This window comes from Glandiceps talaboti, chromosome 15, assembly GCF_964340395.1.
Source record: "Glandiceps talaboti chromosome 15, keGlaTala1.1, whole genome shotgun sequence".
Classification (NCBI taxonomy): Eukaryota; Metazoa; Hemichordata; class Enteropneusta; family Spengelidae; genus Glandiceps; species Glandiceps talaboti.
In genome coordinates, this window is record NC_135563.1 from 3635129 (window position 1) to 3919391 (window position 284263).

General features: G+C 35.1%; 6 protein-coding genes and 1 long non-coding RNA gene across 12 annotated transcripts; 3 read left to right on the forward strand and 4 right to left on the reverse strand.

Moving 5' to 3' along the window:
* Positions 1-7715: 7715 nt before the first annotated feature.
* Positions 7716-23184, forward strand: LOC144446714 (tetraspanin-33-like). Its single transcript, XM_078136536.1, has 7 exons — positions 7716-7895; positions 12433-12624; positions 13876-13950; positions 18008-18103; positions 18771-18950; positions 21819-21935; positions 22532-23184. The coding sequence occupies exons 1-7, from the start codon at positions 7827-7829 to the stop codon at positions 22634-22636; spliced, it is 834 nt and encodes a 277-aa protein (XP_077992662.1). The 5' UTR covers positions 7716-7826; the 3' UTR covers positions 22637-23184.
* Positions 23185-31757: 8573 nt separating this feature from the next.
* Positions 31758-39133, reverse strand: LOC144446710 (nitric oxide-associated protein 1-like). The gene is made up of 6 exons (XM_078136531.1): positions 36954-39133; positions 36187-36416; positions 34845-34976; positions 34428-34544; positions 33678-33795; positions 31758-32900 (listed from the first exon to the last, which is right to left on the reverse strand). The coding sequence occupies exons 1-6, from the start codon at positions 39100-39102 to the stop codon at positions 32707-32709; spliced, it is 2940 nt and encodes a 979-aa protein (XP_077992657.1). The 5' UTR covers positions 39103-39133; the 3' UTR covers positions 31758-32706.
* Positions 39134-39135: 2 nt separating this feature from the next.
* LOC144446711 (nicotinamide/nicotinic acid mononucleotide adenylyltransferase 3-like) lies at positions 39136-90287 on the forward strand. Of its 3 annotated transcripts, none has more exons than XM_078136532.1 (8): positions 39136-39472; positions 60504-60592; positions 63437-63743; positions 64755-64988; positions 81626-81747; positions 82761-82862; positions 83956-84014; positions 85109-90287. In XM_078136532.1, exons 1-8 carry the CDS (start codon positions 39370-39372, stop codon positions 85212-85214), a joined length of 1122 nt encoding a protein of 373 aa, XP_077992658.1. In that variant the 5' UTR covers positions 39136-39369; the 3' UTR covers positions 85215-90287. The 3 variants fall into 3 exon arrangements, with proteins under 3 accessions (XP_077992658.1, XP_077992660.1, XP_077992659.1); XM_078136533.1 differs by having other exon boundaries at positions 39146-39472; positions 64881-64988; XM_078136534.1 differs by lacking the exon at positions 64755-64988 and having other exon boundaries at positions 39140-39472.
* On the reverse strand, positions 46598-219621 carry LOC144446715 (uncharacterized). Of its 2 annotated transcripts, XR_013481973.1 has the most exons (8): positions 55886-56067; positions 54872-54991; positions 54218-54339; positions 53740-53866; positions 53186-53278; positions 51822-52115; positions 50434-50606; positions 46598-49379 (listed from the first exon to the last, which is right to left on the reverse strand). It is a non-coding gene; the product is annotated as an uncharacterized LOC144446715 (long non-coding RNA). The 2 variants fall into 2 exon arrangements; XR_013481974.1 differs by lacking the exons at positions 54872-54991; positions 55886-56067 and adding an exon at positions 219611-219621.
* Positions 102431-169004, reverse strand: LOC144446476 (cytoplasmic polyadenylation element-binding protein 2-like). 2 transcript variants are annotated; one of them, XM_078136244.1, is made up of 10 exons: positions 167915-169004; positions 165151-165256; positions 148725-148784; positions 133266-133289; positions 122726-122908; positions 116609-116698; positions 115488-115606; positions 113993-114107; positions 113499-113680; positions 102431-107051 (listed from the first exon to the last, which is right to left on the reverse strand). In XM_078136244.1, exons 1-10 carry the CDS (start codon positions 168884-168886, stop codon positions 106824-106826), a joined length of 2079 nt encoding a protein of 692 aa, XP_077992370.1. In that variant the 5' UTR covers positions 168887-169004; the 3' UTR covers positions 102431-106823. The 2 variants fall into 2 exon arrangements, with proteins under 2 accessions (XP_077992370.1, XP_077992371.1); XM_078136245.1 differs by lacking the exon at positions 133266-133289.
* LOC144446713 (E3 ubiquitin-protein ligase MARCHF5-like) lies at positions 170287-222288 on the forward strand. Its single transcript, XM_078136535.1, has 4 exons — positions 170287-170655; positions 213447-213652; positions 214615-215093; positions 221571-222288. Exons 1-4 carry the CDS (start codon positions 170609-170611, stop codon positions 221712-221714), a joined length of 876 nt encoding a protein of 291 aa, XP_077992661.1. The 5' UTR covers positions 170287-170608; the 3' UTR covers positions 221715-222288.
* A 14417-nt stretch (positions 222289-236705) lies between these two features.
* Positions 236706-261888, reverse strand: LOC144446145 (insulin-degrading enzyme-like). Of its 2 annotated transcripts, none has more exons than XM_078135866.1 (24): positions 261754-261888; positions 260302-260495; positions 259690-259766; positions 257768-257794; positions 257318-257421; positions 256510-256679; positions 255695-255817; positions 252652-252764; positions 251710-251799; positions 251025-251190; positions 250574-250746; positions 250002-250105; positions 248608-248710; positions 247991-248196; positions 247354-247498; positions 246416-246526; positions 245971-246091; positions 245515-245606; positions 244083-244194; positions 243365-243532; positions 240048-240172; positions 238741-238888; positions 237610-237875; positions 236706-236872 (listed from the first exon to the last, which is right to left on the reverse strand). In XM_078135866.1, exons 1-24 carry the CDS (start codon positions 261879-261881, stop codon positions 236780-236782), a joined length of 3159 nt encoding a protein of 1052 aa, XP_077991992.1. In that variant the 5' UTR covers positions 261882-261888; the 3' UTR covers positions 236706-236779. The 2 variants fall into 2 exon arrangements, with proteins under 2 accessions (XP_077991992.1, XP_077991993.1); XM_078135867.1 differs by having other exon boundaries at positions 260302-260491; positions 261754-261877.
* Positions 261889-284263: the final 22375 nt, after the last annotated feature.

The following is a 284263-nucleotide window of genomic DNA, read 5'->3' on the forward strand; positions in this document are numbered from 1 at the left end:
TCAGTTTTGCTTTCTTTGAATTATAAAATTTTGTAGCTATACCCTTCTAAGTATCTATACTATATATTTATATACTTTTAAATGTATTACCATTCCGCGATTTTCCCCGGGCACTCGATATATGTCCCCCTCCCCTATCATAGGGAACGCCATTACTTAGCGCCGGTTGGTATGGGCGACGGCAACGTCAATTGTTGGGCGCAAAATGTGAGTTTTATTTTCATGAAATAAAACAATTTTGTAGCTATACCCTTCTAAGTATGTATACTATATATCTATATACTTTTAAATGTATTACCCTTCCGCGATTTTCCCCGGGCACTCGATATATGTTCCCCTCCCCATCTTAGCAACGCCATTACTTAGCGCCGGTTGGTATGGGCGACGACAACGTCAATTGTTGGGCGCAAAATGTCAGTTTTGCTTTCTTTGAATTATAAAATTTTGTAGCTATACCCTTCTAAGTATCTATACTATATATTTATATACTTTTAAATGTATTACCATTCCGCGATTTTCCACGGGCACTCGATATATGTCCCCCTCCCCTATCATAGGGAACGCCATTACTTAGCGCCGGTTGGTATGGGCGACGACAACGTCAATTGTTGGGCGCAAAATGTGTTTTATTTTCATGAAATAAAACAATTTTGTAGCTATACCCTTCTAAGTATGTATACTATATATCTATATACTTTTAAATGTATTACCCGTCCGCGATTTTCCCCGGGCACTCGATATATGTTCCCCTCCCCATCTTAGCAACGCCATTACTTAGCGCCGGTTGGTATGGGCGACGACAACGTCCATTGTTGGGCGCAAAATGTCAGTTTTGCTTTCTTTGAATTATAAAATTTTGTAGCTATACCCTTCTAAGTATCTATACTATATATTTATATACTTTTAAATGTATTACCATTCCGCGATTTTCCCCGGGCACTCGATATATGTCCCCCTCCCCTATCATAGGGAACGCCATTACTTAGCGCCGGTTGGTATGGGCGACGGCAACGTCAATTGTTGGGCGCAAAATGTGAGTTTTATTTTCATGAAATAAAACAATTTTGTAGCTATACCCTTCTAAGTATGTATACTATATATCTATATACTTTTAAATGTATTACCCTTCCGCGATTTTCCCCGGGCACTCGATATATGTTCCCCTCCCCATCTTAGCAACGCCATTACTTAGCGCCGGTTGGTATGGGCGACGACAACGTCAATTGTTGGGCGCAAAATGTCAGTTTTGCTTTCTTTAAATTACAAAATTTTGTAGCTATACCCTTCTAAGTATCTATACTATATATTTATATACTTTTAAATGTATTACCCGTCCGCGATTTTCCCCGGGCACTCGATATATGTTCCCCTCCCCATCTTAGCAACGCCATTACTTAGCGCCGGTTGGTATGGGCGACGACAACGTCAATTGTTGGGCGCAAAATGTCAGTTTTGCTTTCTTTGAATTATAAAATTTTGTAGCTATACCCTTCTAAGTATCTATACTATATATTTATATACTTTTAAATGTATTACCATTCCGCGATTTTCCCCGGGCACTCGATATATGTCCCCCTCCCCTATCATAGGGAACGCCATTACTTAGCGCCGGTTGGTATGGGCGACGGCAACGTCAATTGTTGGGCGCAAAATGTGTTTTATTTTCATGAAATAAAACAATTTTGTAGCTATACCCTTCTAAGTATGTATACTATATATCTATATACTTTTAAATGTATTACCCTTCCGCGATTTTCCCCGGGCACTCGATATATGTTCCCCTCCCCATCTTAGCAACGCCATTACTTAGCGCCGGTTGGTATGGGCGACGACAACGTCAATTGTTGGGCGCAAAATGTCAGTTTTGCTTTCTTTGAATTATAAAATTTTGTAGCTATACCCTTCTAAGTATCTATACTATATATTTATATCCTTTTAAATGTATTACCATTCCGCGATTTTCCCCGGGCACTCGATATATGTCCCCCTCCCCTATCATAGGGAACGCCATTACTTAGCGCCGGTTGGTATGGGCGACGGCAACGTCAATTGTTGGGCGCAAAATGTGAGTTTTATTTTCATGAAATAAAACAATTTTGTAGCTATACCCTTCTAAGTATGTATACTATATATCTATATACTTTTAAATGTATTACCCTTCCGCGATTTTCCCCGGGCACTCGATATATGTTCCCCTCCCCATCTTAGCAACGCCATTACTTAGCGCCGGTTGGTATGGGCGACGACAACGTCAATTGTTGGGCGCAAAATGTCAGTTTTGCTTTCTTTAAATTACAAAATTTTGTAGCTATACCCTTCTAAGTATCTATACTATATATTTATATACTTTTAAATGTATTACCCGTCCGCGATTTTCCCCGGGCACTCGATATATGTTCCCCTCCCCATCTTAGCAACGCCATTACTTAGCGCCGGTTGGTATGGGCGACGACAACGTCAATTGTTGGGCGCAAAATGTCAGTTTTGCTTTCTTTGAATTATAAAATTTTGTAGCTATACCCTTCTAAGTATCTATACTATATATTTATATACTTTTAAATGTATTACCATTCCGCGATTTTCCCCGGGCACTCGATATATGTCCCCCTCCCCTATCATAGGGAACGCCATTACTTAGCGCCGGTTGGTATGGGCGACGGCAACGTCAATTGTTGGGCGCAAAATGTGTTTTATTTTCATGAAATAAAACAATTTTGTAGCTATACCCTTCTAAGTATGTATACTATATATCTATATACTTTTAAATGTATTACCCTTCCGCGATTTTCCCCGGGCACTCGATATATGTTCCCCTCCCCATCTTAGCAACGCCATTACTTAGCGCCGGTTGGTATGGGCGACGACAACGTCAATTGTTGGGCGCAAAATGTCAGTTTTGCTTTCTTTGAATTATAAAATTTTGTAGCTATACCCTTCTAAGTATCTATACTATATATTTATATCCTTTTAAATGTATTACCATTCCGCGATTTTCCCCGGGCACTCGATATATGTCCCCCTCCCCTATCATAGGGAACGCCATTACTTAGCGCCGGTTGGTATGGGCGACGGCAACGTCAATTGTTGGGCGCAAAATGTGAGTTTTATTTTCATGAAATAAAACAATTTTGTAGCTATACCCTTCTAAGTATGTATACTATATATCTATATACTTTTAAATGTATTACCCGTCCGCGATTTTCCCCGGGCACTCGATATATGTTCCCCTCCCCATCTTAGCAACGCCATTACTTAGCGCCGGTTGGTATGGGCGACGGCAACGTCAATTGTTGGGCGCAAAATGTCACTTTTGCTTTCTTTAAATTATAAAATTTTGTAGCTATACCCTTCTAAGTATCTATACTATATATTTATATCCTTTTAAATGTATTACCATTCCGCGATTTTCCCCGGGCACTCGATATATGTCCCCCTCCCCTATCTTAGGGAACGCCATTACTTAGCGCCGGTTGGCATGGGTTTCGGCAACGGTAATTGTTCTACCCAAAATGACTGTTTTTACTTCTTGAAATTATACAATTTTGTAGCTATGCCCTTCTAAGTATCTATACTATATATTTATATACTTTTAAATGTATGACCCTTCCGCGATTTTCCCCGGGCACTCGATATATGTCCCCCTCCCCCATCCTAGGAACGTCATTACTTAACGCCGGTTGGTATGGGTGACGACGACGGCAATTGTCGGGCGCAAAATGTCAGTTTTTACTTCTTGAAATTATACAATGTTGGAGCTATTACCCTGTAATTATCCGTACTGTATATCTATATAATTTTAATAATGTTATTGAGGTGCAATTTTCCCCGGGCACTCGATATAGGTTCCTACCTTAGGAATACCACTACTTAGCGTCGGTTGGTATGGGTGACGGCAATGACAATTCTTGGGCCTTTAAAATAACTTTTTTAGTTTTTTAAATTGAACAATTTTGAAGCTATGTCTTTGTCAGTATCAATGCTGTATATGTCTTGCTTTTTAATTGTGTTAAAGTGGCTCAACTTTCTCCAGGCTGTCCGATATATGTACCCCCTAATCTAAGGAAACAACGTTAACGCCAGTTAGTCAACATGACTAAGGGTGAATCTATGGATATGGAAATATGGGGGGGGGGGGAGATAATCTTGCTTGGTAAAAGTTCGATGAGGATAACCATTTTGTTTTGAAATTTCCAAATGAAAATAGCTGTAGAGGTCAGCGTCCTTGAGGAGAGAGCTGGAGTAGATAAACCTGTAATAAATCTGAATATTAACATGCATGGTCAAAGGAGAAAATAACGTATGATTTGACTGAATGTAGGAAAATGTGTGAAGACAATTTTACTTGTATCACAGTTAACTGTTATTATTAAAGATGCAGAACATACAGGCCTACGTGTCGGCCTACTTGTATTGACAAAAATTGCACTATCTCTCTGCCACTGGCACGCCTGGTTATCCTGTGTGAGAGAAACCCTACAATAGCAAGTATTGTGTCTTCAACAACATTGATATGATATGATTTAATTTATTAGTATATTGATACATTCAGTCACATGTATGATATGTTATCGCGTGACAACAATAATTTCCGTGTAAATTTTTCTCACACGGGCGTCATGGTTACGTGGGCAATTTTAAGGCCGTTACTAAGGCTAAGCACCCCTTCTACAGAATGGTATATTCCAGGAAACAAGATGGCGCAGATAGACTGTACAGAGATCGAGGTGAACGAACGGTTTTTAGCCTGAAAAACGATAAAAGAAGACTTGAATGATCATAATTTAGGTTAGACATGGTTCGTAACATTCTGGTTTATTTACGAATCAACTTTTGATATAGATTAAATGTCTAAATTTGGCCCGGGCAGGCCAGATGTGTCCCGGGCAGTAATATATGCTGTAGCCATGCAATGTCTGTAACACGCCAGAAAATTTATGACTGAAAAAGCAGCAATCGGGGGTTTGAATCCACTAAATTTTGGTCAATATACATTCCAAGTGGGCCAATGCACATAAATATTGAGTGCCATTTGGCCACCAGTTTGCTCCCGGGCACTTCTTGTATCTCCCGGGCAGTAATTAGTATAGCTGCAATAATTGTAGCGTCTTGTTGCGGTTTTGTGGGGTTTTTCGTCTGTTTTGGTGACTTTTTAAGTTTTTGTGTTTAACCCGCACCTAACACAAAAACTTAAAAAGTCACCAAAACAGACGAAAAACCCCACAAAACCGCAACAAGACGCTACAATTATTGCAGCTATAATTAGTAGGACCCGGTGAGTGTGTGTGTGTGTGTGTGTGTGTGTGTCACTAGTCTGTATGAGTGCACATGCTGTTTCAAAATGAATGGCAAATGAAAATGTTTATACAGATAATGATGATGTCTCCAAGTTTACTTCACTTGCTGAAGTGCAAAGAAACTTATTGAATTTTGATTTATCTCATTGGGATGTTGACTGACCATCCATGCATTCACCTCTATGATATAGCCAAAAGGTTCCATCCCCTTCAGAGGTACTATTTTTTGCATTTGAATGTGTCCATGTAAACTGCCGTTTTTTACCTGTTTCCCCCTTTCTGTTACCAGGGTTCTCCAACCTTAGCAAAAACACTGTAAAGATGTCTGTCACTATTGTAGTAAATAAAAAGTAACAAAAGTTGAAAACTAGTAGTAGTAATCTCTGTATAAACAGTGTTGTTCATTCTTCTCTTGAAATGACTGTGACGGGTGCCAGACAACTCGTCCCAAAAAGAACTCGTCCCAAACGAACTCGTCCCATCGCCATTTCGTCCCACCACTAACTCGTCCCAAAACGAACTCGTCCCACCGCCATCTCGTCCCACCACTAATAATATTGTGTTTAGCTACGCGTTCAGAACACAAACATGAACTGACGCAACTTTGGCAGATTCTGTCGAGAAGGCAACGTGACTTTTCATCTGTCGAAAGTTTTGCAATTACAAACAATTACTTTATAGTTATGTTTCCGAACTTTGAAAAGAAAAAATACGATGACAGAAATTTTGACGTACGATCTATGGCGCCATTAGTCCTGTTCGCATACGGAGTTAGTCGTCCCTTTGATCCTCAAGTCAGCGTAGACCCTAGTCTATCAGCTAGCCCTCGGATGTTCTTCCGATAAAATACGACACACAGCCGAACAACGCTATCGAGGATGGAACAGGCCCTCACATGCGAACTTCGTTCGCTTATAGTTATGCGGCATCGAAAGAAAGCCCGAACGTCTAGCAGCAAGACTACGTAGACCCGTGCACCGTCGGCAAACAGGGATATGACGCTACATCATGCGTTATGCCTATTTGCAGTTAATTATGAACCACACAGGAATATTCTTTGAATGGGACGATGTGGCAGTGGGACGAGTTGGTTGTGGGACGATTTAGCCCGGGAACAACTTTATTGGGACGAGTTAGTTTGGGACGAAATGACCGCCCACCACTGTGACAACTTAGTTGGGTAGACTGTTGACAGTTGTTTGTGCCTTTTCTGTTACGTTTCATCTAAAACAAAGTTGGTACCTCGCTCCATGGCACTGAATACTACTGCGTACTGATAGGAACGAAGATTGCCGTAGGCACAAACTGTGAGTGCCGAAGATTGCCGAAGGCATGAACTGTGAGTGCCTCTGGCACTCGCTGATCAGTACGCGGTTATAGTATTGCTCCGGATCGGAGGGAGGCGACGACTTCAGTTTTAGATAAAACATAGCAAAAAAGGCATGAACGACTGTCGACAGTCTAGGGGTTGGGCTGTTCTTATACATAGTGCTGACATGTACAATAAAATTTAAAAGTATCATGACATTAAACATTAGTGCATCTGATTACCAATATCAACAGTAGAGGGAAGAGGGAGATACACCCACTTGTTGGGAAGGGATCACTCATAGAAGCTATGTGATAATGTGATGGGCTCTTGTAAAGTAATTTATAGGCTAGCTGGGCTCCATGTGTGTTCAGAGCATATATTGTGTCCAGAGATAACCCTCCCCCGACTGTTTTCATTCAGAGGTTTCAAAATGCAATTACAAATTTGAGAGCAAACCAAACATGACTGGTAGAGGGTGAGATCAATAGTTCAATGTAGGATAAAGAAGGAAACTAAATTCTTTTAGTTAGGCCTCAGAAACCCCTCCATTCTAACTATTAGTTAGAATTGAGGGGTTTCTGAGGCCTAACTAAAAGAATAAATTGACCAAAATTGAAAATGTTTTAGACAGCACAATCAATTTCACATCAGTATGGTACTATGGTATGTAGTGCTATGAATACAAAGCCACTATGTAGACACTTTACTTTATTTTAGTGCCATTCATTTACTATAGCAAAAAATTCTTCTATTTCTCAATTTGAAGATATTTATATTGAAGATATTTTTTAGAAATATTTCCATTATGGGGTACAAATAGATTGTAAGATACATCATGATGTTTTACAAACAGATCCAAAAAGTAAAATTGATTTTGTAGGAGATTGAGAATTAATAGCCCCCCCCCCCCGTAAAAGAATTTATTTTTTTATCCTACATTCAACTATTGATCTTGTCCCAAACAAGTCATACATTGTCAATATTAATACACCAGAGATCCATAGCTATGTACATACATCGCGAAGGCGGGAGGTAAAGACGGAAGGCAACCAACTTAGTCTATAGAGGGCGATATTGCAGGTCACGCTTCGCGGATTCAGGAAGTGAAAGTGACTGTGTTTCTTTAGCTTTACGCCTGAATCAGGAAACTGTCGTAGATTGTCTTTACGTAAATATTCTATTATCAGAGGTTGTGTGCTGAGTAACACATCTCCTTCATCATGTCCGACGAAAGTGTTGTTAATCCGGTGATAAAGTACCTTCTGTTTGCTTTTAATTTTATATTTTGGGTAAGTAAACTGTAACCATATTTCAAGTTCTTCCCACCGTACCGATCTTGCCTACATTGCATTGGTATCTCTACTGTAAGTTAACATTGACACTTGTTACATAAGTTTTGTGGCAGTCTTGTTACAGTGCGATAATTTGACAGTAGTTTATGTTGTCAAGTATTGTAAAATAGTGAACAAGTGGAGATAAGTGCCGACAATACGATATTTACTACATAACATAAACAATGATACATTACTCGCTGTGAAATGAATGCAGGGCGTTTATTTAACCACAGGGCGGACACAACGCCATACAATTTTTAATGGTTTGGTTGTCCATATTAAGCGCTGTACGACCGATTTTTGAACTGAGAATTTCCAATATCCCGTTTACTTCTAATTAGAACGAGTTGTTTACAACACAGTATTTCAGTCTTACCAGAGTTACCTGTTGCTTTGCTCAGTAAATTAATTACCATGTACAGTGTATGTAAATATGTTCTACCAGTATTTGGGCATTCTATGTTCATCTTTATGATTGTGACTAACACTTCTTAGTACAAATGTATTAGATGCGCATTAGTTCTGATTTAGAAGACATTTTATTAGCTAACACAGTCTGAAAGTATTTAATGTATGTGGAAATGCATTGTTGTATGGCCTACCTAATGACCATTTAAAACCAGTGACGGATCAACTCGTCCCATTTCAACTTGTCCAATTGCCAATTCGCCCCAATTTCAACTCGCCCCAACTCTCTACGATATAATTTACCTGTGCATATTTGAAATTGAAGCTAGTAGTACTCAGTTTGGAACGTCTGCGGTATCTCGTATTTCACTAACGAAGTACCACTTGTACAGTAAACACATACTACAATACTTAGTTGTGTTAACTAGGGAGAGGAGACACATCTCCAAAACCCTGTACTTGTGGAAGTTGTAAGCGTGTCATTCACTAATATTCTCCCTGGTTATTATCATTATTATTTCTTATTTGCATTGTAAACATTACGTCCTAATGTGAAAAGTGATATTCCATTACTGAGGAAAGTTGTTGTGCTAGTATAAGTTCTAGATCTAGAAAACACTTAGCCAAAACCCACACCACTTTCTGCTACGAAATGTTACATTTGCTATGCTTCAACTGGCCACTGTAGGTAAAATCATGTAAATTTGTTGGTCCCCGTACTTCGAGTCCATGTATCGTTTAGATTTATAAATGTTTACTAGTGATGTTGGGGCGAGTTGAAATTGAGGTGAGTTGAAATGGGACAAGTTGAAATTGGGATGAAGTGAATCGCAATCTTTAAAACCACTACAACACAACATGCACAAAATACTGCAGCATCTTAGAATCATCATGTGGGCCAAGAAGTATGATCATATAACACCAATCCTTAAAGAGCTCCACTGGCTGCCAGGTCCCACTTTGCCACTTTAGGTACCCTTACATAGGATAGGAATAAGTTAATCTACATGTCAGGACAGCTCTACTTATTTCTGTTTCCTGTGACCTAATTGTACCTAAATTTGTTTCTGGAATCTAGCTAAAATCATATACATTATGTTTTTAGCACAACTGAACTGATAAGGTTCGGTAGTGCTATAGGCATGGCAAAGTGTCTCTCTGTCTGTGTGTCTGTCTGTGTATCTGTGTGTGTCTGTGGATGTGTGTGTGTGTGTGAGTGTGTGTGTGTGTGTGTGTGAGTGTGTGTGTGTGTGTGTGTGTGTGTGTGTGTGTGTGTGTGTGTGTGTGTGTGTGTGTGTGTGTGTGTGTGTGTAAACAACTTCTAATCAAAAACCACTGGACCGATTGCCATGATATTTGGTGGATGTATTACCTTGGGTGTCTAGTTTGGAATTGTTCAAATCAAAATGATCTTACAACCAATACGTGATTTGGGTAAATAAATGGGATTTGTGGTAAAAAACTTAAACTAAAAAACTACAGGGCAGATCAGTCTGAAATTTGGTGGGAAAATTCTTAGAGTATAGATTAAGAATTGTTCACAACATGGTGATCTTGAACCATAACCTAACCATCACTTGCACTGTAACCTAACCATCACTTGCACTGTAACCTAACCATCACTTGCATCGTAACCTAACCATCACTTGCACTGTAACCTAACCATCACTTGCACTGTAACCTAACCATCACTTGCATCGTAACCTAACCATCACTTGCACCGTAACCTACCCATCACTTGCACCGTAACCTACCCATCACTTGAACCATAACCTAACCATCACTTGCACTGTAACCTAACCATCACTTGCATCGTAACCTAACCATCACTTGCACCGTAACCTTCAACCATCACTTGCACTGTAACCTACCCATCACTTGCACTGTAACCTAACCATCACTTGCACTGTAACCTACCCATCACTTGCGCCATAACCTACCCATCACTTGCACCGTAACCTAACCATCACTTGCACCGTAACCTAACCATCACTTGCACTGTAACCTAACCATCACTTGCACTGTAACCTAACCATCACTTGCACTGTAACCTACTCATCACTTGCACTGTAACCTAACCATCACTTGCATCGTAACCTAACCATCACTTGCACCGTAACCTAACCATCACTTGCACTGTAACCTACCCATCACTTGCATCGTAACCTACCCATCACTTGCACCATAACCTACCCATCACTTGCACTGTAACCTAACCATCACTTGCATCGTAACCTAACCATCACTTGCACCGTAACCTTCAACCATCACTTGCACTGTAACCTACCCATCACTTGCATCGTAACCTACCCATCACTTGCACCATAACCTACCCATCACTTGCACTGTAACCTAACCATCACTTGCATCATAACCTAACCATCACTTGCACTGTAACCTAACCATCACTTGCACTGTAACCTAACCATCACTTGCGTCGTAATCTAACCATCACTTGCATCGTAACCTACCCATCACTTGCACTGTAACCTAACCATCACTTGCATCATAACCTAACCATCACTTGCACTGTAACCTACCCATCACTTGCACTGTAACCTAACCATCACTTGCACTGTAACCTAACCATCACTTGCATCGTAACCTAACCATCACTTGCACTGTAACCTAACCATCACTTGCACTGTTACCTACCCATCACTTGCACTGTAACCTACCCATCACTTGCGCCATAACCTACCCATCACTTGCACTGTAACCTAACCATCACTTGCATCATAACCTAACCATCACTTGCACTGTAACCTACCCATCACTTGCACTGTAACCTAACCATCACTTGCACTGTAACCTAACCATCACTTGCATCGTAACCTAACCATCACTTGCACTGTAACCTAACCATCACTTGCACTGTTACCTACCCATCACTTGCACTGTAACCTAACCATCACTTGCACTGTAACCTAACCATCACTTGCACTGTAACCTACCCATCACTTGCACTGTAACCTAACCATCACTTGCACTGTAACCTAACCATCACTTGCACTGTAACCTAACCATCACTTGCACTGTAACCTAACCATCACTTGAACCATAACCCTAACCATCACTTGCACTGTAACCTACCCATCACTTGCACTGTAACCTAACCATCACTTGCACTGTAACCTAACCATCACTTGCACTGTAACCTACTCATCACTTGCACTGTAACCTAACCATCACTTGAACCATAACCCTAACCATCACTTGCACTGTAACCTACCCATCACTTGCACTGTAACCTAACCATCACTTGCATCATAACCTAACCATCACTTGCACCGTAACCTAACCATCACTTGCACTGTAACCTAACCATCACTTGCACTGTAACCTAACCATCACTTGCATCGTAACCTAACCATCACTTGCACTGTAACCTAACCATCACTTGCACCGTTACCTACCCATCACTTGCACTGTAACCTACCCATCACTTGCACTGTAACCTAACCATCACTTGAACCGTAACCTACCCATCACTTGCACTGTAACCTAACCATCACTTGCATCATAACCTAACCATCACTTGCACCGTAACCTAACCATCACTTGCACTGTAACCTAACCATCACTTGCACTGTAACCTAACCATCACTTGCATCGTAACCTACCCATCACTTGCACCATAACCTACCCATCACTTGCACTGTAACCTAACCATCACTTGCACCGTAACCTAACCATCACTTGCGCCATAACCTAACCATCACTTGCGCCATAACCTACCATCACTTGCACTGTAACCTACCCATCACTTGCAATGCCAATGGACTAAACTCAAAACTGGTATAAGATATAATTAACTAAGTTAATATAGAAATTTGAAGATGCAATTTATTATAATTTACATTGTATAGTAAAAATTCCAAGGAAATCCTTTTTATGTAATCAATTTTTCTAACAAAACCGGAAGAAAATTGTAATGTCATAGAAGGCATGTATTGGTATTAATTTCTAGTCTAACAATAGTTAAATCAAGGTTTTATGTAAGTGTTTTCACTTCACTAAAAAGTTGACAACTTCATCTTGTGCCACTTTAATGTCCCTGTACCTACATTTTTTTTATCTGCAGATAATTGGTTTCCTATTACTTGGTCTTGGCATCTGGGCAACGTTAGAGAAGGGTATTGGTAATGTAATGGATCACCTTGACATCATTACAGATCCTGCTATCGTTCTTATTGTGGTCGGCTCCGGTATCTTTATTCTTGGTTTCAGTGGCTGTGTTGGTGCTCTCAGAGAAAACACACTCCTCCTTATGTTTGTAAGTACATTTTATAGTATATACAAGAATTGTGAATGTAGTCCAGGCAAAGTATGTATTTTATGGACAACTGAATATTTGGGGACACACAAGTATTAACAGGATATTCACTAGGTTTTGGAATAGGTCAAAATCAGAAAAGTAGAGGCCATCCCCGCATGGAGCAGTAATTTAAAAATCAGTTTAGTTCGTTTTTTGCAGTAACAGGGTCTCGGCCCATGGTACATATAATTACAAAGTAAATACATGTCAATATGGACAGTGACTGAACAGCATTTTGACAAAAATACATGTACTTAGCCTAATGGTAAATAAATATAGAAATGAATAAAGTACATGAATACAAGAAAATAGAATCAACAATATCAAACCCTTGTTACAACTTGAAGAGAATCTCTTCATTTGAAGACCTTTAATACATACAATGATAGTTGTGAAATATTTATTTTTTGATGAAAGGACTTCAACAAGCTTATGTTCATATGTATGTGTTCTCAGTGATAGAAAGAACTCATCTCTAATATCATTATATAGAGGATATACATATAGAAAGTGGAATTCATTTTCTACAATGTTTATACAGTACACAGTGATAAACATTTATTAGAGTTTATTGCTGTAAAGTCTGTTTTAACCATAGTACTTTAGGGATTGTTTATACAAATCGTGATAAAACAGCTCTAATGAATATTCAGTGTGCAATTTGAATATAGTATTTCTGCTGACTCTCATGATAGCAATAAACATTTGTATGTTTAATAGTATGATACTTTATTGCTTGTATTTACAACAGCTGTTATTGATTGCAATGTTGTAGAACTAAAACTAAAAGAGTGATGAATTTTCATTCTCACACACCAGAGCTGTTATTTCTTCCTCGACACTGCCTATTGAAGGCATGTTTTGGATGGTGCCGTAAAAGAGGCTGTGGTTTATGACGATGTGACTTTTACACCACCAAAAAGTCTCCTAATGTTGATTATATCTTTTTATTTAATGGCACAGTAATCCTTAAAATATAGGGACACATACATGTAGCTGAGTATAGGTCTAAAAGTGACCCACATATAAATATTGGAAGTACATTTGTAATAAGTTGTTGAAACAGTTCTTAAAATATAGGTACAAGTGCTTTGAACTACATGTACATAACTCATTTTCAGTTCTTATACATAGACTTCTTGTTGGTTCTGACATGTATTGTACAAACTATAAAATTATAATTGTCTCTTCATTTTGTTTTATTTGTAGTTCTATTTGTTCCTTGGGCTTATTCTGATTCTTGAGGTCATTGCTGGAATAGTTGCCATTGTATTTTCACAAGAGGTAAGTTAAGTTGTGTTTGTCATTGCTGGAATAGTTGCCATTGTATTTTCACAAGAGGTAAGTTAAGTTGTGTTTGTCATTGCTGGAATAGTTGCCATTGTATTTTCACAAGAGGTAAGTTAAGTTGTGTTTGTCATTGCTGGAATAGTTGCCATTGTATTTTCACAAGAGGTAAGTTAAGTTGTGTTTGTCATTGCTGGAATAGTTGCCATTGTATTTTCACAAGAGGTAAGTTAAGTTGTGTTTGTCATTGCTGGAATAGTTGCCATTGTATTTTCACAAGAGGTAAGTTAAGTTGTGTTTGTCATTGCTGGAATAGTTGCCATTGTATTTTCACAAGAGGTAAGTTAAGTTGTGTTTGTCATTGCTGGAATAGTTGCCATTGTATTTTCACAAGAGGTAAGTTAAGTTGTGTTTGTCATTGCTGGAATAGTTGCCATTGTATTTTCACAAGAGGTAAGTTAAGTTGTGTTTGTCATTGCTGGAATAGTTGCCATTGTATTTTCACAAGAGGTAAGTTAAGTTGTGTTTGTCATTGCTGGAATAGTTGCCATTGTATTTTCACAAGAGGTAAGTTAAGTTGTGTTTGTCATTGCTGGAATAGTTGCCATTGTATTTTCACAAGAGGTAAGTTAAGTTGTGTTTGTCATTGCTGGAATAGTTGCCATTGTATTTTCACAAGAGGTAAGTTAAGTTGTGTTTGTCATTGCTGGAATAGTTGCCATTGTATTTTCACAAGAGGTAAGTTAAGTTGTGTTTGTCATTGCTGGAATAGTTGCCATTGTATTTTCACAAGAGGTAAGTTAAGTTGTGTTTGTCATTGCTGGAATAGTTGCCATTGTATTTTCACAAGAGGTAAGTTAAGTTGTGTTTGTCATTGCTGGAATAGTTGCCATTGTATTTTCACAAGAGGTAAGTTAAGTTGTGTTTGTCATTGCTGGAATAGTTGCCATTGTATTTTCACAAGAGGTAAGTTAAGTTGTGTTTGTCATTGCTGGAATAGTTGCCATTGTATTTTCACAAGAGGTAAGTTAAGTTGTGTTTGTCATTGCTGGAATAGTTGCCATTGTATTTTCACAAGAGGTAAGTTAAGTTGTGTTTGTCATTAGACATAAAAGTTTAAATCAGAGCTTCATTTAATTAAAGAAAATATTAAATGATTTTATGAATGTATTCTTTTTGAAAAGTATCATTTAAAAAAATAAACAGAAAGATCTAAATGCTCTTAAAATACATGTGTTTAATATTTTGACTGTGTATTTCATTTGTATATCTCTTCCATACTACAATCATCAATGGCAAGCCACACCTGTCATGACTCTTGTCATAAATAAAAGCCAAGTTTTTGACAATTCTTGTCTCTTTAACAATGTTCCATGAATTATGTCACAGCAGACTTCACTTGTGTACACCATATACAGGACGTAATCATAATTATATCACAGATAAATGAATTATGTCACAGCAGACTTCACTTGTGTACACCATATACAGGACGTAATCATAATTATATCACAGATAAATGAATTATGTCACAGCAGACTTTACTTGTGTACACCATGTACAGGACGTAATCATAATTACATCACAGATAAATGAATTATGTCACAGCAGACTTTACTTGTGTACACCATATACAGGACGTAATCATAATTACATCACAGATAAATGAATTATGTCACAGCAGACTTTACTTGTGTACACCATATACAGGACGTAATCATAATTACATCACAGATAAATGAGTTATGTCACAGCAGACTTTACTTGTGTATGCCATATACAGGACATAATCATAATTACATCACAGATAAATGAGTTAAGTCACAGCAGACTTTACTTGTGTACACCATATACAGGACGTAATCATAATTACATCACAGATAAATGAATTAAGTCACAGCAGACTTTACTTGTACCCTACGAAGGGTCTATGGTTTCAGCTGTCAGTCATATGTGTCAAGAAACATGCACTGCTACATGTACATGTATATCAGTAGTGCTAGCGACCATATTAGATTTATGACTACTTTCAACAAATAAAAGCATAAACATACACAATTTATTGTTGTCAGTTTAATGTGTAGAATACATTTAACTCATGGGAAGGAATAAAATACCATTGTAATATAAAGCCAGACTTTATGGGATAAAGAAGTGCCATATAATCTTACACTATCATCCTATGTAGTGATTCATGGTGCCATCTTGTTTACAAGTCATTACAAACAAGCATATATGGCTGTCATTGATGATTGTGATATAGTTTGGTTATCAGTATGTAGGAGGTTGATGAAATGATGAAAGTCAAGAACCATACAGTTGATCAACCTTGACATTGAATTAGTGGACTCCCTCTAGCAATTACAGCCTTAAAAGTTCTTTGAGCAACAATTTTGTTTTGGTGCTCCAGAATTTTAATTTTGGGAACACATTTAAAACTTAAGAGCAAAGTAAAATATTATTATATCAAATGACAAATCATTGAAATGTACTGTTTATCTTGAATAAAGATAATGAGAGTATTAATGCCACAAACAAAAAGATTCCCTGTTATCATGAAAATAATCAATATACAAGTGAGTTTCAAAATTTGTTTGTCAAATGCAGGTAAAGTTGAAATTTAACCTTTTAAATGCCAGTAAATTTAAAATGTCACCTGCTGAATGCAGGTACATATATTTGCAAATTTCACCTGCATTGGACCATTTATCACCTGTAAATGCCAATAATTACTTGCAACTTCCTCGGCTGAAGTAGTTGTTAGCTTTTTACCCAGTTCAAGAATGAGCTTATCAACACTTCACTGAATATGTAATTAAAATTCAGTCCAGTGCTACATCACAGTGTAACATTGGAATCATCACCTTCTACTATGCCAATATCTTGAGGGATTTTTTTAGATGCGATTTTTGGGATGTGCACTAGCCAACCTACATTTTGTACAACATACCTTAATACATAATCCACACCTCACCTTACCTTAGTATTTAGCATGAAGGATGGAAAATAAGTTAAATATACTAGTACTATAATACCACGCTATCTACGATAATTTAGTCGAAGTTTAGAGGTCACGTCAAACGTGACATCTCATCGGTAATTTCCCGATTTACATTTGTATTCGTTCACTTTATACCAAAACTTGGCCTAACTTAGAACCTTAGGTGCATTTTCGCGATGCCCTCTCCATAGTCTATTCAACTCAATTATCGTGAATGTCCTACAAGTGTTGCCACTACGATTGAACGATCGGCTTGTATCACCCTTTGGTAATTTTCGTTGACAAGGAGGTCACATGCCGTTACGTACGTAGTATAGAGTGCAGTGTTGTTGTTTATATTTGCGTACATTGGACCTCATCGTGTCTAAACAGCCTACCCGTCTAGAATTTGGCATAAGGTAATCCTCAAAGCTAGAGTTGCAGGTACAAGAAAACAAACAATGTCTGCAATATTACATGTACAGTGTAACCCCTTGCTTTGGCAGTCGGTTTACGTGTATCATCCAAGTCGGAAGAAATTGGTTGACGTGTGCGTCCAAGTATCATCATTTATACTATAGTCGGGACGACCAAACAAACCGTAAAAAGTCTTTTGATTTCAGGAACTTCTGTTTAACGTGAAAACCAAAAAGTTCGATCGCCAGAAATAATTATTCAGCAATAGTTTAGTAATTCCAAACAGATTTGTAGATGTTTTCAAGTGATAGTTGAAACATGAATGACTGTGAAAGCCGCTAATGTGTTCATCACTGTCGTAGTGCGACAGTCAAAACATGGAAGTTGAAACAGTATCAATGACACTTTGTGTACAGAGAAGTGTTTTGATTTCCCACGTGCCAATATCTTTGAAACCCCACTTACAGATCCCACTGGTGAAATTTACGCAAAATAATGTTGTGAAGACCACAGTTATCACAATGTATCTAGTTCCCTCAAATGGGATGGGTCAACGCAATCGATAGTAACAAACTGTATGTTATGATGAGTGTACAGTGTAAACATTGAGTTGTTTTAACTATATCTTTACAAATTAAATGTGTGTTTTGTCAACAGACTTATGACCAAGCAGATAAAGTTGTACAGAGAGCAATCGTAAGATACAGGGAGGATCTGGACTTGAGAAATTTTATTGACTTTATACAGATTGAAGTAAGTTATTTATTTAAAAGTATGTCTCTCCACTCTAAGATTATGTAACACAAACCTACAAGAGGTTTAATAATTAGAATTATATTGATAACCAAATTTGGATTTGCACAAGACTAAATAATTACATATTCTGTTTGATTTTGTTGTTGATGACTGATGCATACACTTTGCTAATCATGTGACTCAACATTTGACATCAAGTAGTTATTTAGTGTTGCAATAACATACAGTTCTAGGCTTATAATTGTCTTGTGAGGGTGAGAGTACCCAGATGCAGCATATCTTACACTGCAAAGGCCCACATCAGCCTTCATCGGAGACTTGGGGCTATGGGTGAGAGTACCCAGACACAACATATCTTACACTGCAAAGGCCCACATCAGCCTTCATCAGTGAGAGACTTGGGGCTATGGGTGAGAGTACCCAGACACAACATATCTTACACTGCAAAGGCCCACATCAGCCTTCATCAGTGAGAGACTTGGGGCTATGGGTGAGAGTACCCAGACACAACATATCTTACACTGCAAAGGCCCACATCAGCCTTCATCGGTGAGAGACTTGGGGCTATGGGTGAGAGTACCCAGACACAACATATCTTACACTGCAGAGAATACATCATTTGATATACATGTATAGCTTGATAACACTTCTCTTTCACTCTCAGCTGGAATGTTGTGGAGGCAGAAATGGTTTTCAAGACTGGCAAAAGAATAGGTATTTCAACTGCTCTGATACCAACCTAAGTCGTGAAAAATGTGGTGTGCCTTATTCTTGCTGTCAGCCAGAAGATGGTGGAAACAACATTATCAACACACAGTGTGGTTACGATACCACTGACAAACCCGTAAGTGCATGGTCCCCTCAGTGGCAAAAGCCACCATTCTTTTGTTATCAATAAACACCATCAAGAAAACTTTATCAAAACTAAAATTGTATTCTATCAGTAGTTTGAGTGAACAATCAAAGTCATTGATTACCATAGTAACAGATGTGTGTCACAGAGTGAAAATCTTTATATCAGTTACATATGTAAACTTTTTTCAATGTTTTTGGTGAATACTAATTAAAAGTGTGACTGAAACTATTATAAATACATACAACCTTCTAAATACATTTATGATAGTTCCAGCCACACTTTAATTTCCAGTCGTAGGTAGTATACACAAGTTCCCTAGGTTTTTATTTATATTTCTCCAAAGTTCCTCTTTTTATCATAATAGCATCAAAACAGTTTTTCACATATTTTCAAGGATCAAATTTGAATTCTCTAAGTGGTCAATACCTCATGTAATGTATATGCCCAACCCATGAGGTATTGATAACCTAGTGGTCAATACCTCATGTGATGTCTATACCCCAACCATGTTGATAACCTAGTGGTCAATACCTCATATGATGTATATACCCCACCCATGTTGATAACCTAGTGGTCAATACCTCATGTGATGTATATACCCCACCCATGTTGATAACCTAGTGGTCAATACCTCATGTGATGTATATACCCCACCCATGTTGATAACCTAGTGGTCAATACCTCATGTGATGTATATACCCCACCCATGTTGATAACCTAGTGGTCAATACCTCATGTGTTGTATATACCCCACCCATGTTGATAACCTAGTGGTCAATACCTCATGTGATGTATATACCCCAACCATGTTGATAACCTAGTGGTCAATACCTCATGTGATGTATATACCCCACCCATGTTGATAACCTAGTGGTCAATACCTCATGTGTTGTATATACCCCACCCATGTTGATAACCTCGTGGTCAATACCTCATGTGTTGTATATACCCCAACCATGTTGATAACCTCGTGGTCAATACCTCATGTGTTGTCTATACCCCACCCATGTTGATAACCTAGTGGTCAATACCTCATGTGATGTATATACCCCAACCATGTTGATAACCTAGTGGTCAATACCTCATGTGTTGTATATACCCCAACCATGTTGATAACCTAGTGGTCAATACCTCATGTGATGTATATACCCCACCCATGTTGATAACCTAGTGGTCAATACCTCATGTGATGTCTATACCCCAACCATGTTGATAACCTAGTGGTCAATACCTCATGTGTTGTATATACCCCACCCATGTTGATAACCTAGTGGTCAATACCTCATGTGATGTATATACCCCACCCATGTTGATAACCTAGTGGTCAATACCTCATGTGTTGTATATACCCCACCCATGTTGATAACCTCGTGGTCAATACCTCATGTGTTGTATATACCCCACCCATGTTGATAACCTAGTGGTCAATACCTCATGTGTTGTATATACCCCACCCATGTTGATAACCTCGTGGTCAATACCTCATGTGTTGTATATACCCCAACCATGTTGATAACCTCGTGGTCAATACCTCATGTGTTGTCTATACCCCACCCATGTTGATAACCTAGTGGTCAATACCTCATGTGATGTATATACCCCAACCATGTTGATAACCTAGTGGTCAATACCTCATGTGTTGTATATACCCCAACCATGTTGATAACCTAGTGGTCAATACCTCATGTGATGTATATACCCCACCCATGTTGATAACCTAGTGGTCAATACCTCATGTGATGTCTATACCCCAACCATGTTGATAACCTAGTGGTCAATACCTCATGTGTTGTATATACCCCACCCATGTTGATAACCTAGTGGCCAATACCTCATGTGATGTCTATACCCCAACCATGTTGATAACCTAGTGGTCAATACCTCATGTGATGTATATACCCCAACCATGTTGATAACGTAGTGGTCAATACCTCATGTGATGTATATACCCCAACCATGTTGATAACCTAGTGGTCAATACCTCATGTGATGTATATACCCCAACCATGTTGATAACCTAGTGGTCAATACCTCATGTGATGTCTATACCCCAACCATGTTGATAACCTAGTGGTCAATACCTCATGTGATGTATATACCCCACCCATGTTGATAACCTAGTGGTCAATACCTCATGTGATGTCTATACCCCAACCATGTTGATAACCTAGTGGTCAATACCTCATGTGATGGCTATACCCCAACCATGTTGATAACCTAGTGGTCAATACCTCATGTGTTGTATATACCCCAACCATGTTGATAACCTAGTGGTCAATACCTCATGTGATGTATATACCCCACCCATGTTGATAACCTAGTGGTCAATACCTCATGTGATGTATATACCCCACCCATGTTGATAACCTAGTGGTCAATACCTCATGTGATGTCTATACCCCAACCATGTTGATAACCTAGTGGTCAATACCTCATGTGATGTATATACCCCACCCATGTTGATAACCTAGTGGTCAATACCTCATGTGATGTATATACCCCACCCATGTTGATAACCTAGTGGTCAATACCTCATGTGTTGTATATACCCCACCCATGTTGATAACCTCGTGGTCAATACCTCATGTGTTGTATATACCCCACCCATGTTGATAACCTAGTGGTCAATACCTCATGTGTTTTATATACCCCACCCATGTTGATAACCTCGTGGTCAATACCTCATGTGTTGTCTATACCCCAACCATGTTGATAACCTCGTGGTCAATACCTCATGTGTTGTCTATACCCCACCCATGTTGATAACCAGTGTTCATAAAAGCAACTTGCTCTGCTAGTATTGCTATAATAACATACAGCCTCCAATGAGCACAATTTGATTTGTCTTGCCAACAGGCTGCAGCTGTGAGTGACCAGATCTATGTGACTGGTTGTATTGATAAATTGGTATCGTACGTCAACAGTAATGTGTACCTGATTGGAGGACTTGCAATAGGTGTAGCCATTATACAGGTAAGTCATGTACAGTAGAAGGGACACACCAACTCTTCCTGTATTAAACTTGTCCCATTGTCAACTCACCCCATTTTTAATTGAATGCTACTGTTATTTGATGTGTTAACTTTATAAGTGTTCTGATTTGCCATGATTCAACATCTCAAAGTGTATCGGTACATTTTCACACTTAGAAGCAGGAGCTAGGTCTGCAAACTGTCAGTTCAGGGAATAGCAGTAGTTGTAGTAGAATAGGTTATTACAGTGACATGAGATAAAGTATGACAAATCCTGGAAAGAAATGTTCAATATACAACCTCCCAGTCAAATATGCTTTTAGGTCACTTAGCAAATAAAAGAGCATTTAACAGAATGAGAAGCATACTGCAGTGAACATAAAGTTATGTACAAGGCAAAAAGGAAGCATGAAACTGGTAATTTAGTTGTTCCTTCTCTTTTAAAAATACTACCTCAATAAACTTCAGAAGTATGAGACAATGGTTTTAAATGAAAGCATACAATGAACAAACATTCTCAGCATTTCATTTCTGAAGTGCATCCAAATCCAATTTTATAGTTATTAGTAATAACACTGTATTTGTCTATCTCAACAGGTTATTGGCATAATTCTGGCCAGAATATTACACACACAAATTGAAGAACAGAAGGAAAACTTTAACAGCAGCAAGCGACAGAACCAATACATGTCAAAGTTCTAGGAATATACAGTGACTGGATCAAATCAAGAAAATATAGGCAAGAATTAATGTTGATAGCCTCTAGGTTCATAGATGAAAATTTCTAATAAAGAAAGTAAAAAAAAATTGGAAAGTGAATCTCAAATTTTCTCTAATGTCTTTTCAGCATCATCAGGGGTAGTGTTCTACATCAAGATCCCTGCAGTACTCACTCAAGCTCATTTCAAGTGTCTCTTTTGAGATGTATGATAACATGCCATTGCAGTACACCCTTGATGATACTGACGAGACATCAGTGAAAATTCACTTCAAAAATGTTTTGACTGAATTTTTCTTTGTAAGAAAGTGTACACCTTGGAATGAAAAAGTAAATAGCCAAAAAAAAAATGGCCACAAGGATTTTTGAAGATTGGCAGGACAAATTGATGTTGTAAGGTTTGGCTATTTATGTCAACTTTTTACTCAACTAGTTTGAATCAATGATCTGGCCAATTTTTAAATGATTATGTATTTTAAGATTATAAAGAACACAACTGATATGTGTCTCAATCTTGATAGGACTGATTGTTCATCAATATTATTTAAACATTATTTAAACATTTCAGTTTATATAGACGTGTTTGAAATCATTGCCACTATTAGAAATAGTGGACTTCTATGATAGGTAATATGCCTGAATATCTGAACAAAAAATTATCTACTATGAATAGTATTAGCCATGTTAAAGAGACACATGCTGAGGTTACAGGATTTTTTGTAGCACATTCCGTTACACATTAAAATGTACACACAGTATTCTACTTACTTTAGGAAGAAGTGTTGACAATCACTTGCTGTTGGCAAAACTAAGACATGATATTTAAAGCAGGTATCATTTAACGTTTCGATGGAAAAATTAATATACTTTACTTATATTATGTCATCAGTTGTGCTAACAATTATATGAAGAGACAGTCACTTGTGTAGCCATGCATCAACATAAACATTATACTAGAATAGAATATTAAGGTTGTAAGTATGTTAATCATAAAAAGTTTATAAACTCAGCTTGTGCCACTTTAATCGTAACATATTGAATTCATATACACATGTAATATATTCTGTACAGACAACATTTAGATAGTAAATACAAGTAACATAAAGGGCCTTGTTACAACCAGTCAGAGACGAGTAACAAAACCTTTTATATCATAAAAGAGCCAAGATGAACAAAAAATATGGAATATATACTCTGGTCGTTGGTCAGTGCTTCTGCTGTGTTCAAAATATGAGTCAAAACATCCAAAATTGACATTAGTTTCCCCAATTTTTCTTTGATATTACTGGAACTGGTATAATTATGTTATTCTCCAATATTTTTCTTCATTCAGCCGGAAATTACTTGTCTAGTGACTCGCAGTGACAAGGCCCCTTAGGTCACTCATATTATCCTTGGCTGAATGAAGAACAAAATTGGGGAATAACATCTAAATGTCAGTAGTATTTTCTCTGCGATAAAAACAAAAGTATTAGAAAATAAGAAGTATGAAAATTAACAAAAAAACATGAAATAATGGCAATTCTGAATGATTTTACTAATGTGGTTTAGCACCACAGAACCAATGACATTGATGTGATTTGTTGTGATGATGCAGGGTATAAATCCCATATTTTCTGTTCAAACACGTACAACTTTGCTTGAGTACAGCATACATGTTACACCAACAACTTGTATAACGTATCAAGTTGATAATAATTATGTGCCTTAAATCTGAAGGATAAAATAGCTATAAAATTAAATTTTTTTGTTATTTGAAGCCAGTCTGAGAGTATGTTACCATGACAAGTAAAGTAGAATTTCTTTCAGACATTGTATATTTCTACTCACTAACTTGGAAAATTTGCCTACCTTAAGGACGTCAAATTAGAAGTCTTCGAGGGAACGTAGCAGTAACTACAGTAGCTTTCCCTAATTCATCGCTAGGTGTCGTCCTTCCATAGTACTATAAAAGCCTGAAAAGGCTACCTTACGTCATTACCTTTCTGAGCAGCGTGTAGAGGTTCCATATCGTGATAGCTGGTACCATAGGTCATAAGCAACTTGTGCTGACCAAATTTAGCAATTAAGCTAGAATTTTGCTCAATTACGAGCGGTAATTTATATGCAACATAGTGCAAAACAATGGTACTAAGACCAATAAACAAGAGCACAAAGGCATGGGACCAGTGGAACCTACAATGAACAAGAATACTGATTATAACTGTTTAACACAGTAAATAGGGTAGAAAAGTCAACTCACCAGAAAATTGGCATCGGGCTGGGTGGGAGGGAAGAACGTAGTAGTTACTGCTACGTTCCCTCGAAGACTTCTAATTTGACGTCCTTAAGGTAGGCAAATTTTCCAAGTCTTCATCAGTTACTGCACAGTAACTACAGTAGCTGATTACATAGCTGGATGCCTATTGGTGGGTTGAATTGTCAGTCTCCTGAACAGCCCTAAGTATCAAACGTCCAGTCTCTGAGCTGTCTGTATGACGGCGATAGAACCGTGTGAATGTAGATTCTGAAGTCCAGTCACCAAGTTGGAGAATCTGAGCAGTAGTTGCTCCTTGACGTATTGCTGCCGATGTTGCTGCTCCCCTAGTGCTGTGGGCTCTAAACTTATTTGTATCAATGCCTGCCCTAGCAAGTGTAGTCTTTATCCATCTTGCAATAGTCTGAGAAGTAACCTCATTAAAAGGTTTAACAAATGAAATAAATAATCTTGATGGTCGGGTTTTCCCCATTGTTACTACATAATCTCTTAACTTGGTAGTTCTCCATATATATGTAGAAACGTAATATTTGACATCCAATGCCTTGTCACCAAAACTTGGACACTTCACCACCCGCGAAGGCCTGGTAACAGTTGATGTCTTGGTTAAACTTGGGATAACAAAAGTACATTCTCTATCCGATATATTACAGTATCTTAAGTCCAAATAACTTAAAGTCTGTCCTCTATCTGAGGAGGTTAGTGCAATTAAAGTTGCAGTCTTAAGAGTGAGTTGCTTCAGGCTTAGACTCCTTGCTGGATGCAGTGACTTTAAATAGTGCAGAACTTTCGCTACACTCCAGGTTGTTGGGTAACGTGGTAAAGGTGGCCTAACACGAAAGAAACCTTTAAATAATCTTGTAATAAGTGGATGTGATCCAACTGGTTCATTATTAATGTGCAAATGTACAGAAGAAATAGCAGATCTGTATCCATTTAAGGTACTATATGCAAGCCTATGTCTATTGAATAACCCAGTAAGGAATTCTACTACCTGAATTACAGGACATGAAACGGGATTGGTATTCTGTTGTACACACCAGCTAGCGAAGCGCTTCCACTTGCTGTCGTAGAGTCTAGAAGTCTTGATGCAGATTGCCTTGATGAGGATCTCTGTAGCCTGCTGTGAAAGTCCAAGACCTCTGTAGTGTGACCGGAGAGTTGCCAAACGGCTAGAGGAGTCAAACTGAACTTGGGTTGATTCCCTGTGTGTGGTTCCCTGAGTAAGTCTGTGCAATCTGGCAGAAGTACCGGGTAGTTGCTGGTTAACTGTAGTAACATTGGATACCACGGTTTCGTTTTCCATACTGGTGCTACAAACAGCGTTCTTGCTCTGTCCTGTTGTATTTTCCTTAGACATTTCAGTATTAGTAGATGTGGTGGAAACATGTACAACTCTTTCTCTGCCCATGAGAGAGAGAATGCGTCGACTGCAAAAGCTTTGGGGTCTAACTTCCATGACACATACAGGGGAAGTTGAGCTGTATTTCGACTTGCGAATAAGTCTATTTCTGGTAGGTGAAACCTGCTGCAAACCTGTCTGAAAAGGTCTGGTTTGAGTTGAAAGTCGTGTTGATCTGTAAATATCCTGGACTGATGGTCTGCTAATGTATTGTCTATTCCTGGTAAGTATTCTACTGCAAGGGTAATATTTTGAGTTTCGCACAATTGCCAAACTTGTAGGGCTACTGCACATAGTTCCCTGGATCTGACTCCCCCCTGGTGATTTAGATAAGCCACTGCTGACGTGTTGTCTAGCTGTACTGTTACGGAGAGGTCTGACCTGTTTTGGACAAATGTCTGTATGGATAGAAGAGCGGCCTTTATTTCCAGAATGTTGATATGTAATTCCTTTTCCTGTAAAGTCCAACGTCCCTGTGTTGCCTGATGACCACATACTGCTCCCCAACCACTGAGTGAGGCATCTGCCTGGATAGTTAAGTCTGGAGGTGGAGGATGTATCAGTCGACCGTTGTGTGTGGAGGCCTGATTTATCCACCACTGAAGATCGGACTTCGACTCCTTTGAAAGGAGTATTGGGATTTCCCAAGAGACTTCTGGAAAAACCTTGTGAACTAACTGACGTTGTAGACTTCGATAATGGCATGCAGCAATGGCCATGGAACCCCTTGCGTTTTCTATTAATCCCAACATTCTTGCTAATTGACGCAAAGAGACTGACTGTCTGTTTAAGAGGTGGGTTGCAAATCCGATAATGGTTTGTAGCTTGTCCTGAGGTAATAAGACTGTCATCAGCTCTGTGTTGTAGGTACGACCTAGATGGGTGAGTATCTGTGTTGGGATTAGATGTGATTTTTTCAAGTTGGGTATGAACCCGAGTCGTTGGAAGAGACCTAGAAGGTAGTTGTTGTTTCTCTGACACAGTTCTCTGGTTTCTGCTACATTGATTATATCGTCTATGAAACTGCTGCAAAGGATTCCCCGTGAACGAGCATGAGCAAGTGGGATTTTCATAACCTTTGTGAATAGCCTTGGTGCTGAAGTGAGCCCGAATGGTAGGCAAGTGTATTGGTAGCGCTGGTCTATCCACTGGAAACAAAGATATTTTTGATGATCTGCATGAATGGGAATCATGAAGTATGCATCTGTGAGATCTATTGACGTCATGAAATAACCCTGGCTTAACAACTGTTCTATGACAGGATGGCTCTCCATTTTGAAAGATATCTTTTTGATGTGTCTGTTCAGTTCTTTGAGGTCTATGATTACCCTGTAATCCCCTGATGGTTTTGGAACAGTGAAAATTCTGGAAACAAACTGACCTGGTTGATGTTTGACTGGAACTATGGCCTGCTTGTGAAGTAAATTTTCTATTTCTGTCTGAATGATTTGATACTGCTTGCTGGATGTTGGGTTGGTAATTGGCTGGATTGACTGAACTGGAGTTGATGTTAACTGAAGTTTGTAACCTTGAATGACCTTTGAAATCCAAGTGTTTTGTGTAATTGTTTTCCAAGTATTTAGGAAATACTGGAGTCTGCCTGCAACTGGTATTGATGACTTTACAAGTTCACTGCTTATTCTGGTTGGAAGAGGTGTAATTACCTTTTCCTTGTGGTCTGCCTGAGCCCTTTTGGTACTTCTTCTTATTGTCTTGGTTGTAGTTGGTGTTTCGTTGATAGTTTTTTCCACCCTTGTAATATCCAGACTGGTTTCCGGTTTGTTTGACTGACCTGTTGTCATTTCTGGAAACGATACGAAAAGCATTGACTGACTTCTTGGAGTCGTTTATGGCCTTTACCAAGTTTCCACCAAAAAATCCCTGTGATGTCGGCTTGGCATCTTGTAATAAATCTTTGTATTCACTACGAAAGAATGGCTTCAATCTTGCCTGACGAACCTCAGCTAGCGCGTAGCTCGCAGTAGTCATAAGATGGATAGCATCTCCAAGTGCCTCTCTAATTGTTGGTACGTGCTGTACCGGGTCAAATTCTGGAGAAATAATGGTTTCCAGGGCTTGAAGAACTGGGCGAATAGACAAGTTAAAGTTCTGATGAACCTTGTAATACGGACGGTCATGGTTACGATAGCTTGACTTGCTAGATTTGATTAGATTCTGTACGGAAGACGGCAATTCCTGTGCCTTGAAGTATGGCTCGAATTGGTCTGGTACCGTGTACTTCTCTTTTAACTGTTGAACTACAGAATACGATAAGGGACGGTCTGCTCTTCTAGAGAACCATTCGGCCGTGGAGGCGTCCATGTTCCAACCCGGAACAGCAGCGTGATAGTCAGGAACTTGAGCATACGCAGACGTGGATTCGTCAAATATAGGCTCGTTCCAGGATGAAACTGTTATAGGCAGAGAAGACGCAACTTCAGAATTACCAGACTTGTCAGAATCACTCACTTCGGACCCGGAATTATCATACTCGGTTTGTACAATACGTCTCTGCTTTGTAGGAATTGGTGCACTTACCCTCGAAGTTTTGTGTTTCCTACCAATACTCAAACTCGGTAACCCTGCCTGTTGAGTGGGCGTACAACTACAAGATGGCGGCCCGCATGTGGAAGCATGTGTTATGCTAATACCGTCGACCTGGTCTTGGTCAATACGTGTACGTGGTCCGCCCGGTGCGCTATCCGACCGCTGCTGGGCTAGAAGTTGAGCGACTTGCGTCGCTATTTGAAGAATTGAATCTGGAGCAGAACTAGTCGAAGGAAAGTCTTCAATAGCTGTAGGTAAAACTTCTTCGGTTTCTGAAACCTCGGAGACGATACTGTTGGTAACGGTATTATTGTCTTCATCAGGGTTTATAGCAAAAGCCACTGGCGTTGAGTCCCGTCTTACGTTCGGCTGAGTAACAGATACGGACGACTTACAAGACTTCTTGCCTTTTTTCGACTTGCCTTTCCCTGACATATTTGTAAATGAGGAAGGAACGACCGGTAACACTGTCTGAGATGTTACCGTTACAGCGTGAAGAAAGGTAATGACGTAAGGTAGCCTTTTCAGGCTTTTATAGTACTATGGAAGGACGACACCTAGCGATGAATTAGGGAAAGCTACTGTAGTTACTGTGCAGTAACTGATGAAGACTTATAAAGTTTGGGAACAGCTCCTTGATATCGTCAGTCAATCCTTGTTGAGAACTATGAAACTGCCTTATTGCTAGAACCCATAGTACTTTTAACACTATTGGTATTATTCTTACAAACTTTATCCTTATGTTATTTTTATCATCAATTTTTTTGTAGCCATCAAGATATTTATCTTTCCATAGTTTCAAGTTACTGAATTTGACTTTATTTCAGTAGAATGATTTACCATGTTCAGCCAGACTGTTAGTTTCAACTTTGAAAACAGAATGTATGACATGTTTTTATACAATGTCATATCAACTGTGCTTGTTGTCCTTTATTTTGACCAGATTTTAAAATGAGTTACCTGATTCAGGTCCTGATTTAGATCAGATTTGACCAGTTTTGAGCCTATAAACAATATATTAAGATGAGTTACCTTGCAAATAAATTCAAACTTTGTACTGCACCAAAATACTTGGATAATTCCTAGCTTTTGACCCAAGTCCTCAGGCCTCAAAGATGTGAAGTCACACATTGTTTACACATGTGTTACTTCAAAATATTGTCCCATACAGGTGGTAAAGTGCATCGGCCCACATCACTGTAAAGTGTATCGGCCCACGTCACTGTAAAGTGTATCGGCCCACGTCTCTGTAAAGTGTATCGGCCCACGTCTCTGTAAAGTGTATCGGCCCACACCTCTGTAAAGTGTATCGGCCCACATCACTGTAAAGTGTATCGGCCCACGTCACTGTAAAGTGTATCGGCCCACATCACTGTAAAGTGTATCGGCCCACACCTCTGTAAAGTGTATCGGCCCACACCTCTGTAAAGTGTATCGGCCCACATCACTGTAAAGTTTATCGGCCCACGTCTCTGTAAAGTGTATCGGCCCACATCACTGTAAAGTGCATCGGCCCACGCCTCTGTAAAGTGTATCGGCCTGCATCTCTGTAAAGTGTATCGGCCCACGTCTCAGTAAAGTGCATCGGCCCACGCCTCTGTAAAGTGCATCGGCCCATGCCTCTGTAAAGTGTATTGGCCCATGTCTCTGTAAAGGGTATCGGCCCATGCCTCTGTTTAGCAATGGTTCTAATGTTCTGATATAAATGCCATTATGGCTTCTTTGATTCCCCTAACAAACCAATCTGGTTCCATATCCAGGATGGAAAACATTCTCCCTGTCAATCCTATGTCCAGGACAGTCTTTATGGATATGTTTGAAAACTTCCAGTGATGAACAACTAGGATGTCACTGCTCCTGAAATCTGGATTTCAATGTTCCTTCCGATTCACCAATGTAGTCATCTGTACAGGTTGAGTTGTCAGAACCCTCTCACATTATATGATAAATAGGATCACATACTTCATCAGGTAGAATGATATCTTAAGGACATACCAACAGTTGTCTGAGAGTACTCGTAGGTTTGAAATGAAGCTGGATACCATATGATCTACATACATGTATGTGTCAGAGGGTTTCAGAAACTTACTGTGCTTGAGTAAGAAATTTAATTAGTCACCAACATCAAAATTTACTAAACCATACTTTCAGCCTATGTGTCAGGTGACGTCACACATGGTAGTCACCTGATTGGAGGCTAAATTTCAATAGTGATAACATCAGAGTCATTTTGATAAAAGTTGAGAATCTAAGTCAAGTTTATATTTATACCAGATTACTTCATGTATATGCAAAATTCATTTAACTAATACAAGTCAAGCATTTAATAATTATTTAACAGTGAAAAAAAAATCAGGTCAGCTGTTTATATTTGTATATTATTCTTAGACTAGTACTGCATTTTTTTGCAAAGTATTTAAAATGAAAGTTGTTATCCGCTGTAATTTTTTTCATATCAAATTTTGTAAAATGAATGTTCAGAAGTGGGATTGCATAATTATGGAGTGGAGTATGTCATGTCAATATCAGGTTAAACTTTACTCCCATAACAAATGGAAAAGTACTTATTTTGTGATATTTTGTAAACAAGGGTGGTCTTTATTTTCTTTCTTAGTAGGTCATTCAAACTATAGAGGTGATGGTGTGTAAAATGTATAGAATTTTACAATTGACAAATATTATAATGTTATCAACGATAGTGAACAGTTTAGTCACTTTTTATCCAGACTTGTGACCATTTGCATGTTACTTCACAAGTGACATGTCTAGAGGGCATACTGTGAAACAGTGCACTAAAATATCAGTGTTGCACATACAGAATCTTCCAATATTTTGACAACTGACTGCCATCTTCATGTGGGAATAATCTCAGGGGTTGATGGCTGTCAATCATCAAAATATTGGAAGACTGATATTTTATTGCACTGTTAATTAATGAAATTAAGTTTGTTGAGAATTCTACACAGTGAATGAAACTATTTGAACATACACTGTGGAACTCAATAAAGTTGTTAAAATACATGTTGAAATATTTAATTTCCTTCCACTGTGTGTTTTAGATTATCAATTCATGAGTTTTAACCATAGACTGTGATTGGTTTCCACCAAACATATAAATTCTTGCACATACTTTCCAGTATTATTATTTATATCTTTTATTCACTTTCTAATTTACTACCAAGTGTTCAGTTCAAGATCATACACACTATTTCTATATATGTAAACTATCTTCCTTTATTCGCTGTAATGGAGTGTTCACACATCCTGTACATTTTAGAATTTTTTATTAGAAATAAAAAATATTATTAATACATATTTGTATGTGGCTGTTTGAAATTTGTACATACCTCAATGATAGCAGTAGCTTGATGCCATGTTATCACATTGTAATTGAGATTATGTAAACATTGGAAATCTACATAACTACAACACCATGTGGATCTTCCATGGGAGTGATCCATTCATTCATGGCTGGTAACTAATACATGTGACATTACTCCATTAAGTATCAACTCCTTAGTCTTGCTGCCAGACCCTTCAGGCTATTCTGCTCACTGTGAAGGCGACCAAACGTTGCTACTGAGAACCCTCGATAGCACCTTTCAGGTGCAAAGAAACCTTTAGTCCTTTGTCATATCAGAAGAAAGCCAGAGGTCTAGCAACTAGACTATGAACTCCTATGCATAGACAAAATATCGAAATATTAGAATTATAGTAGTTTTAGTGTATGGTCTGTCATAGCATGTCAAATCAAATCTTATAATTTCTTCTTTTGGTACACATGCATATAGGCATTGCTCTGAAGCAATGATCCTTGTAATGAGTTGAACTTATCGTGGATATAACATCTACAAATGTTTTGTTAACTTTCTCTTGTCTATTTTGTAAAATCCTCTTCTGTCATGCTGTCGTTCTCTTCGTCCTCTGAGGTTGACAGCAAACGGGAGTAATGATGGCTGCCTAACAAAACAACCCAAACCAGCAGGTGTATAAGCTTTTAATTCTACTCTCATCTCGTTACCAAGGGTTACAGCTGCCCAGCCTACAAATCAAAAGACAAAAGGGTAATATTATGCACCACACAATACACTCTCCCAGTACACTATATCCCAGTACATGGAAACAACTTTACACTGAGGTTCTGTCTATACATGGAAACAACTTTACACTGAGGTTCTGTCTATAAATAATATCGGAAACCATACATTTCTAACCCAAATATTTCAAAGAGACTGAGCTCCTCTTTATTGGTGCGTCTCCAGTTCTGACAATGAAATCAAGTTCTGTCAAACTACATGTAAATGCTGACGACAGACATTCTATACAAGTACATGTAAAGATAAAAGATTATATACTTTTGCCACTGCATTGTATGGGTCACTTTCCAACAGCAGATTTTCAATCAGCATCAAGTCAGCCAAATACTGACAGTAGCCCATTTTGAAAATCGTCCCGTGTTTGTTTCACACCAAAATTTGTTGGCATTTTCAGCAAGTTCAAATAGTTCTGTTTTTTTTACGTTCTGTGATGACATTTTTATTGTACATTGTATCTCATGCAGTTCTGCAAATGTTTCACTGATGATCATGCAATTGCACTGATGATCATGCACCATACATTTCTTAACCCTTTTTATTTCACTAAACTGGAGTGTCCTTACATTACACTCATTTCAAAAATGACTGCAAAGTAGGTAACAGGAATATGATTTACTTATAGAACTTGAGTACTTCAAGTGCTGAATTAAACTGAGCTTCTTTATATGGCAATGTCAGTCAATGATTCCACACAAATGGAAAACACAGAATGTACACTGTACCTGCTGATGAAAACACTATATCTGCAGAACTTTCTGTCCATCCAATACCATCTATTGTGATGTCCTTGCCTTCTAAGTCTGGAAATGATGCCATCCGCCATTTATCTCCAATAGGGACCTATATAGTAATGGAAATATAGACATCAATAAATATAAACATCAACATTCAAATCTAAGTGTCAAGCAATTTGTCCAGGTATGATGATAAACCTAATCAAAGTGTTGTAAAAATGACGATGCTTTTGGCAGTCACTGTAAGTGACATTACCTGTGTATGACCTTTCCCTTTAGTATGACCGTAAATTATGACCTTACCTTAGATGGAGATGGTTGATAAGCGGAACAAGTCTCTAGAAAGACACATTCCAACCCACACACATGCACGCATGCATGCACGCACACACGCATGCACGCACGCACGCACGCACGCACACACACACACACACACACACACACACACACACAAACACACACACACACACACATATATACATACACATACAAACACACACACACACACTTATTTTTTAAATATAAATGTAGTTAAAGGTGAATTCTGTCAAAGTGAAACTCAATATAGTAGTTAGTGTCCACTGGGGGTTAAAATGTCTAATAATGTATAATACACAAACATGCGCAGAGAAAATATTAGTCTGTAGACACACAAAAACACAGAATCTAACAACTTCTCTCAGGCGTCCAATATAGAGACAATTCCTATTACTTGAGAGACCATTACATTTGACTAACCTTGAAAAGTTCCTTTCCAACATGCTCTTCATAGATCTGATCAGCTTGGTCAATATCAAACAAGTGAATGGGCAGATGATGAGATGCAAATATTGTCAGCAGGATAGGCTCATCCCCCTGAATTGAAAACATCACATGATGAGAGAAAATGGAGGTTATCAAACTATAGACTGACTCATTTCTATACAGTCTGAGTGTAAACATTACCAACATCTATTCATAGTTTTATGTACAATAATAGTTTTTAGTTTGTCCAAAGTCATCTTGTCGAGTTATAACTGTACAATCTCCCTACGCTAGACATGTACTGAACCTCACTATGTTTCTTCACACTATTTGACTAGTTTCTCTTGTACACTGCACACTACATGTGAATATCATAGACAATATCAAACACACTACATGTAAGTCTTGTACCTGGATGTAATCCAGTCGGCCTAACCCAGCTAAGAACATGACTTGAGATGGTTTAATTTGTATAGTCTGTGGAAGTAGTACTCTAGAAGGGACAACATAGCTCAGTTCTTGTGTGTTCAGCTTTGATAGGATCTATCAATGAAAGGAAAGGAAAAACATGAATAGTTTTATCTTTAACCAGATAATATCATAACAACATAAATCCTTTAATACAATCATCAACAGTAACCTGCACTAGCTCCTGGGCACTAGCTGCTACTGGGATTATTTTTCATCAAATAACCAAAATATATATTCACTAAAATTTGGTAAATGACTTATAAAAAGTCATTGTATCTGTTAATTAGTGATCAATATTATCCATAGGTAGTGTAGTGACAAGTTTAAATCTTGAGTGAAAGTTTGGTTTTGAATTTGTCACCATGTCAATACTGTACTACCAAGGGTGCTAGTTGTAACTGGAGTACATGTATAATTTTTTGATCAGAAAACAACAATATATTCACTGAAAAGTTTTAAAATACCAATAATTAGACACTGGACATGTTAATCAGTGGTTGATATTATCCACAGTATTACAGAAATGGGTTGAAATCTTGATCGCCATTGAGAGCGCTGGTTTTTAGGTGCAGACCCAAAAATCAATTCAATTTGATTTATCATGTATATATTGTATAGACTGACAGATTAGCCATTGTGGGTGCAGCCTAATCTCCCTTTCCCCTATGAGGGCAGGCTGATAAGTCTAGACTGATGATGTCATTACGGTCTATCATGTATACAGCTAGACTGTCGACACTCGCTCGCACCTTTTTTTTCCTACGTTTTATCTAAACTTAAGTCGTCGCCGCACTCCATTCCGGCACAACACTACTATAATCGCATACTGATATCGATGGCCAAAGGTAGGGAAAAAAAGGCATGAGCAACTGCCGACAGTCTAGTATACAGCTACAAAAATATGTTTACCTACAGGTGAAGCAATACTGTTCATGGTATATGTTGTTATGAATAAGTTATTGTACCTACATGTAACCCAGTATACATAGAACATGTAGGTACAGTATCCATTGTCACCTGGCATACCTCAAGTACATCTGGAAACCCAATACATATACTAGGTACAGTATACCCAGTGCATCTACATTTGTAGATACCCAATACATAATAAACTAAGTACAGTATACCTATTTTCACGTGGTATACCCAAAGTACACCTGGAGTACCCATAAGGTACCCAATTGTACAGGTAACTGATACATGAGATGTAAAATGTACATGTACCCAGTTATGCCTGATATACCCAATGACACCTGGTACAGGGAAATAACAGCTGGATTACCTGGTTGTCATTGATAACACCTGGTGTATCATAAAACCACTTGGCTTGTAGTAGTTCATTGGGATGTAGTAATTCTGGCATCTCACTGGATTTCCATGGTACTGGTTGTGATTTCTTTCCAGGATTGTTTGGGTCCACTACTTCCAGTAAGAATGGATTATTACCGACATCAAAGCCCAGTTCTGCCTGCTTCATGTCCTTGGAAGGCTCAAAAGTCTGGCCAATATTGCCTAAGTAAAGATACATAAACTGAAGCTTGAAAACTACAACAGCGGATAAGTACAGTTATCTATTACTACAATGGACAAAGGGTGTGTACATTTACAACACAAAATTTGTTTAAAACTCCCTCTCCTAAATCATTACAGAATGAATTACATGTAGTATCTAAATTCAGTTATACAATCATCAAAATGAATGAGTGAAGTCTATCTCTCAAATGTAATTGGCCACTGCAATGGTACAGGTGATAAAGGCTGTTACTTTTAAGTTTTAGTTGCTACACCCATCCTGGAAACATTTTCTTCTGTCATATATTACAAATTTACTACTGCAGTTGATTTATCTTTTGCATTCTTTTGACTTGTATTTTTTTAAATAAATAATACACGTTAGACAAGCCTTCAATTTGAAGACATAGTCCCCAACTTGTGTGTTTTATGGCAAAGTTATTGGGCAAATTTGAATGGTGTCTCTAGATACAAAACTTCAAAATCTATTGACCTAATTTACCTAAGAAGTTGAGTAATGCTAAAAACTATCCTTACCTCTAACATATGCATCATAATCAAAAGGAATATCCTTAGTAGAGAATCTCTTAGCTTCTTTCATTTTCTTCCTCATCGCTTTCCTTTCATCTTCCAATCGTTTCAGTCTCTGAGCCATTCTTTGTGGATTGGGACTCAATGTTGGAAATTTTAACAAATTCAGAGTCGTACCTGGCCATATTGAGATAGTTGCTCTTTGAACAATATCTGATACTTTAGTTTTGCAATAGTCTGATCTCAGCAGTTGGTTGAAAAGAGATGATTTGCCAACGTTTGTGCAGCCAACGAGGTAAACATCACCTCTGTTTCTCCAGATTTGCTGTAGCCGTGTAATAAAGTCCTCAATTCCAAAACCAGATTTTGCACTGATGAGACCGATGTGTTTGATTTTGTGCATCGGCGCCACCCCAGCTGTAACACACTCCTGTAATACCTTTGTCCTAATATGATCCAGATACTTTGGTGAGTCCTTGGGGAGGAGATCAATTTTATTACCAAGGATCATAACAGGTTTGTTGTCCCCGATAACATCTCTCAAATTTGGAAAGATACTACATGGGAAATCCATTAGATCTATCATACAGATAACCATAGCATTCTTATCCCTGATTTTGGAGAGAATTTTCCGAAAATCTTCAGGTTTGACATTGACATTCAATGCCAACTGATGATTGGTCAATAGCCAACACCTCTGACAGAGTGTCTTTGTAAGTTCAAATTCATCAAGTCTTCTAAATTTCTCACTTGGTAGATAACCTGGTTCAGCTATGTCTTGACAGTGAAGAACAGCACCACATCCACAGCATGGCAAAACACTTTTTGCTATACTCTGATCAGGAGTACCAAAAATTTTCTTTGCACCTGCCAGAATTGGCTTTCGTATTGGTTGTCGTTTCTTCTTCAAAGACTTGAGAACCTCAACGATATCATCTTCTAAAATTTCTGACTGTATTGAGCCAACTCTGAGCTCATTTTCAGTTCTTCCCTGTTGTCTTGTAAATCTTTGAAACAGCATATCAGATATATAAGTTGGCAGTTCATCAATGTCTGTTTCTCTGTGCATATCTTTACTGAGATAATCAAAATCTTTATGAAGTGTCTCCCCATTCTCAGACAACACACTCTCTTTAGCGTCACTATTTCTTTGATAGACTGTCAAATCTCCCTTTGATTGCAGTAGTTGCTTCATTCTTTTAATGATATTTCTCTCTAGTTTATCTACATCAACATCCATTTCTGCTTGCAGTATACTATCTTCTTCAAATGAACTATCTACAAACATGGTTGATTCTGTCTCTACTCTTCTTGGTGGCTGTAATTTTTTCTTTGGTTTGTCAGACACAGTGTCCCTCCCCTTTTCATCAAAAGTCCAACCTGTACCAAAATACTGTTTGTCAATTTCATTGTCAAAGTCATCATTTATTTCAAGGAAACTTTGTGCTTTGCTTTGGGAAGCTGACATTGTTGACCTGGTGTTGCCTGCAGCAAAACCTGATTCGGAATAACTCCCAAAATACTGCTGATCAATTTCAGACGAGTCAGATTGGAGAGGTTCATTATTACCACTATTTACCATACCAAGTTCATCTATTTTGTTGTCATGGTTACACAGCTTGTTATCCTGCATCACTTTATCATGTGACAGATCCCTGACATTCTGAGGAATCTCAAGAACAGTTCCAAAGTATTGCTGGTCAATATCACTGATATCTTGAGTTACTGCAGGTCTTCCATCGGTGCCTGCTTTACACTCCTGCACATGCGAGCCCTTGGAAACGTTTTGCAGTGACTGAAGTTTTGAAGAGCGCCCTCTATATTTCTTATTTTGCCGAGTTCTCGCCCAAGTATACGTACCATTATCATGATTATCTTGTTTTGAGGACCACTTTCTTTTAAATTGAAGTTGTCCCTCTAGCCTAGATACATTAGCGCCATCATACTGCCGAGTGCGTTTTTCTAACCTGGTGATGATGGGCGAGAAACATCGATCAACACTTCTTGAAAACCTCCAATGAGAATGTGAGCCTGTCGCAGCATATACCGACGATGTTTGAAATAATCTGACCAGTCTTCCGATGGTTGTTAATGATCTTTGTACTCTGAGTATCATAATGTCAGGTAATCTGGAGGCCTGAAAGAAAATCCTCATCTAGTACCTGCACAGGAGCTCTGCACATGTGTTATCCTACATCTATTTCCGCTTCCGGAATGTATATTTGTTTGTATCTCTTACCTCAGTTTACATATTTTACTATAAATGTTGAGACTTGAATAGAAAACCCTCACTTAACGTTTGCATGTCTTAGTGAAATCACAGCTGTTATCGACTTCTAAAAGCAATCGCATATTATAAATAATGTAAGATGGGTAACCTTTGAACCGGCCAGTGACCTGAATAAACAGTCGTGTATTTATAATGAACAGAATCAGCACGGCAAAGATGGCAGCACCATCGAGAGTGGTGTTATTGGCCTGTGGATCTTTTAATCCAGTGACCAACATGCACCTGAGAATGTTCGGTAAGTTTGTATTTTTGTTATTCTAAAGAAAGTGATTTACCCAAAATGAAAGTCTATAAGTGATTGGTTGAAGGGATAAGAACGGACTTTGTAGTCAAAGTGTCGTGTGTACTTGTGCTTTCGTTTCCTCAAAAGTGACGTAAGTCACTTCTTCGGACTGACTAAAATCGCGCATGACGCATATGAAGATGATTGGTAATTCGCATCTCTGACGAGCAAGTTGTAATTTTTATTGTAATTTCATACAGAGTTGAAGAATAACAAACACTACAATTCTCACTACTGCTGCTATGGCCAACGTTGATGTTATGTGATATACAAAACAATTTATTACACAATCACAGTTGTTATATGCAGGTATACGTTTATGGTGTAAGATTATGTAAATAGAGTCAGCAAATTACATCATCATTGCGTTTTATTGAATTATTGCACTGAAAAGTAGTGTAGTGGTCCAAGGCTAAGTACACAAGTGTACCTTACATGACAGACAGTACTAGTAGTGAGTAGTGTGTTCAATTTACAAGTAACATGTACAGTGTCTATTTAATAATCATTCGTTCGTTCATTCATTCATTCATTCATTCATTCATTCATTCATTCATTCATTCATTCATTCATTCATAATAAATAAAATATAAAATAAAATTGAGGGTTATAAACAAACAGTAAGTTACATTTTCATCATGACAATAATGCTCTGCCTACAAAATGTACATTACAACATGTATATCTAAGTCCCACCTAAAATCGTGTATCCCCAAGACTGACAGTCAGTCCATTCTAGTTTGTACATGTGATATCATATGAAGAATAGCTAACACAAGATGGGTAACCTTTGAACAGTCTGTGACTCCTGGTATGTGACCTGCATAAACAGTAGTGTGTTTTTTGTGATAAACAGAATCAGCACGTCAAAAATGGCTTCAGCATCAAGGGTGGTTTTGTATGCTTGTGGGGCTTTCAGTCCAGTAACTCACATGCACCTCAGAATGTTTGGTATGTTTATAGTTTTCTAACCTACTGAGATTGATTCTCAAAGAAATGGGACAGACGTTTGTAGTGAAAATGTAAAGTACATGTTGTATACATGTAAGTTACATGTAATGTCTACAGTCTTCCCTCAGAAGTGATGTTATTCTTTGGACAGTGTAGAATTTTAAAAACACATGTCTGAAATAAGAGTCATATGATTCATAATTCTTATCACTGAATAATAATTTGTAATTAATCACTTTTATATAGACAGACAGTACATGTATGGTTTATTAAGACAAGTATAATGAACATTACATGTACGTGTAGTTGTACAATTCTGCTGGATTGTAAAACATTAACTGTGGACTTTGACTACATGAGCAATGCACTGGAGTACATGTATGTACATTAATTTGTAGTTGTTGCTGTTGATGAGGTGTACACATTGTATTATACAATAACAGTTATTTGGTAGTGCTTTGATACAAGTACATACAAGCAAAATTGAAACTTAAAATATACACATACATTGTACATACATACATACATACATACATACATACATACATACATACATACATACATACATACATACATACATACATACATACATACATACATTGTACATACATACATACATACATACATACATACATACATACATACATACATACATACATACATACATACATACATACATACATACATACATACATACATACATACATTGTGTACATACATACATACATACATACATACATACATACATTGTACATACATACATACATACATACATACATACATACATACATACATACATACATACATACATACATACATACATACATACATACATACATACATACATACATACATTGTGTACATACATACATACATACATACATACATACATACATACATACATACATACATACATACATACATACATACATACATACATACATACATACATACATACATACATACATATGTACATACATACATATATTTTTATATACATACATACATACATACATACATACATACCTACATACATACATACCGGTACATACATACATACATACATACATACATACATACACACACACACACACACATACATACACACACACACACACGTACATACATACATACGATTGCGATTCACTTCATCCCAATTTCAACTCGCCCCAATTTCAACTCACACCATTTTTAACCCGTCCCATTTTCAACTCGCCCCAACAACACTAGTAAACGTTTATAAATCTAAACGATACATGGACTCAAAGTAACATTTCGTAGCAGAAAGTGGTGTGGGTTTTGGCTAAGTGTGTGCTAGATCTAGAACTTATACTAGCACAACAACTTTCCTCAGTTATGGAATATCACTTTTCACATTAGGACTTAATGTTTACAACTCAGATAAGAAATAGTATTAATAATGATAATAACCAGGGAGAATATTAGTGACTGACACGCTTACGACTTCCGCACGTACAGGTTTTGAAGACGTGTCTCCTCTCCCTATTTAACGCAACTAAGTATTGTAGTATGTGTTTACAGCGCAAGTGGTACTTCATTAGTGGAATATGAGATACATGTACCACAGACCCTCCAAACTGAGTACTACTAGCTTCGATTTCATATATGCACAGGTAAATAATATCGTAAAGAGTTGGGGCGAATCGAAAATGGGGTGAGTTGAAAATTGGACGAGTTGAGTGGGATGGGACGAATTGATCCGTCACCCATACATCATACATGTACATACATACATACACATACACACACACACACACACACACACACACACACGCAAATACATACATACATACATACATACGTACGTACGTACGTACGTACGTACGTACGTACGTACGTACGTACATACATACATACATACATACATACCTACATACATAAATACATACATACATACATACATACATACATACATACATACATACATACATACATACATACATACTGTATGTATGTATGTATGTATGTATGTATGTATGTATGTACATGTATGTATATATGTATGTATGTATTACATACATACATATATACATACATGTACATACATACATACATGCATGCATGCATGCATGCACGCACGCACGCACGCACGCACGCACATACACACACACACACACACATACATACATACTTACATACATACATACACATACAATGTACATAGATATGTAATTCATCCATACATACATCATAACATACTGTATGCCACCCCTCACACACACATCAGACACTGGAATTCTAGATTTGGTTTGAGTTGTTCACAATGCAACCTGATTAAAACTTAAGTTCAATTTATTAATTTTTTGTTATCCTGCGTAACTATAAGATGCAGTCTTACAGTACAAAGTGATTGTGATACTTACATATACATGTACATGTATGTAAAAATGTAGATGTTCTATACATGATGTACTACACAGAATACAATAATTGGAATGTTCATAGACTTTTCGTCCATAGTTACAACTTACAAATGACAATTTATATTCAGAGTCAAGAAATTGTTGTAAATGAATCCAAAGTAATACACGTAACAAACTTAAAAAAAAAATTTCAAATAAAAACTTGAGCCAATTGCAAGCCTTTGAGAAATATGAAATGAAAAGGTTCCTTGTATTGGTGCAGTGTTTTATGTCACTTCCACCTAGTTACTGGGCCTGTACTTTGTCATAAAAGGTTATTGCCTTGCAGGATTGTGGTTCCAACAGCTATTTATGACTTTGACTGAGATACCACAGTATGTAGAAACTCAGTTTATATAGAGATCGCTGTAAAACACTTCTCATGGCTTGCATGATTGTCTTAGCTGTGCCGATTCAAAGAGTATAATGTATGTAATGATAAAAGGATAATGAAAGAAACACATCTACATTTTGTACATGTACAAATGAATTCATGGTGGTAAAGTGGTTATGGACTGTAACATGAACTGGGATATGGCACTTCAAATGTATGCTATGTTTATTCCATAAACAGTACATGTACCCTAAATTACAATGTATGTCTACCCTAATTCTTTTGAAGAATGGTAAGGTCACATTCCAAATAGCACTTTTGGATTTTCTTATATAATTCAAATTATAGTTCAAGTTGTACACAAAAGATCATTTAATTAATGGAAAAACAAAACAATCACCGTTTAATAACAAGAGGAATAATACCAGATATGCAAATTAATTGCTATCTAAGCGTTCTTGAATATCATTAGCCAAAAGAGCCAAATTCAATTCATTTCTCGTTTATTTGAAAGTTGCAAATCACATAAAGGCAAAATTTTTTTTCCCATGTTTTTTATTTGTTGTATTTATAACACTATCAGCTACACTGAAATTCCCCCTTTCATATTTGATAATGGATAAGTGGCCATTGATACTGTCACAAATATCATCATAACAAAGTTGCTAGTGATATTGTATTTGTAGAAATTTCTAATATTGTGATTAATTAAGTTACTGTTCTTACATGTAGATTCAGGCTTTTTATATGAATACACAGCATGACCAAGAAGTGAAAACTAATCAAGGAAGTTCTGTCAATTTCCATTAGAGTTGATGGTATTGTTAATGGGGGTTTCATGTACCGTCATGTACTGCTGTCCACGGAGAAAACTTAACCTTTCCCAGAACTGATTGGGAAATGAGATACTGTAGGCGGAATACAGCTGTAGGTTTGGCAGGATGTTAGCTTTTGACAAACCTTACAGCGTCATACATTTGAGTCAGAGATCTTCACTTGGGAATAGAAATTTCTAGAATTTAAGACTTGTTCGTGTACATGTACATGTAGGAGTGTATTTTTTGTATAATTTTTTTAGTACAGTTTATTGTATGTTATTAATTTGGTGTGTAGCATTTTCTCAATAATGTCTTTAAAAACATGGACTCAAAACTTCAAGCAGTAAATCATCTACTTTTATTCTGAAATGAATGTTTAATTTAAAATTTGTATACTTGGTCAATGTACATGTACAAAAAATAAATTGTACACAAATTTTAAAACTTTTACCTGTGATAACCATTTTGAGCTGGAGGTTGTCAAATATTGGAAAATGGCTTTAAAAAAAATTACAACAGTAGTCAAAAAGTAGTTGACAACTTTCAGTCTCTGTTACTTACATGTACAAATGTAGATGGTCAAAATTCACACAGTTTTACACTTATTTTATCAAAGTCAATATATATTTACACTCCTTTCAATTTTTATACACATTGTCTTTTCTTCGTTTTTGTCATTTTTTTATCAGTTCAGGTTTTACATTTGATTGTTTACTACTTCTGAATAATTAGTATACTTTTGTTCTTTGTCTATTTCTTAATATTTGTATTAGTTTAAATTCATAATATTTCAACTGAGTTGAAGATTTAAAGTTACTTGGTCTGCAACTGAATGCTTTTACATTATTTCGATGCACATTAAATACTTACACAAAACTACTCTAGTACAAGTGTAAAAAGGATACATGACGTGAATTGTATGAAAATTCATCTTCCGGCGTTGTTTCTGAGCGATAAAGTTTGAGTTGACCCCACGGCAGAATATGTATGACCCGCCATGATTCAAAACGTTCAGAATCGATCACCTGACAACCACATGTAATGAGCATGCGCAGAAGTAATTTATGCGGTGACCTAGCTCGGTGACCTATGCCCGGCCGGCCCAGGATCGGAACGTGACCCAGCCATGTCAGATGTAAGTATATAAACAAATACACGTGTTTCTAACCAGTGTTTTCGAGATCTTTCCACCACATATTGCAAATCTGTAAATGTGTCATCGCTTGATGAGAATATGTAGACGATTTGTGCAAATAGTAAAATCTTTATTGTGTGTGACATCGTGATGGCATGGGCTCTAGATCTAATAAACTGGTGATTTGTTTGCACAAACCAAGTTTTATGGCCATCAAAGTACAAAAGCAATTGCGTTGTGTGAAGGTCAAAGTTATTTGGGACATGTAACGAGCAGAAAGCATTACTTTTGCCGACAAATCGAACCAGAATTTACAAATACAATTGTTTTTTCAGGAAACTTCCATTTGAAATAAATTGTGCAAGAATGCAACTTTTTTGGCTGCAATTTTTGTGCATAGAATTGGTTATTTCCCCAATGTGTGTCATGATACTCATTGATAGGTCCCATACGATTCCAAATGTTTTTTGTTTTATTTTCCTTTAATCTGTCCATTATCAAATGTATGCAAAATATATGTATTGTTTCATTATTTTCAAGTAAATACATGTAATAAAGTACATAAGGGAGTGTCCAGATTTTACTTCAAGGGGGACCCCAGAGGATTTCCACTTTTCCTTGTGTATTTTTTTCAAGCCCCCCCCCCCCACAAAAACTTGGGAAAAATTGCAAGTACTTTATTTTTCCATGCCCCCCCCCCCCCCCATAGACTCACACATATACACAAACACACTTTGTGGAGTCATGATGGGTGAATGGTTAGCGTGGCTTGAAATCTACAGATTGCAGGTTCGAGCCCTGTTGCTGCCTGCTGTTTATTTTTGAGTGGCTAAAGTCCTTGGGCAAAATTTGAACCATGACTGTGCCTCAGTCAAACCAACTGTATAACCGGGGACCTGGTAGGATGTAGGTTGCAATGTGAAGGCTTTAATCCTATGTGCTTAAATGGCTGCAATGGATTGTATGCTCCCCAGGGAGTTGAGGAAGACTAAAGGGCCGCTGTGCCGTTTCCGAGCCAGGGGTAATAATTAAAGCACTTTGAGCATGGAGTGGGAAAGCACTATATAAGAACATTATTATTACACATACACAACATGTATGTATGTATGTATGTATGTATGTATGTATGTATGTATGTATTTGTGTGTGTGTGTGTGTGTGTGTGTGTGTATGTATGTATGTATGTATGTATGTATGTAAGTGCTACTTTTCTTTCTTCAGGCTAGTTTTAGTGGTTTGGAAGAGGGTGCTGTATGCAGAATGACAGGAAGGGGTAACAGGGTAGGGTTAGGGAAGGTAGTATGCCTACCATTGGTGATATTGACAACCAATTACAAGACAGACAACAAAGAATGGAAGTAAGAACATATGTTCATTTTAACAATAGTACATCATAGAACCTCAAGGGTCTATGAGTACATATATATTTAATAGCTGACCACAGAATGAACATGACATTATTCACATCTCACAAACGCTTCTTTCAAAGCTGCACTAGCAGCTTCTGAAATGTTTGTTGTCCATATTTTTGTTAGATGTAATGACTTCCTAATGATATTGTCCACCCTAATGACCACTATACAATCACAGGTGGTGAAACATACAGTATCTGTACACACACTATAAATCTAAACCAAATAATCTGTTGTTACAATTGTAGTTATCCAATGACATCACAATTTCAACCTAATACTGTACTGCTTTGATGAAAACAATATTACTGATTTCTAATCGTGGGCTGTCCAATAAAAAAAAAACATTTCAGTTACAGTTAGTGATGTTTTCATCTCAATCTACATTTACTATTCTGTGTTGTTTACAGTTTTAGTATTACAGGTTGTTAATCAGCTACAAGCACTATTTCAATATTTGTAGTATGACCTCCACCGTGGACCTCTAGTGACAATAAAATTGAAACGAAAGTAAATGTACATTCTCAATGTGATATCCAAGTTTTTTACTGTAAGTCATAAGTTATCAAGGCCTTGAATTAGATTAGGAACCATGCATACAATGCAACAGGAAACAACTATTCTGATATCAAGAGAGACAAACACACATTCACAATTTATGAAGACTATGCTACATTTGAGCATAGATGTTCATGAACTCTGGATTCATTAGTATCTAATGGAAATTTCTACATACAGTAACAATATTTCTTAGAAGCAAATCCCACATTTTCACCGACATCTTGTTAGCACTGTACTACTATGGGCTGTTTGTACCTGTCCCAAAGAAATGTGAAACAAGGTGGAGTGGTAAAGCTTATTAAGGATCTGTACATACAAGCTTCCCAAATTAGGGAGCCTTCAGTATTGACAGGGTGAAGGGCCAGAGGAAATCACACATGATCTGTTAAGTAAAACATGACCCCCCTCCCCCCATTTGTAAAAAGTGACCCTCCCCTTTGTCCCATTTTGTAAAACATGACCCTCCCCATGATAATTCCATAAACTGAATGTTAATCAATCTTCCCATTATATGTATACACTCACTGTTGCAGTTTTCGGACAGACTCTGTTTTTGGACAGATATCAACTCGTCCCATGATCCTTGTTGTTTTCTTTTGAACTATCATATTGTCATGCTCAAGCACTCATACGAAAGATTAAGCAATACAAAAGCTTTGATTCAACACTAATTTTGTGGTATCAGTTCTGAGAGCACTAATATTGGTGATCACAAAGTTACCATATGTAACAACACTGTCATAGTTGCCAGTGCTTTTTGCATTGTGAGTGATAAGGTGAGATGGTACAATCAATAAAATGCATCATTTTATACACAATTTTCTTACATTATATGTATTTGTACTTTGGCATGTAAAAGACTCGTAAAAGTAAATGATGAGTGTTCATCTCACTTTTACATCTCAAAACACAAAACAAATTGACAATCATTGAATCTTAAATTTGGTCACAAAACTACAGATTGTAAAATGTGACCCTCCCCTAAACATTACTATCCAAAATATGACCCCCAAGAACAGGTTTGTAAAATGTGACCCACCCCCTGATTCCTTTGGCCCTACCCTACTTGTAAATACTGATGGCTCCCTTAGTATGTCCTGTGATGTCACAACCTGTTCGTAATCATATCGTGATGATACATGGTACGGCCCATTGCAGTACACCCTAGAAAATACTGACAAGACATCAGAAAAAATTTGGGCCTCACTTCCTAAAAATTATTATCATATTGTGAGCGGCCGTGTCCCTTTGAATGCTGCATGACAGCCATGCACCTTTTCGCAATCATGCTAAATTAGAAGTACCTTCATGAAATCCTGTCATTTAAAAGTAACTGTAATGACAAATGAATAGTAGTCTCTGGTTACATCACAAATGACAGCAGATGATAACATTTGAACTGTGATTCAACCAAAATAACACATCTAAACAAATCAAACTGGATCAATTGAATGGTTTATGAAGATTACACAAACCAAAGTTTGCATAAATGTATTAAATGTAACAAATAAACATGTACATGTACATGAAGTATATGCAGCATTATGGATGGATTCACTTATTGCTATAAAGTTGAAAATCAAAAGAACTGCACTATTCTTCCTTTCAAAATGTCCTATTTCATACCATATAACTCATGATTTTAGACATTGTCCTCCATATAAACTAAAAAAAACTATTTTTTTCCTCTTCCTTTACAGGACTTTAATTTTCTTGTACCAAATGAGGCTGTTCTGGCAATAGCAGAAGATGGCGACAAGAATTTTTGCAGTAGATGATGTTGAAGATAACAATGATGCCAACAGCATGCTGCTTGCACAAATTTTGTTCTTTGGCAACATGGTAGACTAGGGGTTGGCAACCATGTTGTTGTTCCAAGCTGTTGTGTCTGGGTGATAAGGGACAGATACCCTGACCCATTCTTAACATACACTGGATTTAGACCATCCAGACTTCAGTGAATGCATAGTGAATCAAGGTCGTCTCAACACTTGCACTTCAACCAATGATGCTGTTGGGGGTGGAGATATGGGAGCAAGATTTCTTGACAGTCATCAGTCACTGGCTTCCAGTTCCTTCCTTCGCTTCATTCCTTGTCAGTCAAGTAGTCTTGTGTCCACTATTAGTTTCTTCAAGGCAAGCAAATGTGGGTATGTTTTCTCCACTTTGAGAGGTGTGATAGCCCATCTACAACTCTTTTTTTTTTTTGGAATACTCTGTGGTGGCTAAAATTCATAATACAGGAAAAGAGACAAAATTTGTTGTTACAATAAGCATTCATGTTAATGCAGTTTTAGCCTGTGTATGGCACTTGATTTACAATTTTGCTAGTGTCTACTATCCTGCTTGTGCTATTTACAGTTTATTCTATTAGCCACACCTAAACAAATAACATTACAAAAATACATACCTGTATGCTTGTCATATAATCCCCCCCCCCCCCCCCCATCAGCTTACTTTTACTCATACACATAGTATTACTAGCAGGACAGTAGATAGGAGTTACTAAAGTTGCAGACTCAGTGCTGCAGGCATGCTACTATAATTTGGTGTATCATTCAACACAAATCTCTCAGCCTTCCGAGTTTGCCTTTCACCAGCTGTTCAAAACATATCTACAAATCTTTCCCTCCCTGGTGATTATTATAACAGATTTGATCATTGCCTTAGTTATTCTACTACACATATTACACACACACACACCCACACACAAAAAAAAAAACCTAACAGCTTCACTTAGAAAAATGTTAACTCTGTGCATACTTGGTGTTGTGTCAAGTAGAAAGCCATGTTTGAGTGTAGCCAAATTTACGTGATTGACATTTTTTTATTATAGTGATTACATGATAGACTTGTACATTTCAACAGAAAAACTCATCACAAGTGGGTAGTTTAGCACAGCTTGTGATAGGCAAACTATGCTGCTTGGTCAAATAGTGTTGTAATCTATGTTCATTATAGTAGTGTGTGTGTGTGTGTGTGTGTGTGTGTGTGTGTGTGTGTGTGCGTGCATGCGTAAGTGAATGATTGAAGTTTTTTTTTATTCATGCACTGTTCAGTGTTTGACATTATCATTTTGAATACACTTTTTGACATTGATGAGACTCTATATTTCTGTCTTAGTGGTTAACTAGACTGGATAATTTTTGTATTGAAATATTGTACCAGATTAGACTTCATCCAATGTTCTTCCTTTGACATGATTTACCTAATATGTACTAAGTATATTTCTGATACATGTATATATGTTTATATTAAAAGAGAACTATTTATTGTTACCGAATCACTCCTTCCCTTGTCCTCAGTAAATCTCTGTCAACATGTACATTGTGATCTAGAGCTGCAAGCAAGTTTCTTGCCCTGTAAACAGGTGGTGTATTTGCTGAGCACTTAGATGCATACATCAATCATTCAATGTATGTTGGTGAAAAGACTCCAGGTCTGAAGTTGTCCTGAAAACAAATACACAGAACAGTATATAAGGTCTCCACTATGGAAGTGCCTATTCAAAATTGGTTGTGAGCACCATGCATACTCAACATGTTCAGCTTGACATTTCTGTGAGAATAAGAAACCACACAACAACCTTTATTGGCTTTGTTATATCACATTGATTTACAGCTAAAATAATGTAGGCTTGGTGATTCACTCATAGAAAATTATGTTTTTGATACAGAACTAGACATAGTTAAACTCTAGACTAACAATAACAGAGACAACAAACACAGTAGGTTCCTTAGTATTGCTATTCTTTCACAGTGTAGTAAAAGCAGGCTTCTAGTGAAAACATTACACATGGACTTGATGGTTTTTAATGGCTGCAGTTGTTTATTTTCTAACTGATAATCTACATTTCAACTTGACTACTTCTACATCACACTGCACAGCACCTATGTAATTATTTCTTTTACATTACAAGCTGTCTGAGGGTGTGCATTTAACAGTTATTTCACATGAGTGAAACACCAAGCCTACATCATTTTAGCTGTACTTATTGGTACATGGTACACAGAAAACATACAATTTAATTTTATTTCTTTGTTTGCTTATGGAGCATGCAATAATGGTCTAAAATTGACACAGTCAATAACTTGAAAATAGCATCAAAGGTTTAACTAGTAATGATAGCTAGAACACATGATTATTCAATACTTTCCTATCAAGCGTGTTACAGTAATGCTAAACACAATATTTTTTACAATTTTGGGATGAATTCAAGCATGTGATCACAACCTAAACACAATGATTATATCTACGTCAGTAGGGATGAAGTCAAGCATGCGATCACAGCATAAACACAAGGACTATATCAACGTTAGTAGGGTGATTTGACTACTGAATAGAGTACAGTGCCTGATGTACCTCAATAGGAATTCTGCTTTCAAAACTGAAACAAAACCACTTGTGATCTTTTTCAAAAATACATTCATTTCCATGGTTCTAACAAAGATTGGTAAAATGCCAAAAGTATGTACACTTTGATCATTGGTATCTGTCCTATACACATATTGAGAATGTGATAGGTTTCATTCATACCTTTCAATTTCTTAAAGCACTCCAGTATATTAGGATGGTGTAGTATCAAAACCCAAGTCAACATCATATCGGTGATTGAAATATAGATCACCATGAATATTACATGGTTGTCATTCCTCCAATATACTCACCCACTTCAAGTATAAGGCAGAATCAACGAATTCATTAGAAATATTGATTTCACCATTGCAGTCAGCTACTGTGCACACCGAGGAAACTCTGGCTTGAGCTGAGTAACTGCTTCAGATACACAAGGCACATAGTATCACTGAGCAAAGAATCTTTGTCCTCATCACTTTGAACATGTTGAATTCCTTGAACTTGACTTGTGTTATTAGTATTGTCAAGACTTTCATCTTTATTGTCACTTACTGTCAATATCAACATCAGCATCTTCATCATCTGGCTCTATATGTCCATCATCCCTACAAAATATTGACAATTATTATTTATCGTGTGAATCACCCTCTAACACTAACCACAGGTGCAGCGAACATGTAATTGTTTGATCCATAGATCGACTGATCGATCATTTTATTGATTGATTTATTATTTGGTTGAATGATTGATCGATTGAATGATCAATTTTTGTGGTGCAATAAAAATTATTTTGTGTGATATTGATCAAGTCACTCATTTAGTTCTCTTTTCCTATCTGCTTTTCTCTCTTTCAGTTGTATGTAATTCTCTCTTTATTGACTAAATAAAGATGCCATATCCATTTTTCTCCTCTGATCTAAATTAAAACACCATTAATTTCATAATTGGTGAGAGATCACTCACATTAACAGTTTGCTTTATCTCTCATCTTCTGGGAGATTATCACACTAGACAAACAGTTGAAGAAGGTGCCAAAGGCAGTGTGAAAGCATACCTTGTCTCAGATGACACCCTCCCCTACAGTATATGTTGACCTTGTTACCATTGTCAAAGTGACCCATGAGCCTAGCGACTAAGAATTTAAGATAGTCATTCGCAAACATGGCCGCAACAAGAGGAGTGAACTGGTCATCAGAAGTAACACAAGCAATCATGGATAGTAAGAAGGCGTCTGATCTTGAACTGTGACTCTTAAAACGCATCAAAACATGTCGAAAATAATGATGCAGTCTAGATTGTTCAGCTAATCGATGCGTCGTCTCATCATGATATCTTTGTAGACTACCTCAAAATCTCCTACGTGTCCACATTTGTCTCCGAAAACGCATTGGCAGAATTGTAGTGAGTTTTATATCGCCACAAAACTCAATGAGTGAATTGATCAATATCCAACATAAAATAAGTCATATTGCACCACAAAGATTGATCATTCAATTGATTAATCATTCAACCAAATAATAATCAATCAACTGATTGATCAATCGATAAATTACATGCTCACTGCCCCCTACGCAGTAACAAATACATTCACTCTACTCCACCACATCACTGTATGTACATGTACACTGTCAATATCATTTCAAAAATAAATTTCACACAATGTACATATACTCACAGCATAGTTATATTGAAGCTTGGTTCATACTAGTCTGAATCTTCTTCACCGGACTCTTCTAAGTCATATGATTACTCTCAGCATGTTTCAAACCTGTTAGTGATAAATGAAATAAAACATATGTAACATAATGACACATTCCTAGTACCAGTTCTTTGTATGTACAACTAGACACAACAAACTATTTGGCAAGTATAACCATGTAATCTGCAATGAATCTGATGTAACGCAAGCTTGTACATCATGTGGTAAGCAATCATGTGAGTACTTCCTCAAATGGATCAATGAATGATTCTGACATAATCTTGCACTTGCACTTTTGTGTTCGACAGGTGCTGTAGGTAAAATACAGAATTTGTGAGACATGAGGAACAGGGTAAAAATACAAAGAAGCACATCCACGTTGTATGACCAATAAATATAACATGTTCATGTTCGCTATGAATGTTAAAATAATCATTACCATTTGTATGTATTTTACCAGTATCTACAATGTACATGTATTTCCACATATGTACGATATGAAATGCAATTGATCATCATAAATTATGTACCTTTCACTTTGTGCCTGTGCCTGGGAGGAAGTTGCAGTCAGGTGTACATTCTTGATGGAGGATTCACAACTGTACTACTACAGGTGATTTCTGATATAACACATTAATTCCTGACATGATAGAACCCCTGTGAAGGAAAGAAAACCAAATGTTCAATGATGCAACAAACATTGGTCAACCTGTAGTCGTGTTCACAGCTACATGTATGACTTGATCCAAATAGTCATATTAAGAATACATGTCACAGCCAGAATTTTTTTAATGCCCACATACACGTCTAAACTGCCTTCTTGCTAAATGCAAACCCACAACATGGCTAGTAAATTACTAAGAATATTAAGTCTGATAACTGTTCATGCCAGTGATATTTTGGACAAAGTGGTCTGTTATTGGTAACATGGGAAAGCAACAGAAATATTTGACAACAATACATTGTACATTTGTATGTCATAATGTTATGTATAACTAGAAATCTTACCTATCAGATTCCATTGATAAAAATTTAGACACATCTGGACCACTCATTTGACCCAACATCTGCACACCTTCACCTCAGTGACCAGTTGTTGTGTTGATGTTTGAGGCACTGTGTGTCCACTTCTACAATGAGCACAAAATGCACACACTATAATAATAGTAATATTGTTGGAAGCCAATTCAAAAATGAAATATGTCTATTTTTTTAAAATGTAGAGTATAATGTACACATTAACAATGATAAAAAGATATCAATATGGTTTGAAAGAAACTGTACATGATTTGCAAAAATGTAAAAACAAATTCAATATTACATTGTATTTACTCTAATGTTCTGAGTGCCATAGCTTTGTGTAAATACAAAAAGTTAGTAAGATATCCGAGTCAGCAATATTTATAAAATGTGATTGATAAAAATAAAACATTAAATTACATGTAAAGAAATGTTTTCCTCACTTTACAATATATTGCTGGTTGCTTCTGAATACAATAAACATACTGTTCATACAGTTATTAAAAACTGTGCATGGTTTTATTAAACTACATGGTTGTAACTTTCAGTTTTATGCATAGAATAATGGTTAGATAATAAATGGCAGAATAGTTTGTGTAATAATTTAAAATCAAAATTATGATTCATATTCTCTATACATACTTGATCTGTTGAAATTGGCCAACTCTTCCTGTAGTAGCTTGGGAAGTACTGGCTACTGGCTGTGATGTATCTTTTCCCTCAGCAAGTACTCTGCCTTTACTGGGTTGATGATCATAGTACCTGTGTAAAATTGGAAACATTCACAATAATACATTAGACATTTAGAAAAACAAAACCCCAAAAAACAGAAAATATTGAAATGTTTAGGGAAGGAAAATAAGCACATATACCAACGTTAGACTCGTAATTTTCAAAACTAACATTTACGTGTAGCTCTAGAGTGGTGTCAAGTAAACACACCAAAATTACCTTCTTCCAGAATTTGAGTTTTGGAGTATTAAAAACTGTAGTGATAGCAAAATATTGGTGCACTAATATGTAATACTACATTTTTTGTATTTCTAAAACTCAAAGTTATTGTTCATATAAGACATCAATGTATGCTATAGTATTGTACTATGATCAACATAAGAATAGTACACTACAATGGTGGTTGTTGTCTTTATCATTCTTACAAGCTATACTAGCAAGATGGAACATCAACTCTACCGTACATACAACTGTGAGAATGCAGTATTGTCCATTGTGGTTTGGACAGCCTGTCACCAATTTTACCACAATTAGTAGTTACATAAACAACCGGTCATCATTTTACAAAGACAAAACATCACAGGTTTGCAGCTGTGTGTATTTTAGTCGTACTATAACTACTACTAAAAGTATACGAGCGTTATAGCGCCATGCTTTCGCCATGCGCCAATGTCATAAACATAAATGTGGTGTCACAAACAAACAAATATTCATGCTTTTTCGCCAATGTCATAAACGTAAATGTGGCGTCACAAACAAACAACTATTCACTGTATCTGCGTTAAAGATTTCAATTCTAAAATACTCTTGCATGTGAGTGATATACTCGCTAAATTTCAACAAATGCATCAATACACGAATGTAAACACAACTCAGCTGTTCATGTGTCATTCACAGATAGGAAATGCGTATGTACTTACTTACCAGTCTAAAACTTAGAAACTCCGCGACTTTCCAGTGAAATTGTAGCGAATTTGCTTCTTTCAGTGCTTTCCAGCGGTCGATCTGTCCAAATATATTTATTTTGCCGATGGACGATTTTGTTTTCCTTCGTTTCCTGGCTGAATCCGTAAGAGTTGGACGACCTTGCATCTGTACTGTTGGTGTCCGCCATGTTGAAGAGGTCGTAGTGAGTGCGCATGCGCATAATTGCGTTCAAACCAAAACCGTTAGGTGACCGGGTCAAATTCTCGCGTTTGAACATCGACGTTACTGGTTTGAACGGGGTCAGGGGTCGATTAAAAAAACGTACCATTTAATCAGATATCGTATCACAGCAGTTTATTGCGTACAGGTTTGCCAGTGACTAACCGCTGTTAAGACAAGTTACAGTAAGTGGTATAATATAAGTAACCTTTAAAAAGGAAACAAAAATGCAAAGAAATACGCAAAAGTTGCAGACCATGTCCCTTTAATGGAAAATTCTTGTTGTGTTGTATCTAAATTTTGATTGCTCTAGGTGAAAGTTTTGAAATCATTAATGTTTGTTTTTGGGTTTGTTTTTTTTTTTTTATCGTAGCATACATGTACACATACGCACAAGGATACATACATGTACTGATGAGTTTGTCTACCCAAACACCCAAGCCATTTTGTTGAGGTTTGCCACCAAAATGATGGTATAATACATGTATGTTATCAGACCTGCTCCTGCACTCATTGTTAACAGAGTTCTCTAACCGTTAGCCACACTAATGTACTTGGCAGTGAGAGTGTCTGGGGTAAGGTTAGTCACGCATGAATCAGACAATCCATGTAGAGAGGACATACATGTACAGTCAGCAAACAAACTAATTAGTATGCATTACACAACACAACACATCTATACAGTTACTTTCTGTAAAATAGCATTCAAGAAAAAATACTTACATGTCAGTTTTTTGAAGACTTTGTACTTTATCACACTTTGTGACTGCTTATGAACAAAACATGATAACTACAAAACAACCATTATTTCAACCTGATAAAGCCAATTTTTAATTTCTTAATAAGTAATTTGTAGGATAGACTAATATTTCATCTACATGTGAAAAGAGTCATTGAGTCAAGACTGAAGGAGAACATTCTAAGGAGGGGGGTTTTAATATTACAATTCAGAAAAGAAATTGTCAGAGAGGCTGCGACATTAGCTGTAATGTTTGTAGCACCATAAATTGTATGTATCATTACTATATAATAACATAGGCATCTTTTAAACACCTATAATAAATAGAAACATGTGAGGCACCCAAACTGTACAAATAGTAAGGTGGCATGTCTACTTTCCTATATGACAGGTGCAAGTAGGAATTCCCTACCTTTTGCCTCCCAATACCCTCGTCACAGTATTCTAGAAAAATACACAATTTGTTACGCATACTGACATCCAATGTTTATTGAATCATAAACTGTACATTCCGTATTATGAATATATAATATTTAGAAATGGTTTTCGGAAGGAAAAAAATGACTTTCTAGTATAGCTGTGCCTGACCATGATGTTGTGGACAAAGTAGAATTATAAGATTAACAATATGCCATTTATTGATTATATACAGTCTTCATTCACTGTCCCAGGACATAGGACATTCAAATGATAAATAGAAGTATATGAATAGAGTAGACTTTAGACTAGTTATCTAATTTCATAGTGACTTGTAAACCCAATGGGTGGGATGATATATTCATTTGCTTTTCATTCTTGATTTGTAAAATTGTATTAAAATAATATTTGTATTTGATATATCACATGTCATTTGGATAAAATAACCAAATCTACTGCTACAGAATTCCCACTGAACTGAAAATAAAAAATGATCAAGGCATATTTTAGTCATGACTATGTTAATTTTCTTCAAATCTAGATCATTTCCATGCTAATGTTAGTTTTGTTCAATATTTAAAAAAGACCATGAATGAAGTCAGTTTATCTTGTACTTTGTTTCTGTTTGCCTTGTAAGTTGTATATACAGTTATATGAGGACAGTAATTTCCATTAACCTGAAAATGAAAACAAAAATGTTTTAGGCAGACTTCTTAGTTGAGTTTCAAATATACTTAGTACATTATTATTCAGACAAGTCAGTTCAACTTGAAGTAGTGTGATTACTTTTAAATACAATGAAATAAAGATATTATTTTCCACTTAAGTGAAAATAAAAAAATGTTGACGACATACAAGTTGTACTTCACTCTTAAATGCCAAGGTTAATATAGATCATAAAAATGATAAATTAAGTCTGTTCACTTTGTAGTTTGTTTGCTGGTAAATTAGAATTATAATGATATATTATTTGCCAATGTAAATTACAAAAATTATCAAGGCATACTAAATTGTATTTGGTTTGTTTGCCTTTACATATTTTCCTATATGTTTATGAAAGTAGTATTTTCTCAATAACTTAAAATGAAAAAATATCCAGCCTCAAGGTATAGATATGGTGATACAACCCTAAATATCAATTTTGTTCAAATATGTATATTATTAAAAAATTACAATAAATGAAGCAAGGTCACAATGTAGTTTGTTTGCCATTAAAAACATTTTGATGAATTTTGATGTTTTTCAATTAAGAAAAAAAATGAAAAAATGATCAAGATAAACTTCGCTAGTATCAATATTAATATTGTTTTCATATACAAATGTATAATAATGGAAGTTGTTTGTGTGGTTCACTTCCTATAAATTAAATACAACTACATGTATATGAAGATAATATATTCCAATGAAGTGAAAATGAAACAGAAATGTAGGCAGGCTTGAATAATGTCATTGTTGGTTTTAGTCAAATTTATGTTATTTAAGTCAGTTCAACTTGTGGTTTGATTGGCATTAAAACAATTATATGAAGGAAATATCTTCCTAATAACTTGGAAGTAGGAAAAAAAGTATAAAAGCATACACAAGTACATGTACTTGGGAATGCCAATGTTAATTTTAGTTATAATTTATATGGTAAAGGAAATATATTAAAGTCAGTTCAACTTTTGGTTTGATTGCCCTTTATAACAATTATTTGCAATATGTATATTGTACTTCACTATTAAATGCCATTGTTAATCATGTTCAAATCTATAATATTATTAATGCAATAAATAAAGTCGGTGAGAGTTCAACTTGTGGTTTGTGTGCTTTTCATTTCACCTTGTATTACATTGTATCTCTACCAATGTTTATCACTTTGTGTTATGATTTCACACCATGTTCCTATAGATTCCATAGTGATTTAGCGTTATTCAAAATTCTTAATAGTGTTCACTGCTGTAGGCAATTTAAGTAACAACATTTGTGTCAAATCATGCACGCTAGATTACTTCATATTATATTCTCTTAGGCTATAAATACAATACATGTACATGTATGATGGCTTTCTTTGCCTGCTAATTTCTAAACCTTATATTACATGTATGTCTGTAAGCTAATGGAAGATGCCCCAATGGCACTGATTGAGTAAAAAGTATGATAATTTAGAAAAGCTGATTACAAACTCTTCTCAACTTTATCTAGACAAAAATTAGGATGCGAGTGTTCACTCTCTGTTATCAGGAGAAGAAGACAATCTTTCATTTTCATTTGCCTTTTTAAATAATTGACAGAGTATGTCTTTCAATCTTGGTAATGATAAATTTTAACAAAGACACACACAGACATACATTTACATAGAAAGGCAGTTGCCATTTAATATCTCTGCTTCAGCTCAATTAGACCATAGACCCTACACGATTAGACTTCCTCAAGTTCCTGTTTCTATTAATCCTATGAAAGCCACTGAAAATCCTTTGTACAAATATATTCATTACTATGTATGTATGTACAAAGTAACATTGTATGTACAATTTGTAGGTACATGTATTTGAAAAGAGAATTTGTTGATCATACATGTACATGGCGATAGTTGTCAATGTTGAAATGTACAATTTCTTTCCTTTAAAGGCCAGGGATTCAGTACCAGGTTCTCATATGAGTATTACATGTACAAATGTATGTATCTTTATCAGTGGAGCCATAGGGATCAGATAAGAGGTGTTTTTTCTTGCAGATGACTGCTTTTCACACTTGAATTTTAATCTAACTCCAAAGTAAACCTTCCAGTATAAGAGATATGTAGGCCTGCATTCAAGAATACACTCAACAATACAAGACTTGAATATGTTAAACATTTGTGTTTTCATGGAAGGAATGATAATCTTTACGACCCAGAGATGGGTTTTGTGGACTGAGGTTCTACATGTACATATATGGTGGAAGGACAAGACTTTAATAGGAGGGCCAGTAGGGTGTACTACCGAGGTCTGAAAAAAACATATCTGAGCCATAAAGGTTTTATCATATACATGTATACCCCATGTAGTGGCAAAGAAGATTCACTTGAATCATATAAACAAATAAATTGACAAAAATGAAATATTATTTTATTCACAAAAATACAAATATAGTGTAGAAATTAACAAATCCAAATCACTGAGTGAATACAAATACGGATATCGATGAGTGTGCTACTTGTCATATTTTGATCTCATACAATATTATATAATATATTATATATGTTTGTTTATTTTTCAGAAGTAGCTCGTGATCATCTTCATAAAACTGGTAGATATACAGTAATTGGTGGTATTGTATCACCTGTCAATGATGGCTATGCGAAGAAGGTAACTTTATCCCTTGCTTGTTTCAAGCTGTTGGCAAAATACTAACACACATATGTACATACATACATGCATACATACATACATGCATACATACATGCATACATACATACATGCATACATACATGCATACATACATACATACATACATACATACATACATGTACATACATACATACATGTACATACATAGTTACATACATACATACATACATACATACATACATACATACATACATACATACATACATACGCCAACACCCACACTTGTACATACATATGTACATTGTATATACATGTATATACATACATTATACATATACACCTATGCACACACATATACATGTACATATACAAAAATACACTACACATCAAAGTGACTGTCACTCTATGATAGAGTGACTGTGCAAACTCACTTACACATGTATAAGTTATTATTGAATGAGAATTGTTTGTTTACTCTCCTCTTTACATAAAAAAAATCAAGTTACTCATCTCTGCTATACCAGATATGTCGGAAACATGTATTCTCCGAAGTGACTATATCTGCACTAGTCTACAAATTCATTTGCAATTGACTGACTTCTAATCACAATGTTTGTGACACCTGTGGGTGGCAAGACACTCTGTGTAGGTTGATAAGGTTATACTTCTATTGTGTGACAAATAGCAAACAGTGTCATTAAATCATCAAAGCATTTGCTCAGTGGACAGTTCATTAAGAAATGGCAGTTTCAATCACCATGTCTCTGATTGAGGTGTACAGAAATCAGTAAATCGTTATGATGACGCTCTCTCTCTCTCTCTGATTGGGGTAAAGAAATCAGTAAATCAATGGATTTATATAGCCAAAGGGATTGTATTGATTATAAACAGAAACTTACCAGTGAGAGTGATTACTTGACATTTTGTACTATACCATGTAAATGTCACATCACCCACTACATTGTATATTGATGTTATTCAAGTTTGTCAATTTTGACAGTTTGACTTCTTCTTTTTTATAGATTTTGTCAATTCATATTCTTGTCAAGAACACACCACACATGAATGGATACCCTAAAACATTCTGAAAAGTTTGCATGGCTAAGTTTTTTCAGAAAATATCTAGAATTTCTATATCTACAATGTAACAAATTTCACTGGCTTTGTAAAACTCAACTTTGAGCATCATTCACAAACTGTCTACTATTTAGAAAATTAACAATTTCATAATTATGAATTTATAATAACTGCTATGTTAATATTAGTATCTGTTTATAACATACCACAGTACAGTTGAGACCCAGGGCTCGAAATTAGCGATAGTCTCGCATCAGTTGACTACCAGTTTATAAATGCAGCATCCAATTTAATCAAGATACAAATGTAGCCCACAGGCTTTAATACCCTATTATAATAGAATTGTAACATCTAATCCATGGATAATGAATTAGCAACACCCCCCTGAGATTGTCAAGGGGAAACAGTTCAAAACTAGAATTGTAGCATCTAAGCCATGGCTAATGAATTAGCAACACACCCCTCTGAGATTGTCAAGGGGACAAAGTTCAAAACTTCATAATTTTTGTGTGACTAAAAGTTCATATGAAAGGATACTGTAATTATTCCACTCACCAAAGTACATGTATACATAAATAAACTATAAACTACATTGTACCATCAGAATTTCTACCCATCACACTACAAAGAATTCATATAAATCTTTAACTTCATGTACTGTACAAAATATTAGATACCATTTCAGATTTCAAACTATCAGGAATTCTTTTTTAATGGCAAGATAGGAAATCAGCCTGCTTTGTTAAACTCTAAATTACAAATTCTTTATCACTGTATAAAAGAAATCACAACAACTTTTTTTACAACATTGTGAAATTTCAAGTATGTTACATTTGTAACCCTTATACGACAGTTTTCCACACACATGATACAACAGCTGTTTGCTCCACTAATGGTGTGTTAACATGATATCACAGCTTGCAAGACTTACACCAAAAAATGTGAGAGTACACCACTAATATGAATCACATGTTTTGCATATCCACTTTGGCTCAGGATGGACCCCATATCAAGTTGATCCCATCCAGACAGTGTTATATATTTATGTAAAACAGTATGGTAACTGTGACAGTGTGGTTCCTGTCTTGTACATATTAGATTTCTTAAAGATATATGAAAAAATAAGTCACTCTCACAGTATTCGTGTATACATGTACATCGTACAACATACTTTCATGTACACATAAACTAGCCATGTGCAGACTTGTCATCAACTGATTTCTACATTATAGGACATACAAAAATGTACTTTCATGTAACTATCTATGTACAGACTTGCCATTAGAGGGCTTACTTTCATGTAAACATAGACTAGCCATGTGCAGACTTGCCATCAACTGATTTCTACATTACTGATTTCTACATTACAGGGCTTACTTTCATGTAAACATAAACTAGCTATGTGCAGACTTGCCATCAACTGATTTCTACATTACTGATTTCTACATTACAGGGCTTATTTTCATGTAAACATAAACTAGCTATGTGCAGACTTGCCATCAACTGATTTTTACATTACTGATTTCTACATTACAGGGCTTACTTTCATGTAAACATAGACTAGCTATGTGCAGACTTGCCATCAACTGATTTCTACATTACTGATTTCTACATTACAGGGCTTACTTTCATGTAAACATAGACTAGCTATGTGCAGACTTGCCATCAAAAGATTTCTACATTACTGATTTCTACATTACAGGGCTTACTTTCATGTAAACATAGACTAGCTATGTGCAGACTTGCCATCAAAAGATTTCTACATTACTGATTTCTACATTACAGGGCTTACTTTCATGTAAACATAGACTAGCTATGTGCAGACTTGCCATCAACTCCTCAGACTGGTTGAAGGTGGATCCATGGGAAAGTGAGCAAGATGCCTGGCAGGAGACAGTAAAAGTGCTACGCCACCATCAAGCAGTTTTAGATGCAAGGTACATCAGTGATTCCGTCAATGGAAACAAACCAAGGAGGACAGACATATCACCCATCCAGTTTTCTTCCATAGCCAAGAGAACAAGGAGAGGAAAAAGTAGTCAAGTCCAGCAACAGTTAGATGAAACACAGAACGGCAATGTAACGTCAACAGGTGAGTTTCCATAGTGATTACATGTTGTATTTAGTACCCAAATATGTGTTGCAAAGAGCTGTACATGTATAGTTAGAAGGCTCTGAAGAGTAGATGGTCTTAAAATTGAAATCAAAGTTCTCAGCAGTTGTATATTTTGTCCGAGTTCCTTACCATAGAAGTTAGCAGTTGTGATGTACTGTACAGTCATCAAGGATTATTATAAAACTTATTATCTCTGAGTTTTATACACAATATTTTTTACGAAATTTGTCATAGCTATATATGTATATTTAAGTTCTCTTCTTAATTTCTAGAAAAATAGTGTGTTCAAAATGAATGTACAATGTATGAACACTGTACTATTAGTGTATTTCATGCAGATTTCAATGTTGTTTATTTTGATGTTTCTTTCATATGTTTGTATTGTGGTTGTAATTGTTTTCCTGACCATACTACATACTCATTGTGAAATAAATAACAGTATGTGTTGTCAGTTCAAGTTGCCAATGGTAACATAATCAGTACATTTTGTATATTGTCTTATGTGTGTCTATCATAATCTTGGTTATAAAGTTATGATATCTATAGCAACTCATTGATAACTTTAATCATAAAAGTTGGCACCTGAATGGGATTGTGAAGTGAATCCAAAAAATCCAAAGTGATGCAGTCAATACTAACCAATCATATTACTAACACAATGTATTTCAGTGTTTCTTTGAGTTTTTGGCTATCTTATTAACTGTACTCCGTGACTATACCTTTACTGTGTACAGCTATTTTAAACTTTGATACTGCTCTTCTGCTCAAATTCTTTCAAGTTTAAGAACTTCTGTAACTATTTCTATGAGTCTTAAACAAATTGGTACAACTGAGTCTCTTTTTTTTTACTTTGACTTCTAAACAGTTAGTTGACTAAGATTCTTTTTTCCCCTTTATCCTGTTTCTTCCTGCCTCCATGTCATTCATCACTATTATTATCATTTCTCTGTATTCCTGCATGCTTCCGATTTGTATTCATACATGTAGATCCTTATGTTTCCATGGTGCACTGTCGAAACTCATGCTGCACATTTAATGTTTATGTTAACGAGTGTTTTCAAGCTCTGTCACCATTTAATTTATGCACCTCCCCTGTTCTTGATGGCCAAAAAGTCAGCCGAACCAAAAGAAGAAAACTCCACCTTGATGTAGCAGGGAAACAGAATGACCAAGAAGCTCATGCATCAAGTTCCAATACCTATGAACGAGGAACAACACCTGGTAGGTGACCAATCACATTAGACTCAAATTTGATATGCAAATTTTCATCAACCAATCACTTAACTAATTGTGATGTCGAGAGTTCATGCTGCTATGAAGTTTAAGTTTTGTTTCCAACCAAAATCATGGTTGTGTACTTTTCTGTATTGGGTACAGTAGATATACAGAGAAAACAATGGCATGTTTATGTATTTGTATGAAGTAGTTAATAAAACCGTAGGATAATAACAAAATATGAATGCAGACTGCTGTGCATGGTGAAATCATTAACAATACTCAGGTATTGGAATCTGATAACATTTGTTTGCATGTTTATTTATTAATACATGTCTGCCAAATTGTCAAATTATTCCGTTATAAAAAAAAAATATAAACTGATGCCTGAACAAATGCTTACTGATACATGTAGAATATTAAACATACATGTATGTTATAATTTGCCATTAAGATTGACAAGATTAGCATTGTAGCTGAACTGTATTGAAGTGCTGATTTAATTTAATTTGATTTGATTTGGAAGCAAAACTTAATTCAGCAACAGCAGGACAAACTTGTGGTCACTGTAGCAGTTCTCTACCTCACTTTGAATTCTTGCTGTGTTTCTGTCATCTGAGTTTGTGTGGTACACTGCCTCAAGGGGAGAAAACGCACACATGCAAAGCTCTTCTCATGCTCAAATACATGCATACATGTGCACACAGCACACTAACACTCTTGCTATAATACAGTAATGCACATGTGTGTGTACGTAAGTAAGTACATACGTACGTACGTACATGTACGTACGTACATACGTACATACATACATACATACATACATACATACATACATACATACATACATACATACATACATACATACATACATATATACATGGACAAAGACAAAATACATAGGCATGATGCACATGTATGTGTACATACATTCACCATTCCATATTTACAGAATGTACCTCAAGGAGAAAAGACACACATTAAACCCCAACATGCTGACTTTTGTGTCAGTACAAGTACATTATATGTATTTCTTTTCTGTTCATTATTTACTAAAATGTGTGTGTGTGGCGTATACGTTGTGTTTTAATATACAGCATGGTTTCACATACTAACCATTGTACCCAGTCTTCTCTGCATTTTGGTTGGATTCATGTAGCATTTGTCAGATGGGAGGTAATGCCTTGTAATATACAATGAGTGCATGTGAAAATACAGGATCTTGGAATGTGTGTTGATATTTCTATATCTCATTAGCTAAATGAAAAGTGACAAATTGTAGTTATGTGTGTCATATTTTATGTCTGTGTGTGTGTGTGTGTGTGTGTGTGTGTGTGTGTGTGTGTGTGTGTTGGAGTGTGTGCATATGTGTGTCTCACTGTGTCATTGTATGTGTGTATATGTATAGGAGGTATGTATGTGTGTATGAATGTGTGTGTGTGTGTGTGTGTACCTATTTACAAGAAATCTGAGGGTGTAGGGGGAATCTTACCAAAATATAGTAACTCTGGGTTTCCCATGTTTTTGTGTATGTCTCCTATCCCACCCAATTAACTATAACATAGTAATATGTTTTCAGTGAGAACAGTTTATTGTATGGTTTTACAGTTTTAGTTTCACTTTTACTTTGAACTAATATAAATGTTTACACAGTATTGATGTATTGACGTAATGTTCTATGATGCTGAATAGGACTCATAGTGTTTTATCCTTCAAACAGTTTCAAGGAACCCGATTTTCTTGTTGTTGCTGACAGCAATGTAGGTTTAACTCAGTGTTTCAACCTTTGGACAGTTTCAAGGAACCCACTTTTCATGCGATGTTATTTTGCCATCAGCAGTGCTTGCCATGCATAGTGTTTCCAACGTTCAACAGTTTCAAGAAAAGTGACGTTTTGCTATCATCAATGTATTGCTATGCATAATGTTGCAAACTAGTTAGGTCAATTTATCAGTGCATGAATGGTACATTGACAGATTTCATAATGAAACGGTGTTTAGCCTGCAGTGAAGGACTGACAGTGATGGACAATACCTTGGTACTTGTGTGGGGCTCTAAAGAGCTTCTGTTCATCACAATATTTCTAGTCTACTACTCAACTCAAACCATCGTCATTAAAAATGAAGTTTGAAACATCATTGAATTCTAGTAATGATTTATATCACCAATGTGCTAGATGGTAAATGGTAATAGTGTAGTAAAGTTACATACTTCAATGTGATGGCATTGGACACATCTTGGACTGGTGTGTTAGTACAATACATTGTATGTGTGCATGATGATGAACAGTGCCCCTTCATAAACATGAATAAGTCTTGCTTTAGTAGTAACATGAATAATAGCTATATACAGTTACCAGACAGACAGACTGGCTGGCGAATGGATGGGCTGGTGGATGAATGAACGGATGGACGGACAGACAGACAGACAGACAGACATAGATAGATAGATAGATAGATAGATAGATAGATAGATAGATAGATAGATAGATAGACTCTCTCCTACAGTCAAATCAATCTCTCATTTCACAATCGATTTCCTCCACCCACAATCAAATAAACTCCATTATCCTGTATTAATTCAATTAATTCAGTCAGTCCATTCCCTTCCCCTCCCCACAAACAATTCAGTCAGTCAATTCCCTTCCCTTCCCCACAAACAATTTAGTCAGTCAATTCCCTTCCCCTCCCCACAAACAATTCAGGCAGTCAATTCCCTTCCCCTCCCCACAAACAATTCAGTCAGTCAATTCCTTTCCCTCCCCACAAACAATTTAGTCAGTCAATTCCCTTCCCCTCCCCACAAACAATTCAGTCAGTCAATTCCCTTCCCCTCCCCACATACAATTCAGTCAGTCAATTCCCTTCCCCTCCCCACATACAATTCAGTCAGTCAATTCCCTTCCCCTCCCCACATACAATTCAGTCAGTCAATTCCCTTCCCCTTCCCACAAACAATTCAGTCAGTCAATTCCCTTCCCCTTCCCACAAACAATTCAGTCAGTCAATTCCCTTCCCCTTCCCACAAACAATTCAGTCAGTCAATTCCCTTCCCTTCCCCACAAACAATTCAGTCAGTCAATTCCCTTCCCCTTCCCACAAACAATTCAGTCAGTCAATTCCCTTCCCCTTCCCACAAACAATTCAGTCAGTCAATTCCCTTCCCCTTCCCACAAACAATTCAACGATTGGAAAGCATAGTAAAGTATGAATTATTAAGTTTGATATACCCTGAAAATGCCAAGCAAAGCCATCAAGAAAACTGTGTATTATGATTGATGGATTTATGGAGATAGTAATACATACACAACACAGTCAGTAATCAGTCTCATTTTATTCATACAAGTGTTGTCTTAATGAAATCGTCTCAAACCCAATTTAAATTTGCACCATAATCATTTTTTATTGTGTTTGGTATTCCCAAGTGTATGAGGGTTAAGAAAATATTGTTATGAAAATAAATAAGTTTTTGATGTTAGATGCACTGTAATATAAATCATTTAACCAGCATAGCAATAGCATTAATGAAGAATATGGAGATACAAGATTGGTTTTATGGTACATACAGTTCACTCCATTCTAGGTTGTATATTTAGGTGATGTATCACTGTAAACTGACAATTTTATCTGGAGTGGCAGTTTATTCTAATATACTACAGTATTGTTAACAATTATTATCTATTCTCATACCTATGCCGGGGCTCAACATTAGCAGTAGTCCAGGACAACATATACTACTAAACATTGTATCTAGACTACCAAATTAGCAGTAGTCCAGGACACTTAGACTACTAAACGTTGTATCTAGACTACCAAATTAGCAGTAGTCCAGGACACTTAGACTACTAAACATTGTATCTAGACTACCAAATTAGCAGTAGTCCAGGACACTTAGACTACTAAACATTGTATCTAGACTACCAAATTAGCAGTAGTCCAGGACACTTAGACTACTAAACATTGTATCTAGACTACCAAATTAGCAGTAGTCCCAGACACATAGACTACTAAACATTGTCTCTAGACTACCAAATTAGCAGTAGTCCAGGACACATAGACTACTAAACGTTGTATCTAGACTACCAAACTAGCGGTAGTCCAGGGTACACAGACTACTAAACATTGTATCTAGACTACCAAATAAGCAGTAGTCCAGGACACATAGACTACTACACATTGTATCTATACTACCAAATTAGCAGTAGTCCCAGACACATAGACTACTAAACATTGTCTCTAGACTACCAAATTAGCAGGAGTCCAGGACACATAGACTACTAAACATTGTATCTACACTACCAAATTAGCAGTAGTCCAGGGTACATAGACTACTAAACATTGTATCTACACTACCAAATTAGCAGTAATCCAGAGCACATAGACTACTAAACATTGTATCTAGACTACCAAATTAGCAGTAGTCCAGGGTACACAGACTACTAAACATTGTATCTAGACTACCAAATTAGCAGGAGTCCAGGACACATAGACTACTAAACATTGTATCTAGACTACCAAATTAGCAGGAGTCCAGGACACATAGACTACTAAACATTGTATCTAGACTACCAAATTAGCAGTAGTCCAGGACACATAGACTACTAAACACTGTATTGACACTACCAAATTAGCAGTAGTCCAGGACACATAGACTACTAAACATTGTATCTAGACTACCAAATTAGCAGGAGTCCAGGACACATAGACTACTAAACATTGTATCTAGACTACCAAATTAGCAGTAGTCAAGGACACATAGACTTCTAAATATTGTATCTAGACTACCAAATTAGCAGTAGTCAAGGACACATAGACTATTACACATTATATCTAGACTACCAAATTAGCAGAAATGCAGGACAAATAGACTACTAAACGTTGTATCTAGACTACCAAATTAGCAGTAGTCCAGGACACATAGACTACTACACATTATATCTAGACTACCAAATTAGCAGGAGTCCAGGACACATAGACTACTAAATATTGTATCTAGACTACCAAATTAGCAGTAGTCAAGGACAAATAGACTTCTAAATATTGTATCTAGACTACCAAATTAGCAGTAGTCAAGGACACATAGACTACTACACATTATATCTAGACTACCAAATTAGCAGAAATGCAGGACAAATAGACTACTAAACGTTGTATCTAGACTACCAAATTAGCAGTAGTCCAGGACACATAGACTACTACACATTGTATCTAGACTACCAAATAAGCAGTAGTCCAGGACACATAGACTACTAGACTACCAAATTAGCAGTAGTCCAGGACACATAGACTACTAAACATTGTATCTAGACTACCAAATTAGCAGTTGTCTAGGACACATAGACTACTACACATTGTATCTAGACTACCAGATTAGCAGTAGTCCAGGTCACATAGACTACTACGCATTGTATCTAGACTACCAAATTAGCAGTAGTCCAGGACACATAGACCAGTACTAAACATTGTATCTAGACTACCAAATTAGCAGTAGTCCAGGACACATAGACTACTAAATATTGTATCTAGACTACCAAATTAGCAGTAGTCCAGGACACATAGACTACTAAACATTGTACCTAGACTACCAAATTAGCAGTAGTCTAGGACACATAGACTACTAAACATTGTATCTAGACTACCAAACTAGCAGTAGTCTAGGACACATAGACTACTACACATTGTATCTAGACTACCAAATTAGCAGTAGTCTAGGACACATAGACTACTAAACATTGTATCTAGACTACCAAATTAGCAGTAGTCTAGGACACATAGACTACTACACATTGTATCTAGACTACCAGATTAGCAGTAGTCTAGGACACATAGACTACTACACATTGTATCTAGACTACCAAATTAGCAGTAGTCCAGGACACATAGACTACTAAACATTGTATCTAGACTACCAAATTAGCAGTAGTCCAGGACACATAGACTACTAAACATTGTATCTACACTACCAAACTAGCAGTAGTCTAGGACACATAGACTACTACACATTGTATCTAGACTACCAAATTAGCAGTAGTCTAGGACACATAGACTACTAAACATTGTATCTAGACTACCAAATTAGCAGTAGTCTAGGACACATAGACTACTACACATTGTATCTAGACTACCAGATTAGCAGTAGTCTAGGACACATAGACTACTACACATTGTATCTAGACTACCAAATTAGCAGTAGTCTAGGACACATAGACTACTACACATTGTATCTAGACTACCAGATTAGCAGTAGTCCAGGACACATAGACTACTAGACTACCAAATTAGCAGTAGTCCAGGACACATAGACTACCAAATTAGCAGTAGTCCAGGACACATAGACTACTACACATCATATCTAGACAAGATTTATGAGATGGTAGTCAGTTAAACCAATGAAAATCAATAGAAAATTATAATTCAAACAGTTCACTTAATAGGTAAATTGGACTACCAGATGTAGAAGTTAAATTTATATCATTTATGCTCATACATCATCATTTACAAATGTAGGATATTTCCTAGGTTTTAGACTATAGAATATAGTTGCTTGCAAGCATATGTGTACTAATATACTTGTGAGGTTAGCATAGTGTGTGTGTGTAGTGTGCTGCACTGCCAGTAATGGCAGTATATATATTTTACTGTCTCACCATCTCTTTGATGCCCATGACAATGTTCCTTCTAGTCTAAAGGATGTGAATTATGCAGTGACTGATCACTTTTACTTTGAAATGAACTATTTTACAAACCATGTTCAGTAAATGAATACATATTACAATTTAACAGCTTTTTAAAGCAAATTGTCAAACTTTTTATCTTGCCCAGGTAAAATACACACACAATGTTGGCATACATCTCCTTAAACTTTGAAATCCATAGCATTAGCAAACCATAGCAATGGCCATGGCAACTGCAAACTAAGTTACTTCCTCTTATAAAGTAATAACATGTATTGATTATCAATTTCAGGAAAGTCACTTTTTCTTCAAATTGCAATGCCATTTGTGCTATTATGAACAAAAATAAACTTTAACTAAGCATCACAGAAGAGAACTTTGTCTTGAAATATAATGGTTTCCCTGATATCAAAGATTAAATACTGGATTGAATGAAACTTTGCCAGATTTAGGAGTATCAGAGTAATTTGACAAAAGCTAGCTGTAGGCTTGTGGTTCAAAATCAAATTATTATACATTTCAGCATTGTGCCAAAGGAATATTAAACAAACGTCTCTGACAATTGACTCAGTTGCAATTTAATTTACCAGTCAATTTCGTGTGATATTTACAGAGAAATACTAGTTTGCCTTCAAGAGTAAATGGAGAAGTTGCTAAGCTTTTGACATTTAGTGAGTTTTTGCTTTCAGTAAGTGGGTGGAAATTCTCAGGTTTGAAAACGAATGTCTAATGAGGCGCTCAGAAAGGTATTCCAATACAATGAATGAAATCGTGTGTTCCGTCTCTCTCTCTCTAATTTCCTACCTTTTGAATTTTTAAACAAAAAATAAAATGTACGTGTTCCGCCTTGAGCCGACTGACATTGATATTTTCAGACAATTAGAGTTTAATACTGAGATGTGATCAATAGAAAACAGTATAAAATGAAAATATATGTAGTTGTTGGAAAATGATGGAAAGGGTTGTCTTGTTGTATTTTATATGTTGTCAGGTAATGGTTTGTGTATAATCCATGTGCCATCTTAAATGTGACTGTACACTAAGTATGGCATGAAGACATGCATCAATGCATTCACCTAGGGATGAGATACCTTGCATTCATTCATTTCTTTATTTATTCATTCAAAACACATATTATATAACTGTATATAACTCAGAGAGAATGAGAAACAAATAATTATACAGTGAAAATTGACATAAAATTTGAAAGATGGGAATTTGTTAACATGATGATTGAAGGCATGCAAAGATGTTATGAATAGTCTTGAAATTGTAGACTTCTAAATTGATGAGATTCCTCAAATTTTATGGAATTGATTTAGTATCTTGCGCAAGCTAACTTTCTTTTCTGTTTTGTGAGGTAAAGACATTGAGTGAAATGAAAGCAATACTAATCTATACAATACCAACCAGAATACTAAGAAACTAAGGCAAACATAACAAAATTACAAACTTGTGAACCAATAATTCTTATACCAGTCAAATGTTTAATGTTATATTCAAAACTTTCTAAAAATTGCCAGTCCAGTCCAGTCCAGTAGATAGCCAAACAGCTATTACAATGACTTGTGTATAAAAGTATTCATTTCCCATACAGCTTTCTTAGAAATTTTCTTACGTAAAAAAAGTACATAGTCAATGATGAATCCTACAAGTATTTGGGCATTGTGGTTTGCTAGTGTCAAATATATACTATATTTACACTCCATACATGAATGAAATAACAAACATGTTTTAACTGTTGTGCAAGTCCTTGTTACTAATAGTTGGTTGTTAGTTATACTATATTTAGGTTTTTGATCCCAGATGAAGCATATGTGAAACTCGGTCTTAAGTGTAGTCGCTGTTTTACATAGTTGGTAGAAAACTCAATATTTTGACTATCAGTATTGCAATATGTATCATGCAATGAAACACCATCAAAATATTTTATATAATCTTAAACCTCCATACAGAATTCTTTTGCCAATTTGCCAATTTTAGTTATGTCATTTTACAGACAGTTAATCTATATATTAATTGTTAGCTGTTTAGTGCCAATAGAGGTTAGGTGAATGTTGTTAAACTGAATGTAATAGCAGAATTGAAAATCTCACAGTCTAATGACTTTGCCACCTTTCATTATCTACCAGTCTTTAACAAGTTTCATCAAAAGGCCTCAAGTTGAATCCATCTCTTTCCTTTATTAACTCTGACAAGGAGTTTGACTGCTTGTAATTTAGTAATACTTTCAGCACATTCTTTTCATTTTGTGAACCGATTACCACAATCTTCAAATAAAGCGACTTTTAATACTCTTATACCAAATCAAACTACCTAGTTGTACAAGTTGTTACCTCGCAGTGTTTGTTAATCTCAGCAGTAACAGTTTCCTTCAAATGGTATGCTGGTACTCAGTTACCATAGTAACTTAGTTTTAGATGTAATACACTTCACATTTCCCTCCCGAGGGAAATCAGGGGTAATTCTTAGATGAAGTAAATGTCATACTTTGTGTTAAAAGTGAACATTATGAGAGTGTTCTGTGTATGACCATGCTGTTGTTAATGTGTCACAGGGGACATCACAAACTAATTTTTTTTCAGATGACTCAAACATAATTTCTGTAGGATTTTTGTGCTTTAATAATGACTTCATTAACAGACAGAGTTCATAATATCAACTGATTTATTGACGGGTTTGTGTACATATTGTATTTGTAATGCCATATTCACTAGACTTCAAAGGTATACTCACAATAAAACACTGAAGCCAATCATTCTCTCATGAAAGGTGTACTTGAAATAAAATAAGAAAGCCAATAGTTCTCTAGCCAGTGCAGTTGAAGCAGATAAAACTGAAAGGTCAAGATGTGTAATAATTTATACTTTGACCTTGATCTTTAGTGTCAAGATTAAATAACAGTCAATCTCCTTCACTTCATGTGTTGCTAATATAGTTATAGATTTTCAAATTACAGTCATGACCTTGACATTACTTGCCAAGGTCAAATGTCTATTGACCAAGTGTTATATCTAATAGAAATTCCAAAAAGAAAGATCATTCCTTTTGTCAAGATTTGTTTGAAATGAAGATGTGACCTTGACATTACTTGCCAAGGTCAAAAGTCTTGAGATTAAAACCGTTCAAATCATACAATTGCTCATGGCATAGTATGGTAAGATTGAGTGTAGATTTATGGAACAAAGTAGCACCTGGTGCAATAGTTTGGTCAGAGAAGTAGCCATGAATATAAGTGAAAAAAGTTAGTGAAAAACAGATGTACATGTACCACAGTCATGATATACAACTGTTAAATTATTTTGTATTCCAATACTGATCAAATGATTATATATGTATTTTATTGTTTGTAATAATGACAATTGGTTTAGTTTCAGATAGTTTTTTAAGGACAATTTACAATGAAACCTTTCTTTCAGTTTTAGTTGTCATCCATTATCCAATTGTGTGAATTATATTTGAGTGCCCTTGACAGTAACTGTAGATTGATGGAGATGTTTTGTAATGATAAGTAGGGTTACTGTGTCCACATCATTAATTTTGCATTGAGTCATTTCCTGAAAATTAATCAATTTTAATAAGGTTTACTCTCATCCACAATAATTGAAAGCTTACACACACAGAATAGGTCACCGTGGTCATAGAGTACTGTAACTTGAGAATTAGCAAAACTTCTTGTGTAGCTATTTTTAGCATTACCATGACAACACAATCCACATGCAAATCTGATGGAATGACGAAAGAGTGTATGTCTTATTGGATTTACTTCTGTGTAAAATTTGAATACATGGTTATTTCATTGTACATAACATGTAGAAGTCTTGAGATAATTTGGTTATATTGGTTTTCAACATTGGAGTGAACAAATTACCACGTTCAAGTAGCTATTAAAGTCGTTTGCCATTTGTGTATCGTGATCTTGATGAAAGGTTTCTGACAATTTACTGATACAAAAATTGGAAAGTAATTGTGTAAACTTTCTATTCTTTACCTTTTCATTATAGATATACTGTAAGTGAATACTTGGTGCCTGTACTCAAATTTTCAGCAGAAAATACTCAGATGTTATTCCCAATTTTGTCTTCATTCAGTCAAGGAAAATACGAGTGACCTTAGAGGCCTTTGGAACTATGAGTTACTAGATGAGTAATGACAACCCTTTTGTAACGAGTATTTTCTGGCTGAATGAAGAAAAATATTGGGGAATAACATAATTATACCATCACCAGTTATATCAAAGAAAATTTGGGGAAAATAATAGCAATTTTGAACGTTTTGACTTATATTTCAAACACAGCAGAACAAGTGATATAGACATGTATTGTCATGATGTAGAAGGATCTGAGTATATATTCCATATTTATTGTTGAACCTGGCTTGTGAATGGTATAAATAGTTTTATCATCTATTCAAGACTTTATCTGTGTCATTAGTCCCCGCCGGACGAAGTTCGGACGGGGACTTATGGATTGGGTTCCATCTGTCTTTTACGTCCGTGTGTCCGTCCGTCCGTCCGCAGCCGTTTCTTGGAGATGCCTGGACCGATTTTTTTCAAACTTGGTACAGGGGCAACATACTATGGCATACATATGCACATCAATTTGTTTTATGATACAATCCAATATGGCTGCCTAGCAGCCATTTTGTTTGTGAATTTTCCTTGTCCAAAGCCATAACTCAGACATGCTTGAACAGATCTCATTCAAAGTTGGTATTAGGACAGTGTTCTATGACATACATGTGCATATTCATTGTTGTCATGATACGATCCAATATGGCTGCCTGGCAGCCATTTTATTTGTGAATTTTCCATGTCCAAAGCCATAACTCAGACAGGCTTGAACAGATTTCATTCAAAGTTGGTATTAGGACAGTGTTCTATGACATATATGTGCATATCCATTTTCGTCGTGATACAATCCGATATGGCTGCCTGGCAGCCATTTTGTTGGTGCAGTTTTCATGTCCAAAGCCATAACTCAGACATACTTGAACAGAGTAGTGATATCAAAAACAACCATATGAGGCCAAACAACACCAGGTTTGAAAATGACAACATAAACTGCCAGTTCCTTAAAACCCAATCATAGCGGGGACTATGTCATTTTCAATGACTTGTTATATCTGTAGTACATGTAAAAATTTGTTTTAAAATAGTGAAATTTCCACAAATATACCAGTTTTTGTTTAGCAGAGAATTTAGTGATAAATTCTCACTGATTTACAATTTTACAATAGTGTTATTTAGACGTTAAAGCAAACTTGTCAGGGTATCTTGTTGAAAATGTAAATTATGTCATATATTTACCTTTTCCCTCCCAAGGACAATTGTAATATTCTTTGTAGATATAAAAAAAGATAGATGTGTATTCAGTAAGTAAAAAGTATGTAACTGCCATGAAAATAATGACCAAGCTACAAATGTAGATTGCAATGAATGTGAAATAAATACATGAAAATATTTCAGATGGAACTATTATAGTTATTCTACAGACTACAATTGAGTTGAAAAGGTTTTGTACAGAAGTACGATTGTTTAGGGACTCTGGGTTCATCAATACAAATGAAACTCTGCGCTCACCAAGTCAAAATAATTTTGTTTTACAATTTGGATTTCACTTCCAAAAAATAGTTAGACTGTGAGTAGAAATTTTTATTTGTATCCTTTTTATAATGAGTAGAATGTGATTGATAGGCACAGTGCTGGGCCTACCTTGAAGATTTAGGCACAGTGCTGGGCCTACCTTGAAGATTTAGGCACAGTGCTGGGCCTACCTTGAAGATTTAGGCACACTATGAAATATGCATATCACAGACAGTGTATGTATGGTTATTGGAAATAGTAAGACAATTCACAAGTGTGTGTTTTTCGAGATGCTGCATCTGTCTCTCTCAATCAGTCGTCGAGGGAGAGTCATATTAAATGCATTTAGAAACGGAAATTGACTAACAGTTTGGACAGGATGGTTGACACCTTTACTTATGTACAGTGTAGGATGTTGTATCTCTGTCCAACTCCTACATGTAATGATTTAACAAATAAGGTTCAATACCTGTCACTTCTTAGAAAAAATATGTGACTTTATTTAATATTTGAGTAGGTCCAAAAAGATATTCATTGAATATGTAAATTAAAGTTATAATTTTAAAATCCCATTAGGTCCTGTGACAATCCATGCATCCATCCATAGTCATTTATTAACCACCCACACATCAGTGAAAAACCAATAAAATATGCTATTATAATTAATTTTCTTATTTAATTCTAATTATCAGATTTTCCTGTAATAACTTATTAAAAACCACACTGCCTATATTAATGTTTTGCTGCCCAGTTAGATTATTTTATCTGCAGTTGTTGACAATATCATGTGGGCGTCAGTTCTACACTGCCATGGTACCATATTGTGGTTGTTTTCCACATATGTATAGAAATGGTATTGTACAGCTGACTTTTACCCATCACTTTATCATGATATCATCATTGACCAAAAATTGATAGCAGTATTTTCATAAGAATTCTTTGTTTGCTCCACATCTTCTCAAGAAATGAAATACTTAGAGACTCCTCTTCTTTCAAGTGTGTACATTCAATATTTGGATGTATATTTAATTTCATCTTGACCTTGATCTTAACCTATGTGATTAAATGTCAAAATTTATTTTTTTTGTTAATCATACATATTTCATATATAAAACATCAGTCACCTATGGAAGCATTTCAGTTGTGACCTTTAATATATTAAAGTGTTGTCTGTTATTTACCATAAAATTTAATGTTGTACAGTATCCTCTGTTAAGACTTGTTAGGTTTACCATAAAATTGAATGTTACACCTTTACACTGTCACATAGGGGAGATTATAATGGACATATTCATCCCACACATCAAATATGTAGGTGTTAGGTGTTAACAACATGGACTCAATTTTTGTAACAAAATTCATCTAAAGCAAATAACTAGCTGAGTTGATTGTGCTGTCACCGACATTCTGTCGCCATGGTTAAATTGTACAACATCAAATCTACCGCCTACATGTATTTATCTGTGTGATCAGTAAAGTTAGCTTTCATCATATTTACTCACTGCCTGTCTTGTTTCCTTATTTGGTCAATTGGTGAGGTAGGTTTCTCGTTAGCTATAATGAAAGATCCTGTGTTTATAGGAGAATAATTTGTATGTCAGTTGAAATGGAGCTCTGTGGAAATCAGACATTAATACTGTCCCATGGAGGAATATAAACTAGAGGTGTACCTATAAAACAGTGAATTGAAAATAATGAATATGACTTGTGTAAAGAACTGTACTCATGTATCATGTCTTACAAAATAAACACTATGTATTAAAGATGACTAGAATATGTGACATTGTGAACATTTTAGATTTTAGGTCATAAATTTTATCAGATGTCTCATTTTTTATTTTTTCTAGTAACATGTTACAGTACACAGTACGATGAGTACTTGATGTTTACTTGTATGAGACATACATACATACATACATACATACATACGTACGTATGTACGTACGTACGTACGTACGTACATACATACACACACACATACATACATACATACATACATACATACATACATACATACATACATACACACACACACACACACACACACACACACACACACACACACACACACACACACACACACACACATACATACATACATACATACATGTATCTTTATTGTGGCCTAGCTACATGTATGTCATCAAATATTGAATTGAGTTAAAGATGGTTTGGCTTCTTAGTTGAATCGTGATCAAATCTTACTGTCAATGTTAAAGGTCACAGCATGGTATTAGCAGTATCATGGAACTGAATCTAAGAATAGCTAAAGGCAGTCTTTTAAAATGCATGATGTGGAGACCTGACTGTGTTTGACAACCACTAGTGAATAATTGAATGAACAGGTCATGGCTTGTAGTCCACCAAAATTCATGACTAGATTTCACAAAATGAATGACTATTCACAAAATATAACTACTAAGTGCTTTGATATGTGGAATAGTTCTCCATTTGCAGTGTATCTATTAAGTAACCAAGAATACCAGCTAATAATTATAGTGACAATAATAATACTTACCATTGGTAAACATTTTAAAGTGCTGTCCACAAACTAATAAATGTTCTATTCATAAAAAGCTCTGTAAAATTATTACTCTTGGCACAGGCATATATCAGCACAACAGTCTTATATACATGTATCTTCCTCAAACAACCCATAGCAGTCTTTGATTAAGTCCTTTACATAGCAACTTCTGTCCTACCAGGTACCCTTTATACTGGTACCCTTTAGACCTGGGTACCATGGTAATTGAAATCTTTGCTAACCTCACAAGAATTTCAACTATCTTCAGTACAAGTTTATGATTCTGTGCTGTACTCAAACCTGAACATTTTTTGTCAAGACAGATTTTATTTCTGTCACAGCAAAAACTTGAATATATGGAGTTTTTTATCACAAAGTTTTTTTTACAAACTTTGTGTAATCACATGCACTAGTTTTGACTTCTGTACAAAATTTAGTTATCAGCAACTAGTTGTAGACTGAAAATTCACAGGGTTTTTTTTGAGGGGAAAATATGGAGGTTGACAGTAGAAAATGAATGACCAACACGTATTTAAGTTGACTGTTACTTTAAAATTCAATCACATTTAACCAAGTAAAAGTATCTGAACATTCACAGGCCAATGGTTAATTCACTTGGCATTCTTTCCTGAATACATGCGTCTTCAGTTCATTAGCTCAATTTTACTAATCAACTTTTCAAATATCAAGTTATAGAGAATAACCAACAGAGACATCAAAGTAGCTAAACAGTCACATAAAATTACCATGTGTATTAGATTTTCATGCCTACTACCCTTTTTGCAGAAAACGAGTTTCCTGCTATCTTCTGGCCGAGAGACTTGGCTATCTTGGCTTGAATATGTCATATGCTATCAATCCAAGATGTGAAGTCAGGTAGCCAAGTCTTTATGCTAGCTATCTTCATGCTCAATTATAGTGATGGAATTTCTTCATTGAAAATGTACATTTAGCAAGGATATTTACAGCTGGTTTTGTTTAACATGTGTATCAATACATCTAAGTAAGCTGTATACATGGTGTACTGCAAGCTGTTAGCATTCCAAGAAGATTACAGAGTTAGAATCCATCAACCATTTAAATGATGAAAATCGAACAAATCGATCGTCGGCACATTGTCAAGAAAGGCTAGAGGGATGCCAAAGATCCATTAAGTGGCACTTACCAGTGACAACACATTAATCCCTTTATCTGAACAAGAGTTGAAATAGAGTCCATTAAAAGACTGTGTTGTCATGGAGATAGATTTTCAATGAATAATGCAAAATAAAATGGTGTATTTTTGTGCATGGTATCTATTTTTGTTTAATCTACACTTTGTGTAATTGAAAAATAAATACTCAGTGAAAATACTTCTTATCTAGTATCTATACTTAATAAATCAATATTGTGAAAATGAAAAAAAAGATCAACTAAAGTACTCCTTTCAGAAAAAGATATGAAAACTTTAAAGGAAGTACTTAGCAACTAGAAATTGATGCATAAATTATATGATAACTGCTATTGAGCCATAGGACTCTTTGTTGTAGTGTACAATGATGTATTGCCATTTTTCACTGCACTAACAGAAAAATATGCCATGGCTGATTAGAATGAATAACTGTAAATGTGTTGTACATTTGTATTCCTGTGTTGTCTTGTGTTTAAACATGAAAAGAGGTGACATTTTATGTCTTTGTAGCAAATAGCAGATATGATATTCTGAATAGGTGGAAGATACAACTCATTAAACACCCATCCATAAATGTCATTGTAGGTATACCAAGAATTGATCACTGTCTTCCACCAATTGGTTATTGTTTATGAATTCACCAGTTTGTAACCATTATATCTTATCAGCTAGATTTTCCTTTATCTTTCAGATGATGGATACTTTTCTCAAATTAACAGTCCAGAGTACGAAAGGCCTGTACAGTTGTTGTTGTTATGTGGTGCTGATATGTTAGAATCGTTTGCTGTCCCTGGACTCTGGAAAGAAGAGGATGTAAGTATTAGCTAAGATTATTTTAGACCATCTCCCTGTAGTGTAGTAGTTAAAATCATGGGTTCAAATCCCACTGGAGATCGGATTTTTCTGTAACCAAGCCAAACCCAGGGTGAGTGTTCTAAAGACTTGATGGGTAGGCTGTATCACTCAGCCATGCCTCATTCACAGGACGTGAAAAAATCTGGGGGAACTCCTGGAGTAATGACTTGAACAGTTAGGGACGATTAATCCCATGGAGCCACAGGTGGTATGTTTGCCAGGCCTGCATGACTCCATGATAGCCTTTGGACTGACTGGGAAAGCCTTGACAATGTTGGATGTGACATTGAAAATTGATCACCATGTGGGTTGAAATTGTGAGAAAAGCCAAGGCAGTGTCATAAAGCTGATTGTATGATAGAGTGACTTTATTTGGGCATAGTGTGACTTTATTTGGGCATAGAGTGACTTTATTTGGGCATAATGTGCTGGGACATGATACATGGGTAGAACCTATTGTTTCTTCATAGTAATCATGATATGCTGTGATTGTAGGTATATGATAATGTATTGTGCATATTATCTCTTCAGATCATCAAAAGCTGAGTCAGGTGAAAATACTATGAAAACTTGATTAACTTTTCCAGTATGATGTTAACGTTGATGCATGTCTTTGATTACAAATTCCTATTGTTATCATAGTTGATGACCTGATACAGGTATATCATCAACTTGTAAGTTATATATTGAATTCTGTCACAATCATTCATACATCATGCCTTAGTGCCAGGTTTGAGTTCTACCACAGACTCAGTATTCTTCTGAAATTAGAATACACATTAGACTGTAAGATACGTCGTGTTGTTCAGCCCTATCAGCCTTCTTAACCACTGGCTGATAACATGGCACAAATGTCGTATCTTACAGACTAAATACACATGTACTACAAGTGATATGCAGCAAAACAGTATAACCTTGGTTTATGTCACTTCAAGAGTTCTAACATTACATTGCGTGGTTTTATTTTATAGATTGATGAAATAGTTGGAAAATTTGGCATAGTAGTTATTAGCAGAGCTGGATCAGATGCACACAAGTTTATCTATGAATCAGATGTCTTAACACGACTGGAGGTAACTAACCTTTCACCTTTGCATGTATAGCAAGTGACCTAACATGTCAAAGGTCACAGGTCATCAACGATAAAGTATTTACAAGTATGTTGCCTCAAAATGTTAACTTAATGTTTATTAGTCACATGCATATATGCAAATGAGTATATGCAAATACCCTTTAAAATAAATAAGTCAAATGAAACCATCAACACACTATAATTTGATTAAAATTAGAAATTTAGTAAAAAAAGATGTGTTGTATGGCTAGCATCAAATTGTGATAAAAACTTGTAGAGATTTGTAAATAACAAGATACCGGTATGTCTGGGGTAAGTATAGAATAGTGGTCATTTGTTGCCAATACATGTACATATCAGGTGTATGTTAGGGGGTCTACTTCAGTTCGTCTACCCAAACCTTGACTTCCTGGCTGAAATACTAGTGTAATATCTTTTGTACAATTATCGGTTGTCCACTGTTGTAGCATCTTGCATACATACAAACCTATCCAGTCATCTACACTACAGCATATCTTCAAAATTCACGATAGCTCAGTGATGCAGGTAAATTTGGCAACCCATTACTGGTGGTCATGGCAATCAATTGTATGTGTATGTTTGTCTGTATCACGTGTACTCCTCAGCAGACCACCAGTTATCTTATGTGGGTTTTATTAAGTGTGAATAACTTGATTATAGATTTCAATTGCTGTGAAAAGACAGTAAATGATGAAATAAAACAGTTGTAGTTGTTCAAAATTGTCAATAGAGTGTACGAAGAACAGATTAAAAGATGGTGTGATATCAGTTTCTCTATCTATCTATCTATCTATCTATCTATCTATCTAACTAACTATCTATCTAGCTATCTATATATCTATCTATCTGTCTATCTATCTATCTATCTATCTATCTGTCTATCCACCCATCCATCCATCCATCCATCCATCCATCTGTCTATCTATCTATCTATCTCTGCCTGTCTGTCTGTCTGTCCGTCTGTATTTATATATTTATCTATTTCTGTGTCTGTATCAGTCTATTTTTATTACATGTACATATATATATATTCATATATTCATTCATTTTCTCTAATATCTTTGTTTGAATAGAATCATATCGAGATTGTAACAGAATGGATCCCTAATGAAATCAGTTCAACAAGAATCAGGTAAGTCCAAAGTTACAAGTATTAATATTTGATGTAACATCTGATGAGTACATAGGATGTCAGTAGTCTTCAAGTTATATAGCAATGAGTTATAGATCTACAAATGACTGTACAAATGGAAACGATATATTGCATTATGAAAAAAATGAAAACTGGGCGGTCTTATCAAAACTCTAAAGGTTTCCAAAACTCTGACTAGCTTTCAAGTGTCATCAGGCCAGAACATGGATGAAGACCATTAGATAAACAAAATTCATCTTGAGTGTGAAAAAGCTCAACTCTCTAGAGAAAGGTGTGTGAAATGATGAAAGTGAAAGTAACAGTTACTGATAGACTGCTAAAGTTCCAATGTTGTCTTATTTTCCTGTGTTTGTTTTTCAATAGGGTTTCTTGGATTTGCAATTTTACCATACGTTATAGTATATAGCGTATATAGTTCACTTACACCATAGTGCCATACACATCATATCTAGAAAAAATATGACACTTTTACTCCATTCTGTTTGAGCTATATGAAAATATTACTTCAGTCAAATCACCACTTTCATTGGAAGTTGTTTCGGTTCACGAAAGGTGTAAAACTGTGGCAGTGAAAAAGTGGGAAATATTTGTTTTAATAAGTAATTTCTTCTGCACACAAAAAGTCACCCTATTACACTCATGATTTGAATAAGTAGGAAATTGATGATGGCTAGACTGTACTGTTTGTGTCATAGAGAATCTGTACCATAGTCTATGTGTATGTATGTAGATGAAAAGGGACTTTTGTAGTAAAATGTGGAAACTTTGTCAAAATGTGTTTAAATGTAAGGGACGTGAGTCAATAATACTAAATTATGACAGAAAACTTCAAAAGCACCAAAAAAGGAAATAAGTGTAGTGGAGGATTTGTCACTTTCAAAGGATTTCAGAAAACAAGGATTTGTCCTGGTAAATTTCCATTCACTACTGTCTGTTCAGCTTGGCATACCTCTCTTTCTTTACTTTCTTTTGTAAATCTGGGAAGTTTATTTTTGTAGCCAGAAAAAACTCAAAAGTCAGTAGGATTATTTTGTTACATAACTGACTCATTAAGTTTCCTATCTGTGTTTCAGGAGAGCTCTGAAAAGAGGAAACAGTGTCAAATACTTGATTCCGGATCCTGTCATTAATTACATCCGATCTCATAAAATATATCTACAAGAAGAAGAAAAACAATGACAATCAACGCTCATAGGAAAGAACCATTGCACTACAGGGAGAGAAGCTTCCAAAAATGGGGTGATGAAAGCTCTCCTGTCAGCAGTCTACATAGTGCATGCATCCATTTCACTTCCATCACTAGAGGGCAGTGTTGAATGTTGCCAGTTGCAACCTCAGCTGCCATGGACCAAACGGTCTAGCAGTATTCCATAAATATTTACAAATTAGAAATGTTGATTTTGATTTTAATGATACAGCAATGTTTTATGTTCAGTGCTAATTTTGAAAACAGGTGCCATGACAATTTTTTGGATAAAGTTTCATTTTCATTCTCTAATCAATGCCCTTGATATTTACAATGATAATTTCTGTAGATGTAAGATTGATACAAATTCTTCACTCAAAATCGTGTTGTATTTTAAACACTGGACAGGACCATGTATCCTGAAGGAAGTGTGGTCAGTCAGTCCATATTTTTTATTTATACCAAACACACACATAGTATAACCCAGTTGTACTTTGTTAGTGATATTAAGACAGTAAAACAAGTTTTCATAGGTACACAATTAAGAAAAATAACACCAAATGTCACTGTGTCTTTCAATTTGCTCGATAATGTACATTTCATATGACATTCAAGTGTATGTGTATTTAGCAGCACACACAACCACTGTTGTTATGATACATGCATAGTGATCAACACTTCACAACTTTGAAAATGAAATATTGAATTAATGTGAAACTTGTAGGACATTGTGACCAGAAGTAGGCTAATTGCATTCAGGGAATGTCAAATTAGCTTTGAACTTGACTCAATGATCACTGAGCATGTCCATACCTACAGTAGAGATGGTATATACCATGTGATGTACATGGCTATAATACTATGTATATACACATGCATTGATTTGTTTTTTTGTGTTAGTTTCCATAGTATATCAGTCAATGATAGATTGTATGAAAGCCATAGATTCATTACATGGAGTAGCTAGTACCAACATAGAATTTCACAAAATCAATCATACAACTAAGATTTCGAAAAGTCATGTTCAATATATTGACAAATATTGTACAAGAAAAATACACTTTATATGACACTTCTAAATGACTTAATTTTAATAAAGAAACAACAAGACCCCCCTCCTTCCCCCCCCCCCCCGATGGAGTCTTGCCACCCCTACAACTCAAAAAAAGTGCATTCTATTTGAAAGCAAACAATAGGTATAAACCATAACAAGGTAACAATAGGGCAGGTTGACCAGTTCAGAACTATATGATCATCAAAATAACAACAACAAAAATATTTTGTCAAATTCACCATTACATTCATCAGTGTGTTTGGTTTTGTTACATTACACTAAAAACTTGAGCAACTCCAAGAAGTATGTGCTTCCAAAAATGAGTTTGAATTTTGCATCCATGGTGCACCTAACAGCAGTGTTATATATCTGATCAATGTCTCAGGAATACTTTAATTTGCATCTATGAAATTTGATGGAGAAATAACAAAATAGAATGAAAATACTATATCACTGACAACTAGTAGGAATGGTGTCAAATTGATACATGTATTAGTTTGATATATTGGCCAGTTTTCGTTTTATGCAGTGTGATCGATGCCAATCATGCATAGTTTTGTGATTAGCTTTTGACTTAATTTACAGCGGAAGAGATGATTTGGAGAGTTCATGTACCACTATATGTAGTAGAGGCTAAGATGACAATTATAACTATGTTATCATTCATACAGTTAAAGGGACACAGTCAGTAAGTGAGGACCCATGTTTTTTAGCTAACCTCAACGTACAAAACACACATATTTTATAGACTAAAGCTTGTGTAGAGTTAAATCAGCATCAATACAGTCTTATAGTGGTGATTGAATTAAATTACATTGTTTTTCCAATTTTTTTTTAGTAACCAAAAAATTATGTCACAGTATCATTTTGAAATCATATCTGACTACTTTGTGAGAACTCTACCAGTTACTAGACAGGACACAACATGTTTTAATAGGTGTACTAATTTAATGACATTTCACTGTGAAACCAAAATAAGATCTAAGAACCATAAAGTGATAGACTGTGTCCCTAGAATGGTAGAAACATAAATGTGGTTTTAAAAGAATTGTTGCTTTCTCATCAGATATACTGATGGGTATTGACATAAAAAATCAAATTAATAGTAAATGACTTAATCTAAAGATGATTTGAGATTCATCAAAGCTGCAGTGAAATAGTATGTACTAATGTGGAAAACTTGTTATAGTTTAAATTCTTGATATAAACTCTTATGGTCATGGTAACACACGCCATCTTAAGATATTGATGTAACTAAAGCTGGCTGGTTCTTTCCTATGAGAATAATGTAATGTCATGTAAGCAATGAATCTGACCATGACCTTTGACCTTGCCAGCCCTTGACTTTGATAAGTATTTGATAGAAACCTAGTAGAATAGCAACTAGTCATAATGTGTTAGGATGTATTAAGTTTATTAACATTGTTAACAATCTCCCAGATTTTATGTTCTATGTAAGATACCTTTATTGACCCTTATACCCTAGCATTTACTGTATAAAGAGGTTATTCTAATACATATATATATATATACAAGTCCTTGATAGGTTTAGCCATACATTTGCATTGTTTGATTGTGAATCTATAATAGGGCATTTTGTGAAGGGGGCCATGGGACTTGACCGTGTATCTGTGCTCCATTGTTTCCCAGTTATTATCTAGTTCAGTGAGTTGATGGTTTTCACTATGTAAATATTAATAATTGTTAGAAGTAAATGTTGGCTGCACAGCTGTTGAATCTCATATTTCTGTTGTGACGTCCACTTTAATAGCACTCACAGCAATGGCAATTATTTTTAACACATTTGAACTAAGTTTTAGTAATGCTATAGACATCTTAAACTGTCCGTCTGTCTATCTGTATGTCTGTCTGTCTGTATCTATTTGTGTCTGTGTGAGGATTTTCCTAGAATAGGTTTCTGAAAATTGTTTAAGAATGATAATCTAAACAAATGCAAATATCATTTTTTTTGGCCAAAAATTCTAAGTCAGTAGCTTTTAGTTGATCAATTTGATAATTTGATTTGGATAATTTGAAGGATATTTATATGGTTGAAATTATGTGAAATGTTTATCTGTGTATATTTTGATTAAAAAATTATCAAACACAAGATATGCAAAGAGGGCATAAACAGTAACCATGGTAATGGACGTAGTTATGACAAATTGAATTAATACAACAGGGAATTATTTCAGTAGAATCTGTTGTGCCTCAGTGTCATCAGCACTATTTTTTTTTTTATCAAAATCAGTCACTGAGATGTATTCCTTATTACATACAATTCATTGCAAAAGAGGCTTAGATGTTCATTTTCTTATAAGAATTACTGGAAGAAATAACACTACCTTACCAATGCCAGTATGTGAAAAAGTCCAGTATATGTTACAGCAGGTGTACACTTTGTAACTGCCTAACCCTTTATAAAAACACTAACATTTACGAAGAAATATATATTTGGTGGCCATCTTGGAAAATGGCATCCATTTTGGAAAATGGCCCCCATGACCAATTCTTTTTACTTGTATGCTCCACTGATGTCTCAAACAAAAATGGAGTCCCACAGGTCATAGATAAACAAAGAAAGTCACTATCTGGAAAGAAGACAAAAACTATGACCTTGGTGGCTGTTTTTTTCAATACACTCTTGTATGCTACTTAATCAAATTTTGAAATCAATATAAATGCTTCTATCTACTGTCATGGAAAGATGTATATAGTCAAAATTATTCACAAGACCTGTAGTAGAAATGTTAATGTAAAATTTCCTCAACACGTTTATCGTTCTCCCTGTAGTAGAGTTAAATTTTACTTTAACATCAAATCTTTGACTTTTGTCATATTGTGACCTCAAAAGTTCATTTAATATCCATTCTACCTGATTGATGCAAGTTTTCTTGGTGACAAAATAATGATTTGTCAGAAGGCACTTAGGTGGCCTTAATATTTTTGTCACTTTTATGATTAAGCTGGGATGAAGCAGAGACCACCTAAGATACAGAAAATTTTGTGTCATCACTGTGGTGTCTCAGATAGTGCAAATATTTGCTGAGTATTTAAATTCTGAAATCTATGGACAGTTGAAGTTATACCTTAACTGCCAACATTATGGCCAAAGTGATGAAATAATGTACAACAAAACTAGGTCTTATCCCCTTTATTTGTTTACATCTGATTTTGACATGCAATATACTGATATCCAGTTTTGTCACAACATTTTGCAATTGTTTGTAAAACAGATTTTTGCACACAAAAAAGTAATTTATTCAAACCATGTATGCAAACTGTGGATATACCTCAAATATGTAAGTTGATTAATATATCAGTTAAAATTACAAATATCACTACTTTAATTTGTTTATGTTTAAATCTAGATCCATTTTAAAGTGACCATATGGATGAGAATTGGGGTATTTATTGTGGAATTTTTAATTTATAAAACAACTTTACGTTTTTCTACTTGAAAAAATAATGTGAAATAACATAAACCAAGTCCATGTTTGTAACTCAATAAATTGCAAAAAAATGCAAAAGGGTAAAATGAATTTTACAAATTATTTTAATGTTTTGCAACAAGGACTTAGTATATGTTATTTCACTTTTTTTCAAATAAAAAAACATAGTAAAGTTGTTTTATAAATTAAAATTCCAAAATAAATACCCAATTCTAATCCATATGACCGCTTTCCAAACATAAATTTTGAATCCTGCACAGTATTGTGTGACATATTACACCAATCAAGTCAAAGAATTTTGCCTACTAAAACCATTTTAATAAGTGATCCAAGGGTAGTGTATGATAGACATGAAAAGTGCTTTGTACAGGGTGATAAGAATGATAAGGATTCAAATAGTGACCATGTGTGTGTGTGTGTCATCCCAACCATATTTATGTCAACATACTTGGTATAAGTGGTGTATTGTATTTTAAGACGTCTGTTTCAGCACCTTAGTCTAGCCATATGTACAGCATGTATAACCTATTGACTGAATAAAACAAGCTTTGTGATTTTTGTTAAAATATTGTATTCTTTGTTGGAATTGAGAGGGTGTGTGTGTTTAGCGTGCACCAGTTTGGGTTTGGATTAAAATTTGGGTGAAAAAAAACAGTTGTCTGGCAGTCCAGAACTAGAACAAAGTAGTCCAGAACTATAGACAAAGTAGTCCAGAACTATAGACAGAGTAGTCCAAAACTATAGACAAAGTAGTCCAGAACTATAGACAAAGTAGTCCAAAACTACAAAGTAGTCCAGAACTATAGACAAAGTAGTCAGAACTATAGACAAAGTAGTCAGAACTATAGACAAAGTAGTCCAAAACTATAGACAAAGTAGTCCAGAACTATAGACAAAGTAGTCCAAAACTATAGACAAAGTAGTCCAGAACTATAGACAAAGTAGTCCAGAACTATAGACAAAGTAGTCCAAAACTATAGACAAAGTAGTCCAGAACTATAGACAAAGTAGTCCAGAACTATAGACAAAGTAGTCCAGAACTATAGACAAAGTAGTCCAAAACTATAGACAAAGTAGTCCAGAACTATAGACGAAGTAGTCCAGAACTATAGACAAAGTAGTCCAAAACTATAGACAAAGTAGTCAGAACTATAGACAAAGTAGTCCAAAACTATAGACAAAGTAGTCCAGAACTATAGACAAAGTAGTCCAAAACTATAGACAAAGTAGTCCAGAACTATAGACAAAGTAGTCCAAAACTATAGACAAAGTAGTCCAGAACTATAGACGAAGTAGTCCAAAACTATAGACAAAGTAGTCCAGAACTATAGACAAAGTAGTCCAGAACTATAGACAAAGTAATCAGAACTATAGACAAAGTAGTCCAGAACTATAGACAAAGTAGTCTAGAACTATAGACAAAGTAGTCCAGAACTATAGACAAAGTAGTCCAAAACTATAGACAAAGTAGTCCAGAACTATAGACAAAGTAGTCAGAACTATAGACAAAGTAGTCCAGAACTATAGACAAAGTAGTCCAGAACTATAGACAAACTTTGGATTGAATTCCTTGCCTTTAAGTCTCCACTGATAAGATAAAGCTGATGTCAGAACTTAGGATTGTATTCTTGGCCTTTAAGGCAACCATTTGATTTCAAATCCAAAACTGTGGGACAGACCACAAAGCTAGCACATCTACTAATTAATGCATTGTAGGTGTGTGTAATTGGGGGTGATTTAGGTCAAAAATTTTAAGTGTACTGGTCCAAAATTTACTTGGGTTTTGAGATGAAAAATTACCTACAACAAGATAATCATATTTATCCTGATAGGGATAAACACTTTTTTAATTAAAATGCTACCTACCACATACCACACCTACCCCATTTCCTAAGTAAGCTAAATCCTACCCTCCATCCTACACCCCTACCCCTTGGAAAGTAACATCCCACATCTACCCCATTTCCTCGATGAGTTACACCTCACACCACTTATAGCCCTAGGAAAGTAACACCCCACACCTATTACACTTTCTGAGGTGTGTTACACCCCACACCTACCCAGGGGCAACAATAGGACAACATTACAGAGATTTGTGCACGTGTGTGTTGTAAACATCCATCATTTAGCTTCTAAATTACTAATAACCCATACATACTGGGAATTATAATTAAGTCTCCCATAAAGATCAGAAGAAGAAAATGAAAATATTTCATATGGCTATAGGATAAATGGCAATCACTACAGTACTGGTTATCGACTACTTTGATACTATTAGACTTAATATAGCTCTTTAATAATATCTGATTCTCGCTTTCTTTTGGTTCCAAGGGTATCTACAAAGATCTTCAAAGACCTTTGGAGAGAGATCTTTCTCTCATGTTGGCCCTACATCATGGAACAATCGTCATTTCAATCTCCGCTATTCCCAGTCCCTAAGTCCTTCCGTCACTCAAGACCTATGTCTGTATAAACATAGCCCCAACCTTCTCCGTTTGCCGTGTATCCAGTGTCTCTGTATTCACTCTTTCCACCTAGTAAAATAATCCACTCACTCATCGCATCTTGATCTTTGTGACTATACTAGGCTCGTTACATATCTTCTTTATTATTACATGTTTGTATTATTATGAAAATCAGGACCAGCAGATCCAATGAATAATTCGGTCAGAGAAATGAATGTAAGCTCTGTATTTACTCAACTTACTTTAACCATTGTATGAAATCCCCTAGTTAATTTAGGATACCCATCAAATGTTTGCATGATATCTGTTTGCCTGGAAAATAAACTCCTGGAGGTACAATATTGTTCGTTTTGCAGCAATACATAAATTTTCTCACTAGGACGCTAATCAAATTGAATAATAGTGGTTCTCTTGGGGTTAATATTACCAGACACGGTTTCCTAGAAGGAGCTTTTTCGATTGAGTAATTTCCAAAGTGACAAACAAAAAGTATATCCCGGGAGGTCTCTCAATGAGGCACCTTCGCACAGGCAGTTATAAGTTATATCAGCTATGTTCAATATTCTAGAGCACTCTAACGTAAATATCCGTGGATATGAATTATGAAATCTCACAATATATTCTGCGGTGGTTTGATTTGTCATTTCTAGTTTCTATTATTGTTATAAATCTAGCCTGTCTACGACGCTGATATATAATAAATACGGATCGCTGTCTACGACGCTGATATATAATAAATACGGATCGCTGTCTACGACGCTGATATATAATAAATACGGATCGCTGTCTACGACGCTGATATATAATAAATACGGATCGCTGTCTACAACGCTGATATATAATAAATACGGATCGCTGTCTACAACGCTGATATATAATAAATACGGATCGCTGTCTACGACGCTGATATATAATAAATACGGATCGCTGTCTACAACGCTGATATATAATAAATACGGATCGCTGTCTACAACGCTGATATATAATAAATACGGATCGCTGTCTACGACGCTGATATATAATAAATACGGATCGCTGTCTACGACGCTGATATATAATAAATACGGATCGCTGTCTACGACGCTGATATATAATAAATACGGATCGCTGTCTACAACGCTGATATATAATAAATACGGATCGCTGTCTACAACGCTGATATATAATAAATACGGATCGCTGTCTACGACGCTGATATATAATAAATACGGATCGCTGTCTACAACGCTGATATATAATAAATACGGATCGCTGTCTACAACGCTGATATATAATAAATACGGATCGCTGTCTACGACGCTGATATATAATAAATACGGATCGCTGTCTACAACGCTGATATATAATAAATACGGATCGCTGTCAACAACGCTGATATATAATAAATACGGATCGCTGTCTACAACGCTGATATATAATAAATACGGATCGCTGTCTACAACGCTGATATATAATAAACACGGATCGCTGTCTACAACGCTGATATATAATAAATACGGATCGCTGTCTACGACGCTGATATATAATAAATACGGATCGCTGTCTACAACGCTGATATATAATAAATACGGATCGCTGTCTACGACGCTGATATATAATAAATACGGATCGCTGTCTACGACGCTGATATATAATAAATACGGATCGCTGTCTACGACGCTGATATATAATAAATACGGATCGCTGTCTACGACGCTGATATATAATAAATACGGATCGCTGTCTACGACGCTGATATATAATAAATACGGATCGCTGTCAACGACGCTGATATATAATAAATACGGATCGCTGTCAACAACGCTGATATATAATAAATACGGATCGCTGTCTACAACGCTGATATATAATAAATACGGATCGCTGTCTACAACGCTGATATATAATAAACACGGATCGCTGTCTACAACGCTGATATATAATAAATACGGATCGCTGTCTACAACGCTGATATATAATAAATACGGATCGCTGTCTACAACGCTGATATATAATAAATACGGATCGCTGTCTACAACGCTGATATATAATAAATACGGATCGCTGTCTACGACGCTGATATATAATAAATACGGATCGCTGTCTACAACGCTGATATATAATAAATACGGATCGCTGTCTACAACGCTGATATATAATAAATACGGATCGCTGTCTACAACGCTGATATATAATAAATACGGATCGCTGTCTACGACGCTGATATATAATAAATACGGATCGCTGTCTACAACGCTGATATATAATAAATACGGATCGCTGTCTACAACGCTGATATATAATAAATACGGATCGCTGTCTACGACGCTGATATATAATAAATACGGATCGCTGTCTACAACGCTGATATATAATAAATACGGATCGCTGTCTACGACGCTGATATATAATAAATACGGATCGCTGTCTACGACGCTGATATATAATAAATACGGATCGCTGTCTACGACGCTGATATATAATAAATACGGATCGCTGTCTACGACGCTGATATATAATAAATACGGATCGCTGTCTACAACGCTGATATATAATAAATACGGATCGCTGTCTACAACGCTGATATATAATAAATACGGATCGCTGTCTACAACGCTGATATATAATAAATACGGATCGCTGTCTACGACGCTGATATATAATAAATACGGATCGCTGTCTACAACGCTGATATATAATAAATACGGATCGCTGTCTACGACGCTGATATATAATAAATACGGATCGCTGTCTACGACGCTGATATATAATAAATACGGATCGCTGTCTACAACGCTGATATATAATAAATACGGATCGCTGTCTACAACGCTGATATATAATAAATACGGATCGCTGTCTACAACGCTGATATATAATAAATACGGATCGCTGTCTACAACGCTGATATATAATAAATACGGATCGCTGTCTACAACGCTGATATATAATAAATACGGATCGCTGTCTACAACGCTGATATATAATAAATACGGATCGCTGTCTACGACGCTGATATATAATAAATACGGATCGCTGTCTACAACGCTGATATATAATAAATACGGATCGCTGTCTACGACGCTGATATATAATAAATACGGATCGCTGTCTACGACGCTGATATATAATAAATACGGATCGCTGTCTACAACGCTGATATATAATAAATACGGATCGCTGTCTACGACGCTGATATATAATAAATACGGATCGCTGTCTACGACGCTGATATATAATAAATACGGATCGCTGTCTACAACGCTGATATATAATAAATACGGATCGCTGTCTACGACGCTGATATATAATAAATACGGATCGCTGTCTACGACGCTGATATATAATAAATACGGATCGCTGTCTACAACGCTGATATATAATAAATACGGATCGCTGTCTACGACGCTGATATATAATAAATACGGATCGCTGTCTACGACGCTGATATATAATAAATACGGATCGCTGTCTACGACGCTGATATATAATAAATACGGATCGCTGTCTACGACGCTGATATATAATAAATACGGATCGCTGTCTACGACGCTGATATATAATAAATACGGATCGCTGTCTACAACGCTGATATATAATAAATACGGATCGCTGTCTACAACGCTGATATATAATAAATACGGATCGCTGTCTACGACGCTGATATATAATAAATACGGATCGCTGTCTACGACGCTGATATATAATAAATACGGATCGCTGTCTACAACGCTGATATATAATAAATACGGATCGCTGTCTACGACGCTGATATATAATAAATACGGATCGCTGTCTACGACGCTGATATATAATAAATACGGATCGCTGTCTACAACGCTGATATATAATAAATACGGATCGCTGTCTACGACGCTGATATATAATAAATACGGATCGCTGTCTACGACGCTGATATATAATAAATACGGATCGCTGTCTACGACGCTGATATATAATAAATACGGATCGCTGTCTACGACGCTGATATATAATAAATACGGATCGCTGTCTACGACGCTGATATATAATAAATACGGATCGCTGTCTACGACGCTGATATATAATAAATACGGATCGCTGTCTACGACGCTGATATATAATAAATACGGATCGCTGTCTACGACGCTGATATATAATAAATACGGATCGCTGTCTACGACGCTGATATATAATAAATACGGATCGCTGTCAACGAGGCTGAGATATAATAAATACGGATCGCTGTCAACGAGGCTGAGATATACATCCGGATCGCTGTCTACGACGCTGCTATATAATAAATCCGGATCGCTGTCTACGACGCAATCCGGATCGCTCTCGCAAGTCGCACATGTACAATTAGAGCTGCAGATAGCATATTCCTTTAGTTAGTTAGTTAGTTAGTTAGTTAGTTAGTCAGTTGGTTGGTTGGTTGGTTGGTTGGTTGGTTGGTTGGTTGGTTGGTTGGTTGGTTGGTTGGTTGGTTGGTTGGTTGGTTGGTTGGTTGGTTGGTTGGTTGGTTGGTTGGTTGGTTGGTTGGTTGGTTGGTTGGTTGGTTGGTTGGTTGGTTGGCTGGCTGGCTGGCTGGCTGGTTAGTTAGTTATTGCAGCGCATCCATAATTTGGTTTTTGAGCAATAAAATATAACAAATACATAACATATATATGTACGAAATAGATAAAGATAAAATTGAAAATAAAGTACAAGAAACTGAAAACCAGAACATACGGAACACCAACAAGAGTAAACCTTTTATAATTTTTTCCAAAATGGTTGATAAAATGTCAAATGTTTTTGGAATTGGTAGGCGGGTTAATACTTTACTTTTTGTGTAATTTCCTGCCAACAAACATCATTATACTCGCTCGAATTCATATTCTCCATCGCCCTAGCCAAGTATCAGTAGCTGTAACCATAGCAATGTCACTGCTCTTCTTTTCTAATATTATAGATAACTATAGAAAATAACGCTTTATTCTAAGAATCATGAAAATCTTTCTGCCTGCTATATAGCGAATGTCATCATGACAAACATTTAATGCTAATGATTGGTCGTAGGAAATACCCACCTCAAGTCCTCCTCCCCACACCCATATAGATCTCCTACTATAGTACGCCGATTGAGAAAATGTGGAACAGAAGGACCTTATAAGGTGTACTGTTCGCAATGAAGCTTTACAAAAGAACGACTCACGTCGATTCTTACTTGAATACAAGACTAAGTTATTGAAAGTAAAATTAAATAATGCTGAATTGAATTCTATTTTTTGATAGTACAATCAATAAAATTGAACGGAAAGCTATTAGATAATGCTGGTTTTCAATTTGATTAAACTAACAGAAAATTTTCCTTGTTTGAGTATGAAAGAGCACCCTGAATTGCTCTAAAAGTTGGTAACGGACAAAAACGAGAGAAACACCCATTTTGAAAACAAACAAACACGTAATTTACTATCAAGACAAAGTACATGGCCATTCAAATAGGAGAACATGTTTATTGCAATTAACAAATTTAATTGTAGATACTAACAACAGTACATGTAAAGAAATTACAAATAAAGATAACTAATAAACTAAAGACTTGTTTTCTTTCTCTAAGACTTTTAAAGACAATTTGCTATAAAAGTTTAGTTACAAAACCTCTAAAAGTTGCGATTTAAGGCAGTATGTCAGATTAGGAGAGACATAGAAAAAAAATGACCCAGTACATACGACTAACTCTATCTAATCCTTATATCTTTTTATTTCGGATTCTTTACCAGGACAATTGTTGATTTAAATGCACTGCGCATGTCACCTCCCCCTCCCATACTGTCATTGAATCACCTTCGACATCTCTGTTCAAGACAAGACTTAGAGAACACTTAAACCACTTGTATTTCTAACATTCTTGAACCCACCCCACCACCACCACCCCCACCACCACCACCCCCACCACACCCATCGGCGTGCTACTATACTCCTTAGGAGGCGGTGCCAATGACCTCCAACCCTCCAAATGGCGCGATATTCCTTAGAAGGCAGTGCTAATTACTTATCCAGAATTAGAAAGCACTACTACGATAATCTGAATCCTGGAATGTATTCATCATGCTATTGTTAACGCAGTTCGATCAGTCAATACCACGATAATTGTAAACTGTTGCTTCAATAAAAACTTATTTCGTAGAGCAACGTTTCGTCTTAACACACCAATCTGAATTCTGAGGACGAATCAACACAGCAAAGATATACTCCGAGTCTTGTGAGTTCTGATGTCATTCCACGGATAGGAGGTACGTAGTTTCTTATATTTCAAAAAGTACCAACTCGAGATGAATCTAGAAATTTAACCATTCAGAATTATATAGCGCCACCTATAGTCCCCATGTACTGTTTTAGATGTATCCCCACGTAGTTTTAGATGTATCCCCACTTTCACTCCTTCGCTGTGATTATATTCATCACGGCCTTACAATGTCGTAAATGTCTACAACGAGATTTATAGCAGTGAGCATAAAAACGATTACAAATGTTAAAGTGTGGTTACAATAGCATTTAATAGTACGACGTTATTAATCACATGCATCTCACAAGTGACTGTAGCTGTGCCGTAGTTGTCATACGACTGGTATATCCTAAGGGAACTGTATTCGTGATCGACAAAGTCATATATTACAGGTGGAATTACATTTCATTTCTAGTTTTCATCGTTGGGAATTGCATGCTGTTTGCAATGAAGCATTCTGGGATTCATCAGACATAGACTCAAGCAGTCAAAATTGACTCCTGCTCGTGAATGAAGACATTTGTTTGCAAATCGGACCTAAACAAGTTTTGTTACATATTCGACTTTAAAGAATATTATTTCACGTGAATTCAGAGATCATAATTACACACACACACACACACACACACACACACATGTACACACACACACTCACGTCATATATCAGAGACTATATATACTTCTCTCTCTCTCTCTCTCTCTCTCTCTCTCTCTCTCTCTCTCTCTCTCTCTCTCTCTCTCTCTCTCTCTCTCTCTCTCTCTCTCTCTCTCTATGCGTATACTCTTCCCGATAATGAAACAGTAACAGCAATATTTAGACTTTTATTGGAATTGTGACATAATTAAAACCCTGAAATATGTTGGGAATATAATGTCGCCATCAATATATGTACTAGATGTTTACATGCCGTTCGCCCCCGCATCAATGTGTCACACTCCCCCAGAAGTCCAATATAATGTATTCGTGTGTCGATATTTCTACACGTTAACGTTTTTATATGTGGTTTTATATACGGTCTATGCTATACGTGAAAATATCATTTGTCGGATGGTTTATGGATATTTATGGCCCTAAAATAAAATGCTGATATTCTAGACATGAAATGTATATTCCACATAATAATCCATTAGTATTAAGACATTCACTGCGACCTCAATATTCGTATTTATCAAATAAACTTACTGGTTATCGATATTCCTATTCATCAAATAAATCCGTCGAATAATTATTAAATATACATAATTTTCAATGTTGATAATTCGGGAAATATTGCTGTGACAGTATTTGTTTACCAAATAATACAAATTATTGTAAGTGTTCGACAAAGGATTTGTTAATTTCATTTTTGAGAGTACATTCTATATATAACAACGATAACAACACCAGAATACAATGAAATACGTCAGTATACAACACCAACGTCGCAACCACCGGAAGTACTTTTATTGACGTCATCAGGTGATCTATCGTTTTTTGAAATGAATTCCGACACGTCGTCAGTTACGTCGAAGAATCAGGTCAGGTCACATCCTACCTTGGCAGGTCAAAACTCTCCCTCTTGAAGTTCACGAAACGTCATTTTTATAGATTTCCCGGAATCTGGTAATTTCTCTGTCAGAAATAAAATTTAATTCAGACATTGACATAACATATCACAAACGAATATAACATATCGTTCCTCGTGTATATAAATTAATAATATGCACAGCCGCCCTGTTATACAAGCGTTATAAATGGAATATTGTTTACATGGAACAACATAATATTACTATATTGTAATTTTTATACGATGTGTGTTTTTTTGTCCCTGGGTTTTGCTAGGACGGCATTGTTTGTGTACGTGCTCATTTGTCCAGACTTTAAAATTAAAAACCCGGTTGATACATACTCCGTTACCACGTCTACATACAGTAGGGGAAGAATTGAAGCAGCGAGTTACAATTCAAGATCAATATATCGTTTCCGACATGTTTGATTTTTAAAATATATTATGTGTTCTAGTGCTAGTGTCATGTTGTGTTCTAAAGCGTTCAAAGTCAAACAAGAAAGATATAAAATCGGCCTGTAGGCATAGAGTAACGAAAATCGTATCTGCCAACTTACGATAGACAGCAGGGATGTACAAAATGGCGGGTTGTCATACCAGTTGGTTACCATATGGAAAAATAACGGTAGATGAAAATAGTACACTGTCGAGAGGTGTAAAGACATAAAATACCAACTACTTTCATTGTAACTACAAAGTTGTCAATTTATGAGTCTTACTTTTTATGCGGACCGGGTGTTCTTTATACTTAAAGAAGTTAAAGTAGTATAATACGGTAAAGAGTTAGTCATACTAAAATGAGCTTAAAAACTAAGTAGATACGCTATATTCTAGGATTGGCCCCAAATTTTAGCTATAGGCCTAAAGTACTGTATTTCCAAAGCAATAACACCGAAGTTGTTATGAAAACAATTTCCCTATGTCTTGTCCGAAATGTTCTGAGATATAGGTAGTGAAATATGAAAGATGGATAGGCTTCAAATGAAAGTTGATCCAAACACAAACTTGAAAATTGTTACCTTAAATTTTCGACTGCGTACTTCAGTCTTTGTAAACATACTGACCAATAGATGGGTAGGCGACAGGATGATATATTTATAGAAAACGTTATAACTAAAACTAACAAATCAGTAGCAATCGGTTGGTACGGAATTTGGTGCAAACTTCCCTTTGCAAAAGTATTACAGTAACGGTTGTATATGTATCTCTGCGTGTTGTGTGTGTGTGTGTGTGTGTGTGGACACCTTTGTTGAGACACTCCAGTTTCACTAGTATTTAGATAGACCTAACATTGTCTACAAGTCAATGCGTTATTAATCGTGTCAGTCCAAGATACTCTGCCGTGTGTCATAATAAGTATATACGTTTTCCTCTCAAGTGCATGTATACTAGTATTCTTTACCTACATCACAATATATCAAATAAACATTTCTTTGAATCCAATTCTGAACGTACATGTAACCATACGCCTTTGGCAATCACGTGCACGTCATAACATCATCTACAGTCTGGGACAATCACATGCATATCATCATACCAGCTATACAATCACACACATACTATCATATCTATTCAGTCGATCACAACATGAGAATGTAGTCACTGCAGCTTGGGGGAGCTAAAGAGAATGTCGTCTCATACCACCTAAGATATCACTCAAATGTTACGCCACTTTCGTTGGCTAAACAGAATGTAATCACCTAGGCAATCATAGGATTGTCCCCATACCACCTAGGTAGTCAAGAGAATGTCACCATACCACCTAGGTAGTCAAGATAATGCCCCCATACCACCTAGGCAATCATAGGAATGTCCCCATACCACCTAGGCAATCATAGGAATGTCACCATACCACTTAGGTAGTCAAGAGAATGTCACCATACCACCTAGGTAGTCAACAGAATGTCACCATACCACCTAGGTAGTCAAGAGAATGTCACCATGCCACCTAGATCACCTCATCACAAATCTTAACTTTTTTAATTTGGCATAAAATAAATTCATTTCCAAAAAACAAAGCTAAAATTAAGATTGCCGAGACAGTAGCTTACAACAATGTGAAATGTAGTCTGTTAATTGGTAAGTCAGCTAGTACATAGATTGGTAGGTGGATCACTTATCTAACATTCAAGTACTTACCTGGGATAAAATGTGACACCAGAAACAGATCAGGTTTCTTATCAGTTTCATGGTTTACATTTACCCTGTACTCTGAGGAAACCATGAACAATTGCCTCCAAGCCCTAATATAACATTCTACGTTTTTGAACCAGTCAGTGATAAAAAGGAAAAAAAGGCTTGATACTTGATATGACTTTGACATTAACACTTGGGGCCGTGAAAAAACAATGTCTGTTAGAGTGTACGGTTGAAAGAAATAAATAAAAGTAGAGAGTCGGATAGCCTGTTACAAAGAACTTTACTCCTTACCAGCAAAGCATAGTACAATATTAGTAATGAGAGTATTAGTTAGAAAGTCTGATTTGGAAGCACTAAATTGAAGTCAATGAGTAACAGACCTAAACACTGGTTAGTCACGTTAGTAATCACAACAAGTTGTCTAATTCATCATTTTATTTTTAATTGCTATAAGGTTACACAAACAGATCCATAAAAGTTAGAAAGATCTCCAAAAAATTAATCTGAAAAAGTATCATATAAATACTTAGCAGCAAAAAAGTAGAATTACAAAGTTAAGGTTTCTTTTTTAAATTATTTGAACAAATATATAGACCAAAAATCTCAAAAACTCTAAAAATTACGTCAATAGAATTTATATCACTTGAGCAGAGAAAATGCATCATGAATGTACATTTTGTTAGTTAATGTCAATCAAAAACCTCCCAAAATGTAAGAATTGCTAGCTTTGGTGAGTTGTTTGAAATGTACTTTTTTGAAAATTTCATTAGTTGTCCACATTATCAAGCAGATGACACTCATGATACTTCTCTGCCGAGTCAATTGGGGTATAGAAATTACAAACGGGAGAAACCAAATAAAAACCACGCCTGAGGAATAAACTCTATGAATACAAAACATAGGTTTGTTTATTTAAAAAAAAACGAAACAAAAAAAAAATTGGAAACTTTGGTTTCACTTTATAATAATCCAAAAAATATGAGTAAAACTTCCCCATATACAAAAAAAGACAACAACAAATTGGCCACAAAACAGCAAATAGTGATTTACACCTTGTAAACACTGAACTAGGCATTCTCTATTCTCTGAACCTGAATAGTACACTAAAAACCAACCATCCAACTTATGGTCTTCACTTCAATAATGTAGCACAACTCAAAAAAAAAAAAGACAAAAAAAAATAATAACATACATGGCTCTTCAAAACTCCAATAGTAACTGTTGAAAAGTGAAATAAAACTTTTTTTTTTCTTTTTTAAAAACAATAGATCAATTTAGAATTCTGAATACATCATCTGAGCAATTATGTATTTCAAGAACGTAATATATTAATTTCTTAAAAATAATTATACTTACATTTGCACATGAAGCAAAAATATAATGCCATATCCAGGGGAAAGAAATTCAAGACATAAAACAGACACGCGGGTAAATCCCTAAACAAATAAAAATAAGTAAACTCTTTTAAAATTGAAGAGAAGTCCATATCAGTCCATATCTATTCCTATATTTAAACTACTAGAAATCTGGTACAAAAATGATTACTTTTATGCTGACTCCATAGATTCAGAAGGTATAATGGGGCAGAGGCAACAGGGTATGGCTCTATGGTGTGACACTATCATACACAGTCATTTCTGTGTCTCTCAAATATTGCACATAAAAATAATTAAGAAGTTGATGCCCTGATTGATAAATTTGATGTGATGTATGTAAAATAAAAAGAACTCTCCCATCCACAATTTACAAATTGTTGCCCATATCAGTTTGTGTCTGTGTTTCGTGTAGCACCATACCAACTTCCAAATGGTTGTAACCGAGTACCCTGTGTGTGCATGCCCCCTGTACATGTCAAAGGTCAACGTCGTGTCCATACCTGTCCAAAAACTCCAAAAACATACAAAATGGAATATTACAAATCTGGAGAACAATGTAACAGTAATTACAAAGTTTAAAGATATATTAACTCTGGGTTTTCCAAACTAGCTATGTTATAATAAAAAAGGTTTAAAAGCTCTCAGTTTATGGTTTTCCTTCATATTATGCAAAAGGCTTATAATAACAATAAATGAGAAAAATAAAATACTTATTACCCAATATCTTTTAAATCATCTGATTTGCAAAAATTCTTAAATTAACAATCATCATATATTTCTTTGTCAAATTTCAGTGCGGGATACATAAGAATAAATCCGAAAGTTTTTTTTTCTTGTTTTTTTTTTAATTTTTCTAATTCCTGACTAATTTAGTGAGGTAAACATTAGCAAAAGATCCTACAAAATATCAGAAAAAATACAGCTATAAAAAGTCTGCTTGAAAAACCATGAAGGCTGAAATGCTGTCTGAAATTGGTATAGAAATGTGGCACCAAAAATACTGTAATTTAATATTTACCTATTTTTGTGGAATGACCAAAAATATGAAAGCTATTATAATGAAGAGGTGCACATAGGAAATACAATCTCAAAATCCAGAGAAAAATACAAGTGTACAAAAAGGGAGGAAAAATCTAAAAAATTGCTCTCTATTCAGTTGATCAGTTCCAAACATGTACATCAAAATGCACCTTTTCATCTTAAATATTATTACAGTGCACGTATACAGGATTCTTGAACATCTTTGCACGATAATAGTCCGAAAAATGTAAACTAGTGACACAGCATTAAGATAAATTGACAGGAAACATTTACAACACACGGCAAAGAGACCAATAAAACAGTTACAGTATATATAAATACTGGTGCTCTACCACAAACATACACACAACCACACACACAAACACACCCATGCACACATTCACTACAAAATGTGTTTGTAACATTCTCCCCACACATTCTGTGTTCTCGTTTAGTTCATGTTGTTACCCGCATCAAAAACACTCTTGGTTCTTTTCCCTGGGCTTTCTTGTAAAGAAAAGTACAGAAATTAAAAACAGTCTGATAGATATGTTATGCAACATACATTATTTTTCTCTTTGGCCCTGATTGAAAGTGCATTAACTTTCATTCAGCCGATTCAAAGATTTAGACCAAGTGACTTTGGTGAAACAAATGAAATTGACAAATGTCAGTCAGTGCGTAACATATCTCAGACTGGTTAAGTTCGCAGTTATTGGGATGTTCCTTCTGAACTCACAGTATAGAATAAGTTTCTGCTCTCATATAGAGACTTGTGTTAGTTCTTTCCCAAACTTCAATTTGGCTGGTTATTTTTGTTTTTTATATTTTTTTTGTTTTCTATCACTATTGAATTTCCTAGCAACTAATCCGTTAACCTTATCACCACTACTGGCAAATACATTAGATACATTACAATAAAGCTCAAATTTCTGGCAAAAAATAATTTCATTAATGTCTTTAACATTTAGATTGCACAAAATGTAATTGGCATGCAGAACGTAAAAATGTACTGACTTTTTTTTTGTCTTTGTCCTAACTCTATCACAGTTTTGAGGAGATAAATTCATAGAAATGAACTGTAAATATTCAACATGCAGCTCGTCTTTTTCCTCATGTCTAATGTTCAAAAATTTGAGTTTCTGGTGTCTTTCTACTCTATCACGCTCCAAAAGTGACAACAAACATGCTCACCAGTGTATTATATTAAGACTAAAAAACATTTGTTCACCATAAACAAAAAATTTCTGTTTTGATAATCCGTACATAAATCTTACAATTGATAAACATGCAAAATTGGCTCAAAAATCCATTTCACACAAAAAAAATATTGCAGCTCAAAGTTTACATAAGAAGTTTTAGAAACCATTGTTATGAAATATTTCATAGCACACTTTATAATGTCTACTACCAATTTTAAAACTGGTAAGTTTGTCATTAACATTAATACAATAGGATTTAAATAACAACTTTTCACCATATATATATTTTATGGTGCTAGGTTTGAAAATATTCACTACATTGTAGTTGCTTGTTAACATTTATATTCAAACACACAGATGTAGTACTTACGTCTTTGGTATATCAGATTAGAAAAAAAAGAAGGACAAGATGGCACTTGACAAAAACACCTATATTGTACTGAGGTTTTTTTCCTATCAAAATTAGGCAGTAAGAGACTGTGTAAATTTCTAGATTAGTATAGCAAATTTTGTAATTAGCTTATACTCTGAATTTGAACTGAGTAGTTTATTTTTTTTAAATGTAAATTGAGAATCCAGTCTAGGTATAGTTTGGAAACTGGTTCACCTCCCTAACACGGTAAATAGGAAAGTCAGGGGAGGGCAAATCACTACACTATATACATGAATGTCTCTGCAGAGAACCCAGCCATTGTTCTCTGCGAACACCATGTAAACATAACATGCCTTTCTGATTGTCAAAATCAGGCACACACAGAATTCATACAAAAAATTACTGATTTTGTATATAGAGATACGATGCAACATGCAGCAAGGAATAGTTCATTCATAGTAAATTAAATCTTGTAGTATAGTCATAGGCAAGAATTTCAAACTGTTCTGCCACAAAATAATGACATCTCACAAAAAACACTATTTCATTTTGACCAAATACTTACAATCAAATTCTCGTGCATAAAAACAAAGACAACATGCTGGGACCATAGTTTAGCATCCCTTGAATGCTTTTAAACTATACATAGAATGTAATGAGGAAAAATACTTGGAATATGTATTCTTATAATATTATAGCTTGTAGTCCAAGCTGTCAACAATATGTGAATTTTGTGTGTGTAAATTTAACACCAACGGAATGGCATGGTGCGTGGACGATCAGCCCCTTCCTTGACAAGTGGTTTGTGGAACTCTCTGCCAGCACGGGAATGGATAGTAGCCCAGCACTGTTCACAGTAATACTGTAGACATGTAACGTTGGCACAGAAGAACGGTGCAAACTTGCCTCCAGAACGTGCTCCCTGACACTCATCACACATTTGGTCATCAAGAACATACGGTTTCACTTCAACCTGCAAAATACAAAGATAAGTGTTTAGATGCATTAGCACTGGATGACATATGGGTGACAGTTCATTACATTGGAACAAAAATCAACATACATGTAAATCATCACATCACACATTGCCTATTAACCTCAGTTTTCTCTTCCTTTATTCAACTTTTCAAATAAATTCCATCTGGATTTCATTGTAATACTTCTGTCCATTGTATGGACACTACAAGGACATAGTAATACTGATACATGTACTATGAACATATGGAAGGAACTAAATAGCAATTTTCTATGTAAGCTCTTTTCATTGTTAATCATAAAAGATAGTGAGTGTTCATATCCGACTGTGCAGTAAGTGTCACCATGCAAGCAGTCTGTAAAATACATGGCATTGGGCGCCCTCAAACAATGGCCAACACCTCTCTCTCAATCAATTAACTTATTAAGAGGCAAATTTAGTTAACAAATTTTGTATGTTTGAGTGAAGTAGCTTAAAATTGATACCTTAAATGTTGTACATAGTATACATTTTTTGTGAGTATCTGTCTGTGCCCACCCTGTGTGTGTGTGTGTATGCATGTGTGTGTGTGACGTGTATGTATGTATGTATGTATGTATGTATGTATGTATGTATGTATGTATGTATGTATGTATGTATTTATTTATTATGTTTGCATGAATGTATGTGAGTGTGGAAGTGTGATAGTGTGTGTATATATGTGATAGTGTGTATGTGTATATGTGATTGAGTGACTACGTGAGTGGAAGGAGTGTGAAACACAGATGAATGTTTTAACTATATGCTAGAACATCAGTTCCCAAATTGTTTGTGTAAATTACCATTGAAAAGTGTTAACTTATACAATAACCTAAGTTGAGTAGAGAAATGGAATACAAAGTATACTGACAAGCGTTCTTGCTCATCGCCATATTGTGAGCATTATTAACTTCAATAAATCACATATTTTAATAAAATCAGAGTACAAATATCAAGGTTAATGTATAGTGTCATTGTGTTAATGTAACAGTCCATGATGATATCTTGTATTGATAACTATTGTTGTCAATGACAGTCATAAGTGTGTACATGGTATATAATGCATGCTACTCCATCTTGAGTAATGCTTCAAACAAACGATTTCTGGCCAATGAAAGCTACAACAGTAACTATTTCAAATGGCAGAGTTTGTAGCTGAGGCAACATTGTCAACTCAAATTAGTGAATGTAAAAAAATGTAAGACACAATACATTGTCACTACAAGTCACTACATTTTCTACGTTCAGCTCAGGAATATACCAGTGACATAAGGGGCCTTGTCACTACAAGTCACTTCATTTTCTTTGTTCAGTTTAGCAATATACCAGTGACATAAGGGGCCTTGTCACTACAAGTCACTAGCTGCAACTGGAACATTTAAAACACAAAAATATTTTGTTAAGTACAATAACGTGCTCATAATATTGTACACTGTGAACAGTATTGCATCACCCGTGGATAAATGTATGTTTGTATATGTATACACAAGATAAATAAAAACATTGATTTTTGGATCTGCACCTAAAAATCATCACCCTCACTGGTGATCATGATCTCAACCTGTTACTACACTACATGTGGATAATATCGACAACTGATTACAGCATGTACAATGTCTAATTATTGGTATTTTAACAATTTTCAGTAAATAGATAGTGGTTGTCTGATCAAAAAATGATATTCCAGTTACAACATGTACAGTTTTAACGTGGCTGGCGACAGCTTCAAAACTAAGCTTTCACTCAGTATTTAAACTTGTCACTAGATTACCTATGGATAAAACTGACCACTAATTAACAGCTGTAAGATCTTGTTATACATAATTGACCAATTTTTAGTGAATATATCTTTGGTTATTTGATACAAAAAATATCCCAGTTGCAGCTAGTTTACACTTTATAGGTCAAGAGGACTTTTGGTTGAATGAAGAAAAATATTGTGGAATAATATCATTATACATGTACCTCCTCAAGTATAATTTATCAAATCTCAGGAAAAATAATAACAATTTGCATATTTTGAGTATTGTGAAACCAGTGATGTAGAAACAGGTCATACTGATGTAGAACAACCAGGATATATACTCCATATTTGCTGTTCAAAGAAAATATCTTGACTTGATAATATATGGATATATTAGTATGCTACAAATATAGCCATCAACAAAGACCATAAAGTGATAGACTTCTAGCACCTTTAACATTTGATATTCTACACAGTAAATACGAATAAAATTTTATTTAATTTTCTACAGATCAAAAATGAGCAAGGATTAAAAATATATGCAGTCTCATTGGGAAATATTACCAGTTTCTTTTGCCAAATCATTTGAACTCATACCCAACAACATATGGGAAGTTTACATTTGAAGTGGATAGGAGAGATCTAAACAAAATCCTGATGAAAAGATGTTTTCACTGTTAGGTGAAAAAAAAAAGAGTGAAATGATGTGTGTTGAATTCCATCACTTGAGTTACTTTACTGTTTTTGTAGAAATAATAACCAGCTTTAAGCTATGATCAATATGTTTCAAGCTGTTGTCAATGCCATATGTTGAGCATAAATCCATACTCTTGCTAGCATGTTTCTATAGTATCAGGATTGGTTTAACAAAAGACCGGAAGAGACTTCCATTTTATGAGTACACTGCTGTATCTATTTTGATTGAGCCAATCAACATCCCCTGACAAAGACATTCCATTAAGTTCTCTTACCCACAGGGTACTTAATGATTGTAATTTGAAAACATCAGTTTCCTCCTGAACTCTTGTCTAGTTGTATCCATCACTTACAACAAACTATGGTTAATCAATAGGAAAAGGTTATTTTGTAGTTAGTTTCTCTGCATCATTGGGATTGTGGTGTACAAAGCAATGATTTTTGATAGACAGCACAGAAAAAAATATAAAGGTCACTCGATGTAGTTATGCTTTAGTATTCAACAATGAATACAATTTTCTCAACTTGTGGTCTATGATCGAAATGCAGTACATTGAAAATTACAAAAATACAGGCTTTGTGTAAAATTATTTTCAGTAGGCGTGCTGTCACCAGTGATCAAGTGATCCTATAAAACCATGCCCCAGGGTCTCAGTTCTGTTGTGGATAAACACCCTGCAGATAGATTCAATTTTTGAAAATTCCCAGAAGGCATATATTGAAATTTAGAGAAGTCAACGTGCACGAGATTCTGTGGACAGAGATTACTTGTGAAGAAAAGATATGCTGACTGTATGTTCTCCATTTTCTGAGTTTAATAAAGAGTTTTAGGCAATATTTTGACTTTTTAAATCATATAATCATAAATTTATTCATGGGCAATGCAGATACCTAAATGTCAAGTAATGACATATGTTATCAATTCTGCTGTAAGGTGAATCATCAAAGAAGATTTGTTAACCTGTGTTTAGAATTGATGACTTTATTACACTACACACTGAAAGGATTCATGAAATAACTGACATCTCAGTTCAGTTTATGTCTCATGATTTTTTGCAAAACAGCCTGAACTTACTTTTTACTTACTGTGACAATATAAATGAAATGACAGATCTCAGTTCAGTTTGTGTATCACAACAATACAGAAAAATACACTGAAGTTCCAGTTATGGAAACATTTATGAAATTATTCATTACTAAAGGGAAAGATCTCTATATTATCCATTGCTTGGACATGAAATAATAATAGTGTGTGATGGTAGGGAAGTCAATACCTATTATCCTGGCTGTAATTTTGACACTAATCTAAAATTTATTTTTAGTATTTTATGGAATCTATCAAAGATAACTTTGAAAGTGACATGAGCCAAATTAACTTGAGACACAAGTTCAACATATATATTATGTAAATTACATAATGTACAGTTTACAGAAAAAGAAATGATAGCCAATTTGGCTCATCATTGGTCAATTCACAAAACAAGGTAATCTGCATATGACCACTACATGTCACATTTGTGCCAAATTTGAATTCAATGAAATTAGTATATGGCTGACAAAAGGGTATGGATGGAAAGCAAGGGATGATGGAACCAGTTTAGTATTGGTATATACTCTGTGTAGACTGTTAAAGCTGTATATTTCATAAATTCATTCTTAATTTAAAAATCATCAATGATTCATGATTACGATTAATTCCCCCTCAAAAATATTTTTGACTCTGAGCAAAAACGTTTATGTATTTCAATCTTATATTTAAAACTATTTAGCTGCAAGACACTGAATACAAGAGAATTATCGAGTGAAGTTAGAAGTTATCACAAATAAATTATTCAACTTCAGAATAAAAGGTATTTGGGTTGAGATCTTTCATTCTTTGTTGGTAGACGATTTACGTTTAATAGGCCAGATAGTGGAAAGAGGATTTAATGCAAGATATTGTCTAGGTTTGATTTGATATTAAATCTTGATGCCAGAGAGGCAGATTTCTAAATAAATAATGATAGACTATACTTCCATTATAGTGAACCCAATTAATAGTTACATGTAGGTGTCCATGAATAAAAGACATAGATTTAGGAGACACAAAATAATGTCATTCTAAGCACAGAATGTTAATTTGAAAACAATACCTTGTAAAAGAGTTAGAGCTACATGTGACTGTGACAAACATGGACATTTTTTCAGGGACGGTACATTTGTAATATTTACCCTTACTAACAGATTTGATCTTTCTCAACATAGACAACAGAAGGTAAAATATGACCTTTAAAAAACTTAATCACATCCACATTTCATCAATTTCAAAGGATGGACCTTAATTAAGTGTCTGATGTCAGACAAGTGCATTCCTTAGCAAATTATTTATTAGTATGCATGAAAGAACACCTTTAGAAAGTTCAAATTTTGTGTCTCATTTATAAATAAATAAGTAAATAAATCTGCTACAATGAAATTAATAAAACAATGTCGTCACATTCAAGAAACTAGTGAAGCGAAACAAATTCCTTTTTCCTAATTTACATTTTGATGAGTTAAATAAATTTGATAGTTACACAGACTGATTATTTCCACTCTCTTAATAAAACACACATTTTTACAAAATAAATCTCATATTAGAGTTGTCCTGTTTAATTCTATGATTGTCTTGACATCTTGAATCAGACAAAAATCTTTTGGAAACGAGTGCAACTGTGGTGTACTTGGGTATTTGCATAAGTGCTTGCAGCATTCTCTGCGGCAGTACTTTGCAAGCACTGGTGCAGAGTACCCACACAGGCACTTGCGCAGCATGAGGTTCTGTTATTATTGCATAATCCGAAGTAACAAATTTCCATAAAAATGACACTTTGCAATTCACGCCTTTTCATGCAGAATGAATGATCACATCCTCAGTTGCAAATAACCTGCATGCAAGTATGCAATAATGTTTTCAGTATTGCACTGCAGTGTAAATACCACTAATATGCACACACACTGGTGCAAGTAATCTTTGGTACATATGTAATAATTGTCATTTCTAAGACATCATGACTGTTTAAAGAGTATGATTGTGAATTGAAAGCATCTGATTCAGCAATATGTACACACGCACACCCTCATGCACGCACGCACGCACGCGCGTGCACACATACACACACACACGTACACACACACACACAAACAAACACACACAATAGTTTCTTTTTTTCCTGAACAGACTAAGTGACCCATCAGTTTTAACATATTCCAATGAAAGAGTCACTGTGTCACTATTTGAAAACTCAAAATGTTTGTGATTTCTATAGGTTTTAGGCACTGCTTAATATATTTTAAACAATTTTTGCACTGTTAGAAATCTCAAACCATGTACATGGGTGAATTAGCAAATGGTTTAACATATTAAATGACTGTAAGATACAATTTGTTGTTCAGCCTTATCAAGCTTCTCAACGGTGTGCAGTGGATAGCTGATGGCATGGCATGTCATATCTTACAAACTAGGTATCAAATTGATCAATTTGAACTCCTTATCAGTATCACTGACTTTTTAAATAACAACCATCCCCAACATATTTTGTTTTACAGCCTTGAAACAGCAACCTTATTGATAAGACACTCCCACTTTCATATGTGCAGTGCTGTTGAGTTGGCGGTAGATTGCTGAGAGACAAGATCACAAAGAGTGGTTGTGGGCCAATTATACAGGTAAGTATGGGCGGTACTCAAAAGATTATAAGTGGAAAAGTATCTTCAGTAGAAAGGAGAACTGCTGAAGCCAGTACAATGTTGAAAAAAGTGGGTGGTAAATGTTTTACCATCTTTTATATCTGTTGGAAATGACTGTGGGTCATCACATCATTTTAACATCTTCTTGCATTCAACACCCACAACACTGAAGGAAACTTGCAATGTGACATTTACAATGTTCTTCTCCCCCATAAAAAGGGTCTACTTCACTTAGATGAGCAATCATAAAGCAGTTAAAGAGAGCAAACTATACTTACTCTCTTGTCAATATCGCCATGTTGTAATTGCACAAAACGAGCACTGATAGCAGCAATGTAGCTTTGCTGGTTGGAGAATGCTACCCGTCCAGCTCCTTTGGGATATTTCAACTCCGGGTCAGTATCAATGCCAGCATAGCAGACCCCACCATACAGTCTGTCCATTATCATTGCTAATTCAACTGCAATTAAATAAATGTTATTAGTATCCATACAAATACACGATTGGATAACTTAATAAGTGTACTTCAGTTAAAATGTCATTTCCAATTTTAAGACTTATCGTGATTATTACCCTTTCCTCAAGGATAAAGCATGTTGCTGAATAGCAATCAGCAGTATATCATGTTCGATTTCTGACTCATGCTGAGAAAAAAAGTGCAATCACCTCCACAATAACACGTCTCTTGGAAGGAGCACCAATACACAATTTCCTAGATTTCTGTGTTTAGACAAAATTCTGAGATGTTAAGGAGTCACTAATTTTCACCTACCTGCTCTCAATGGTCTGGGTACACCACCTACAAAGATAGTTTTTCTTGGATCTAATGGTTGAGATCCATCCATAACATAATCACTGTCAGCCAAATTCCATGGTCGAATTTGTACCTAGGATCAAGAGACAAGATTAAATATGCTTTTGCTTTCTTAGAAATTGTACAATGATAAATCATATATTATATTATATATTACTGTCGAAATTTGGAGACTTGTGCTTTAGTATTGGAAGGTAATCCATCAAATGTGAGGATGGTAATTACTTCATGGTCCAAAGGCATACATGTCGGGGGGCGGGGGGGGGGGGGGGGGGGGGGGGGGGCAACAGTTTATTACATACTGTGTAACTGTTTATATGGTAGGGAATATATTTAAATTTTTATAATTATGATTTACATAAAATTGTAAAACTCGTAACTTTGATGTGGTGCAACTTATTCTCACAGTCCATAGGCAATATGCAGAGTGTGTATAATAATACAGTAGCATTACATAAAGAGTTACATACAAAGTATGTGAATTTGGACATGTAATATAAAAGGTAGAACAAATACATCATACAATTTTTGCATATAACAGTAGGGTGACATTGAATACAAAAATGCAGTATCCATATAAATTATGATCAATGTCACTATGAAAAAGACTTAATTTTGATAAAAAGGGTGACCCGGCATGTTTTATCAAAACAGCTAACTGTCCAAGTCTGAATGTCTGAGAATTCTGACATCACAATTATTCCATCTCAAGTTAGACATCTGAAGGTAGTGGTACAGAAAGAACCAGTAATTATGAGTTACAAGTATATGTTGACCTCAATATTAGCTGTGTATGTATGTAATCATTTGATATTAGATGGTGTAACTGTTGGCAACCCATACTTGTCTCTGCATGATAATGAGACATTTTCCATGGAGAAACTATTTTCATACTGTGATATACATGACTTTTTTGCTACATTAATAGCAAAATTCATATTTATGACATGACACAACTGTGCTATTGAATTGAGATGAATTCAATATCCAGATTTTTTGACATGTCATGTCAATGTAAAGGCACACTGACTAATACACAACACCTCACATTGTGTAGTATGATTTAATAGGATTTATAAAATTGAGTCTTAGCCTGCCAGTGTTGCCTTCCCAATCACAACTTCATTTCCTGACAAACATAGGCTATCCAAGGTGGACATTCACCTCGTTAGCTTTAATCTTCAGACGTGGTCTGTGTAAAAAGTTCAATAGGAAATGCACCCAAATCCATCATGAAAAATCCCTAATCAATTTGTGTGCATCACAAAGGAGCTAAATATGATCACATCCTGCATTTTCTGGATGCACTGCACAGATTGGTCAATCAAGAAACACAAGGTAAAGTGTACTGTTGTAAATTTAAGTCCTGGATGGAATATTTAATCTTCACTATCCTTTCTTAATGTGATTAATGTAGGTGAGTTAAGGGGCCTCACTAAGGGAAGGTACTCACAGGTTTGTCTTTTATTGTTGGGCTTGACACACAAAGATAGAGTTTGTCTCCATCTTTGATGCAGGCATCTATAAGTTCTTGTACAGATCTTTCATCTTGGAAAAGTAAGAATGCGTAACCTGTAAAAAAATTTAAAACAGATTGATGATTGTAAGTTACACAACACTTGAAATTTTTTTAGATGGGAATAAAAAAAATAATATTTAAATTGAATAAACAATATTTTGATGATTGTTGTTGTTTACATTGTAATCACCCTTCCATTCCCATATTCAGTGAAGTTTTGTTTGAAACAGTCAATAAGCAAAAAACCGGTATACCTTTAATATGAAACTAAAGTTTCCGAGTCACATAGTGTACACTAGACATCATTGCATGATCAATGTCCACATTAAATGGATCAAATTGTCATTTGTTTCAAAGGTACGATTCTACAGTGACTATTTATTTCACTGTATGACATAATGTGGTTTACTTTGAGGTGCCAAGGCAAGGACAAGTCATTAGCATCAGCTGTTTGTACCACCACCTTGGGCCAGAAAAAAAATTGCATATTCATGGCCTACACCTGAGTCTTGTATTTTATATTATATATTTTCTCTCAGCCTATACTGTTCTGCAACTGCACAGTAGTGGAAATCTTTCCCCTAAACGAGGTCACTTCACAGTGCAGGCAGGAAACAAATACAGACACACCTGTGGCTAATGACAATGTTCTATACACAACATTTTACCAATAGAGGGCTTTCCTCATAAATAACACAAGTTGGGCCTCTGGTAGGTGTTCTTTGAATTAATGGTAAACAGTAAAGATCTTCTGGGTATTTAACATTTCATTCATTTCAAAAGAAAATCATGTTACATTTTCTATGTGGTGAAATACATGTTGAATTTACCACAGGTCAGTACCACAGGTCAGTTTAAACAGTCTAACATATTCAGCTTTTAGCTATTCCTGTTATATTCAACACATAAACTACATGTAGTAGAACTAATATCCATTTCATAGTTTGACATGGAGTCTCTAAGGCATGGTACGGAAGGGAGGCTGTCATTCACATGAGTTGTGTTCATGAAAATTTACCAAGTGACATTAACAAAACAACAAACACACACTATACCTTTAGGTGGGAAGTAGGACTTGCTTTCTGCCTTATGAGGCCAATCAACTACAAGACTGCCAAATCGTCGGAAGCTAGCAGTAATTTCCTCTGTAAAAAATAACATTACGTCTATTAAAGTCAAACCTTTAAACCTCATTACAAAGGTTTAATACCTGCAGGATAGGGTATAAACTTTTTTTCCTACGTTCTCTGAACGTGATTCTTGTTGAAACAGATAAATGTATATGTCATGTTAGCTGTCCAAGAACAAATCAAGAGTGTACAACACTAATTTCTTGTTCCACTGACTTGTGGCTACCTGTATACCTAGCTTGTAAGGTTAAAGGCCAATGATTGAATCCCAGGTTTTCACATTACTGCTATATCTTATCAATGGAGCCATACAGATAAAATAGGATCATTCTTTTGTTAATTAGGGTCACCTTTTTCAAGCCACACAACTGTTTTTTCACATCTAAGTTCTAATCCTCATCTCTAGGGGCTCTTTAACTCTAGCATGCACTCGCTATATTGATTGTTTAATTTTCACAAATTAGTATAATTTGATGCAATATCTGTGTCACATATCAGATATTTACAATCAATTATACACTGGTAAAGAATGTACCTTGGTGGAAATAAAATTTAGAATCAAATTAATATTTAAGTAAAATATTTTTCTTTGGGAGACTTCACTTGCATAGATAATATGACTCTTAAGATATGATGTGCTATGCCACCTTATCAGATATCATTTAACAAAGTAGCCTGATTGATTGAATGACACAACATATAATTTTCAGTCTTAAATAATACACACTTTCTCATCTATGCAGTAACATCAATCCTATCATGTTGAAGAATACAAAATAGAAGTTTGAAATGAGACAGTCTAATAATCATTCATACACTGAACAGCACAATTGTAAGTTCCAATTTGACTGGAAAATGACTTAAATGTAAATACAACTCCAGAGGGATACGCTAGCTTTCTCACATCAATGGGCCACAGTTTGTCTTGGCTTACTAGACCTGCCATACAAGACTGTATAATCTAATAAACAATTTCTCCATATCGTGTGTATTTTAATTCATTTCAAAGGGAGGGATGATGTTATAAAGGTAAAATGGTTAAATAATTTCTATTCATCTTTCCTTGAAACTAAAGAAACACTGTACAAAACAATAAACATGCACAATTTTGCAAATATAGATGCGATCATCTATATTCAAATTAAGCATGGAGAAAGAGTGGGCTGATAGATTGAATGTGGAAGGTTCCACGATTTACAGCAAGGGGAAGATTGCATGATTTCCTTTTCAATTACAGAAGCCCTACCAGCTATACATTAAAATCTATGTCAAAGTAATACATTACAAGAGTTTAATTACTTTTAATCTCATCACCAAGTTACCTGTGAAAACAGCCATCTAGAGTTGATAGGTATCAAATGGTACTGACCTTTGATTCAGACAACAATCTGTCTTAACGTAGAATGTGCCTCAAAAATATACTCTTGAAATTTATGCTGTTACTTTATTCAAGAAAATTTAAATTGATTCTCAGTTAAAATGAATAAAACCAATGTCTAGGGTCACTGTACACAGTTTTTGAAATAGAGGTCAAAATGACATCAAAATTGAGTTATTTTAGAATCTAATATGGCCACCATATCCAATATGGCCACCAAATACTTTGTTAACTCTATCAGAAAATAAAATGTTTTCCTTGAAAACAACCCAATTTCTATGATTGTAAAAAGACCAGGAACAAGCTTTGGTATATGTTATTTCACATTATTTTTTCAGGTAGAAAAACTTAGTGAAGCTGTTTTATCAAATAAAAATCCAAAATAAATACCAAATTCTCATCCATATGGCCACTTTAAATTAATAAACCTTCAAATGTAGTTCTGTGTTTTCTCCTTAATTTAATATTACGTTTTAAAACAAGGGTTTGATAGTTTGAAATTCAGTATACTGTATTATCATTTATACTTTATAACCTGTATTGACTAAGTGCGAAAACAAATATAAAGGGTGCTGGCAATATAGCTATATTTTATATGTTGTAATTACTCCCACCCCCACCCCCCACCCCCATCCAATTCTAATGATACAATAATGAATGAGATTGTCTTTGTGAAAATAATAATAGTAATAATAATAATAATGATAATAATACTATTGCACAAATAAATATTGATGTACTATGCAAACAATATAAGTACATGACTGCCATAGGTATGCATCGTCTCCATGGTACCAAAAATACATGTCTAAAAACCATGATTTCAAAGCTAATTAATTCAAATATTGTATTGTTTGTTTGCATTTATTAAACAATGATGAATTTGCATACGGTTGACTGCATCAACTATTTTCAGCTATTGACTGACTAAATCCTCTTATTTAGATTTAATCATTCCCAGCTATACAATAAATTCAGATTAAAACATCTAATAACAAATATTGTGTTCTGTGCATTCTACATTTAATGAATTTGTCGCCTAATTTTCATTTTTTTTAGACAGGTCTAATTGATTTTCTAGGATATGTGCATTTCTAATTTGTACTACTTAATAAAAAACTTTTAAAAAAAAATAAGTCTGTACGACTTAAAGAGGCCATATGGATGAGGATAGGGTATTTATTTTGGCTTTTTAATTTATAAAACAATTTTATTGTGACTTCCGATATGGTAAATCAACATGAAACAGCATAGACCAAGTTATTGTTTGTAACTCAATGAATTGCAAACATTACATTGTAATAAATGTGTAAAGTGTTTGTCATTGTACATGCAATAACAAACATTTTACATATTTTTTAACATTTTTTTTTTTATAATGTATTGAGTTACTAACAAGGACTTGGCATATGTTGTTTCTAACTGATTATTCAAGTAGGAAGCCATGATAAAATTATTTTATACAAATTAAAAATCCAATCCTCATCCATTTGGCCACTTTAATAAAAAATTTGATAAATTGAAATAATAAATTTGTCACAGTACATACATATGGCACTATAGAGTGTAGATCTGCTCTGTAATTTCATCAAATCTGGTTTCACTCCTACAGACTGATTTTGAGCAGGATTTTCCAACTGCGTTCAATGAACATGACAATTAACCCACACTTCACTGACAAAATAACACAAATCTATTTTAAAGGGCTCCATGGAGACCAAACATCCTGTATTAGGACATTAGTATGAGTGAAATTCCTTCATCCTTGTTTCCATGGAAATTTACATTTAATTACATAAATTCACAAAGGTATTAAATTGCGTTGGTATTGATGTAGATTTGTGAAGCCATAATAGCACTAACCACTTTGGCTAGCAATTTATCAGCTCTTATCCACTGTCTTCTTGTAAGATAAATCTTTTTTCAATTGTTCTGTTGGGTCAGCCTTTTACACTCTGACATTTCTTTCATTGATACATTTTCCATTTCCTATCTAGTATACACACGAACCGAATTGAAAGGCCAATTCTCTACTGAGTGCTATCAATTGTCTTCCCTGCAATGCTGCATGTGGGAGAGATCTCCTTGATACTACCGCACAGCACAGACATGACAAAAGTATTTTCATATCACATGCGGATGTTCAAATATTTGTCAGTGTCAACCAAAATATATGCCAGATGCTTACAGCTTATTGAAATTTTATTGTGGGCTTTTAGAGAAGAAAGTGAACTGTCATATTTATTGTCATACACATAGCAATCATAAATTTGTGGCATATTGGCCAATACATTAAGAGACCCTCCTACTCATATTATCTGATGGTCATCATTTGTACATGTTGTTCAGTATTGTAAAAGCATACAGTCAGGTATTGTGAATGGTTGACAAGTCTATATTCTATCTATAACAGTTACCAGTATCTGATGAAAGAATTGTCAATTTACAAACAGGCTGCCATGCTAGTCTTGTAAAATGTACTCATTTTTATCATAATGTCAATTAGAAATTGCCATACCCTAAATCTCTTTAATATGTCATTTTTTGAGGAATATACAAACATATTGAGACTTTACAAAAAATAACCAGCTACCATCAAAGTGATGATGTCTATATTGATCAGCTCAGTGTTATTTACCTTTGAAGGTAGGAAAGATGATGTGACTGTAATTACATGTATGTGTTTCCCACAGGCAACACTATAAATAGGACAAGCATACTCACAGTGACATGATCATGAATATTTATCAAGGGTTGAAATAATTCTACTCTTTCACTTCTAAATAATTTTCAAAACAGCCAAAGTTGTAACCTTCAAATTGTACATAATATTTACTCTGCTCTCTGGTTTGGCATGTTTACCTTTGCTCGTATTAATATTACAATAATGATGGTACATGTTGCTACTATCAAAATAATATGCAATATTTTATTGATTTTGAGGTCACTTTGAGAAAATTATGATAATTTCTCTCTGACATATCATATTATATATGTAAATGAATAATAGTATAGCGGACTTTGTAACATGGGAGTGTATTAGCTTTAGATTATATATTCAAGATGATGTAATTCTGAAATGTTTTATAGCTTGGCTACTATTTTCATAAAAATATGCTAATTAATCTCCTGGAACATTAATTGTCCATCAAATCTATCATTGTGTACCACAAACAACTAAAACAGCTTGTAAATTCTGTTATATTTCCTAAATTTGGAAACAAATGTAAAATGAAATGGTTAAAGAAGAGGACCATCAAAATAATAAATAAATTTAACCCATCAAAGTTCATCAAATTTGCAAATTTGTAATTAATTGACTCAATACCATCATATCTTTGCTCAGTTAATATCTTTGAGCAAGTTTCATCAAATTTGGTGGTTTTTCTTGGTATAGGCAGAGGTTGTGGTCACTTTTTTTCTGGTGCCAAAATAGCATCAAAATCACATTACGGTGCATCTTTGCATGCACACTACATGTATTTCAGATGTACACTGTACATTATACAAATTATAAATGTTTACATACATGAACACGTCATTCTCTCGCACCCCACACCATATACATGTACATAGTTTGCATTTCCAAAATGTCACACGAAAACATTAATATGCAACAATACTCATTCTAGAATTTCGATTTTCTGTGGTAATCAGTCTCTAGAAATACGTGCTCTGAGAACGAACGCCAGATGAATCTCTCTTAGGATGGTTCTCGGAGTTGAACCGTACATAGTACATAAAACTCTACACTATGATACAATACGTCAATACTGCAGTGCACAAACTAACTTCCATGATACAAACAACAGCGTGAACTTTCAATTTGACAGAGACACAGTTGTAAAAGCATTTGATACAAATTTTGTGTTGCTGAGGAAAACTGTGACTCAGTATACACCAAGATATTCATTTATTCTTGAACGATGCCTTAACAACATGTGAACCATGTTCACCTCAGATGAAGAGCATGTAGTGAACGGTAAATTCACGTAATGTACTTTTTGAGATATCAGTGGAACAAAATTTCTGCACAGACAGACAGACAGACAAGACAGACAAGACAGACAAGACAGACACAGACATCGCCACGACAATAAAAATAGAATCCCTAGGGTTCCCCATGCAGTATTAAGAGTTGGACAAGTGCTGGTACATGTAGGGTTACTGAAAAAAAATTGTCTTTCATAAATGGTGCAAGAATTTGTACAGTTGTAGAGAGACTGGCTGCCTTATCCTCTATGGTAGCCTACAAACTAGCCTTGTTTATATTTTGTTGGAAGAAAATTATGAGAAATATCAAGAGAACAGACAGAATGGAGAGCAAGATCAATTATTTTGTTGGAGGGAACTTTTTGGAGAAGGATTCTCATCAATATATTTAGCAAATAGGAAAAGTAGCGCACTCTCCCAGTCACAGAAAATAAGTTATGATGGTGAAGTAAGAGCAGCTGTAAACAAAAAAATAATGTACAATATAACAAGAATTGTAAATTCCCTCTCCTGAACATCTCTATCTGTGAATCAGTTGAATCTTCACCACAATGGCTAGGTGCAGTAGCAAGTGATCTTATGTTTTTACCACTAAGTACAGCTTTAGAGCAATACAAAACTGTTTACAAAGGAATTGTTCACTCTAGTGGACATGGACTATAACTACTTACCTTCATCAATATCAGGAGGCAGGCCACCTACAAAGACTTTACGTGAGTACCGCTCACCAGGATAGTCAGAGTTATTAGATTTGGGAGAGCCTCTTGAGGGTGAGTTGAGAGATGGGACTATCTGGTCTGATCCATGACCATCGTCTAAGTATGAATCATCACCTGGGAAAAAGGGACTGCGACCTGAGGGAGATAAGAAATGCGATATTTAATTTTATATCATACTTTTTAATTTTACTTTACAAATTTAATGTACATGTAAGGATTCACAATGACTTAATCCTAGGTTATCAAATTAATGACGTCTTATTGGTGCAACCATAAGGATTACATATGATCATTCTTTTGCACAGGACCAACTTTTAGTTTTGCTAGACAACTTTTTTCTCACCTAAATTTTAATCCCGATCTGACATTTGACATAGGCCTAATAATGATATTTGGCATACTTCATTAAACTGGATGAAATCTCTGATGGCTTTATCAAAGTCAAATAAAATGGTTCTTCTGTTCTAAGTTTAGTATTCACATACATCAAAGACTGATTTTTCCACTTTTGATTGTCAATTAATGCATCACATCAAAGTCTTTGATGTTCATAATATTGGGAAGGCTAAGCTAGCAGTAGTAAATAAATATTATTGCTATTCCCTTGTGAGGTGACCATGTACATTTCACTACATTCATATTCCCATCATTCATACAAGTTAAAATGACGTTGAGTTGTAAATTGTCAATAACAGTAAATGTAAATATTACAGTATATTATAAAGACAGTTTGCATACAGGGCAGAAGATAAGTTATAGTTTGAGATACAGGAATGGAATATATATCTACATGTATCTCTTCACCATTGCTTATCTCACTACAATTATACAAACTGTGTGTGAGCAAGTTTAATATTCAGTTTCCATATGGGGTGTACAAAATTAGTTAGAGTATATTTTTTGTCTATCATGGTGTCTGATATATGCCCTTACATTCCACTCAATCTAGCACTGCAGAACATAATATGCAAATGTATGATGTCATTTGCATATCACTTGACTGTGATGTTAAATTTCATGGTACATATGTATATATTACATTGACTACTGGGATACTTAATTGCTGAAATACACAACATGTACAGAAGTATACATGTGTATTAAAGATGACTTAAATTGTACTATCTAAACTTGGGATTTGACAGCCGGAGGCATGTAAAGGGCAGCACACAGGGTATATTCTTCACATCATCAACATGATGACGTAGGTGCTTTTGTCTCATATGATTTACCATTAATATGCAATCTTCTTTATTTTGAGATGCAATTTACAGAAAGTGTACAACCTTATGGGTGAATAAATGGGTGGACATTTGCATGAGGAACACATTGATTTCATTTTCTTGTCATAGTATGTACCAAGTCACATGTTTTTTATTTCTCTAAAAGTGACCCAATAGTTACTGTTTATGAATACTAGGGGTGTTTGAGTTTATTTATATTGTATTCATTCACCTACAAATAGCACCAATGGCATTGTAGCACAATTTTCCAGTTTTTCGTTTATGTTTATCTGGTTGCCTATCCAGCCTTGTTGTTATCATTACCATATATGCCATAATTTGGCTGTTATGGGCATAGTCTTGTTGCCAGGTATATTTGTATTCACCTTTTGGATGTTTACCACTTGCCTAACCATCACTGTTGTTACATGTATCTTGGCAATATACAACATCATTGGGCTGTTGCTATGGGTGTGGTCTTGTTGCCAGGCATATTTGCATACATTTTTACCTCCCGTAAGGAGAGGTATTGAAATGGTGATGTCTGCCTGTCTGTCTGTCTGTTTGTCTGTCCGTCCATCCATCCATCTTTGTGTCTGTCTGTCTGTCTGTCTGTGTCATCATTTTCTTAAAAATAGATGGCTTAATGTAAAATGAAATTTGCTACACATCTTCCATATATGCTAATGGCAAGAACTGATTAGATTTTGGTAAACATCCAATGAACATTAATTAGGCTACTTCAAATTTCAGATAATTTTGTATATGTATCGATGGTCGATGGTAAAGAAGTGCATGTGTCATTTAAAGCTTGATGTTGTAACTTACAGTCCATATGATTAATTTGCATATTAATCAATGGGTTTTTTTTAATAATTAGGCAATATGTTAACTGTGCAAGCTTCAAATCTCATTTAGTTTCATATAATTAATTTTCCAATTAAGTGGTACATCATGTATAAAAGCTATAGTTTAGAATTTTGCATTCGAACAGTGTGTGTAGGCCCAGAAATCTATGATTTTGCCCTTATGGGAGGCATTCAGTTTAAATCTGGTTTATATGCATATTCCCTTGCATATTAATGTCTGTTATTATCTTTACAATATACATCATCTTTTGGCTGTTGCTGTGGGCGTGTTCTTGTTGCTAGTCATATCTGCATACATTTTAATCTGAACACCCCTAAGAACATTCCCATCAAATTTCAGACCGATCTGCCCTGTAGTTTTTTGATTAAAAAAATAACATTTTTGATTTGAAAAATTTCCAAACTAGACATCAAAGGTAATATACCCACCAATGTCATGGCAATCAGTCCAACGGTTATTTTTACTTAAAGTTGTTATACAGACAGACAGACAGACAGACAGCCACACAGACATTTTTCCATGCCTATACCACTACTGAACCGAAGTTCAGTTGTGCTAAAAATGATCCATCTATAATGCTAGCTATCAGGATGACATTTTGATAGCTAATTTCATGTTTTTCATGATGAAGAAAGTATAATAGCATGGTTTTGACAAATTATGGCCAGTGTACTTTGACATAAAATTTATGAGAATACTGTAATCTGAACAAAATGTTGTGTCTTTGATTAATGTTCAAAACATCACTAAGAATTAAGACATTTATCCATAACTTCCAAATATAAATACATAATGAAGTACACTTCCCATGCATCCACCAACAAATATGTTAATCATAAACTATTTTCACATACATACTAAAGTTTGTTTTAGCAGTACTTCTAAACATAACATGGTATATTACAGCCATAGCATGTGGACTAAAATTCTGCTTGTTTTGTGATATACTTTCTTTTCTGTGCCCTAGTCTAAAAGATGCTGGTATTCAAACATTGAAATTAATTTGGCCCACTTGTTATGAATTTCATCCAAGGGGATAATATCCTAAGCAATTATAATTCAATAAAAACTACCAATTTTACACATATTATCATCAATAATTCATGACCAGTGTGTTTGAAAAACAAGAGATATAAATAAAAGAAATAGATAATATAGATGTTTGTTACATTTCTTGTTTCAAAAGAATGCACAATATATTTTGCATAATATAGTTTCAATAATCATTATAGTATCTTATTTTGGATTCATACTGACTGATATCCATTATCTTTTATATGATATTTCACAATTGATAACATTACATATACTGGTTCCATAATTTGTATATCCCATGAAAGAAATGTTTTTAAAATTATTTACAAAACTGTTTGTCTTGTACATTTTACTAGGTACAAATATAAAGAAAGTCCTTTGAATTATGTACATTACTTGTCTTGTACATATACTAATTGTCTTTTGGCCATGTGAATTCTTCTCAGAATTCAAAGAAATGCATACAGGACTCCACTAAATAAAACAAACATATAGTACAAAGTATCACCTGTGTGAGTCAAGTTTTGAATATAGATCAGGGAATGTGACCTCAGAGAATAAAGCCCCTTTTCATGATAACTTTGTTTAATTTAGGATTCATATTTCAGATATAATGTAAATTGATGTCACATTTGATGTACGGTAGATCTGAAGGTTACCTGTTTGATATACTAGTAATCACATCTGGATTTACAGTATACAAGTTTATATATTTATGGCGCCAGGTTTTTGGGACAACACACACGACTCATCTTATTATTGACATCTCTGCTCAATTTGGCTGTGTATGTCTGGACTGCTTGTCTCATCTGAACACGTCAATATTCAGACAAAAATAGCTGCCCTCTATACACACAGTATGAATTCATAATGACAAGTAATATCCCTCTACATGACATACATGTATCTACCATTATAATTTACTATTTTGTTATTGTGAAAGTTGATTTCAGTTAATATCAAATGTATACACGGAATATAGTCTATCATCATTTGCTGTATCAATCATTCAATTTCCGACATGCAGTACTATATGGCAATTTAATATTGTATTAATATAATTGTTGTTTCATGACTGACCTGGATGTGGATGTAGTACAAAGGTCATACACTCAAAACATTAACTTTAATACACGTATTCTGATGTCATTTATTTCACTTTCTATCCCTTTAACTAAGAATAAAGGATTTCCATACATTTGTTTTCATCTAGATACTGATTTGTGCATACATCTTTATACTTGTTATAGTTTACTATTATAGTATATGACAGAACTCCATGACACGTCATGTGAAATGAGTGCGTGTGTCATACTCAGAGTATTTGCACGAGTTTTGCAGACACCGTTCTCTGCGCCCATACTTTCATGTGAGTAGCAAGTGAAAGTGCAGCAGAAATCACTGCAAGCACGAGTGCAAATAGGACTTGTTTATTTATTTATTTGTTTATTTATCGGTGTTTTACTGCACTGAAACTCAAGTGGCATGGGGTTATTATTACATACATTTATGTGAAAGGGCAAATTTCCATGAAAACCGGCATGATTTTGTGTGTGGCAAATGATTACATCCTCATTTGCATATCAGTTGCATGCAGGTATGCAATAATGTTTAAGGTATTGCACTGCAATGAAAATACCACTAGTATGCATGCATCAGTGCACGTAATATATCATATTTGCATTGCACATTTGTTACAATATACAATATCAGTGTATGTAGTATTCCTCTGTTTCTTGTCTATTTATCGGCTTTATATTATGTGTTATTTAATACATAATTCTGAATCAAATAAATATAATAATGTTATAATACTATAATACTATAATATTAGTCATATTAATAGAATAATCTTCATAAGACTTTCTCAGCAAATTGAGGCAAGTTAAAATAAAGTGTGTGGCAAACACAGAATGGTGACCATTTGTGATCAATGGTACAAATCAGCTATATCAGAAGGAGTCTACCAGTATTCTTATCCCTTACTTATTTATTCTAACACTCTAGCTTGAAATGCAAAAGTGGGACCCGGTCTATTCTACGGTCTGTTTCTTAGCAACAGTGAAATACATGAATTTACTGACTTGTTCCTTGAGAAAAGTGACCTGCATGTCAGAGCTCACTACAGTCATATCTCAACAAATAAGTTTTGATGACTCTGTGTAGAGAATGTTCCCCTATCTCAATAACCCTATGGGCATACCTATACTGACCTTTTCAGTAATGCGTCAGAGAAGAATTAACAATTCACCTGGGAAGGCTGAAACCTTTACAGAATTTCTTACCTGCTGGAAAGTCATCTTGTGGTATACATGAGAACTTTTTACTCTAATTGCTTTCATTTAGGCATGCTTCAAGGTACAGTAACTCATCAAATGGTCGATAGTATACTAAAGCCTTTAAGAGGACTGAAACTCTGTTTCTGTTCCTTAATCTATCCTCATGTACAATTTACGAATCATTATTCTACAGTTTTCCTAAAATGTACAACATTCTGTCATAGATTCATTCATTTTATAAATACATGCATGTTCAAAATTATTCACAATATGTATAACTACAGGCATACTGCATATACTATAGTAAGTTTTCAGTTAAAATTTGAATGTCAGCTATATTTGTGTGTCATTTGCAACATGACTATAAAACACAATTGTTTAGAGAAAATGTAGGTTTACCTTAAAATCTGTCTACTACAGAAAAATTAATTTGACTATCTATAAAAAGAAAGGATTAAAAGTAATATGCCACTTGTTCAGATGTATACAAACATCCTGATCAACTTTGTGTTTTCAAGAATTTTAGTGGAATAAATAGTCTAGAAAAGTCTAATCATCATTTCATTTTGTTAGAATTCAGACAAGAAACTTCAAAGTTTAAGCCGTTTTTTTCATTTTTAGTGTGACAGTGAAGTACTGAAGTATGAATGAAGCATCAAAACGATTTCAGGGACTCTTTTAACTACTGGTAATACTAACCCTAGGGTAGCTTTCAAAAGTCATATTAAACTAATGCTACTGTAATTTAATATGTCAAGTTTATGTTGTTAAGTGTGATGCAGTTGTTCACTTTGTACCATAGCCTATGAATTGATAGTAAATCACGTCAGCTAACTTCTTTTTAACTACTCCTAGAGATAAGTTTCTACATTTTCTGTACAGTTTCCAAAGCGATACTGTTCTACACAATACTATCTCAGTTGTTAGTATTTTGGGAACCATCCTCTTTGAGAAATCAAAACCTTCACTCATATTCGATGGTTTACATCCATTTGTGTTCCTTTGAAGGACCTACACCAAGATTCTGTGGCTCCTACCAGAGGGTATTTATTGTAAACAAACTTTCAAAGCAGATAGAATTTGGACAAAGCTATGCTAAATATATTGTCCATTTTTATCCAGAAAATGCAGAAGAAATGACAAAAAAGAGGAAATTGATGGTTCACACTACATACTACCTTTTGAGCATCATCTGTTTCATTGTATTACTGCTACTATGTTCTTCCTGATTTTAAAAGTCAACAAGTTCTCTCCATCCTGATCAGCTGTTTTCATACCTGTTTAGATCATTTCAACGACACAGCAGCATACTTTCCACACACTTTGACTATGATAGAAAAGTCTAATAAATGTCTTACCATTCTAATTTTTCTACATTAATGTAAAGTCTTTGGATTATGACAATGCTAATCTGATTGGCTCTAATTTCCAGGCAAGCTGAAAAGGGTATTATAATTTCCATCCTGGGACTACACAGTAGTGCCCACGCTTTCATTTTATCAGCATCTGTGCACATTTCTGTGAATGCAGTTCTAATCAGTTAGACATTCCCATAATACAACTGCTGATAACTCTTTTATTTCAAGCCTACACAAAGCAACAACACACTTTTTTTCAATTCTCCCATGGATGACTGGTAAATCATTTAATTTTCCATTATTTCCCTGATGGTCAAATCAATTTCAGGTTTAATGTTATCAATGGAAAAACCATCAATGTGTCCATACTTCTAATGGCTTTTTCTTTTACTGCTCACACAATAGTTATTATTCATTTTAGTAGCAAAAAGTTTCAAATACCATCTCACCTAGTGATTCTTTACTGTACTGTGTAAATTTACTGAATTAATTAAGGGGAATACAAGCATAGATGGTTTGTCATGTAGTCATTTTGCAGTTTTGGAAAGAGTAGGCTTGCATCTGTGTATTGTTCACCTCTAGGGAATGAAGGTATCCTTATGGAGGTGAATGTCTATCAGTATTCAATGACCACAATTAACACTTTGGAAGTGGTCAGTTGGTGCCTCATTAACATATCTAACTTCATCTCTTTTGTTCTTGGATGCTATCAGCTTGGCCAGGCAGCTTGGCCTGCATTTGCAAATGTTTTCTTCAAGCAGTTTACATCTTTGTTTGGTTTTGTGTCACAGTATGCGACTGAAGCATCAGAAAAGACAGACACAAAACAGAACAGCTCTTTCCTTGAAGGTGCAAAACTTAATTGTTACCAATATTAATTTGTGATTAGATAAGCACTCCCTACTCTAAATTGGTTCTTTGTGAACATCAGCTTTAGATTAAATTGAAACTGATGTTTATCCTTTCTGCATGGACTTGTTATTATCCATAATCTTTTATGGTTTTCCAGGTACACTTGATAAGCTGAATTATCAGAGATGCTGATTGGCACATTTGCCATTAGAATCATTACCAACAATGCAATGAAAATCAGTTTGGGATGATGATTGAAAGTTTCCCATTAGGATCATTACCAACAATGCAATGAAAATCATTCAGGGATGCTGATTGAAAGATTTACAATAGAATCATTACCCACAATGCAATGAAATATGGTAAGAGTGCTGATTGGTTCATTTACAATTGGCATCATCACCTACAATGCAATGACAATTATTCAGAGATGTGATTGGAAGATTTATCATTAGAATCATTACCCACAATGCAATGACAATCATTCAGGGGTGCTGATTGGAAGATTTACCATTGGCATAATTACCCACAATGCAATGAAATATGGCTAGAGTGCTGACTGGTACATTTACCATTGGCATCATTACCCACAATGCAATGAAATATGGCTAGAGTGCTGACTGGTACATTTACCATTGGCATAATTACCCACAATGCAATGAAATATGGCTAAAGTGCTGACTGGTACATTTACCATTGGCATCATTACCCACAATGCAATGAAATATGGCTAGAGTGCTGACTTGTACATTTACCATTGGCATCATTACCCACAATGCAATGAAATATGGCTAGAGTGCTGACTGGTACATTTACCATTGGCATCATTACCAACAATGCACTAAACATCATTCTGGGTTACTGACTGGAAGATTTACCATAAATTCCATTCCTTCAATGCACTGCTGGATTTCACCACTATACCCACAATGCCATGAAGGGGACAATTCTTAGAAGTTTATATGAACATTTACAATTGATGCCTCGATTCATAATACAATGGGAATGGTTGATTGATTGTAAATTTCCCATTCATGAGATTACCGAATGATAAAATATATGCGGTAATAACCTGAGTTGTTCCTTTCATAATTTTTCAGGTTGCCTTGGAAGGTTGACACAAATCTATAGCATACAGTAATATTATGATCTATTAAATATTCCATAAATATGTAAATATACACATACATGTATTCATAGCCGAACTGTGAAAAAGCAATTTGAGCAAACACAACCATGTAATGATGTATGGTTACATCAAGTGAGAGTTTTATCATGAGACTATGAGACTAAAGCAGTGTCATGATATAAATTATAAACATATCAACTTTCCAATGATTTTAGATTCATTTTGAATATCATTGTTGTCTTGCTAGAATTCAATATAAAATTTCTCATATACATGTACAGCAAAATGTCAGCCACATTTTCTTCAAAATTAGTTCAACACTGTGACCATTTTTGTATTGCATTACTTAGCGTGACGGCTCTTTATGATATATCTTTAAAAAGTCAATTTGCTGCGAAAGCATGACTGAAAAAAAAAGACGCCTTGTACAACTCAATTATTAGGGTTGATTAGCCCTTTAGTTGACTGTTGTCCTTGTCGTACAATGGGAAATTAATGAAGCCTAAAATGAGAATGGCAGGCCGGTTACGATAACTGAATGATTGACATAACCCTTCCCATTGGGTCATGTGTATTTGTAGCCCTAGGTTCAGATGTCACCTCTTTTATTGTTTGTTTCCCTCAGGTCTGATCTTTGTTTTTCATGAAACTTTAATCTTGTCAATGACAACTGGATGGATAGTGAATACCATTTTACCAAGCTACTAGAGTGGACTTCTATATGTACACTATATTTAGTCCTCTAGCAATATCAGGGCAACATATGGTAACAGAAACATTTATTCAGCTATCATTAGATATAATAGTATGCATCTATACTAATCATATCAAACAATCTTTAAAAAGCATTGTACCATTAAAAAAAAATAAGATATCAAATTTACTTCAATTACTATGTAACTTGGCATTTATAGCAATATACAGACACATACTATGTTGATACATTTAGACAGATGTGTATGCAGAAGTTATACATTTAGATGTTATTCCCCAATATCTTTCTTCCTTCAGCCAAGGAAAATATGAGTGACCTAAGGGGCCTTTGTCACTAAGAGTCGCTAGACTCGTAGTGACAACCCTTAGGTCACAAGTATTTTTCAGCTGAATGAAGAAAAATGTTGGAGAATAACATAATTATACCAGCGCCAGTAATATCAAAGAAAAATCGCTGGAAAGTAATTGCAATTTTGAACATTTTGACTTGTAATATGAACACAGCAGAACTAGTATTAGTAAGGTAGACATGTGTTGTCGTGTGACATAGACGTGCCTTTTTTTTTTGACATAGAATGACTGGAGCGTATATTCCATATTTTTTGTTCAACTTGGCTTGTGCATGGTGTAATGGCATTTATAGCAATATACAGAAAGCATACTACATTTAGACAGATGTTACAGGTATGCATAACAGCAAGTCATATATTGATGAATATGAGTCTGTGTACATAAGTTAAACTTTAGAAAACATATCACTCAAAACTTTACAAAACACAACATCCATATGAATATGGTAATATCCAAATTATATGGATATCATTACATACATGTATGTATATTATGAATGAAAGAAAAACACAACATAGAAAAACACATGATTCAAATAAGACATGCTGAACACTGTTTTTCAGATCCTTATCATCACTGTTTTAAACACATACATGTACATGTACATAGTTATTTGAGGGTTTGATGAGTGAGAAATGGGGATGACAGTGTACAGTGATGGAAATAGGGAATTTCAAATACCTCGTCGTCTTCCATATGTCCTTGCTGCATGCGTTAGGAGAAAGAGAAATGTAATCAGTATATAAATAAAGTCTATTAGTACAAACTACTGTTACAATAAATACAAAGTCATGAATCTACACTGAATATCTACATGTTATACATAGATTTTCACTAAAATCTGATGCAAAATGAAAGAGATTAAAACAAAGTATTCACCAATGAAGCACATTATTAAAGGACAACACACTTATAAAGGTCATAGAACTACAGGGTAATCCATATCTAACCATAATATATGGGAAAATAGCCGCAATAATTCATTTAGACGGAATGGCTTTCAAAGGCATTAGATGAAAATTATGAGTGACACTTTCTAAATGTAGAAAAAAAGGCCAAAAAAACTGATAAGGATCAATACTGACATCAAAAATATATGCCACATCTGACATTATGATTGGTGCATAAAGTCTTAAAGAGTTGTTGATAATATAATATGGTCAACAGTGCAAATTAGCAAGTTATACTGGATTCCATTTGGGAAGAGAATTATGTTACTCTGTTTGCACACTGTGCAAACATGCTACATTTGTAACTTTCATGTACCATACAAATGTGATGTCAACACCATGAAAACATTAGTGTAGAAAACTTAACGTCAACATGGTAACTAATCTTAAAGATATGGCACATTATACATCCAACAACATGATACGAATTATGTATGTATGTATGTATGTATGTATGTATGTATGTATGTACGTATGTATGTATGTATGTATGTATGTATGTATGTATGTATGTATGTATGTATGTATGTATGTATGTATGTATGTGTGAATTCTGTGTGTGTGTGTGAACTGTGTGTGTGTGAACTGTGTGTGTGTGTGTGTGTGTGTGTGTGTGTGTGTGTGTGTGTGTGTGTGTGTGTGGTGTACACATACTTTTATACAATACTTTTCATGTTTTATAATTATATACAAACATATTATGCAAATGTAAAGATATATTGTATATCCTTAAAATGAATTGTTTACCATTACAAGAAGATCAAATTACATACTAGTATTGATGGGTGGTAATATCTATATTTTCTTTAAGACACGTAATTATGTCAATACCTTGGATGATTAACGGTGACCTCATTATGAAATTACATTTTGTTCTATTGTTATGCATGAAGCCATTACTATGAAAATAATTAATGTGTTATGTTAACAATAGAGCAGGTATAAAGTCATCAATGTGACCTAATTATGCATGTACTGCGGGAAGCCATGGAATGGGAATGATGAAATTGAATGGTATAGTAGAAATATACATTCACTTATTTTCTAATATAAAATTTAACAATCTAAGAATTAACTAATAAGCAATCCCTATTGAAAACCACTTGGGCAATATTAATTCAAAATATGTACAACATTTCACTATTGAAAATATAATAAAGAAATGGAAAGAGTATTAACCAAGATTAAGATTAAATCATTAATGAGTGGGAGTAAAATTAGTTTTTTGCCATATACTGTGCAATTGATTGAGGTTGTACATTATGTTGGTAAATACCAAAGTGCTACGTCTGCCATGAAAATCAGTTCTATGCTCTAGATGTACACTGTCAGGCAAATGTCATATTTTAAGACAATTAGATGTTATTCCCCAATATTTTTCTTTGCTCAACCAAGGAAAATACGAGTGACCTAAGGGACCTTGTCGCTATGAATGGCTAAACGAGTAGTGACAAACCCTTAGGTCACTCGTATTTTTCAGCTGAATGAAGAAAAACATTGGAGAATATCATAATTATACAAGCAACAGTAACATCATATTTCGAACACAGCAAAGTCAGTCATGTAGACATGCGTTGTCATGACACAGACATGCGTTGTTATGACAAAGAACGACCAGGGTATATATTCCATATTTTTTTGTTCAACTTGGTTTGTGCATGGTATAATTACCAGTTATAAGAAGCAATAAGAAAAAAAAAAAGAGTTTGGCAAATTGTTATCATCAATTTTTAATTTCACTATTTTTAATGTAAAAATTTTACAGCACTTTTATTCCACAATTTTAAGCCACCATATGCATGCATGTTCATTTGTATAAAACCTATAAATTTGGTATACTGAAACCAACCCTACCATGTACACAGTCACATGTACTATTGACATAATTTGTTTGAAATGACCACAAATGACTTGTGCACGAGTGAATACTTTAGAGAATTATATGATACACTTCTCAATGATAATAAAGAAGTCCTTGGGGACTTCATTTCAGAATTAGAAATGAAAGGAATAAACCATCTTCAATAATCTAACGATATGATAAAAAGACATTTTTTCCATTATGCATGAGAGTTGAGTTTCTTCTTGAGTTGAAATGACTTCAATGTACATTGCATCTACCTGATAGAATGCCATTTTCAAATAATTTAGCTCATAATCAAAGAAACATTGGGGTCATTTGATAACGGTCATCAAATCAGAGCACTGGGATGTAGTTTACATTACAAAAGTCAGTCATGTGTGAAAATAAAACGACGTAACCGACCACAGAAAATGAGCAACAGAAACTTGGGGATTGTCCAATTTTCTCCACTAGTCTTTGGACACTGATATGAACAAACCGTAAATGCCAAAGTTTCACTTTAAATACCACAGAAAGTGATCTACACCAGAGAGCAGGTCATTTTCCACAAACAGGAAAATGGAAGTGACAGCTATACCTATTGATTAAAAGATACGAACTCTTTACTTCAGTTCTTCTATTTTTAGACAGATTTCTGTACACTGTAAAGATAAACTAACTGAGATGTAAACTGCCTTGAATTGGCGGCATTTGAAGAAAATTAATATTTGATGTTGTTAGCATTATTTATACTGAACTACAAATTGCTGCGTTTGGGTTAATTTAAACTGAAAGTGAGGGGGCAGATGGAAGGAAATCCTGCACACACATTAATGGATTTAGCTTTAATAGCTGAAATTCATCTCATGGTATTATCTAAACAACTCAAAATGTCAAACTTGCTTTGATTTTGGATAATCTGATTCTTTCTTTTGAATATATTGGTACTGCCTTGAAATGAAATTTGGTAATTATTTTGATTCTATCAGCATTTTATAATAAAATCTATTTCTATTATTAGATTTACTTTTTGCCTCGCTTCTTTAGAAACACTTGACATTCTCTGCATATATGCAGTGAACATACTCTGATAGCCACGAAATAGATGGAGATAATGTAAATATTCAAACTTCAATGTTTGCACAAAGTTTCCTGAAATATCTTTAAAAGTCTAAAGAAACCACAAATACACATACATGTACATGTATATGTACACAAACACACACATACACAAACACACACACACGCTCACACACACACACACAACCACACATACACACAACCATTAATTTTAAATTTAATGGATATAAATAATAAAAGTTATATTTAAAAGCAGTTTTAAACTGTAATACATAATTACACACTACCTAAAATACAACCAAGGACATGTACATTACACTAAGAAGTATCAAACAACAGAAAACTGCCTAAAATAGATCTGATACTACATGCATTCCTTCTGTCACAGTATAGTGTTCCATGTTTCTATTCCTGGCTTGGATATACCATTCAAACATTTATGCTTAATGGTCCAAATATTGTAATTCTTACAACAGGGTTGTCCAACTTTGCATTTCAGTCATAAATCATATGAAAATTATAAATTTCTAGGGAACATAAAGATTTATACTCAAGTAAAAGTTAATTATTACCCATTTCCCTTCAAATCCACTTCTGTGCATCAATGATTTAGAATATGTCATGAGTTAAAAATACCCTTAAAACAAACACACAAACCAAGTTGACCTTGATGATGACACATCCCTGATGTATATTTTAATCAAATAATTTTTCTATATGGATATATAAATATTGCTAGTTTTGATATTCTACATCATATTTTTATCAAAATTTACTTTCTGTTGCTCAGTCCTATAATTTTATTGATCTACAATATACAATACGTCTAATTTTATGCGTTAGAATAAAATTTTGTCTTTAATAATTAAAAGGAAAATTATGAAATAATGCAGAGGTGAAACTGTCAGGATCACATTGTCTATGGTAATTTTTACCAAATAAAGTGACATGGTTCACTAACATGTAGAGATGTGACATTTATCGTATTAATATTTCATTGTTAAAATTGTAGTCACATATTTTCACTTTCAAATAAATCCCCTTCTGACATTCCTGTATAATGCAGGTCATGGACTCCAATTCTCCATTTTCTCTTTACTATCAACCATGTTCTCTCCCCCACAGCTACTTAAATCTTGCAAATATCGTAAGTGATATGGTAAGTTAATCAGTGACGTCAGTGAAACTGTAATTTCTGCCTTGAAACAGCAGCTAGCATGCAAGGCCAACGCCTGGTATAATTGAATGTCCACCTTCTTTTGAATTGGATAATTGCTTCTGCAATTGTGTTACCTCCAGGGAACAATGTTAATCAACCCATTCATACAAGAATCATACTTTCACCACAATACAACTCAAATTACATGAAATTTCACCATTATGCCATTTCTCAAATGTAAAATACTTCACTCAATACAGTGTGATTTACCAGTTAAACAAAATGACAGCGTTTCAAATTACATACAGCAAAATGCATAGCTATAAATGAATCCGCTACCTAAAATCAATTTCAATTACTCTCATCAATGGCATAATTCACGTAGATTCATTAAAAACGTGATTGATGGTCATAAATTTTTCTCACTCACTTCTGACCTGGAAAATATACAGAACATATCAAGAAATTTACATATCTAGGTTTTCAGGCAAATGATACATGTAATACACATGTTTCTACGAAACAAAATAATCTTCTTTACAAGAGTAGCAGCTGCTGGAAAGTGACAAAAATGACATTTTTTGTATGTTTTGTGTCATAGTATACTTCAAATAAAATCCACTTGAAGGGAAAGAATTTATTTTCACTTCACATTTTGGATTTAAAATTGTTATAAATCTTTTGTTACTTGTAAGCTTGACAATATTTCCTTTTTGTATTACATTTTATGGTCTCACTGCAATTGCATAGCACTTTGGCACTTTTTGACCAAAAGCTGCATTGAAATTTGTGACAGCTGTATGGTCACACTTTTCAGAGTTTTATTGGTTTTTGTATACTTCAAAGAATAGACATTATCATCCATGTAGGACCTTGTATAGATTTTACTTCCTGGCTCCGTACAAAATAGTCTTAAAATCAGCTTCAGGAAAGACTTGTCATGCATGCTGACAAGCTTTCTATGAGTTGCTATGGTTGTGACGTCAATAATCACAGAGCTTCTCTCACGATTTCCATTAACAATCCATCTTGTAATGTAACCACCTGAGCAAAATAGTATTAACAACCTCAAATTCCACCACATAAAAAAAAAGCATTTTTCATGGTAGAATTCATTTCAACCAACCTAATTAGAGTGAATTGATAGAATAAGAATATTCTGCTGTTATTTGCGTTGTGTTGTGGTAGTTCTCAGCCACTTAATCTCTGACCTCGCTTTCTCTAATGTGATCACAATTATTGGCATCCTAATTCAATTCTATATCATGGCAACAATGCCGGGGTCTCTGGAATACCTCTCTCTATTTTCTCCTAACCTTCCTAGATGACAGAAACAAAGAAATTATATTTCATTTTAGCAATATTGTAGTTATTTTAATCTAGCGAAGCTATGACTGATGTGATTGAAACTACACTTACTTTGGCTAGACGAGTGGACATTTTATTTTCATACAGCTGATAAAATTGCTATCATGTCGGAGAAATTTGTGTTGAAATCATTAATATTCTGAATGGGCTGTTACAACACAAGAATAGATAGTATATACCAGTACAGTGATGTCACAATTCCTGGATTTGGTTGGATGGTGGTATCCTTTTATGCAACTGTCACATCTGTGGCAACCCTCAGATCTGATAAATGCTTGCTTTTTAATGTGAATACCATGTAGAGGATGCATATCTAAGAGAGGTATTAGGAGGGCAGACCTAATAGTGGGGGCTATCTCACATATTACAGATATGGTCAACTAATGGACTTGCACACATTCCATCAAAGATGAAATTGTAGATACTTTCATGTTATATGTGTAACTATTAAGGTTGGAGTACATATGTGTCAATTCAAACAGTCAATCAAAGACAATTATACACAGTGCACCTTCTAATAAGTCATTATTAGGTAAGGTAGTAATTTGTAAGTGACAGCACTTTGCCATTGGAATACACTTTTCAGACTCATAGAACACATAACCACAAATTTACTAAATGGGCCCCTGAAGGATGCTTCAACTTGAATGGATAACACACTGTTTGTCGAGAAAAAGAATGAATTAAACATGACAACAGCTGCTCATTCTGATTTGAAGGTGATGTTATACAGTCTCCATTCCATCAAAGAATAAAATAATTCTTTTCGACATCAAATTTCAAATCTTTCTGGTAATTTACTCCTATAAATTGACATACGAAGGCAATTAAGGTACATACTGTAATTGGTATTGAACAAACCATTAAACCTGGAGTTTGGCTCCAGGGTTTATGAACTAGCATGATGTAGCTCTCAGACAAAACACTCCAAGGTTGTACAATGTATTTATTGAACTGTTGTCCACGACATTGGATCAGTACATAGAACATGTTGATTCTAAATTTCAACATAATATCCAACAAAGCAAACATTTCAGCATACATTATGAATGTGTGGTTGTACAAGTTGGGTGAAATTTGCATATGAATGCATGGATTCACAGACGTATTACTCTGTAACGTGTCATGCAAACTTTGATTTTCAAAAACAACAAGTAACATCAATCTATTCCTTGACGGAAGTAATTCCTCCATAAATTGGTAAACAAGTCTTGTTAGCCTATTAATTGGACATACTTATTTGAATAAATAACTAGTGGTATGCTGAAAAATATCACCTTAATGCCAACAGACAGATTTGTTTACTTGGATAAGCATGTATTGATGGTAATTTGTTACATAAATAAGTCATACAGGCAAAGATAAATAATTCAGAAAGTGTGGTGTTTCTTGCACCTGAGCTAAATCTCAGTCAGTGTTCAGTGCTGACTTTGTGTCTTGTGACAGTATTCAGGCTTGCACAAATCTTTTATCACATCTAATACCAGAAGCACAAGGCAAGTGATTACAAGGCATTTGTAAGGTCAGCAGATTTGGCTTCATGTCATTGACATTCTCCTCATTGCTTTGTTTTGTAATTGAGCTAAGTCACAAAGACCTTTAAACTGTACACAAAGTACAATAAGCTTATACACAATCAGTATACTTTGAGTGTGTATAGTACAAGGGCTTCACAGTAATATGTGGTCATTGGAAACAGTATTGAGACTATCATGTGGTGGGGGTGGGGGGTAAAACTGGTTACAACAACTGGTTTATATGAAGGTGTGAAGAGTTGAATGAGCTAAGTTTGTTGAAAATATATTTTTATAAAGAACGATTATAAATACATTATTTACAACCTAAAATATATTAATGCCTTGCAAACTTTTGAATCTGTGATATCAAATTAACAATTTCCAACAGCGTAGTGAATGTGTTATTGAAAGTTGCTTTCAAAAAACACTTTTCATGAAGTAGAAATACATTAACTTTTAACATAATGCCTTATGCAATGGAATCAAATTTATGATATTAAAAAATCTTGCCTTTGATAAACCATTTTAACAGCATAGTAAAAATAAATAGGCAAAAATTTATTTCAACTTAAAATTAGTATCAGAAGTTAATTGTTAATGAAGTCTTTGTAAGTACATGTACTGGTATAAAATCAGTTTTGCCAACATGTAATGTGAAATAATACATTGCTTAATTCATTCGTAGACACAAGCTATATAATAAATTTATTATATGGAATAGCTGACAATGAATCAGTTGATTTGTTAATTTCACAGCAGTTGACTTGTAACTTGAACCCACTTAAAAGACGGAGTAACAAGACTGGCTCAATTACGCTAACAACATCTCAATTATTATGTTTGGTTGACAACCATTATATTTACTAAGTACTGAATATTTTTTTAAAAGGTGACTTTTTGTTTTGAGGAGCCAGAACTGTTGTATTGACAATCCTGACCATCATTATATTAAAATGTTGTGTTTTGTTATTGAATTAATGGAAGTACTACGACTTTCCATCAATACAAGACACAACATGACATAATGGCAATTCAAGAGCTTGGAAAATAAATCATTATTTGAAATAATGAACATCTTAGGTTGTGGAAAACTTCATCAATTCTACTTCAATCATTAACAGAGTACCCCCTGAGAGCTCAAACTACTCAATCCATCATGCCATTCCACCAATCACAATATAAAAACTGGGTTCAAGGAAAATATTACATCTAGGAGTTTATTGATAAGAAACACTATGAGACAAGGCAGCAGCTATTTTGCAATGAGTTATTGATAACAGGCACACAAGGAAGCGTACATGTAAGTACAGAGAAACCAACGCATATGATTGGTATTCCACTCATGTATTCTAAACATGAGACGTGGCCAGCATATACAAATAATGCAATATAACTACATCCTAATACTGTATGTATGTCCACAGCTTTACAGTTAGCATAGTTAGAATGCACCTCACTAAATTGTGCTGTTTTCCATTGACGTCACAACCTTATGTAAAGACAGAATGCTGTGCCAAAATCATCCATTTCGGTTTATCAGATTTTACCTACTTCGGCACAGCGCCAGATGTTGTTATTTCAACAAAATTAAATTGCAATTAAAACAGTGCTTCTTTAGGTACATTTCTTGTGTGATACATAATTATAACATTGCTTAATATTATCTATTTCACATAAACTGACAGATGTAAACAACCTTTATAAAGAGATGTGAACAGTCCAACTTAATATATCATTCCCCACAGAAAATCATTCCTGAACTGTAGGAACATGCTATGATTAACAACCAGGTGTTGTTGTAGACATGCTTGGTAAGAAAAGATGTGATGCATGATAAACTCTGTGTGGTAACAGTCCTTTCATTTCTGACTGGAATTGATAAGTAGTTTATCACGAATCTAACAAATTCTGACGGTGTGTCATTCACTTTGATTAAAAGTGCAATATTGAAACGTCTGTCCTGCCTTATTTTCTAATAAATATGAAAGATCTAACATAAACTATGGATAGTATGGTTGTAGATCACTTCAATTTCAGTGCAGTTTCAAGGTACACCATATGGTGAGATGAAATCCGCTTTAAAAATATGTATTTAATATAATTTTTCATGGAAAACAATGTCGCACTTTCAAAACTGAAATTTATGAATACTATGAAAATAAAATAAAGTATTAAATAATTACGGAACATCTATAACTAATACAACAGGCAATGAGAGCACTCTAATTATAAAATATCCCTGTTGAAGTTGATTCTCAAATATGAACTGATTTCACAAGATGTGAAAAATAACTTTTATGATTAATATTCATGTTGGAGTACTTCAAAAGTTAGGTCAGTGTTTTACAACATTTATTCTCAGCAGTGCATTCATGTAGAGTGACCTTGGAAGGTGTCACCATAAATCTATCCTATCCATTTGACAAAATATGATGCCTGTAATCTTTACCTCAAACCTATCATAAATATGCAAAACTGTAAGCATCTACATGTAGTAATACTGTCAATGCAATTCATAATTTTTTATACATATTACACGTTCTGTATTGTGGTTGTCAATTCTGAATGATTACTGGCTGCAGCTGCCTGCATATATTACTGAATAATACTATACAATAGAACAATTTTAAATTATGTACTTTTGCTTCCACAACTTCTTTTAAAAATCAATATGCATATTTAATACATTATTTTTAAACAGTATTTTTGGTGCTATTTTGCATTTCAAATATTATGCAATTTTATTCCCAAATAAAGGGTTAAGAATGAAACAAATATGCTGGGATAACTGTACATTGTACATGTAATGGTTGCAAAACTTACAAGAAGAAACAATACAGAAATACAGCAATACTGACAAATAAACTTGGATACATGTATGATGTATGTATGTTGTTTCAACAGATTACATAAACATACATAGTATGTATGTTGTCATTGAAGCCATTCATCTTGATTACAATTTTAATTTCACAAAGAAATATTTGGGATATCCTGCTATAATGTTTTTACTTGTACACAAAATACTATGCTCTCCAAACAGAGTTTAATATTTAGAATCAATACCTGTATGAATCTATGAATGCGGACAAGAAATATGATCCAGCATTCAAAAGACATCATATTGATATAATAATTTGTTACTGCCATTTTTGCCATTTCTAAATTTTGAAATCATGAATATTAAATATCCCTTATAACCAGCATACATACATCACATTAACTGATTTATTGTGACAGTCAAACGAGTAGGTTATATTTTTCTCCTTGTCAATATGTCAATGTGAATATAAACAATAAAGTATACCTAACCTCAATTTAATTAAAGAAAAGACTACATCTCAGACTAGATGCTGTATTTTTTTAGTCTTTTATGATTTTATTTCAGTTTGATATAATTTCTATTCTTTGTTTTCATATTAATACCCAAACTTTGTGAGGCAACTATTAAACGGCCAGTCGTTTTCAGATCATCAAAAACACAAGCATACAAACTGGTATAAGAACAAGACTTTGATTTAAATGAATATCTTCATGAAATTGATAATAAGTACTTCACTGACAATCTAAAACAGTGACAAACAAAGGACACACCCCCAGAGTTCATTTCCTACTTGACTAGTCTGACCTTCACAAATTGAGTGCATTACTAGTAAAGCATAGTACATGAAATACAACACACACCCACTACTAGCTTGCCACATATGTGCATGTTAAATTCATTATTTTAACAATATTGATTGACTGTTTTTCCTATAATTCATCCAATAATATTGCTAGCATCAGGATACACATTTAAAATTAAAAAATTTCTTTAAAAATAGAGGTATACTGCTTAAACATTAATATTTTGTAGAAATTATTAGTCAAGATCAGATTAATACAATATGGTCTGATATCATGGGCTGACCTACACAAATTCAATTAATCATCTAGTTTAAGTATTGCTTGTTACATGTATGTAGCGTTAATGAATGATCACACAGAATGAAAATTAAAATTAAACATAAATGCAAACTTACTGTAAAAACGAAAATAATGCTCTGATATTTTAATCTTGTTTAGTTGAGAGAAAATGACTGACAAATTTGTGGTTAATATCCAGTGGCAGTATAATATATTATGACTTCTGAATATGAGCACATTAAAACTGTACACTCATTTATCATTACCATTAAACATGAACTACTGTTCATTACATTCTAGGATACTAAAAACTATGGTACATAGGTCACAATGTTAATTATCTATTATCATACAGCCAGACATACATTTAGACATGTATATGTATTTATCTAAAATATGTAATATCTATTTCACGTAATTCCAGGAGTGTGAGGACTTTATGCTCTATGATGGGTTAATCATGAAACATAAGCTGTTTTTTAAAAAGCTTTTTTTGGAATGAGGACATTTTCTCTTACATCATAAATGTATTTAGACATCCTCTTTAGTAAGACTTTATGATCTGATGTAACTTAATAATAGGGCACAAGCTGTGTGAATATTTTGGACAAAAATATTTCCTGCATTTTTAAAAGATATTCATATTCTATTTCAAACCATACCTAACTATCACATGCAATTGACTGTACTAAAACCGGGTACTAAGATATAACTTATAAATGAGTTGAAGATAAAAATTTATCATACGTACAAAAACAATGTCAGAAATATTCCTGTAAGTATTTTCATTTGAGTGAAAGCTTATAAGCTGAGCTTGAAGTTCACATTCAAACTAGCACATATGTTTGTTGTCGTCAAACAGTTTTGAGTGTAGTAATACTAGTATTACGAAATATTCATTCTGAACATACATGTACTAATCTTGAAATCCCACATACACAATGACACACTATCATAATTATTATAAAAACAAAAGCAATACAGTGATTCTCTTACAATACGTGTATAGAATTTTCCTATATATCCCTACTAATGGATTCATGTAGATTAATGTTCAATAAAATAAAAAATGAGCTCTTTAGATTTCTTTTTTTTTGTGGGGAGGTTACTGTTGCTGTTAAAGTATAACAGTCCAATTTGCTTGTAGTTGTAGCCATCATCAAAAAACACACTCAGTTTGATATTAGCTGCACACTGCTGACATTTACAAATTGTAAATTTGAAAATATTTCTAGTGGGCACAATGAAGAAAACTTGATGCTGCCTTGACAAAAGCAGCTACACATACTTAGATATACAACAATATTCACACCACATACAGTGTAATCTGATCACAAATGAAAGTAATCTTACAACTTATTGACAGTATGTGAAGAGGTGTCAAAATTACACAACTTTATGAAACCTTCAAGATATACATTTGTCATTTGTTATCTGTCATTTACCAAAATGATGAAGTCAACAATCCTCATTACCTGAAATAGAATTTTAACATCTACGTGAGACATAACAACCACTCAATTTCTTCCTTGTAACCGTGACTTTCATTCAATCTGGATGCATGAGAGTACCATAAGTCTACCTTTTTGTTCTATTTTGACCCTCTACCATGAGGTAAAATACTATTACAGGTACTGAGAATTAGAGCTGATAGTTTTCAATTTTAATAAGTAATTTTTAAGAAGTAACAGAAATTAAAGATTTAATACATCTCCTTCCTGTTCTTCCCATAAGTAATGTTAGCTGTGGAATGCTTTAATGCTTTTTGAATGAATGGATTCTTTTCCCTGCTTTATGAACCACATACTGTATATTTGAAAATTTTATATTATGTAGAGCTTCAAGTGAATATCTCCACTGAAATCAGTGAAAGTGTCACTTGAGCTAACTCAAGCATCCACTTTTCCTCTTCACAATTAATATTTCAAAATGCAGTGTTCCACATCATTTTCTGATTGACATGTAAAAGATTTACACCAATTCTGTAAAATACCATGAATATCAAGTTATAAATGTACATGGAGGTCTGAGACCTTCATGTACACAAATGTGTGTAGGTCTCAAGACATTATTGTTCAAGCCATTTTTTCTGTATTAATACTTTAAGTCTTTAGGTCAGACATTAATAAAACAAGTCATTGAGAATGACATAGTCCCCGCTATGATGGGGTTTTAAGGAACTGGCAGTTTTAAGGAACTGGCAGTTTATGTTGTCATTTTCAAACCTGGTTAATGTTGTTTGGCCTCATACATTGTACATGTATGGTTGTTTTAAGGGTGAGGATTGGTATGGAATGTGGCATGTTTCATAGTCATAGTACAGATATGTTTGAGTGCGCTAGTAATATTCTTTGGACATGGAACATGCCTACTCATGTTGTGTCTCCTCGTTGGACATGGGACATGCCTACTCTTCAAGATGACGTCATGGAATAAACCATTCAATAATAAAGGATGGGTCGGTATGGGGGGAGGGGGACTGTTCAAGCATGTCTGAGTTATGGCTTTGGACATGAAAACTGCACCAACAAAATGGCTGCCAGGCAGCCATATCGGATTGCATCATGACGAAAATGGATATGCACATGTATGTCATAGAACACTGTGCTAATACCAACTTTGAATGAGATCTGTTCAAGCATGTCTGAGTTATGGGTTTGGACATGGAAAATCCGCAAACGAAATGGCTGCCAGGCAGCCATATTGGATCGTATCATGAAACAAATTGACGTGCATATGTATGCCATAGTATGTTGCCCCTGTACCAAGTTTGAAAAAAAAACAGCTCCGGACGGACGGACAGATGGACGCACTCACGGACGGAACCCAATCCATAAGTTCCCGTCCCAGACTTCGTTCGGTGGGGACTAATAATAACTTACTAAGTATTGGGCAATGCACCAAGTCATATACATGTAGATATTAATGTATCAGATTTCACAGAAAGAATGGTTTATTTTTTGTGGCATCAACACTATTGACAATGAATTTCATTTCGTTTGATATGTCCATTTACAACAAACTGAGAGCAACTAAATTTACAGATAGATCCTTTGATGTTTTACCATATCAAGAGAAGTTTAATATCACAATTAATTACTTCCATTGAAAATGCTTATGTTTTAAGTACTTTATCTTAATACAACCATGAGTTCAGAGGTATCATCCTTCACTGTGTCAGCAAACAATAAATCTTAATCATCATAAATTTTCAGTGCCTTCCATGAGGTAATTATATTTTTTTAAAATATTATGTTGGTGGCCTATTGATGTGAATATTGACTCCACGAATAACTAGGTGAAGAAATGCTGGTGTTTACAAAAGTCTATTAGTATTAAATCCAAAATGACACACAAACACATCACATGGGCATACAAACACATACATGAAAACAAATACAAAATGTACACACATACATGTACACACACACACACACACACACACACACACACACACACACACACACACACACACACACACACACACGCGCGCGCACGCGCGCGCGCACATGTGCATGCGTGCATCTAAACCTTGCATATATGTTTAGTTGTGCTCATGAAAAGGAGTCTACTAGTCTAATAATGCTTTGAACATTTCATTATTTCACAATTTTCAGTCAAAATTATAATGAGGTGGCAGGGATGATGCAGTGGTCTAGAAATAGTATCCATCTGTGGGTAACAGGACACTAGCCATATCATATGAAACTTGTTTTACTTGTCTTCAATTTTGTTGCATTGAACTGTAATCGATGAGGAATGACATGATCCTGACTGACAATGGGATGGTTTGATATCATAAATACGTAAGCAGTCTGACCTGAAGACTGTCAATGTATACATTGTAACACCATCCTTATCTTTTGTGACAACAGTGAGCTGTTGATATGAGGACACCTTGGTGGTCTATAGCAATAATACATGAAATTTACACTGGATGTATCACATACTACTGAAAACATCACACTTTTTTATATGTATTCAGTTGAACTTCTGAAGTTCTCAGGTGTTATCTTGCTGACAAGGGCAAACAAGAAAGCTAGAGCTTACTATTGCCTTATCACCATACATATAAATATACAAGAGTTGCCAACATAACATCAATGATATTTTACCCATGTGATTCACTTTGCAGCATGAATTATTCCCTTTCACCTTTAAGACCAAAATATGCCTTTAAGAAAGTTTATCATGATTGAAACAATAGATGAAATCAGCATTGATGATTGCTTACAATGGTATAATTAAGTATTGTTTCCTTACTGTATATATAATATGATATGAAAGAGAAAATATTTGTTGATTTTTGAAACCTACTTTGGGGTTTAACTCTTGATGAATCCAACAATAGTTGCCAATGGGAAGGGACCAGTGAAACTGCAAAATAAATATTTCCATTCATTACACATTTCATCAAGTACATGACATGACCCTTGGACTGTAAAGGCTCATTAATAAACCACAAAGAAAGACACATGATTTATGCCACCACAAGAAAGTGACAATGTTGAATAAATACATTCCACTATCGACAAATAGAGGAAAAAAGACACAAAGAAATAATACATAGATGCATAGATATTGACAAACAATGAAATAGAGATATGTATTACTGATGTATTTTTATAATATATGCATAGTACATGTACATCCTGACACAAACACATGTAGTATGCAGATACTGTAAATGAATGCAGTTATACTTATTCTTAAAGAATCATGACACAAAATGAACATCATGAATCATAGTTGGACAAGATTAAAGTTGTCATAATGATTATTAGTTACATAATAACTTCTATAATTGTTAGGTTTAGATAGCAGGTACATTGTACATTGTGTCATAAATAAACAGAAGATTGAATTACACAGTCAAGAAATAGAAATATAGAACTTTACCAAAAGCTGGAAAAAGAAGTTAAAGATATTCATGTACATCATTTGAGATAGTTGCAATTATTGCCAAAGACTAACTCATTATTCAACTGTACCTAACATTTCCTATCACTGTGATCCCACCAACAAATGCATTATCACATTTTCTAATCTTGAAATGAATAACAGTTTTAATCAAATTTTTGCCTTACTGAATGACATTCTGATTTCATATGAAAACAAATGTTAATTTAAAAATTCAGATCTGGCAATCAAAAATCTAATTGCATGAATGTGTATGCCAGATATATATTGCCAAAAATGAGATGTCAGTCAGAGGTTCATGAACAGTATATCACTGTCCAGAAAAAATAGACACAAAATACATCATACAACTTCTGTTCTTTAAAGAACACTATAAAATGTTAAATCAATAAGAACACAAAATATAACAAGTGCTTTAAGTTAAAATATCAGATGATAAGTAGCCATGAGTATTCACTTCACTGTGTTTACTTCCCTTTAATCCATTATTATGCAGATATTCCATGTAAATACAATGTATAGTAGCCTGCCAGCTGACACAGTATCTACAATTTGATGCTGTAAACCATATGTTTACATGAACATGCAGACATCTGCCACGTGGATATTTCCTATATTGTAACTTTAACTTACTTCCAATAAGTTTCTTTTGACAATGGTATAGCAAAATTTGCATAGCCATATTGTTTACCAAAAAATTAAAAATTCATCCTAAGTCTTTTGTGTGAAAATAAAACTTACAATTATAATCATAATGTGATACACATCGCTAAATCTCCGTATACTAAAACATCATCTTATTATACAGGGGTAAAGTTCGTAACTCAGTCATTATTCTTGTTTCATTATTCTAACTACTATGTTCAGCAAATGTTAGTAAGAGTACTCATCAGGTATTCAGATAGGAATTTTCTGAAAAGACATGATATAATTTTTTGGTTTCCAAAAAATTACAGAAAACACCCAAGCATCCATATCATGTTGTTCTGATGCCAATTTGTTCCTAAATAAGCGTGTAGTGTTTAAGATATATGTGTATTTTGTGCATTGACTTAGCCAAAAAGTGGGTCTACATGAATATTACTGTCACAGTGCCACTTTAGGGTATAATAACACAAGCATTCTTCTTGAATTTGTATTAAATCGATGATCATACAAACATGTACAGTCTCCTTTCTGGTATTCAGTCACTACCAGTTGCTAGGTCCGATCAAAGAAATTTCTTAGAAATTACTTTAATATTTTTTGACTGCAAAACATTGCTATTGTCAAATGTAACATGGCAACATCATCGTAAACCCTAGCCTCTTTTACGGCATCGTCCAAGATGTACCGTCAAGATATTGATATTAATATTTCGCAATGTCGTGGAAGAAATATCTGCTCTGGTTTGCGAAAATGAGCAGTAAATCCATAGCATATAATAAACAGTCTTTCCTTTGAGATGACCAGAAACTGGGATTAAGTAGTCAAGGGACAGTATTGTACTTGCTAATTCTGGTTGATGAGTTACAACACAAGCACCACATCATCCATGTACATGTACAGTGTGATGTAATATACATGTACAGTACAGTTTAATGGAAAGAATAATTTGAAAGGGTACTATATATCTGACAAAAGTGTAGGACAAAAAAGTATGGATTGCTTTCATCAATTGCAAAGAGAGACCTTTAACATGAATCACATAAATTATTTTGTGAACATGTATGATGTAGGTATATTCAAATTTGATATTAGCTTTTAGTAAATATGTGTACATGTAGTTCACAGCTGATAGCAAACAATGGAAATAATTCCAATCTGTTTCCTATTCCAAAGTTGTAAACTATAAGCTAATAATTTACAAAATACAACCTCAGCTGTTCTCAATACATGTACATGTCAAATTCTGAGATACATGTATAAATGTTATATCTTCAATATATGAACATTATTAAATAAATAAATAAATAATATATATATATATATATATATATATATATATATATATATATATATATATATATATATATATATATATATATATATATATATATATATATATATATATATATATATATATATATACATATGAATAAATATGAAAAAATAAAAAAATACTTATTATTTTGTCAACACACAATATGCTTAATACACAAGTGCATTGTGGGAAATGAGATTTAAATTGGATGTTTGCCAAACACTTTGGTGCAATTTATTTTGACATTTTGAATATTTCAAATTTCAATGCATCAATTATGAACATCACAGACTAATGCCTTTATCTTACAATTCAACCTGAGGTGTTATACATAGTCTGTCAACTTGAGATTAATAGCTATGTTTCACACACCATTATGATGTCAATATTTTTACAATGCTGCGTGGGGAAAGTACTAATTATTTGGATTGTGCCAAAGATACAATGATTATGATCTTTAATATCATTCTTTTTTTAACATTTAAATGCAGTCATTTATTTTTAAATGTTTTAAATGTCAGGTTGAAAGTCCAATTGGAAGACTGAAATATCACTAGTTATAGTTAAATATCCTAAGGATACATTGTATGTGAGACAAATTTCTGACATTAATTTCCGACACATTTTACATACATCCATCCATCCATCCATCCATCCATTCAATGGAAATTGATTGGACTTTGATATTGGTTGGATGATGTAGTGAAAAAACACTAGCTGTATATATATATACATACATGTAGACAAACTGGTATTCTGCATACAGTGCACTGTACTACTTGAACTTCATCATTTTGTATTGGTGGCTATGTACAATCGATGGGTATTGAAAACAATATTTCATATTTATATGTGTATGTGTATGCAACAGTATGGATTTATTGCCTAGATCTAGTAAATGGCATTCTGCTAACATGTGGATGGATGAATTTCACCAAAAAGGTAGTCTTTGTGCACTGTTTCTCATCACATATTGAAATTGTCAAGATTTAATATTGACTAGATAGTATTCTGCACGTATACACTTTACATGTACATGTATGGATAACAGTATTCAGCTCGAACAAATGGATGTTTTTGTAATATGCTCCATATACAACATACATCTACACATACACTATAATATTATTACATAATTATGTACCAGTGATTACTTGCACCAGTGTGTTCTCATACTAGTGGTAGTGAAATACCAAAAATATTATCATTGCATACTTGTATTCAATTGATATGCAAATGAGCAGTATGTGTTTATTTCTTGTATAGGAAATCACATGATCACACAGTATGATTTTTATGCAAATTTGCTGTTTCAGATAAACAATGTAATAATAACAGAACCCATGTTGCATTAATTAGACCCAGTGTGGGTACTCAGAGGTATTTACACTTGTGTAGTGCTTTCTACTGCATTTCCATTCTTTACACGCATGCAAGCATTTGTGCAAATACCCAGAGTATGCCACATCTGCACTCGAGTGCCATCAGGTTCTGTCATAGTATCATATATACATCTACATGTACATGTACCTAATACATATACTGACTAGGCATCAACATTGGCTACATGTCATTTTACCTGTATACATATATGTACATGTAAGTCTCAGACCACCAGTACCCGCAATTTAAGTTTTCAGGCACACAACTGTCATATTTTGCGATTGATAGTGCAATGTAAGGAATAAAACTTATGAGAACAGAAAAGTTTTATTATCAAAATATTGATCCATTGAGACTTGTTTCTTCTTTACCTTCACCCATAAATGTTGTTTAATATAATTAAGTACACGGAGTCAGAAATCTGATAAACTTATCGGGAAGGCACAAATTATTGCTATGTGTACTTTTTAAAATCTTTGAAGAATTTGTACTTGTGGCTTTCAAAAATCATCAAAAAGTAAATGACTAATTCTTACACTGTTACAGACAGCTGTCAAAAACTAGACCCTATACTATACACATACATACATGTACATGTACAGATTGCATGCAAGGAAAGTATACAGTTGTGCTTTTACAAATTATATGAAATGCTGTTTCTTTCCTTAGTTGTGCTTTTCATCAAAAGAAAATGAAACAGGGGTTAATATATCGATAAAGAAAGGTTAATGCGACTTTACATTGAAGACACACGTCTCTCCAAATGGATATATGTAAATCATAATACAAACTATTTCAAACAAACCAGCACTTCAATTTAAATTTGTATATGCCATGACAACACTGCTTACATTTTCTCATTAGTAATAGTTGCTAGGCAGTCAACATAAAAGCCATTTATTTCACAGAGGTTTTATAATCTAGAGCAATTCAATATATATGTCGGATTGAATAACTTGAGTTGCTGGCCATAGACCTAGTATAAAGTATAGCACAACACATACATGTATAGGCGTAATTAATGAATGGACATGGACATGTACTGGGTGTCATCTCTAATGATGTGATCATCACTACAATACATTTCAAAGAATACAACCTTCTGGGTTATCAGATAATTATCTTGTTTGAAGCACCTTCAAACAAACTGACATTTAAAGCCATATTTTTGAAGAGAACATAATGATTGCATAGTAAACATGAAACAAGTCTTTGTAGATGAGGCATGCCCCCCCCCCCCCCCCCACCACCCCCATACATGTACTCAAATGGATGAAAATGTTGTTGTCAAGGTGTGACTTGGAAGTAAATCAGGGTCAAATGTAGATGCTAATATAGACAGGTCACAACTAGTAATATAGGGACAGGTACAATGTACTTCAATATGTCTCTTTTGTTCTTAAACTACTGTACAACTGGTGAATTTCACTCTAAATATAGGCACTATTCAGGAAGATAAGATAGAGAAGCAGCAACATCATGCATATGTGTGTGTCCCTTGTTTTGTATCACCTTTCAACAAGATATGAAAGACCAGTTACCACTAAGTGAATACTAATAGCATGATATGCAAGAAATAGCTTGATTTTGCTAAATTGACCTTAAGGTCAAGATCATGGGAAATGGTCAAGGGCCTTAGAGAAAGATTGCCCACGACAGTACACATAAAATGAAGTTTCTTTAATATACAATAAATATTGAATTTTAACTACAAACATGGCCACCATTGGTCAAATTTGCATATGACACAAAACAAAGTGACATACATATGTCCCATATGATATACCACCTTTGTGCAAGGTTTGAATCAAATTGGATATTGCATGTCAGGGAAATGACATACTATGGATGGATCGATTATAATAGCTCCTTTGGTGAGGGAGGAGGGGGGATAAATCAATCTGTGCTTCTAAAGGACGATGTTCTCATATTTTCTCTAGATTTCCTCACTAAAGTGAGGATGGAATAATTCTCAGATGATGGAGACTGGTTCATCATTTATTTATTCAGAAAGGAGTGTCATTATGTTACATACCTGTAAGTGCAAACATACATGTACATGTATATAAATGTACATGTACATAGATTTTGTTCGGGGAACTAAGTACAATGTGTAAAATATGCCCGAGTTCCTCAGGTGTTTTACTGTGGTGTCCAAACAACATTAAGGTAAAAGGAATATATATGGAAATCTATGTAAATTTTACTACACATCCCTGCTCTGTTACCTGGGCTCCCAAACCTTAAGGCAAAACCCTGATACAGCATAACATTTTGTTCAGTTGTACATGGCTTTGAGTTACAAATGTAATTGTTAACTCATTTCAACTCATTTGGTAGATATATATACCACTTACATGTAGGGTATATATACAGTTGCTTTCCATCCTACATTGTAACTACATTAGCTGTAAACATCCAACTTCCAAGGGAATTTTTTTTTGATCATTAAAAAAATTAAAAAGAAATTAAGAAATCCAAGTAAATTCATAATTTCATTTTTCTGCACCTGATCAACTTTAGTGTTCAAGCTGTAGTGAATCTGTACTGTTTTTCACGATTGGTGTATTGCTAAACTCAAGTCAATAGCGCAATGCAAACAGAGAAAAACAACTTCTGAACAAATAATCATCCATACAATCAATTTGATCTGTTTGTTTATCTGATTTGAAATGCATCACTAATAATCCTGATGCTCTTGCCATTCATTTCCTGGACTTTTCAATCTCAACTGACAAGCATGTTTGTACTGAAGCCAAGCTTCCAAATCACTCCACAATCTGCCACTTGACTGTTTTGAGTACTTTTTGATAATTCTGGAATGACAGAAAGCTTTAAAGCCTAAATCTACTGAGATGAGGTTAACAATGTTGAAAACCCAGCAGTCTTTAATACTGAAGACTTAAGTATGTATAAATAGATTTGTGGGTATATCAGTGGAGGGATAACTTAGTTTCAGGATTCCATGAAATGATAAGATGACATTTGATAACCTTTATTCTTATTGAACATCAATAGAAGGATCAGGATCTTGTCCCTGGCTATCCAATATAGTCATGATCAGCTCATTTGATAAGGATGAAATAGTTCTACTTTGCATATATACAACTTCATATGTTATTGTGCAATTTGCTCTAGACCAGGAACATGTTGGTCAAGGTCAAAGGTCAAGGTATAAAAAGAAAGTTCACCTCTAAATATGGATGTTGATACTTTATGGAGTCGTGTGCATCCAAATTCTTGTGTTATGGTAGGAAGACAGCTTTTGGCTATTGACCTTGACAATTTTAGCCAAGGTCAAAGGTTAAGGCATTGTTAAAAAGCTTAAACATGGATAATGTGGGGTAGACACTTGAAAGGTGTTTGTATGGATCAAACTTTTGGAGATATAGAGCAAAATGTGCTCATCAAAAATATGGCTGCCATTTTGCCATAAAGGTCAAGGTTGCAAAGTAATTGATGTGCATACATGTCCCAGATAGTGTGTTACCTTTGTGCCAAGTCTGGCTAAAATACATTGTAGACTGATGTATATCCGAGAAATGAGAGTGGATGGATGGACAGACAGACAGACAGAACCCAATGTAATAGCCTCCTCCAGGCATTGCCCATTGGGAGCTACTAAAGTCATCATGTCCTCTTCATAATATTACGCTTATGAAAGTATGATATCAGAGAAGACTGCAAGCACTCATGCAAATAGCCCAAGTATGTCACATTGGCACTCATGTGTCATGGGGTTCTGTCATAGCAATTGACAGATCATAGTACATTCTTATCCAAAAGTTGTTGTTTTTTGAAGGCATGTGTGTACCGTACCTACTATTTATAAAAGTATTGGGTATTCAAGGCACCTACAAATGTATGATGGTACCTAGTTAATTAATAAATTCCCATTTCCTGTTTCACCATAATACAAGTAATTTATTGGATGGAACAACTACTTGCAAATATACATGCATGAAAATCATGTACCAGGCATGCTTGTTTCAATTTTGAGGACTCATGACAAAAAATAATTTCCGTTTGATGTCTGCCTGAATCCGGCAATATTGTCTGCAGATCTGTATGTTTTTTTGTATGATAAATGAAAATAACATTACCAATATGAATCAAAATCCTACATGCAAATGTAACCTTATAATGACTAAATGAGACACAATATGGTACTTGATTCCTCAAACATAATGACATGCAACAAAAAATATCATAGTAAACAGGCCAAAGCAATATATCTATCTTTCATGTTTATATTTGTTGCAAGCAATTTTGCTTTGACATACAATGTAGGATTTTATTTCATTCAGAACAATTACCCCCAAAATGTGTCCAAAATTTGGCGAAATACATCCCAAGTTTAAATACTAGTTGAATTAATTCAACATTGTGGTTAGGTTGGATAAAACCTATCCAGCATTTGAATATTACTGTAACTGCCAGTCAATACAAAACTGTATCAACACTTAAGTTATCACCTAAAAGAAGGCCTCACAAAAGCCAATGTTTGCTATAACAGGAGTGTGTACTCAAGTGACTCAATGTGACCCAGAATCTGAAGGATTATTACAATATAAGTGGAAGAAAAATTACCTTATCATGCAACATTAAGCTTTCAAGATAACAATAGCAATAACATAGAAGGATCATTCAAGAGTGCAACATGTGCAGTTGTTTGAATTGTAAATATGTATTTGTTGATATACATTGTACATTCATGTAGTCTGTTCTATGTACTTTATATCAGCTGGTAAATATAAAATTGTACTTGTGTGCAAATATAAATTTGGAGGCAAGAATACACTATCACCTCCCCCATAGTTTGCAGACTGTCTCACTGCATATTCTGCAAGAATTTTTAAAATGACCTAATAATACAGTAATAACAATATCTTGCTATTCTTATTTGTAATAAATGAGTATATTTTTCTAAACTCTCATTTTCCGATTTAGATAATCTGCACAGTTGATTTGTGTGGTCAATTTTTCAAATCCTTTAATGCTTTTGGTCAATATTTTAGTATGTAAAATAAGATGATAATTTGTTATTATCTTATAGATCTCATGTAATCATACAATAATATTTAAAATATGCTTCTGACATGTACACTATTACTATTAGATATTCAGCAAATGACAATCTTCTCTGTCTTGGAATAATTATTATTATATCATGCACAAGCCAAGTTATTGTCTTTGAACAGGAAATATGGATTATATACACTGGTCATTCTACATCATGACAAATTGACAACCCATGTCTATGTTACTGGTTCTGCAGGACTCAAAGTATGAGTCAAAACATTCAAAATCACCATTTTTTACCAATTTTCCATAAATTATGCTTGAATCATCTCCAATATTTTTTTTCCATTCAGCCAAGAAATAATTTTGACAGGACATTTCACTACTCATCAAATCACTAGTAGTGACAAGGCCCCCTAGGTCATTCATAATGTCATTAGCTAAACAGAGAATAATATTGAGGGATAATATTTAATTGAAAATCATAAAAATAACTTTAAACTTCATAAAACACTGCAGTATGTTTCATTGATCAAGATATCGAAGCACTCTGAAAATAATGTACATGTATATCAAGAGTTGAAAAACTGTACAATATTGTTGTTTTAGCTAAAGAAAAATGGTTGGTAGTTTTTGAAAATCAGTTTAAATCAATATGGATTCTGTATGAAAATTTCAACAACATGTAATTCTGCACATAGGCCATTCAGTTGGTAATATTAGGAAATGCCAAATCTGTTTAAAATCCGATGTAATGTACACTTCGCGATTTCTTTTTGGCTGGTATGTCATTTGTCAACAAATGAGAACACTTAATGTGCCGAAACATATGGGTACATTTCTTCAGAGCGCTCTGTTCAAAAACAGCATGCGCATAGAGCACAGTCAACAATGTTATCATTATTGTTTGGTGGTTCTCTTTCTTTCAATTTTGAATGTTGAGTGGTAAGACGGATTCTGATTGGCTACTCATAAGTACGAGATTTGGTACGGGAACGCCTATGGTGTCAGTTGTATGTAATGAGCACTGAGCACTCACAAAAGAACAAACGACAGTAAATGTAACAGCCAAAAAGAAATCGCGAAGTGTGCAATACATCAAATTTTAATCAGATTGGGACATATCCAAAACTCATGGTCATGGCAGATAACAAATAATGAGTTTTTCATTCTCCAACTTTTTCTAAAATCAAAAGTTATTATAGAATGAATCAGTAAATATGTAATACAAATGTATACATGAACACAATATTCGTATATTCCAGTGCACAATAATTCTACTGGTATTGGAAGTTAAATTATCAGATTGTGAGATTCTTAATGCACGTACACAACTGGAGGTATCAAATATTATGTCTGTACACCACATATGGACAAAATCTGGATAAGACTTGTCTTTGTGACTGAATTACCTTGTATACTTTGGTTAAAAACGAGGCTGGGCAAATCTGTCTTAAAAATGAAGAAAAGAAGTTGGTTTTAAGACTAAGAGTAATGCTGCAAATAACAAATTCATCTAAACTGACAATCAAAATTGTAATATATAAAATTGTAATATATTTATAATAATATATTATTCAATCAGGTATTTTACACACAGCTTGAAATTGAAGTAATAATTCATATAGTAGGACCAGCACAATGATAAAATCTATGAACTGTGACATTTTCACATTTTCAGATTATTAACATTAGTCGAGGACCTACATGTAATCCTAAGAATTACCATGATTAGTTTGGCAAGACTCCAATGCAGAATGAAGAAGGTAGAGTTAGAGTTATCTATCAAAGTTGTTGGGCGACAGAGCTTATCAGATAAGGAGTTCTCCGACATGCACTCACTAAGAAAAGGACAAGATTATTAATATTGTTATTATTATGAATATGATTATCATACATTTAGATATTATGCCAAATATTTCCTTTCATTCAGGCAAGGGAAAATAAGTGACTTAAAGATCACTGTCTCTACAAATCACTAGATAAGTGACAAAACCCTTTGGTCACGAGTATTTTCCAGCCAAATGAAGTAAAATGTTGGGGAATAATATAATTATACCTTCTCAAACATAATTTATGAAAAATCAGATATGAGTTGTTTTGACTTCTATTTTGAGCACCACATAACCAGTGATGTAGACAACAGATGTTGTGACACATAGAATGACCTGGGTAGAGAATCCATATTTTCTGTTCAAAAACAATAACTTGGCTTGTGTGATGTTATACATGTAATCTGTTTTATTCTGTGTTCTGCATCTAGTTGTTATGATACTGAGTGTACATGTAGAGTAAAGATGAAACAATATATACTTGTACTTCAATACTGCAGACATCAAGAGGTACACTTACATGTACTCTAGTTCTATGTGAACACATTTTTTCTTTTTTCCCTCCTTTTACATAATAACTATTTTCTATCTAATATATTTCAGGGCAATATTTTACACTATGGTTCCTGTGGTACGATACAGGTCAAGTGCTCTCACTCTCTGCTCATGTGGTTGGATTATTATAGCAGTGACACCATACAATGTATTATTATGTTGATATCACTGTAATACTTGACAGTTATCATGCTGCATTTGAATAGAATTGGTAATCTTCTCAGCATTTGTAAAGGAATGTTTGAACACCTGTCATATTCCCATTTTCACATTGACATGATGATATATAGTCATCCACAAAAAGCCTTTAGGAAGCACAGTAAACATGATGGCACTATAATTGAACAATACTGGGGTATGACAATATTTTTTATGCATTTATCGCTAGTTTGAAAATATGTATTTCTCTGTAATTTTGTTATGTAATTGAAGGACCATTAGTATCAATAGTCGTCTTGACATATTAATTGAGAATATTATTATAAGTGATTGACTATTTTATGTAAATGACAAATTTGTCTGAGAATAAAAATATCCTTTGCTGCCGGATGTGAACTGGAACATTATTTAACAGTAACTAACACAAGGGTACCAGCAACTGAAGTAGCTTTGTGTATTATACATGTAAATGTATCTACATGTAGGTGTTCGTCACATGAAGTTCCATGCCGCCATATGGTACAAAAGGTGGTTTGGTGAGCACTATTCCATAACAGATTTCTCAGAATGGTTTTCACATTATATTTCCAAAGGATTTGAAATGAAAGAACTGTATGCATTTACTTGTTTATTAGTTAATGTAGCCATTCATTTAAAACAAAATATATTTGTAAGTTATTAAAAGAATGGGTGGTAATCATTTATGAGAACAGCAACGATATTGTAAACAAATAAGTCATCATTTGTCAGAAATTGTATTATACAATACCTGTAGATAAATCAAATTATTTTCATGATTTGAATATATTATCTTCATATAAATAATAGTTCATTTTTCAATGCAACACAATGAGAATTAATGAATCTAATATCATTAAATGACATATGACAGTTTAATATACAGTTTAGATTAATTACTTCCCCTACACAGGACTATACGTTACGTCATGACATATTAACCACCATTTTATATGTAATAAATACAGTGTTGCCTTTGTTGCTAAAAAGTTCAACTTATCAAGTTACTAATAAAGAATATCGACTGTTCACTATATGTATGTCAGGATGATTTTTGTTACTGCTGACATTATTCGTTGACCATCCATGTCGGTTTCATCAATGTTTTGACATATTTTTGCCAAACTAAACAATTGCATGAAAATTTGTTGTTTCTTTAGCTGATCCCGAGACATTGTAAATTAAACATTCATGATTCTTTAGGTATTTGATATGCAAATTTAAATGTTAATTTTGTTGTGTATGATTAATACCACCATACTGTAAATGCTAAATACACACGTACACCCCCATCTACTGCTACATTTTCAATTGAGTTGTATTCAAATGTTGATTAATAAAACATCGGCCATTACAAGGAAATAGTACTCACAATAGAAATCACTAAAATAAATTATATTTCATAGAATGATCAATCACGCTTTCAAATAATGTGATGAGTGTTTGCACTTAGATGTTGGATCAACAGAACCATGATATATTTTACGTCTGTGAAAAAGTAAATTCAATTATTGTACAACATTGAAATAAATTTTGACTTAAAAGGTCACTTCAGACTTAAAAATAAAATGAAGTCATTTTCAGACCAAGAGCAACCTTTTCTTTGAATATTTTGACCAAATCTCTGTCTTCAGCTTCACCTGTCAATGGAGGTGATGGTCACATGACTAGTCACATGACCCATGACTGGTGACAGCTGATGATGACCAAGAGATTTGGCAGAAATATTTGAACAAACAAATAAGCTTCTCTGAATGTGGAAATAACCATCCACGTTGGAACTAGAATGAGAAAACAACACTTTACACTACTACTATTCAGTGAATCATTTGATGGAGACAGTGTAATTGTAACATGGAAATTGTTCATTTATAATGGGATCTTTGCGAAATTGATGATGAAGAAATAATAAAAACTGTTTTCTAGTTAGTTATCCTAATTCATGACAATGTCTACATTTAATAATGATGGATACTTTTGAGTTGTATTAAAAAGGTCTATGAAAACACATAAAATTACATTTTGTCATTGATACAGGAAATCCATGTATCAGGCCTTTCTTTTAGTTCAAATGGATAAAAGCATTGTACAGGAATTTTAGGTTGTGCAATTCAGAAACATCTCTATTCTTACTACAATGACGTAAAGATAGTCAAAATTATCTAAATTGCCAAAGCACATCCATTAACCTGTCACTGTGACATCAGTTACTTTAGGACAAACTTAACTAATCCATTAGGAGAGCTACTATTCAAATACTACAGTGTGCTGTAAATTAACAGCAAAGAAGACATTCTCTGTAACATTCAAAGCTTTTAATGTGGTTTCCTAAAAGCCTGTTGAAAACTGACTAAATTTCAAGATGGTTTATAAAAAATTAACTTTAATGTGTATGCAAATGAAATACTGAATATCTTGATGTACTACTTAAGTCATTTTAGAATGTTTACTGTGGGGTAGCCATGGTTACTTCGATACTGTTTCTGTCTTTTTTTCAAAAACTAATCACTTTATAGACTACACTTTGTAACTATACATCTTATTCATTTTGAGCTAAAACATCTATGAAGGAGATCACAGTTGCTATGTTTGTTTTGTATTCTTCCTGTCATAGAATTCTTGCATGTCCTTGTACCCAAGTATGGGAAATAAAACCTTATTCATAATCAACCAGTTTTACTGAGGGAGTTCATCATTTGGTTCTGTACATTTCAAGAAATATCCATATGGTTTAAAATTTCATCATCATATTTTTAGTTATGGACACTGCAAGTACACATGACACATTGACAACTGGGAATCATCTTGTCACCTGACATTGGTCATTCTCAAATTTTACCTTGGAAGCTGACAACTATTAAAACACAGTACAACAAGAAACTACTATCTATCAAGTAAAACCAAAGTAAAGTCAAAAAATGACTTCAGCTCAAGGTGACTTTGCTCTTCTTTGTGGCTATCCTTCCTTCTGTATTTCTCTGTAATAGTGTGAAGTATTACTGAAGCCAAATAACCAATCGATTCAGACTCACTGATTACAAAAATGGCTTTATGTTGTACATGGTTTACCACATCGGTAACATATATGATATATATATCCTCTTCCACCTAGACACCTAGTAACTACTTTATCAAATACTAGTATACAAAGTAGTTGTTGACATTAAGCCTCTGACCACAAAGTCACAGTGCCATTTGAACTGGCTGACCTATAGGCAAGTGCAATTATTCTATTGTAAACTAAACATTTTACTATTTACATTCAATTCCTGTCTTTGCTGAATTACATATTCAGTTTTGATAATTCCACAATTTTAGCCAAATGTTTTCATATCAGATCACCTCATCTTGCCTTCTATACTGCCTCATTCAGATGTTCATATGAACACCATCATCAAATATCTGACCAGTCTGCATACTAGATATTGAAGCAAAGTAGTTACTTGATATGCTGGACAACATCACCTTTTCAAAATTGCATATAACATACCCAATCATCTTACACAATCTGATCTGGAAACCCTAGGAATATCCAAATAATTCTACTAATCCATCAAGCAGTTACATGTATTGAGTCTTAAGTCTTTTGATTAAAATGTCAGTTTAGACCAATCTCCTACACTGAGATCACCTTGCCTTGCACATTTTTGTTTTGGATTGAATTTGCCTTGTATATTTCTCCTGACCCTAGCTTTGTGCAAACAAGTGGAACATTCACACATACATTCTGCATGTAAAAGGTCACACAGTCATGGTATATTTTTAGTACACATATTGCTGTACAACATTCACTGGTATAATTTTAATAGTAAATTAGCTCATGTGATCAGCAAATTATATTTCAAATACTAGTTGTCTGTACCCCTTTGGGACCAAAAACCACAAAAGATAGAACATTTCCATGGACTATATAATATTATGGATTTCAAAATGTGTGCAAAAAATGTACATTTATTTAGCATTTGACAATGTAAACTATATACAATAAGTACAGTGTATGTCAATTTGTTCCCTGACCTAATGCAATCTAAATGTGGTATTTAAATATTATAATGGAAATTTGTGAAGCTATTAACAAAACCTCATGTTAAGATATTTTATTAAAATAGTTTTCCATTGTATGTTTCAGAAAATGAGAGCTACATGTTTCAGTCAAACATTGATCAGAATATGTGTACTATCTTGAAATTAGACTATTTTAACCATTAGGTTACACTTGATTGCACACATTTACAGTTTAAAATATGAATTCTATGTATTTCCACTAATCTATGTACAATTATTTTATTATCTTTTATTTTTATTAACAATAATTACAAAGTCCTTATAAGTTATAATGGAAACACAGTGTCATCGAACATACTGTCAAAAAGTGAAAAGTTCACTGAGAAACAAACAGTGTCAGAAAGAAATTGGTGACAACCTATCAAGTATTCAAGAGATAAAATAGCCCATCATTTCAAACTATCCTCTGGTTGGTTGAAATTTATAGCAAAATTTACATCTTCAATAATTTCCCCTGAGATATCATGTACACAGTTACCCAGATCTATAAATTTCAGAGACAGATAGGTTTGATATGTCTCTAGAAAACTTAACAATTTGCCATCTTTCTACAGACACAACAAAGGGATACATTACAACACAACAAATTACAGGACTGGACAGTTGAAAATGATTCTCTCTTGACAATTTACAGATAGACATTTAGCTAATATATTACAACTATTATGTGTCAGACATTTGTTCCTTTTGAGTGCCATACATCAATGTGAAAATAACATACATGTAGCAACATAGCTAACAAAAAGAATTGAGGGTACAGGAATATGTAAAAAAAATAAAATAAAAAAATATATGTATATATATATATATAACAAAATATACAAACCTCTCAAATGATTGTCTGGGTGCTCTGCAGGTGTTCGCATGATATCCATGAGATGGTGCTCCAATGCTGGGAACTTCATGCTATCATAAGTCTGGCTGTTGTGATCCTATGGTACAAAATGAAAACAACAAAATCCAATATTGGTGGAGTCAGTAAATCGTTTGCTGAATTAACTTGCAGTATGCAATTACACAATAACAATTTGTTTAATTTTAAAATAGGATCTGAGCCTGAACAATGCTGGGAAATATTTTATGTCCATTGTAAATAATACTACAAATAGTTAATAAACAAAGAGGTTGAACTGCTATGCAAGATCTAGTACATATTATATTGGCTAATTAAGATTTTTAACACAGAATCACTGTATAATATTCTAACTTTTAACATGTTACCTGTACATACTGTGATACATATAACTAGGTATGCACTGCGGTTAAAGGTTTCCCTATCACCCTTGGCAAAAAATATCATGCAGATTGTATAAACAAAACAAAGGGCACTATGTCAATGGTAGCTATCAGAGAACAAAGCAAAGGTAAGAGGTCAACTTGATATCAACAACTGTACAGCCAAGGTAAAATATCCTGCACAAAAGCTTGTCTGTCCAAAGTTATGATGAAAAGAATTTGAGGTCATTCTACAACACAAAATACTTCTTAATGTAATTTAATTTCCACAAATCAAAATGGCTGCCATACTTCACCATTTCCCCTGAAACAGACTGTGAACACTAAGTTTTCTTGTTACTCTTAATAAACAATAAACTGCATGGTCACAAATTTGTATAGGGCAGATTTTATTACAGACCTAGTCCTGTGAGTTCTATAATATTTGTCTGAAACTTGTACTCTTCATTAAGTGTGGTTGTTACATCTTATGGCAATATGAATAACTTTGTTACCTTCGGTACATTTGGTGGGAGACTTAACAGTATATAACTACTACATCAGCATAACTGATGAATGTGTCCCATAGAACTAGACAAATTAAAAGGGTACCTCAGCTGGATTTAATTAATAATTCATTATCCCATAATGTGTGGAAAGCCTTTCCTATTGATTTGTTACTGCTATCACAAAACAAAGGTGTGCAAAGTGAATAAAAACATCCTTAACCATCTCAATATTGCCAAATTTCATCATGAATGCAAATTCATCAACTAGTAATAGCTTATATTCTTCTCTTCTTTTTATTGTATTGTGAGCTTACTTTCCAAATTTTAATCAAGTATTTTCAACAATCATGTTGGGGCATACAGCAACTGTCAATACATCCTAAAGAGTATTCCATTTAAATAAAGAACTGATTGCACATTCAATTGCAAAGTATTGAGTATGTTGGTAAATTCTTCACCTGGTCAGTACATATTTTTTTGGCTGATGTATGAATCAAAGACAAAACTTTTTCTGCATAAATTACTTGCATTATACAACAACTTTAAAAGACGAGAATGAATGTTCATGGACTCTGGGTTCATACTTCATAAAGAACATTTCTCTTCACGGAATCAAAACATTACTTGGAAGAGAATTTAGCATCTCTCTCCTGTGACATAATGGTGGCCCATTTTGGTACACGCCTGGCAATGCTCACAAGATGTCAGCGAAGGTTTGGGATTTGCTACCAAGAAATATTTTGACTCTGTGAGTAGAAATTTTCATAACTAACTTTGAAAGAGTTTCCACACGTGTAGAAATGTTTCACAATCTATGAGTCCGCGCGTGTAGAAATATTCCATAATCTACGAGGACAACATTTACACTGTACATGGCCATTTCTGCTTGGCAGTATCAAAATATTTGCAGCTTTTACACTTAAACCAAGATCCCTGTTGTGATCTACATTCTTATGTGATAGGGGTTTCTCACTACATGCATCTTTTTTTGGACAAGGAGACCATCTGCTTGAAATTATTGAATTGGTTTCCTATATTCTTCTGTAAAAAACTACTTAGAAGAAAATAAATAACAGCTTTCTTCTTGTTTAATACTATTACCCAAATTTCCCATATTTTCACAATATTATATTTTTAAATATTTACCACAAAGGCCTAAAGGCATATTGACCAACATATGTAGATAAATTGCATACCCCCTTTGTTTAAATCTGATTGCCTGAAAAAATATAACAAATGGTCACAGATACATCTGACTACCACAGGATAAAATAGAAAAGTAGAGGTTTAGAGCCTATGAGAAACAGAATAGCAACAAAAGTGATAAACTATGGCTCCCTCCGAAAAAAAATGTGAAAAATGAAACCCTACAAAGGTCTGCCAGAGGTCACTGAAACATCGACCTTTGTCCTGGTTCTTATCACAATGGCTTTTGTCCACAAACCGCCCAGCCAACAACTAATATATCCCTTTAAATGTGTAATATATATCGAAGTAAATTACACAGAAAACCTACCGGTTTTTGATATAATTTATGCAAACCGACATGCATCTATTTTCGTCACACAAGATATCCAGAATCGTAGACCTTTGTCAAGAATTTCTGGCATTCGCCTTTGGTTTCTGATAAGTCTTCGATGGTCATATTTGACTCCAGACAATTTAATTTTATTTCAACGCGTGCCATACAAAATTCATGACGACATGTTGTGTCTAAGTTCAAACGCAACACTACCTAAAAAGAGTGCCATTTGTGCCTTTAATTTCACTTCCCAACAGAGTGAATGAATGAATGAAACATCGTGCTATTGTGCAGAACCCCCTTTGCCCTGTCCTATGTTCTTTGCCTGAAAAGAGAACATTTACCTGATGAAAAGACAACATCGAGTGATGGTCGTTTCCCTTGTCGTCGTGCGAGGTGATCTCGAAACTTGGATTCAGACCTGCATTATGGTATGTCTTCGTCCCTGGTAGCGAGGTACTACGTGTAAATTTTGAAGGCGATATAACAGGATGTTGATGATGGCCTGTCTTTTTCATGGGGGATATTGGGCCAGGGTTCATTGAAGGACCAGGAGCCGACCTCCGTTGGGAATGTGGGCCACCAACAGTCCCCCACGGTGAAGTCTGTACATTTTGGTGATTTGCCCAGGCTGGTTGTTGCGGCTGTGGGTTGCTCCAATTTGTGTACTGCTTGCTGGGCTGCATGTAGATATTTGCGGGTTGTTGCATTATAGCTTGTTGACTCGTTGAAACAGGGAAAAGATTCTGTTGTGTCGGCTGAGTTCGCCGTTGAGCTTGCGGCTGATGATGCTGCGGATTCTGCTGCTGGGGATGACTTATCTGAGGAGCCATGGATGTATTAAACATTGGCCCTGGCGCAGGATTAGGAGGAAAGTTCTGAAACTGAACGGCACCGTTCATCGTCGGTATCCCTTGCATAAATGTATCGTCAACTGACGCTGTTGACCAGAAACTTGGAGCCAGTGCAGCGTTACCGGCGTCCTGAAATCCCAACTGCAATGGCGAATTTGACGACGTCGCTGTTTCAACTTGTATGCTCTTGATCTTGTCTTGAACAGTAACGGGACTCGAACCCTCTGATTTTGACTTGCCTAACGGTGACAAATCTTCTGAATTATCTGAACTATGATCCACACCTGGTGATAGTTGTTGCGGCTGCTGTTTCCCAGCAGTTTTCTCTGCCAACATATCATCTTGCATGGTAGGGGATTCTGAAGAAAACAAAGACGTCGTCGTGTTCAGGCTGTTGTAGAACTCAATCGGTGACAAAGCCCTTGGATTACTCGTATTGAGTCCAAAACCGTAATCCCCCATTTAGCGATAACAGTCCTTACTTGGTGTGTGGATTGTGCTGCCTTTAACCTCTCCGTCGGTCAAAATTTCGACCCAAATTTTATGATGAGACAGGAGCTCCCAGACCTTTCCACACGTAGTCTCGCGTAAATGCCGTCTGCACTGCTGGTGCATGAAGTGAGTTCCTTATTTAGCCTTCAGTGTCAAGATACCCGACTTGCGTAATAATATGCATCGAATCAGGAAGTGGCAATTTTTTTACATACAAAGATAAATATTGTTACTAAATAACGGATTTTTGGATGTAGATCATCTGTTCAGTTTTAAAAATTATAATTTTGGAATCAAAAAATATTCTATAGGTAGAATTTTGTGAAAATTTGGAAAATATTGTTGGCGATGACGAGACATGGGGTGCCATGAAACTGCTGGGTTATTTACCGGGTCATGTTGATACTGGTCATGTGCTCTGAAACGACACTCGGTTGGTGGCGTTGACACATTTTTAATGTTCTACCATATTTTTATCTCTTCAAACTAGTATGAGTAAAAAACCCCGAGTAAAACAGTTGAAACCGTCAAATGTGTCCTCTAACCTGATTACATTTAAATAAATTTAGCAGCATAAATAATTATTGGTATTTCAAAATTAACACAGATAGATAGATGCATCATAATAGATAGATCGATGGATGGATGGATAGATAATATTTTTTTGTTATAATTGTACCAGCCCGTCCAGTGCATCATGGGCGAATAAATAAATAGCCGGAGCAATTCAATCAACAAATTCGATTAGGTAAACAGAATCTACAGCTGTGAACCGTTTTGTATTTCGCACATTTTCAAAAGATATATTCAACGAGCAGCTGGTCGGCTTGACAACTGTCAATAATTAACATTTTGATGCAAATGTAGGGGCTATTCGTCTGGTAGGTTTTGCAAAAGCATTGTAGTGTTGACATTGAAAGGCTTGGGTCTGTAGATAATTCTGTTTTTTAGGTGTATTCACGTATAATGTAACATGAAATCGAAAACAAGTCAACTACTACTACTACTAGTAGTAGTAGTACTACTACTCGTACTACTAAAACTTTGCGACCCCTGAAGATCCATAACCTTTCACCTTAGCGACCTGTCGTCGCGATTGATGGATCAAACCATGAAAGAACATATAGAAGACGGGGTTTGGGCTACTATTCTTGGCATTGCGACAGGACAAAACTATTTTTCGAAAAATCAGAATTTTATTTTTCAATTCCTATTCGATATAAATTTCTATTGATGAAGCATTCAATGATTATTTAAAAGTAAACAACAGTTCATTGTCATGAATTATTTCCAACCTTTGTAAGTTTACATACGGAAACGCCCCTTTCCAGAATAGCACCGTCCACATAAGGTTCCTTCGACGCCATTTTGAAGTTCGACACACTTCCGCGTTTTGATGGTCGACTACATGAAAGTTGTTTTACATTCTAACTTCAACGTGAAAATGGGCTTGTACTGAAAAGATAACTTATGAATATAGATGCGTATGTTCTTAAGCAGCATTTCAGATGCAGAAGGATCTGTTCACACTGTAAAAACCTCATTAAGAGTAACGATAACATTGATAGATTCTGGTAAGGTTCCGGAAGATTTTGGGTTGGACGTCGAGCTTGGATCAGGAGAATCTTCATTTTCCAGTACGAGTTAACGAAGAGCAAAAGATCATTGAATTGGAAAAGACATAACTTCAAAATGTCTGAGTATCCACCATATAGGCGGGCACCAAGCTGTGATGACAGGTATGTATGTTTGTCGTACTATTTCTAAAAAGAAAAGTTTCAGTAATGTATGACAATGATAACCTTGTGAATGATAGTTATCATCAGTTCAAGTTCATTTAAATGTCATGTGTTGATGTCCCAGTGACAAAAAAACAGTATTGGTTTTAGAAGTATGTCAGGCTGAATTGTAATCACAATGAAGTGTTTGGCATATGATTGTCAGTTATATAAAGTGAAGTGGTTGTTGCTATGGGCAACAACATCTTCTCTTCTCCATCACTATCTTCATCATATATATGTGCAAAGAGGACCTTTTTCAAGCTAATTCCACAAGCATTTGTGAGTCATCAACAGGAAGAGAATCAGAAAAGATCACTTCTTCCACTGAGAGAGCAATCTTGTTTTGCAATTGAACATTTGATTATCATCATACTAGACGCCATATAGTGGTTTGATATCTATGGAGTATTGTAAATATATGATGCAGGAAATTGGGATAAGATAATGGTAAACAAGCCACTCTCAAATTTTGAGTTTCACTTGTGCAACTTCATTCAGTGATGTTGTAGCTCGGTATGTACTCTAAAACAAAGACAGAGATCCTGGGATAAAACAAGTGAACAACCTGGTGTTTTTGTTGTATGAAATTATAATTGTAAAGATGTGGACTATTCCCGTCTATGGTGTTCCCCACTATTTGTTATCAATCAGTCAAGGAAAATATCAGTTACACTAGGGGCTATGTCACCATGAGTTGAAGACTAATAAAGCCCATATGTCACTAGTATTTTCTGAATGGATAAAATATTGGGAATGATAAAACTTCATTTATGAAAAATTGAAGGATATCATGGCAGTTTTGAACATTTTGGGCACTACAGAATCAATGCATTAAGATGTGTTTTGAAGTTAGAAGTTAGAACAAACACAGAAAAAAATCATTTTCCCAAACAATTACAACTTAACTTGAATGTGGTTTAAGTTGGAATGTAATTTACTTGTAGTGAAACATCTGTCCAGCTTTGATAACTTTTGAGTATCATTGAAATTAATGTGTTGTTTCTTCAAAACACTAAAAAGAAGGTTTTTTTGCAATATTTAGACTGTAATTTATAAATCTATAAAAGTCCTTCTTAAATGAAAAAGGGTATCCAAAATTCACTTTTCTGGAAAAGCAGCAATATATAAGATAAAATTAAAGGTATGTTTTTGTGCCATGATATAATGTCAATTCAAATACTACATGTAGTACTAGTAGTCATAAAGTGTCAAGCAAGTATTCTCCAGAAACCTCACAAGAACACAAGTCTACCTTGCTATACAGAGCTACAATGTATGATTCATAATTGCACAATCTAACCATATACATGTATAATGTCAAACTAGATACTTGTAATGTATGGTTGGATTACTATAGAATGACAGCATACACAACCACAGCTTAGAAGAGATCACAAGATGTTCGGTATCTGTAGATTTTAAATATAGTCGACAACATGTGTGTCTGCAGTAAATACTTTAGAATGACAGAACACGCACATTCAGTTGAATCACAATGTTGACACTTGCAGTTTTGTCCTTACTGAAAATTACTTGAGAATTGACAAATACATGTACATTTGTACTTTTGACATGGATTTTTTCAGAACTCAGTGTCTGTCTGGAATGCCATCTTGGCTTCCCAAAGATTTGTTCTCGTTATAGAGACTAAATTATGCAGAAACGAGACATGAATTAAGGTATACTTTTCATAAATTAAAGAGACTAAAAAGTTGTGTTTATACTAAACTATCACTTGCTAGTGGCAGAACACACACCTATATAAACATTTCTGAATCAATGATATCATTTTGTATATTATTATCAATATTCACTTTATTTAACCTCGATAAATTGTTGAGCCATAGGCTCTTCTTACACAATGTTGAGAAAGGAAAAATATACAATATTTACATTAAAAAATACACTTACACACACATTAGAACCTGAAATGAACTGATCAACAAGAAAAACATTACAAAAAAAACACACTGAGACTGAAAAAGAGATGTTGACACTCAGATGACAAAATATATGTATACTAACATTTGATGAAATCTGAACTACCTGTACATGTAAGCCATTGTTGGGCATGCATTCCTGACCCAATGGGCTCTTTTATGTGGGTGTGGATGTGTGTGTGTGTGTGTGTGTGTGTGTGTGTGTGTGTGTGTGTGTGTGTGTGTGTGTGTGTGTGTGTGTGTGTGTGTGTGTGTGTGTGTGTGTGTGTGTGAACTGTAGAAATGAAGGTAACATTTCATACAACAGTAAAATGAAGTACATGTAGGTGGGATGATGACATTTGAAGTATGTACATGTATGGCACATATTGATTGAAGGTACAAAATGTATCAAAAGGCAAACTTGCAAATCTGCCGTCTTGAATATATATTGGATGGTGCATTATGGGAAATATGATAAACATGAAGTAATCACCGTTGTCACATTTTTTTGAAATCACAAATATTCTAGTTTCATTTACCCAGAGCCTTACAGGCGTTATACCTGTATTCTCCTGATCAATCCATATCAGGTATTATGATAACTACATATGCTCCCATAGTCATTTGCATATGAGCATGCTCAGTTTGGATTGCAAGTTTTCTATTGATGTATGATGTTCATAAATGATGTACATTGGGGCGCATGAGTTGTATATCCTACCAATACCATGATGGCTCCTTTTATGGTGATTACTTGGTGATATTCAGTATACAATGTATATACTGCATCCCCATATCTTATTTTCACATATATGTACACCCGCATTCACATTCAAACCAGGTCACATTGATTGGTTGTCATGGTGGCAATGTGGTATGAAAGTTGTTATACACATCAAATTCACAGAATGCCATGATAGCACATCTCACCCTCACCAGACCCATTAACCATAAATGATGTACATTGGGGCACAAACCATATACATAGCTATAAAGTAGTCAAATGGATATAATATTAGATTCCACTCAACATGCATCAATCACAAATCACACATCAATCACAATTCACATGTCAATGTCATTCACATGATCATCTCATGTTTATTTCAATTCAGTAGTAAAAACTCATTTTCTAAAATACAAAACGGAAGAAATAAAACAAAAATGATGCAGAATAACCCAAGACAGTCAACAAATCACCATATCTTTAAGTTTTAGTACACTGAAAATGATAAATGTAATGTTTTGTGCCATAACACTTCTCCATGCTATAGCTCAGCTGTATGCTTACAAATATTGGTTCAAATAACAACATTGTCTTTGGTTCATTTTTGCAGTGCCTTAGCACTATTATAACAGCATTGTCTTTGGTTCATTTTTGCAGTGCCTTAGCACTATTGTAACAGCGATTTCTTCAAGAACAGCATTAAACTTCAAAATAAAGTGTCAGATGACCCTGATGAAAGAATTTAATACCCCTCCTCCAAATTCTTCTCAAAGTAGTGGTATAGCATTGCATTTCAGGACTGATTGTTGAAAATATCAGGTTGATAGAGGTCACCTTTCTTATCATTTCTCACTTCCAATAACCCCCCCCCCCCCCGACCCACACCCCCACCCCCAAAAAGCCCAAACAAATGTCAATGTCTTGTACATAGACTTAGGATGTCGTTTAGTTCATTGTATCAGGAATGGCTAAAGGTACACATGCAGTTGGTGTGTTGCAACTGAACAGTTGATATGTTACGATAGATTCAAATATAGTTGATATTTTAATAAGATTTCCATAGAATTCAACAGATTTTAATGCAGCACAAAAAAGCTGTTGGAAAATTTTACAATGGGATATTTTGGAGACTGTATTGAAATTGAAAATAAATGCTAGAAGACAGACATAGAGAAAAATCTGTAGGACAAAATAATGTTAATAATAGTTATGGGTAAGAACTACAATGTGTGATATACAGCTCAACAAGGCAATGTGTTAGCCCTCATCTAAAAGCTTGGTCAAAGGTCGATGATATTAAGGTCAAAGGTCAAGCCTAATCTTTATTTAGCTCACAAGTATACATATTCATGCACAAGTATACACATTCATGCACATGCTGTATGATGAAACCAAAGGTTGTAACTTGTATCATACTTTTGTGTATTTTCTTCTCTTGATATACATGTACCATGTATGTCATGTGAAAAAAAATGTTTGATGATACAGTGTACAAATGTAGCCAATCTTCAAAGATATCAATAATTTAGCTATTATACATGTAAGTCAGTAAGAGAGATCATTGACCTGTCACAACACATCATTTACATAATGAAAGTAGATACATGTTTTCTATATACAACTATGGAATATAGAGCGTTGCGGTTGCTTGCATGAAGTGAGCTTCAAGCAGAGACAATTTAGGTAAAGACAACAAGATAAGTGACACAAAACAACAGCCGGTGCCTCTGATGTCGGTTGACGGAAAGCTTTATGATTTTGTTTATATCTGTCATGTTCTAAAATAAACTCCCACGGTGTTCTAGGACTGTTCATGCCGTCAACGTGACTTCCTTTACTGCTGATAACATTAGATTAGATTGTACAAGACGCACCATAGCACATACCATTTCTCGGTAGGGTTGGTCTTTGAATTTTGAAATGTTACATCTTAATGTTGGTGAAATGAAACCGAGTGGTGTGTATTTTTGATTATGTAATGTTTAGTCTATTACAAAATAATTGGCAAGAAATAGCATTTATTACTTAGATACACGTACATTAGTGTTATCAATGCCGACACAACACACAGCCAAAATGGAATGAGCGATGGGAAGAGAGATATAACTTACGTGTACTGACAGCAAACTAAGGCCCGTACACCACACACGTGTTTGTACAGTCACATAATGTGTCGACCAGAATTGAAGTCATCTTTTTGCAAATCAGAGGTAGCAAAGATGTCGGAATTACATGTACCAAGCGAGGACAACAGTACATGATTTGGTATAGCATGTTTACAGAAGGCATTGTTTACCCTTGCATGCCGATGGGAAAGCCAAAGTCAATTATCTACATGTCGGACAAGCAGTTGGGTTTGAAATAATGATAAATTGATAACATGTCGAGTATTTTTGTTCCAACTCTCACAACTTTTGAGCGTAAATTTACATGAACCATTTTCCGAGGGATGACTTCATTTTGTAAAGTAATGCTACGTGTGCGCCTGCTGGATAACAAAATAAATCATTCGAAGTACATGAATAGACAAAATAATAAATCCATTTCAATACTGATTTCAGTGATCAACAAATAACATGTTGTATGTAGCTTGAATTATAATAAGATGAAGTTGTTACTGTTGTTGTTGTTGTTGTTGTTGTTGTTGTTGTTGTTGTATACGAAATTGTATTTAATATTATACTTCATAATGGTATGATCATGAGCCTCTGGTTTGAGCCACACTGTCCCATTTGATCATTATCACATGCAGTGTCCTAATCAGTAAACAGAGTGTGTCACCGGGGATCCTGTGGTGTTTATACTTTGAAAAGTTACCGACACTGATTATATTGTATGTCTTTGCTTGAAACTTGTCTCATTCTTCATTGCCACAAGCAAGCAACCGCAACGCTGTTATTTCCAAAGTTGTATAAACGACTCCTGTAAAGGTTGGTATATTCATAAGGTCAGATATCTGGTTGTCAATTTGTTATATAAACTGTCTACAGTATAAACATTGACATGCATTACCAAGCAAAACTAATAAGTATATCAAATGACTGGAGTCATCCCTGGGGAGTGATTATGGTGTTTAGGAATCTGGATAAACAAATATATGTATAGCTACACAGGATAGTAATTTACAAATGTAGGCAACACAAATGTACATTACAATTTGTATTTGATCTGACTACCAATTCTTATATTATATTGGTACCTTACACAATTACAGTATTTTTTGTCTCAACCAGTTACAAAATCATAGACAATCATACATACAATCATACATACATACATACATACATACATACATACATACATACATACATACATACATACATACATACATACATAATACATACATGCATGCATGCATGCATGCATGCATGCATGCATACATACATACATACATACATACATACATACATACATACATACATACATACATACATACATACATACATACATACATACATACATACATACATACATTCAAGTGTTTTCAAGTGTTTATTACTTTAGAATGACTTTTACATGTAGTTCTCATACAATGTATGGTGCTTTCTACTAAGTACATGTATGTTATGCTGAAAAGAAAATGTTTAGAAGATCTCTCTATGACAGAAACAGCAACTCCGAAATAAAGTCAATGAATTTAATGAAGAGAATACATGATGGGAATTCAACTAGACACTGGTACAGTTTCTGTAAATTATCACAAGCCTTTTACCATGCTTTTCTATGCAACATCTGCTTACAGATGGAGTGTGCAGTACTTGATTATGACTTTTGTCCCTGGTTGACAACAGCCAAACTCAAGTCCCTGCACATTCCTTCTGCAGGTAGGACATGTATAGTACATGTATATGTATAGTGTATGGAAGCTGAACTACCAGCCCAGGCCCACTATGGAGTTATGATAGTCAAATAATAACAATGGCTGGCTATAGTATGAATTTGCAAGTTGCTGGTTTAAGCCTCATCATTGCTATGAATGGCTGCAATCCTTGGCCAAAATTTGAATCATACTTGAGAGCAAATCAATCTACTAGTATATGTATAATTTATACTGGTCACCTGGTAGGACAGAGGTTATGTACAGGATTTAATCATATGCAAAACAGGGATTGTATGCTGCTAGTGCTTTTAATAAAGTTTTGAAAACCAAAGAACAGAGGAGAGATATCTTGTAAAACTTGCATTGACATCCATACATACATATACATACATTGTAGTACCATAATTTGGATGGAGAACTCATTATACTCCAGGAACTCAGGTAGATTTCATGTAACTACATATACCAGCTGACGTGTTTGGCTGATTTTCAAAAAGGAAAATTCAAATTTACCTAAAAAGACCAGAATTATTTGTACCCTAACTCACTGGATATTTTGACCTTTCTCTAACCTCAGGAGTAGCTGCATTGAATGACCATGAGAGATCTCTGGTGGTGCATCCAGTAAAGAGATAACGATATCAAATCATGAGATTTAGTGAGAAAGTGTATACACAAATATGGAGAAAGTAAATTTGAAGTCAATCAGCATTTGAATGATGGTTACTTTAACTTCTTGCTCAACTTACCATCAGTTGGCACTGTATGACCTTGAGTAACCTTCAGTGATACATCTACATGCAGTAATTTCATCAAATCTTGCAAAGGAGTGGAAAAGTTCATAAACAGAGTTGAAATTAGAATTCATCAGTAGCATAATGTAAAACTTCTAAAAGATAAAAAGAAGTATATTGGTGAAGTGGTGAAATTTATAATGAATAATATTACAGTTTTAAAATGCAGGGTAAATTAACATTACTTTTATACATACTTGGCTAAAATGCTGTACATACTTGGCTAAAATCCAGGGGCAAGATTTGAACCACTAACATGCCTGGGTCAACCCAGCTTCACAATTTGGAATCTGGTAGGATAGGAGTTGTTATGTGTAGGATTTAGTTGTTATTATTTCATAATATACAAATTGACTGATTTCTATAATGAAACCATAGATCATGTGGAAATATTTTACTGTCATATAATCATTTCAAGGGGTTCGTAAGTATTGAAAAAGTACATGTATGGAACTAGAGTTTTAGTTAGAAAATTGGAACATCTATCTGCTTATATTTCAAACAGGAAAGGCAATTGAAGACAATGTAGAACATTTAAATTATCAAGAAAATGTGAAGAATATGAACTTCAGTGTAAAATAAATTGAACAGAAAACTTCTTCTAGTTAATGAAATTTGCAGTTTGATGTGAACGTGACACTTTGAAAGACTTAAAGTATTAAAGGTAATCCATATATATACATACATATTCCCCGATATATAGCCACCTTGAATAAATTACTTGACAGGAAATCTGTGCTTTAAACTCAAGATACAAACTACAAAATGCGATTGTGATAATGCGATTCAAGTAGTTTTGTGTTTTAAAGCCATCAATGGCATGCATTGCAATATTGACTTTTAACAGTATAATACTAATATAGTTTAATCAAGGGTTATATAAGAATGTTTAGAACTTTAGAAAAAAAAAAGTGTACAAATTCAGTTTGTGCCACTTTTGAGTGAGAAATCAACATTGATTATTGATTCCATCAAATTTGCATACTGTACAGGACATTTATGTCATTAAGTGTTCCTTCACCTTTCAGCATATGTATATTCAAAATTCTGATTAAAATCTGTTTAAAGATTCATGTTTTTACTTGCGTCAACTCTTGACAGAGTACTTCATTAATTTATCATTACCTGTAAATGTCATACCATCATACTTATAATTACACTATCACCTGAGGGATAGATTACTCAAAGTTGACATTTGTCAGTCAGCTATTCATGAAATCCCACAGCTATCTTCCACTGTGTCCCAACTTTGCAATGTCCACAAGTCCAGATACAATTAACCAATTCAAATAATTAACCTTCAGAAGTTCAATATTTTCTACAAATGTTTTTGAATTCATGAAGGGGGCCAGTCAAAGGCCCTGACTATGTAGTAATGCACAGCAGTGTTACTTTGCTAATAGAGGACAGACACACTGATGATGCATAGCATAGTTACGTGATTCATCACTAAAAGTTGATAAACTCAATTTAATTTACTTTGCACTTTTCAAATTTTGAAATATATTACACCTTAATATATTTCATCCAGGGATGTAGCTAATTTCAAAAGAAGCAGTTAAAAATTGGAAAAGTGAGCAGTAATACTAGTAGTTACCAAGGAGCTGAGTGAGGATGGGTATGGGCATACCTCATATGGGAGGGGGTTTCCCACTACAATCTCTGGAGTTTTTGTGAAATGCAAGGATGTACATTTGTAACTTATGTAAGTGTGCATTCTGAATATGCACATTGCATTTTTACAAGTTGAGCTCTTGATCACAATGGAATCTGAATTTAGAAAATTCCTGAAAAAGTAGCCGACAAGAAATTGAAGAGTAACCAGTTTTTTTTGCCATGGAGGTATAGCTCCTCTTATACCTCCATGTTTTTGCCAACTACTAGTACCAGTCCTTATCTACATCCCTGTATACCACACACACACATACACCTCACATATACCGTGAAAGTATCACTCATCACCTACTACATATGTACACACACACACACACACACACACACACACACACACACACACACACACATACATACATACATACATACACACATTCATACATACCACACACATGCATGCACACACTTACATACCACACATACTCCCTCAGCATGCTCAGAGTCAGAAACAAACAGAATCTTTACATGTAGTTCAAGAAAAATAAAGAAATAAAGCGTTGTCATGCCATGATAGCCAGGTAAACCATTTCATTAAACTATTCTTCCAATCTGTAATGGCTGTACATCTGACAGGAAGAAATAAACAACACAGAGACCATTTGGAAAAGAATGGAAAACTTGAACTAGACACTCACACATGAAAAAAAATATATAATAAAATAAGATAAAATAAAAAATCTACCTATTTTAAAATTGAATGTAATCGGAACCACACAATTTTTTTTGTTACGCCTTAGTATAAACCTTTGACAAGATATTTCTGTCACCGTAGGCAGTATCGCCAGAAACACATTTACCTGGGAATATGACATTGTAGCTAGTGTATGCACTTGCCGAACAACACATATTTTTTAGCAGATTTTTTTTTAGCTCATACCCTGGAAACAAATTTTTTTCTGTCTTGAGTTGGTCAGCAACTTTTTTTTCCTACTTTTGGCTGGCGACAAATTTTTGTTCTTCGAAAATCCTCCAGCTTCCCCCCTGAAATCAAATGGTATACCCCCTATATAATGTGCTGTCTCATTCTCTCAGGGTCAGGCGTATTACATAGTGGCGCAATGGCGTGGACCTTTCAGACTACTGCCATAATTGGTATAATCAGTAGTATAAATTGAATACAATAATGGTTTGAATCTTCAGCTAGTTTTGTACATCAACAGGATTTTTCAAGAAATTGGGTGTTATTATAGCCTTTCTTTCAACTTGCTCTGTTCAGACTTGCAGTGTGTACATTTTAGTAAATTCCAAATTTATGTGTGTTGTGACTTGTTCCCTTGGTATATGTTTGATCTTGTGATGTACTTACTGTCTGGGACCACATCACATGATGCCACACCTCTAATTTCTAAATGTTGATGTCAATGTATTGGGAAACACCTGTATTGTTCACTGTGTAATACAAACATTGATAATGCACATAATCTTGTACAAACAGTCTAGTGAAATAATGACCTCTCTAAAGCCATATTCCAGGTCATGCTTCTAGTGTCACACATGGCAATCAACCCAATTACTGATTACAGATTTTTGATCCCTAGTAAAAGAGAGAAGGTTATGCACTACAATAGCTTCCTACATCAGTGTAAGTTATAGTTACTGTAATAGATGGCTTATTTTGGTGGGAACTCAGAGGCCCTCGAGCTCCAGTGGCTACTCCATGACCTACATGTATGGGGAAGCTTAATAATTTGACTCAGAGAATGTTAATTTAGAAAATACAAATTAAGTGGCTGTGTAAACATATAAAACAATCAAAAAAGGTGTTATCATGACTTCATGTGAATGTAAAGTTAATCTACAGACTCTGCTTACTGATACTAATTATATGTACCCTGGTGTTACATACAAAGTAACCTGATGACAAATTTTAGCCAGTGCCTTAGTCCTGAAGACAATCTAGTGAGTTGATTACATTATGGTTATGATGGCTTGATTGTTTGTCTCATTTTGGCTAATTAATTGTGTTTTAAGATTTTCATGCTGAAAAATGTTTGTACACTGTACATCTTAATACAATGTGTTCACAAGTTATCTAAAAAGTTATCCAACTATTTGTTGGAATGATAGCCTACTTCTGTTTGAGTTTTTTTTTGCATATGTACTACTTGTGTAATGTATGTGTAATTTTTGTATGAAGTTTAGTGGTAGCTTTAACTTATTTCCAAATACAATGTATACAGTAATTAACACCCTGGCCAGCTTTACCTTTCTACATGTAAATCAATTCATCAACCTTGTACCTGTATAATTATAATTTACTGAAAGAGATTGATGAAAACAGTAATTTATCAAAAGGAGGGGTTTAACGACCGAGGGTTACCTGAAAACAACACAGGGTGAATTGAAAACAGCAATGCATCAAAGAATCAGAAGGGTTATTTGAAAAAATATATATACATAATTCATGTATAATATTAATAAGGAAGGGATTAGGGCAGATGGTAAATTAAAACAAAAGACCATAAGGAAGAGCTTCTGTAGAATCTGAAATTAATGGCAAACAATGCATCAAAGCTCAGACCACTAAATCTATCTAGTGGTCTGAGATCAAAGGAAGGGGGCTGGGGCAGATGGTGAATGGAAAACAAAGAATGATAACGAGGAGCAAAAAACAACTCATTATAAGGAGGGGGCTGGGGTAGAGGGTAAATAAAACACATCACATCAACCAACTGAGTTATTTTGTAATTTTGTTTTCTACTGGATAGATTTGATATTATGTATGGATGGAATCAGTTAACAATAACATAACATGTAACACCAAGCATTGATTAGATAACCCAGTACAAACAAATGATTGACCAGAAAACCGCATACATGTACTAGCACAACCCAGTAAACTAAAGTTCAAAGTTATCTAGCATAATGAGCGTCGTGTTAAGCCAACCCCTGTTTACATCATGTATATGCAGAGTAGGCTTTTAAAAGAAAAATATAAACTGTTTTAAACATGCACAAGCTGTAACGTGGGTACTATTTTTTCAATCAGACTCACTGTAAATTGTTAAAATACCACCAATTAAACACTGTAACGTTAATTAAAGCCATGTTTTATTGATAGGTAGTATAGTAATAAGTTGAAATCATGATTCATTGGGGTACTGATTTTTGTGTGCAGACCCAAAAATCAATTTGATTGGACATATTGCATCATACTGAGTACTACATAATTAAGTTTACCAACAGGTGATTCAATATACCGTGTATGATATTATGATGAAGTCATTATAATTTATATATCTAACAAAACAATTTCAAGAAATGTTCCAGTTGCAGCTAGTGCAGTTTGAACAGTTAGAAAGAAAGATAATGTTGAGTTCATGAATACAATCCAAAAGCTCCTAACTAGTTATTACTAAAAATTTAGCCTGTCTGATGGAGTCTTGATGGTTAAGTGGTTAAAGTGCTTGGAATCTGCAGGCTACAGGTTCAAGCTACATCACTGCTGTTTGTTTCTGAACGGCTACAATCCTTGGTTAAGATTTCAACTTTGATTATGCCTCAGTCAACCCAGTTGTATACATGTAATTGGGGACCTGGTAGGATAAAGGTTGTAATGTGAAGGCTTTAATCCTATGTACTTATAAATACTGCAATGGATTATATGCTCCCCAGGGAGTTGAGGAAGGCTGTTGTGCTATAATATATCTGTACAAGGGGTAATGCAGTTGTAAAGCACTTTGACACAGAGTGGGAAGACACCATATAAAGACCAATATTATTATTATTATTATTATTATTAGAATAGAATGAGAAGAACATTAGATTTCAGAAAAGACAGTTGGTAAGGGTAAAGATAAGTAAAGTTACTGTCAGCTATGATACCAATACACAGGCCAGTACACCGTAATGTATCAAAATTGTACAATAAAATGGTTGTAGAAGTTGCTTATGTTATTGTGAGCAGTGGCAGGTAGGTATCTGTACCCATCCATTAGATACACAATGTAATAATGAAATGCTTACTACTTGTAAATAATACATGCCAGTACATATCTATCAGATAAAATAGGATTGAAACTCACTATCTTTTAACCTGAAGAACTTGAGTAGTAGTAGCAATTGGATTGTTATCATAAAATAGGGCATAAATAATTGCCTGTATTTGCATGAGATAATGATTTGAACTATTTTAAGACTTTATCCGCCAGTCGTGAGTATATATAGGTTATGATTATCTGTTATTTTACTTTGAATAAGGGCTAATGGGCAGGAAAGTTCAACAGAAACATCAAATGACTATAGAAGTATATTGTAGCTTTTAAGTGTGACGGTGTATGTGTATGTGTGTGTGTGTGTGTGTGTGTGTGTGTGTGTCTGTCTGTCTGTCTGTCTATCTGTGTCTGTTTTGTTTGTCATTTGTGTATCTATGTATGTATGTATGTATGTATGTATGTATGTATATGTATGTGTATGTATGTATGTGTGTGTATGTATGTATGTATGTATGTATGTATGTATGTGTGTGTATGTATGTATGTGTGTATGTATGTATGTGTGTATGTATGTATGTATGTACAATGTATCTTTGTGACTGATTTATTTGTGTGTGTGTGTGTGTGTGTGTGTGTGTGTGTGTGTGTGTGTGTGTGTGTGTGTATGTATGTGCGTATGCATGTGATTTTTTTGCCAAACTAATTAAAACTAAGGTTCAGTAGTACTAAAGTAAAGGTGCTACATGTTTGTATTACTTTAGGGTCAAATTCAATTGAACTATATTCTTATGAATGTGGTATTGCTGTGTGGATGTCTAGTCATGAAATTGTTTGAAACAAAATGAAATCATTATAAGTATGCAAATTGGCTTTAAAATGTGAATTTTGGTTTAGGAATTGAAAAATTGTTGATTTTGTTTTTGATATTTGGCAGGGATGTTCCCCAGAGTTATGTAAATAAAAATGTGATGTTTGTAATCCTTTGTATGTGAATTTGGTCAAACAATAGAAGTTTTGGTAAAAAGGCCTAAACTTGAAACTGCTATATCAAAAATTTGGTTACTTATGTTGTGACCAGGTAAATAACCCAGCAGTGTCATGCTTACCTGTTTGTTTTTGATATAGATCTAAGTTATGTAATAAGTCCAAGGTTGAAATCCAGAAAGAGTTGGAACTTGTAGTAGTTGTAGACCCTTGAGGGGTTTTGCATAAAATTATAGTTTAATTGGAAGAACAAAAATAGAAAATATCGTACACCTGACTATCTTTGTCACATCCTGGCATTCAGAAAATATTGGATAACTAGTGTAGGACTAACTTGATCACATCCTGGCATTCTGAGAGAGTGGGATAACTGGTGTAGGACTATTAAACTTGATCACGTCCTGGCATTCTGAGAGTATGGGACTAACTTGATCACATCCTGGCATTCAGAAAGTATTGGATAACTAGTGTACGACTAACTTGATCACATCCTGGCATTCAGAGAGTGTGGGATAACTAGTGTAGGACTAACTTGATCACATCCTGGCATTCAGAAAGTGTGGGATAACAAGTGTACGACTAACTTGATCACATCCTGGCATTCAGAAAGTGTGGGATAACTAGTGTACGACTAACTTGATCACATCCTGGGATTCAGAGAGTGTGGGATAACAAGTGTACGACTAACTTGATCACATCCTGGCATTCAGAGAGTGTGGGATAACAAGTGTACGACTAACTTGATCACATCCTGGGATTCAGAAAGTATTGGATAACTAGTGTACATAGGACTAACTTGATCACATCCTGGCATTCAGAGAGTGTGGGATAACAAGTGTACGACTAACTTGATCACATCCTGGCATTCAGAAAGTATTGGATAACTAGTGTACATAGGACTAACTTGATCACATCCTGGCATTCAGAGAGTGTGGGATAACAAGTGTACGACTAACTTGATCACATCCTGGCATTCAGAGAGTGTGGGATAACAAGTGTACGACTAACTTGATCACATCCTGGGATTCAGAAAGTATTGGATAACAAGTGTAGGACTAACTTGATCACATCCTGGCATTCAGAGAGTGTGGGATAACAAGTGTACAACTAACTTGATCACATCCTGGGATTCAGAGAGTGTGGGATAACAAGTGTAGGACTAACTTGATCACATCCTGGCATTCAGAGAGTGTGGGATAACAAGTGTACGACTAACTTGATCACATCCTGGCATTCAGAGAGTATTAGATAACAAGTGTAGGACTAACTTGATAACATCCTGGCATTCTGAGAGTGTGGGACTAACTTGATCACATCCTGGCATTCTGAGAGTGTGGGACTAACTTGATAACATCCTGGCATTCTGAGAGTGTGGGACTAACTTGATCACATCCTGGCATTCAGAGAGTGTGGGACTAACTTGATCACATCCTGGCATTCAGAGAGTGTGGGATAACTAGTGTAGGACTAACTTGATCACATCCTGGCATTCAGAGAGTGTGGGATAACTAGTGTAGGACTAACTTGATCACATCCTGGCATTCAGTGGTGTTTAGATTAAGAATTTTTCACAACATGATGATCAAATTATAGATATGCAAATTATGTATAAAAATGTTACCTTTTTGGTAAAAAATCTTTAATTCCAAAACTACCCAGCAGATTAGGCTGAAATTTGGTCAGAACGTTCTTCAAGGTGTTTATATTAAAAATTGTTTATGACATGAAGATCCCATCAGTGATATGTAAATTAGCGCTAAAATGTGTCTTTTTGGTCAAAAATCTATAATTCCAAAATTATGGAGCAGATTGGGTTGAAATTTGATGGGGTGCATTCTTAGTGGAGTTTAGATTAAGAATTGTTCATGACATGATGATCTCATCAGTGATATGCAAAGTAGGGCTAAAAATGTCTTTTTGGTCAAAAACATATCTTGAAACTGCATCGTGAATGGGTTGAAACTTGGTGGGGATGTTTCTGGAAGTATTATTATTTTGCAGTTATCATTGAAAACATTTCGACACAAATGGTCCTAGCAATCATGACCATGCACTTCGCAACAGTGAAATGATGCATATTACAAGATAACAGGAATGGGTAGGTAAGCGACTAAAGATTTTAAAAAATGTATGCAAATATGCCTAGCAACAGGACCACACCCATAGCAACAGTTAAATGATGGTTTATATTGCAAAGATGAAAAGTGGGAAGGGCAGGCAAGGTAATAAAGATTCCAAAAATGTTTGAAATATCCCTAGCAACAAGACCATGTCCAGAGCAACAGCCAAATACAGTTGTGCTACAATGACATTGGCGCTATTTTTAGAGTAATGTGTTTAGTATATGCCTCTCACTCAGTGTAGAAAGTCAAACCTACTCCTTTTCCTTAAGTTCTCTGAAAGGTGTGGAAATTATATGCAAGTTTTAATGATAGCAAAAACATATTACATGTATGTATACAAGTATGGCACCATTGTAAACAAGTAATATCACATATCTGTAACTGTTAAACCCCATGATGCACTAGTGCCAATCAGGTGTACATGTACTTTAAGTTATTTACAATCAAGTGGACACTGTTAGCTGTATTCTTTGTTGCTGTAGTTTCATGAGTGAAGTTAATTAGAGGATTTACAATCCGTGACTGTCCTACGATAGTGTGGGGAGAATATTACAATATAAAAAGACGTCATCAGAGAACTAGGCCATATTGTTTGATGTCAACAACTATAAATGTAATTCTACACACGTCAGCTAATGTTTCTGCTTCTATTTCAGTGTAGACTGGAAATATCCACAACAGCCAGCAAGTATGACATGCATTGCATACAAAATATGTAATATTCTGACGCAGCAAAAAAATGAAAGTTCATAGTTGGTATTGTTAGAATGATTGAACTAATAAATGTTCAGTAATGTTATAGGTGTAGTATAGTGAAGTGTGGGGGTGTGGGTGGGGGTATGTATATACATCATTACATGCATGTATGTATGTATGTATGCACATATGTAATCTAATGCTAACTATGCCTCATGTACACAGAGATGCTATTGAAAACCATTGATAATCTAATGCTAAGTATGCCTCATGTACACAGAGATGCTATTGAAAACCATTGATAATCTAATGCTAAGTATGCCTCATGTACACAGAGATGCTATTGAAAACCATTGATAATCTAATGCTAACTATGCCTCATGTACACAGAGATGCTATTGAAAACCATTGATAATCTAATGCTAACTATGCCTCATGTACACAGAGATGCTATTGAAAACCATTGATAATCTAATGCTAACTATGCCTCATGTACACAGAGATGCTATTGAAAACCATTGATAATCTAATGCTAACTATGCCTCATGTACACAGAGATGCTATTGAAAACCATTGATAATCTAATGCTAACTATGCCTCATGTACACAGAGATGCTATTGAAAACCATTGATAATCTAATGCTAACTATGCCTCATGTACACAGAGATGCTATTGAAAACCATTGATAATCTAATGCTAACTATGCCTCATGTACACAGAGATGCTATTGAAAACCATTGATAATCTAATGCTAACTATGCCTCATGTACACAGAGATGCTATTGAAAACCATTGATAATCTAATGCTAACTATGCCTCATGTACACAGAGATGCTATTGAAAACCATCGATAATCTAATGCTAACTATGCCTCACGTACACAGAGATGCTATTGAAAACCATCGATAATCTAATGCTAACTATGCCTCACGTACACAGAGATGCTATTGAAAACCATTGATAATCTAATGCTAACTATGCCTCATGTACACAGAGATGCTATTGAAAACCATTGATAATCTAATGCTAACTATGCCTCATGTACACAGAGATGCTATTGAAAACCATTGATAATCTAATGCTAACTATGCCTCATGTACACAGAGATGCTATTGAAAACCATTGATAATCTAATGCTAACTATGCCTCATGTACACAGAGATGCTATTGAAAACCATTGATAATCTAATGCTAACTATGCCTCATGTACACAGAGATGCTATTGAAAACCATTGATAATCTAATGCTAACTATGCCTCATGTACACAGAGATGCTATTGAAAACCATTGATAATCTAATGCTAACTATGCCTCAAGTACACAGAGATGCTATTGAAAACCATCGATAATCTAATGCTAACTATGCCTCACGTACACAGAGATGCTATTGAAAACCATCGATAATCTAATGCTAACTATGCCTCACGTACACAGAGATGCTATTGAAAACCATTGATAATCTAATGCTAACTATGCCTCATGTACACAGAGATGCTATTGAAAACCATTGATAATCTAATGCTAACTATGCCTCATGTACACAGAGATGCTATTGAAAACCATTGATAATCTAATGCTAACTATGCCTCATGTACACAGAGATGCTATTGAAAACCATTGATAATCTAATGCTAACTATGCCTCATGTACACAGAGATGCTATTGAAAACCATTGATAATCTAATGCTAACTATGCCTCATGTACACAGAGATGCTATTGAAAACCATTGATAATCTAATGCTAACTATGCCTCATGTACACAGAGATGCTATTGAAAACCATTGATAATCTAATGCTAACTATGCCTCAAGTACACAGAGATGCTATTGAAAACCATCGATAATCTAATGCTAACTATGCCTCACGTACACAGAGATGCTATTGAAAACCATCGATAATCTAATGCTAACTATGCCTCACGTACACAGAGATGCTATTGAAAACCATTGATAATCTAATGCTAACTATGCCTCATGTACACAGAGATGCTATTGAAAACCATTGATAATCTAATGCTAACTATGCCTCATGTACACAGAGATGTTTATAAGTCAAATAATAAAGATTAATTAAAACAGTATTGCTTTCAGGTACATAGATGATGGGTCAGAACACATTTATTCATGATCCATTATCCACTATCTTGGTACAGTGTGCCCTCAGTAAAACCAATTTGATGTGTCAGTGACGCACTGCAATGTCTTATTATATGATGCACCAACATTCGCCATTTATCATTTTGACCCAGAAATAAATAAAATTATTTTTCTGTCATTAGAGGGCATAAGTACTACATGTGACAATATTGTGATAACAATGGCCAAATCTACATCAGTGCAGCAATATAAGATCAGTATTGTACATGTGTTGCAGTTCTTCACCATGCAGTGTTCAATATTAAAAGTACTGTGAACCATTATGTTTGCATGAAGATGCATTTGGGATTGGAAAGATAAATAAATGACAAACACAGTATGGAGTAGGACATCATCAGCACACACCCACTCCAGGCTACATTTGTATCCTCACAAACAGATTGACATTTCTGAATTAAAGATGATTTCAGTGACAGGTGTCTACCTTAAGTAATCACGACATCAAGCCACCTTGCTGATTCGTGACTATTACACTGTATGGTACCACCTTGATTCACAACATCATTTGAACACAGAAGTATACATGTACATACAGCAATCAAAACAACTTTGGTTGATATTGATAGGAATAGGTATGCATTGGCTTAGTGGATATACTTTAGTTTTGATAACACAAAATTGTAGGTAGTTTTGTCTGCGTCATTGATATCAAGTCATGTGACATCTTGACTACTTCTTACATGTAGTTTGACTTTGATTGAATTTAGATTTCCAATATCAAAATGTGTAACCTATGATGGTCTTTGTTAAAAGTCACAGGGAAGTTTTTATACATACACTGTACATGTATGTAGATTTTCATATATTATTAAATATGTACTAATGATTACTTACACCGATGTGTGCACATACTATTACTAGTGATATTTGTACTGCAGCGCAATACCAAAAACATTATTGTATATCTGCATGCAAATGAGGTTGCGATCATTCATTCTACACAAAACTGTGTGATCACATAGCGTCAGTTCTATGGAAATTTGCTGTTTCGCATAAACATATGTAATAATAATAGAACCATGCCATGTAAATGTAAATGCCAGTGTGGGTACTCAAGAGTATTTGTACTATTACCTGTGCTCGCAGTATTTCCTGCTCCGCTTTCACTCGCTATACTCGTGAATGTACAACAGCAGTGAACACTGCAAGCACGAATGTGAATACCGCAAGTATGCTAAACTTGCACTTGTATATGTCATGGAATTCTGTCATATGCATAGAATGCACCTTTGAAATAAACTTATGTTGTTACTTTGGACAAGAAAACTCTAACCCATCTCAGTTAAAAGCAAAAAAAAAATGAGAAGTCACCATACAAATTATTTAATAAAGATGTAAAATATGAAACTTAGCCATTTTAGATTCCAATATGGCTGCCAACTATATGTACTTGAAAAGAAGGCAGTCAACCCAGATTTCAAAAGAACCAGGAATAAGCTTTCATATGACAAAGTTTAGGAAGATTTTATGAACTTTGATTTTCAAGGAAATTGATCCTTTCTACCTTAACAGAATAAAATTCAGATTTCATTCAAGACTCATTATCTTTGTTTAGTCTCTGTGCACATACCTGTAGTACTAGTATGTACGTGTACTAATATAAAAGATCCCCTAAATATTGAAGCTGTACTAACTGCAACTGGAATATGTTTTGTTAGGTACAATATCTAGCTTGTAATATCATACACTGTGAACAGTATTGCATCGTCTGTGGATACACATATTTTTGTAGTTGTACTGTATACTATACACAATAAACAATTCAAATTGATTTTTGGATCTGAACCCCGAAATCAGTAAACTCAGGAGCGATCACAATTTCAACCTGTTTCTGTACTGCTTATAAATAATATCGACCACTGGTTAACATATACAATGTCTAATTATTTAACAATTTTCAGTGAATATATTGTGGTTGTCTGATCAAAAAATGACACTCTAGTTACACCAGTACAGTTTTAACATACTGTAGTAACAGATACAAAACCAAGCTTTCTCTCAAGATTACACTACTTGCAGATAATATTAACCACTAGTATACAGTGTCTTTTTATTAGTAATTGACCCATTTTTAATGAGTATATCTTTGGTTAATTGATGAAAAGAATATCCCAGTTGCAGTTAGTGCAGGTTTAAGCTGCCAAATTATAAAATAAGGACTATAAATTATTGTATTTGCATAAGTACTGTAACATCCTGTCATTGCTGATTTAACTTTGGTATCACATTGTGGTTACCTCTGTCTTTGGTATCACATTGTGGTTACCTCTATCTTTACCTTTTATCATTAGATACTCTATATGGGGTGGGGGGCTGTTATTACAAGGACTTTCATACTATGGGGGAGGGGGCTATTATTACAAATACTCTGGGTGGGGGGGCTATTATAACAAGGACTTTCATTCTATGGGAGGGGGGCTATTATTACAAATACTTGGGGGGAGGGGGTTATTATTACAAGGACTTCATGCTATGGGGGGGGGGGGGCTATTAATGGGGGGCTTTTAATACAAGGACTTTCATACCATGGGTGGGGGGGGGGGCTATAATTACAAGGACTTCATACTATGGGGGGGGGGCTATTTTTACAAGGTCTTTTATACTCTGGGTGGGGGGCTTTTACAAGGACTTCATACTATGGGGGGCTATTATTACAAGGACTTTCATACTTTGGGGACCATTATTACAAGGACTTCTTACTATGGGGGGGGGGGCGATTATTACAAGGTCTTCATACTATGGGGGGGGGGGGGCTATTGTTACAAGGACTTCATACTATGGTTGGGGGGGGGCTATTATTACAAGGACTTCATACTATGGGGGGGGGGCTATTATTACAAGAGCTTTCATACCATGGGTGGGGGGCTATTACAAGGACTTCATACTATGGGGGGCTATTATTACAAGGACTTTATACTATGGGGGGGGGGGCTATTATTACAAGAGCTTTCATACCATGGGTGGAGGGCTATTACAAGGACTTTCATACTTTGGGGTGGGGGGCTATTATTACAAGGACTTTCACATTATGGGGGGCTATTATTACAAGGACTTCATGCTATGGGGAGGGGGGGGGGCTATTATTACACTGACTTTCATACTATGGGGGGCTATTATTACAAGGACTTCATGCTATGGGGGGGGGCTATTATTACAAGGACTTTCATACTGTGGGGGGCTATTATTACAAGGACTTTCATACTATGGGCGGCTATTATTACAAGGACTTTCATACTATGGGGGGCTATCATTACAAGGACTTTCATACTTTGGGGGGCTATTATTGCAAGGACTTCATGCTATGGGGAGGGGGCTATTATTACATTGACTTTCATACTATGGGGGGCTATTATTGCAAGGACTTCATGCTATGGGGGGCTATTATTACAAGGACTTTCATACTGTGGGGGCTATTATTACAAGGACTTTCATACTATGGGGGGCTATTATTACAAGGACTTTCATACTGTGGGGGCTATTATTACAAGGACTTTCATACTATGGGGGGCTATTATTACAAGGACTTTCATACTATGGGGGGCTATTATTACAAGGACTTTCATACTGTGGGGGGCTATTATTACAAGGACTTTCATACTATGGGGGGCTATTATTACAAGGACTTTCATACTATGGGGGGCTATTATTACAAGGACTTTCATACTGTGGGGGGCTATTATTACAAGGACTTCATGCTATGGGGAGGGGGGCTATTATTACATTGACTTTCATACTATGGGGGGCTATTATTACAAGGACTTTCATACTATGTGGTGGGGGCTATTATTACATTGACTTTCATACTATGGGGGGGGCTATCATTACAAGGACTTCATGGTATGGGGGAGGGGCTATTATTACAAGGACTTTCATACTGTGGGGGGCTATTATTACAAGGACTTTCATACTATGGGCGGCTATTATTACAAGGACTTTCATACTTTGGGGGGATATTATTACAAGGACTTTCATACTTTGGGGGGCTATTATTACAAGGACTTCATGCTATGGGGAGGGGGGCTATTATTACATTGACTTTCATACTATGGGGGGGGGGGCTATTATTACAAGGACTTTCATACTATGGGGGGCTATCATTACAAGGACTTTCATACTTTGGGGGGCTATTATTACAAGGACTTCATGCTATGGGGAGGGGGGCTATTATTACAAGGACTTTCATACTATGGGGGGCTATTATTACAAGGACTTTCATACTTTGGGGGGCTATTATTACAAGGACTTCATGCTATGGGGAGGGGGGCTATTATTACATTGACTTTCATACTATGGGGGGCTATTATTACAAGGACTTCATGCTATGGGGGGCTATTATTACAAGGACTTTCATACTATGGGGGGCTATTATTACAAGGACTTTCATACTGTGGGGGGCTATTATTACATGGACTTTCATACTATGGGGGCTATTATTACAAGGACTTTCATACTGTGGGGGCTATTATTACAAGGACTCATACTATGGGGGCTATTATTACAAGGACTTTCATACTATGGGGGGCTATTATTACAAGGACTTCATGGTATGGGGGGGCTATTATTACAAGGACTTTCATACTATTGGGGGCTATTATTACAAGGACTTCATGGTATGGGGGGGCTATTATTACAAGGACTTTCATACTTTGGGGGCTATTATTACAAGGACTTTCATACTATTGGGGGCTATTATTACAAGGACTTTCATACTATGGGGGGCTATTATTACAAGGACTTTCATACTGTGGGGGGATATTATTACAAGGACTTCATGCTATGGGGGGGCTATTATTACAAGGACTTTCATACTATGGGGGGCTATTATTACAAGGACTTCATGCTATGGGGGGGCTATTATTACAAGGACTTTCATACTATGGGGGGCTATTATTACAAGGACTTTCATACTATGGGGGGCTATTATTACAAGGACTTTCATACTATGGGGGGCTATTATTACAAGGACTTTCATACTATGGGGGGCTATTATTACAAGGACTTTCATACTGTGGGGGGCTATTATTACAAGGACTTTCATACTATGTGGTGGGGGGCTATTATTACCAGGACTTTATACTATGGGGGCTATCATTACAAGGACTTCATGGTATGGGGGGGGGGGGGGCTATTATTACAAGGACTTCATGGTATGGGGGGGCTATTATTACAAGGACTTCATGCTATGGGGGGCTATTATTACAAGGACTTTCATACTGTGGGGGGCTATTATTACAAGGACTTTCATACTGTGGGGGGCTATTATTACAAGGACTTTCATACTGTGGGGGGCTATTATTACAAGGACTTTCATACTGTGGGGGGCTATTATTACAAGGACTTCCATACTATGGGGGGCTATTATTACAAGGACTTTCATACTGTGGGGGGGGGGGGGCGCTATTATTACAAGGACTTTCATACAGCTGCTGACTATATTATATATAGGCATATTTAGATGATTTGAAATGTATGCCATGGATATGTATTCTTATCTAAACCTAAAAATTGTAAAGTGTATGTTTATATATTTTATAGTCTTTAAATCTCAGCCCTCCAGCTTCAATATCACTTGTTTATTTTCAGACTCTATATATGTATGTAAAGTGTTAATATTTTGTATCCTGCTGTCACCAGCATCAACACACAGGTATACCATGGAGTCTGTCTGCCAAGTCTGCAGGTGATCTGTAGATTCTTGTTAATGTTAATAAATTAGTTCCTTTGTGAAATGGACCAGGTGTTAAGGTCTGTAGATATAGGGTTATAATACACATGTAGATGGCTGATATGGTGTGTATGAAAATATTGTGTATTTCTTATATGATTTACAACAAAAAATGACTGGAAGTTGGTCTGTCAGTTGTGTAGAAAGATTTATCTAAGTAGGCAAAAACACTTCACCGTGAATATTTTTAGATTGTCATAAGAAATACTTAGAATTTTCCGTTTTAGTTTCAAATTGTTTTAAATGTTTTATTTTATTTATTTATTTTTATTTTAAGCCTCCACAGTTATCCTCCTAGACTCAAAATGATAAAGACGTTAGTTTGATATTTTATAAATGTAGAGGTTTAATGTGCCATCAATTGAACCATCACTCCTACACAACATAGACAAAAACGAAGTACCTGATATATTCTGATTGTAAATATGTACCACAATTTATTTAGGAGGTGTAGTCAGCTGTTGAACCAGTCATCTGATAATCACAATCTTAATCAGAAATCATATATAGAATTGAATTACTGTATGTTAGTGTTTACCATAGAGGGTAACTTTTCCACTGAACGAATTTGTATGTAAATATGAAAGTATTTATCCTCATCCATGCCACTTTGACATTTGAAAATCACGTTTAGTATGTCATTTGAGTACACAGGTATTCCTGAAGAGTTTACTTACACATTATGTTGTGATCAAAGTGTTGGTGAGTAATGAAGACTGACCTATGCACATCACCTGTATCTTAATGTCATTCCAAGAAAATGAAGACAAAATGTAATAGCTAGACACTTCCTCACTACATGTGACCAGTGCAAAACAACACAGCAAAGGTCTCTAAATATCATAGACATAATCACGAAGGTAATAATTGACAGATACTAACCTGCTAGCAAGATTTCTTATGTCATTTTATTACTGCCACATCAGTAGACTTTAAAACCTGAGGAGACATGCATTAAAGGCCAGGGATACTTTCCCCAGGTCCTTGCATCAGTAAGAATGACACAAGATCATTCTGTTCTGGACTAATTTTTTCTAAAGCTCTGCTAGTGAAGTGTTTTTCACACCTAGATTTGAATCCTGATGAAAACTGCACCTTTTACAGATAATAAAAGATATCAACCTCATTGATTTATATGCAGATTCTGAATTTGTTTCTGTATGACAACATCTTGACAAAAGGAAACTATCAGAACAATCAGGGATCCATGGAGTTGTCTACAACTTCAGTGAAATAGCTAGTTCTGTAAATCTAACACTCAGGGATCCATGGAGTTGTCTACAACTTCAGTGAAATAGCTAGTTCTGTAAATCTAACAATCAGGGATCCATGGAGTTGTCTACAATTTTAGTGAAATAGCTAGTTCTTTTAAATCTAACACTCAGGGATCCATGGAGTTGTCTACAACTTTAGTGAAATAGCTAGTTCTATAAATACCAAGGTGCTGTAGCCAAGAGACGTATTTGGCTATCTTCAATGCTTGGTGATTTCATTTACCTGAACAACTTCTGTTGAGTGAGAATGTTAAGCCAGATACATGTAGCAAAATTTGTAGGCTAAAAGTACTGAGGATCTACCAGAATGTCAATAATGATGGCTATATTAAAGTAAGATCAGTACTCCTTACTGGTCTGGTATATTGGCAATACTTCCATAGTTTGATACTTAATACTAATGATACAAATGAAGAGTTTATGACATAGGGGTAAGATAGAGACAGGAGTCAAATATTGATTAAATCAGATACTAACAAATCAGGAATCATCTCCTTAAAATCCGTAAGTCACATACCAGTTTTCTCTGATTCACCATGTTGGGGCACAATTTGCTAATGAGTGGTATTTTTATTTGGCTCAGCTGAGCCAAATTTTAATAAATTCATAAGACTGATGAGAACAAACAAACCTGAATTGGTAACATCATTATGTAAATTTGTATACAATGCATTTAAACAAAGAGAGACGCTTACAAGTGTATTTATTCCAACCAATGATATGTGACTTTGACTTTGACTTTGATTTTGTTGTAAATCTCTTACGTTGTATATGGGCTAGAGGCCTTGTAAAGCAATAAACATATATTATTATGTTATTTTTATTTTGAAAATAGTATTCAGTTTTAAAATGGCAATTTTGAACGATTTGACTTATATTTTGAACACAGGTGAACCAGTGACATAGACACATGTCGTGATGACCAAGGTATAAATTCCATATTTTTTGTTGTTCAACTTGGCTTGTGCTAGGTATACATAATACACTGTATTCAACATAGATGGGGAAGCAACCTTGAAGTCTAAAATGTGAATTCTCTAGTACATGGAAATAATGAATGAGTGTCATAGAATCATAGATCCAATACTAATTGTGAATGAGTATGGCAGTTACAGATTCAGACAGCAGACATGTTTAGGCATTCATGTACATCAATTCAAAATTACAAAATTGCACATGTCATCACCTGAAATGTTATCTATCCCTAGAGAATTATTCATTTTAGACTTCAAGGTTGTTTTCCCAGCCATGGTGTATATTGAGTATTAAACACTGTGTCCTTCCTGTTTGAGTCAGGAAATAGTACCAGCTTTATTTTATCCTTTGTTTCACACACATCTCAATTCCAGAAAGTCTATTGATTTAAAAGCCAGGGATTCCATCCCAGATTCTTGCATCAGTGTTATCTTATCAATGGAGGCATAAGGATTACATAGGATCAATTTTTTTTGTTCTGAAACAAAATTTTGTACAGCTGTGCCAGACAACTTATTTTTACTCCTAAATTTTGATCCTAATCTGAACTGGGTTATTAATAGAACCATCAGTCACATCTCTATGAATACACATACAGGTTAAATGAAATGTCTGTGTTAGATTTGTGTTGTGTTTCTGAGCTGTTACTTTTGGATCTTGTGTAAATCTCCAGTGGATTTTCCTAGTAAGTTTAGTGTAAAAATAAAATGAAATTAAACCTAGTATCTACTTTTATTACGAACATTTTTCATAATTTGATTGAGAGGTATGATATTGTCATCATCTAATGAAAAAAAAATCCATCACATCAAAGTCACTGATATTCTAAATTACTGTCATAATTTTAGACTTGTGTTCAGATTTGTTCTTTTAAATTGCAAACTATTGAATTCATTATGGTCTATTGTGATTGTGCAACATAAAGAAAATTCTGTGTGGCTGTTCAAGATAGACAGTTTGATCAGGTGACACTGGTGATATCCTCTCAAAATTTAGGAAGTTCAGGACAAGTGATATCTCAAAAGAACCGATAATGATGGAAGGTCACTGTTGAAAGTCTGGCATTAAAATGATAGATAGAGATTTTTTATTTGGAAATACATGTATGTAGAGAGATTATGAGCCTGTCTACAGAGATGAAGCAGAACATGATGAAGTAAGTAATTAGCATGATATGGTTTAACTATAAGGTTCAATAGTTTCTAGGGATGTCTAAATAAAGAATTATTCATGACATTATGACCTTGTTGATATCTAAATTTGCTCCAAAAATGTGATTTTCTGTCAAAAATCTTAAACATTGAAAGTGTGGGTCATGTTTGTATTTGGCGATATTTCTATGGATGTCTAGATGGTGAATTATATTTAATACAGGATGATTGTGATCAATGATATGCAAATGTGGTAAAGATTATGCATTTTTTATAAAAATAGCAATAAACTAAAAAAATTGATGTGATTGCATTTTTTTATCATAACCCCCCCCCCCCATACTATAAAGTTGATTGATAGTTGGTAGTGATGTTCCTAGGATGTATAAATGATATCTTATGCAAAGTCAGATGATCTGATTAATGTTATCTTATGCAGAATCTTAAGTTTTCTTTATGAATACAATAAATGAATTACAGAATATAAAATTAAGCTGCACCACTTTTAGATTATGCTTCCCCACACATACTGTGCTCAAAACACTTTGTAATTAGTACCTTTGGCACGAACCTTTAATGGCCCAATCACCCATTACTCCAAGTACTCTTGTACTTTCCTCAAATCCCTTGGGATCAATCCATTTCAGCTGCATAAATCCTTCCCATAGCAACCTCTATCCTACCAAGTCCCGTTATACATGTATACAGTTGTAGACAGAGACACAATCATGGTTCAAATAGTGCCCAAGAACTGTACATGTAGCCATTCTGAAACAAATGGAAGCAGCGAGGTTTGAACTGGCAACTTGCAGGTTGTAAGTCAGCCATTCAACCATTATGACTCCACACCTGTATCAGCTACGGTGTTAGCCTAGCAGTATACATGGTGATAAAAGTGATAAAACAATGTTCACATATATGTCTACTAGAAGATATAGATAATATCAATAGCTCTGATGACTAATCAGAATAATGAGATTGATGAATAATATTTATTTCTTAAAAATGCTTTCCATGTAAAATCACATCTCAAAGCATTTGACAAGAACTCTTAATAAAATCACAAAAAACAAAAATTCTTTAAAACAGTCAGTAAAAGTCACCACATTGAACATAGAATTGTAAAAACATTTAATTAAAAAGATGGGTCTTAAGATTTTACTTAAAAGTATTAATATTTCTTTCGGAACAGATAGTGGTTGGCAGTCATGGAGCACATGATCAGGTTACATGATCAGGAGTGGAAAGGAAAGTGTACATGTACTTTGACAAATTTTAGACTTTGGTGTGCTACCCAGGTTCAAATTTATCTACCTGTGTTTTTTTTTCGGTGATACAGGGATCATCCATGAATAAGGATTTTTAGCCGTTGGGGTGCTATACATGTACTGTGACTTCTGGAGGTCATTACCCTGGAATGACCATAATTGCCATGCTAGACACATGATGGGTATGATTTCTATGAATATCTGAACGTCATTTAACCGTTTAATTTAGGATTTGAGACATTTCTTAACCGTAGATAGACTTAATCTCAGTCCTCAAGCTTCATCACTATATGTATTCAGAAAATGTCATTCATAATGTCACATATTGTTTTTCTTGTCTGTAATGATGTATATTGGACTGACAAAGTCCGGGACTCCTTGGCTTCACCTAGCTTAATAGACCCTCACTGGTGTGGATTTTGTCTTCTCCACAAAGACATAGGCTTTTACTTTAATGAAGCATGAGCCAGAAAACAGGAAGAAATTGATACAGGGTTTTACATCCACCCACTGTGCTAGATGATGTCAATGGCATCACCATGTGATAAGAATCAACAAGGAGGATGGAACTATGTGACTCAATCGCCATTAGAAAACAGAGTCAGCCAATCACAGAGATAGATTTTATTATGGACTTACATGTAGACATATATTAAAGTAGGGTTGAGTCTCTGTCTGTCTGTATGTATGTATGTATGTATGTATGTATGTATGTATGTATGTATGTATGTATGTATGTATGTCTGTGTATGTATGTATGTATGTATGTATGTATGTATGTATGTATGTATGTATGTATGTATGTATGTATGTATGTATGTATGTATGTATGTATGTATGTATGTATGGATGGATGGATGGATGGATGGATGGATGGATGGATGGATGGATGGATGTATATGTATGTATGTATGTATGGATGTATTGGGCTACGTTATACATTTGTATATTGTGTTGAACTCAATCACATGTCTAGTGCATGTGCATAGAATCAAAAACCTAAATTGTTATGTGGAACAAACATTCCTTGAAAAATTGCAGTAGTAATTACTAAAGCTAGTATATAAGGATTATTGATATAATCAGGATAAAAAGATATCATGATATTTGGATGATTGAAAGGTGAAAGGCCTGCCACAGGTTGCATATTTTACTTTTTTCTACTCTCTCATCTATGGTCCATAACTCAGTGAAATTGAAATTTGTGCCATAAAAATATATAATGGATTAATTTCTAAGGATTCAATAGTTGTTTCCAGTATTCAATTCCAATAAATGATGCCCTTGTGTCAAATATGCAAGGTTTTTATCAAATGGTTGCCATGGCAGCCAGTTGATTGGATAAGACATGGAGCAATTTCCAGGAAGTTGCTGACGTAAGGAATAATGGACTGAAAAAATGCCTTTACATTTACCGATAGCATAGTACTTATTGTATATACGTCATTACCTGACTGATTTCAACTTTGGATCTTTATGTAACATATGTATTTGGCATGCCTGAATATCTTTTTGATATCGATCTTACAGGTGACATTTCCACATGAAATGATCCATTTATTGTGAAATAAATTATTAACAGGCAGAATAACTCACTGCCAATACGAACATGTACCCTTTAGGCTGTAAATTTTTATAATTATTTGTCATGGAAAATGTGTTCTCATGTACTTTTATTAGTCTTTCTACCCTGACCTTTGACCTTGATATTGTAACACTCCAAAATATCAAAAATAACAAAATATATCAAATAGTACATTTTGTAGTCAACCCTTTATGATGGCACTAGACTTATATAACATATTCAAGAATAACGGTAACATCATATTTATAAAAGTACAGTGGACCTGTTTAAAGGCAAACAACAACTCTCCATAACAAGACCTAGCACTTCTACCAAGCTGTCAATTTTTCAGACAATGCCAAGCATTTTCAGGTTGTATCCCTCAATCTTCCATTGAAAGGATTTTCTGAGAATTCATTACTTTTGTTTATATTTAGTTACTTTTTAGATTGGAGATACGTCAATAGCTGTTCACCTTCCTTTAGTCCAAAATTTTAAAAAACTTGTGTGTCAACTCTAAATTAACTGAGTTTGTAGACACGGTGGCAAGAATAATTGTCATAAAATAACAAGCCTGCCTGCTACAGAGGGTAGGCTAGTACAAACCTGCCTGCTACAGAGGGTAGGCTAGTACAAACCTGCCTGCTATAGAGGGTAGGCAAGTACAAACCTGCCTGCTATAGAGGGTAGGCAAGTACAAACCTGCCTGCTATAGAGGGTAGGCTAGTACAAACCTGCCTGCTACAGAGGGTAGGCTAGTACAAACCTGTCTGCTACAGAGGGTAGGCTTGTACAAACCTGCCTGCTATAGAGGGTAGGCTAGTACAAACCTGCCTGCTACAGAGGGTAGGCTAATACAAACCTGCCTGCTACAGAGGGTAGGCTAATACTAACCTGCCTGCTACAGAGGGTAGGCTAATACTAACCTGCCTGCTACAGAGGGTAGGCTAGTACAAACCTGCCTGCTACAGAGGGTAGGCTAGTACAAACCTGCCTGCTACAGAGGGTAGGCTAGTACAAACCTGCCTGCTACAGAGGGTAGGCTAGTACAAACCTGTCTGCTACAGAGGGTAGGCTTGTACAAACCTGCCTGCTATAGAGGGTAGGCAAGTACAAACCTGCCTGCTATAGAGGGTAGGCTTGTACAAACCTGCCTGCTATAGAGGGTAGGCTTGTACAAACCTGCCTGCTACAGAGGGTAGGCTAGTACAAACCTGCCTGCTATAGAGGGTAGGCAAGTACAAACCTGCCTGCTACAGAGGGTAGGCTAGTGCAAACCTGCCTGCTACAGAGGGTAGGCTTGTACAAACCTGCCTGCTATAGAGGGTAGGCAAGTACAAACCTGCCTGCTATAGAGGGTAGGCTTGTACAAACCTGCCTGCTATAGAGGGTAGGCTAGTACAAACCTGCCTGCTATAGAGGGTAGGCTTGTACAAACCTGCCTGCTATAGAGGGTAGGCTTGTACAAACCTGCCTGCTATAGAGGGTAGGCTTGTACAAACCTGCCTGCTACAGAGGGTAGGCTAGTACAAACCTGCCTGCTACAGAGGGTAGGCTTGTACAAACCTGCCTGCTATAGAGGGTAGGCAAGTACAAACCTGCCTGCTATAGAGGGTAGGCTTGTACAAACCTGCCTGCTATAGAGGGTAGGCTTGTACAAACCTGCCTGCTATAGAGGGTAGGCAAGTACAAACCTGCCTGCTATAGAGGGTAGGCAAGTACAAACCTGCCTGCTATAGAGGGTAGGCAAGTACAAACCTGCCTGCTATAGAGGGTAGGCAAGTACAAACCTGCCTGCTATAGAGGGTAGGCTTGTACAAACCTGCCTGCTACAGAGGGTAGGCTAATACTAACCTGCCTGCTACAGAGGGTAGGCTAGTACAAACCTGCCTGCTATAGAGGGTAGGCTAGTACAAACCTGCCTGCTACAGAGGGTAGGCTAGTACAAACCTGCCTGCTACAGAGGGTAGGCTTGTACAAACCTGCCTGCTATAGAGGGTAGGCAAGTACAAACCTGCCTGCTATAGAGGGTAGGCTTGTACAAACCTGCCTGCTATAGAGGGTAGGCTTGTACAAACCTGCCTGCTATAGAGGGTAGGCAAGTACAAACCTGCCTGCTATAGAGGGTAGGCAAGTACAAACCTGCCTGCTATAGAGGGTAGGCAAGTACAAACCTGCCTGCTATAGAGGGTAGGCAAGTACAAACCTGCCTGCTATAGAGGGTAGGCTTGTACAAACCTGCCTGCTATAGAGGGTAGGCAAGTACAAACCTGCCTGCTATAGAGGGTAGGCTAGTACAAACCTGCCTGCTATAGAGGGTAGGCTAGTACAAACCTGCCTGCTACAGAGGGTAGGCTAGTACAAACCTGCCTGCTACAGAGGGTAGGCTAGTACAAACCTGCCTGCTACAGAGGGTAGGCTAATACTAACCTGCCTGCTACAGAGGGTAGGCTAGTACAAACCTGCCTGCTACAGAGGGTAGGCAAGTACAAACCTGCCTGCTACAGAGGGTAGGCTTGTACAAACCTGCCTGCTACAGAGGGTAGGCTAGTACAAATCTGCCTGCTATAGAGGGTAGGCAAGTACAAACCTGCCTGCTACAGAGGGTAGGCTAGTACAAACCTGCCTGCTACAGAGGGTAGGCTAATACTAACCTGCCTGCTACAGAGGGTAGGCTAGTACAAACCTGCCTGCTACAGAGGGTAGGCAAGTACAAACCTGCCTGCTACAGAGGGTAGGCTTGTACAAACCTGCCTGCTACAGAGGGTAGGCTGGTACAAACCTGCCTGCTACAGAGGGTAGGCTAGTACTAACCTGCCTGCTACAGAGGGTAGGCTTGTACAAACCTGTCTGCTACAGAGGGTAGGCTTGTACAAACCTGCCTGCTATAGAGGGTAGGCTAGTACAAACCTGCCTGCTATAGAGGGTAGGCTAGTACAAACCTGCCTGCTATAGAGGGTAGGCTAGTACAAACCTGCCTGCTATAGAGGGTAGGCAAGTACAAACCTGCCTGCTATAGAGGGTAGGCTTGTACAAACCTGCCTGCTATAGAGGGTAGGCTAGTACAAACCTGCCTGCTATAGAGGGTAGGCAAGTACAAACCTGCCTGCTATAGAGGGTAGGCTAGTACAAACCTGCCTGCTATAGAGGGTAGGCTAGTACAAACCTGCCTGCTATAGAGGGTAGGCTAGTACAAACCTGCCTGCTATAGAGGGTAGGCTAGTACAAACCTGCCTGCTATAGAGGGTAGGCTTGTACAAACCTGCCTGCTATAGAGGACAGGCTAGTACAAACCTGCCTGCTATAGAGGGTAGGCTTGTACAAACCTGCCTGCTATAGAGGGTAGGCTTGTACAAACCTGCCTGCTATAGAGGGTAGGCTTGTACAAACCTGCCTGCTATAGAGGGTAGGCTAGTACAAACCTGCCTGCTATAGAGGGTAGGCTTGTACAAACCTGCCTGCTATAGAGGGTAGGCTTGTACAAACCTGCCTGCTATAGAGGGTAGGCTAGTACAAACCTGCCTGCTATAGAGGGTAGGCTAATACTAACCTGCCTGCTATAGAGGGTAGGCAAGTACAAACCTGCCTGCTACAGAGGGTAGGCTAGTACTAACCTGCCTGCTATAGAGGGTAGGCAAGTACAAACCTGCCTGCTACAGAGGGTAGGCTAGTACTAACCTGCCTGCTATAGAGGGTAGGCAAGTACAAACCTGCCTGCTACAGAGGGTAGGCTTGTACAAACCTGCCTGCTATAGAGGGTAGGCTAGTACTAACCTGCCTGCTACAGAGGGTAGGCAAGTACAAACCTGCCTGCTACAGAGGGTAGGCTAGTACAAACCTGCCTGCTATAGAGGGTAGGCTAGTACAAACCTGCCTGCTATAGAGGGTAGGCAAGTACAAACCTGCCTGCTACAGAGGGTAGGCTAGTACAAACCTGCCTGCTATAGAGGGTAGGCTGGTACAAACCTGCCTGCTATAGAGGGTAGGCTAGTACAAACCTGCCTGCTACAGAGGGTAGGCTAGTACAAACCTGCCTGCTATAGAGGACAGGCTAGTACTGGTAGACAACCAAGACTTCCTCTAAAACTTACAAGCAAAAACACATGTGAACTGAATGCCGCTCATAAGGGACAATTTACGATAGTTGCACAAGATCATATACAAGTAGGGATGCTCAAGGCCAGGCTAGCTTGCAATAATTCAAGCATGCAGTCCAACAATGTTGTTCAATGGCTCTGTCATCAAAAAGTGGCAGTGCACTCACAACATTATTGAGCAATTACCAAAAATTGTTGTTTATACAAATAATAATTGTTAGATGTTTATCAAAACCTAAGTAGTTCTTGCAGTCAATATAACATCTGGTCAGTGAAATCAAGTCATACATGTACCTGATATAATTTATATGTTAGTTATGACCTTAGTGCGTTGACGACAAAGTCTCGAGGGAAACAGTGTGTGTGTTGGGGTGACCCACAGGCCTGAGGGAGACTGACGTATGATGTTGCACGAGCACGATCAGTCAACATGTGTTTTGTAACACACCTACTACATTGTCACTCTCTCAGCACTGTTCTATACAAGGTAACACATGACAACAGTGACAATAGTTCAGAAAACAACACAGGAACATGGAAACCCATACTTCTTTAATAATTACCAAATGTGTTCATTCCAAATCCTTTTTTGGCACAAGGGTAGCAAGTGTGTCTTCAGAAATTTATTTTAAAAACATGACGTTTATATGCTCATGTGACTCAGAGCCAACAGAAGATGCCAGGTTTGTTTGTTCTGAAAACATGTGCGCATGTGCATATGACAGCATCAGTCAACAGCTGCTAGTGCTGTTACCCATACAGGCAACAGCACTAGTAATTGTTGACCAGTAAATGTAAAGAAAAAATGGAATGCTGTCTGTAGCAATGACCAGGTGTACGTAAATTTTGCAGAGAGTGTATGGTGTGACATCAAACTCAAAGACAATGATAGACTTTTACTTGGCTGTGTGTATCGTTCCCCGAATAGTGATCATGAAAACAACAGTCTACTCCATTCGTCACTTGAAAGACTATGCTCAGCAACTTCAGCTTCACATATACTAATTGTAGGAGACTTTAACACCCCAGGTATAAATTGGAACGACTACACAACTCTACCAGGTTCAAACAATCAGACTTTATCATTCCTTGAGTCAGTGAGAGACAGTTTCCTGTATCAACATGTGAAAGAACCTACACATTACAGACCTAACACACAGTCCAACATTTTAGACCTGGTACTCAGCAATGAAGAGGACATGGTAAAAAATATCCAATATCTACAACCGATTGGTAAAAGTCATCATGTTGTCATCAAATTCAATTTTACCTGTTACCCATATGTATCACCAGCAGGCCAGGAACATTTACTCTATGACAAAGCAAACTATGATACCATGAGACAACAAATGAAAGAAATCCAATGGGACCAAGAACTAAATGATAAAGTTACAGATGAGGCTTGGAATCTGTTTATGTATCACTTGAACAAATCCATTAAATCATGTATACCAAGGACAAAGCCCAAAAATACAAGTTCTCACAACAAGCCAGTCTGGTTTAATGGGACAGCAAGGGACAAAGTTAAAGAAAAACATAGAGCATTCAAGAAGTATATCACTACTAGGGATGGTAAAGACTACAGAGTGTTTGCAAAAGCAAGAAACCAGGCTAAATGGGCATGTCGACAAGCAGTTAGAGACTTTGAAAGAAATATTGCACATGAGGTAAAGCTTAACCCCAAAGTATTTTACAAGTATGCAAACAGCAGGATGAAAACTAAGGAAAGTATTAGTAATATAAACACAGCCAAGGGTATTGTCTCTAGTGACAATGAAAAAGCCGAGGAATTAAATAACTTCTTCTGCAGCGTGTTCACCAAAGAGAACTTTTCCAGTGTACCTAATGTACCAGATAAACTTTTAAATACCAGGCTCACTGACATTCACTTTACACAGGACACTATTTACAAGGAACTGATTAAGCTCAACAGCAGCAAGGCAGCAGGCCCAGATGGACTTCATCCTAGAATTCTAAAGGAACTGGCCTATGAAATCAGCTATCCACTATATATGATATTTAAAAGTTCACTGGATTCAGGTATAGTCCCCACTGCCTGGAGGGAAGCCCATGTAACTCCAATATTCAAAAAAGGAAAGAAAACAGAAGCAAGTAACTATAGACCAGTAAGCCTCACTAGTGTTGTGTGTAAAGTAATGGAGAAAATTATCCGAGACAGTCTTATCAACCACATGACTAATAGTAGCTTATTGTCTCCATACCAACATGGTTTCCTATCTGGACGTTCATGTACTACTAACCTGCTGGAAGCACTCGATCAATGGACACTAGCAATTGATGAAAATAAACCAGTAGATGTTGTTTACCTGGACTTTGCCAAGGCATTTGACACAGTACCACATACCAGATTGCTCATTAAGTTAAAGGCATATGGAATTGATGGCAAGGTTTTAACATGGATACATTCATTTTTATCAAACAGAAAACAACGAGTTATAGTAAATGGATCAAAATCAGAGTGGTCTCAAGTATTAAGTGGAATCCCACAAGGCAGTGTTCTTGGTCCAGCTTTGTTTATCTGCTTCATTAATGACCTTCCTGATTCAATTATGCACAGCATTTGTCTAATGTTCGCAGATGATACCAAACTGTACAGAACCGTGGAATCAGTACAAGACTGTCAACTACTACAGGAAGACATTGATAACTTAACAAACTGGTCCGATCTCTGGCAATTGAAATTTAATGCAACCAAGTGTAAAATCATGCATATTGGATATACAAATACAAATACAGAGTACACCATGAATAGCGATAATGTACAAGAACCCCTTCAGGTAACAGAACTTGAAAAAGACCTTGGTGTACATGTGGACCCTGAACTAAAGTTCTCAAGTCATGTGGAGAAACAGGTCAACAAAGCAAACCAGATCTTAGGTCTGATACGTCGGTCATTCATTTACCTCGAGGAAGAGTCGCTGAAAAAACTGTTCATAGCCCTAGTTCGTCCACATCTTGAATATGCTAACACAGTATGGTCACCCAGATTCATCAAAGACATCAATTTAATTGAAAGTGTACAAAGGAGAGCTACCAAGTTACTTGCTAAATTACGGAATTTAGATTATGAAGACCGCCTTGCATACCTTGATTTACACAGTATGGTATACAGGAGGGCCAGAGGAGACATGATAGAATTATGGAAATACACTCATGGAAAATATAACGCAAATCACCATTTCATACAACTTGACACTACTGGGATCACAAGAGGTCATCCATTGAAACTAAAGAAACTTGGATTTTCCAAATCTGTGCGTGCTCACTTCTTCGGAAACAGAGTCATCAACACATGGAATAGTTTACCTGCTACGCTTGTCACATCAAATTCACTTAACTGTTTTAAGAACAATCTAGACTCTCTCTGGGAACACTGGAAATATTCTACGAACATTGACTTCTCACTACGGCCATAAGGACATGGATTGACACTATTTTAAATGTAATTTGTTTTGTGGACCAGCTCATAGGCTATTAGCCTTACCTAGCTGTTATTATGATATGATATGATAAATGTCATTTACAGTCACTCTACATACCACATGACCATGTTTGACGAATCACAACACAGGAAATGTAGTCGGTGTGTTACAGTCTTAAAGGATAGAGTTCAATAAGGTTTACTTTGGTGATGATTGACTGTTGGTGAAATAATGTACTGGTTGTGACTTGGAAGGCCTTGATGATGTCTGATTAGGTGTGAGAGTACATACATAATCTGACATCTCAGCTGATTCTGTATACATGTATTATTCAGTCATGAAAATGAATGTTCAAATCTGAAAAAACGGTTTTCTATGTTTGCAGTATATTTGCATTTAGAAAACTTGAATATGATCAAAAAATGAACTTTTATAGACTTAATTTAGTAGTATATAAATTATATACTAAATAATTTGTACCCTGTCGATATGCACCAGCATGATATTTATGATTCATTACAATAGTATATACACTTAGTATTCAGCAGGTGGCCAACTACAAATAGTTCACTCAGTAGTTTTATTAAAGACAGGTGTCACCAAGGTGTTACTTTAACTTGAACCTGTCAACAAGACACTCATAAAGCATTATGTTATTTGACCACAAAGAGGGAACATGCAATATGTTTATATTTTGAGCTAACGTTTTATTTCTAATTAAATGTCAGTCAATTTAATCATTATTTATTTATCTGTTATATCTCTCTATGTGATCTCTTTTAATCCATTTAGATCTAATATAGTCTGTCTGTCTGTCTGTTAAGATGGCTGGCTGGCTGGTTGGCTGGCTGGCTGGCTGGCTGGCTGGCTGGCTGGCTGGCTGGCTGGCTGGCAGGCTGGCAGGCTGGCTGGCTGGCTGGCTGGATGGATGGATGGATGGATGGCTGGATGGGTGGCTGGCTGGCTGGCTGGCTGGATAGATGGATTGACGGATGGATAGCTGGATAGATGGATGGATGGATGGATGGATGGGTGGGTGGGTGGGTAGATGGATGGATGGATGGATGGATGGATGGATGGATAGATGGATGGATGGATAGCTGGCTGGCTGGATAGATAGATGGATGGATGGATAGCTGGCTGGCTGGATGGATGGATGGATGGGTGGCAGTGGATGGATATGATGGATCGGTGTGTTATGATGGATAGACAGCTAGAATGATAGATAGATAATATATAGATAGATAGATAGATAGATAGGTAGATAGATAGATAGATAGATAGATAGATAGATAGATAGATAGATAGATAGATAGATAGATAGATAGATAGATAGATAGATAGGACAGACAGACAGATAGCAACAATAACCATACCCATAGCAACTGCGCAAGTGATAAAATACTAACATGAGCAACATAGAGTTGACTACAAGCATTTAATTAATGATTAAACAGTGACCCAAATTTAAGGATTATCAGATCCCTAGATCAGTATATTTCAGTTAAAGCTTTTATTAGAAATTCATATACATCTTGTAATATAGATGTAACATATACAATATCTCCATAAATAGGATCTAGTCTTAGTAGTGCTCCGTGGATGTGACCTTGTCATGGATGTACTCAATGCTTGAAGTCATCCATTGTCATAACAGTGGAATAATGATATTAGAGAAGAGATATTGACTGACAGGACTTCTCTCTAAGGATACATCCATCCTTAATCTCAAATATCATGTTTGTCCTCTTAATTGGTTCCAGTGATACTTGTTAATATTTGCCTTCAAGATTGTGTGTGTTCTGTCATGCTTGTGGGTAATTATTTGAGAGTTTCTTTGAAAAACAGATGCTTTGTATTAAAACAGTGTCTGTGGGTGTAGTCTTCCCTTTTAATACACAAAGTAACAGAGATGTAAAACCCTCTGATAAAGTGATCATCTGCTGATGAAATCAAAAGTTCTTTCAAAGGATGTGTTCTTTAATTGACTATATCACAATGGTATGGTAACAGTCACAACAGTCTGTCTGTCTGTCTGCATGGTGATTGGGGTTGAAACATAGCGGGGTGTTTCTGGAGGTGTTATTTTGCATATTGTTGAAAACATTTTGACACAATTGGTCATAGCAACCATGACCATGCCCTTAGCAACAGTGGAACAGTGGAATGATGATGCATGTTACAAAGAATAGTTGTACAGGGGATGACTTATCATGTAAAGGAGAACACAAGTGAGGCTGAATTTATCTTAGCTGCATTGTGATGTCAGAGAAAGTCAGAAAAAGTCAGAAAAGTCATTTTTACAAACCATGCATCATACAGCCTCTCTAATATAGAGAAATTATTAAAATTATCAAATCAGGTGGTTGAAAAGAGACCTACTGTACACTTAGGCAAGGCATCATGGGAAGTAAACAATGTTACAAACTTCACATTTCCTGAACCCTTGACTAAACAATGATTTCAAGAGATGTGAAGCTACTATAAACTTTCCTTCCTATGATGTGTAACTTTGTTTTCCTTCCCATTGATCCTAACTTTGTTTTCCTTCCCATGATTCCTAACTTTGTTTTCCTTCCCATGATTCCTAACTTTATTTTCCTTCCCATGATTCCTAACTTTATTTTCCTTCCCATGATTCCTAACTTTGTTTTCCTTCCCATGATTCCTAACTTTGTTTTCCTTCCCATGATTCCTAACATTGTCTACTTCCCATGATTCATAACATTGTTTCCTTCCCATGATTTCTAACTATGTTTTCCTTCCCATAATTCCTAACATTGTTTCCTTTCCATGATTCCTATTAATAAACTTTAATTTCCTTCCCATGATTCCTAACATTGTTTCCTTCCCATGATTCCTAACATACAACCTTATTCTTTTGGAGAGGTCACACAATGCAGGAATGGTGAAATGACTTTTCTAGGGCTCATAATCATAAGAAACACTGGCAAGACAAGATTAGAAAATACAAGGGTCAGAATGATCTGAATGATTTTTGCCCCCAACAGGCAGCACCCAAACATTAAACATTAACATTATAATTTATACTAGTGTAGTTTAAACAAGGTTGTATAGTATATATTTCCACTTGAGTAAAAAACTTATAAACTTGTGACCCTTTAAATAATGGAAACAATAATAATCTTTAGCACAAGAATAAATCAGTACTGCTACTTTATGATATGTGGTTGATACACAATAGTTATTGGTATGTTATCTGAGGACTAAATTATACACTATGTGGTTGATACACAATAGTTATTGGTATGTCATCTGAGGACTAAATTGTACACTATGTGGTTGATACACAATAGTTATTGGTATGTCATCTGAGGACTAAATTGTACACTATGTGGTTGATACACAATAGTTATTGGTATGTTATCTGATGACTAAATTGTACACTATGTGGTTGATACACAATAGTTATTGGTATGTTATCTGAGGACTAAATTGTACACTATGTGGTTGATACACAATAGTTATTGGTATGTCATCTGAGGACTAAATTATACACTATGTGGTTGATACACAATAGTTATTGGTATGTCATCTGATGACTAAATTGTACACTATGTGGTTGATACACAATAGTTATTGGTATGTCATCTGAGGACTAAATTGTACACTATGTGGTTGATACACAATAGTTATTGGTATGTTATCTGAGGACTAAATTATACACTATGTGGTTGATACACAATAGTTATTGGTATGTCATCTGAGGACTAAATTGTACACTATGTGGTTGATACACAATAGTTATTGGTATGTCATCTGAGGACTAAATTATACACTATGTGGTTGATACACAATAGTTATTGGTATGTCATCTGAGGACTAAATTGTACACTATGTGGTTGATACACAATAGTTATTGGTATGTCATCTGAGGACTAAATTGTACACTATGTGGTTGATACACAATAGTTATTGGTATGTCATCTGAGGACTAAATTGTACACTATGTGGTTGATACACAATAGTTATTGGTATGTCATCTGAGGACTAAATTATACACACCCCATTATAAACTGAAGCTACTACTCACAATCTATTTTCAGTGAAATTTAGTACATGTATTTTCAACTTGAGACTCCAAATATAAAAGGCCATTTCCATGTTAAACTGAAATATTTATTATTGTGGATTTTCTTTTGTGTCAGTCAGTTGCTAGCAACAAATCTGTTGGTCTGCATGTATTCATATTTCTATGTTTGAAATGACTTGCATATATTCTTTGAACTGTCTGCTATAACTTTTGTGATATCATGGATATAGCAAAAGTTATAGCAGTGACAGGGAAGTGAGGCATAAAAGAATGGTTTGCTGTGACCTCCTTGATGTTAAGATGATAGATTCATAATGATGGATAGTTAGTGGTTTTTCACATACTTGGTTATGTTTGACTTGCAGGCGTACATGCTGGGTGTGTTTTGCTACAGAAGAAGATGACAGATCAGCACCTTGGACAAGGCCATGCAAGTGCAAAGGAACAACAAAATGGGTACATCAATCATGTCTACAGAGATGGATTGATGAGAAACAGAAAGGAAATAGCACAACCAAAGTAGCTTGCCCACAATGCAACACAGAGTATCTTATCGTATATCCAAAACTAGGTAAATCACAAATACATCTATGTATATCAGACTTTCAGAATAGTGCTAAAAAAATTATATTGGTTGCATCATTATAGGCACAGACCTATAATGTTACAACACTTTCTCAGCTACCTTGGCAACATACAAGTTACCCATGCTGCCACTAACCACACAACCATAACAGAGTTAAATCCTTCACTTAATAATCTGTCTTACCAGGGCCCCATTTATAATCAGTTGGTTAACTCCGGGCACAAAAAGTTTAGCCAATAAGAAGCAAGTAGCAGCATTGTGCAGTTTTTGAGCCCTTCTAGCAATTTAACCTGTTAGAGGTTATTGTCTCAGCCCTTTATTCATGCCCATGTCTTGTCAAGAGAACACACCTTGATTTTGTCCTATCTGAAGAATATTTCTGATGAATATTTTTGAAACAGAGATGTTGTACCATACAGTTTTCACCCTGAGCAAGGTAACAAGGGCACCAAACTCCCTGAGTGCTCTGTTGATAAAATGAAAATCATACTCCAAATTATTCATTTTGTGCCAAAATTGTATCAGTACACCAGCCACTAGATCCAAGAAGGTCTTTTCTTTGTCTCCAACTAGCATTTTACTACAAAAGTGGTTTAATATCAACCTCAAAGCCCTCTTTTTGAAAAAATCTAGGGCATATATCTACTCTACTATATTTAATATTTGAAGTGAGTACAGGACAAGATCAAGGGTTATTACCTACCACTCACCATATCTAGCCATGAGTCCTTCCTCTGATACATGCAACTGAAAATTTGAGAAGTCACATCCAGTTTGAGGAATAACATGGACAGTTTGATGTATTTTTCTTTGTTCTGTAGCAAATGATTACAAAAATGACTCATTTGTTATGAATTGTGTACCTAAGGAAGTTGTTTTGAGAAAATGATAGATTATTTATCAGCAAAATGGTAAAGGGTATATTTTGAATTTTGTTTTGTTGCCAGGTTCATTTGTGTATATACTTGACACAGTGGATAAGATCATCTACAAAGTGTGCCCCTTTGCAGCTGCAGGGGTTGTAGTTGGGTCCATCTACTGGACTGCAGTAACGTATGGTGCAGTGACTGTCATGCAGGTGCTGGGACATAAAGAGGGACTTGATGTGATGGAACGAGCTGATCCATTATTCCTGCTTATAGGACTACCCACTATTCCAGTGATGTTGATCCTTGGAAAGATGATCCGATGGGAGGACTATATCTTGAAGCTCTGGAGAAAACATTCGACTAAGATTCCATTTCTCAGTTATCTCTTTCCTGATATGGCGCCTGGTTTCCGCATCCCAGCTGAGACAGTTCCATCAAATGATCCAGTGTCTGCCACCAGAATATTATGCGGTGCCTTGATCTTCCCTACCATAGCAACTATTTGTGGAAAAGTCATGTTTGGATCACTCAATTCCAATCTGCAGAGAACAATTCTGGTAAGTCCTTTTAGATATTTTTGTTGAAATGTTCACTTTCATTGCACATTTAGTTTGTTACACTTTGGTCTCATTATAACAAACCAGTCAGTATAGATATCAAAAGTTGCCTATTTTACTTATTGTTCTTTAAGTATTTGTGTGTGTGTGTGTGTGTGTGTGTGTGTGTGTGTGTGTGTGTGTGTGTGTGTGTGTGTGTGTGTGTGTGTGTGTGGGTGGGTATGGGTGTGGGTGTGTGTGGTTGTGTGTGTATGTGTATATGTGCATACATGTATATATACAGAAAATTTGCTGTATGTTCACTCGAATTTTCAAAACAGTTTTTTGTCATGCAGTTTTGTATTGGATAACTACAGTGTATACAATCTAAATTATGTTCTGTGTTTTTGCTAAGGTGTAGGAATTCAGATACAAAAATGGAAGGGAATCTAGAAAAAGATGTGTAGATTCCAAAAAAAAACCTGTGCCTTGGAAATAAACTCCTTAAAATTTTGCTGTTACTTTGTTCAAGAAAACTCCAACCTATTGTCAGTTACAACCAGTGGACAAAATCTGCTGTCCCCATAGAAATTATTTAAATATATAGAGATCAAAATGATATCAAAATTTACTAATTTTAGAATCCAGTATGACCACTAAATATTGTCTACAGAAAAATAAGATATTGTCAGTTTCCTTGAAAACAAGACCGTGAAACCCCAAATGTCTTTTATTGTCTCAAAAGAACCAGGAACAAGCTTTCCTATGGCAAAGTTTGGATAGAATTGAAGAACTTTGATTTCCCAAGGCACATTTTATCTTTAATAAAAATATGTTTTACATAACTGGCACTCTGAGTCTGATACATCAACATGAGTCAAGATATTCAAAATCATCCATTTTTAGCCCCAACAGGCACCACTCAGAGGGGGCTAGTCTGTCTGTCTGTGCATGCTTGCGATCGTGCATGCATGCATGCAACCTCATATCTGTGGCACGCATCAACCGATTTCATCCAAACCTGGCACAATTGTAACATGCTATGTGAGAGATACATTCTTGTATGCACGTCACTTTGTATTGTGACCAAATCAAACATAGGTGAATGACAGCTATATTTATTTCTAAATTTCACAATATGCATCATAACATTGTAGGCATAATACATAGTGACTCCATTCAAGTGCCAACACCCATCTTACCAAATGTGAGCTTTCTTTTAAGACCTTGAAATTTGACCTTGACAGTCTTCTTCAAGGTCAAATAGCCGAATTTGGTTATCCTCAAAACTTTTCGAATCAAACATATTTAATCATGACTTGGATTTTGACCATGTGAGACATGTACAAGTCACTTAATTTAGTGATCTTCACCTGTATAGCCGCTGGCTGCCATATTTGTGATAGAAAAGCATATTTTGCCTATCTCCAAAATAAAAGTTTGATACATATGGACACCATTCAAGTCTCTACCCTCACATTTGACATGCATTTTCAAGGTGAAATGACCAAATTTTTCTTTCTATGTTAACTCAAGAAGTTGAATAAACAATGACTCCTTTTAAATGTCTATGTACCTCAAAGGTCAGCTTTATTTTTGTACCTTGACCTTTGGCTTTGATGTCCAGATTCAAGGTCAAATACCAAATTGGTCAATAAATTATGACGTTTTGTATCTAGAGTCACCATTGAATTTGCACAATAAGGTTGCCATAAAACACACAAGTTGGGAGCTATGTCTTTGATTGAAGGCTTGTTATTTCAATTTCACATAAATTATGCTGGCACAGGTAATATTATTCTGTAATATTTATTTTTTTCCTTAAGTGAGAAATTCTCATAACGTAAGGGTTTTATGAAGTATTGAAAGTTACATGTACACAATTTGACTACTAATGTCTATTGCATACATGTTACAAAGAGTATTGAAATCACCATCTAACATATACCATGAAATACTTAATATATCTCTTGAACTCCTGTCCAAAAGGTCAAGGCAGATTTCATTAGATATTTCATGATTGAATTCTCCACATGAGGAGCTCCCCTTCAATTAGTTTGGATAGCATTCAAGGATGAAGTCACTGTTATAATTAGTTTTTATAGTAGCCCACATGTAACACTTGCTACTCAGGCTTGAAAAAAAAGCTCTTCATAAAGATACAAAACAGATTAAATAAACAACATCAAGTGGTGAAAAGTAGTGTCATATAAAGATTGCTTTAAATAGATCTAGGCAAGTGAAGAACACACATCATGTTTTTTGTGCAAAATGCCTTCTTACATTGCAAAACAGGGAAACAGTTTTCAATCAGTTGTACGTGAAGAGTTTCAGAAAATGAGATGACATTTGACAGGTATGATTGAACTGAACAGTATCAAGAAGTGAGATGTAGTGCTATCTAAAGTAAAGAGATCTAAGCAGGTGAAACGTGTATATGTCATGTTTTTCTATGCAAACGCACTTACATTGCAAAATAGGGAAGCAGATTTAATCAATGGAGTTAAATGTACCTGGTCAGTTTCAGAAAATGACATGACATATGACAGGTATTGTTGAAATTAATGCTGCCCTGTCAGACTTACCCAGTATATATATATATATGTATGAATCACATACAAGTACAAATACTCAAGTTGTATTGATTACATGTTAGCCTCAGCATTTCCTGTGTGGGTAGATATTGAAGACATAGTGTCTATATCTCATAGATACATGTCTCTTATCAAATGTCATAGAAAGGATGTGTCAACTCTCAAGTTGATAATTACCTGTACAAATTCAGAAGAAAGTTGTTCCTCTGCTGTATGTGATTTGATTTAAACATTGCACAATGATGACACGTGGTACATAACTACTTCTTTTCTTGTTTGTTACATTTATTATCAAACATGGGCAAATAAACAATTTCCATTTCATCAAATAAACAGTTCCTATTTCATTATACAACATGTACTTCACCATATTTCAAGCATAAGCTTTTCCAGTTGAATCTTCATTTTGACCTCGACTGATGTCAAATGCAATATCTGATGATTTAAAACAAAAAAAAGATACACATGAAGTGAGGATTACCTTGCACATTGAACATGGCACTGTTTTATCACAATGGAGTCCTAATTTCCAAACAAGGCAAGTACTCAGTGTGTGCACCCTGGTGTTTAGTTGTGATATTATCTCTAAGTTTTAGTGTAACTTCAACAATGTCTGTCACAGTTGTAGCAAATTAGAGACAAAGACAGAAAGGAATTCTAGTAATCTATAAAACATTATCTAGATGTAAACATTGTTGGTCTTTATTTTGTCATATCAGATGTAAGCTACTTCATCCTAAGAAGTGTTATGGTTATGTTAGAGGTTGATTTATGGAAAGCTTTAGAAGAAAAATGAACATAGAAATACAACAAATGATACGAGGGAAATATGCAGATAAAATGTACTTAACAGCCATGGCTAATATGACATAAGTGAACCACCAACATTATGTTGTGGACCACCGAAATAAATAAACTAGTATTCCAACTATTGGTATTAAATTGTATGAGAAAATTTTGAACCCTGGGTCTGAAAAGCATCATCAGATCAGTAGATGTAAATAGAATACTTAGACACTTGTAGCATCATCACATCTCTACTGTGTCATTATTTCTAGAATTTGATCAATTCTGATGTCGTCTAGGGATGACATAGTAATTCAGATTTATAAACTAGCTTCTTGTGTCTAGAACATGCATTGCTAAGTTGTAGTAGATACATCTTTTCATTTATACACATTTTAATACCGATATCACAATGAATGGAATTCTTAACATACATTGTCTATAGATCTGAAGACTCAAAGCCAGCGATCAAATTGTCATATTCCTTCTGATATGTGAGCTGTCACAGAGTCAGTATTTTCTGAGAAAATAAAATTGTCCAAGTGTGCAAACATTTATCATACAGTGTTCATGAAATGTAAATCTTAACAACCCCAGGGAAAAGATCAATTTATCAGAGATTTTGCACGCATATCTAAACACCCTGATATTTATCTACCTGACAATAATGTATTTTCAAGTAAAATATTTATAGTCGTGGAGAGATATAATTAGTCATGATCAATCTAAGTGTACACACTGTTAGTTTGAAATTCATTCCTAGGTCAGGTATTAACATTTATACTGCTATTCCTCCGAGAGTAACATTGATAAATGTCAGATGAGTAGTCCAGATGTTTGGTTTCTCATCGATTGTGATTGGAATCCCTAGTTACAGACCAGGTCTTAGGTACTACCAATCACTCTGATTCCTAGGAGACAAGTTGAACATATACTGTTGTCACAAAAGTAGCAAAAATAATGCCAGTATCCTCACTTTAAGTTTGAGCTTAGATTTGTGATACACAGCAGATGTCAGTTGATTAGAACCGGGTCAGCAAAGGAAAGAAGTTTAATTGAGTGTACTGTGCTATAGCAAGAATCTAACATGTCAATCACTATTTGTAACTTGTTCATTGGATCTTTGGTCAGAATTGTATAGTTTGCTGTAATACTGACTTGATCTGTTAATTAGAGAGAGATGTGGTATTTAGTGTGTGTAGAGAACGATTTTAGTACATTTATGCAGCCACATATTTTCCCACTACGAAGACCTTGGATGGAGAAATTGACATTGATATTGATATTGATATTGCGATTTCACACAAAAAATTAATGAAAGTTAATCATGTTATGTGACAGCCCAGTAAAACATGGTATGTCTGTGACACTCCAGTAAACCATGCCTTGTGACAGCCTAGTAAATCATGTAATGTGACAACCAAGTAAAACTTGCCATGTGACAGTCCAGTAAAATGTGCTATGTGACAGGCAATAAAACTTGCTATGTGACAGCCCAGTACAAATGCCATATACTATGCTATGAAAGCCATGCCACGTGACAGCCCAGTACAAATGCCATATACTATGCTATGAAAGCCATGCCACGTGACAGCCCAGTACAAATGCCATATACTATGCCATGAAAGCCATGCTACGTGACAGCCCAGTACAACATGCCATATACTATACTGTAGCCATGCCACGTGACAGCCAAGTACAACATGCCATATACTATGCTATGATAGCCATGCAATGTGACAGCTAAGTACAACATGCCGTATAGTATGCTATGATAGCTGTGCAATGTGACAGCCAAGTACAGCATGCCATATACCAGTACTAGATATATAACTTAGAATTAGTGCGCATATTGTACATATAGAAACTGGAATATACACAAACACCACCTTATCAAGCAGGACATGCCCTGTATGTAAACAAGGTGAAATAGAAGATGAGGAGCATTTTTTATTACGCTATACAGATATCAAAATGAAAGGAAAGAACTCTTTAACAAATTAAATATATGTTCTGGTACAAGCATGGATAATGAGAATCTCATAAAGATTCTTAAAGTAAAAGACAAAAATACATTAGTTGATAAAAGCAAATTTATTCAACATGGATTCAAAATTCGAGAATATCATTTGAACAAAAATATACCAGCTGCCTTGTGATATACATTCGACAAATACATTTACTACTTTTCAGGCCCTCTGACTACATCTGGCCTCAGAGGCTCATCACTATCTGTATAACCAATATGCTGTGTTGATTTTCACATTGTGAAATTACTCTTTTTTGTGTGTGGTCAATACAGGTATTTTTCTTTTTACTTTATTGTATTGTATTGTACTGATATCTGGAAATATAGATAAGGTTACAATAAAGTTTATTATCATTATATTATTATTATTATTATTATTACTATGCTATGATAGCCATGCAATATGACAGCCAAGTATAAACATGTAAAATACAGCTGTATTGAAACATCATACATATGGGTTACATGTACCTTAGTAGGAGATACATAATAAAGTACTTTGGACTGTTAAATTTGAAAAAGTAATGTCTTTTTCTGGAAACTAGGGAGAAATTAGTGTTCAGAAAGGCAATTACCCTAGAAGACAAAGCTGCATGATATCTAATCATTAATGTTTCTCAGTAGTATAAATGGCATAAAGAGACCATCTCCAATTTTTGTGTTTTTGTGTCTGTTTTTGTGTCTGTGTCTGTGTCTGTGTCTGTGTCTGTGTCTGTGTCTGTGTCTGTGTCTGTGGTTTATTTTTATAGTTTTGTGTGTAAAATTACCAATCTTATTGCTCTTCTACCTTTAAACAATCATAGCAATGACAGCCATATATCTGACAGCTGGCAATGATAATGATGATGATGATGATGATGATGATGATGATGATGATGATGACAATGGCAACAACAACAACAACAACAACAACAACAACGACGACGACAATGATGATGACAGTGACATTATTGATAATACAGCTAAATGAATGAGTCAGGGGGATTTATAATTTGCTTCACTTACATTATGTCATGTGTGGTTACAGAGAAACATGTCATTGCAATTTTTTTGCTGACTCTTAACATTCTGTATGGTTGTAATTTTCAGGGAGGTATTGCATTTGTTGCAATCAAGGGTGCACTGAAAATCTACTACAAACAGCAACAATATCTACGACAGGTGCACCGAAAGATCCAAGATTATCCAGAAGAAGGACAGACAACACAAGCCACAGGAACACAGACCCCATAAGTCAATATATGCTAAAAGAAAAATGGACTCCCTAAGTCATCACAGATAGCAAGAAGACAACCCCTCTCATTTGTCTCAGACAAGAGAAATAGACATGCTAACTCAATACTGGACCTAACAACAGACTCTCTAACACAGTACAGTCAACATGAATTCTTACACAATTCACCCATTTCATAGTAATCCAAATGAGAAAGTTTAGAAATAGTGAATGCAAAAACAAAAGAGAAAAAACAGAGGTTTTGAATGTTATTTACTATGATACATTTCATCATGTGTATTTTGATTGTAATGTAGCAAACGTTTTCTCATTGGATAAATCATTATAAAAGGAACATAGAAATTAAAGTTACTAGAAATTATAGAACTCCCAATAAAACTGTAGACTATCTAGTGGCTTTATAGCACCACTATGCAAACTTGTAGAACCACCGATGAATATCTACTATATAAATGTTGGTTGAACATCTGACATATACCAGTAAATGTTGATTAGAACCCTGAATATAAATATAAAATTTGGCAACAACTACAAGTAATTATTTAAGCATTCAATGGTTAATGAATTCCATTTTGTGGATGGAATTAATGTACAATATGTTATATTTTTTCCTCTACACCATTCATTTTGCCTAAAATGTTAGTATTATGCACTGAAGTATTGCACACTATATTAAAAGTGAAATCAAGTCAACATTTGCAAAATAATGTAAAATCATATGAAAATAGTTATTTTGACTGTAGCATAATGACCCTTCTGTTAGATCTGTTACCAGGTTGTGTTTCATGTTAAACTCTCCCTTATAACATTCCTCATACGATAGGAAAGACATTACCAGCAAAAGACCTACTTGTGTTCTGTTCATTCAGTATTACCTGCATGTCTATCAAAATGACATCTGTATTCTCTGTGTACCCTGCCCATCAAAATGACATCTGTATTCTCTGTGTACCCTGCCCATCAAAATGACATCTGTATTCTCTGTGTATCCTGCCCATCAAAATGACCCTCTGTAATCCTGCCCATCAAAATAACATCTGAATTCTCTCTGTATCCTGTCCATCAAAATGACATCTGTATTCTCTGTGTATCCTGTCCATCAAAATGACATATGTATTCTCGCTGTATCCTGCCCATCAAATGACATCTATATTCTCTCTATCCTGCACATCAAAATGCTGCCTGTATTCTCTCTGTATCCTGCCCATCAAAATGACATCTGTATTCTCTCTGTATCCTGCCCATCAAAATGACATCTGTATTCTCACTGTATCCTGCCCATCAAATGACATCTGTATTCTCTCTATCCTGCACATCAAAATGCTGCCTGTATTCTCTCTGTATCCTGCCCATCAAAATGACATCTGTTTTCTCGCTGTATCCTGCCCATCAAATGACATCTGTATTCTCTCTATCCTGCACATCAAAATGACATCTGTATTCTCTCTGTATCCTGCACATCAAAATGACATCTTTATTCTCTCTGTATCCTGCACATCAAAATGCTGTCTGTATTCTCTGTGTATCATGCACATCAAAATGACATCTGTGTTCTTTGAATATGTTTTCCAGCTAAAATAAGCTAGTAATCTTATGTACTCAGTGTTGATTTGTACTAAATGAATTATGAAGTATTTTACCTAACCAAATGTTAACAAACACTGTTTCATGGTGTGTACAAAAGTTACATAGCATACTAAATAAGTATTTACAATGACTTTTAGAAGGATTATTAGTTATTTCTTTAAATCTGCAAGGACACTTTAAAGAAAAAGAAAAGTGATCCTTGCAAATGAAAGTGTGCTTACTGATCTACAAGGGGATAGGTAGTCTGTGTTTACAAATTTGTATCACTAGTAGTAACAAATTAGCATTTCAATGCAAATTGTTTGTTTTTTTGCCAAGAATTTGTAGGCATTGTTTTCATAGTGATAATGATGTCAGAATAATGAGTATATTTAGAAATGCAAAACACAAAACCCTGACAACTGTCCATGCTTGTAAATTGACACACTCTACTCCTGAATGTTTTACTGTATTTTCTGTTGTTGTGTACATATGAAGAATGACTTGTGTTATTCTCCCTATAAGTGTATAATATGCGTCTACAATACACGAGTGTATTAAAACAGTTTTACACATGACCAGTTTCTCTATATCCTGATGTCAATGGCAATGCCTGGATGCATTTGAAAATTACGTTTAACTTCTTGAATGTTTCATTTATTTAGTATGCCTAAGTGTGATGCTATAAATGTCTCAGTTACTAGTGATGACTCAGTATGTTTCAGTACATTGAATAGGAGAGTGAAATTCTTTATATGAAACAGAAAATAAATGCATAAAAATATTCCCACCTGACTCAGACTGTGCCCCTGTAGAATATTGGTATCCAAATAACATTCATTACATGGTTTACATTCATAAGCTGTTATTGTTCAGTAACTTGTACAGTTTAAATGGCAGTCGTGTTTCTTTCTATCCTAAAATCCTCAACAAATACAATGTAATCGTTGAAAAGAAGCAAGGAACTGTCAGCAGCCATATTTGATGTAGTGTTACTATTTACACTGTTGTCATGAAACAGGGTATTCTGTATAAAGTTCTTAGGAATTGTTTTATCAATTGCCACAAAGAACAGCAGTAGTTCTAAATCCTCTCTCTCTCTCTCTCTCTTTTGTTTAAAAACTACAAAAAAAGGATTACTATGATATGTTGGTAATGAGGTCGTACTGACTATTACCAGCATACAAGTTAATTCAGGATTTCAAATTTTTTCGGTCATTTTTTACACATAGGATGTTTTGATCGTTCATATAGGTTTCAATCTTATAGAACCATTTTATGAGATATTTTCATCCATGTTCAGAGCCATTGGCTTCATTTTCCTAATTTATATTAGAAGTGCAATTATTTTGATGTATTTTGTTTAATAATATTAAATATTTCAAGTGGTGAAACACACATCATATTTATGCCATGGAAGAAATAATGCTGTTGATATCTTCCATATGATGACATTTAGAGTGCTTATAAAGAGTGTGTAATAACTTCCTTTTTCAATGTTTGTGTTTTATTAAAACCTTATTGTCAATTAGTTGCCACCATATGCATTAAAATTACATTTGCTATTAAACACAATTTCATTTAATTCCCAAGGTTACACTTTGTTTCATAAAATCTATGCTGAAACATCTCGATCAGGAAAGTTGTATAGTTCTATTTCTGTATGGTTATTGCAAAGTTTTTGGTAAATGGGTTTTTTGTACACTGCGACAATGCAGGCATTTGCAGCTGTTGTCGATTTATTCACATATTTTGGTACTCAATGACATGAATTTTACCCAAAGGCAGATTTGTAGTTTGTGGTATTTACTATTTTCATTGTAATTTTAGTCATAGTTACACTCTCATATTCATATTCACAGTTTATTTGGACAAATTTGGACGTACCTAGCAGTTAAAGTAGAATCTTGCAGCCTTTCGCGCTATGACATGTCTGCCTTCATTACACATTTCTTTAATTGCCATAAAAACCTATTTTTTAAAGACATAATTACTTTTATTGTTATATTACCATGGCAACTGATCCTCATAGAAAGCCAACTTATTTCTATAAGTTCATGCTGCAACAAGAACCATATGAATGTAATCGATAGCTTGGTTTTTTTACAGCAGAACTGGGATGGAAAGAGGGGAAGGGGGTATAGTCAGTAACATTTCTTTGTTCAAGTTTTCAAAGTTTTGAGTTATAGATTTTAGACAAAACTTGACTGCAATGTGTTGATTTATCTTGTCTGTTATATGCAGCTGTTCATTTATGTTCATATCAGATTTTGATAGATCCTACAGTTTTGATTTGTAATGTATCATAGTTGAGTTAATGTATCACCAAGTATTCTGACACCAAAGTGTTATGTTAAAAATGGGTAAATTAAGACTTGTGAATAAACAGAAAATTTTGAAACATGATGACCTTCGCTGTGTTTCTTTAAAACTAAAATATTGCATATATAAAGGTAATTTTATCACAAGCAGGAAATTTTACCTTGTCTAAATATCAAATATGGCTGAATGGTGGCCATATTGGTTGTTAAATTTTGCAATATGTTTGTAGGTGTAATACGTAGTGACTCCATTCAAGTGCCTACGCCCATATTATCAATTAGCTTGCTTGTAAGACTTTGACCTTGCAGTGTTCAAGGTCAAATAGCCAAATTTGGGTTTTCTTCATCATGACTAGGGTTTCACCATGTGAGGCATATGCAAGTCACTTAATTTCGTAACCTTGACCTGTATAGCAAAAAGGCAGCCATATTTGTGATAGAAAAGCACTTTTTGTCTTATCTCCAAAGGTTTGATACATAAGGACACTGTTCAAGTGTCTACCCTCACATTATTAATGATGAGCTTTCTGGTGAGACCTTGACCTAGAAACATTTTCAAGGTAAAATGACCAAATTTTTCTTGCAACATTAACTCAAGAAATTTAATACACAAAGACTCCATTTAATGTCTATACCTTAAAAATCAGAAAGAATAAAAGAATAAAATTCTTTTTATACCTTGACCTGTGACCTCCATATTCAAGGTCAAATACCAAATTGGACAATAAATTATCAAGTTTTGTATCTACAGACATCATTAAGATTTGCAAAATAACTTCTCCATAAAACATCAGTTGGGCTGTGTCTTCAATTGAAAGCTTGTTTCCCAATATTTCTACCTGTGCAGTTGACACAGAGCTTGTTGTAACACTATAGGGTTGAGCAGGAAATTTAACAATTTGGTTTTAATTTTGCTGCTCGACCATGTGGTAACACGTAAAGAATTAGAATATGGTGTATTTTGGTTCTAAATTTAGAAAAATAACTTTTTATTGTCCTTGAAATGTCAAATGCAAATGAAAGTCTAATTACCTGAAATAAAGTTTTACTCTAAGTCACTTCAGAGAAATATTACTCAACTCAATGAATTTCTTGGTCAACACAATGACCTGTGCTCCACACACACACTACATACATGTATTATGCATTAGTATAGGATTACCACAGGCACACATGACAATAAGTTGACCATACTCTAGTTTGACCCCCTAGCATGAAGTGAAAAGCTCTTGCAGGTATACCTGCTCTGAAGGTTCATTACAGCTATCCAAATTAGGTCTTAAGAAGTTGTGGATCAGTCTGAGATTTTGTTGGGATGTTTCTAGGGGTGTCTAGGTGGAGAATTGTTGAGCACAAGATGACCTCACAAATGACATGCAAATTAGCTCAAACATGTGATTTGTAGGTCCAAACCAAAAACTCTAATTAATAAGAATGGGGCTACAATTTGGTTAGGATGTTTGTAGAGGTGTTTAACTGATATATGAAGACTTAGTTAAAGACAAAGTGACAATATATTCTTCACAACACATGAATGTCATATTTGCAAAGATCAAAAGTAGTGGGTTGTCAAGTAAAAAAAATACAACATAAATGTGTCTAGTAACTTTTGAAGATCTTGCCCATAGCAACAGCAAAAATGCCAGTGTCATATAAAGGTAACATGACTGATCCAGAAGTGAACATGCACTAAAAAATAAACATACATGTTTCATGTACATCTATAGCAATCATGACCACAACTATAGCCAAATGCCAATGTAATGTGTACAGATAACAACAGATGGGTGGGCAAGTGATTAGGCATCAAAACAATAAACACAAATGTGCATAGCAACCATGTCTAAGCCCATATAGCAGCAACCAAAACAACAATATCGTTTGCAAAGATAACAGTTTCTGTTACAAATTAACCTAGCTACCATCATACATGCCTAAACTATGTAGCTGTGCTGCAGCTTAAAATACCATGCACTGCTGTTTGGGGAGTGATTTACTAAAAATATCCTTAGTTTTCTACACTTCAGGTGTACCTTTTCAAAGTGCTACTTCTTCATATTGAGTCAAGAGAGGAATGTACCTAAGTTTTTTGTTATTATTGAGTCTATGTAACATGTTTATGTTCTGCCTAAAAGTAAAGACTAGATGTGTTCAACAAATAGTTACTATAACTTACTCTTATAGATAAATCGTTGTAGGACGTCGGCTGAGACGATCTGACGTCACAGTCACAACACTCTTTGCTTTATGAGTACTATGATACAGGTTACAGGTACTAGGTCTTCCCGGCAAAGTAACCTTACTTAAATGTAAATAAATTATAATAAATGAATCATATACATGTTATTAAAAGTTTCGTAGCTATGTATATTGTTCACATCAACCCCACTTTTTATTTTTATTGCATTTTTCCCCAAGTTGAGTAACTACAAGACGGATCGCGTAAATGTATGTTCGTTTGTTTGCCAGTTGGTTGGTTGAAGACATTGAAGTGCAACACTGCCAACAGTTGTCTGATTCGCAAACACGTACACCTCGATTGGGGTCCCACGCTACCGAAACCTAACAAGTCAGTATACTATTGACGCTCAAAAAAATGCGTTTTGAGCAGGAATTCACGACCTTTTCAAAAAGTGAATACTGGTGTCATGCATATTAGCTAAAATCAGTATAATGATCGGAACTTGGAATGACTATGATATAAAGAGCGTCCATAAAAAAATATATTACCCAGACATGCGCATCAGACAACCATTGAACTTTAAACTCTTGATATTAGTGGTACAGAATTGTAGTTTCAATATTCTGTATATCTATGTGGGAAATGCAGTTCCTGACCGAATGTAAAAAGCCAAGAACGAGGCTAATAATGCAAAGAATTCGTTATATCATGCTGGTGATAATAAACAGGAATACGGGAATTACATGTACGAAATGATGCAAACGGTAATTTAAAGAACCGAATGAATGAATGAATGAATGAATGAATGAATGAATGAATGAATGAATGAATGAATGAATGAATGAATGAATGAATGAATGGATGAATAATTATTAGTTATTAAACATTGTGGTAGATGTGCCCAAGCTAGGGTAATTGCAGAGAATGTCGAGTGATGTATTCCGGTTTTTATGTGATGAGCTTGAAATATAATGGACGTTGGCGGTATGGATATGTGTCTATGAATATACGTATATTAGATGTACAGTATACAGTATTTTCTCTATATTTATAAACTTTAAATCTTCAAAATTGATGTTAAAGATTAATAGGAAATATTTGCTGACAGGAAAGGGTGACTTTATTAGCCATTGTAAATTTTCAATCTTGTTGTGTTTTGTACATCATGCACACACGTGTTTTTGTTAATACGTTTGTTAATGGAAATATTTCCCTGTCTGTTTATTGTAAACACAATGCATGCAATGATACATTTAAGCCTGGGTCCCTTTGAATTGAAGACCAAAGTACAGATGCTATTAGTCAAATGACGTCACTCTGAACCGCTGATAAAACCAGAGTATATATTACTGACGTCACTTCGTTCCAATACAGGAAAGTAGTTCAGATAATATATTGACTTATTCCTGACTATTCACCGGATGGATGGATATTGTAAGTGACAATAAACATATGAACTTTTGGGGAAAGTGTCAACAGTATGTTGACCTATCATATTTAATCTAATTATTTGTAGTCAAAATCGTAACATATAAAACATAACTTGTCTATCTACCTACAAACATACCTACCCACCCACATATACCTACCTACCCACATATACCTACCCACCCACCTTACTTATGCACACACATCATGCAATGGACAGACAGACAACACGCGTGCGCTATGCATACACACACATTTATTTATTTATTTGTTTGTTTGTTTGTTTGTTTGTTTGTTTATTTAAAAGTCAGGCAGACCACACAGGTGACGAACACCTATAAACGTGGACCCCAAAACAAATATACATAAAAATAACAGACAACCGTCAAAAACTACAGATGCAATACAAGATAAATGGAAACATCTACAATTACATTAAACGACACTTTGTACTATAACAAACTGACACCCAGTTACACACACATACATACATACATACATACATACATACATACATACATACATACATACATACATACATACATACATACATACATACATACATACACACATACATACATACATACATACATACATACATACATACATACATACATACATACATACATACATACATACATACATACATACATACATACATACATACATACATACATATATGGATTGTATGTACCACTATTGAAATCAGATTATAAAGCTAGTGAGTGGTTGTTACAAACATGAATCGCAGCTGTTACAAATCATTTCCTGTCACATGTGTGTTTTATTCACCCCCAACAATATGTCAAATACCTTGTAAAGCTGTATAATCTGGATACAGTTTAAATATTAAACTAACGAGTTGCTATGACAACTACTCCAGTTGTAGGAGAAATAGTTATAGATTGCATCAAAATTCAATATTGTCAACAAGTTATCTTTGCATACATAATTAGATAGATGAGGATAGATACTTCTACATGAATCTCTATTTGACCCAATTTTTCGGAATCTTGTTCAAGCATAATCAATATCTGGTTGATGAGATCCAATGTGGTCATGCCATATGTGAGGGATGACATTTATACAATACTGCACTGTAATCTAATCCAAAGTTAATACATTGAATACACTTTTTTGTTTATTCTACCGGAAATAGTATACTGTGTGTGAGTTCTATTATATGTAGTAACGACAATGAAGCAATCAGTGAAAAAATATTGCTGAAATCCCCTATTTCGCATATTTTCATCAAAATTTTGCTATATTGTATATCTAGAGTGAAATGATACCGTGACAGTGGGTACACACACGAGCGTGTAGTAGATAAATAGACGTGTGTAGATAGGTAAGGTAGGTGGATACCGGGTAGGTAGGTTTAGGAAGGTAGGTAATAGGTAGGTAGGTAGGTAGGTAATAGACAGGTAGGTAGGTAGGTAGGTAGGTAGGCAATAGGCAGGTAGGTAGGTAGGTAGGTAGGTAGGTAGGTAATAGGCAGGTAGGTGGGTAGGTAGGTAATAGGTAGGTAGGTAGGTAGGTAATAGGTAGGTAGGTAGGTAGGTAGGTAGGTAATAGGCAGGTATGTAGGTAGGTAATAGGCAGGTAGGTAGGTAGGTAATAGGTAGGTAGGTGGGTAGGTAGGTAGGTATGTAGGTAGGTAATAGGTAGGTAGGTGGGTAGGTAGGTAGGTAATAGGCAGGTAGGTAGGTAGGTAGGTAATAGGTAGGTAGGTGGGTAGGTAGGTAGATAGATAGGTAGGTAGGTATGTAGGTAGGTAATAGGCGGGTAGGTAGGTAGGTAGGTAGGTAGGTAATAGGTAGGTAGGTAGGTGGGTAGGTAGCTAATAGGTAGGTAGGTAGGTAGCTAATAGGTAGGTAGGTAGGTAGGTAGGTAGGTAGGTAAAATGATTCAAAAGTTATACATAAGACAGTCCCTAAAGCCAAATAAAATTAGCGAAGTGTCGATTCAACTAGGTAGGTAGGTGGAGGTAAGGCAGTTGGGTTAACAAGGTCCGATAGAGCAAAACATGGAAGGGTATATAGGTTGCTTGATTTGTTGGTCGGTAGGTAAGTTTAGGTAGGTTTAGGTAGGTTGGTGCCCCGTGTGTGTATCTATGAACAATTGTTTATTTATTTAAATGTTAAAACTGTAATGTGATACGTTGTTTTTATTTTAAGTGTTAATTTTTTGTGTCTTCCCATTTAAGTGCACTTTTATTTTGAGCATGTTGTGGTGTTGTTTTGTACAATTTTATTGTTGGAGCCTGTAAATGGGACTAGTCCCATAGGTCATCCTTGGAAATAGATAAATAAATAAATAAATAAATAAATAAATAAATAAATAAATAGATAAATAAATAAATAAATAAATAAATAAATAAATAAATAAATAAATAAATAAATAAGCAAAAGTAACAGATATGTATTATGTCCATAGTCATCGCAGAACAAGCTCTCCGAAGAGAGAAAGCATGCAGAAAATATGCTCTGGTTTGCCATCGTCGTAAAAACTGTACTCGGCATCAGCGGAAAAATACACTGTCTTACAAAAATGTAGCTTGTGAAGTTTTGAGAATGCCCTTTTGATAATGATAACCATAGATAGTGGAGGTGGAATAACGGACACTGAGGGCTCACAGCTCATGAAGGCAAATCTTCATATTTCGTCACAGCCGATATATCCATAAAATTATTGTGAACATGATGCGTAATTTCCGGTTGCTTTGATATTTATCTAATTTTAGAAAGGAAATTACCTGACAAGGCTATTTTGAAGTGCAATAAATTGACAAGGTTTCCATTTCAATAGATTTTTCATTAGGTCTACATTTCCAAATTGTATCTCAAGCGATTAAAAAGGTTAGCAGTGAATGATCAATAAATCCAATATTAAAGTACCATATGTTTAGATTGGCATAGATTTCAAAAATAAATACACAACATACCGTACGGCAATTTCCGGTTTTGGTCTCTCAGTATCCACGATGTTTTTGTACATGTCTATATCACTTATCCAGAAATTACGGTTTTATCACGTATAAAAACAAGCAGCACGTGTGTATATTCGTAAAGGAAAGAATAAAAAGTTGTGTTGCATCAGAATTTCATAAAATTGTTATCAGAATGTTTTAAAACCATAGTACTGTGAAGAATTTATACAAAATATTCGAACGTCGACGGAACCTTAATAAAAATGAATTTCGTCGTCTTTTTTGAAACTGTTGAAATTTCATAATATATTAAATACAGTCAAGTGTACTGGTAATACGTGGATAGATTCTAGCATTCACATTGGGGAGCCCTCCAACGGCAATGTCGATGATTCTAGATAGCTACGTCATCCATGCATGTTGGTGGAAATTTTCACTTTCACTTTGATCTTTCCAATATATGCTATCAAGAGTCCGTCTTGAGCTATTTACTGCAAAGCAAATAAAAACACATTCCCCTGCCGTGTTTTGCATCCATCCTATCACCAAAGTTCACAGTTTTTACCCTGTTGACTAACTGGTGTTGAAATCGTGACTTTTTGGTAAACTTTTGCCAAACGGGTTTCATTGAATCGAAATTAATGTTGCATTTATCGATCATCGGACTAGAAATTTATTATTTTAACATTTGAATGAAGAATGGCTGTTAAACTGTATAGTGACACTGTCTGGCCAAGCCAGACAATCAACAGGTGTCCATGAAATGGTGGTAGCATGTGTTACACCAGTGTTGCTTTGAAGAGCGCCCCCTCTAGGTAACAGATGTCACATTATCTCTTTTCATCGTGAAAGCTGTGTTATCATGGTCAATGATTCATTTTGGTAATGGTGGTGATAGTTATTTCAATAACAATGGCTTCTCTCTTTAATGTTGTGCTTTATAAAGAACATGAGACAATTACACCATCTGTTTTATAACCACACCACACATTGTACCATACTGACTCCAGTCCTCACAGCTGATTTGATCTAGCCTCAAACGAAAATGTTTAGTGTATACATAGATATTGATTACTAGTATTGTTTTCAACGTTAGTCTCCAAGTTTACGTCACTTGTGTTGAAGAGTACAGTAAAGTACTTGAAGATTTTATGACCTATCTCAATTGGATACTAATAAGCAGTCAATGGATTTGCCTGAATGAATGAATCAACAACTTTATACAAGGAGTTTTCTGCTTTTCCTTGACTAAGTCTTGCTTTCTTTTCAGAGATATATGCTAATCAATTTTGTGTTTGAATGAGTCCATGTAAATAGTACCTGCCAATTATAACTATGAACGATTGCACACATTTAAAGTAGAATTACTTACAATTGTAGCAGCCACATCATTCAAAAATACATGGAACTAGTATTTCCACAGGGGGCAGTGAGCATGTAATTGATTGAATTACTAAATTTTTGTGGTGAAATAAAACTTTTTTGTGTGTGTGATATTCATCAAATATGCTGATTGATTTTTGTGGTGATATAAAACTGTTTTTCTTCTTTCCCTGGCTAGTTTGCAGTTATCAGATTCTGTGTCCATGGAATGACTGGATTCCATACAGGCATGCAATAACATTTTTGTAAATACCAATAGTATGCATACACATTAATGCCAGTAGATCACTAGACAGGCACATGATATAATTTGCATATTCAGTAAGTTACCTAATCTCCAATGCAAAATGGTCACCGTACATGTTTATTGTTATCTCTTATTTTGCATGTACGTTTTTCCCAGTCTAGTGAAACAAATAAATAAATTCATTCATTCACTGGCAACTCATTCAATGATTTGCTACTCAAAAACATGAACAGTTAAACAAACAAACAAACAAATCAGAAATAACAGACATGCCATTCATTTGAAGAAGAATCACCCCATTTATTGAACTGATAAAAATGATCATTTGAATTAAAAGACAGTACAACATTCTAATGTTTATTTCCATGATTACATTTTATAAAATTGTGTACATTTCTTGGAATTGAAAACTACAAGTAGTAGGTCTGTTGACAGTTATATCTCTAATATAGTTATTAAGTGGACTCTGAGAGTGCAGTTATGTATTGCACTAAAACCCATCACCCCCCCCCCCAAGAAAAAACCCCCCAAAAAACAATTCAACACCTACATGTATACATTGCTAGTCTAAGATCAAAGTCAAGTTCAAATATTACATACACTGTTGTTGACACATATATTTCATATGAAAAGTATCAGGATTATTTGGTATATTCTGAATGAATATATCTTTGTTGTTTTTTGAGAGTGTTACATTTCCTTTACAATCATTATAATTGGGATAGTTACTATACCTAGATATCATACAGGGTTTGGTGGTCAATCTTGCACCCATTCTCTCTACAAGGCCTGTCACCTCAGTAATTCAAATGCAGTAATTTTGATGGTCAATCTTGCAACCATTCTCTCTACAAGGCCTGTCAACTCAGTAATTCAAATGCAGTAATTTTGATGGTCAATCTTGCAACCATTCTCTCTACAAGGCCTGTCAACTCAGTAATTCAAATGCAGTAATTTTGATGGTCAATCTTGCAACCATTCTCTCTACAAGGCCTGTCAACTCAGTAATTCAAATGCAGTAATTTTGATGGTCAATCTTGCAACCATTCTCTCTACAAGGCCTGTCAACTCAGTAATTCAAATGCAGTAATTTTGATGGTCAATCTTGCAACCATTCTCTCTACAAGGCCTGTCAACTCAGTAATTCAAATGCAGTAATTTTGATGGTCAATCTTGCAACCATTCTCTCTACAAGGCCTGTCAACTCAGTAATTCAAATGCAGTAATTTTGATGGTCAATCTTGCACCCATTCTCCCTACAAGGCCTGTCAACTCAGTAATTCAAATGCAGTAATTTTGATGGTCAATCTTGCAACCATGCTCTCTACAAGGCCTGTCAACTCAGTAATTCAAATGCAGTAATTTTGATGGTCAATCTTGCAACCATTCTCTCTACAAGGCCTGTCAACTCAGTAATTCAAATGCAGTAATTTTGATGGTCAATCTTGCAACCATTCTCTCTACAAGGCCTGTCAACTCAGTAATTCAAATGCAGTAATTTTGATGGTCAATCTTGCAACCATTCTCTCTACAAGGCCTGTCAACTCAGTAATTCAAATGCAGTAATTTTGGCAGTCAATCTTGCAACCATTCTCTCTACAAGGCCTGTCAACTCAGTAATTCAAATGCAGTAATTTTGATGGTCAATCTTGCAACCATTCTCTCTACAAGGCCTGTCAACTCAGTAATTCAAATGCAGTAATAACCATTCACCATTAGAAAAACTCAGCATAAAATTAGCATATGAAATATTGATATTCAAAGTTAAATTATACAAAAGTACCATTTCTGTATATGGCCAACTACTAAGCTAGGTCACTTCTGGGTAATTTGACACAATCAATATAATATAGGCATCATGTGAATTAATCGACCAATCAGCTTCTATCCATGGTATCCATGAATATCACTGAGTTTTCAATACCCAGTACACAGGCTATGCGGAGAGAACACATGCCAGTTTGACCATCCACTATGGCAGCTAGACTATTACTATCCATACATCAAAATATACAACAACAAATGCCCCCCCCCCCCCCACCCACCAATCTTTTATTCTTTGAAATTTACAGAGATCCATTTTACTTTTTTTTGAGAACACTGATACAATGAAGCTTGAAAAGAGAATGACATAATAGCTTCCCTGACAACACCATCTTTTGTAAGAATGTGATCCAAGTGTGGTAAAGTAGGTAAAATATACCTAAAGTTCAATCAGTTTTCCACTCAAATTATGGCACAAGTTGTGGAAATCAGTGCAAGTTTTATCAGATTAGCTACTTCTATTACAAGGATTGCATGCCAAACCTTAACAAAGACACTGAATACAATCACTTTATAACTTGTTCACATCACATTCTAAACAAGTTCAAATTTTCACACACAACGACGATACAGACAAGGATCCTAACATCTCAATATTGATCACCCCTACAGGGCAATCCTACAGGGCATCCCTATAGGGCAACCCTGCAGTGAAAGAATTTTTTCAACACTTTCTCCTATTGCTAGTATCATATAGGCAACCCAACTACTTCACTGTGGGTAATTATGCCTCAAAAATTATAGATATGATGTGGGATCTACATTATAAAACACCTATTCAATTATTTAGTGTTTTTATTTTTATTTTTTTGGAGAGGGGCAAAGAGGGGCATCATGATTAGAGGTTTTAGTCTATAGATGGAGCAATACTGTATTGTGGTTATTAGTTGGGATAATTACTAACCTTTATACTTGGTAGTAGGCATAACATACATTACAGTATAAATTTTACATCATGTATTTTTATGAGCATGAAAAAATATCAAAATCTACTGACTAGACTGACCCCATGTTTTGGAGCATTTTTAGACAGAAAAGTGTACCCATTTTTAGAGATTTTCCAAGAAAATGGATACTCCACCCCCCCCCACCCCCCAATCCCTATCCCAGGGTGCAACCATGTTCTTCTTCAAGTATTTAGATCATTATTTGGGCATCAGAGTACTGAGTAGCTTTGTCTTCTTTTACAATTTGGACTTCTGGCCATTGTACGGTTTGACAAGTGGAAAGAGAGGGAGACCACTCTTGAAAGTTGTGATGTCTGATATAAAGGTTGCCTGAAAACAAAACATTGGTAAAAAATTTACATCAAAATTATTGAAATTCAAAAACATGTTGGAAAGTATTTATTGGACAAACTGTATTACAACTAATTTACATATCAGGTGTATAGCAATCTGGCTACTTTATATGCAAGTGAAAATTCACCAACCACCTTCACATCAAAAAGTTCAATTTTCTAAACAGTTGGGTATTAGAACTAACTAACTAACTAACTAACTAACTAACTAACTAACTAACTAACTAACTAACTAACTAACTGAGTAACTAACTGTGCATTATCAGTATTTTAGACTTGTTAGTTTGTTGTCTTGACCAATCACATCTCTCGATTTGCACCATCAATAATCTGGTATAATATAACCAGCAATATACCAAGATAGGCTTAGTATATAGAGAATTTAGTTGGTAAGTAGTAAGAAAACAACAGTTTAAACTAAACTAGACTAATTTTGTGTTATGAAGTTTAGAAACGTGGCAAGACTGGTGAAGCGCAAACAAAATACAGCTACCTTTTTGCTGGCCTGAGAACCCACATCAAGGTAATATGAAAAATTCTACAAATATTCTAAAAAATAGCGTCCTGTTAAAATATAATTTACTATCAACACATTTTATTTGTTTACCCACTTCCAGTATAGTTGTTTCAAAGTGACTTACCTCGTCTATTTCAGGTGTTGATGTGAGATCACTATCAGTACACTTCCAGTATAGTTGTTTCAAAGTGACTTACCTCGTCTATTTCAGGTGTTGATGTGAGATCACTATCAGTATTGTCTTTAGGTGTATCCATAGACAGTGCTGCCATAGTTTCAGTCACTTTAGCTGCATCTACATGATCCAGGCCAGCCAACACATCCTTTATACTGTTGTCTGCCTTAGATACTATGTGTACTGACAACTTGTGTCTCTTTGGGGCTTTCACTGCTAACATTTCATGGTAGAATTTCAATACATCACTTTTCTTCAATGTTTTCAGGTATGACACCTCTATGTTATCTAGTCAAGTAAAATAAACAAGAAAAATCAAGTTAAACATATATTTCATTTCTCACCCATTGTCTCTGACTGTCCAGCTGTCCCTCTTTCTCTCAGACACACACTAATATACACACACACACATACATACATACATACATATACACATACATAAATACATACATACACACATACACATACACATACATACATACATACATACATACATACATAAATACATACATAAATACATACATACATACATACACACATACATACATACACACATACATAAATACATACATACATACACACACATACATACATACATACATACATACATACATACATACACACATACATAAATACATGCATACATACATACACACATACATACATACATACATAAATACATACATACATACACACATACATAAATACATACATACATACACACACATACATACATACATACATACATACACACATACATACATAAATACATACATACATACACACATACATACATACATACATACATACATACACACATACACACATACATACATACATACATACATACATACATACATTCATACATACATACATACATACATACATACATACATACATACATACATACATACATACATACATACATACATACATACACACGCACATACGTACATACATACATACTATTATACATATATACAATGTAGACATATATACATATAGGCACACACATAGACATGTAAAAACTTAAGTACATACATGCAGAAACCCATACATGTCTACACTACCATTAATCCCCATTGTGCTGTTTACAAATGACCATCATTCACAAATTTTACTGCTAAAACAATCAAACATTGAAGTAACTCACCCCTGTCAAAATTATATTGTTTGGATATGATCTCCATCCAATGCTTGGCACATTCTGATGACAACTTTTTGGGCTTCTCCAGTCTCCTGAGAGCAACCGCCATGATGTGTTTTAGAAATGCTTCTTCTGATAGATTCTCAATATATTTCTGTAAGTCAAACACAATGTACCATGTATGGTCTATCAATAACAATGCTTATGTTTCAGTATGTGTTAGCAGTTTATGAGTTTAAAAATGGCTAGAATCTGTGACAGGTCTCACTTTACGACAGGCTTTCTAAAGAACTTTGATTAGAATGTTTTGGTATGTGCATGACCCTCACAGAATGTAATAGGCTTGTCATATGGTACATATGTACCATATGCAATTTTAATTGGGTATAATGTAACTGGGAATATGGACAGAAAATTGTTCACACTTTTGCTATGCTTTGTTTTTGTTGATACAACATTTACATGTAATGTGCCTCATGTCTTTATATATTTTGTTGGAGAGTGTCGGGGAAAGGCCCTGAAAAATAAGGTCCCATATGTTGAAGTTCAACATTTAATATCGGACTGTACGTAGTTTCTTGATCCCTCACAATGAGTGGGCTAGTATTACTCTTTTAGTAAAAGAACAGTCAAAAAGTAAGGAAGGCCAGTGATCATGATCCCTAGTTCTATCTACACCTCTTTCTAAACACAATCTAAAGTCAGTGCAATGTCATCCAATGACTTTCTGTTGAGACAACTAACATCTGTAAACTGACTACTGCAAGCTCATTTCACATGTCTTTTGTGAGACACATGACAAAAGACCATAGTAGTACACCCCCTGACAATGCTGATGAGAAATGTGACAATAGACCATAGTAGTACACCCCCTGACAATGCTGATGAGACATGTGACAATAGGCCATAGTAGTACACCCCCTGACAATGCTGTTGATGATGGCAACAATTTGGGATTGACGTCCAAGAAAAGTTTTGAATGTGTGAGTAGAAATTTTCATTAATCTGATAAGGTTGGGGACACCCAGTAAAAGACAGGCCAGTCAGATTAAACTTGTATTATAATAAACCAAACCATCATTTTGGTGTGTAACCCAGTGACTGGTACATTCTAACTACTTACTGCCTAGTTTATGAACACCAATAGGGAACCCCAGTACAGTAACTGGGGAACTTAGGGTACATTTTATCTACTACTCTTAGCATACAAACACTGGTAGGGAACCCCAGTACAGTGATTGGGGAACTTAGGGTACATTTTACCTACTTTAATACTGCCCTTTGCTTACACACTGGGCCTATTATTTACATACCTCCATGCCTTGGAGAAATACTTCAACTCTTGATTCTAGGAAATCAGGTGCTTTGTCAGACTGTATAATAAATCTAAGACCCTGTACACCATTGGCTCTCCTTACACCACTTACAACAATATATCCTACAAAAAAAGGAATGAATATTAAAGTTTGAAAATGAGATTATCATGTTGAATCATCATTTACAATGTTGTAACTTTTACTGTTTATAATACACAACACTGTATCAATGTGTTGATAGACACAGTCACTCAATGTGTTGATATACACAGTCACTCAATGTGTTGATATACACAGTCACTCAATGTGTTGATAGACAGTCACTCAATGTGTTGATATACAGTCACTCAATGTGTTGATATACACAGTCACTCAATGTGTTGATATACAGTCACTCAATGTGTTGATATACACAGTCACTCAATGTGTTGATAGACAGTCACTCAATGTGTTGATATACAGTCACTCAATGTGTTGATAGACAGTCACTCAATGTGTTGATACACAGTCACTCAATGTGTTGATATACAGTCACTCAATGTGTTGATAGACAGTCACTCAATGTGTTGATAGACAGTCACTCAATGTGTTGATATACAGTCACTCAATGTGTTGATATACACAGTCACTCAATGTGTTGATATACAGTCACTCAATGTGTTGATATACACAGTCACTCAATGTGTTGATAGACAGTCACTCAATGTGTTGATATACACAGTCACTCAATGTGCTGAGAGACAGTCACTCAATGTGTTGATAGACACAGTCACTCAATGTGTTGATATACACAGTCACTCAATGTGTTGATATACACAGTCACTCAATGTGTTGATAGACAGTCACTCAATGTGTTGATACACAGTCACTCAATGTGTTGATATACACAGTCACTCAATGTGTTGATAGACAGTCACTCAATGTGTTGATATACAGTCACTCAATGTGTTGATAGACACAGTCACTCAATGTGTTGATATACACAGTCACTCAATGTGTTGATATACAGTCACTCAATGTGTTGATACACAGTCACTCAATGTGTTGATATACACAGTCACTCAATGTGTTGATATACAGTCACTCAATGTGTTGATATACAGTCACTCAATGTGTTGATATACAGTCACTCAATGTGTTGATATACAGTCACTCAATGTGTTGATAGGCAGTCACTCAATGTGTTGATATACAGCCACTCAATGTGTTGATAAATACAGTCACTCAATGTGTTGATATACAGTCACTCAATGTGTTGATAAACACAGTCACTCAATGTGTTGATATACAGCCACTCAATGTGTTGATAGACACAGTCACTCAATGTGTTGATATACAGCCACTCAATGTGATGATAGACACAGTCACTCAATGTGTTGATAGACACAGTCACTCAATGTGTTGATAGACAGTCACTCAATGTGATGATAGACACAGTCACTCAATGTGCTGATATACAGTCACTCAATGTGTTGATAAATACAGTCACTCAATGTGTTGATATACAGTCACTCAATGTGTTGATAAACACAGTCACTCAATGTGTTGATATACAGCCACTCAATGTGTTGATAAATACAGTCACTCAATGTGTTGATATACAGTCACTCAATGTGTTGATAAACACAGTCACTCAATGTGTTGATATACAGCCACTCAATGTGTTGATAGACACAGTCACTCAATGTGTTGATATACAGCCACTCAATGTGATGATAGACACAGCCACTCAATGTGTTGATAGACACAGTCACTCAATGTGTTGATATACAGTCACTCAATGTGTTGATACACAGTCACTCAATGTGTTGATAGACACAGTCACTCAATGTGTTGATATACAGTCACTCAATGTGTTGATAGACAGTCACTCAATGTGTTGATATACAGTCACTCAATGTGTTGATATACACAGTCACTCAATGTGTTGATATACAGTCACTCAATGTGTTGATATACACAGTCACTCAATGTGTTGATATACACAGTCACTCAATGTGTTGATAGACACAGTCACTCAATGTGTTGATAGACAGTCACTCAATGTGTTGATATACACAGTCACTCAATGTGCTGAGAGACAGTCACTCAATGTGTTGATAGACACAGTCACTCAATGTGTTGATATACACAGTCACTCAATGTGTTGATAGGCAGTCACTCAATGTGTTGATATACACAGTCACTCAATGTGTTGATAGACAGTCACTCAATGTGTTGATACACAGTCACTCAATGTGTTGATATACACAGTCACTCAATGTGTTGATAGACAGTCACTCAATGTGTTGATATACAGTCACTCAATGTGTTGATATACAGTCACTCAATGTGTTGATATACAGTCACTCAATGTGTTGATATACAGTCACTCAATGTGTTGATAGGCAGTCACTCAATGTGTTGATATACAGCCACTCAATGTGTTGATAAATACAGTCACTCAATGTGTTGATATACAGTCACTCAATGTGTTGATAAACACAGTCACTCAATGTGTTGATATACAGCCACTCAATGTGTTGATAGACACAGTCACTCAATGTGTTGATATACAGCCACTCAATGTGATGATAGACACAGTCACTCAATGTGTTGATAGACACAGTCACTCAATGTGTTGATAGACACAGTCACTCAATGTGTTGATAGACACAGTCACTCAATGTGTTGATAGACAGTCACTCAATGTGTTGATAGACACAGTCACTCAATGTGTTGATATACAGCCACTCAATGTGTTGATATACAGTCACTCAATGTGTTGATATACAGTCACTCAATGTGTTGATATACAGTCACTCAATGTGTTGATAGACACAGTCACTCAATGTGTTGATATACAGTCACTCAATGTGTTGATATACAGTCACTCAATGTGTTGATAGACACACTCACTCAATGTGTTGATATACAGTCACTCAATGTGTTGATAAACACAGTCACTCAATGTGTTGATATACAGCCACTCAATGTGTTGATAGGTACTATCACTATATAAATCTATTGAGTCCAGCAGCTGTTAAGAGTCAGTCAGTCAGTCAGTTAGTCCTGATATCAGCCAGGCAGTCAGTTCATCTATTCAACTATTTGTCAGTTAGTCTGTAAGCCAACCAACCAACCTGCCAGCCAGCCAGCCAGTCAGTCAGACAGTCTGTAAGCCAACCAGCCAGCCTGCCAGCCAGCCTGTCAGCCAGCCAGCCAGCCAGCCAGCCTGCCAGCCAGCCAGCCAGTCAGCCTGCCAGCCAGCCAACCAACCAGCCAGCCAGCCAGCCAGCCAACCAGCCAGCCAGTCTGTAAGTATAGTAACTCACCTAGTTGTTCTTTGGTTCTTAAAGTATCAAAGCAGGGTTCACTGATGATTTGACAAAATAATTCTAATAGCATATTACTCCTTGTAGCCTGTAGGTCTGTTTGGTAATACACTTCTATACAGGAATTACTATGTACTTCATTTTCTTTCTGATAAACATAGTAACAACCTGGGAAAAAAACACATTTTTATAAAGTCATTTATGATTTACAGTGGTGTTTTGTTCCTATGTTTTATGTAGGAAACATGGTAATGGAGAGAGAAGATCTGATAAAACTATAAAAACCATGTTGACTCTATGCAAGATTATATTTATGATTAGTGTCTGACATTTGTGCCAGGTTTGGCTGAAATTGAACTGTGGGTGTCAGACACAGGGTTGATAACGGGTGAAAGATGGATCCACTCCTATAGCCTCCCTCTGGCCTGTGCCCTTTTGGGGCTAATAATAGATTGATGACTACCAAGAAAACAAAATAGTGAACAATCAAATTTCTGTAATGACTTCGAAAGAACCAGAAACATAGAATATTTGGTTCCATTCAAATTCAAATTTCTTGAAATAAGCTTGTTAGTTAGTTAATGGTGTGAAATAAGTCAAAGATTCAAGCCATATTTGTACTGAATACTACTGATAAAATTACCAGTGACACCCTTTCATGTCACTAAAGTGTGTTTGATTTGAGGATCAATCATTCCTGAATTGTAGCAAAACTTACCATCAGGTAGTTGTAGTTCTCTGTGTCGTACAAGTTGACTTGCTAGTAATGGTTTACATTTTGTATTGTTCTTCAGTGCTATTTCCACTTCATTCATCATCTCTAAAGCAAGCTGAAAGAAAACAGATAGAATAATCTATGTATACTATTAACAAAATCACTAGTATTTTAAAAACTACACTACCTGCAAATAGGACAATTTTTTCAAACAAGCAAAAAGATATATTCACTAAAAGTTGGTCAGTTACTTATAAAAGGTTATTGTATCTGTAAATTAGTGGTCAATATTATCTGTAGGTAGTGTAGTGACAAGTTTAAATCTTGAGAGAAAGTTTGGTTTTGAATCTGTTACTATGTTAAAACTGTACTACTTTGTAACTATAGTATCATTTTTCACTCAGACAACCACAACATATTCACTGAAAAGTGTTAAAATACCAATAATTAGACATTGTACATATTAATCAGTAGACTGTAAGATACGTCGTGACGTTTCGCCCTCACCGGTGTTAGGGGTTGGCCGATGTTTGAGGGTGCCCCGTCACGGCGTACCTTACAGACTAATTAATCAGTGGTTGATATTATTCATATACTGTACAGAAACAGGTTGACATTGAGATCACCGCCAAGGGAGCTGATTTTGGGTGCAGACCCAACGATCAATTTGATTTGATTACCTTATTTACATCTTACAAATATATGTTTACCCACTGGTGATGCAATACTGTTGATGGACCATTTGTGTATGATATTACAAGTAAGATATTGTAACATTTTCAAAAAAATACTCCAGTTGCAGCTCTCTCAATCATAAAAGAATAACAAAAAAACAAGCCTTTGTCAAGAGTTCTATATAAGTGTTGACACAGACCTTGTCTGTGGTGTTGATGAGTACTGATTTTGATGTTTTAAAAAACTGCTTTGTGAGGCTGTTGACATTTATGACATTGTGTTTGTCAGTGGTCTATCTGTTTTGTTTATATATACCCTACAAGCACTGATATGATAAAAAGTCTCCTACTTCCAACACAATTTAAGACCTAGACAAACGGTAGCCATGCATTTTCAAACTGCACTCCTAGACTAAGGAATTCTTTACCATATATGGATATACAACAATCATCAAATCTGAACACTTTCAAACAACAAACTTCAGAGCATTTTGTGTGAATTTACCCATGAACAGTACTTTGGTTCTGGATTCTGGTCAGCACGTTATAAATTATTTTGATTAGATTAGATCAGATTAGATTAGCTTAGATTATATAAGATTAGATTAATATAGTGTTGTATCATTACAGGAAAGAAAGTTGTTTGGATAAAAATATTGCAGGCTATGAAAGAAAAGGGCAAGTTGTTATTTCATGACTCAAGAGATCTATCTAGCCACTGTTAGTTATTTCCATCCTACAACTAAACCACTGATACTTACCTTCTTTGTCATGTTACCATGAAATAAAGCTTCAATGTGTAACTTGCCCAGAAGCTGTGGAATAAATGCTTTGAGTGCATCCATTGTTACTTCTGTCAAACAAAACAGTAATAAAACATTAAAACATACTTAGTCTAACGATTCACTTATCGTCTAGACAGTCTAACAATTCACTTATTGTCTAGACAGTCTAACAATTCACTTACCATCTAGACAGTCTAACAATTCACTTACCATCTAGACAGTCTAACAATTCACTTACCATCTAGACAGCCCAACAATTCACTTACCGTCTAGACAGTCTAACAATTCATTTACCATCTAGAGTCTAACAATTCACTTACCCTCTAGACAGTCTAACAATTCACTTATCATCTAGACAGTTTAACAATTCACTTACCATCTAGACAGTTTAACAATTCACTTACCATCTAGACAATCTAACAATTCACTTACCATCCAGACAGTCTAACAATTCATCCTTAGTCCATGCATGCTCTGCCATCAACACAGATGTATAGTACAAGGCATGTTGATGTGGTTGTTCAGCCTTGAAGTTATGTAAATTTCTTGTGTACTTTGGGAACCAATATGAGAAAATAATTATAAGTTTTACAAAATTTTACAAGCAAGTTATCAGGAATCAGGAACAATACAATTCCACCTAATCCTTACATACATACACACACACACACACACACACACACACACACACACACACACACACATGCAAGTAATCACGCATACATTTCTAATAGATATACAGATCTTCTCAGTTGGTTAAAAAGAATGATTTGATACCTAATACTTCACATTTCAGCTAGACAGCGGCTCATTGTTAAAGATTACTGGTCATTGAGTTTCAAGGTAAGAATAGTGTGACAAATATTGATATACTTACAGCCTCCTTTATTATATTAAATCTCTTTTCATCAATCTGAAATGCCGTCATCTTCTCCAGGACTTTTGTCAGTAGGATCGGTTGTTTGTCATTATAGCCTTTGATGCCAAGCTACAGTAAAAACAACAACCAACTCATATCAATCTTTAACATCCACCCAAGTTGATTGACAATCCACTGACCAATCAATAATGAGAAAAAATAAGTCTTTATGACAACATGCACAGAAAATATGAGGTACGATAACGGAACTTTGAGATTTAGATCTTTTGGCAGTGTTGTTTGATCAACAAGAAATGTAGCCAAATGAATAGAGATATGCCCTGTTAGTCATCTTGAACCATCCATGGTATTGACTTCACTGAAGTTTTTGATTACTAAATATGTTTGTCACTTTGTGATTTTCAGTAAGAGTGACCCTATTTTTTAAATGTTTCTCATTACTTTTTCATGGCAACTATGGGTTAGGTGGTTGATAAAAAAAATTCATCTTCTTCATATTTCTCTGCATCTCTTTTTCCTCCTCTCCATCTTCTTTTTATTGGAGTTCTGGTAACAAGCCCTTTCCCAGCTTCTCTACACAATTGCCATGTTCTCTGGCCCCTACTTGAATAACTTCCGTCATGAAAAAAAATGCTTGTTCATGAAGAAGTGTCGTCATCACCACTAAGACTGTAGATTACATCAACAGTCCAAACACTTGCTTATTCTTACTGTTCCGCAAAATATTAAGGGTGGGTGTAAATAAATTTCTTTTTGATGTTGGAGCTGAAAATTTGGGTCGGTCGGGTAATGAGAAACAACTAGAACACACACTTTAAACCATTCAAAACACAACAAAAATGAAAAGTAGAGATCCTAATCAAATCCAAGGCAGGTATAAATAAAAGCTTGAAATGATACAAACTGCATGATAACAATGACAATTTGCTACTTACATAGAGTCCATAGATGGTATTTTCTAGGTTATAGCCTAGACCAGCTATCTCTGCAGCATAGGAGTATTCTACCAAACTGTCTTTGATTAGCTGGTTGTACATGAATGCCAGGTTACAGTGTAATGGATCCAAATAGGCCATAGGACTGCAAAGACAAAGTACAATGAATTAGGAGATAAATCCACTTCAAATTGTAGACTTACCACCAGTTTTACAACCCCATTCAGAAATAGTTGACTTTCTGCTGGATATTCATAACGTTAAACAGGGAATATTAAAACCTGCAGGTAAGGTCATAATGTGTGTATGCTCATTACAACCTAATATCACCTGTTTATAGGTATTTTCACAAAACTGAAGGTTTCTGACAACTTGAAATGAATTTGTAACATTAAATGGTCAGTGGGAATGAAACATTGGGATGGTGTCGGAAGTAAGACTGAGGAGTACTGATAGAAGTTTATTATTCTAAAAATATGCATTAATTTGTATTTAGTGGGAATACTGTGAATTTGGGTATCACACTCAATTTTTAAATAGTGTTTGTAATTATTTATTGCACTTTTTAAATGTACTCAAACTCAACTTGTTGCCACATCTATCTTTGGACCACAATGGTAAGGCACTCTGTACCTACCTGGTAAATTCAAGGAAAAGACATGCTTTAGGTAAACGGAATGTATCATCCTGTTTAAACCATAACTTGGTCATTGGAGTATCTTTAATCAATACTGGTATAGGTGACATGTCTTCCTCTCTGGGTGTAATCTCAAAGTTTGTGGGTATAAACTCATTCCTTGGAGGAAGAGCAAATTTATCATTCAACCCAGCATTTTTCCATCTCTGTAAACAAAAATATTTGCTATTGATACAAATCAAATTCTGACAGCATTATAAAAAGTGATAGTGCCTGTCAGGGAAAGGTCATTTGTTTTGATGAACAGGATTTGTAAAGTTGTCAGTCAAAGATCACTAAAGCTACAGAATGGTAGAACACATGAAACATAGCAGAAATCCTGCCAAGCATATAAGCCAGGGTGGTAAGGACATTGCTGGTAATAACAATGTGCTTTCTCCATAGTGGGAGAACACCGTAAAATGGCATGAAATAGTTAGTATAGTCTACAACTTAGATCTTACGCAAGAACATAATAATTAATATACAATGTGCAAGATCTGAATTAAAAGTTTATCAGTTTTTTCAACACATGGAATATCTACAAAATATAAATGAAAAAAGTCGAGGCTTTGTACCTTTAGTTTGTCCTTGGTTATAGGTGTTATTTTGTAGGATGTGCCATACCATTTTTCTGATTCATCTGTCTTCCCTTCAAATATTTTGGAGATGACAGCAATTCTGTAGTCGAACAAACCATTGTTTTTTAGAGTCATTATGTCAGTGACAAACTCTAACAAACATAGTGATGTATAAACTGAAGACACAGACTGACATGCACATGTACTCACACACATGCACACAAATACACATACATGCACACACAAATGCATGACATACTTGCACACACACACATGTACACAATGTAATATCATACACACACACATACATATGATCATAGTGTATCAGATATGTTTATTTCAGGAATTTGTAAGGTTTTTGGTGATGATGATCAATTGAGGTTGAAGGAGGAAATCAATTTCCGTCTCGGAACACTGGAACCCCATGATTATTTACATCATTCCCCAATATCTAACTATGCTTATTCTATCTTTCAGGCATGCTCTATAGGGTTGTTTTTGGTGCACATGTTAAAATCTTTTTGCGTGTATCTTACCATTGATAAATACTCATGCAGTAGTCCTCAAGTTCTATTCCATAACATTTAGATATATAGTCAGGTGGTAACCTACTCATGTATATGTCATGCCTTGATATCCTTGATAAAGAGTTTTGATTCAAAACGTTGGATTGTATTTATTTATTTCGACTGTATAACTCATTCCTTTCTACATAGATAGATAGATAGATAGACAGACAGACAGACAGACAGACAGACAGACAGACAGACAGATAGATAGATAGATAGATAGACAGACAGATAGATAGATAGACAGACAGACAGACAGACAGACAGACAGACAGATACAGACAGACAGATAGATAGATAGATAGATAGATAGACAGACAGACAGACAGACAGATAGATAGATAGATAGATAGATAGACAGACAGACAGATAGATAGATAGACAGACAGACAGACAGACAGACAGACAGATAGATACAGACAGACAGACCAACATACATACATACAGACAGACAGACAGACATACATGCAAACATACATACATACAGACAGACAGACATACATACATACATACATACAGACAGACAGACATACATGCAAACATACATACATACATACAGACAGACATACATACAGACAGACAGACATACATGCAAACATACAGACAGACAGACAGACAGACAGACAGACAGACAGAGACAGACAGACAGACAGACAGACAGACAGAGACAGACAGATAGACAGCAGCTGAAACATAGAGACACAGACATACAGGCATACAGTTAATACAGACAGACAGACAGACATATTACATGAACATTCCCTTTGGGACTACGGTCCCCTATTAATAGTATCTAAACAGCAGAAATTCTTTTTCTTTTACCTTATTTTCTCTGGTATCAATTTACTCAACAACATTTCAATTAGATCTGGTCTGAATTCTTTCATTAAGTATCCACCACTCAAGACTTGTTGACAGGGAAACTCCTACATGGATAAACATACCACAATCAATTAAAAAGTTGCTCCTACCTAAACTGTGTAATATCAAGCCAGGGCATATATTTCCACTGATGCAATTAAAAATGATGTAAACCTGGAAATTTTCACCAAAAATTTATATTTGCTTTATATTTCGCTGGCAAACAAAAATGCAAAAATAAATAGTGACTAAACTTCCTTCTTGTACATGAATACAATGTACCAGTCTGGTAATTAGTTAAAATTAGTCTTTGAAAACTAGCTGATGACTGTACAATCACAAAATTTCTAGTAGTGAAAATATCTAAGGTTTACAGATTACAGTGACATAAAGGGGCATGTGGCTTTTATGACAATGTGTTTCTGAGAAATCGTTGGTTGTTCAAGTCTATAGTTGACAATTTATGCACAGACAGTGAATAAAATGAATGAAACTTACATACACAGACAGTGAATAAAATGAATGAAACTTACATGCAACAAAGCAGCCACTCTTGAAGTATAACTACTTGGGCGTTCTTTATCTTTGAAACGAAACGTCATTGCATCCAAGTCCCGGCATTCATCATGCACCCATTGTTGAGGTCCTTCCTTCCTTAACAAGTTTAGGTATTGGAATATATGGGTGACAATGTCATCAACATGTTCTGTAAAACCAATGTTATGGAATACATATTGAATTGGGTTTTATCTCATAATGATATTTACTATCTAGACACCCTATGGAACATCTCCCCCAACTAACAAATACCAAGGCAATGGTTCAGTGACACCCTATGGAACATCTCCACCTACTACCAAATACCAAGGCAATGGGTTCTTTTTTTACTCTGATTCATTTACATATTACACATATTGTTTTCATTATAATAATAACATGCAAGTATTTCATGGGGGTTCAATTCCAAAAAAAACACCTACTCACCAAGTCCTTCCTCTGTCAGGTCCACATTGACTATAAAGAACATAAAACCTTTAGCTCCGTCTTTCTGACCACCACATAAAGTATTAACCCATCCTTTCTTCTTTAATTCTGACAATAAACTACCTGGTCCTTCATGACCTATTAAATGACCAAGGTAATGTCCAGGCTGTGGAATACAACATGACAGATTCAAAACACTTTATAAGATGTGTAAGTAGTGATAAACTTCATGTAGTTTTCTTATTTACTGCATGTTGCCACATTGTCGTTATCAGAATGACACATGAGCTTCATTTAAGTCTACAATGATTTCATATTTGTGATTTTCCAGTCTGTTATTAAAATCAATTGGTAGAAAACAAAAAAACCTTGTTCTGTGCAGACATGAGACTTAGCTTTAATTATATCACGAGGCAACTATTTCTGTGAGAAATTACTATTTCCTTGCAGCTTAGCAAGAAATTACAAAAATAAAATAGTCATTTCCTGACATGAAATATTGCAAGAGGCTATAAAGGATAGGTCATTCTCACATACCTCAAGCATGGAAATGCATAATTTGTTTATGTTTGTCACAAAGCTGCAAGGAAATAGTAATTTCATGCAGAAATGATTGTGTTTATTAAAGTTGAGGTAATACTCTATAACTGAAGATTTCAATTCAAACATAACCATAGACATTTACCTTGGATTCATAGTATGGTTGAAGATCAGGAATTGGAAATGTCACATGCAAATTTCTTATATCTTTCACAGGTACTACATCACATCGCAGCTGAAATCAAGAAAACAAGAAAAGTTAGTCTTTTTCAGGACAGCAATCTTTTTCTCTGCTTTCATTTCAAAAGAGCTAAGGTTTTTGAGATATTGATGACACAGACTGATGACAGACAGACAGGCAGACAGAGAGACAGAGAGATGCCTAGTAGCTCAAATTAAGAAGGGGGGGGGAGATATGTTACTTTTAACATTCTCTTCTTAACATCAGTGTGCCCTCTAATGATAGCCAAATGTTGTTGTTGATGAGTCAAAATGGCAATGTTTGGATTTCTTGTGAGTCACCACATAGTGAGAGACAGGAGTACACCAAATCTGGGTCTGTCACTAGAAATTGTGTCGGTGACATGACAAATTGGCTTAGCTTAGAGTGCACACTGCTTAACACTATACTTTCACCAAAAGAACAAAATACATAGATGAGAATGACTTTTCTTGACATAAAAATATTCCCATCCAAATATTTCATTATTTTCCTACTTTCTGTTATCATCAACACAACCATGGTACTGAAGTCTTAGCTAACCCAAGCCTATCCACTGTTACAACACATTGTAACTATATAAAGTTTTTAAAGCCCAATTCTCAAATACTTTTTTGTCGATGTTTTAAAAAGTTTAACATTAAATATTGTGTGTGGATAAGTTAAAAATAAAAGTATATCGCACTCTAAGGGCTTCGTTGCTTATATTAGTATGTAGAGAACACATACTGCAGTCCCTTTAGGTTTAGGTACAAAGAGAAAGAATCCTGTTTTAACTGATGTCATACATATACAGTATATACACACACACACACACACACACACACACACACACACACACACACACACATACACACACATACACACCTGTAAATTTTTGTCTTGGAATGGATGCTCTATCCATTCGGGGGCTGGTATATTTTTATTTTCAACATCACCAAATAATGTTACAGCCATATCTTGCAATTCATCCAAGGACTCTGAAAGTAAAACATAAAAGTTACAGACATTATCAAAATACAAGTCTCCATGGAAGACACAAACCCCCCAACAACAATGTACACAAAGGTAATCTTGAAAGGTTTCAGAGCTGAGATTACACACAGAGATTCCTCAAAATGCAAAAGTAGATTGTCATATAAACGTTGTAAAAGTTAAAACAAGGAGTCTCACTGTATAGCCTAGCTAGCCAAGAGAATGCATGCCCCATGGATACATGTAGAACACACATTGCAATAGAGTAACAGTGTATGTAAGTGTACAACTCATAGCACCAAAGTAAAGCATTTTCTGTATGAAACTAATATGACACTATTATATGATGGTTACCAAAGAATTCTTAAAAACACAAGTCTTTCTTATCAATCCTGTTTGTTCATATTTCAAAATGTCTCAAAGCTGATTTGTTCATAAATAAATTTTCACAGTCTGTGTATTATTTTTGTCTTTCTTTTACACCACATTTAGGCAAAAATGTGTACAGTCTCAGTTACAGACTGTAATACATACATCAACATTACCAGTACATGGAGAGCCATATTCTATGCTTTGAATGCATACCAGCTATCGCCCACAGTAAACTCATAAACTTACCCAGCTGATTTATGTATCAGCATACATGTATATTATAATCCTAGAATTATACAAAGAGTAACATTGAAGTAAAGCACTTCCTTTATGTGCTACACTCGTTTACAGCATTCATAGTGTTAAAAATATACTGTGTGTTGCAATTGGTTTATTTACAAGCCTAGCATGTGGCCTTTGTAATGTGGTCAATTAGCAAATGAAACAGTATACTTTTACACTTGATATGGATGCTGTAAACGATCGTGGTACATACAGAAAATGCTTTACTTTGGTGTTATGAGTTGTACACTTACATACATTGTTACTCTATTACCAGGGTTCAAAAACCTTACCAAACACACTGTACATGTGCCATTTCTACATTTAGTCATTTACAGAAGAGAAAGATATCATGAGCTAAGCCATCCCTTTTTCAATAATTTTATTTCAGGGTTAAGATAAAGAAAAACAAATGATTTGATGAAAATATGGACACTACTACAGTAGATATGACTAAACTAACTTATTAATAACTGCTACAGGTTCAAATTACAACAGCAAGGTTTCAACAAAAGTGACACAAAGTTCAATAAAAGATTATCAGTTTGGTGTTCCTGTCAAATTTTGCCATTTGGAAGCAATCTGCCAATTGCCAGCTTGATGTTACTGCTGGATTGGTTTTACTTTTAGAAAATCAGTCAGGTTGATGTTACTGTTACTTTTGGAGAATCTGACACCTTGATGTTATTGCTTGACAGAAGTTACTTTTCGAGAATCTGTCACTTTGATGTTACTACTGAATGGATGGATTTGGCCACTTAGAGAAGTAATATGTTCACTGTCCCTAATTTTTTTTTTTTTTTAAATCTTTACAAACATTTTCTTGAAAAGGACTACTCATTGTTCACTAGCTCACTCGTAAAATACCATGTCTTGAATAGGACTACTCATTGTTCACTAGCTCACTCCTAGAATACCATGTCTTGAATAGGAATACTCATTGTTCATTAGCTCACTTGTAGAATACCATGTCTTGAACAGGACTACTCATTGTTCACTAGCTCACTCCTAGAATACCATGTCTTGAACAGGACTACTCATTGTTCACTAGCTCACTCCTAGAATACCATGTCTTGAACAGAACTACTCATTGTTCACTAGCTCACTCGTAGAATACCATGTCTTGAATAGGACTACTCATTGTTCACTAGCTCACTCCTAGAATACCATGTCTTGAATAGGACTACTCATTGTTCACTAGCTCACTCCTAGAATACCATGTCTTGAATAGAACTACTCATTGTTCACTAGCTCACTCCTAGAATACCATGTCTTGAATAGGACTACTCATTGTTTACTAGCTCACTTGTAGAATACCATGTCTTGAATAGGACTACTCATTGTTCACTAGCTCACTCGTAGAATACCATGTCTTGAATAGGACTACTCATTGTTCACTAGCTCACTTGTAGAATACCATGTCTTGAATAGGACTACTCATTGTTCACTAGCTCACTCGTAGAATATCATGTCTTGAATAGGACTACTCATTGTTCACTAGCTCACTCGTAAAATACCATGTCCCTGCATTTTTGTGTGGGTTTTTTTTTTTTTTTTTTTTTTTTCACTTTTTTTCACTTTTTTTCACTTTTTTTCACTTTTTTTTTATTAATTTGTCCCTAAGGGGTTCTCCTGATTGCTTCTTACATAAGTGCAGTGATTCTCCTGATTGGTTCTTACATAAATTAAGTGGTTCTCCTAATTGTTCCTAAATTATTATGTGCAACGGTTCCCCTAACTGGTTCTCTATCAACAATTATTTCTAATAAAGTAAAAGAAACAAAGAAAAAAATGAAACAAAACAAAACATCACACAGACATAGACACACATGTACACGCGCGCACTCACGCACACACACACACACACACACACACACACACACACACACACAAAGCCCCCCCCCCCCATGGTATTAGTATTACTTTACCTATATTACATATTACTACTCACGTCACTTTGTAATCATTTTCTGTAAATGTGTAATATGAGGACATCAGAGAATAGAGAAGACTAGTTATAATTTTCATAATTGAGGTCACTTCAAATAGTCATACAAAAACAATACATAAAAAATTACGCCAAGCAATGTAATTTGTCGAGAATGCCACAGACTTTTGCCATGAATGCTGGGAACAGCTGATTGTCAAAGTACACTATTTCAGTACTCAACTATTCTGGACCTTGTATAGTGTCTATTTCTGAGACACTACCACTTAGTGGCTAAACTATATAATTTTGTCTTTCCATTAATGAAAGTATGTAGTGTATTGCATGCCATACCTCGTCCTATAACACTAAGTCCCATGAGATTTGATGAGTAGAACTTGGAATGGAATTGTAATAGTTCCTCCCTTGTATCAATACCGTCCTCTAGTGGCTTGGTTTCCAATGTATACTTATTACCTAGTAAGATAAAAAGTGAAAACTATCATCGTTATTCAATGAATATATTGCAATGACATATTGAGAATAATATTTGGAACTTGTTGCATCATAGCATATATAATATTTCAGTGCCAATAATGTATTTATTTTCAACATTTTCATTGACCACCCATGTTAATAAATTCATACACAAGTTCTCTTCTTGCACTTTTTATTGGGAAACAGACATATTTTGAACAAATAACAAAACACAATACTACTCACTACACATGCTTTTTCCAAAGTACTCCGATTATGTAGCAATCATAATAGTAGGAGTCCTTCTTCAGTGTCTAAACTGGATCAGACACCTTCAGTTTATTCAACATCTCCACCAAATTTGGATCATTCTGTCAGATCCAATTAGACACTGAAGAAGGACCCCTACTATTATGATTGCTACATAATCGGAGTACTTTGGAAAAAGCATGTGTAGTGGGTAGTATTTAGATATGAATACATGATGCAAAGCCAAAGTATATTCCAAATGATTTACATGGAATGGGAGTGAGACAACCTCATGAATAATTAATTAGCAAAACATAGGCAGGCTCTATCAAGTTTGCCAAAAAGTTCTCCATAGAAGCTGTCTATCGACACTCATTTAAAAAATAGATTTGATAACATTAGCCGCGGCTTCTATTAGGAATTTCATGGTAGTAAATACTCACCTGTTCCAAATTTACTGTATGGATGTTTTGGGTCTGCTGTGGCTTTCTCCAACTGGAAGAGTCTCCAGGTATCTGACATAAGATTTTTATCATTTTCTGACTCCACGGCATTAACTTCTCTTCCCTTTGAATCTTCATTGAATAGTGGGCATAAAAAGAATTGGGCAAATCTGAAATTTCAGAAATACGATATTAAGGTCATTTTTTATATTTTTTTTTTACAGCAGTTTCATGATGAAAATCAAGATCACTGACATGAAAGTAGTGAGATTTGTAATGTGGAGGAAATAATAGGCCTGGTAAATGACATGGATGGAGTTAACACTGAAAACAATGTGTGGAATTTATCAAAACATCATTTGTCAGTGAAGTCTTGATTGTGCAATATCTACTTTTAATATTTGATGACATATTTTTAGCGAGGTTTATACTCCAAAGAAAGTGACAAGACAAAAATACAGACATACAGATGCACAGAAATCAGACAGGGACAGACAAACAGACAGACAAACAGACAGACAGATAGACAGACAGACAGACAGGGACAGACATATAAACGAGACAGATAAGACCGACAGACAGACAGACAGACAGACACACACACACACACACACACACACACACACAAAAGACAAACAAAACACAGATAAGACCAACAGATTGACAGACAGAGACAGTCAGACAGACAGAGACAGACAGACAGACAGACAGACAGACAGACAGAGACAGACAGACAGCCAGTCACCTTGTTATCTTTAACACAGCTAGTCACAACTGACTTTACTTAAACTATGGTTAGGATATCTACCTGTCTAGTGCACCAGTCAAGTGTTCATGTGACACATCAAAATAATAGTTTGTATTCTCGGCTCCAGTAAATGCATTTGAAAATCCACCATGCTCACTCAGAAACTGTAAAGAAAATACATTATTTATCAATGATCTCAAATTGTCCACTTTAATTAGGAAGATTACAAATTTTCACTTTCAAACTGTTTTGCACAATACCATTATGATTTCAGCCCATCTGAATTTATATCAAATTAGATGTTTTTTGTTTATTTACTTTCTCCTTGCCTTATTCACTGAAAAATGACTCCAAACAAATTTAGATTATTTTTCATTCAAATACTCATAACATGGTTTTTTTGTTGTTGTTATACTACCCTCACAACTCAACAAAATTTCATTTGTCATTCATATTTTCCTCCCCTAAACAAAGAAAAATATTGGGAAATAATATTGAATAATCACTCACCTGGGTGTATTCGTTTTCTGATGGATACTGAAAGAACAATGACCACAGTTTATTAGATTGTTAGATATCGTTGTAATTTACATTAATATATAATAATCAAATGTCTTGACAAAATCTGCTAAGGAGAGAAATTAGTTCCGATCATACTAAAATATTTTTATCATTAGTAGAAGTAGTATTACACTTGTCAGTTTTATTTTATTTGTTATACTTGTTTTATTAATATTTTATTTCCTTACGTCATTCTAAGTCATACATTCTGATGTTTTACATCTAATTTACATACCTAACTTTGTAAACATTCTTTTTAATTCATAGAATTTTTACAATTCCATTTATTTCAAATCAAACTCCTTGAAATAGCTATCTGAAGTGTGAAACTAGATGAAAATTCTGGCCATTTTGTACTGAATTACTACTACATAGTATATAAAATTTACACACAGACAAGTAATGAGTCACAGTAACACTATTGAAATGGTTCAGATTTTACACACTACATTTTACAGAAGTGTGTTTGCATACACAGTCACTTCCATTCCTTATTTTTGAAACACACAATTTGCATATCTTCATAATTAAAATTTACATATCGGACATAAACTAATATTTAACATATTTTCCTGATGGGTTGTGTAAAGGTGAGATCTTGTGAGATGCATGATGCTGTTTTTCTTTCTCACAAATATCATTCAAACATTAATGAATTTGAACTGCAATTAAGTAAATTTGATCATTATAAAAACTATTGCTCTATAAATGATGTAATAAATACAGGTAAATATAAAATAAATAAAATATAAAATAAGAACGAAGTGTGTGCCCACCATTGGAACTTTGTGGATTAGTTGTTTGTACATCATCCAGGGTGTAACACGACTAGTCAAAATGGAGTTACATATTGCAAACCCATCCCTACATGTCATAAGCTATTTTCAGATTTCTTGTTTTGACAATTATGAAATCTCTCTTTTTTAATATATTTGGTCACCAATGATTGCATGTCTTGTAACAATATACCACAATCTAATGTATGTAACTTAACAAATCTATGCACACTAAATCTAATGTATGTAACTATTACCAAATCTATGCACACTAAATCTAATGTATGTAACTTAACAAATGTATGCACACTAAATCTAATGTATGTAACTTAACAAATGTATGCACACTAAATCTAATGTATGTAACTATTACCAAATGTATGCACACTAAATCTAATGTATGTAACTTAACAAATGTATGCACACTAAATCTAATGTATGTAACTTAACAAATCTATGCACACTGAATCTAATGTATGTAACTATTACCAAATCTATGCACACTAAATCTAATGTATGTAACTTAACAAATGTATGCACACTAAATCTAATGTATGTAACTTAACAAATCTATGCACACTAAATCTAATGTATGTAACTATTACCAAATCTATGCACACTAAATCTAATGTATGTAACTTAACAAATGTATGCACACTAAATCTAATGTATGTAACTTAACAAATGTATGCACACTAAATCTAATGTATGTAACTATTACCAAATGTATGCACACTAAATCTAATGTATGTAACTTAACAAATGTATGCACACTAAATCTAATGTATGTAACTTAACAAATCTATGCACACTGAATCTAATGTATGTAACTATTACCAAATGTATGCACACTAAATCTAATGTATGTAACTTAACAAATGTATGCACACTAAATCTAATGTATGTAACTTAACAAATGTATGCACACTAAATCTAATGTATGTAACTTAACAAATCTATGCACACTATTTAATCAACACCACAAACTTTAAAATGGCATAAGCTGCATTTTTTATAAGATTACCCCAACCCAACGTCACCCCAACCCCCACCCTAGTATAAACTTAGAAATAAAAATAATCTAAAGTACATTACCTTTTTGGTCCCTAGGAATAGCATGTGTTCACAGAAATGTGCAAGACCTGGTATATGGTCAGGATCAGACATACATCCTACAATTTCAACCAAAAAAGTCATTTGTTTTTATTTTGCTTCCTTTTTTTACAATTATATCACTCTTGTTTCACAATGATCACTGCATAGTGATACATACATGTATAAGTTGTCTTTATATCTACAGTGTGTCTTAATTAATTAATTTCATGTATGTGATAAAACTGGTAAGCCTTGGAAATTTATGTTAAAATGAAAAAATATTTTTAGCATTAGACGTTATATAATTTAGCTGTCTGGATGACAGCATAATTAAATGCAAACTTTCTATCTCACTGTCTATTGTTGTTATTGTAATATTCATTTGTATGAAATGTATACAAATGATATTATACCAATTCAGCGTAATATATCAACCAATCATGGTCAAATATAATAGCAGAACCACTGGCATTCATACTACCAGTATCATGAGCAATTCAAATTACTAATTATAATGTACTTACATAAGTCAAATATATATCACATAAACACACAAATAATGGAACTTCAGAAATTGTACTTGTATGCCAACATTTTGTAGGATGTGCTTACCGATGTTAACATCAATTGCAGCTGAAGCTTTCTCTGTTGTTGGATCAGTAATCAACATAACTTTCATTTTGTTCTTCAGTAGAAGGCCCCTGTATTCTCTCTTGTCCTCGGCTGACTTTATAATGTTGTCATACACACTCAGCACTTTGTCTTCCGATGTTGCCATGGTTACCCTCGTACTGTAGCCCCTCTGTCTGGAAGCATGATTGGGTATTAAGCCAAATTTGTACCGAAGACATGATGGTTGCAAAATCAATTTGGTCTTAGATGCCATGGTCTCCTGCATTCTTTGGTGATTTGCTTATAAATGAGAGGTCTACAAATTATGGCATATCTAAATACTTGTTTATGGATTTCAATATGAACAATTATGTGATAACTGTCCAATGTACTTGCTTACAGCTTGTGGGTTAATTTACATTATCATATTTATTATAATTACTAAATGAAAATCATCATATTAACCACAGCTCTCTTTTAGTTGCACCAGAGGTACTGACAATGTTGTTGAACTGCTCTCACAAAAAAGTGCAAGGAATAGCGCATACCCAGGCCAGGCAAGGACTTATCAGATATCTGTCTAAATTTCTACATATTTACATGATGTTGTAACAATGATTATGTTCATGTACTCTGGGTTCAAACTTTAAAATGAACATTTCTACTCACAGATTCAAAAAACAATTCTTGAAAACAAATCCCAAAATTTGGCTGACGAAAATTTCATCACCCAAAAATTTGGGATTCACTAAATTAAATACTTCTCTGAAAGTAAAAATTTTCATTAATATCAATTTATATTTACACGTTGTTTCATTATGTATACTTATAATGATGTATTTTAACAGTACATGAGAACAATTATTTCATTTAAAATTTCACTTGTACACTGACAAATATCAATTTTTAAAAAATCTTTGGGGAAATTTTATAAACACAGATCGAACTCTGTTTGTTTTATAATGTTGGTATAAATATTCATATTGTCATATTGTAATAAGTATAATCCAAATATGAGTCATCAACTCTGGGGGCCAGGGGGGGGGGGGGGAGATAAACGCAGAAGCTGTGTAACCAGATTTGTTTAGTCTTGCTTCTAATATTATTATCATTAATATCCATATACTAAATATAGGTCACTGAGTGGTGTACGTACAAAATAATTTACATACATCATTACATGTAGATTTATTTCTCTTTATAAACATATGTTACAGGGAAGTCGGTGACATCATAGACATTATACATATAATTACAGCTGGTATATTGAATTGACAAATCAGCACATATTAAGTACAAGTGAAATCAACATTATAAAAAGTATGACAGGTATTTAGGTTGTGACTCGGATCATGGTCAGCAGGGTCCTGAGTGAGTGACCTTTCGAAGGTGGGACCGTTCCTAAGGGTAACACTCTTTACGGAATATTCGATATTTACAAAATGTTCTCACCTCCTAAAATGTGGCCACTGGTGAATATTTGTAGATATGGTTCTCCTTGGGACTGACAGATATGATATACACTTGGTTACTTCTATCACAAATGGTTTCCAAAGACGTGCAGGACCAACGGTGAACATTCCCGGCGACAGATCAGTAGGGCGCCATTTTGAAGGACGCCACCGTAGGTTCGATACATTTTACTTTTTTTCTTTTGTCTTTCACTACTTCTCCCGTGTTGTCATTGCATGTTCTCCTTTCGCCATTATGTTGCAATTCTTCCAGTTTCACCCTCTTCTCTGATGACACATTTATTTCTTCCGTTCTTTCTATAGCAAATTAAACGTTCATTTCTTCCAATGGCAACTTCTCATTTTTATCTTCAGATGGTCATGGCATATATATATTATCCAAGAACGTTGTGTTTCTTCCGCGGTCGTTAGTATATTCCGGTGATACATGTGCATGTACATGTCGAATTTCTTCCATTTTTGTTTTCCTTTGGTAGGTAATGCATTGTGATCTATTTCTTCCATTTTCCTTTCAATTACTATTTTGATAGGCAAATTTATACGACAGGGTAATATCCTATAGGTCTGTATCACCTTAATTCTTGTATATTTCAGTTGTCTGTCACAGCATCACTTTCATCATTAATATCAGCCTAAATTGCTTATAGCGGCTGCAAAATTGTCGTATTCTTTCTGGTGTATAACCGATGTACGAGTGACACGTTTTCTTCTTCCTCGATCTCTAACTCTGATGACATATTTTGCATTCTCCAATACGATATAACTTTAGCGAAGGTCGTATAAAATACATGTTACGTCTACAAGACGCTCCTCTGATAGTGCCCGAACATGTGCTGGTGTACGATCACTTGCTTATTTTTTTCAGTTTTGTTTTAAATATTTTTTTGTGTTTTGTTTTTATTGTTTTTTTTTTTATTTCTCTATCTCATTTACCACACCCGACATCTTGTCTCCAAGCAGTCCCTGTTTACTCTCTTCTTGTTATGATACAGCACGAAGTATGGGATACGTGCCTTTTGACTTTACAGAATAACCTTAACATTCATCTAACCATGGCGATATTATCTTCTTTTTCGAATAATCTGGAAACCTCGATTGATATAGAATGGGTGCCTGCTTCTGATTATAAGATGTTATCCGGTCTTCAAATAAAAAAAGTTGAAAAAAAACCCAGAGACGACGTGAAAACTGCTGCTCCTTACTCGAAGTCATCCTCTAAGTCGGGGTTTTGCTTCAAAACCTGGTCAAGCATACGACCAACCAATCTTGCATCGACGGTGGGTTTAGCTCTAAAGAGCAAATCATTGGCAGCTTATTTCCCCGTGGAGAACGACGCCCGTAGCTAGCGGTTGGTCTTTGACTTTGACGAGCCAGAAGTTGTGGACTTCTCAGATCAGGAACCACCTTGTTGGACGAATACTTCTTATTATGTTTCTCTTCTTTATGACTAGATTTAACTTTTCCAGAAGCAGCAGTTGAGCTCTTTGTCTGCCTATTATCTTGCGATTTCTGGCCCATTTTGTTATTAACGTCAGACCGACTCGACTTTTTAGGAGCAGCCGCTGAGCGGCAGCCGCCACTGGCTCACTCTCCTCTTCCTCTTCAATTTCATCGTATACAATCATATTGGGAAGTATAGTTGATGTTGCATGGGTAGGAAGGGGTGTTCTGGGTCTTCGCGGTGGCCTTTCGTGGGCACGGAAGGTGTCATCCTGGAAAGGTGATGAACGCCTGCTTGATGGCATCAAGGTTGCTAGGCGTTGGTGCTGCGCTCGGGATGGGGGAGGCACTGCTGGCAGAGAATCACTTTCTCGGCTGACAACTCGTTCGATGATAAGTTCGTCATCATCGTCACCATTACGTGTTACTTTAGGAACGACCTTTACATTGCGTGCACAGTTCAAATGCTGAAAGAAATTACGCATCTTCTTCCAATTAACGAGAAGTTTTTTCTTCCCCTCCACTCTTGTTCTTCTTGTTTTTTTTTGCCTCATCAGGCTTCTTCTTCGGTGCCCGTTTCTTACCTTTACCCTTCTGCTTCTTCTTGATCCAGTTCTGCACTTTCACTCCATTTCTTATGGTGGCTTCGATGTCAGGACTTGTGCTTTCATTCCTGGGCTTACCATTGACACGTACGGCAGAGTTGATACTAATATTTTCATGTGATGTGACAGGGGAAAGTTGGATGACTTCCAAATTGCCTGAGAGCTGCACCATCTTGACAAAACACCGTCAGGATCGCTGGTGATGGATTCTACCACAGAATCATCGACTTCAACAACCCTCATGCCCTTGGACATATTGGCACCCATGTCACGGGAATTTCTAGTGATATCACTCGGAAAAGACGCTCGATAAACGATAATACAAGGCGTGGCGATGTATCAGCGAAACTGCTTCGACGACTACAACTTTTGAGAATGTTCTATTTTTTTTACTATCATGTGTTGTCACGTCATATTCCATAAATCGTTTCTACGGACAATATATATGAACTCAGGAAATCTCGCATTATTCTCACGGCTGTAAAAAGCGTACGCGATCGAGATTGTAGTTATGTGATGAATTTCCAAGTTGTTCCATAAAACATCACTTTAACCCACGGAAAAGAAAGGAAATAGACGGAACATTACACAACATATACATCCAGGTACCTGTTAAATACCCCTAGGCTGCTTTCACAAAAACTTGTTGGGGGGGGGGGGGGGGGTCGGGAGATTTTTTGTAAAACCCTAATTTTTTTCAAGTACCCCCCTGCCATATTCCAAAATTTTTCAAGTACCCCCCTGCCAAAGCCCCAAATATTTCAAGTACCCCCCCCTCCCCACCCGAATACATTTTCAAGTACCCCACCCGAATAAATTTTTTTTGGGAATACTCTTCCTGTGCGTTAACATTCCATACCAAGTACAAAACTGTACATAATACACTTAATACCAACTTTGTCCATTATATATATAATCAATTTGTATATTGTGTGTATACATATACACAAACACCAGTTAAAACAAAATGTTATGTTAACCAGTGCATTGCCTTTCCAAAAAACAACATATACTTGTAAATGAATTACACTTTTTATAACTCTTGTAAAATGATCAGCAGACCAAGCGAGTCTTTGTTTTCTGTTCAATATTGTATTTTTAGTACATTATACTAGTAGTTTTACAGTTGAATGTCATTTTAGTTGTATTTGCAAATATTGTGATGCACATGTTATCTAAAGAGAGTTTTATACTGTATTGTTCCAGTTCAGTTTCCTAAATGTGTGCTAAAAGAAATCAAATTGGTCTAAATAACACTGAAAAAACTCTTAATAAAATGCATTGCCATGTATCCCGGCCCGTTCTTGTTTGATGTAAATTAGTTCAATATAATGTCAAAAGAAAATAAATGTATGACTCAAAAATGCCAGCCACATTTCATCTAACAGAATAGGAATCAAGTGATATATATTAGTGGTAATGATAATTAAGATGGCCCTATTATCATAGTAATTGTATATCTTAATGAACCTGGTAATACATTTACCTTGTAAGAGCCTGATTATTGGACTGGTTTTGACGTTAGGTTACAAAGGTGAATGCAGGATTTTAAACAAAGTCTCAGAATGTGTTTATTTAAATTTTTGATTTCCAAGTGGTAGCTCTCCTTCCAGATCTTGTGTATATAAACATGGCATTGTCATCATCAACATCATCATCAGACCCAATTTCTCCTTCAACTTCATCAGAGTTGGAACTAGCTGTATCATCATTCTCACTGTCACTGTCATCAGATGACAAATCACTCTCACTTTCTTTAGATTGATAATAGTGGCATCTTACAGCCTCAACTTTGTCCATTTTGTGCATTCCTGCCACAGCTGGAATTTCATAGTTGGAAAGGTACTTATCAAGTTCTTTCACTTTCAATTTGGAAATGTCACCGTTTCTGACAAGCGCATCCCAGTCATATTCATCAAATTTTTTTCAGCACGTTGCTCCCTTTCTTTCATTCGTTTTCTTTCCCTCATAGAGGCAAGTGTTCTCTGTTGTTCTAAATGAAGGATTGCTCCCTTTAATATCTCTTTCTTGACACTCAGTTTCTTGCTCAATTCGTCAAGTTTCTCAACATTTTTACTTGACACTAACCCTTTACTATACAGGTGTTTTAGTTGTGCACGGGGTTGGAAGTCATCTGGTGGTCTTTCACTACCATCATCTCTTGTTAATGGTGTTGAGAATACATCCATATAGTGTCAAATTTAAAGTTTATTTATTTATTTATCTTTATATTTACAAGTAATAGTATATTCATGCAAAGTTGAAAAGTATGTCCAAAAAACTTATTTTACTTTTTCTCTGTTAACTCAGCTTGTGAGATATTGTCTTCTGTTTCACATGTAGCAGACGTTGCCAATATGTTAATTTTAGGAAATATTTAGAATGTGTTATTAAAAGTTTGTGTTGAAAATTATAGTTATATCTATAGGATGAAAAAAATACCTTGCACAGAAGTTTTTGATACATGTACTTGTCAAGTATGTTTTAGTGCAGGTGCATCTTTTACATTTTGATGGCAGGCTGAGATGAACCTGAAAAAGTTACATATCATTGTGATAACCACAAACCAAAACACAGTCATGTCACAAAGAATATTTTCAGTACAGTGTAAAGGTAATTTCACACATTAAATTAACCAAATTTCAGTAGATAGTAGTGTACATGAAAGACACTGGTATTTTCAGACAAAAAACAATCTGTACCACTCAATTCGCCCATTTCAATTTATCATTACATTAACAGTTTATTAAAAGAAAATTGAAATTTGACTGTTTTTCATTTTACTAACTTGTGAGCAACTGTTGTTTGTAGCCGCCGACACCGCCGTTGTTGTTGTTGTTGTTGTTGTTGTTGTTGTTGTCGTCGAAAAAGGAAGACCAACATTTTAAAAGCTTATTTTCCCGTGTTTGAAAAGTCATGATGTCAATTTATTTTCAGGTACCCCCCTACAACCCATAACATTTTTTCAGGTACCCCCCCACACACTATCCATATATTTTCAAGTCCCCCCCCCCTAAAATCTCCCGACCCCCCTAACAAGTTTTTGTGAAAGCAGTCTTAATTTTGCGCAACTTGGACGGACCTACTAGGGAGCAGTATTTACATGCATTTGATAGCATCTAACGAAAAATACACTGTAAATGTCCTACATAAGTCGATAAGTTTTGGTATGCTGACACACTACGATGTACACTTATTACTATTTATTTGATTTCACCATTCAATATGATCATCGAGTTGCAACTAATTAGTTTACATATAACAGACTTGTGAGTTCTTAAATTGTTACCCCTTTCAACTGCAAGTTGTTTTTGTATAATGAATATACAATCATAGACTTATTATTAAATATGTATCCGATGTCATCAATATGGTCAACAGATCGGTAGTTCAATAATTGCCTTCTATCTCACAACCACCAAGACATTTAAAGTTAAGGTTAAGGTCCACCTATGGCGTAGAATGCCTGCCAATATTCGAAAATACAATACTGCAATGACTATATGCAATACTGCAATGACTATATGCAATACTACAATGACTATATGCAATACTGCAATGACTATATGCGATATGACTATATGAGATGACTATATGCGATATGACTACATGAGGTGACTACATGCGATATGACTACATGCGATGTGACTACATGAGATGACTACATGCGATATGACTACATGAGATGACTAGAGCTGTCTTGTTGTTGTAGTCATATCGCATGTAGTCATCTCATGTAGTCACATCGCATGTAGTCACCTCATGTAGTCATATCGCATGTAGTCATCTCATGTAGTCATGTGTGTCATTTAGATTTATTGTCATGTGTGCATCATTCGCCTTGTGTGTGCGTCATTTATAGTCACGAGCACAGGGCACGTATTATTGCTTAGATTGCCGCCCTGGATCGCCGTTTTCTTAGGAAAATATCGTACGAATCCTGCTGCTACAAATGTGTCAATCTCTAAAGTAGCGGAAATGTTTTTTCCTTACTTACAGGTAGGAATATATAGTCAAAAGGTTGTTATATCTAGTCTGTAGACCAGGAAAACAACAATCTAAGAAATATTACACGCCCCTGTGGTCATACGTGCATTACTTGCCTTATGTGTGTCATTTATTTCCATACGCTAGTCATTTGCCATAAGATGTGTGTCATTTGCTCTTAATCATACATAATTAATTTTGTGTGTCACTTACGTTAGACTCTAAGTAGTCTGGTCCCCTGCCCCCTTTCTACCGCTGCTGGCGCTACACTCACGAAAGGAGTCAGGTATGGGCCACCATTTTTGTCAGGATCTTGACAAAAATGTCGGACTACCACGTGACATCACTAGCCAATCAACAGTACAGACGCTCGTATACGCGTAAAGTTCAATTTGGTGAGTCGTAGCAACATGGCTGTCACTGTCAGTAAAACCCAGTGAAAATAAACACAGCAACATGTGTAGTTTGTGGGAGTGACGGACTTCGCTTAATTTTTTTTTTTTTTTTGTCAATAAACTTTTTGACCAATTAGCACACTCGATAGTAATGGCCAATCACAGCCATGCATTAAGTGGCCCATACCTGACTCCTTTCGTGAGTGTAGCGCCAGCAGCGGTAGAAAGGGGGCAGGGGACCAGACTAGACTCTAAGATACGTCCTGACGTTCCGCCCTCACCGGCGTGGGAGGGGTTGGCTGAAGTGTGAGGGCGCCCCATCACGGCGTACCTTACAGACTACACTTACGTTCATCATCATCACACATCATGATCAAATGTAGACGAATAATAAAAAAGTAAGTACCCTAGAGAAGACACTTAACACTCTAAGCCGTCAGATGTAGGTGATGTACACTTGATATCTTGTAGATGTAATAGAAATTGCCTTGAATGACAGCCACAAAAGCCAGACAATAGTACTTTCAGTTGGTCATTATATGTATAGACTATTTATAGAACTTATGGTATATTTTATTTCATTTATTTCATTCATCTAGATTAACTGGTATATACCGAGTACCGTTATGATATGGCAAGTCGGGCAAAAAAGTCCCCTGAACGTTAGATCCTTGATATTTTTATTGTCCATTCCTAATCCCAATGATATGATGTACAGGGTTGGTAGAACTTCACTGAGCTCTGTTGAAATGTGGTGCATGAAATATTGAATCTAACGTCCATATTATCTAGTCAATGCTAGGGGTATCATTGCTGCCAAGCAATTCTTTGTCGCTTCCTTTGAGTTGCCATACATACCCTTTTATATACAATAGGCCACAGTTTTTCCTTTATTTTTATTTATTACTTTTATTTATTTATTTATTTATTTTTTTGGGGGGGGCAAGTTTAATACACACACTCACAATGCTTGACAGCCAATAGTGAGGAGTTATGAGGGTATGGTGCCATTATAACTCTCAAACATGAAAACCTATAGTTTGTGTTGGTGTTGGTGTAAAAATAACTTGAATATGACACAGGGCGAACATGACGAATGCAGGTGGAGACGCGGGAAGGATGGCGAATGCAGATGAAGACGCAGCGAAGATGATGAATGCAAACGGAGACGTGGTGAAATTGGTGACAGTGGTGGAAGTGCGAAATTTGTGTCTGTGGATGTTAAGTATGAGAGAAAGTCCATAGCCAGGCAAGTGAAAATAATCCAAACTACCGACCCTTTGACCTAACCTAACCTGAGGACAACCCAAAATGAGAAGAAAAAGAAAAAAGATGAACCGTTTGTGTATATGTAATATGTGGTCATGCGTAGTGATGGCAAAAAAGGACCGAGGCGTGAGGTAGTTGATGGCGATGATGATGAAAATACGGGTAGTATTTGAAATGTGTAGGTTGGAGAGGGGGTTATAAGAACAACAGTCACTCATTCATTCATTCATACTTAGAAAAGTAAAAGCATTTTAATTTCACAAGATTTTGATAATCATTTTCTTTGGCCTTTGTAACCATCTATTGTTTTGTTATAGTTCCATGCTAATGTTATAAAAAAATAGTATAAAAATTAAAATTACTGAAAATGTAACATGTAAAATTAACTATATATGCAGTGTGCGTGAACAAAAAGAGTGTTTCCTGTCAACAGATGGGCAGGACATTGTGTTTTTATATTTGTCAGGGGGGGGGGATTGTTTTGTGGATGAATTGCAGGGGGGGGGTCACTATTTTTAAGTACAACATGAACGGTTGCTAGTATTCAATTCCCACATTTCTTGCAATAGTGCTATTTAATACCGGTTGCTAGTATTCAATTCCCACATTTCTTGCAATAGTGCTATTTAATACCGGGTGCTAGTATTCAATTCCCACATTTCTTGCAATAGTGCTATTTAATACCGGTTGCTAGTATTCAATTCCCACATTTCTTGCAATAGTGCTATTTAATAACGGGTGCTAGTATTCAATTCCCACATTTCTTGCAATAGTGCTATTTAATACCGGGTGCTAGTATTCAATTCCCACATTTCTTGCAATAGTGCTATTTAATACCGGTTGCTAGTATTCAATTCCCACATTTCTTGCAATAGTGCTATTTAATACCGGGTGCTAGTATTCAATTCCCACATTTCTTGCAATAGTGCTATTTAATACCGGGTGCTAGTATTCAATTCCCACATTTCTTGCAATAGTGCTATTTAATACCGGTTGCTAGTATTCAATTCCCACATTTCTTGCAATAGTGCTATTTAATACTTGGTGCTAGTATTCAATTCCCACATGTCTTGCAATAGTGCTATTTAATACCGGTTGCTGGTATTCAATTCCCACATTTCTTGCAATAGTGCTATTTAATACCGGGTGCTATTATTCAATTCCCACATTTCTTGCAATAGTGCTATTTAATACCGGGTGCTAGTATTCAATTCCCACATTTCTTGCAATAGTGCTATTTAATACCGGGTGCTATTATTCAATTCCCACATTTCTTGCAATAGTGCTATTTAATACCGGGTGCTAGTATTCAATTCCCACATTTCTTGCAATAGTGCTATTTAATACCGGGTGCTATTATTCAATTCACACATGTCTTGCAATAGTGCTATTTAATACCAGGTGCTGGTATTCAATTCCCACATGTCTTGCAATAGTGCTATTTAATACCGAGTGCTAGTATTCAATTCCCACATTTCTTGCAATAGTGCTATTTAATATCGAGTGCTAGTATTCAATTCCCACATGTCTTGCAATAGTGCTATTTAATAATGGATGCTAGTATTCAATTCCCACATTTCTTGCAATAGTGCTATTTAATACCGAGTGCTATTATTGAAGTGTGTAATAGTGACCCACTTTGAGTGTTATATTATCCATATCCATATTATTGATAATGGTCTTTCTGAGACCTCGACCTTTGACCTCGACCTGTATCTTCAAGGTCAAATAGCCAAACATTAATCATAGTGCACAGTATACAGCAGAGATGCATAGACCAATTTCAACCAAGCCTGGCACATTTTGTGCACAAGCTCAGTCTGGTAGCTTAATACATAGAAACCTAAATTAAATGACTTAAGACCCATTTTATTTATAATGAGCTTTGAGACCTTGTCATTGCTTTGTTTTGTGACCTTTGCAATGATGACAAAATATTGGCCATATTTGTCATAAAAAATTCTGAATTTGACTTGGCTAGTAAGTTGAAATATTGAAGACTGTCTTTGATGAAGACTTGATGAAAATTTATCAGTTTATGAACAACTTTCAGATGAATATTTGAGGCTACATCACTTTTCATCTGTGTTCATGACAGCACAGATCAATTGTAGATGAACAGCAAAGATAAGTAAAGAACTTCTAGATGACGCTTACCATTCATAGCTTTTAGGTGTAAGTGATGTATACTTGATATTCTGTAGACGTACCATATAATAGATATTGCCTTGAAATACACTGCCATGGATACACTAAAGACGACAGTACCTTAAATTCACTCAGTCATTAGTAGCATTTTTATGCCAACAATTATTTAGACTGAGAATGTAGTCATACTCGTATGGTAATTCTGGCTATATGGTCCCCTGGATTTGAGAGTTTAATTTGAATGTTTGTAGTGAAATTGACCAACCCACCCCCCTGATAAAAAGAGGATTAAATGTTTGATAGCTCTACTGAGCTCTGTATGCAGTTGAATTTAGGCCGCATTGGAAATTGATTACTCTAAAATCCATATTATCTAGTCAATGCTAGGGGTGTCATCGCTGCCAAGCAATTCTTTGTTGCCAATTTGAATCACCATACAAGGACACATACTTTTTGTTTTTTTTGGGGGGGGAGAGGGTTAACATACATGCACATGCTTTACTGCGAATATGAAGAGTTGTAATGGAATGTGCCATTATAACTCTAAACCATACAAACATACATACAGAAAGTTAAAATGAATGGGGGACTTTATTGTATTGTTGTAATGAATATGACGCACAACGGTGATGGCAAATAAAGATGGCGACACGGCAGTAATAGAGATGGCGGCGACACGGCGGAGGTTTGTGAGGTTTATGTGTGTTGGTATGAGAGATTAAGGCCATAGACAGCAAGTGAAAAATATGTAAAACCTACAAAGGACTAACCAACGAACCATTGCCAACCAACCAACCAACCGACCAACCGACCAACCAACCAACCAACGCCAACCAACCAAACAACAAAGTAATCAACCCTAGAGACCCACCTAGTCAGAGAAAACCAAAATCCACAAGAAACCAGACGTACGGAAAGGGATAACAAAAATCGAGGAGTGCTGTTTGTGTATGTCAATATGTAATATATGATCATGTGCAGCGAAGACTGCGGACTGAAACGCGAGGTAGATGATGGCGCAGATATGACAATTGGTGCCGGAGACGCAAAAATGATAGTGTATTTGATGTACGTATGTTGGAAGGGGTGAGGTGGGATAGTTAAAAGAGCAATCATTCATGCAGCCATACAAACTAAAAAAAACTCAAAAAACTTACTTGGTTCTGATGTCTGAAACTGTTTTTCTGTTCTTCTAAACTCCTCCAAAAGTTCTACTAATAAAATAACTTAAAAATACATTTCAATACATAAATTACATTTTAATAGATATACATAAATGCAAAATACACATCAGTATCGTAATAATCAAATACATCGATCAGTCTTGGGTCTTCTTATCACCACAGGCTAAAAGAAAGAAATTTAAGAAATAGTATAAGAATTGAAGTATTCACTCACAATGCAATTATATTATTTTCTAAATTTATTTTATATTGCAGACATGACAATCAAATAGAAATAAAGTTTCTAAATCTAACTTTCAATGTATAAACATATTAAATATTAAAAAGATAGTTTTTTGACTCACATTTTCCATCATTTGTCCATCTTTGTCGAGCCTGGCTTCCTGAAAATAAACTTGCATGGAAATTGTATTAATACAGTTTGGTTAATATATTGTGTTTTATTTAATAAAATAATGAAAAAATACATTCAATATAAATTACATTTACCAAAGTGCTCCCATATGGTTGATATTAAATTTTCAAGGTTATAATTTGTAGACAATATTTTTTTATGAAATGGGGTGAAAGGAAGAAATCAAATCTTGACGAAGGTAAACTTGCCCAGGTTTGGGAAACCACTATAAAGAAAGAACTGTGTGTATAAATTTGCAAATACAGTATAATTAATTGATTTTTTATTGTTCTACTGTTTCTCCCTGAAAAATCGACCCCAATGGTTAGAAAAGCCAATGAGAATAAGTCAAGCAAAAACATTTTTATACTATTAAATTGATTATGAAATAATAACTGACTAAAGTTGCATAAAGTGGGTAGAATTTGTATGTGTTATCAAAATGTGTATTTTTGTCCTATCTCAGAGAATTAAATTTTTTTTGCAGAAGTAATATGGGAGGGGGGGGGGGGGTGCACAACTCCCATAGGTGGGAAAGGTCTGCTGGAAAGCAGTGTTTTTTTGTATACTTTTCTGGGCTGGAAAACTTTGGAAAACCCTGCTCAGCTGGACTGATAGATTTTGCTTCAGTTGCAGCTTAGAATAAATCTATAAATTTCAAAACATTATTACAATTCTTAAAAGTGAGATTTCATTTTCCAAAAGACAATTAATTTGGTCAGTTTTTAGCTATTTCATCGTACAAACTGCCGCCTGTATCTATCATAGATCTGTAGAGTATCTATTTTGTGCTATAAAGTTGGTATTAGAAAGTGTCTCCATTTTTGGGTATGTAGTATGACAACAGTAAGGGCTTGGTAATCTTAGCAAAGCCTCCTAGTATCATTTCACACAGAGTTGTCCTGTCATATGAACATGTTTAATGAGAGTAATCCATAATGCCAATACTATTTCAACTTTAAGTGCAATTAATTATGAAAGGAGAATTAGAAATTAACAGTCATTGGTGCCTAATTATGTGCTTATTTACTATATATTAGTATTTATTATATATTAGTATTTATCATACATTAGTATTTATTATATTAGTACTTATTACTTATTAGTGATTATTTATTATATGTTATTATTATTACCCTAAAGTTATTATTATTATTATTTCATTATTGTTATTATGATAGAATTTAATAGTAGGGCCGGCAAAGAAAATTTATCTAAAGTGTGCTTCTTTGAACTAGTATTGGCAAAATAAACCACTTTCATTAATTTTGTTCACATGACCATATATCCCAGGATGAGGTGGGCAACTCTTTGTGAAATGACATAGGGAGGCTATGTTGAAACCCCCAAAAACCAAACTGTTGTCATACTACACACCCTAAAAATGGTCTGACTCTTTCTTATACCAACTGTATCACTCAAAATACATACTATACAGGTCTATAATTCATGCAGACGGTAGTTCATATGATGTAATACCTAAAAACTGATCAAAAATAATTAATTTTTTGAGAAATGAAATCTTACTTTTAGCAATTGTAAGAATTATTTTGAAAAATATATCAATATTTTGAACTACAATTAAAATAAAATCAACCAGTCTAGATGGGCAGGGTTATCCAAAATCTTCTCGCCTAGAAAAGTATATACCCTATATCATACATGTACATGTACCTTATGACATATGCATACAGAGTTTACAGCAGACCTTCCCCGTATAGTCCATGGGAGCTCAAGGCCAGGTTTCAAAATAAAGCTTGTTTTATGATTAATTATGCAGAAAATATTGATTTTTGATGACAAATATGGCATATTTTCCGAATGACATGTCACCTTTGTGCCAGTTTTGAAAGAAATCAGATATTGGAAGTCTGAGCCCATTGTAATAGTCACTCACTTTGGGGGATGAATTCTATTCCCTTTTCTAAACATTGTGATCTCTGATTGAGAGAGAAACACAAGTGTGGTAAACCATAATATTTTTGTTCAAAATTTCAATTGATAAATATTGAATCAAAACTTTTATGATTCAGTTTTAATTTAGCAAAACCAATTGCAACCTACAGGAGCATTTTGGTTTACACCAGTTTTATTTTTACAGCTTTTATTTTATTTATTTTTTACAGAGGTTAATGAGGGAGACGGTAGTTCTCTTATAATAACTTTTTTTTAAAACTCCTCCCATGTAACAAAAACTACTCTAATGGTGAAAAACTAATGGTCCTTGCTCAGTGCTCGGGGATCATCATGTTATAGACTTTTTGTAATTACAGATTTTTAGTCCTAATTTGCATATCACTGATGAAATTATCATATCAAGAATACATCTTAATCTAATTATAGACAACCAAAAAGACATTTTTAGATCATAATTTACATATCACTGATTGGATCGTGTTATAGACCTTTTGTAAATATAGACTTAGTTTTAGTCTTTATAGCCCTAATTTGCATATCACTGATGAGATAAACACATCAAGAATACATCTTAAACTAATGATAGATTTTTTACCATAAAGACACATTTTTAGGCACTAATTTGCATATTACTGATTGGATCATCTTATTATAGACTTTTTTAAATAAAGACCTTTAGTTTTAGGCTTTTTAGCCCTAATTTGCATATCATCGATGAGATCATAGTATTAAGAATACATCTTAAACTAATGATAGACTTTTGACCAAAAAGCCACATTATTAGCCCCTAATTTGCATATCACTGAAGAGATCATCTTGTTATAGACGTTTTGTAAATATAGACTTTTAGTTTGAGGCTTTTTAGCCCTAATTTGCATATCACCGATGAGATCATGGTATTAAGAATACATCTTAATCTAATGATAGACTTTTGACCAAAAAGACACGTTATTAGGCACTAATTTGCATATTACTGATTGGATCATCTTGTTATAGACTTTATAAATATAGACTTAGTTTTAGTCTTTGTAGCCCTAATTTGCATATCACTAATGAGATAAACACATCAAAATTACATCTTAATCTAATGATAGAATTTTGACCAAAAAGACATATTATTAGGCACTAATTTGCATATTACTGATTGGATCATCTTGTTATAGACTTTCTTTTAGTTTGAGTCTTTTTAGGCCTAATTTGCATATCACTGATGAGATAAACACATCAAGAGTACATCTTAATCTAACGATAGACTTTTGACCAAAAAGACACATTATTAGACACTAATTTGCATATTACTGATTGGATCATCTTGTTATAGACTTTCTTTTAGTTTGAGTCTTTTTAGCCCTAATTTGCATATCAGTGATGAGATAAACACATCAAGAATACATCTTAATCTAATGATAGACTTTTGACCAAAAAGACACGTTATTAGGCACTAATTTGCATATTACTGATTGGATCATCTTGTTATAGACTTTATAAATATAGACTTTTAGTTTTAGTCTTTGTAGCCCTAATTTGCATATCACTAATGAGATAAACACATCAAAATTACATCTTAATCTAATGATAGAATTTTGACCAAAAAGACATATTATTAGGCACTAATTTGCATATTACTGATTGGATCATCTTGTTATAGACTTTCTTTTAGTTTGAGTCTTTTTAGGCCTAATTTGCATATCACTGATGAGATAAACACATCAAGAGTACATCTTAATCTAATGATAGACTTTTGACCAAAAAGACACATTATTAGACACTAATTTGCATATTACTGATTGGATCATCTTGTTATAGACTTTCTTTTAGTTTGAGTCTTTTTAGCCCTAATTTGCATATCAGTGATGAGATAAACACATCAAGAATACATCTTAATCTAATGATAGACTTTTGACCAAAAAGACACGTTATTAGGCACTAATTTGCATATTACTGATTGGATCATCTTGTTATAGACTTTGTAAATATAGACTTAGTTTTAGTCTTTTTAGCCCTAATTTGCATATCACTAATGAGATAAACACGTCAAGAATACATCTTAATCTAATGATAGAATTTTGACCAAAAAGACATATTATTAGGCACTAATTTGCATATTACTGATTGGATCATCTTGTTATAGACTTTCTTTTAGTTTGAGTCTTTTTAGCCCTAATTTGCATATCACTGATGAGATAAACACATCAAGAGTACATCTTAATCTAATGATAGACTTGACCAAAAAGACACATTATTAGGCACTAATTTGCATATTACTGATTGGATCATCTTGTTATAGACTTTCTTTTAGTTTGAGTCTTTTTAGCCCTAATTTGCATATCAGTGATGAGATAAACACATCAAGAATACATCTTAATCTAATGATAGAATTTTGACCAAAAAGACACATTATTAGGCACTAATTTGCATATTACTGATTGGATCATCTTGTTATAGACTATTTTATTGTTAGTCTTTTTAGCCTTAATTTGCATATCACTGATGAGATAAACACATCAAGAATACATCTTAATTTAATGATAGATTTTTGATCAAAAAGACTCATTATTAGGCACTAATTTGCATATTACTGATTGGATCATCTTGTTATAGACTATTTTATTGTTAGTCTTTTTAGCCCTAATTTGCATATCACTGATGAGATAAACACATCAAGAAACATCTTAATCTAATGATAGACTTTTGATCAAAAAGACTCATTATTAGGCACTAATTTGCATATTACTGATTGGATCATCTTGTTATAGACTTTTTGTAAATATAGACTTTTAATTTTAGTCTTTTTAGCCCTAATTTGCATATAAGTGATGAGATAAACACATCAAGAATACATCTGAATCTAATGATAGAATTTTGACCAAAAAGACATATTATTAGGCACTAATTTGCATATTACTGATTGGATCATCTTGTTATAGACTTTCTTTTATTTTTAGCCTTCTTAGCCCTAATTTGCATATCACTGATGAGATAAACACATCAAGAATGCATATTAATCTAATGATAGATTTTTGACCAAAAAGACACATTTTAGGCACTAATTTGCATATTACTGATTGGATCATCTTGTTATAGACTTTCCTTTATTTTGTCTTTTAAGCCCTAATTTGAATATCACTGATGAGATAAACACATCAAGAATACATCTTAATCTAATAATAGATTTTTGACCAAAAAGACACATTATTAGGCACTAATTTGCATATTACTGATTGGATTATCTTAGACATTTTGTAAATATAGACTTTTAGTCTTAGTGTTTTTAGCTCTAATTTGCATATCACTGATGAGATAAACACATCAAGAGTACATCTAAATCTAATGATAGATTTTTGACCAAAAAGACACATTATTAGGCACTAATTTGCATATTACTGATGAGATAAACACATCAAGAATACATCTTAATCTAATGATAGACTTTTGACCAAAAAGACACGTTATTAGGCACTAATTTGCATATTACTGATTGGATCATCTTGTTATAGACTTTGTAAATATAGACTTAGTTTGAGTCTTTTTAGCCCTAATTTGCATATCACTGATGAGATAAACACATCCAGAATGCATCTTAATATAATGATAGATCTTTGACCAAAAAGATGAGATCATAAGCCTTAATTTGGTTTTGAGACACATATATTTGATCACTATACCATGGGTATAACTGAAGCGGTGACATTATTTTGTATTGTAATTTATGAATGTTCTGACCATCACAAAACGAAAAATAAATTTGGTTCACATTGTTGGTTGTTATGTGGTTATTAGCTATATTTGTAATATTGTAAACAAACTTATCTTTTTCATCATCTTCAAAGAAGAATGTCTTTACGGAAATAACTCTTAAATTTGTAACATGAATGAAAAAAATATGCGCTGCAGAGCAAAATACACGGGTTTTAATTTTGTATGATTAGCATTTTAATGAAAGAAATATTTCGATTCAACTTTGTATTTCTTGAAAAAAAACTAACTAACTAGATTTTGCGAAAACTAACCCTAATTAGAAGTGGCACAGTCAGTATTTCTAGAAACAATCTATTTTAAGTTTACATTTAGTTAACTAGTTTTTGCGAAAGTTGTTAATTTTAGAATGGGAACCCTAATTAGAAGTGGCACAGTCTGTATTTCTAGGAACAACCTATTTTAAGTTTACATTTGGTTTACTAGTTTTGGGGTAACTTTAGTATGGGACCCTAAATAGAAGTGGTTTTCTGTGGTTATAGGCAATTATGGTTTTCAAGTTTGTGTTTCGTAAATAGTCTAATATAAACATCAATGATTTTTCATTTGAACATGAACATTGTTTCGGTTGTGAAAGAAATGTGTATACCGGAGGTGGCTGAATTTATAGGAATCTGGATACCCGAGAACAACTTTGTGTACATGACTATGTATGACGTATCTATTCAAATTTGTTTGTCGATAAATTTTGATTTGTATTTTTTATTCGTAGATAAATTTTGATATGTATTTTGCGTTCTTAATGTTTTCGAAAATGGGGAATATTACAGTCTGTGCCACTTGAACAACCAATGACAAACTTTCCTCCTGACAAAACCGTCTAAATCCTAACCTGTCAACCCGGGCCGCCACCTTCCCGCCAAAAAAGGTACCGCGCCGAAATTGCCACCATGGCCCCCATTCCCATACAACGGGCCCAAATGCAGCAGAAAGAACAAACATAGCAAACCGACTTATCTCATATACCATCCTTCGACGTTCTCGCAGGGACCAAACCATGATAAATTGACGAACCAATACGCAAACCATTGACTTCCATTCTCGAACAGTCTCTATTGTACAGCGAACAAACATCTGAAGCAAACACAGCATCCATACGGTGATACACATTGCAATTTTTCCTTCCAACTTCCTCTTTTCGACCAGTGAGCGAAGTAGACAGCATACAGCATCCAGGACCCATACCAAACATCGGAATATTCTTCTATCATCCACTCTCAGCAGTACAAGGCTTCGGACATATACTATGACGACATAGACCAGGGTGAGCAGCACAATACCAGTATCCATCTTTGTTTATCGTTTGCTGGAGTCGCAAAGACAGTTTGAAAATGTATCACGCGTCATTTATATACCCAACCCAAGATGTTAGATTCCTGTCGAGAACCATGAACCAATCAGACCTAGAGGATCAAAATTTTCCTCTTCCCCTCCAGGTGCACTTTAAAGGTGGTGGCAGGGAAAACTATTGTGTTTGTAAGACTAGTTAGGTGTTGTTTGTTTCAAATTGGTCAATCACTTGACAGGGAGTACACGTGTTACATTTGACAAACAACCAATCAAAAGTCCGGAGTTGATTTCTCCACATTCTTTTATTTTACAGGAATACAAACTTATGTAACGTGCACAGGGGTGAACACTGTGTAATGAAGGTATAGACTAGCGTTCCTCGCTAAATGCGTGCAATGACGGATAAGCACCGGTATTGTTGATGAATTATGAATGTATGTGTCGACCCCCGTTTGAATGAAAGTGTAATGTATAAAATTGTGTGAAAACCAGGACGTGGTGACGGGGGCTATTGTCTTGGAATAATAAGGTGTTGTATTTTGTTACCAATTACTCAACTCGTTGACATACAGTTTATTTATTTATTTCACGGAAGGCCGGCAAGTCCCATTTACAGGCTCCTAAAAATGAAAAATTCAAGAATACAAAACACACAAGCATATCAAACAAACAAAACTAACTTAATGCACATTAAAAACACATTTTTCGATTACTTATTCTCTAAGTATGTCAGTCATTTCATGATGAACGAAGAAGTCATAGTCAAATACAGCTGTAAGTCTTGCACCGTCAACCAGTTCAATTCTGATAGAAATATTTTAAACAGTTCATGTTCTTTCCTACATTGCAATGTCAGATCCCTTACAAAAAACTTTGATAGCTTTGTTAACTTTCTAAGCATGTTAGATCAAAATTTTCTTTTTATAGCTCTAACGGAAACATGGTTACATCCCGATTCAAATTGCTGTCTTTATGATTTGCCTTCCTATACTTTCGTTACTTGTAATCGTGAAGCCTCACAAGGTGGTGGATTCGCTCTGTATTTTCACAACTCGTTGTCCTTCTCTCGCATTAACACATGTAAAATTAATCACTGCGAATCCATCTTTGGGGAAACTATGATCAACAACAAAAAGATTGTTATAGGCGTTATCTACAGAAGACCCAACACACCTTTTAATGAATTCATTGACAGTTTAGAAGCATGCCTTGATCAGGTGTCAGTGAACGGGCGTGATTGTATTCTCCTTGGCGATATGAATATTGACACATCTTTAGATAGCCCACCCGTTACTCATTACAATACTCTCCTGAATACATACAATATGACACAATTAATTAACACCCCTACCAGAGTTACTAACACCTCACAAATATTACTGACCACTTTATTGAGTCCGGTACAATGGAAACAGACATTTCAGACCACTATCCAATTTTCGGCATTATTAAAAGTCTGCATCACGTTTTTGAAAACAGTACCAAAACACACACCTACGATTTCTGGAATTACAACAAAGAGGCCTTCTTAGCTGACCTAAGCAATGTATCCTGGCAACCAGTCCACATGTGCGAAGATCCGTCTGAAGCATACAATATTTTTAATGATTTATTTCATACTGTTATCAGAAGACATCTTCGAATAAAAACATTTACAAGAACACAAAAGTCAATTAAAAGACCCTGGATCACAAAGGGCTTATTTACATCCATACATACAAAACATAAACTTTTCTCGAAAATGAAAAATCACCCAAGGAATAACCAAATTAAAAATATGTATACTAGGTACAGGAATACATTGACGAAGCTCCTTAGGTTGGCTAAGAAAAACTACTACACCAATAAAATTTCAAATGCCTCTGGCAACACCAACAGAACTTGGCTTATTATTAAAGAGATGTTGAACAAAACACATACCAAATGTTCTCCCGATAAATTAACTACAAACAACCCTGGAAACACATGCTTAACAGATACAAGAGATATTACTCAAGAATTCAATAATTATTTCACTGGTATTGGGCCCAATCTTGCTCAAAAGATTACAAGCAACAAAGACATTAGACAATACCTGGATGGGAACTACCTCAACTCCTTTTTCTTTCACCCCGTGTCTGAAGAAGACGTCCTTGGAGAAATATTCAAGCTTGATCCCCGCAAAGCTACCGGTCAGGACACAATTAATCCCCTCTTAGTTATACACGCTGCTCACATTATTGCATGCCCCCTCACACATATAATTAACTGTTCTCTCAACAATGGTATTTTTCCAAGTCTACTTAAGATTGCCAAGGTGTAATACCTATTTATAAAAAAGGTTCGCCATGCGATGTTGGCAATTATCGCCCCATTTCAATTTTGTCCGTAATCAGTAAAGTGTTTGAATCTATTGTCAATCATTAACTTGTTATATATTTTGAAAAATACAACATCCTCATCAAAACTCAGTTTGGTTTCAGGAAAAAACACAGTACTAAGCTTGCCCTGGTTGACCTGATCACTGGTATTGCTAATAAGCTGGACAATGGATATCTGACATGTGGTATATTCATTGATTTGCGGAAAGCCTTTGACACAATAGACCATAGTATTCTTCTACAGTGTCAGAGGCTTGCCTTTACTTTGGTTTAATTATCTCTCCCAGCGTAAGCAGTGTGTCTGTATAAATAATGTTACCTCGCCATATAGCGAAATACAATGTGGAGTACCACAAGGCTCAATTTTTAGCCCCCTTCTCTTTCTGATTTACATCAATGATATTGTGAACGCTACTGATGCATTTGAATTTCGATTATTTGCCGACGACACAAACTTGTTTCAATTTATCAACAATCCCTCAAATATAATTCAGCTTGATCAACTCCATTTCGACTTCAGGAAAGTCTGTGACTGGTGCGACGCCAATAGGCTCACTATCAATGTAGAAAAAACTAATTTCATGATTATTAAGACTTCGCAAAGATTGGTGAAAACGGAGGGAAGTCTGGGCATCAATCGCTCACAAATTTCACAAGTAACGTCAACCAATTATCTTGGCGTGTGTTTAGATCAAAATATGCTTTGGACATCACACATTGAAAAAGTTAGGAAAGCAATTTCTCCAATTAATGGCATAATTTCCAAAATTCGCTATTACGTACCTAAATCTACTCTTCTTCTGCTGTATAACTCTATGATCTTGCCCCATATCTCATATTGTATAGAGATATGGGGCAATACATACAATACATTTCTCAAGCCTATCTTAAACCTTCAAAAGAAAGTTATTCGCTTTATAACTTTTTCAAATATTGGTGCTCCCTCCTCCCCTCTTTTTCAGCAACTAGGAATTCTAAGTGTCCACCAGCAATGCAAATTTAATACTTCTTTATTTATTTTTGATTTGAGGGCCGGTCACTTCCCGCAAACAGTTAACGACTATTTCAACACACCACCAAATACGTATCACACTCGGAATACAACGAGAGATAACTTTTACATTCCAAAAGTAAATCTTACTTTGACGCAACACAATTTTCAGTATGCAGCTGCAAAACATTGGAACTCCTTACCTGAAGAATTGAAAAAAATACAATCCAGGACTACTTTTAAATCTCAGTTAAAACAGTATTTGTTACAAAATTAATTCAGCTTTTTCTACCTTACATTGCATTTAATGCCAGTTGTTATATATATTTTTTTGATGAGAACGCGTTTTGTTTTGTTTGTTTTTTGTTTGTTTTTGTTTTAATTTCAAATTTGTTTTTGTTTTTGCTTTGATTATTTTATTTGTTTAATCAATTGTAGTATGGGCCACAAACTTGACTAGTTTGTTTCAAACTATTTCTGTGGTCCAGCCATAAACTCTGTATTCATCCATCAGTTTAATTGTAATATTTATTCCACTGTCTTTTGTACTTTCTCTCTTGTTATGTTGATATGATTTTGAGTTTGTGGCAAATAAAATACTATATCTAAAATACATTATGAGGCAAATATATAAAATCAATATTGTCAGGTGGACAATCTGGAAAATTAAATTTGATAAATTAAAGTCAATATTCAAAATACTACAACAAAGACCACTATACGTTGTTATACATGTACATCTGTGAACGGCACA

Excerpts from the sequence above, each read along its gene's own strand:
- LOC144446714 (XM_078136536.1), top strand. The coding sequence starts at position 7,827 with ATGTCCGACGAAAGTGTTGTTAATCCGGTGATAAAGTACCTTCTGTTT. Across the intron at positions 12,625-13,875 it reads ACACACTCCTCCTTATGTTT|TTCTATTTGTTCCTTGGGCT; the intron begins GTAAGTACATTT and ends TTTTATTTGTAG. Across the intron at positions 13,951-18,007 it reads CCATTGTATTTTCACAAGAG|ACTTATGACCAAGCAGATAA; the intron begins GTAAGTTAAGTT and ends TTTTGTCAACAG.
- LOC144446710 (XM_078136531.1), bottom strand. The coding sequence starts at position 39,102 with ATGAGGATTTTCTTTCAGGCCTCCAGATTACCTGACATTATGATACTC. Across the intron at positions 36,417-36,953 it reads TTATGATGCATATGTTAGAG|GCAATATTGGCCAGACTTTT; the intron begins GTAAGGATAGTT and ends ATCTTTACTTAG. Across the intron at positions 34,545-34,844 it reads GCCGACTGGATTACATCCAG|GGGGATGAGCCTATCCTGCT; the intron begins GTACAAGACTTA and ends TTTTCAATTCAG.
- LOC144446711 (XM_078136532.1), top strand. The coding sequence starts at position 39,370 with ATGAACAGAATCAGCACGGCAAAGATGGCAGCACCATCGAGAGTGGTG. Across the intron at positions 39,473-60,503 it reads CATGCACCTGAGAATGTTCG|AAGTAGCTCGTGATCATCTT; the intron begins GTAAGTTTGTAT and ends TTTATTTTTCAG. Across the intron at positions 84,015-85,108 it reads ATCAGTTCAACAAGAATCAG|GAGAGCTCTGAAAAGAGGAA; the intron begins GTAAGTCCAAAG and ends TCTGTGTTTCAG.
- LOC144446476 (XM_078136244.1), bottom strand. The coding sequence starts at position 168,886 with ATGGGGGATTACGGTTTTGGACTCAATACGAGTAATCCAAGGGCTTTG. Across the intron at positions 122,909-133,265 it reads GACATATGGAAGACGACGAG|GTCGCAGTCCCTTTTTCCCA; the intron begins GTATTTGAAATT and ends TATCTCCCTCAG. Across the intron at positions 116,699-122,725 it reads GCCTCCTGATATTGATGAAG|AGGAAATTACTGCTAGCTTC; the intron begins GTAAGTAGTTAT and ends TATTTTTTACAG.
- LOC144446713 (XM_078136535.1), top strand. The coding sequence starts at position 170,609 with ATGTCTGAGTATCCACCATATAGGCGGGCACCAAGCTGTGATGACAG. Across the intron at positions 170,656-213,446 it reads GCACCAAGCTGTGATGACAG|GCGTACATGCTGGGTGTGTT; the intron begins GTATGTATGTTT and ends TTTGACTTGCAG. Across the intron at positions 213,653-214,614 it reads TATCGTATATCCAAAACTAG|GTTCATTTGTGTATATACTT; the intron begins GTAAATCACAAA and ends TTTTGTTGCCAG.
- LOC144446145 (XM_078135866.1), bottom strand. The coding sequence starts at position 261,881 with ATGTTCACCGTTGGTCCTGCACGTCTTTGGAAACCATTTGTGATAGAA. Across the intron at positions 251,800-252,651 it reads TCCAAGACAAAAATTTACAG|CTGCGATGTGATGTAGTACC; the intron begins GTGTGTATGTGT and ends TCTTGATTTCAG. Across the intron at positions 238,889-240,047 it reads TATTTCTCCAAGGCATGGAG|AAATATATTGAGAATCTATC; the intron begins GTATGTAAATAA and ends TTTGACTTACAG.